General features: G+C 39.6%; 3 protein-coding genes and 1 pseudogene across 5 annotated transcripts; 3 read left to right on the forward strand and 1 right to left on the reverse strand.

Annotated features, from left to right (window-relative positions):
* Window positions 1-6800: 6800 nt before the first annotated feature.
* LOC134642677 (MAM domain-containing glycosylphosphatidylinositol anchor protein 2-like) lies at window positions 6801-197957 on the reverse strand. Of its 2 annotated transcripts, XM_063494596.1 has the most exons (19): window positions 196953-197957; window positions 196233-196849; window positions 122088-122227; window positions 113509-113683; window positions 95117-95313; window positions 90340-90472; window positions 89847-90116; window positions 74303-74394; window positions 73960-74197; window positions 61403-61723; window positions 50490-50762; window positions 38715-38863; window positions 33643-33820; window positions 25783-25803; window positions 23528-23683; window positions 19939-20100; window positions 11294-11424; window positions 10731-10827; window positions 6801-8266 (listed from the first exon to the last, which is right to left on the reverse strand). In XM_063494596.1, the coding sequence occupies exons 2-19, from the start codon at window positions 196303-196305 to the stop codon at window positions 8178-8180; spliced, it is 2895 nt and encodes a 964-aa protein (XP_063350666.1). In that variant the 5' UTR covers window positions 196306-196849; window positions 196953-197957; the 3' UTR covers window positions 6801-8177. The 2 variants fall into 2 exon arrangements, with proteins under 2 accessions (XP_063350666.1, XP_063350667.1); XM_063494597.1 differs by having other exon boundaries at window positions 61403-61696; window positions 196233-197957.
* LOC134642891 (low choriolytic enzyme-like) lies at window positions 130389-140711 on the forward strand (annotated as a pseudogene).
* LOC134642861 (low choriolytic enzyme-like) lies at window positions 143705-146041 on the forward strand. Of its 2 annotated transcripts, none has more exons than XM_063494891.1 (7): window positions 143705-143798; window positions 144072-144119; window positions 144265-144414; window positions 144506-144623; window positions 145449-145627; window positions 145717-145798; window positions 145906-146041. In XM_063494891.1, the coding sequence occupies exons 1-7, from the start codon at window positions 143705-143707 to the stop codon at window positions 146039-146041; spliced, it is 807 nt and encodes a 268-aa protein (XP_063350961.1). The 2 variants fall into 2 exon arrangements, with proteins under 2 accessions (XP_063350961.1, XP_063350960.1); XM_063494890.1 differs by having other exon boundaries at window positions 143705-143768; window positions 144033-144119.
* On the forward strand, window positions 149734-152026 carry LOC134642948 (low choriolytic enzyme-like). The gene is given in 7 exon segments (XM_063495048.1): window positions 149734-149839; window positions 150101-150148; window positions 150250-150399; window positions 150491-150608; window positions 151434-151612; window positions 151702-151783; window positions 151891-152026. Coding segments are annotated over 7 exon segments (819 nt in total).
* Window positions 197958-288358: the final 90401 nt, after the last annotated feature.

Consider the following 288358-nt stretch of genomic DNA (forward strand, 5'->3'; position numbering starts at 1 on the left):
CTTCACAATCTTTTTTTGGCCACATTGTCGTGACACACCAATGTCACCTGTTGGTGAGAGGAAGAGGAATATGAAACTAATTGCCTCTTTGCTACTAGCCCCAACTCGGCTCAACCTGACCCTATTCGGTTTTGGTCGTTTTCCATCACAAGTAGGGATTGTAGAGAACCAGTTCTCAGTAGTCTGCTTGCCTATTGATTCCGCTTATCAATTCCATTTGCACTTGCACTACCATTTGCAAGTGCAAATTCCCCCACCTGGATAACAAAAATTAAAAAATGCACAGGTACATAAATCAATCTTCTTGTGGGGTGTGTGAGTGTGAGTATGAGTGCGAGCGAGAGAAAGATAGAGAGTGTCGAGTGTGAGTGTGTCTGTATGATGTACTTATAACGTACTTAAAGAGGTCCATGCCACCCCGGACCACCAAAGAACTGGGTTAACGATCAATCAGCTGAAAATACCGGCACAGTCTCCAGTGTGAATGTGGACATTACTTACTAAGGATGAGAGAAAAAAGTCTTTTGTGTTAGATGTGTAATAGATTACTTTTTTAAGCCCAACACTCATCACAACAAAGAGTGGAAATACCTATGAAGGAGTTGCTCTCATGACCCATCCAGTGACATCACTCTCTGGCCAATCAGTGGCATCCAGTCTGACATCAGCTCAACAAACTGTGTGTCTGTCGGCTCAGCTGGAGCCCAGGCTGAGTAGGTACTAAAAAAAATACCTGGTAACAGGTATTACCACTGAGTGGAAACCCTAAAAGCCAGATGAGTTCAGCCCAGTAGATACTATTGGGGAAGAGGTTTGTTACCTGTGTTAATAGGAAACTTTTGAATTCCACACAGTGTTACAATAAAAAAAAAAGTTTTGTTGTTTTTCTCTTCAGTATTTCAAAGTCATTTCAGTCTGCGTTCAATACAGCAGCTTCTGCTCAGGCTGCCACTCTATAAGCTTTCCTCGCTCAGGAGGCCCCTGCTGACTAAACTTTGGATGACTTTCAAGTCCCCCCCACACACCATTGTTACGCCTCTGTCTTTCCTTCAGATGTCCTTTTCTCGCCACAATCAACTCGCATGCTCTCAACTCTGAGAGGAAAACAAGCATGCCACATCTACAGAAGAACCACAAACTGGGAAGTACTGTCAAAGGAACAATTTGCACAACACAAAAGCTTTTGTTGAAAGTCCTTTGAGTGGGAGACAGGTGGTCACTGTGGGAATAACTTGGCTTTCTCTTTGAAAAACTATAGGGACAGGAGTGTCGAGTACTGACTAGACACGGGAACAAGAGGATTTGTGTTAAAGCATTCAGCACATAACACGGCACATTCTGTTCTTCGTCATTATATCCTTGTCTTGTAAATTCTCACAAAGCACATAAAATATTCCTTGTCTTTATTTTTTCATTAGTTGCAGGTATGGCACAAAAAAAATGGATGATAAATCCAAAGAAATACAGTGGAGGAAAAAAAAGTAAAAGAAGCCTGATCATATATAAATATAGAGCACAAAACAGAGAAGAGTGACAGGTCATCATTACAGGGTGTTGGCACAGAACAAGATAAATAACATCACTGAAACACAGCCTTCTCAACAACCTTGATATTACAGCATCAAATTTCATTATTTCCCGGGGTCTTTCCAAGAATGAAGTTGGGGGGGAGGGCTTTCAGTGCTGGCAAACGTCTTCATTTTGTCACCTGCATGCAGTCAGCTTCACCGATGGTAAATAACCAGTGCCTGCGAATGCTTTGCTTCAGCTTGGTTTGTGATTTCTAATCAGAGCGGGTAAGGGGAGAGGAAAGCCATCGACAGGCAGCCCGATTCACTCCAATAAAGGGGAAAGTTGGTGCCAAAAGGTGGCAGCTTTCCCGCTGGTAACGTTGACACACCGAGGAGCCGTGGCATCAAATAGTGACATCCCGCTTCTTTCCTGACAGAGTAAAATGAAATCTTTGAAATGTGTCTGCCTTGTCCAGTTATTTAGCGAGGCTGCTGTTGAGAAATCACTCATGACTGCCAAATCAGACAGCATGGAAGCTATTGCAGTAAGGTAGACATTTTACTATAAAAAACCCCCCCCACACACAGAAAACTGGGTAGTACGTTTCAAGTTTAAGGTGACGGACATTTAGCTCCTCTTTGAGTCCGTTAAACTAATATTTATCTGAATGCCAAAAACCTCTGCATCTGCCAATTTTGCCAGTACTGGTTGAGCCTTACCGCAGTACCAACCCCCCTCATTGGCACCCATTCTCTTTGCTGAATCAGTACCAAGAAAGCAGGGTGGTGTGTATAGTGATAATTAGGGCTAACAGCTGCAATTATATCGTGCTAGTGCAACTGAATTTTTTTTCTTTAGGGGAGCTAATAGCACAATGAATGGCACAATGTGACAAAGCCCTTCTTAGGTTGAACAGAAAATGAGAACATTTCCACTCAGAGAGAAATGTTGGCACTGTTCCTTTTAGAAACCCTCAAAGCACCAGGTGATAAGTGGTTAACTACAAGGTAAGATTAACAATTTTCTAGGCGTTTATAGCCACAATTTAGAAGGCAAAATTAAAAATTATACGCGAGTGTCTAAAATATTTAAAAAATAAACTTTGGGATCAAATGAGAGTTGGAAACTGGTTTAACTGCATAACTGAACAGGACTCCATTCTTTAACCTAAGATCTTTTCCCACAAGTAGTATATTGCGAAGTATGCACTTTCTGGGAATTAAGGCAATTCTTTGTTATAAATCACATTTTGTCACATAGCAACGAGTCATGGTTCTATTCACATGGATAAACTTTAATCAAATTTAGCAAAGAACTGAGAAATTGTTTTAACATATTGCCAGCAATTGTGTTCAATCTGTGGTCTGCACAATCTGTGACAGACCACAACCTTAAATGCTACAGTACCTCCATTTCAGTGGTATTAATGCTTACTGGGTACATTCATGCACAACTGCATTATTCATTCATGTATTCATCAATGCATAAATGATTTTCTTTGTAAGAACTCAAGATAAAACAGCATTGAAAACTTTGCTTTCTTAATACTGCGAGACACCACCCCAGCTGACGTTAGGTCATTGACTTTCCAGTTAAATGAAAGACCGGTACGTATAATTTTTGTTACACAAGGCAAACCAAACGTGTCATCTAATCAGGGAGGAGGGTGAAACTGCAGTCTAAGAGAACAAACAGCATCTCTGTAAGATACACTGCAGCCTGCTCTCCTCTCCCAACAACCAAATGTTTATTGCCTTTTCCATGCAATAAAAACTGACTTGTGATGCTTGTTTTTACTAGTGTTACAGAAGTAAAAAAAAAAAGAAGAAAAAAAAGAGGCAATTTCTAGTGTACGCTGTGACCAGCACGACGTAATGCAATGCATTACAGCCGGCCCAAACACCTTATTTGTAACGAGCCGTATTTATCATGACTGCAGGCTTTAGTACTTCAGCTCTGAGCCTCCAACTCTGAGGCTGTTTTCTAGTGGGTTTGATTGCTGCATACTGAAAGAAAAACATAACGCAATCAAAAAAAACAAACAAAAAAACCCACATAACACCCAAGCTTCAAAAAAGGACCTTGGAGGGAAACTATGTTTCAGTGAGAGGAACGTGAAAAAGACTATTTAGAGAAAAGGTTAGTAAAGATAGAAAATTAACTGCACGTTTTTCATAAAAATGCACCAATGTAGGATTAAGGAGCTGCTGCTGCACACAGAGGGAGATGTATCGGGTTATAAGGGCTTACCTGTAATGTAGGATATGACTATTGAGCAGACAGTAAATATAGCAAGCATCACTTCCGGCATGTGGTATGCTTAAGAATTGCGTGATTTTTGACTTTTATTATATTGCAGTACCTACGGTATTCCAATTATTGCACACCATTCTACAAAAAAAAGGTTTAAGACAAAAGTCACTTAAAAACATATGGCACTAATACCGCAACTAATAAAACAGCTGGAACAAACAGCAAATGTCATGGGTCCGGGTACAGCGATAAATAACAAAACACTTGGCAAATGCAGTCACGTTAAGCTGCAGCACCTAAACTAATCTCGAAACAACTCATTTCCCCTTCTTCCTTTAAGAATACTTCACACCTTCTGCCAACGCAGATGCTTCTCATCATCAAAATAAAGTCGGTAAACACTCTACACTAAGAAAGTGTCACACAACACTGTTTACATATTCAAAACTGTTAATCCCCCCCCTCAATTGTACTTGGAGGACTTTTATCAAGAAAGAGAGCACAGCTGAGTGTGAGCTACTCACTAGACTCACGTCCCTCAAAGGGCAGACACACACACAAAGGGTGTGTGTGTCTGCACAGAAATGGAAATCAAAGGCACAGTGAGAGCTGCGAGAGCATGGAAATAAACAATGATCCTTTTGGCAGTATAATTTCCGCCACTATTAGCCAGCCTTTTCTCAACCCAAGTGAAATTTTTTAATTTGCATGAATGTACCCAATATGCATAAAAAAATGAAATATATTTATATATATAATGCACCATGAAACAAAAACAGAAATGAGGTCTGCCACTCGTAAATCTAATATACACAAAGAAGATAAACAGGAGTTTTGCATACTTTTGGTTGTTATTTTAAAGCAATAATTTGACATTTTAGGAGGAAAACAAAAAAACCAAAAACATTCTTTGACCAGAGGAGATTTTGTTTTTTCCCATTTACTATGAACAGAGCACCAGCCAGTTAGCAGAGCACAATGGCTGGACACAGGAGAAAAGAGGAAGCCTGGCTCTATCCAAAGATTACAAAACATGACTGCCAGCACTTCAGCTTGCTAATTACCTCATTAAATCTCTTTTGTTTAATGCTAAGTCTAAATACAACAGTTGGTGGTCTTACAGTGATGGGTTGGCCTATTTGGGAGCTTTGATGGCCAATGACTTCCTGTTGTTCCGACCCATTGTTTTAACATGATTTTTTAGCAATTAAGGAAACATGATATGCCATGATGAACTTCAGAGGTGCTGGTTGATTGCTTTAGTTACCCGTGCACAGATCCAGCTTACCTGATTTCCCTTATTAGGTCACACTCTGCAAGCCTGTTTCCCAAAATGCCAAATTGTTCCTTTAAACCTTTAAGTAATCTGTCAGTCTATCGTATTCTTCTCATTTGCTGAGCTTTTGTTCTCACTGTGAATCGACCAGGTACTCCAGGATGTAAAAGGAACAGTCACCAGCACATCTTGAACTCATATCCATACTTAATAACAGTGACGACTTGAACGGGGCACTTTGGCACTTGTCATTACCTACTATATCGCCGGAGGATATAGCAACTAGCTAATGGAGATTGTATCTGAGATTATATTATTTGGAAACTGTCAAAGTCTGTGTCAAAGTCAGACATACTTGATGTTCTTGATGTGTCCAAAACAACCTATAAAAGTCTGAAAGTTCTCATCATCAAAAGCACACAGAAAACATATGTTTTAGTAAGACAATACATCTAGTAAAGAACTCCCAAGAACTCCATTTACATTCAGTGTGATCCTAAACCTTGAAATGAAAATGTCTGAGATAAAAAAAACAAACAAGAAGAAAACAAAGAAAACAGGAATGGATAGCAGATAATATCTGTGATCTCTGTAGTAACATCACACAGATTGTAACAATATTGTTAAGATGCCCTGAAATGCTCATCATTCTGCTCTGTTTTGATTAGCATATTTATCTTCTTTACATGTATCAGTTTCTTATCACACCTATTGTACACAGCTTGATGCTCACACATGTACACTACCCACTCTGACTAACCCAGGCTTCCACTGAAGAGGCTACATATAGTGAACCACAACACCAAAATGAACCTTTACCCAGTTTATTTGCTTTCTCCGCCGGGTTTCCTTTTTTGTTCTTTAATGCGTGGTTGCACTTTAAATAAGAAGATACCGAGTTTTTTAAAAAAAAAAAAAACAAAGTTCAATTTTCAGTTTTGTTACAGACAGCGGAAAAGCCTGAATTTGTGGGAGTAGGTCACATATGTGCGAGAGAAATATAAAATGGATTTTAATATGCTGAACTGTATGTTGTGCTTCCTGTACTCCAACATAAAACATATATCATAAACCTTTGAATAGAGCTTCTTTAACATTTACAAGTTATACATTTACCAAATTGGTTTGCTTCTTTTGCTTCCATCAGCTTTGATATTTCAGCAAATGCAAAGGGAGACAACAAGAAGTAAAAGGAAGTTAAGTCATTTTTAACAGAAAAAAATGAAAATAAATAAAATAAGAAACAAGACACAAGTCCTCAAAAACGTTTGTCATAACCAACAATGAACGGAATTTTTCATTTTCTTATTTTCTCTTTTTTACAATACATGTTTTTTTTTTTTAAAAACCCCGCTGGTTAAGGTTATGGTCTCAGGTAGATCTTCCACAGTCAATCTTCACAGTTTGTGTAAAAGCAGAGAAACATTCTCGCTAGAGTAATAAAATATCATGACTATTATTATGGTCATTATTATCTTTTATTCTCGTATTGTTCCATAGAAATGGTGGAGGATAGGGGTGAGGCGTGTCACCCTAATGAAGCGCCTGCAGTCCCAAAGTTCCTACTCTCCTCCCTGTACAACGCAATGTTTTATTCAGCAGTTGTTCTTTTGTTTTGTTAAAAAAAATTCTTGCCCGCAGGGGAGGAGAACTGTGGGAATGGAGAGTGGGGTAGTCATTCGGTGAAGTGTCTTTATCCTCCTCTATGATCTTAAACTGTTTTCCTGCACAAGACAACCCCCCCCCCCTCCCCCCAAAACAAAAACAGAACAAACAAGGAAACAAACAAAAAAGGATCCAGAGCCTCACTTTGACCGTTGCCACACTTTTTTCTTTTTTGTAATCCAAATTGTTTCCAAACCTGTGCTCAGGGTCTGCCAGCACTGCCTGGTTGGCTCCCCTCACATGAAACTGTGCATAGGCATAGGCTTAGGTGCATGCACACACAGACACACAAAAACGCGCGCCCTTGCACACACGCGCTGATACTCGCGGGCGACTGCTCCATCGGGAGTAAAATCCGGACGCGGCACAACCCCCTCTCTCGATCTTGAACGCGCCTTGCCCTCCCATCAGCACTTGTGGGGCAAAAGAAACATGTAGAAAATAGCCCATCAGAGGAAACATGAACAGAGACTTGTTCGATGTCGATTAACACCCAGGCTCACGATTCGGTTTGTAATCTGAAGGCACTTTGTTTCATGGCAGAAAGTAAAGTGGCTTCTGTTCCACAGGCAGATCGCTGACTGAATATTCGAGTGGGGCCTCGCTAATCGGACCTTCCTCTACTCTCTGCCTGTTTTTCCTCTCCCTCCTCTGCTCTGTCTCCTTCTCATTTTTAAGCTTGAACATCTCTCTGCCTTCCAGTCCACCTGTCTACACCTCTGCTGAGCCTTCTGCTCTTATTGTTCTGCCACCATACCGTCAGTTGGCCACTTGGACTCGTGAGCACAGTGTTAAAAGATACGTAGGCAGCTACAGGGGAGTAAGCAGACAGAACTAAATGTTGTCGGAGTCCTTGTTTTTCTACAGTACAGCACCGAGCAGATAAAGAAATGCCAAAGAATGACACGAGGCTGGGCTAAAGTGAAAAACAAGTGTCGGGGATTGGCATCTGGTGCAAGAAAATGGAGATAAAGATACACAGAGAAAGGTCAGATTGAATGTATTGATAAGCAGGGAAATGTTACTTCATATTCAAAAAGTCAGCAGTGTCTGTATTTCCTTCCATCATCGAAGGAAGCTTTCCGGCGCCTCGTAAAATGGTTCTTGTGCTTTACAAACTGCCCTCCCTCGATGCTTGTGATCTCCTCCGCCGGTCCGGGCTCATTCGTCGCCGACCTGCCTTTGTGCTCGTAAAGACGTCCAGAGTTCTGCGCCGACGGGTGTTTTTCTGTAAAAGAGGTCTCTTTAAAAAAAATGTAGCGCATCTTCTTTATTTACTTTTTGTGTAACTTTTTAATCACTTATTTTTTCTCTCTCGCTCATTTAATAACTGCGGCCTTTCTGTAGTCTGCAGTCCATGGGGGGACCCCGCTGCTTTCAGGATGCATGAATCTTTGGTGATTGGATGTTGAGGGTACAGCTCACAGACGGCGGCTCTGAATATTCGCCTCTGAGATGATGGAGAAATGGGTCACCTTTGACCTTCCAGGAGGGTCAGCACCAAGGTGACACATAGCAGCCATATATGGCAGGATGTGGACAGAGCCTTGGCGCTGAGATCTAAATGGGGGGGAAAAAGAAATAAGCAAACATTTCAATACAAACATGGGAAGATAAGTGGTGAAGGGAATACTCTATGATTTTATTACTCATGCTATTTAATATGAAACTATGGCTTTATCCATCTGTAGCATGCTGATTCACTTCAGAAATATGTTGAGTGTGTTGAATACTAAAGCTTTTCCATTTAGCCAAATACAAGACTATGCATACAGAAATATTACTAACTCAGCAGTCAATTATTCATGAAAGAGCTATAACATCATGATTATCCCTGTGGCTTTCACTATCTTTTAATGAGCTTTTAACTAGTAAATAATGGGCTGTTACCAGCAAAGAGCTCCGCTGCTAAAAGCTAATGAGTTGCTCGGTAACCACAACAATTGGTCAGTTCAGCTTAAAGATCTGAAGATTCGGTGTGCAGACGTAAAAGTCAAATTAATGCTCTCATCTAACATCTGTGCACGAGGCTGCAGTGGTCAGCATTGTGTTTGCGCGATGTTTTTGTTCTGTTTCTGTTCTGGGCTTTAGGTTAAATGGTGATTTTAAATTCACTACATACAGCTGAGGTCAGAAGTTTAAATACACTCACCATGGGGATGAATGTCATGGTAATTATGGGCTTTTAATGATTTCTTTAAAATGATTAGACAGCATACATCTTTAATTGCTGAAAAACAAGAACTGGATGCACAAGTTTTAAATTATTTTGAATTTTCTCTAATCTACACAGGGTCCAAATTATATATACAGGCTCCAATACATACGTAGACCACCACTAATATTTGGACTAGCAAGTTGCACTTTGACGAGACACTTCATTAGACATCAACAAGCTTCCGGCATAATTCTGGTTGGATATTTGAGCGTTCTTCTTGGCGGGATTGGCAAGATCCTTTTAAATTGTTTGGTTTCCTGGCACAGTCCTGGCTTTTAAGCATAATCTACACTCAAAAAGTTTAATGTTAGCCTGCTTTATCCATTCCAAAACCAATTTTGATATGTGTTTGGGATCATTTGGAGGTAGTTTATTATTTTATCAACAGTTTCCACTTCATGGCGGGCTTGAGCATTGGTGGTTCCTGGGTTGTTCATTAACATCCTAACCAATTTCCTATCATCTCAGAATCACACTTTGGGTCTTGTACTTATGTATAATTGTTTAAACTGATTATGCGCAGTTGTTTGGAAAGGGCCCATTAAGCTTCTGAAATAGCCTTTCCAAAACCCCGACCTCAACACTAGTCATTTGAGGACTGTGCTTAAAAGCGAGGTCTGTGCCCACAAACCAACTAATTTAAATGAACTCTACTAATTGTGCTAAAATAGGTGGTCAAATATCCAAGCAGAATTATACCAGAAGCTTGTTGATGGCTACTAAAAGTGTTTGGTCAATGTGCAACCTGGCAAGGGACAAGAAGCCCCAAATTAAAATTACATTCAGGTGTATGTGAACTTCTAACCACAAATGAAGATGACTGTGAGGAACTCAACACTATCACAGGTGTATCCCGTGTCTTTCCTAAAGTAAGCTGGCTCCAGAACACCCTGCCCACAATAGCTGGATAAAATAGATGGATCTCCTGCTGTGCAAGAAAGCAAATATTCGTTTTCTCCCATATGTTTTCTACTGTGCTGCTAACCTCTTTGAACAAATCCTAAAACAGACACAACGAAGCATTTTTCTTTCTGAGGTGGAAAATCAGTCAGAAGTCATCTCTCATCATTCCTCACGAGATCTTGCTCAATTTTCCCCTCTCACATCACGCTGAATCATGTAAGATTCATTGCGTGAGATTGAATTGCATAATTCATAACATTACTCTGTCCTCAGCCCGGGCGAGTACTCCTTTACTTCCAAAATGAATTAATGCTGTCGCTTTGAATCATAATGCACCCAAATGAAAACTAACCTATACAATAACAAACTCACAGCAACAAAAACAACGCATCTTGCAGACCGAGATCACTGTCTCTGATTGCCGTTAGATGGGCAGTTATTTTCCACCACGGACGTGAAAAATGAAAACAGATTATCTTGATTCATTTATGGCATGTTAAAGAGATGTCTAAGTCTGAGCGGCTTTTGGAAATAATTCCTCCAGAATAAATAATGGGAATTAAATCAAGGGAACTATATTTGTCTGCCAACCAATAATGCCCTGTCAATTGCAGGCCATTTTCCGTGTCCTGTTTTCTGTTTTTTACCTTCTGTTTGTTCCAGCAGCGCAATTACAGTACTCCACTCAGCCAGCGCGGCTATCATTCATGTGATTACACACCCTGTTGCCATGGCAACCATGCTTTCCCCATGAGATGGTCGTTCTATGCTGCCAGCTGTCTAAGATTAGATCCTCTCTCATAAATCTGAACCTTGTCCGGTGAGGTAGAGAGAGAGTACCTGGGACTTAGATAAGAGGGACAGAGGAGAGGATGGAGGAGGCGGATGTGTGGTGCTACTCACTGGGCGGCGGGTCTCGACACTCCCCTTCCTCCAGCGTGATATCATCAATAGCAATGTCTCCTTCAATGCCCGGTCCCCGAATCCCTTGAAGTACGACCTACAGAGAGTAGCACAAGTCATTATATTGAATCTTGAGAGAGCAGGAAAAAAAGGGAAATTTGAACTGCAGTAAGATAAAGACTGAGTCAATGCACAGTGTAATTTAGCTAAATTACACCTTGGAAAAAAGCCTTAAAAAACACAACAGCAGGTGGCAAGTATTTGCTTATAACGTCACAAAATTTAAAACCAAGACTGTTGGAAGCTGCAACTAAAGTTACCTATTTTACAACTAAAGCTGTAAAAATGATGGAAGTTTTGCAGCTTTTCATCATCCACTCACAAAGTTCAGGCTTCCTGATGGAAAAGCGTGTCATACCAGACATTTTGTGGGAATGCCGGCTACTTCTCACAGTGTTTAGCCCCCAGGGAAACCAATACCACACAAACACAGGCAAAGAAGAAAATAGAGGGCACCGAGGGAAACGCTACTGCATATTGAATGAAAGTTTTTTTAGGCTCACCTGGAAAGACGATGTTGGGTGGATGCTTACTTTGGCCTGCTTCCAGCGGTCACCTTGATTGCCACTTAGCGACCACACGAGGCCTTCTGAAGCCGTTTGACCCTTTTGCTTTAGGAATGCATTTAGCGTTCCTGCATTGAGGAGAGAGACAGTTGGACTGTTGCCAAAACATTTTCTAATGGCTCAAAAGAAAGTATTCATATCTTGGAATTATGGCTTAATAATCATTATATGTTTTCATTTTATAGTGCTAACTCCTTTTGTCCTACATTTAAACTACTTCCTCTGTATTATGCCCGCAAATGGCAACTTACTATTATTTAATTTAAGTAGGTCATTAGAAATTAAGGTAACTGGTCGATTGTAGCCACCTCTCAGCAGTGCATGAAATCCATGTGAGGGGACAACTTGTGTGCAAATGGAGGCCGAATCCCATATGTTTATGTTGGAGTAACAAATATATGTATGCTTTTGCAGAGACTTTCAATAGGGTATACGTTCTGCAAAGTTAATACAAAGAAATTTAAGGTGCAGCAGGCAGAAAACGTGGAAGAAAAAAATAGCAGAAGATAGAGAGCTTTCTTCCGAGAGCTCCCCTTCTTTAAGCCACAGTTACAGGTAAGTACATCTGCTTTAAATACCTTTTCAACTTTATATTGACTATTGAATTCTTCATTTTCACCAGGTGACAGTATTTTGTTTGACATATTACCACACTTGGTTTTACCGTGCTATGCGGCCTTTTTTCAACCCAATGTCACGGCAAAGCGTTGAATGGACACGGTGGACCGGCATGTCTATTACACGTTTTGCCAGGATACTGGGTTGCTTTTTCTGCTCCTTACAGTGCTTTATAGTTCTAAAGTGATCTAATATGAAAAGATTCGTTACAAGGCAAAGACTGCTGTCACAGGCTTGATTTTGTAAAGTCTGACACGCTGTCAGGGGTTCAAGAGTATAGTTCCTTGTAAGATCATTTGAATTACAATATGCCGAAATAGGAACATTTGTCAGCACCAACCACTGTTGTACTTCATGTACAATTCCTTCAAAAAGTAATCAGACATCTTAACGTTTTTATTCATTTTAAAAAGAATAAAATATGCAGTCCACCTGTGATAAACTGATGTGATTGGACATAAAACAATCAATGGCTCCCAGAAGTCACACTGCATGTCAGAACTAAAACCAAGACAAGAGGTCCATGAACTCTCTGTTGACCTCCATGACAAAGCTGACCATGTGGAGTTTAGCTTGGGTAGTTTGGCTGGACAGTCAGTTGGTTGTCCAGTCAAATTGCAAAGGGTCTTAATCGGGGATGTCCCCAGGAACTGCATCTAAGTGGTCAAAAGATCTGTGAAGAGATGAGAGAACCAGCCAGTAGGACAACTGACTCAGAAGCAATGCACAGAGAAGAAGAGAAGAAGTCTTGATTAAAAAGTAAATTACAGCAGTTTTGGATCTGAGAATAAAGATGAATTCCCCCATTGCACAATGCTAGTGCAATACCATGGTTCACAGCAGCATCGTGCAATGACAAGGAGACTGGTCGGGGTCAAGGAAAGGATAAAAGCCATCAAAACTCTTAAAAAGTCTCACCAAAAAAGTCTCTTTTACGACACATTCACCTAATGTATGTATTATATATAATATTCTTCCTCTCTTTGCACAAGTCGAGGAGCGTGTCAGGTTTCATTTCACTGTGTGTTATACTTGTATAACTATGCATGTGACGAATAAAGAACCTTGACCCTTGAACAAAAAAAGCTGCAGCCCTTTTTTCTAAGTGGGTGTATATTATATACCACCTGACCATGTACATTAAAGAACTCCGTAGTAATCTGTTCCAGATTAATTTCAAATAAAATTGGGCTTCTGATCTAATATTCACCTGTGTATCCCGCATTTCAGATTTATGTATTCTTCTGAATACGAAGCAGAGCCAAGCAGTAGCAAAGGTTAAACTCAGGTTATATGAATTGATACATATATTAAGTTAGTGTCTGCATGCAAAGATAAATTATTCTCTCGCTCATGATGGTCCAAATTAATTATCACTAAAGGGCAATGTGTGATATGAATTTCTCGATAAATGGAAATACTTTCCCTCTAGAGGGCAGTTCTTCTGAATTTATCATTAGTTTCAAACTATTTCTGCCAAATTCAGTTTTCTTTTTCAGCTCAGCTGGATTTCCACTAAAACTACAGAAAATAATCCACTGAGTGTCACTGCCAGCTCTATATTACAAAACACAACATGACAGATCTATTTCAGCTGAATTCCTATATCGGTTAACAATAACACAGATATACTGGGTCTTATTGAGACAGAACAGACTATATACCAAGTCTACATTAAAGACTACCCTCAGTGAGGTCTCTTGTCTGGCCCCAGGCTTTGATATAAAACTGTCAGATGATGACACTGAGTGCAACCACTTTTCCCTCCTTTACAAACATACCAATTGTGTGTGTGTGTGTGTTTGTGGTATTTTTAATTTGCCATGCTGGAACAGGGAGTGCGTGTATGAGAGAGAACATCATCTTTTTTGCAGTGGGCTAACAGGAGCAGCATCCAAAGACTCAAATCAGGTTAGCACTGACACCACAGCGAAGCTCAGTGCGAGCAGTGCTCTGAAGTCAAGTGAATTTCACAAATATGGGAAGCAGCACCTTTGCGTTGACTCAACCAGTGAGGCAACCTTTCATTTGATGCATCTTTGCTTCAGCTAGATGCCTCATTACCAGTAAGCCCCCACCCTGGATAGGTAAAAAAAAAAAAAAAAGAGGGAAAGCTACGCTGTTCACACTCTCTCATCAGCACGGTATACACTCCCCCCCACGACAGCACAATCTCCAGTGAGAGATGAGCTCTTGTACAGAACATGACCCGCGGTTTCATCTCCTGTGGAAGTGTTTAGGATGTAGGAGGATTCTTGCTGAGCTAGCTGGCTTACATTTTCTTTGAACTCATAGCGATGTAGGTGGTTATGTCAGTGTCATCACATCCTGAGCAAAGGCATATGCTGTATATTCTTTGGAGTACCTTTTTTTTAAAAGGAAAACCTTTGGCAGACACTTGTGAAATTTAAAAAGATCTGAGAAGAGAAAGATGTGAGTCTGGTGAACAGTGAAGAACAGCTCCTGGAAATTTTTCCATTATGCAGTGAGGATGGTAGAGAGGTGGATTGAGGTGCTGTACCACCCTCCTTGCTAATGAATAGATGACTCAGTTGCTTCTCAGAAGGTCAGGCTTAACGCGCGCTTGGTTGGTGTGCTTTGCTCGAGACTTAATCCTATAAACAAATGCGACATGGGCTCCAAAGGCAAACTTTGATGTGCGCTTCAGTAATTAAGTGTGACCTTGTCTCAGGTATCCACCCGCTAGCTAACTATGGAGGAGTTTCTTTGAGCCTGTGCCACTGTTCACATCAGTGCGTAGGCATGACTCTTTATCGACTGATTCTGGCCTTCAGCGATACCGTGCCACAACCTGACTGTGACTCACGTCAACGGCACCTTGCCAAACAGTACCGAAATCTTCAAATTTCAAGATGGAGCTTTGCCTCATCGGGTGGTTTTGTAAGCCACGGCTTTAAGTGCAAAAAAGAAAAAAAGAAGAAGCTCTCAATTATTTAAAATGCCAAAATTCCCCCAGATAACAGAAAATATGAAATGCATATATTATTTGGGCAATTTGTCATAAGCATTTACTCCTCTGGGAAGAAAATATCACAAACCAACATTCCTGAGCTTGGGGCAAATGTTTCCCACGGACGGAGAGGCAGAATACCAAATGAACCGCCGCTATGGAGGATCTGAGCTGGGTTTCAAGTCCTTGACATTTAGCCCATTCATCATAACACGCCACAGTCTGGGCATGGGCCTCACCACAGACGGGGAGGGCAGGAGAAGAGAGGGTCTGGCTGGCGATCAATTTGAGCAAATTGGAAATGTCACGGCCTACTCAACCTCAGCGGGGAGCCGGAGGAGCTCTCATCTCCCTGCTGAGTCGCCCTCCAACACCTCTACCCTTATATTCTCTCCACCTCCCTCGCCTCCTCCTCTCCAGATGTTTGGTCTGGCCCACCTGCCTAGACACTTCCACTCTAGCTCTCCCCTGAGGACACCCGGAAAGGAGCCTAAATTTCAGAGCATATGCAAGCCATGTTATCAACTCCAGTGTAATACTTAATGACTAACCTCTCTCAGCATGTTTTGCTTAATTAAAGATATTGTTCTCCATGTTTTAGAATTAGCATTTTACAGGCACGGTGCTCATGTTTACGCTTTGTTAGTATCTGCGTTTCCCTTTTCTGCCTTTCATCCTGTTATGTTGGCTACCTGTTGCTAATTTATTTTCACGTAAGTCCATTACAGAAATTCCAATTGTCAGCTCCAAACACAAAATGGAAATAAGTTAATGGGATGGGTATGTTCCTTAGTCAAAGGTGGATTTGTGGATGTAGATAAAAACTTCAGACTATACAAATAAAATAAATTATTTAGTCAGTATGTATAAACTAACCATGAACTAAATCACTCATATAAAGTGTCTCACAATATAAAGTAAATAAAAACAGAATGCAATGATTTGCAAATCTAATAAACCCACATCTTTAACATATCAGATGTTTGAACTGAGAAAATGTAATATTTAAGAAAAATAATAACTAATTTTGGCAGGCTTTCATTGAAAAAGACATTGCAGCATATGTTACTCTAAAACCAGTGTATATCTTTGGGCATGGTGGCTTTCCAGATGTGCAGCGGGCATTTCCATAGTCCGTAATGCACTCACATACCATCTGAGATACAGGCTTTTGAACTGATAACAGTCCCTTTCCTCTTCAGTCCAGAGCATGCGGTGTCCATGTTCTCCAAAAAGAATTTCAATTTGTCTGACCACAGTATGGCCTTGGTCCATTTAAAAAGAGATTTAAAATTGTGTTTCTGGATCATGTCATCATTCAGCTTCTTCTTAACCTGCATTTGTAGACGGCAAGGTGAGCTGTGTTCACAGAAAATGATTTGTGGAAGTGTTCCTGAGCCCACGCAGAGAGAGCCCAGAGATCATGGGCATCCAGTGTTGACTTTCAACTGTGTCACTTACACGCAAAATTGCTGAGTGCAAGTGAATCTTTTCATGATATGATGTACTGTAGATGATATATTTAAAATCTTTGCTATTTTATGTAGAGGAACATTATTCTGAAATTTCTGCAGAAAGAAACTTTCTGCCCCTCTTTACTTCTGAGAAACGATGCCTCTCTTAGATGCACTTTTTAAAAGACTTTTACATGAAGCTGATGCGTTGCTACCTAACCTAACTAGTTGCAAAAAGTTGCTCAAGCTGTTTCTTTTCACTTTTCCAGCCTTTTGTTGACCCCGTCTCAACTTTTTTAAGATGTGTTGCTGCCATCAAATTCAAAATGGGCTATGTTTTTCATGAAACTGTAAAATGTCTCAGTTTAAACATATTATATACTCTCTGAATGGATAAAATATGGATTTATGAGATCTGCACTTTTACATTTTACACAGCATTCCAATTATTTTGAATTTGGGTTTTAAAATTACCTTTGATATCCATTCGTGAGCTTACAAAAATTGAAAGAAACTATTCACAATGACATTTGTCTCTAACAGTAGTTAAACAAGGAGAGCTCATTGTAGATGTCAGCACTTGAATTTGAGTTCATTCAAGGAGACCACAAGCTGCTGGGGGAAAATGAGTACTCCCAGTTTGGTTGCGGGTGGCTGCTGGAGATTGCTGGCAGTCGCTGTGAAATCAACTGCTAAAGCCCCAGGCATGCAGGACTAAAGAGCAGTCAGTGTTGGATTTTGCAGACAAGTCAGTGTCTTCCATGCAAACTGGTAGCTGGTAACCACAGCTGTCTGCTAATGGCCACAAAAATCACAAGTAGGTTTTCAGTGCAGTTCTGTGAGACTGATTTTAATCCAGCGTTGGGGAATACACATTTTTTCTTTGTGACCAGCGGTTACCAGGGGGATCAGTGACTGGTCTCTAGTCCTGTGTCACTGAGGCCTTGATAAAGGGTTGCGTTTTATTACTACTTGCAAACTTTACAAAGTCCTGCACTTAGGTCCCTATCTCAGAGTTTATAACAAAACAGACTTCAAAAGAAAAAAAATAGAAGTTGGAGTAAGATATGTGACACTGAAGAGGCAAGTCAGCTTATTAAAAGGTGAAAAAAGAAGCTGCAGAAGTTGGAGTGTGGAGACCATCAATGTCTTTCTAGGATCCTGAAGTAATTGAAGTCAAATGCTGACTATAAATGTCAAAAAGAGAGGGGAGGTGAGCTGCTGGCCTGTAGCAGTTTCACAGTTTGCTGAATGTCTCCTGAAATTCCTCTCTTGGCATTTTTTACTGTCACTGATTGATTTTTCTTTCTATACTTTATCTATTTTTAAATATCCTTTTTTCTGTACTAAAATATATTTCAGTGAAATGCTATTTTTAGCTGCCTATCTCTGCGGGTGATTTCCCTCTGGTTTGGTGTCACTAGAATTTCATTTAAATGGCCTGAAACCAAAACGAGAACACATAAATAATGAGTCAAAGACATCAGTTTTAGTTATCTCACATGAAGAACTTGTGTATTTGTGTGGTTAAAAAGTTTTATATTTGATATTGGATATGAATATTTTTAGAAGCGCAAAGTACGCCGACTGTTTCCTCTGAGATACTGTGCCTAAAATTCTGTCATGTTTTTGGTACATGTGCAATCATGTGAAAACATTTTTTTTCACAGGACTCCATGCAGTCTTGTGAAAAACTAAGTACACCCTTACTGTTTTCCACAGGAATCAAGGCAGTACAAAGCAGAAAGATGCTGCTAATCAAATGCATTTGATTAAATGAACATCAACATTTTGGCAGTTTTCAGGCTTTTAGGTGAGTGTTAACAAAGTGTCACAATCTTCCCAGGAGTTGATATCCAAGCAAATTCACCACAAGGTCAGACTGTGCAATGCTCAGACTCTACAGGCCTCATTTAGCATAATAAACTCTAAAGTTCATGACAATACAATTAGAAAAAGACTAAACAAATACGGCTTGTTTGGAAGGGCTGCCTGGACAAAGCATCTTCTTTCCCCAAAATAACATGGCTGCAGGCCATAGATTCACATATTAGCGTCTACAAAACAACAACAACAACAAACAAAAAAACCCTCAGAAGACTTCTGGAACCAAGTCCATTGGACCAAAGAGGAGATATTTGACCTTACCGTCAATGGACTGACCCACGAATCACAATGAATTGAAGCAATGTTATAAAAAAAAGAGTGGGCTACAATTCTTTCACAACGATGTGAGAGACTGACAACATCATACAAAAAAAGATTACTTCAAGTTATTGCTGTTAAAAGTGGTTCTACAAGCTACCGAGTCATAGAGAGCTCTTAGTTTTTCACAGACTGCTCAGATGGCTTTGAAAACTCTCATTTTCACATGCCTGCAGATCATGCTGTCATTTAGATTCATTGTTTTTTATTCCTATTCCTTTATCACTTCAGCTCATATGCTAACAGTGCCTGTTTCTCACTGACATGGCTCTGGCTCCTAAACTGGACCATTAAAAATTTTCTGGGTGCATAGACTATTTCACCGTGATCTTCTTTCCACAAAAATAAGAATTAAGTCATGCAATGAAAAGCAAAGCTTGTTGTGCATCAACACTAGTACCGGTGCTTTAAAAAAGACACAAGATAACCCTGCACCCACGTCCGCTGGTGACCTTTTTCGCCTTATAAAGGTGTGTAGTAGCTGATGATAGGGAGTTAGGTTGGGACAGAGAAACCCTAGAGGGCTTCAACAAAGCGTAAACTGCTATTTTTGTGCTAGAGCAAAACTCCTAAACGCACTGAGCGTACAAACAGCACACATTCAAAGCAGGAGTGCTTGTGGTTGGCTGATTGGGTCTCTGGTGAAGAGAGTCAGATGTAAGCCACAGAGTGCTCCTTCAGTCGCTTCACCATCTTCAAATGGGCCATGCAGGGTTGTTATCTACATTGTGAGATGAATGTGAGGGCTAACACCCAGAATCTGTGCGCACACCTTTTGAAGGAGTGTGTTGCAAAAAGGAGATATCTTTTACTTGAAACATCTGACAGCTACACTTAGAAATTTTTGGAAAGAAAGCGCAAAGCTCCACACCAAACACACCACTGGGGGAAACTCTCAGGAAATGACTGCAATTCTGTTGCTTAGAGGAAAAAGTGCTGCTTTCTTTTTTCTTGGCCGTGACTACTGCGTTTCCTCTCTCACAAACAAGAAGTCCTTCACAAAAAGAAAGAAAAAACTCCACAGTGAAATACACATCTGCTGGACACCAAAACCAAGAACCTCATCATAATTAAAGCCAGCGGTATGTCCCACAGATGCTTGATGACGTACTCTTTTAGAAATAAAATTTCATGTGGTGTTGCCTTACTGACTGTACTTAGTTCCACGAGAATAAGAAAGCAACTGCTTTATACAACAGAGAACTGCCAAAGCAACTTGAAATCCACTCAAAGTTGGTTTTGCTGTTTTATCAAGCAAAAACGGGGAGCAGTGATACTCTTTAAGAATTTTAAGAAATTAGGCAGTGGTTTTAAATGAAGGCAATCATTCTTACCTATGTGTTTTCCATACATGTGGTAGAAGAAGCCAAAGCAGTAGGCAGGTGGATTGGTGATACCGTAAGGGTTTTTAGGTGCTACGTTGAAAAATGGACTTATAAGCCGTGCTTGGTCTCCTTCCTTGCGTGGTCTTGACGTCTCGATGTACATGTAGAAACCTTGAAATGGATAAAAACACACATGTGGACACCAGAGTTACGAGAAAAAAATAAAAGGGGTTCTACATTTTCATAAACTGTGGTCTGATCTTTCAGTGCCTTCTCATCCTCTCGTGTCAAATATTCCCGTTTTATCAGAAGAGACAGCTGTTCTTTGGATTAGATCTTAAACCAATAGGTGTGGTAATACAAAATGCTAAGAGCTGATGGTCTAATTTAAAAAAGCAGAAAAGACTTATTAGAAGTGTGGCAGTGGCTTAAGTCACAGGTTTCACAGCTGTTGCAGCTTTCTCATAATTAGATTTTTTTTTTAATTACTTGCTGATTGGCTTTCCCTTTACGCCCTTTCTACCTTTGCTTGGTTAATTTTAGCCATCAAACCTACCTGGGTTCACGAGATTAATGCAGCAGGTTTGAAAAAAACAGGCAAACAAACTTTAAATATGATTGAACGCATACAAAGATCCATATGTAACGTACTGGGAGTGAGATCTGTACGAGAGGAACATAATAGAGCATCTAAATCAAAACTATTGACACAGTGTGACTAAACTAATAATACAGTTTTCATGACTTTACTAAACAAACTCATCATTTATTGGCTGAGTGAATGCTGACCCCGGCCCAACAGCCAGACCCTGAACTTTAACAGGTAACAAGCAGATGAGCAGTCAGGCTGCTTCTTCCGTTTTAAGCTGTTTATATTTAGTTATATATATAATTATATTTATATATATTTCTCTGAATACTTATGTTGGCCCCATCAGCAACTTCACTGTCCCTGACTGTGAAATGTCACAAACAGCGGTTTCTCTTTGAGTCGCTGACAAATTGTTTTATCACTGTAAATATTGCAGTAATGACACCTTCCATAAGAAAGATAAGGGCCAGGGCCCACTAGTCGCAATAACCTGGCACAGATAGAGATGATAACAGTGAGGTTAAATTTATGGTCCCTTGGTCTGACATTGGTGGACAGCAGCAGTGATGCCTATAAGTCAGACAGCCCTCTGTGTGCGAGCCAAATTATCTGAAGCCAATCTCAGCCCAGCCACAGGCACAGGCAAGGTAGCTCGTGAGCCGCTCCATGGCCCTCCAGCCAAAATCAAATGGAATATCTCCCTCAGCTGAATCTCATATTAGATAATTATGCACAAAAAAATGAATGGGGCTGCTAATGAAATGCTGGACATTTTGAAACCATTAGGTGATTAAAGCCAATGCATTATTTACTGCCTTGGCTGCTGCTGCTGCTGGTACCGTAGCACCATAATAGGCACCTACTGTATATTTCACCACAGACAACTTCCATCAGAGGATTCATTAAAAATCCTCTGAAAGACTCTTGCATATCCAGTTTTCTTATTTATTTCTTGAATATGCAATACCTGTACATGCAGCTCTCGAGAGCGAATGCTAAACTTACTATGCAGAGTCTAATTTGGGTGCCATGGAAACAGCAACGAGGCTCATTTAGAAGATTATCTTGAAAATAAATGATCAAGGATCCTCACTGTTAGTTTGTGCAGCATCAAATATTTGCTGACACAATGAGCACAGCTGAAATCATCTTCTTTGAATTGTCCCATCTTACTTCTTCGTTTTGAAAAGTGACACTTGTTTTTGTTTGTTTGCAAATAAACATCTGAAATAATCAAAATGCTATGTGTCGTGCACTGACCGATAATGTGATAATCACATTGCTTCACCGTCCCCTGGGGGCATTTGTGGATTCATTCATTGTGGATGGAGCACATATGAAACAATAGTGTCCATTCAACATGCTAATTTCTAATACAACAAGCAGGTAGACTTTTTTCAGAGGCTCGCTGACAGCTGGCAAGAATGATCACTAAGGCCTAGACCAGCTGTGGTTTTTACTTTTTCCACAGATTTTTGCAATATCATTGCTCAGGCGTACATATAAATCACAAGATGAGAAACATTATGAAATTACTTGCTCACTGGTTAGTGAATGTTAAGGTTGGTCATGATTTGTGTTATACTCTGCAATATTTTTATCAATGCAGATTTTTTTGCTACAGTGTCCACTGTAATTGTATAACATTTATTCAGAGAAGAGAAACAATGAGGGCTTGGCAAAGACACTCTTATCATACATGATAATGACCCCGATTGCATTACAGCAACGTGGCGATCAATATACATTGTAAGCTCATCTATGATACATCACCACATCTGTATAACTGAAGGTAAAAAATATGCTCCAAATGGACCCAACCCCTCCCAAAAAACAAAACAATAAACGCATGTATGTATTTACTAGGGTGTTAAACTTACCACCATTTTTTCCCTATGATTTTTTTTTCTGTTTCAAAGCAACTTAGATCACTTATGTTCACATTGCTCCCTCTTGATATGGAGGAGTAATGACATAATTACTCTGCTAATTGAATTGGTGGGGACATAGGTTCACAGCGCCTGCATTTTATGTTTTAATAAAACTATCAATATTTCTTTCCACTGCATTGATATTATATCGCAAAAGGAAGCCAATACAATACAGGCAGATTGTGCTAAACAGCAGGCCATTACAAACAGCGACGCGCTGCTTTACAGTTTATGTATTTGGGACCTTTTAAAATGCACCGATTCATCCATTTATTGTGATTATTATCTTTTACTTGTGTTTTTCAGGAGATAACAAAGACCACTTGGCTTGGGCGATGTGTTAAAAATTTCCAACCAGCCACTGTGAGTGTAACAACTGGCAATAAGGATTGTGCGCACGTGTGTAGATTTCCGGAGTTCTCCCACTTCCAATGAACCATTTCCAGCAAATGCAATCATGGAAGAGTATTTTGAGAAAAAGAATACATAATCACCTAACTGGGATCATTTCGGTTTTGAACCAGACAAAATGGGCAATCTGAAGGACTCGGTGACCTAAGGGACTATGCAATCAGATGAAGGATACCTCTGCTTACATCCTCTGAATGAACAAACAGATGGGGCATAAAACATGCCATGATATGGTCGGGAAACTTAACCACACATACATTTTTGCTCCAATCCTTAAAGATGACTAATAGTTCAACCTTGCTTTTAACTCCAATTGATGGGTCGTTTCAACTAAAGACAGCTTCACTGACATTTAATCACTGACGTATTTTGTCAAAGAAAAAAATCATGGAATGTGCGTGATGTGGGCCAACTCAACCTGCCAGTTGCAATTACCACACGCCTTGAATATTTTTTTAGAGGTTAATTATTTATCAATTTCTCTCTCAAGGGCAGGCCATCAAATTAGCAAAGTAAGACAATGAGAATCATCTCCTCCATTAATAAAAAAAGAAGTAGAGTCAGCCACTAGCTAAAATAAATATGCAATACTTTTACTAGGGATAAGCAATGATTGGCTAGTCACTGCTTGGACATGTCAAGGGTGGAAGTTTGAGCTCCTTACCTTGCTTGGAGCCACTGCGATCACCACTAGGGCCAGTGTTGGGCGTATACTTGGTGTCGCGGGTGGCTGCACTGTGTCGCGTCCAGTCAAAATCATCATTCTTGTCCTGGGTGAACATGCAGATGGGCTCCTCCTCAAAGCTGCAGTGGAACTCTCCTTGTGGATGACAGAGCACGTCGTTTCAGAAGAGTGAGAAGTTACAGTACACTGCTATGTCTTGAGTAGCGTGACACCTACTGTATATTTATGACATTTCCTGCGGCATGTGTGCATGTGTCTCGGGGGGATACATAGACCAACCCGAGTCCTAATTACATCATGCAATCTGGTGAAAAGAATTTCTATATTAAGATGTGACCTCTCACTGACTGTGAGGGAGGTGCCATTGAATGTGTTTTTCTTTTTTTCTTGACTACGACATGCAGTTCTGTTTGCTACTTAAACAGAGTCTATGAAGACAGAGTGCGCCACTGAAGAAACACCCAAAGGCGGTTTATGTGTGCGACTATCAGACAGCCCACTACCGAAGCATGATGGATGACATTCAATAAACGCAGCCACAGCACAGTAAATAATTTCAAACTTAATACAAATCTCCTGTTAAAACATAATTTTGTGAGGTTTAGCACAGATACAGTAGAAAACTTTTATCTGAATCAGGTGAGCCTCTTGTGATTTTGAACAATCCCCGACATCCCCCCTTTTTAACAGGTTTAAAAGAAAAATGGGGTGATTGTTCTCCAATGTTTCATATCCTCTAACCAGTGAGACGGTGTAATCATTTCTTTAAACCTGACACCGCCTTTTTCTATCAGCTTCCATCTTCTCTGTAGTAGGTGTGCAGGTGAAGATATTAAGTCCCCACACCCGTGACAACAAGTTCAAAACAAGTGGAAGGACTGAAAGAGGGTGGAACGACGTTGTTATTGGTCACATGAAAGGGAACGTATAAGTGAATAGACTGTGATGATGAGTGCAAATCCCCATGCACTCAGTTTAATGAAGGGGTAGTGGCTGGATCAACTGTGTCAAAAAAAGAGAGAAAAAAAATAACAAACGATGCAAAAACACCTGACCAGAGGACTTGGCGGCGCTAAGCGGTGTCCTCAAAGAGATAGCAAAAAAAGCAGCATTTAGATTCAGGACGCAGGCATGTGCTCTGATAAATATTCATTGATTTATTAAAACGTAGCTGGGAGCAGTTTGGAGTGGTGACCTTGAGAGGAGCGGGATCTGCAGCTTTTACTCAGGTAATGGAGGTAACACAGACGTAGAGGTGTGGTGTGGGTGGATGGGCCGGGGGATGGAAGAGGGCAGTGATGCTGCGAGGCAGAGAGAGAGCGAGAGAATGAGCTCGAGCGAGAGAAGAAGAGGTGGTGGAGAGGGAAAAGTGCAGCAAGGGGCCGCGTTTGAGGCACTCTTGACTCTTCTCCTCATGAGCATGCAGATTTAAATGGAGGTCTAGCTCCTGGTGCTAGACATTAACGCCCCTATCCGCAGCGAGCTAAACTAAATGTTTTCGCCTCGTGCGCCTCAGAGAGATAGGAGGATTTGGAGGATAGGCAGAGGAAGGAGGCAGGGAGGAAGGGGAGGCATGCAGGTAAGATAGTTTCCTGGAGGGATTTGGATAATGATGTTGGTGATTAGGATGTTTGCTATTATGTTGGCAATGTTTCTGTGAACACCCACCAAAATATATATCTATAAAAATAAATAAACCACGATACAAGGCAGCACACTGCCGCACAGCAAGCAATGATTAAGTCTGGATTCTCAAGGCATGAATAATGTGAATTTGTAAAGTTTCAACAATGAAACAATGCGTCATAAATGAAGCTAAACATTAAAGAATATAAACAGCTATGGCGCAAATGCATGCATAATTAATGCTCACAGAGCACACAAGGTGCAAATAAACTCATGTGCCCAGAAACACACACCCCCCCACACACACACAGATACACCAAACGACATCCAACATCTCATGCAAACGCCGTGTCCAAAATGCACAATGTCAAATAGCCTGACGCAAGCCTACCCTTTTCTAAAGGCAAGCCTTGCTCAATCATTGCTCATTTACTCCTGTTTTAGAGTCGTTTAAAAACATCTTCCAGTTCAATACTGATTATTTAAAAGTCAGCTCTCTATAGATGAGACAGTTACTTGGAGTATCCCCACTGTTTTCACAGCCGGTGTTGTGTCAGAAGGAGCACTCTGTCTGATGAGACATGCTAAGTGAGGTGCACATTACTTACTCAGGTGAGGGTTGATGGGAGCTGTGGAAGAGAAAGGCCAGGGATAATCGTTAGTACAGAAAATCTTAGCAGCCTGTCATTACATGAAACACTTATTAAGAGAAAATGTGCATGGAGGCACACGCCGACGAAAAAGAGCTCAACCTGTTGCACTTTCAGACACTGTGTGGCTGCCTTGTGAGCTCTGCTATTCAGCAAGTAGCAGAGTATTACACAGGCATATATTAACCTTTTGTGAGCAACAAGGAACATATTATGTAAAGATACAGCAGAGAAATAAGAGCTTCAGTAAAAGTGGGACTCGTCTGTCTGTCTGTGCATCCTCTGCTTTGCATTGAGACAGAAACACAGTGAAACAGACAGCAGCGGCTTACTAAACATATCTGACCCATTCGTCATACAGTGCTAGCATGGTCTAATAGCCGTGGCAAGATAGGTTTCTTTTTGGCGTGTGTGACCGCAGAAACAGAACGCTGTTTGCAAAGTATCTGTGCTTCATCGAAGAAAAGACGAAGAAACAGACGGCACCAATCAACTCCCGCACTCAGAACAATGATTATTGAGCAGACACAAAGAGAGATGTCTGGGATTTGAAGTGGAAAAGGTGACAGCATTTATTCGCAGTCTGTTATCTAATGTAAAAGAGTGAGGGATTAAGAAGACCAGCCTGACCACATTAATAAGCTTATAGCGCAACTGCTTATCATTACTGCCATTTACCGGCTTTGCTGATGTTCTTGTCCAAGGTGACTTCCATTTAGAACACTAAGCCTATTTTATCCTTCCATTTAGGAGCCAATAAATCACAAAAATGAGTAATAATTACAAGTGTGTCTGCTAATCAGTTTCCTGCAACTTATATCCTGTCTTTTCAAACCCATCATTACGAAAACTTTGAGATCAAACGCTAACGGAAATACACCGAGGACTTCTTTTGCATTCTGTCTACCTAACCACAGTTCAATGCTTCCCTCATTGATAATTTAAGAGGCTACTGCCGCAGCAAACACATAAAGGTCAAGGGTATCACACAGAGTTGCAGCGAGCCAGTTAGTCGGCACTTCACTTTTTGCAGAGTAAATACCATTTAACCTGTCAAGAAGATTCATGGGCATTTTCATGATCGATTGCTGACCGGCTGAATAGATGCGATACATCAGCTTTACTACAAAACTATGTTGCTGGGTGATTTATGAAACCTTGCTGTTCATGGAGGGAATTGATTTTAATCCAACCAATTAAAGTGAGTAATAACAAATCATTCCTACAAAGGAAAACATGCAGTGAGAGTGGCGAAGTACAGTGGCGCTGATGAAACTGCTGTTTTTAAAAGCTCAAGTTACAAAAAAAAAGGAGGGATTTCTGTTTATTGTTGTGTAACTCGTGGAAATGTATGTTTGCTCCGGGATAAAAGGGGAGATAGACAAAGACACATGCCGTGAAGCAACTAAAATTGCATTTTCAGCGCACACCTTCCCTTGAAAACGCTTTAAGAATCTTTTATGTGACTGTGAAAATACTCACCGCCCGACAGTCACCGCTTCCCACTGAATCTACAGTGGACTGCACAGAGCAGCACAGACTGCAGAGGGGGAGGAAATCATCCTGGCTGTTGCAGAGAAAATGTTTTAAATGACAACTTACAGCCTCGGGCCTGCGAAACGGATGCTGAGGTTTCCGACAAAACTCTATTCTTTCAGGCCCCCTCCTGCTCGCCGGCTCTCTCCATCTCAATGTCCCATTTCCTGTAACTCTCACTCACTCCCTCCCAAATCCCTCTTTCTTCCGATACTGTGGTTATGAAAATGTATTTCGTTGTCTGCATCTTTTTTTTACCTGCAGCTTCCCCCGACTGACTCACTACGCCTTAATCCAAAAGAGTGTGTCTGCTCAAGCAGTGTCTCCATCCACACTGAGGAAATCAAGCTGTGCACAGAGCAGGCCCAGAGGCTACTTTTACGACTGTTTTGCATGCAAACACTCTCTCCAGATCACACTTGCATAAAACAGATAATTTTACTTCCAGTATAGATGACTATATTGGATATGGGAAAACAAACAAGCATTAAAATAAACTGCGACAGAGCTCAGCTGTTGACTCGAGCGTTTTAAATGAAGCCCTTTTTTTTTAAGAAACGATACCGCCTTGTCTGTAACTGTGTCTGAACTCCTGAAAACAAGTAGCAGACCTCAATTGCCCTTCTTCAAATGCGCTATGCCGTTAAAGCAGAGATGTGCAAAACCCTCGAGCACACTGCAAAGGCTTTAAAAAATATCCCAGATTTCGTTCTTAATGCTGCAGCACCCTGCTTTTCCCCCCATAGCTAAAAAGCCTCAAATAATGATTGAGGATGAAATGTAATTTTGATAGTTGTCAAGATAAAAACTCCCAGTGATCACACAGTGGAGTGAAGAGCGGATTTTTCTTTTCTTTTTTTTTTCTTTCAAACTTCTGTATTAGAGCACATATTAGGTGCATGTCTGCCTGACTCCTGGTTTATACTTTTCCATCTGAGAGGACAAAACAAGCTGCATGCTTGATGCATGAATGCCTTCCATCCAAATTGCCTAATTTTGATTGAAACACAAAGTGAGCTCATTGACCGCCAAAGGACATTGGTCCATGGAGGCTGTTCCGGATACAATCACTGACTTCATCTTGGCAGGATTCCCTGCCCACTGGCCTGCGGCTACATTACAAAGCAGCAGACAATTCCAAGGCTGCAGCCAAGTGTCCTCATAGACAACAGTGGCATGCCTGGTTTTATTCTTTTTTTTTTTTACTGACCTCATATAATCCACACACTCCCACATTCCCATCAATCATATTTAGGGGTTATGGGTGCGTGCCATGACGTTCTGAGAAGGCCCTGTGATGGCTCCACAGCTGCCCAACCATCAGCTGGAATAATGACAGTGTGGGTAAATGTAGTTCAGCAATCTTTCCCTCGTGTCTCCGTGACCAAAATAACAAGAGCGACATCACAACACCATTGTGTCCTTTTTTACAAAAGCCTTGTACTGAGGATGCACTGCTCTGAACAAGTCCTGCAGTAACACACGGACATACCCGAGCCAAGCTGAGCCCCGTGCAAGGCTGTTCTTTCATTAGTGCACATATACGTATATGCACTGATGGACTGGCATTCCCTTTATTCTAAAGAACTGAAGTATAAATGACAGAACAAAAAAGACAAAGGGATATCATGTGTCATGTCATGTCACACCATGTTACAGCAGCAATCAGAATAGTTAAAATCATAAATATGCTGGTCATAGCTCTTCTACCAAAAACAAGAGTGGATTTCAAAGGAATGTCAAACAGAGGGGCCATCCAGCTGAGCATAGGGAATCCATGAGTCACATGAGAGCAGTTGTAGGACAGTACGCAAAAACTACTCTGGAGCAGCCTTGCACAATTGGTGAGCATAGATTAGCATGAAAAATGGAAACAGCGAGAATCAGCTAGCTCTGTCTGAATCTTTCAGGAGGTAAAGAATCCCAAACACCAGCGCCTCTAAAGCTCAATAATTAATATGTCATATATCATTTAATTCTTACCAACTAAAAAAGAAAGAAAAAAAAGAGTGAAAACATCTATAGCTCAGAGATCTTTAAGGCTTTTGTGCAGTTGCCAGGCTAAAAAGAAACTCTGGGGAGTCACTGCTACAAGGCTAGCTGTTTCAGTCTTTGTTCTAATCCAAGCTCACTGACTCCTGGCTTATATTTAATGAACAGATATGAAAGCTGTATTGATCTTGAATAAATGTATTCCTTTAAGTGAAAGTACTTTATAAAGCAGAACTACTGAGCATGTACAAAATACTGTAACAAAACAGCAGCTACTATATAGCTATAGCTGTAGCCAAGGACTGCGCTGTAACACATTCTGTATCTTATTGGTCATGTACATGATTATATGATCAACAAATATCCGCAATATTTTAAGGAAGATAGTACCAACCCTTAGAAGCTATGTGCTGAAAGCTTTGGGTAGCTTTAAAAAATATATAGATAAAATATAATCTGAATTCTCAGGTTAAAGCATGCTTCACAGCAACACAAAGAGACAGAACCTAGGACAGCTTTAACACTGAGTCACCGCTGGTCAAACAGAAACACCCCACTTACAGCGAGAAACTGAATTTAATATAAGATTTAGGGAGTTTTGCCTTAAGGAGAGGTGTTGTATATGTCACTGCAAGGTGCATAAAAATGGAATATTAAGAAACAGCAGCAGTGTTTTACTGTGACACTGTGAGGGTTGACAGGAGGCTTAAACATTAAATCCTGTGTATTGGAGGAAACCAGAGAGGAAGAGAGACATAGTGGGAGGGGAGCGTTATGAGGAACACCAAACAGATGCTGAGTTTGTCACTGCAGCAAAATTTAAAAGAGCATCTTCAGAGCTTGGTGACATAGCCATTCTTCATCTTGCAACTGGGGACACTGTAACCGCTTTTGTGTTTTCTTGCCAAGTCACAGAAAAGCTGCTACCATCGACTTTATGTGGTTCAGAATGATTGCTCGGCCTTTTGGGCAATGATGGAAAAAACTTCCTCTAATGGAGGACTTATGTTGCAATTTAACACAGGGCAGAAATGTTTAAGCTAACAGCTAACAAACAGACAAAGCCGTGTTTTTTCTGTAGGTTTTCTTCGTTTTTTGCAATTTCTTTCATTTTAGGGTCACAAGGAGGAAGAGACTATCCCACTGTGCAAGGCAAACACATGAAATACGTTTATCGGTTGCTGTTCAACTTCCCATTTATGCAAATACTCAAATAAATGAATAAATGAATGCAATTACCAAAGTGTCTGCTGAGTCTATGCACAAATTTAGACTGGAAGAGCCAGGGCTAAAGGTTTATTCAATCCCGCAGCCTCCTTATGGTGAAGCAACATTGGTTGCCACAAATTAATCCAATTAAAATTAATAAAAATGCAAAAGTAATTAAAATGATTAATTTAGGTTAGTAAACCTTTTTCGTGCTTGGACCCTTTGGGAGCTTCCCAAACAGTCAAATCTTGGACATGTCTTTGAATCAGGACAATAGCAACTGCAGGACTGCCATGAAAATGCTGCCTTAGATTTATATACCAAAGACAGGACAGGACTTAAACATAGCGATTACATAGCAATAAATAGAAGAACTTTTATAACTTTTTTTTCAATTCACTGTAAATGTCCAAACCCATAAAGCCTTTGTGCTACAGCCCATACACAGATGCCCCACAGGTCCATGTTCCCCAGTGAGAATGAAACGGGAGTGATAATGGAGATGGTCCTGGGCTGTATTTCACACATCAGTCTCAGAGCAGAGTGGATACGGTTCAGCCCTACATTAGCCTGCTACCGTGGCGCTATGCTGTGTGTGGGAGAACAGAGCAGCCCTAGAGTGATAATTAGTCCAGTCTCTCGCTGGGCAGGCGATTTGCACGTCAGCATTGGCTCTCCTCTTTCTATCTTTTTTCTCCTTCTTCTTTTTTATTACTTTGTTCCCCCGTATCTCCCTTTTCTTCCCAGTCCCAACTTGGCTGCCTCCATCACTCCTTCTGCGCTACTCCCTGCCTTAATTAGCCTCAATTCCCCTCACTTCGCTTCGACTGGATTCATTTGGATTCAACTCCACTGAATTCAATTCAAGGTTGACCGGGGGAACTGCGCAGTATCACAAACTACTACAAAAATAACAGCGGAGAAAGTTTATCTGCCTCTCTCATTTCTCTCCTCTTTCCCAATTCTCTTTGCAGAAGCCATGATGAGCTGCAGTGAAACTGAATTATTCACAACTGCAGCAGCACCACTCCGGAAGAACTTGGCAGTCAGTGATAGACAGAAAACAGTCAGTCACTTAGTTTCTGAAGATGTACATCTCAAGTACCTGTGCATCTGTTCACTGGTACTGCTGGGCCAACTGTGGATACTACTGTAGTCTTTGTATTGTTTTTGCCAGTATGCCATCCCACAAGCTGGAGAATCTATCTCTGTTTGCAACCTGCTATTTCGTTCTGTAAAGAAATACAGTGTGTTTTGATGTATTCTCAGTGGTCGCAGTACACAAAATCCTTGTGATGTCCTTCTGGCTGCTATTTTTGGCTGCTGTACTTTTATCAGAGAGACTCTTCTGATTCAACCTCAGTTTAACCTCATTTGTTATTATTGCTTTATCTCCTTAAATCCAAGGCTACTGTCTGAGATGCCCACCTGAGAACCGTTGCAAGTCTATAAGGTCAAAATGAAACAACCTTGAGCTCTATGGATGAGATATACTTAGGAGAATTTTGAAATACAAAGTCTATTTTGAGTCCTTTTCAGTCTGGAGATAGCAACGAGTGACGATTTTGTTTCATCTGAATCAGAAATGTAAATAGAAGATTTAAAAAAAACAGCAATAATCAACGGGTCGGCGATCCAGATGTTACTGTGCTCCTGTTTTAAAAATTCTCGAGTGCAACTCTCAACTACATTTTGATGCACCAGAAATAAATCCTAGATGCATTTTAGTGGCGGCAGTAAAAGGTGGCCATTTCAGTCAGCGTGACATTCTCGGAAACCTTTGAAAAAAATTCTGCCAGTCTGCCGGTTTTTATAACAAATTCAACCTGGACTCAGAACAGGGGGCCCCAGGGAGGACGAGGTCAGTATGACTAGATGTATTTATTTATTTAGTTACAATTTTTCAACCTTTTTTTCTCTCTCTCTCCTGTAGCTCTTGCTTTTTTCCCTTGCTGTCCCCTCTCTTCAGGTAACTTCATGTTTTCTCTGAAGCAACGTTAGCACTGCTGCGATCTGCACCGATCTGCTCTCTGCTTGTTGTTACAAACTGCCTCCACTTCCTTTGGAACCCGGCACGCTCTGGGCAGACGGCGTCTCTCCCTGCGACTGGTTTTGTTTTGTGTTTCCCTGTTGCGTATTAAATCATTACCAGTGCTGCCGAGCTCTTCCAAAAAAGGGTAATTATTGCGGTTTTCTCTATAATATCTGAGTATTTGTAAAGCACTTTGTGGCTTGTTTTAGAAAATTGCTACATAATTATTATTATTATTACTTTTATTACTGTAGTCTATATGAAATAAATCAAATAAAATTATTACTGTTCTATCTGGCCACTGAGTCTGGGCAAATGTACAGTAAGATTTTTATGCTTTTCATGTCAGGGTCCATGTCAGGCATGGTGAGGGCAAGAACCTTTCAAAATATTTACAATGTGAAATTGAAAAGCCATTTATTATATGAGAAACAATCCGGGGGACTAATCAGATCCTCCGACAAAGACAAAAGACAGAAAATTGCATTGTTTTGGGAGGGGGGAACTGAGCGAAGGCAGCAAAGCATGACTCATCTCTGACCAGCTCTGTTTGGTCTTGTTACCCAGGCTACATGCTTGAGTCATCTGAAGCTTCAATGTCATGATGATCTCTCAAGCACAGACACAACAAGTCAGCCTTTGCCCCGGTACAGGGGAGAGCTGACTCAAGCAATGAAGGTCACTAAGAAGGGATTAGTCAGTTGATCAGCATCCATTTGGCTCAAACGAGAAAAGAAGCAAAGCCGGCTGAATTCGAGCTGTCTACAGATGACTGAATGTGTTACATGCAATTCAAATTACTTCAATCAGTTCCCTTTTTTTTTTTACTCGCTCTTTCCTCGTACGTCTTATGCAAAATAACTCATCATCGGATCTTTGTAATGACTGCTGATGCTACGGCGAACTTTTGATATCATCGTTAGTGATGAACGTACGCCGTAAGCACAAACTTCAGCGGGAGTTAAAATCTCTTGTCTCCTTTAACTTGTTTTTATCTGTTTGCTGGCTGTGAAAACACCGAAACAATAGAAAAAGTATGGAGTGCTTACCACTGTAGGTGACGATACGGATGGCGGAGTCCCCCTCGCCGAAACGCGTGATGGGCGTGAGGCGCACCTCGTAAGACTCAGGCTTTATCAGCTCAGTCAGGTTATGCGTCATGAGCTCTCCTTTGTTGATTGTTCCATCCACTGGGATCTCCTGCTCCCACCAGCGCTGGAGCCCCATCTGTGTCGGAAGAAGAACCACACGAGGTTTGGGATATTAGACATTTGCTAGTTCTGTTTATAACTAACAGATTTTCAGATAGCAAGGTGTTCCTGCTGCTGTTGAGGATTGGTATGTTCCCCTTCACCCTTTGTTCTATTTTTCCACCTTTCTGCTCCACATCTGAGCAATCAGCATCAATATGATGCAGTATATGGTATACTTGACAGACTCCTCTTTCTTTTATTGTTACCTCCCACAGCCAAGCAGTTGGACCAGCCTTGGGTTTCTTTTTCCCGTATTTTCCTTGTTTGTTTCATTTGTTCTGACTGTTAGATCATTTTACAGACCTTACCTTTTGTTTCATGCACAATTTGCTTCATCTAACGTCCTCCCATGCATGAATACTAGTCTGTAAATAAAGATCATTTGGGTTCTTGTCTCTGTGAACTGTTCACACTTTTCAAAGAGCTGTTCTCAATACTGTACCAATAACAGATCACAGGGATGCCTATAGGCATCTGTACGATTCACCAATGCCAAGCTGCACAACAAAAACAAATTTCTTTTGTAAGCTGATGATGGTGAGATGCTCATTAACCATATTTACTTTCGAAGCAGCTCCCAGGGTCAGAACTAAAAGACTGCTATTAAGAAGCAGCAGACACGTTTCTATTAGCAGAAGAAACATTATTGTAGGTTTTATGGACATTTTGTAAGTACAGTTGTGCTCTGACTGTCTGCCTGATTCCTTTAAAGAATTTCTATCATGATGTTCTGCAATTTTTTTTTTTTGCCATCTCTTTATAAAGGGACCTTGAATTGGCACGATTTTTCTATCTTCTCTTTCAATAATGCGCAGCAAACAGGCAAACTCCTGGCTGACTTAGTTCAGGTATCACACAAACTTTAATTTCTTTTATGCTTTCTGATATAATACAACCCCTCTGAAACACAAAGCAGCAAAACGGGGTTTTGCTACTAGATTTGCTGGTGAGGGGCGAGTGAAGGAGGGTACATTTTATCCTTGATTATCAGATTAACAGGGAAAGCTGAACAAAGACAAGTGATCGCGTCTGCATCACAATTAGTGACCGTACCATACAGAAAGAAGTGCACCATTAGCAGAGGGAGACAGAGATCGAGTGAATGAAGGTGTGACAGCATTGAGTCAGTGTGCATGTGAGGGAACAATACCAATTAAGTAATTACTTAGACGCTGGATGATCCGCAATTATGGCGTGCAAGTTTTCATCACCATTAGTTTGCAGGTAAATAGAGTGCTTTGTCTCTCTGCGGTAATTGCAGATAGCGCTCTAGCCCTTACCTACGAAAATTTTTAGCTTTCCCCTTAAGCACAAAAGGCATGACAGTTAATTGCCATAAATTACACAGTGTTGGCCTGTATGTGTCTCGTCCTATGTGTGTTTCAATCCGCTAAAATAAACGATAATATGGTGAGGATATTTGCTATTGTGATATATCATAATGATGTGAGAAACTGATCAATCAGAAACTGACTACTTACGTTACTGCTGCTAAAAGGGTGCTTGCAAGTTATTGAATCCTTGTGTGAATGAGTGTGAAAATGCTCTTTTTCACGTAACTTTATGTAAACCTGTATTGTGTACTGCATGCATTATGTTGCTATAGTGATTTGCACATGTCCACCAAATAGGCTTTTATGTTTGGCCCTGAACTGCAGCCAAGTTCTGATAATGATATTCTATCTATCTATCTATCTATCTATCTATCTATCTAAAGAAACAATTATTTAAAAGTAATTTTTAATGAATTTTTGGAAATAGATCAGATGTTTATTATGTTCAAAAGCTGTGGCTAAAACATGAATATGAGACTTGATGTTCATCCAGTTTGCTCAAAAATTTATACATTTAAAGATAAATATTAAAAATAGTATTTTTAATACCCGATTTAAGCAGTAAGGACCAAAAATGAAATATTTCATGTACCTTATCTCACTGTTGTTCACAAATTCTGATTGCCCGTGGCATTATTTGCTTATGTTCAGGTGGCTGTATAATACTGAATAAAATTAAATATACACATGTCTGAGCCAAAAAAACAAAAAACAAAACCGTGTGTGTGTGTGTGTGCGCGTGGCTTTTAATATTGGTCTTGGCTAGAGCTGCTTTAAAAAGGTCACACACACACCACTCCCACCCCCAACCCCCCACCCCCTTTATTAAAACCAACAGTGCTTAAATATGCTAATCAAGTCAAACTCTAAATGCTGACTGGAAAAAAAAAACAGAAAAACATTCAACTTTTCAGACACTTTGACACATGCACATACTTACAGGCTTATGGATTCAGCCCCATTGTTTTGATTCCCATTAATGTTCACTGAATCCACACATTTGCACTCAATTAAGGCTTCTGTTTACATCCCATTAGCTTTCAATCTCCACATTTTCCCCACAGAGGTAGAGAGCCGTATTGATTTAATTTCATTTCACTGTGGCTGCGGTTCAGGAGGGGATTTATAGGAACTTAAAAAAAATAAAATAAAAATAAAGCAGAACTGATCAAAGCGATACCAATAGACCTGAAGACAAACTTCAGAATAACCAACTGCTGGCATAACGTTAGACAAGCTGATCTACTGCAGATTATTTGCATGTAGTTAGTATGACTTCTATTGATCTGCTTGCACAACCTGACTTGTCAGATCAATTGAAAAAGATGTAAAAAAAAAAAAAAAGGAGGAGTAGAGGCAGAAAAGGGAAAAAAGGGAGCCGCAAGATGGCAATATATGAGCTGAAAAAAAAGTTATCTTAGGAATGGAAACAGGCAATCAAGGTTCTGGACAGACTACAAGGGCTTGAAACAAGCTGCAAGAGTATCAAAACAAGGCAGATATAACACTTTTCCACTGATTCCTTGACAGGTGCAGCGATTTGTGTTTTGTGATTCTGACCAGTGCATGCCTTTCAGCTTGAGAGTCATTTCCATTTCCCTCCCCTTCAGTCAGACCGTCTCTCATGAGGGCACTGGGCGATAAGACGGAGCAGTCCATTACAGAGGCATAAGGTCTACCAGTTCTCAAGTATTAATTCAAAACTGAGAGAAAATGATAATGATTCTCAAGGAATGGCAGGGGAGCTGCTGCTGGTTCTATAAATAGAATGAAGCGGTGTAGTCCATGTGCCGATGCTTTCTTTACTGCACCATTTTTTCCCTTTTTTCAAAAGGTATCTTTCTTCTTTTTCCAATTTAGAAAAAGAGCCACTCCTCCTCCTCACTTCTTCTTTTTCATTTCCTCTTTGCATGCTGCCTCTGCCTCTTCTGGATTTCAACTTTTCTTCACCACAAGGCAATAAGAAAATGTTATTATCATCCTAAATCACTAGCAAAGGCAAAGACCATATATAGTACACTATATAGCAAATGCCACAGAAAAAAAGTCAGAATTTTCCCTTCAGTAAAGATTCTCTGACTCTGATTCTCATCTAAGACAATGGAAGATTGGCCGTTTTACCTCGGAGGAAGCAGATAATGGTCCCCCAGTGTGGCCTTTGGAGATATCAAGGCAAGAAGGTGGAAAGAAATTAATTCGCCCAAACACAGATCTTCTTCTAAAACAGACTTGGGTGGTGATGCTCTCTCACTTGTTCTTTTTAAATAAAGAAATGCACATTAGATTGAAATGCTAATGTGATTTTAAAATTACATTTGGTCCGTTCTAGCACAGATGCAGACATTACAATCTTTACAAATGTGCACAGGACCAGCTGAAAATAGGAAAAGCAAATGTATATTCCTGGCAAGTTTTCAGACTAATCCCTGGCAAGTACACGGGCTCGGCAAGCACGACATAATTTATTACCAAACAGACCAACTGAGATAGTTGACAGAAAAATCACTGCGCTACACAAACATAACGGGTCTGAAATGTGTTCTCAAGCGTCAATTCCTTGAGGGTGTAGAGTGAGACACACACTAAATTATATTATTCATTACAAACACAACTGTCAGGGTGTGCTCCCTAATTCGGAGCAGAAATTAGACGGATTTCACTGAAGCATGCGCCACATTTCTTCATCTTAAAAAATTATTATTTTTTGTTTGTTTTTAACATGGTTGCAGATGCGCCTCCATGCTGCAAAGGCAACGGGAAATTCTGCGGCAAGTTCAACATTTCAAAATGTTTCTAAGTGTGGTGCTGCACCTGCTGCTCTAAATTAAAAAAAGAGAAAAAAGCAAGATCAAATGTGCATCGCCGTGGGAGCTGTGGGGGTGGGGGACAAGACAGAGAAAGAAGAGCAGAGAGTGGAAGGTGCTCATTGATTGCCAAAACAGAAAATGTAACCACGCCATCCATCAATGCTGCCTGCCTGTCATGTGTGGAGTTTACTTGAGAGGCAGGAAAAAGGAACACAAAAAAAGGCAAAAAATAGGAGCTATGCTCGCTACTTCTAGCTGTGGGGACCCCTTTCGCTCTTCTGATGGAAAGCAAAAACAGAAACAATTCATGGAAACCACAGACCATGTTGAGCTGACTGCCCCTGACAGGTTCTCAGTGATTCCTGCTCGGCGCACGAAGGCTCATTCACGTCCTGAAAAACTGCACAATAAGACAGATATGAGGTTTGGCTCTGTCAATCGGGTACAACACGCAAGTGCGAGCACGCTGTGCAAAAGCTTCCATCGCGTGTTTAATTTGGCAATAAGAAAGGCTTTTACATGCCTGTCGCGTGGGATGACTCTAATTTATGTATGAAGGGTTGGAAAGAGGATGACCAATACCCGTGACAAGTTACTGTACCAGATGCCAACATTTCATGACTTTAAAACTCATGTCGTGGCTCTTCTGGCTGTGATAGTAGCTCACAGAGAATAGAAGACTGAACAACAGGAATGCAAATGAGCAGGCACCTCATAGCAGTCTTACCTGTCTGATGCCTAGTCTGTAGGCAACAATACGGTCCACAGCATTTGGGTTCATCTGTGTCCACTGTAGCTTGAAGCCATAGACCCTTGGCCTGTTCTGCCACAGAGGGTTGTAGGTATCATAGTAGAACTCCGGGGGGTAGGCTTTCCCTAGAGAGAGAAATAATTAAAAATAAAGACCATATTTATCACAAAACAGACCTAGTCATAACGAGACATCAACCTTTGGGAATCAAGGGTGCGTTTAATCACGTGTAACTATCACAATAAATAAGTTTCCCTAACTTTGTTATCTTAAGTAAGCTGTACTTTGTTTTTCTAAGGAATCAAGTCTCTAATCAAACAGACGGTTCATTTCAGTAATGACCAGCATTCTACAAAGAGCAGCTCAAATTAGCAGGTCAGAAATGAGCAGACCTGATGAGGGCATGTGAGGAACTGAGCAATGTACTAACAAAACTAGTGCAGTGTAAGTGCAGCTTTTATGCATATGTTTCTGTCTGGAAACAGCAGGGCAATTGAAATCAACAAGAGGCAGCAGAGGAAGAATTAATATGTATTTGATGCTCATTTTTGCCCTACTAATTTGAGCTGCTCTTGGTAGATTGCGTCTGTAATTACTGCAATGAGCTGGCTGCTTTGCAGTCTATAAATGAATGCATTGTTAACAGATCACCTGCACAACTTTCAACCGCCATCAGAATACCTTTGTTTATTTTTCCTGTTTAGCAAATCTGGCCCTTGGACTTCCTTTAAGCCAAAAGCCAAAAGTCAAACTATTCTGCGCGAATATAAAACAGGTCATAAAACCGTAAAGAGACCTCTGGCTAATACGTCGGGTTCCGTGTCGGGCTCGTAGCCGAAAACTAGCTTTACTTTGTTGTCTGGGTCAACTTTTGTGTATATATGTTATATATTTACATGCTTCCATCTCCTGTTTCTGGTCGGTGACATCTCTTACTTTTCGACTCTTTTTCTCCCTCCCTCGCTCACAGACACATAACGGGTACGGCAGTCCATTCTCCCTGCAGCACGGACTACACTGCCCATGAAGCTACATTCTTTAGGGCTATGCCTGTAACACTCTGCCTATTGCCTTCATATTAAATCATTTTTGTGAATAATTTTTTTAAATATTTCTTCACGTCATTATGCGGGCCGCAAGTAGAGGTGACATGGGCCGCGAGACTGAGACACAGACACGAGAGCCTCTTAATGCGTGTTTTCAAGTATTCAAGTTTCCACCGGCGTGGACACCAAAAATATAGGGTTCATAGCCTTATGAAACAGGAAAATACCGCCGTGTAATCCATTCATTTTAACAAAGTGACTGTATTCTGAATACCACCTTTTAAAACGGTAACTGTAACGGAATACAGTTACTCATATTTTGTATTTTAAATACGTAACGCTGGTACATGTATTCCATTACTCCCCAACACTGTATATGGATGTATATATATATATATATATATATATATATATATATATATATATATATATATGATTATATACATAGATTATATTATGCCATAACATGTCTGCCCCATGTTGTGGCAAATTCTACATCCTCCATATCACAACACTCCAAAAACGAAAATAATTTCATACTCCTGGATTGAGTGATTCTCACCAGCCTTTTCTTCTAATAACACAGTTAACTTTGTGAGAATTAATTTTATGCCCACATGTGGCACAAACTAAATGAATCTATCAACTTTTCAGCTTTCCGGTCACAGTCGGAAAGCTGATTTCTGACAGCTCGAGAAGGAACTGGCAGAACACGGCATTTTAATCAAGATCCAGAAACAAGCTTACAGGATGACCTTCCAGGCAAAGAATAGTAATTCACCTCAATGACACGTTGTTGTGTTTGTCCCTCTGCTTCTTGGGCTTGTTTATTGAGGGATGACAATACCCAAGGCAGATGATTTTTAATAACCATGGAAAAGACAGCAGAGCTGCCATTGTTAGCTCAAACAAAAGCGGCGCTGGGATTTGATGAACCTGTGTGAAGATTTAGCAAGCAGTTTATGAATGTCAGGCAATTGGATAAACCTGTCAAGTTAGTTTATGTCACTGACGAATTATAATAGCATTATTTGCTCCCGAGTCCTTCCCTGTGGCCTCCTTAGTGTGACAGACCCTTGAACCACTTGGTTTCCTTTGATTTTGAAAATGATGATTATACTCCTGGGAGGATACGAAGCAAGAGGAGTTGTGCTAGTGTGTATGTGGGGGGTCCCTTCATCCAGTAAGATACTGGTTCTTCAGAGAGAATCAGTAGAAACTCGACAGCTGATTGCTCTAAATGACACAACACTGAAGCATATTGTTGCACTGGGTGGTATTTTGTTATAATGTTGTGTACGCATGCCAGTTCTGTTGCTGTAAAGACATCACCAAATGCTGTTTAAGTGCAGCTTAATAGGCATGTGCTTAATAACAGGGTTTCCTGCTAAACAGCAGGTAACTTGAATTCATCAAATTAATATGTAGTCTGGTTTGAAAGAAATTTGATCTCAAAGGTTTGCAGAATATTTCTAGTACTAACTAAAGTTGCAGTGAGACCAAATAAAAGCCATTGTTCACTCACAGCTGTATAATCCTCAGCATCAGTTCTCATTAGAGCAAAATGGCAAAAAGTAGCTGCGCATACTGGCCTCAAACAAAATCTACCAAATATTTACGTAAATTTATGGAACAATTTCATAATTTCTTTGATTGCGCTGCATCAGAGCTGAGGTTTAAACACATTCACTTAGGATTTAATCACTCAAATCTAAGCCAGAAGTGGGGAAACTGCACATGTAAGGCAAAAAAACAAAAACACAAAACAAAACAAGACTTGTGGTTTCATTCATCGCCTGACCGGTTTGATCAATTCTCATAATCGTCCAGTATAAAAAGCCAAAATCAGCGTAGCGCAAGCAGTGCGTTTGGTTCTTTGGTCTAGATAATAAATCAGGTTAATAGTGCTCTAGGCAGCATACTGCAGATCACGTGGCCTTTTTCATGGATAAAGCTATTTAAAATGCAATATTCTGATCGGAAGGAAAACAATGCACATTCATCAGCCTGATAAAATAAAACCATTGTGAGTGAGAAACTAGTACAGACAAGTACGGCGAAAGAGAGATAATTACGCAGTACTTTTTTTTCTAGGTTTTATCTGTTTTATGTTGAGCTGTGGAATATGTCTCAAAAGTTCATCAGCAGTCTACTGCAAGGTAAACCTGTCTGTTATAACAGATGACACTATCTCACAAACTGCCTCCGTGTCTCGCTGAGATGCTAATGAAACCAGCAAAACACATTTCCCAACTAAAATAAATAAATAAATAAAAAAACAAGGATAATTACCGTCTGCACTTTGCTTGGCACTGTTTTGCCGTATAGAGCCAGCTGTGTTTACAGCATATTGTACAGCTAATGTTACATAAACCCGCCTGGCAGATAATGTCAGACTTAGTCATGCAGCATATACAGTACAGTAAAGCCGATAAGGAAAAAGAAAAAGGCTGCAATTTGCAGTAGAGAGCAGGCAGGGACTGTTAATTAAACTCACTCACATTGTTGTCTGGATCAGTAAATTAGCTTAAAGATTTCCACACAGACCCTGCTTCAGAAAACCCCCCAAAACAAAACAAAAAAACAAAACATGAAAAGACTCTTTTCATACTTTTCTTAGAAGTTTGACACGGAAGTCTTTATACTAATGCGCTGCATTCATTAATCTTATTTTGGGAAACATTTTTTTTTCTCAAAGTACATTTCTTACAGACAAATATCACAGACTCGCTTGGCAAATTATTGCCTTTTATTCAAATATACAGCGTAATGAAGCAACATGGCCTTTGCTCCTAATAATATGTTATGTGTGGTGAAGCACATTACCTAACCCACTTACACAGCCTGAAACAGATAACCCTGGGTGGGAGACATCAAACATAAAGTACAGAGGGCTTAATTGATTTTTTAAAATCCTGTTTATAACAGCATAACCAATGCAATGATTCATACAGCTCAGTGAAAGCCTTCAGGCAAGAAGTTGACCTTGTTTGCAGACTTCCTTTTTACTTTTTAAGGGTTTATGAACATGTTTTCATCTTTAGGAGTACAGTCATATGCTAAGCAATTGCTATACGATTCTGGGCTTTTTTTGATTTTCTTTTTATTGGCAGGAAGTAGGCTTACATATGGACGCACAGCTGGCCGAGACAGACAAATAACACCAAAGCAGGAACTGCTAACAGACAAAGGCATTATAGGACTGTGGTAATCACGTGGTGCCCTTATGGGAACGCAAAATAAATCTCTTTGTGTCTTTTTTTCCTTAAGGGAAACAGCACAGAACTCGCAATGAGTCACTTCTACATTTACAGTCTTCCTTCCTCCTCGACTAATCAGTTCAGTACAAAAAAGGATAAACTTTTTAATCGTGGCTGATATTAAAAAGCACAGTGACTTCCGATTTCATCCTTCTTGGTCCGTGTAAACTGAAGGCTGCTCTAGAGTGACTAATGTTGAGATATTGTGCTGATATAAAAGAAGCAGAACTACAAAAGTAGGCCAGAAAATACAAAATAAAAAAAGCAGAAAAAAAAAAACCACCAGAACAGACTGCATCTGTCCTTCAAGTCTGACAGACTTTCAGTCTGATCACAGATAACATTATTCAGAAGCTTTTCACTCTGACTATATACTGTTAGGCATTATGACCAACAGGATCCATCAGTGTCAGCATGTCTCCTTGAGCTGCATGAACTATTCAGACTCATCCTCCATGTACTGCAGGGTTGCAGTTCAAGCCAGGTGAACTGGACGCAGACTTTAAAAGGCAGGCAGACGAGTTACTTAAAACCACCAAAGGTAAGGCACAAATCTGTGCTGGAGACCAAAGACGATAAGGTTTATAAATCCCTGACTAAGAGAAGAGTGCAGGTTTGAAAGTAAAATCAATTTAGCTTTTGCTTTTATTTAAAAACATAAAAAATAAAGGACACAAAAATATCACACAAAAGCACCAGATAGTAACTTAGCAGAAGGCCCAAGGGGCCTATTTAAGACACATCTCAAAAAGAAAAGCTGAATAAATAAAAATGAAATAAACATTACTGAAAACAGATGATAGATCAAATAATAAAATATGAAAATAGCCTGAATGCAGAAAATGCACTCCAACACAATAAAAGGAAAAACATTTTCTTATGACAGTAAATCGCACTGCAGCTAACTTTGGCACTATCGGTACACAGCTTCTACAGCATTAGGAACAATGACTGAATGACTGAAAAAAAGGATACTGGAACCATACAAGCACAGCATTATGTGGAATCTGAATTCATTTCACAGGCACACTCACACAATGCAGACAATGTCTATCTGAACATTGTCCCTGAGAATTTAATTGTTCCTCTCTTCTAATTTACAACTGGCTGCCAGAAATGGGGCTTAAGCAGGAAGGCGGCAGAGAAATGAGAAACACTGCTTGTTTTTTCTTTGTAAATTTCTGAAATCCAACAAAATTATAGTACTGCAGTTTGCATTGTTTGTACTGGTCAATGGAGAGAAAAGACATGTGCTGGGCAATTTTATGCAGAATTTGTTGCTTGTGCAGAGATTGGACATATGTTGGAACTCTCCAGTCATTTTACACTTGAAGATTACATCAGTCATGCCTGTGAAATTAGCTGTATAAAGTTTTGCATGGCTCTGAAGGAAGCATTGGAAATTTTTAGGTAAAATGATTCATTATCATCATATATTTCATATCATATGACTATAATAAATAAATGCTACTCTTGATAGATTTTCCCCTTGACTAAATAAAACTTTCTATGTATCTTAAATCCTGAAAACAAGTAGCAGACCTCAATTGCCCTCCTTTAAAAGCACTATAGCCTTTAAAAATATCCCAGATTTCTTTCTTAATGCTGCAGCACCCTGCTCTCCCCCCATAGCTAAAAAGCCTCAAATAATGATCAATGATAATCATCAGGGTAACCTTTTTTTCTAGACTGAGTCTTAAAAATATGCCAGTACAAACTGGAGGCATGGCCTTTGAAAGACATGCACAATCTGGGGACTACTGAAGGATTGAGCTATGGGATATGTAGGAACCGTAGTTTTACATTTATTAAAACTATTATAAACAAAACATTGACCATTTCTAAATACCAAGCTTGTCAGCGTTTCACTCAGATACTGTCACAGATCACATTAAAGACGGGCAAACCTTTATGCCTGAAAAGTTAAGCTAATACAAAAGAGTCTTAAACCTACAAAACCTTTTACTGGCCAGTAGGAGGAGACTCCTGTGGTTGCAAAAAGAAGTCCAGTTGTAATTATGCAGGAAAACAGATCATGACTCCCTTTGTGACCAAACTAAACACTTTCCTGAGGACGTTATAGACTGAAATGCTAGTTTCACACCTTAATGAATGCAGAGCAATGCTTATTTTGTTTATTATGGTCAGCCTATGGTAAAAAAACAAAAAACAACCCCCCCCCAAAAAAAAAACAAAAAAACAAAAAACAGAAGGTCTATAAGCAGAGATGGGCAGTAACGCATTACAAGTAACGGAAGTTTATAAGTAACGCGTTACTGTAATCCGATTACTTTTTTCAAGTAACGAGAAAAGTAAGGGATTACTATTGCAAAAAAGGTAATTAGATTACTGTTACTTTCCCGTAAGCACGCTGCGTTACTGCGTTACTAAAACCGTGATTTTTTTGCGAGAGTGTCTCATGACAATGATGTAAGTGAGTGTGACGTTTGTGGCAACAGCTGTGTGCAGATCAAAAATGGATAATATAACGAGTGCGGCAGAGAGTATGACCGTGCAGCGTTTAAAGCGTGGAAGTACTGACCTTACTTTGAATTTGATTCTGTAAAAAGTGACAAAGACATTAGCGTCCGCTGCTCACTGCGTGGGAAGAAAACTTCTTTTTACGGCGAAAAAAACCCTAAACTTCCGAGCAAGCACCGACAGTACGCTGCCACAGCGGGAATGTGAAACTCCCAGATCCTTCCACTGACCGCTAAGACACACCTGCACCAGGGCAAACCTCCGCCTGCCCCACTCCTGCTATACAGGTGAAAATAGAGCAACAGGACCGCTGAGTCTTTGATTTTATTTATTTTCTGCTGTGTTTTACGTGCATTTATTTGAAAGAGTGAGTGTAAACACAAAAAACTGTTTTATTTTATGTGCTGGAATATGCAGAAAATAGGTTTAAATGTTAAACAAATTTCTTCCAGTCAGAGAATGTTGCATATAATTTAATGTTTACTTCATGTGTGAAGTTAAAAGATTAAAACTAATAAAACTAGTTTCAAAAAGAGACTTTTTCATCTGATTACATTTTATATGATGGATTATGCAGAAAAAATAGAATAGAATAGAATTGGGCTGAAAGATCTATTGCTTTATTATGTATTCAGGTTGTAAATCTTTTTTTTTTAAAGTAACTAAGTAACTAATTACTTTTGAAAATAAGTAATCAGTAAAGTAACGGGATTACTTTTGGGGGGAAGTAATCGGTAATTAGTTACTGATTACTTTTTTCAAGTAACTTGACCAACACTGTCTATAAGTATGCAGCATCTGATGATCTGAGTATCAGATCCGGCTTGTCGAGTCGTGTTGATGAAATGCTTATGGCGGAGAAATTCTCCGTTTGAGAATTTACAGCAGGACTTTACACACCAACAGTAATGTCACAGGAGCCATGTGCGTCTTTAATCTAAACTCTGTGATCAGTGAACATTTACTCGCTATCTATTCTGAGGAGCGTGATTTGAGCATTTGCTAACAACTCAGGGTTCCCACGACAGAGAGCCCGAGCCAAAGCTCAGTGGTACACATTACATTCCTCTGAGGGGTCTCTCCCCAGGCACAATTTAATGGCCAACTTGGCCATTAGAGCCAACTCACTGTTCCCACAGATGTCCCCATGGCTTGGCACATGGGCATCCATGCATATGCACACACACTCTCCTTTGGCACAATACACTTTTCCAGGCGACAGAATTTATGGGCTAATAATGGCCTGCTGCCTAACTATGGTGTGTTTGCATGTGTCTGTCGGCATGGTAACATGTATGCTGCTCACATGTTGACTGAATCTGAAATCCAAGGACTGTGGGCCAAAACTGCCAATTCATACTTTTTACACGCTAGCACAGCCTGAGAAGACGTCAGACATAGACCGATGGGAGAACGTCTACTGGCTTGTCTACCTGTCTTGGTAAAGTGAGTTAAAACCAAGGTGCCATCTAATTACATGAGCTACACCAATATTTTGCAAGTCTTGTCGAGAAACAGTCTCACAAGTCACAGACAGGAGCTGATATGCACTTCTTCTACTGCAGGGTATTGCCTGATTTCATGGCATTTTAGTTTTAGAATAAAATTAAAAATTTTAACTATCGAGAGCTGGAATTAGGAGACTGAGGCATGGCAGGTTTCATAGATGATGCAATGAACCAAAGTGGATTTTCTGCACCATACTCCTGTACTCAGGGGGTTACTAAAAGAGCCTCCATACCTTTGGCAACCACTGAGTCCAGATGGTGGGAATCTGGAGCACTGGGCGGGAGGAATGGAGCAATAGAGGGCGAGGGAGGGAAGGAGGGATAGAGGATGAAAGGGAGTGGAAGTAGGAAGAGGGAGGGAGCATGAGCAATAGAAGGTAAAACCCCAGCCCTGCTGAGAAAAACAAATGGCTGGAGGGAACTATCTGCTTCTGTCTCTCTGTTCTACCTGTTTCCCCAGGAAGGGGATTTATGGGGGGGGGGGGTGTCAAGCTGGAAAGGAGGATGAGAGAGTGGGGTTTGAAAATGAGAAAGATGAAGAATGTGGAAAAGAAAATGGACACAGAGAGAACTAAAGGCTATAAAAAAAATCAAGTGCAGCCAAGGTATGATTAGAACGCAGAAAGAGATAGAGAGAAATAGACACTATCAAAGAGAAGAGCGACCTAAGTGCCAGAGGATCAAAGTGACAAATACTCCTCCTGTGACCCTGCAACCCTGCAGCTCCTGTCTCTAATAGGAGGTCTGGGAGATTGAAACCTTGGCCAAAGTTCCTGCGGACCCTCAGTGTAGCCAAACTAATTTTGTCCTGTCATAACAAAAGACTGGGAGACGATCATTTGGATCTCACAATGGAGGGAAAAAATGTAACAAAAACAGATGAAAGAAGGTAAAAGAAAGACCTGACATAATGGACATGTCTAATTCAGACTGGCAATCTATGATTTATCTTTCCCTTCAATCTCCTTTATATAAATTGTCTATCATATAAAGAGGCAGACACACACCCCAAAACAATATGAGACAAGGACTGCTAAGCTTTTTGTTCAGCCAATTGCAACTGTCAAAACAACCCTTTAATTATCAATTGAATAGCGTACTAAAAAATCTTCTGTTGACATGCTAACGTATGGTAAAAGAATAAAGGCTAAATGACTGTTATTAAATGCAGCTATCTGGATCAAACACAGTGACAGCCAAGCTTATAGCACTAACACCAGTATAGAATTATGTTTCTGTGAGAGAGAAAGAGTGGAAGTATGTAACTCTAAATAAATGACCAGTAAATAAAGAAACAAAAGAAAAAACAAACAAACACAAAATCGCTCCTAGCTTAGCTACTCCTAGTTTAGCAACTATAGCGCTGGTCATTTGAGGTCTGTGTAGCTTTAAATTTCTCTACATGTTAACCCTCTCAGGCTCAAATTAAGTTTTAGTTGCTAATGCACAACCAAGTCCTGCAGTGGTACTTCTGAGTAAAAAAAACCTCATAAAATATGTATGTGGGGTAATCAGGTTGTTAGTGTTTTAACTGTTGCAAATCTGCAATGCCTGCCTTGAGAGGGTTAAAACAGTAAGCAGGAGGGCTCTTAGTAAGAAAAATATTTCTTGGATACAGAGCTGGGCAATCATTTTTGTTCCTTTTAGCTACGAGAAAGACAAAATTTAACACTGCTGCTATTAGCCAACTTTACTGGCTAACTAGCATGTGATAAAATACTGTATTTCCAAAAGTATCCATTCACCTATTCAAATAATTGAATTCAGTTGTTCCTGAATGGCTGCTGGTGTATAAAATCAAATGGCTAGCAAACTGGTTCTAAAAATATTTGTGAAAAAGTGGGTCGCTCAGGTCGCTCAGTGAATTCTAGCGTAGTTTCGATGGGATGCCACATGCACAACAAATATAGTTGTGAAATTTCCTTGCGTACCCCTTCCTGTTCCAACATAAGTACACAAAGAAAGGTTCTTAAAGACATGGATAAGTGTGGAAGAACTTGACTGGTGTGGAAGACCTTGACTGGTCTGCACAGAGCATTGAGCTCAACCTGATTAACAACCTTTGGGACAAATTAGAGTGGAGACTGTGAGCCTAACCTTCTGATCCAACATCAGTGTCTGACCTCACAAATGCACTTCTGGAATAATGGTTAGAAAATTCTCACAAACACACCCCTAAAGCTGTGCTCCTCCTTAGTCTCTAGCCTGTTAATTCCTGGAGGTTTTAGCTTTGCAGTTTGGTTCCTTCTGGATCTTTAAAAAACTTCAACCTTCACCTTCAACTTCTACACACAACTTAATAAAAGGTTAGTTTTTTGTTTACTTAGGTTTTCTGAAACTCTTGGATTTGTATCTCATATAAATGTGAGATTTGATCACATTTATATGCATCCTAAAACTAAACACCTTTTTTTCCCCCTTGTAATGTTAAAATTGAAACATACTCTTTGAAATCCCAACTTATCTTGCACGTTCAAAGCTTCAGCCGTTTAGCATATGCAGCCCATATTTGCCTGGAATATTAAAATGACATCCAGCATTTTCATACATGTCAGGAAGCTAAAGTAGCTGTGGCTATCCAGCTACAGTTGATGCAATCTGCTGGCAATAGCAGTTATTCAGCTGAAATAAAAGTCTACCTCTGTGTGAAGTGAGGGGCCTTCATTTTGAAAATGACTTGTGCTGTTTCTCACATTGCATACTCCTGCTTACTATTTAAGGTAAAAAAACACTGACAAAATTATCTGTTAAAAACCCACACTCAAAAGTTGCCACTTTGACTACAATGGAAGGAAAAGACCACCAAGAATTTTTATCCACAGCTTCTAAACTAATTACGATGCCACGTTATGGCTCGGTCACACTAAACTAAAAATAGTATGGCAATCTCCATGCAACTGGTGGACATTGCTCACAGATTGCATTGAGTTTTTAATAACAACATATTTGCACAGGTCGCCTGGTGTGAAGGAACCTGTCTCTAAATTGCTCTCCAACTGCTTACCAACTACTTGTATTCTAGTTATATAAAGAAGCAGCAACTATGGCACTTTTTTTTAAAGGAATTTCTGAATTTGTGTTTTACATCTATCAGGTTCTGGCTGGACTGCGAATGGAAGTAGTTAATATGAGTTTCTGTTTAATTCATCAGAGCCAAATGTTGCAAATTTCTATTTCAGTTTTATGCGTTCATTTTGAAACAATGCTACCCTGTAAAAGTATGTATTACACAGATAAGCATGCAGTATACATTTTGTACTGGAACTATACTAACAATATTAGACACAGTGACGAATCATTGTTCGTTCACCATGTGTCAAACAAATGTAGAAAGCTAACATAAAGAGGAAAAGTAACTAAACCAAGCAGAAACAGATTCTAGAAGAATAAAAAAGGAAATATGAAAAAGGAAATATGAAATGAAATGGAAAGCACTTTTTGTTTTGTTTTTTTTACCTGTAACTTGGAAAGTGCATTTGCCTGCTCCAGCCTCATTGATGACATTACAGGTGTACTCGCCCCAGCCATCACGATTTAGGCTGCGGATGGTGTACTCTGTCTCATCTCGCTGGGCATCAAAAGCTCCCGCGTGGAGCAGCCGGTTAGAGAGAAGCCACTCAAAGCGCAACACACGGGAGGGGTGGGCTCGCAGCACTCTGCAGGTCATCACTACGGGCCTTCCAAGACCCTGACGCATCTCCATGAAAACAGGCTCCACTGTTGGAGGGTCTGAGCAGGAGACACAAAAGCTCAGGAGAGTTCACAGATATTTGACAAGGACAGAAAAGTGTGTCAAGGATGAAAAATAAAATAGAAAAGAAAAATACTTTGGATGAATAAAGACAAGAAGAGTGAGGTTAGGGCACCAAAGTGAGAGCAAGGACAAACACCTGGAATAAAGAAAAGGTGATGCATATGCCATGAATATAACCTTGCATATTTAAAAACACAAACAAGGACATTTTTTAAAATGTAAAAACACATGCACAATGATTTCAAGCAATGTAGTTGATGTTCACTGACGATCTACAAATGACAAAGCTGAAAAGAAGATGTTTTTTTTAATTAGAAAAAACAGGTATTGTAATATGAAGTAAGCAAGTGAAGCAGCACAGAGAGAGAGAAAAAGGTGATATTTAAGCAAACTGTAGAAAACAAACTAAACTGCAAATTCAATACACTTCACCAACAGATGAAAAATGAAAACAATTGTGGAGAGACTGGTAATAGCTGCCAGAAGATCAATTTTGCAAAAACATTGGGACAACTTTTGAAACAAAAACCAGTTGAACTTCACAGAAAATTGGTTATCTGGATGATAAAATACACCTCAAGCTTTCAGAAAGTAAAATTAATAACTTATTTGAGTAACTGACAGGCTTTACCTCATCCCCCCCAACATAGAGTACACAGTGGTAAATAATTTAGCCACGTTTCAATGAGCGAAGTCAGGAGCTAAACGACCTTGCTGCAACCCCGAACTTGCATCTGCAAAAGTTTAATATGTGTGGGTGGTGTTTTGCAAATGTTTTGCCAGACTGTGTGCATGGTGACACGTGTGGAGAGGTTTTTTTGGGTGAACAAAATTGGTGTAAGCACTTGTGTGTGGAAGCACTGAAAAGGTTATGAATAATTTCCCCATTTTAAGCGTCTCTGCTCCTGACACGCTCACACAGATGCTTGACAAAAGTCACGACGGGGCTTGAAAAACAACAAGAATATGGAGGAGCAGAGACAGAATGACATGGAGCCCCTTAATTGCCTGAAATTTGCATAATTCCTGATGGAGTAAAGGAGAGGCGGTAGCTATAGCCAAGGCCGGGGATGCTGTTTTTCAAAATGTAGTCTGTTACAGATCACTGATTACCTGATTGAAACTGTAATCTGCAACATAATCTTCGACATTATTCACACTCGGTAATATAATCTAATTACTGAGCCTTCCATATTTGATAGGGGAATGCAATTAAATGAACAGTGTATTAAAATTTACAGCATATAATTTGATAACACTATTAACGTCATTATCCACAACCTTAATCAGCCATTTTTTTTTTCATAGGATGTGCAAGATTCTGAGGCTTTATTTTGACGGGTTGAACGTTGAATGTGTTTTCAGCAGAACCTTTTTTTCTCCACTTTTGCACTTAATTGAGTTTGCTTCACCCCAGATCCTTAGAGCAGGGGCACGTCTACGAGGCCAGCCAAGTGTACAGGGAAACGTGGGATGTAAACATCATAGTGAATGCAAAATAATACACTGGCATAAAATGGTCCAAAGTGGGATTTTCCATTCTTGCCCTCAGTGCTAATTATCCCTCAACACACAGCATCCTGCTGTTCACTCATGAGCCACAATGATTAATGACACACCATTAGATCAGATAATGAGTGGCTGAAATGTAAAAATAACCAAAAAAAACCTCATAACACTAGGTGATAGGAAGAGTAAACACAGATCTTTCAAGAGGTTTGGACTTAATGGAAATAGAGATACAAGTTTGTCTCCTTCACCTGATTTTGTTCACATGGCGGAGAGTAAAGTGGTTTTCATCACCTCTGAATGAAACAGCAATCAGTTCCTTCTTCAAATGAGCATTGCCTGGGCTTTTACCCAAACCCAAAAGGCTTATCTCTGACTCCAAAAAAGGTCTGGAATTCTACTTATCGCATTAAAATTGTAGGTTTGTGTGGTGCAGTGAATCACAGTTAGCTCCGCAGCCTCCCTGAGTGGCACTAGACCAAATTGCAGTAAGTGCAGTTCCACTCACACAGAGAGACAAATGAAGATGCAGCAAATGAAGAAAAAAGAAAAGGGAAAATCTCTTATATAACCAAAACATCCTTTAAACAAGGGCACATGCCTCATCACCCCCTGTGCATTTCCTGTGAAACAGCTGCCCGGCGAACTCAAGGAGAAAGGAGCAGAAAGGTCCTTTGTGATATTCCCTGAGCAGTGCTCGCCATGGTTAGCGTAGCAGTGAGGGTGACGTGTGCTCAGAGTTGCAGTAAGTCGCAGGCTCGGGGAAAACCCTGAGCGCGAGCTGAAGTGCAATCCATCATCAGTCACTAGTGGGTACCTTGACAGTAATGTGGAGAAAAACAACATTTAGGAGCGCTCAGGTCTTGTCCCCGTGGTCCATGAGCACGGACATCTACAGGGAGGAGGCCTGAATAAAGACTCACGTGTACCGAGAGGAAGGGGTGTGCATGTTTGTTTTGTGCATGGAAAGCTGAGGTGTATTGTGTCCACCTACGTTTCTGAAATACCGTCCGCTTGACTGGTTAACAATAAACTTGAGCTTCAATCAAAATGGATTCCATTTTTCTTCTGCCTGTTTCGGGTGGGGAAGTGTCAGACGTTTATTTGGTCCCTATTTTTCTTTCATCTATTTTTTTGTCTGACAGTAATCCCTCAGGGCAGCCATTTTACATAAAGTTAAAGTACCCATACAATGATACAATTACAAATCTTTCATTCAAAATTCTAATTAAATGAGGCAACGTGAGTTTTTAAAATGTACTTCAAAGAAAACAAAAAAAGGCACTTAAGGCAGCATAAGGAATGCCCCAGCCAAAATCTGTGACATTATTAGTCTAAGTTCCTCCCCCCAAAAAGTAGATATTAACAAAATTATGGATTCTCCAATAATGAATGACCAGCACAAACAAATAAAAACTGGTTTTCAGTACAGGAATGGCAAAAAGATATTGACTTGGTTGCTAAAGTGAATGTTGTATAGTGTTAATTTCCACTGCACTTATTAACCCGAGATAAAACCACAGTTATGTTGGTATTATCGGATTTGTATCTGCATACTGACATTTGATTCTCGGGTGTTCAATGTAAAACTAGTTAAGACCATCACCAAAACTCAATGTTTCATGATTTTACCCCCAATAAAAAAGGAACTGTTGCTTCTCAGTCTTGATAGCTTGAGCAAAGTCAGTGGAAAAAAGTTGTGGAAATCTACATTATGTGAAATCAAAAACACAGAAATAATTTGGGTTTGTGTTCATTTTAAATCAGGAAAAATGTTAAAATGCAGAGTGTTCTCTCTGCTACTGAGGTACATAAAGCGTGGTGTAAAAAAATGTTTGACCCTTTACTTGATTTCCTAGTGTTTTTCATATTTGCCACACAAACACACCACGTTTCAGATCATCAGAGAAATTTTAAATATTAGACAAAGATAACTGAAGTAAAAAATGCAGTTAAAATGCAGTTTTTAAATGCTGATTTCTTCGATTAAAGGTTAAATGTTATCCAGACTTACCTTAAGTAATTGCCCCTGTTGTTAAAACATGAAGTAACTGTAACCACAGTTTATGAAAAGCTGAATTCAGTTTCACTAAACATGCTCAGGCCTGATTACTGGCAGACCTGTTGAATAAAGGAATTACTCAAATAGAACCTGTCTGACAAAGTGAAGCAGGCTAAAAGAGCTCAAAAAGCAACACATCATGCTATGACCTAAAGGATCACCTGAGAAACAAAGTCACTGACAGCCATTAGTCTGGAAAAGGTTACAAAGCATTTCTAAGACTTTGGAACTCCAGTGAACCACAGTGAGAGCCATTATCCACAAATTGAGAAAAACTTCGAATAGTGGTGAAACTTCCCAGGAGTGACCAGCCTACCAAAATTACTCCAAGAGCACATCAACAACTCATCCAGGAGGTCACAAAAGAACCCAGAACAACATTAAAGCACCGCAGGCTTCACATGTCTCAGTTAAGGCCAGAGTTCATGATTCAACAATAAGAAAGAGACTGATCAAGAGAAGAATTGAAGGAGAAAACCACTGCTGACCAAAAATGTCTCACATTGGCCAAAAAAACATCTTGATGATCCCAGAAACTTTTAGGAAAATATTCTGTGGACCGATGAGACAAAAGCTGAACTTTCTGGAAGGTTTGAGTGCTGTTACACCTGGAAAAGGAACATCATACCAGCAGTAAAATATGGTGGTGGTAATGTGATGGTCTGGGTCTGTTTAGCTGTCTCGGGACCTGGAAGACTTGCCGTGGTAAATGGAGCCATGAATTTTGGTGTCTACCAAAACATCTTGAAGGAGAATGTTCGGCCATCTGTCTGTAACCTCAAGCTGAAGCACACTCGGGTTGTGTACCAGGACAAGGATCCAAAACACAACAGGAAGGACACCTCTGAATGGAGTGGGAGTGGCCTATTCAAAGTCCTGACCTGAATCTGATTGAGATGCTGTGGCATGACCCTAAAAAGGCAGTTCATGCTCTAAAACCCTCTGATGCGGCTGAATTACAACAATTCTGGATGGATAAGTGGGCCAAAATTTCTCCACAGTGCTGTAAAAGATTCATTGCCAGTTATCACAATTTTGAAACTGCATTTTGTGTTTACTTGGGTTAACACACACACACACACACACACACACACACACACACACACACACCACTGTTGTGCTCTCATTATGCTACTAATATAGACCTTAATAGCACATCTAAATTTATTGCAATTTAAGCATAGACAAACTAGACAAACCAGAAGAGGATTATGTGACATCGCAAGAGCTAACTGCTCAGATATTACTGATATGTTAGGCCCCAGTCACACAGGACTAGATACCAGCTGGCAACCTTCTAGCAATATCTGGTCACTAGGAATAAATATGTATTATTGAATTGGTGAGTCATTGTTGGAGGTTGCTGGCTAGGTGAAATCAGTCCCAAAGAGGTGTTGCCCTAAAAAATTCCTTGTGATACCTTGGTTACCATTTTTTTTGCATGCAACATGCAGATAGATATGTCTGTAAACACTTGCTAACTCCCAGCTGGTTGGCAGTAAGACTTAATAAAGTGGAATGCAAACTGGAAACGGAAAATGATTGTTAAGCACAACTTGTAATTTAAAGGAGAACATTCTCAATTTCCAGTTTGTGCTGCACATTCATTGCAAATGCAAACCATTAGCAACCATGGTAATTTGCTGGTGTCCAAAGCATTTGCAAGGAGGTTTTTCGTGCAGCAATTTTAGTATGTATGTACAAAGTTTTCCCTTACCATGACGTCACTAGGCCTGACTGCTAAAGCTCAGCCATGCAGGGGCTTCAGCAATTAATTTCACAGCAACTTCTATTAACATTCAGCAAACACTTGCCAACCAGTTGGGGAATTTTCCCCTTGCGACTTGTTGTTATCATGTGGTTGCTGATCGACTTCTGGGCCTGTGTGACTGGGACCTTAGCCACGGGGAGAAGATAATGACTAGTAAACATGCTATTCTAGTGAAAGCTAACATGTTTGAAGGTCAAGGGCATACTGAAATTATGCCATGATGATATAGTTATATGATATAGTTTTTTTTAACCAGTGCAGGGGGAAAAAATGGGAAAAAACAAATGCCTAATACACTGGATTAGTTTTAGGTCATTAGATTAAGTCTTTGCTTTCATATAACACATCATATTTGATCTCCATAGGCAGTGATTTAAATAACAGTATCTGAGACATTAGAAAGGCAATGTGTTGAAAAGATTTCAACACTGAAAATGTGAAAAAAAAGTTGCTGAATCTGTTCAGACACCATTTTTTGTAAGGAGCCAGTTTCCGGAAAGGTTAAAATGTATTGTTATCTTTCATTGATATATATGTTTGTGATGTTAAAAAGCTGAATATTTACTTACAGTAGTGGAGTAGATACCTCCCTACATTTATTGTTTGAACTTACATGTGACATACCAGCGTTCAATTCAGAAAAATGTGACATTTTATACAACTTCAGCAGCTGTACGTGGGCGTATAAAAGAAAAACAAAAGCCTTGGGCTCAGATGCAACGAAAAGCGTTCTTGTGGGAGAATAACCTTTGTAGCATAGCATGCTTCAATATGAAGTCTTGATAGAGCAAAAAAGCATTCATTAGGAAGTCAAACAGATATATATGGAATATAAAATGATAACCCTGATTTATAATGAGCCTCTGTGTTGAATAATGTAGGGGACGCTTCTCTGCATCAGTACGCCTTCCTTCCCTCATGCTACAGCCGTTGCAATCAAACAATGAACTTGCGCACCATCTGCATTAGCATATTGTTATTAAAACATAGGGATAATTTATGAACCTAAATATACAATTAATGATAATCAATGTAGATTCTTTAGCGTGACGAGTGGCCTGGTGATCCACTAATAGGTTTAGCTCACTCAGTAACCAAGTTATAAATTATTCTGTCAAAGCCGTGCACAGGCTTCTGTTTACAACCTACATATTCACTGACCTTTTCTGGTGCGGATTCGATGCGGCTGATCAATTCAATATTGTTCCACAAAAAGGGTTATTAAAATTTCATCCCCAAATGCGTGGTGTGAGCACTGCTGTAACGCAAAAGATTAATCTGCTGGTGTTAAGTTGGCGTTAGGCTAATGTGAGTCGCTCTAAAATGACTCACATTAGAGTGGGCCTCAGGGGCTGGCATTGCAGCCCTTCTTGATGCAGAAAGGAAAATTAATTAAAAACAATAATCGTGTAATTCTGCTCATTACTTTTGCCCAGGCTGTAACTTCTTTATCCCACTGTGTCTTTTTGATGTATGTCAGATAGTCAGGTGCTTGCTCAAGGGGACTACTGCACGGTTGCATCAGGCAGGTGTCATGGGCAACGCATGGAGCAACAGAAGGGAAGCCTGTATAAAAGATTCCTGTGCATCTGGGCCGAAGTAAAACTTGATAACTCACTCTGACAGACAGTGGTATCTAGGACAGAAGACCACTCTATACCTCTTCGTTTTCCATTTCTTTTTGCTTCTTCACTTCCTCTCTCTCAAGTCCCTGGACCATGCCAAGTCAGTTTGACTAAGAACATTAGGGTGTCACAGCTTGGGATTTGGCGTTTGCAATTCTATTAGAGCGTCGACTCTAAAGGCAAACGTCTTCCATTCCCTCTACCTCTCCTCCTGGCGTCGCCTCTGCCAGCCAACAGATGCAGGTTTTTACATATCAAAGCTGTTGACTTGCCAGAGTCGTTTCTTCACGCCTCTAATGCTCTTTGCTTCAGAGGACTGTACCTCGGTCCCTTGATCAAGTTACTAAACGCGGCTTTGCACATGGCTCACCACCAAAGGCGGGTGGCTCACGCTGGGACCTGGAAATGCAGGCGAGAAAAGCATCTCAGAGGGATTGGCTTGTGCTTACACACCATGAGACAGGCCAAGTGAAAGAAGGGAGGGGGCATACCGACAGGCGTATGGAGGAAACAACAAAAGCCGGGCCAGACTGTGTTAATAAAGTAAATTCTTAAGTGGAGAAAGACGATCAAAGGTCCATGTATTTGGCAAATGTAATCAGCAGCGTGCACTGAGGTGTACACAGGGTGGACGCGTTTCCCCAATATGCTCAAAGTGTGTCAAAGCAATCTAACAGTTCAAATGCAGATTGTTTGTGCTTTTTAAACTTAGGCTTTGATGCCAACTATTAATAAGTAAAAAGACTGACAAACAGAACTAGCTCTGAAGCAGGAACATGGCAGAATGATTGATTTATCAATACCGAAGCCCTAATAAGTCTCTTCATTATGTGTTCTCCTTTGAAGATGGAGAACAGATGAAAGTGTTGTATGACATCAAGAACTGTAGCATCAGAGAGGTACTTTATTAAAATAATACTAGATAATGAGAGGTAATTGCATTCTCAGAATAAATTGTGTTGAAAGGAACAGATAGAATTATCTGGAGTGAATTGATGCGCTTCACTGCGAGTCTCATACTGCGTGTGTCGATGACGCAACCCCATGCCAAGGCAAATCCATGTTTGAGAAGGACTAGATTTAAAGGCATGCGTGTCTTTAAGCTGAGGTCTTGGAGTCTCGGTTTCCCCCTCCTTGCCTCTTGAGGCATGTCTTCTCCATCTGAGTGTCACTAACAACAGTCACTCTCTGCAAGTGACCCTTCTGTCACAGTTGCACATACAGAGGGGAGAAAGCAGCAGCAGCTTGTGATAAGAGATGACCTTTCATGGTTGGATGTCAGAGGTGAGAAATACTGCCTGAAAGCATGTGTGATACTGACCTCGACTCTGAGATAGGGTCCTTCAGAGGTTATAGAACTTCCGCTTGTTATGTTAAAAATATTGGCAAAGCTTTTAATGTATTTTTTAACATCTTTAACTTTATCATATTGGACTTAACTGGGGCCTACTCTAGAACCCTGGGTCTTGCCTTGAGATCATCGGTCATCCCAGACAGCTGGCCAGTTACTGATTCAGTGCAGTGAAACGTCTCTTTTACCTGTTCTGTTCTTAATTTTAGGCCTTAGTCATACATGTGTATATTGTCAACCATGTGGTTAGTGAGCGTTCCTGGAGGTTGCTGACTGTAGCCAGGTGAAATTGGTCATAAAGCAAGTGCTGCATTCAGAAAAACCTCCGTGTGATTTCTTGGGCCACTAGCACATTGCCTGTCGCATGTATATTACTTGTTTTACTTATGAGATAGCTTTATGATTACACTGTAACAGTTTTGGCATTTTTATTATTATTACAAACAAGGATTTACATATTTGTAATTTTTTTCATTACAGTGGTAAAACACACCTTTGTCTTGATTTTGTTGATAAACTCTGGTCATGACAGTGGCATCTTATTTACTTTAATAACCCACAGTGTTAAAGAATGTGGCCCAGGTACAGCCAGCAGACTGTATGTTTTACGTTATGTGTTAGATACTGCATTTTTTACAGTGACATGTATTTTGCTTAATTTCTTGAATACTATTTAAAAGTATTATTGGCAAAAAGACTAACCCAACTTAAACAGATCAAATTTAAATGTGTCAGAGTTTTTAAGTAGTTACTGATTTGCGGATGAAGTTGTACCATTTGAATGTGAAGCAAAAGCAGAAAGAATTAATTCTGTCATGTTGACCAGAAAGCTTCAGCTTATTTGCCATAAGCTGATTTCTGGTGAGAGGGAAAAGCTGCATTATCCATTTCTGAACTATTAATAAATGAAAAACAAATAAATGAAATACCTGGCTTTGCTTGTTGAATTTTGGATTCAACTATTTATTTGGTTCCAAAACACTGCCCTTGCGTGAGACAGCAGATCCAGTGAATGCTGCTAATTAATAAAAGGCATCTCAGAGTTTAAATCCTTTGTTTACTTTTCGGTGTCAGACTTGGGTTTGTAGGAAAGCCACTAACCTTTGATACGAGCTGTCATTGCTGCATAATCTTTATCAATTCAGCCCCAAATTTAAGACAGTCTTCTTCAAAGCGCATCAGAACTTCATTAACTCTCTTAATACAGACAAGCGGGTAACAGCTAAGCTGAAATGTGAACGCCACAGAGAAAGTACAATAAAACTCTTAAAGAACTGAGGGTAAAGTGTGGTGCTAAGAAAACAGCAGCTGAACTTCCTCTTCAAGCAAAATATCAGTAGTTGCTTGGGTATACTTGTGTAGTTTAATCTTTGGCAGGTCCAGTGTTGACAATACTTGATATATGCACCAAATTCAGTGTAATATATTTCACAATGTGCTTTAAAACAGCTGTGTTGCTGCTCAGGTTCCTTTTAGGTAAAGGAGTGAATGCATTATTTTAAACAGAAGAATGTATGGATTAACTAAGTGGGCCATGGAGAAAACAATGGAAGCCATGAGAGTTTATCCATTTCCTATGATAACTTGCCAGCGACTGGTAAGCACCCAGCATGGATGGCTTTCATTTCCTTCTTATCCATCTTCCCCTCTTTCTTTGGTGGAGAAAAACCTCCCCGAATCTTCAGTGTGTGACACTTCTTTCAATTCCTGGTGCTCATCCAAAATATTCCATTTGGATGTCCATAAATGAAGACGAAATGAATACCAGTGGGAACAAATTAGCCGATCACTAATTAGCTCTTAAGCTAATGCTGAATGTCATGTGTTAAAGGAGGGTAAAGGGGTGTCAATGAATGGTGGTGGCACGCAGTCTTCAGGTCATCACACAAACACACGGCTAGGCCCTTTCAAATGGGGGCATCAGCATCTAGAGCTTTGTGTCTCAGTAAATATTAGTTCTGCTCAGCTCGCACTCAGCAGATAAAGTCCTCAGTGTGGGAGGCGGAGTCAGAGCAGTTTCCTCTTAGACCTGACGGAGGGTACCAGGGGACTAGACTAATTTTACAGCCTTCAGAAAGAAATTGGATGGGTGTAAATGAAAAGAAATGGGTGAATGTTCAATTCTGGTCACACTGGACTAGAATAATTACACGGTATACAAAAGAAAATACATCACAGTAACAAATGGTGCACCACATGTACAAACACATTATTTCACTGCTACAAGTTATACCACAAAATACATTTCCCCACAAATTTAGACACATATAGAAAATACCCACAGTCTGTCAACTCACATTGTACAATCAGCTCCACTATGGCCTCCCGGGGCTTCACGTTGAACCCATTATACTGGCTGGTCTGGCAGCGGTACGAGCCCGTCATCTCCCTGGACACATTAACAATACGCAGCACGCCGTCGTAGCTCTCCATCTGCATGCTGCCGTCTGGCATGGGCGCTTCCTTATCCGCTCGCGACCACAGGATGATGGGCTTGGGCTTCCCTGAAACAAGGCACTCCAGCTCCACTGTGTCACCCTCGCGGGCCACCAGGGGGGACTTGCCCCGTGGGACTGTCAGGTTGGGGGGAACTAAGAAAGAGAAAAACAAAGGAGGGACTGATATGGGGCTCTAGAAAGTCAGCAGGCGGGGTAAGAGGAAATGGTCGACTTGGGGAAAGTTGTGGCGAAAAAGGAATGGAGGGGGAAGCGAATGAGCATCCAAAGTTGCGATGGCAATGAAGCGGCATCTCAGCAACATACACAGCTTTTATAGAAGCACCATGCGGATATTAGCAACAGTAATGGCTAACGGCTGGGACTAGACAGTCTGAACATGTACTCTATGCAAAACCACCACGAAGGACAGCAGTGAGAAGGTTTAATGCTATCAAGCAATGGCAAACGATGAACAATGCAATGAGCGGACAAGCAAATTCTAAATAGCTAATGACAGCCTTTATTAGCTAAACAAGTCCAGGTACTAAAAAGACTAAGGAATGTAGACCATGCAGTAAACTGCAGAGTTAGAGTCCTGTTTGCACATCCACTCTGAATGCATGAAGATCAGGCAGATTAGCCCTCACAAGGGATTAGTCCAGTGAAATCTAAGACAATCACAATCAGCGCAGCAATTTAAACAACCGATGTTCAAGTGGATTGAATAAAACAGTTACAAAAGAAACATGCAGAGGAGAAATGTAAGACATGATATTTATATATATATAAAACAAAAGCAAACCAGCAGTTCAACAGTTTGTAAAACACTCCTGTTGCCTTTGACGCCAGGAGTTAGATTGATTCCAAGCTTGTGTTTATACATGATTGTAGGTCATTGTAAATCACAAAACTGAGAGAAGGGATTTCTTTGTAACTACGAAGTCTGGATCTTCATATGAGCTATCCTTACACTTCTAATACACTCTCAGAAGTAGAAGCATTGGCATTACAATCAACAGCCAAACAGCATTGTTACTTTCACTGCCACATTTTCATCATCTCATCACTTTCCCATCACAAAACTATTTTTCTGAGACGTTTTCCACAGCTAACATCACTTTAACATTCATAGTTGCATCATCGCAATCAATCGTCACAGCTTTTTACTTCCCTACCCTCCTCCTATCCTTGTCGTGCAGCCACTCAGTCTCAATCTAGCACCCCATAATTTAGAGCATTTGCAAGAGAACCCTCCCAAAGGTGATGCAGCACTGAACCTGGCCATGTAACAAAAATATGACCCAATAAATAGATACCTGCCTTTTTTATAACAGGTATTTTAGAGTCTGGCTGAGTGCAAACAATTAATAATAAAAAAGAGGAAGAAGAAGATTTGCAGATATCCTTGAGTGTGTTTATGTGTGCATCTGTCTTTTCTAAGTGTGGAAGGCAGGAAATCTAGCAGGTTGGATCAAACAGTCTGGTTCCTCACCAAGCATGCAGGCCAAGTAAATTTGTTTAATTAGTAAACCTGGCAAATTGCACCGGCTCCTAGAGTGCTGTGTATGTGTATAAGTGTGTTCGTGTGCGAGTCCAAATCATCAACAGACTCCAGCTCTGTTTTGTAGCACTGTTCCCAAAAATAGTTTACAGCCAGCAATTTGAGGAGTGAAAATCTTCTCAGCAATGATGAAACCGTGTCGTGCTTCCCTGATGATTTTCGAATCACTGTCATTCTGCCCAAACAATGCTGCAGCTGGAATGGAGTCAAGCCACATTGGAGTTTCTCAGTGATGAAATCACCAGCAACCTCACAAAAACAAAACAGAGTCCAGATATATTTCTTTTGACCCCATTTTTGTGTGGGTAAGAGGTGAGAATCCTGCAGCCATTTCAGTGCTACAGCTCCAGGTCAGATTCCTTTTGTCCTCCCCCCAGAGTCTTGGATAAATTATCACACTGTCAGAAACAAGGCAATCTCACGATCCTTCGTATAAGGTTGTGCTTATTAAAGACTCTGCGGCACTCTAAAGTTAGCTCATTGTTATTCCTAAGATAGATTATGGATTGAAAAAATGAAAGCTCGGCAATTATGACCAAAAATTGAATAAATGCTGTAAACAGGGCATGCTGTCAGACAATCTTATTCGCTGATTTTTTTTTTTTTTAAATGAGAACAAAGCTGCAACTATTAATTGATTTAAAAACTGAAACTAAAGAACGCGTGCCCACTTCCATGAGGCACCGAGAAATAAATGGGCTAAAGAATCAAAACAATGAGCTGAAAAATACTAATAAATAATACTAAAATTCTGTAGAGTTGGATGATAATTCTCTATGATGACATCACAGTACTTTCATTTTCTGTTATTACAATAACATCTATTACTACAGTATCTGGACAGCAGGTTTTGATTACTGTAATGCAAGAAATGAAAAGCTATTATCTAACTCCGCACATAAACCAGATCATGAGCCAGTGAGTACCGGAAAAAACATGCTGGTGTGATTTGCATGAAATAATGAAGTCTGGTCATTCATAGATAAAATACTGGCATTGTGCTTGGCACTACAGAAAAAAAGGCCCTCCACAGAGCCAGTGATGGCGGGCCCTCATTTAATTCTCGCACATTTGCAGATTTATTTTATTCACAAAATGTCTCAATTTTAACAGCAAAGGTTCAAATCCACTTCGCTATTCAGAGCATTTCCTTGGGTTAAAACAGTGAAGTAGTGAGTTGACAGTGAAAGGACAGGAGAGGAGCAGCAAGCATCCATTAGAGTGTGGAGGAGAGGTTTATTCACCGAGTTGCCATCATTACACCTGGCCTCTCCACTGCCCAGATTAGGCAGGCAATTACAGTTTGTCTGCCTGTTGGGTTTGGCAGCACAAATACTGGCTATCAGCTGCCATTGTCTCTCCTCACACCACGATGAAAAAAAAACAAAACAGACAGGCATACATGCACTCAGAAACTCGCACATCCTTCTCTCTTGCTTACTCTGTACATTACTCTTCCTCTTGCTCTGTTTTTTCCAAGTGAACACCCTGTCTTAGTGTTTGAGTCTGACCACTGCGATGCTCAGTGTGGCAGGGAGCCTGCTACTGGTTTTCACTGTGCTCTCATTGTGCCAGAGCTATCCAAATGCCAGTGATGCCTGCAAGGCATGCCCGCTGTGTGCGTACGTCTTTGCAGTGCGCGTGCGTCTGCGCGGTTAATGTCTCTGCACGTGCACGTGTGCGCATATCGCTCACTGCTTCTCTCCTCGCCCACGGGTGACACCATGCTGTGATCCTGCCTCAGTTCCTCAATGAGATGCTATGCTTCTTCTCTTTGCTACTGAGCAAAAACACTGTGCGCATGCATCTGTAGGTTTATGGGTTAAATCAGGATAGGACCTTCTAGTCTGGCCTCAGCACTGCGCTGGAATGATCCTTCAAATGTAGCTTTTAATTATGATCCATCAGCACCGCAGCAGACGCAGAGCAACATGGGCTAACTGCAAAAAGGTAGAAATAACTGGCACTTTGAATTTTCTTACAGCGACAGGATCCAGAGTGATGTTTTAGAGAATAAACATTCCCACTGCCCCCTTTTTTCGGGTAAGTGCTATGACATCACTCCTCGTCACCATGGCAACATAGTGCTCTCTACTAAACCAGGTCCTGCAGTGTGTGTGCGTGTGTGTGTGTATGCATGTATGCATGAGACTGTGCTCAGACAGCTTGAGGCCAATGAGTTGGTCACAATGTGACAGGACTCTGTTCCTCAGAGTCCTGATCCTCTGGGGACAGAGTGAAGAGTCCCATAGGTGCACTGTGGACATGTTTTTGAATCTGTGTGTTTCTGTGTGTCTGTTTTGGGGGAGGCTGTATCTACACCCTGAGTCGCTGAAGTGCAATAAATATACACAGATGTGTTAAATTTGGAAGAGTGCACCCACAGACTGCTGTGACACAGCAGTGACAAGACTGACATAACAATGTGTGCGTGTTTGTGTGTGTGTTTTGAGCTCTGTGTCATTCCCCTGAGATTTCATAACCTACAATCAATCTCAAAAACTCTTCACAAACTCACATGGATCAGACTGTAGCACAGCAGATTTTATACCGGTGCCAACAAAACAGAATAAAAGAAATGTCCAGTCTAAAAACAAATGCATACAACCACTTTTCTACTGCTAAGCGGGGAACAACTCCCATGGATGGCCCACAGTTTATGTAAATTGCTCAAGGGGCCTTCACAGTAGTTAATGAGGGAGGGAGAGTGTTTCTTATTCATGTTTCTCAGATTTTCCCAGCTGGACGGGGAGGTGATTTCCCAGATGGTCACCTCCATAAAGCATGACTGCAGGTGTTGCGGTGGAGGCTAGAGGCAGGTACACTGAGCACAAATGCAGCAAGTTATCTCATCTTATTCAAATATGTTGTACTCTGAAAACAATCTGAGCTATGGATACACCCCTGCCCGCTGCTATCCAACGTCTCCAAACATCCACATAAGCGTGTTTATTAACAAACAGAAGTTTTTATTTGCGCTGACACTTTGGGCACCAGTAATCTACCACAGGAACATCACAGGTGCTGTGCTGACATATTGTGCCCAGCGCCATTGTAGAAGTGGCATCTATTGTTGTCATATGGTGGATTTCTCAGGACAGCGTCCCAGCTGTGGGACAGCTGGTAAGCCCCTTCATCGCAGTTCATCGCTCACTGTTAGTCTATTGGGTCGTTCATCCAGTTCCTGTGTGCAGTTTATAATTTCATTTTCAAACCTTGGATTAATGAATTTTAGATTTTAGATGTGACTGCTCTACAAGACCAAAGACAAGCTTGTTATTCAGGCCATTTGCTCAGTTGGAAAGATTTCTATCTGTCACGTGACATTGCCTCAGCATACTGAAGGTGCTGGAGCTGGGATCTGCATTAAAATGATATATGCAATTTAGAGCTTTCATGAAAAAATACAATCAAATAACTAACTGCTCTCTAAGGATTTAGGGATGTAAATAAATGGTCAACTCAGCAGAAAATGAATGTACTGTTCCATTTTGTTCCACCTCATGTTAACACGTGATGCGAATGACAAATAAAGCTCCTTGAATCCTTGAAAGCTCTGCTGTAGTAGGTGGTCATATGAGAGAAAAAAAGAAAGCGACTGGGTGGCTTACTGTGGCCTATCAGGGCTGGGGATTCTTATTTATTTATTTTTACTCTTGTGTAAACAACCTTTCTGGTTATAAGTGATACGAAGGTTGAATTATATGTGCCACAAAGCTTTTCAAAGCAAAGTGCAAGTGCTAGCTCGTATGGCTCACTAGATTACCAGTAGTAGCTAAGCATTTCTTGCAAGGCAATCACACGCACAATTCACTTCATGCATTAAGCTTATGGAGTTAGAAAGTCCTGTTATTGACAAGAACATTCACTGTGTAGTATTTCTCAACTGCCGATGAGCTGTTACAGGATGAAGTGAGAGGTCAAACCAATGTTAGCAGCTCTCTCAGGTTCTTTGTTAAATAGGGAGCTTAATGCTCCAGCAACTACACTTAAACCTGCTACCAAAAGCCTTGCACAAGACTAAACATTTTGCCACTTTTCTACACAGATTATTGGCCAGTAACCATGAGTGTTTTCAACCACCTAAAAACCGTTTATAGTAGTTAAAGAGACAACAAATTACAGCTGATAACTCTGCTCATATGGCTGATATTGTAGAAAAAGTAGTAATATTGCCATCGTTACCGAGGTGGTACACTACGTGAAAAAATGTATTGGACGATACCTGTTAATTTTTGAATTCATGGGTTTTCAGTTCCATTGCCACAGATGTGTAAAATCAAGCCATGCAGTCTGACAAATATTTGTGAAAGAAAGTGTTGTTCTAAAGAAAACAGAATTCGAGCACGATACGGTAACAGGAAGCCACCACTATTCCAAACCAGTTTCTAAGACGTCTTCCCTTCCTTAGATCTTCCACAATAAACTGTAGGTGGTATTATTGCAAAATTAAATCATTTAGGAACCACAGCAACTCAGCCATGAAGTGGCAAACCACGAAAAGTTACAGATGGGAATGTCTCTGAGTGCTGAGGTGAAAAATTCTCCAAACTTTGCTGACTCTAAACCTCCTTTAGCATTAACATCTGCACAAAAACTGTGCATCAGGATCTTCATGCATGGATATCCATGGCTGAGCAGCTCTTGTAAGTGTAAACATGTAGGTGGCCTTTACTTTTGTCCACACATGCAGTGTAACAATACAGTGCTTTTGGAGAACTTTCACCTATACAAAAACACTACACAATGCACTTGTAGATTTTTTCTTCATATTTTTACACTGTAAAAAGCCTGTTCTGCAGTGAAAGAGCATCGACATGCAACCAGCACTATCAAGTGAGACACACATGCCATGAAAATTTCATGTCCTGACGAGATGGAGGCGGGGAAAAATAAAGGAAGCATCTCGTTTCCATTCACAGTAACCAAAAGAGCAGTTTGAACTTTTTCACCCTGTAGTTGAGTCAGGATGCAGACCAGGTTTCTCTTTATAAGGGTCAGTGAATTTGCTGCTAAAACAAGCACATCAGAGTGGTCAACAGCCAGCAGTCATGTTGTCCCTATTAGAATCACATGTGGCACAGTCCCTTAGATGATGGCAGATCATGACAAATCAGAGTCAAAAAGACGACATTGTGCATGAAAGGAGTACACACAGAGAGCGGCGGGCCTCCCCTGCGCGTCTGATGACTCAAATTTTGTTGTAGAAAAAGGCTTGTACACTGTGTTTATTAAACCAACTCATTTCTTAATCAACTGAGCACTTGAAATTGATTTGCTTAATTAATTAACTGCAGTAATTCTTAAGATTGACAGAGACACTGGGTGGTGCCAGGATTTCAGGTGTGAGCAGGTTGCTAATTGAGGGACTCATCAAAGACGGATTTATCACCCGCGCAAGAGGGGTGACTTTCAGTCATGATACTTAGTTTGTGATCAATCATGACGGTGATTTGTTGAATTTAAAAAAAAGTATCAAATGGGAGTCAAGGAAGCACAACTGTTTAAAAGATTCAAATGTAATTTAGGCTCCACTGTTGTGATAATTACAATTCTGCTTTTTAGCAATTAGCTAAGTGGCTATCTGTGATCAAAATTAGCTTTAAATGTCAGAAATAAATCTGTAATAACTCGGCACGCTATTAAAATTTTATCTCTTAAATGTCCCACAGGTATTTCCGGTCTGAGTCCAAATAACATTTCAGAATGACAGTAATCACGTCATCTAACATAATCCAGCAAGACGTAAACACACATTTTACACACAAGTTAATGAAAGGATTCATTTGCTTGTTCCTATTAGAAGTTTATGGCATGTTTTACACTAATGCTCGTAACTCTTTTCAGCTGTTCCCGTGTCCCGTGGTTCTTAATCTTGACAGTATCCAAAGGGGAAGTCTGTGTCCTCGTTTTCAGACACTCATAAATAAGCATTAGCACCGCAATCTCCGGGAGCTCCGGCGAGGAAAGAAGGTGCTTATTTAACGAGTGTGTGAAGACGGTAAACTGCTTATTACTGCCGTTTTGCAAAAAGGGAGAAAATCGGGAAATTTGTGCTCGTCGAAGGTTGAAAGAATGGAAAAATAATAGTTTTCACTTTAATCAATGCATCCTGTCGAGTGGTCTCTGGCTAAGCGCTGGTTTCGAATCTGGAACTAGAGGCAGTGTTGGAACAGCCAGCAAGTGTGACATTGTTCAGAGAAGAGATACTTTAAGGCTCAAATGCTTTCCAATCACTTCCCCTGTACGAAACCTTGGCAAACCTGTGGTAATCTCCTCTAAACACTTTTATTAAGACTTCTAATTGCAGCTCAGGCTTTCTCCCTTCAGGAAAACAGGCAGAGGCACAGAAAAAGGGCTTATTCACCCCACAACAGGCTGCAGGCGCAAGGCGAGGCAGAGGCACAAGGCGCTTTAGTACACGGCAGCTATACAATGGCGCTCAGCTGAGACATTTCTCTGATTCGTGGCATCAATCTCGCTGAAAGAAACACGGCATCCTTTAGCAAACAGCCCAGTCACATCCAGGTAAAGCAGCAGGAATTTTAACCGGCAGAAACAAAATTCAGTATATTATTTCCTGTGACAGGAACAGCTACGACAACGCAACTCTTTCATACTATTTCATACCCACACATCCGACTGGAACAATGAAAGCTTAAGAAGCAATCAAATCTAAGCCTTAAGGAAAGCTTTCATTTCATATGATCACAAAAGAGCCAGTCATTTCCGTGGTTATTTCCTCAGTCAGACGGCGGTGTTCTACTTATTTATTTATTTAGTTTTTTTGCACATTAAAGGATCTGTGTTAATGCACTGGCATCGCCCAGGCACTCCAAAAGAAGAGAATGTGCTACTTAAAAGATAATGAGGAAACAATCTTGGCAGATGCGATTGATCCCACTGTTTTATAGCACAGGGATTATCAAAGGATTATCTAACAATAATTATGCACACAAGGTCGACACATTGCTTTCATGTTCACGCTGAGAGTGGCAGCCAGGTGTGTGTGATAGAAAAATAGTACAGTGAAAATGGGTAAGGCTGCGTGAAGGTGTAAATGTGGCTATCACATTGTAGGCATATGTGTGTAAAAGGGGGACGTAAAGCTTGCTGGCAACCCGATCATCAAAACATCGCACAACCCAACAGTCACTTATCAGCACAGAACACATGCCAGGAAATTCAAAGCGAAAAAAAAGAGATATCTACAATGCCAGCAGCAACACCAACTCATGGGATTCCCCTCCACCCACCCTCTACATCCCCACCCCTCGAACGGAATCTGGAAGTTTGGGATGAGCCGAGGACAACCAGGAAACTCCCTCTTGGTGTCTTCGGGGTGTGGATATAAGGGGTGATTTCTCCCAGTGGAGTTAATTGCTGATAAACACACCTTTGCAGCTCATTCACTGACCTCACATATACAAAACAGATAGCACAGATAAAGACGAGCATTCCTGTGATATCACATCCATGAATGTATAATTGCTTTTTCTCTCTAACCACTGCGTTCGGCTATTACTGCAAAACCTCCAGGGGATAAGAAAGCACAAAAGGTATTGTTAGCTTTACTAAATGTGCTTCGTAGCAATCTTTTAATAAATCGGTCTCTGTTCTGTTGTCCGTGAAACAGTAGCTTTTTTCTTTTCTTTTTGGATTTTGATTGATGTTAAAATCTAAAACAATGGATAGAAAATAGAGTCAGTAAAGTTTCTTTTTTGACTATTGTGCTCAAGACTGAATACTGTTATCAAAGCTTACACGTAGTTTTTACTTTCTTTTGAAACAACTGACAAACAATAGAATGTCACAGAATCTAAACGACACAATGAATGACTGGTTTTCTTTGAGATGAGTCAGACTCAATACGACCCATACTAAACTGTATCAGCTCGGTAGACAAGGTGGACTGGTATGTTGTTATTAATAGGATATTAATGCCAGCCACTTGAACCTGTTCAAGTGCACATTACCACAGATGCCTAATCACCCAGTCACATGGCAGCAACTCAACGCATTCAGGCATGTAGACGTGGTCAAGACGACCTGCTGAAGTTTGAACTGAGTATCAGAATGGGGAATAAGGGTGACTTAAGCGACTTTGAACATAGTATGGCTGTTGGTGATAAACGGGCTGTTTGAGTATTAAAGAAATTGTGGATTTACTAGGATTTTCTCACAAAACCATCTCTGGGGTTTAAAGAGAATGATCCAAAAAAAAAAGAACAGGAAACTGAGGCTACAATTCGCACGTCTAACAAAATTGGACAATAGAAGATTGGAAAAATATTCCCTTGTTTGATGAGTCTCGATTTCCGCTTTGAGATTCTGATAGTGACAACAAAGCACGAAAGCATGAATCCATCCTGCCAGCATCAACAATTCAGGCTGCTGGTGGTGTAATGGTGTGGGGGATATTTTTCTGGCACACTCTGGGCTACTTAGTACTCTCTGGGCATCATCTAAAAGCCACAGCCTAGCTGAATATGGCTGTTGACAATATTTATCTCAATATTTTACCCATATTCTGATGGATCTTCTGATGGCTGATTCCAGGAGGATAAAGCATCACGTCACAAACCTCAAATGTGATGCTGCTCCATTAATATGAACCCAAATTTCTGGGGAATGCTTCCACCAACTTTTTGAATCTATGCTGTGAGGAATTACGACAGTTCTGAAGGCAAAAAGGGGGCTAATCCAGTACTAGCAAGGTGAAACTGATGAAGTGGCTGGTGAGTGCATGTTAATTGGAACAGTCCTGAAAGCAGCCAGACAGATGGAAGGGTAACGGACACTTAGTGTCTGATTAGCTGGAGCAATGGAGGCAGTTTTGATTCACAAAGTTCAATTGAACACTTATTGCGATAGAGAGCTGTTGCTACTGTAATAATGTGTGCAGGAACAGAAGTCAAAGAGACATATTTATGACTATTACACAGTCTGGGAGCAATTACTAAAATTTAGCCTGTAGATGTAGAAACAGCCTGTAGATATAAGACATTCAAACATTCTTAAACACAACACACACACACACACACACACACACACACACACACACACACACACACACACACACACACACAGAATCTGCAGATAAAAATTTTCTTTGAAAATATTCAACTTTGAGAGCATCCATCCATTATTCTTAAGCCTATCAAGTTCAGGGTCACGTGGGCACTGAAGACTCTCAAAGCTGCCAGGGTATTCCATAGTGACTCGACATTGATAGTTTGCTACATAGCCGCTCACACCCTTATGGATTTTTCCCTTCAGCTTTAGCTGAAGTAAAGCCATTGCACCAGTCTATTTTAGGGTTAACAAAGAGAAAATTCACATCTATGACCAATTAAGAGTTGAAAATCGACCTCCCATGCATGTCTTTGATTTGTGGGAAGAAGCTGAAATACCCAGAGATAACACGGGGAGAACATGCAAGCGCCACACACAAATGCCCAACTTGAAAATTGTGAACTTGATACAACAAATCCCCAAACCTCACTGCAAATACGCATTTATTGTCAACCATTCTCTGAGACAGGAAAAATATGGTGATTGCACCATGTTGTTAACACCATAAGCAATGCTCTATTCATCTCCAGCGTGACAGGGCATCACATTGTGGCGGATATGTAATAACCTCACCAGACAGCATTAAAAGTAAAAGAACACATGAATTCGGGCGAAAGCGCCCTTCAAAAGAAATCCTTTTTTTTCTTGTAACTTGGCAACTATATCACACAAGTCCAACATACCCAGAATATTTAATTTCGCTTCACTTACCCTAAAATCAGCAAGTAAGCTCTGTGTTCGCACGAAGATGGTTATCAACTCATTGAGACAACTTAAGATTTCCCAATCTAGCTACGCTGGGAGTGGTCACATGAAAGGTCAAGTTTACTGGCAGCAATCACAAACATGAACAAATCCACTTGCAACACTGTGCCATATTTTCAGAAGATGATGAAACACAAATATTAGAAAAATATTGCAGCCAAAGAAAAACTCTATATAGCAGTATTGTATTGAAGTTTATTTACTCATAACAAAAGTTGCCTCAAAAGCACTGTCTGAAAATAGCTATGCATTTGAAGCATTTTTGGCCAGTAAGACTTGTTATTAAAATAAGTTAGTAAAACTCTCTGAAAACTATAGACACTCTTATTACTGATTTCCAGGATTTGGGGACACTACTTTCTTGAGAACTGACATGATAGCAGGCAGTGATTTTGTATGAGTTCATCTCTTATCTCAAACAAACTAGCTCTGGGGAAGGTTAAGTGTCCAGGATAAGCTGGTGTTGTATGCTGGTAAGAGGTAAACCACCTATGTAACAAAAAAACCCATAGGTAAAGCTGACGTTTCCTCTCTAAGCGCCGTAACACTGCCCGCTGATCCACTTTCATTGCACTGCCACCATTTCTATCCAACTTGAGCACCAACAACACTTGCTCTGATTCTAAACATTTTCCATGCTGAATTAACATATTATTGCAGATATTAATAATCGCTAGATAAGTATCCATCAGCTGTCCATGCTCGTTAGATACTGAATACTCATTTTCATGCCAGTTTTGACCCACGAAATGTAACATGCTTGTGAGCATATATGGTTTAACAATGCAATGGAGGATTATGTAATGCTGTGACATTACAGTGCTTTATTTTTTGACCATCAGGAAATAAATATATTAAAATGATCTGCAAAACTGATGGGACTGATGAGACAGTTAAAAAATTGAAGCCAACTGGGTGTGACTAAAGTAGCTGTGAGAAATCAACGTGTTTGTGTCAAATCTGTTGGGGGGAGGTGTGTAGGTGTGTCGATGCCACAAAGGGGTGTGAGGCTCACCAGTTGTGGATGAGATGTTGACATCGATGCTGATCTCCGGGATGCCTCCTCCCTTCAGAGCAGCCACGCAGGTGTACGTGCCGAAATCAGTGAATTTCAGGTCTATGATGTCCAGGTTGGTGGTTCCAGGTGAGATGTCAGGATCTGTCTGGGTGATGACCATACGCTCTGAGCTCCGCAGGGCACGGCCATTCTTCAGCCAGCTAAATGTCAGCTCCTCTGGAGGTGTTGCCTCCACCTGTGACATTAAAAGGCTTTATTTTTATTACACTCACTAACATTAGCTCAATATTATACGCATAACCATGTGTGCTTAGTCTCCAAGTGTTTTCTGTTACCGTACCTGACAGGATATCTTTACTTCCCGTCCAATCTGGATGTGGTCATCGTTGTGGTAGGGATCTGGAGTGATCCAGAATCGTCCCTTTTTCAAAGCTGCAATTGAAAAAAGAAATCATTTGATAAGAATCACATTTATATTTATATTTGTACACTTCACGTGTTGATTCTGCAGCATGGTGCTGGAGCAAACCCTGAGATATTCACAGCGGGATTTGGCTTTGGTTGTTATATTGATGTGTTTTTCGAGATCTAATCCCAAAGACAGGATTTTATAGATTTTTAAATAGATTTTTTTTTTCCCGCATTTTTACTTTGCTCGACGTCCACACTTGAGCTGTAAATCACTGTTATGCATCTCAAGTGAATGCGCTATAAAGCTAAGTGTGTGCGTGTGCGTACCTGTTCAGTCAAACACACATTGTTCAAAAAGGCAGTGAAAGCCTGCATCAAGTCACAGCTGCCTGAAATACCTGATCTGAGCAACTAACTGAGCAAAATATGATATTTGCTCCCCAAGACGTGTCATTTCTGGAGCAGGGTTGTGAAATTATAAAAGCATTTTCAACCCAAGGTGTAAGAGTAGAGGATGACAGGACAACTGCAACTGGTTTACGTAAACTACATCTGAAATTTGATCTTTTGATGGTGCAGCAGGGTCAAACAGAGAACTTAAAAGATAAAGCAGAAACCTGTGTCTGTTTGAAAGCCCAACGCTTTGAACCGGCATTAATATTGATAGCTACACATGGAAGAATCCTACGGTACTGAAGCAGGTTCACGCACACTACAAGCAAACACACACTGTGAAATTGGAGAGATACCTAACAAAATATCCACCATTTCTAATCCAATTTGGTTTGCAAACTCCATTTTCAAAGCATAGCTTCTCTGAAGAGAAAAAAGAAGATGATTTCATTATAATGCATGCTGTATTGGTTCCAAACCCCGCGTCTACTGTTCAATTCATCTCCTCAGCAAAAAAGCTGACGGCACCATGGAAATCTTTTCATCTAGCAATTCCCAAGTGACATTATCATATTCAGTTTGGTAAAGGGAAAACGAAAACAAAACCTGCGTGTCAGATTTAAACACAGGAAATTGAATGTGCAAAACATTGTGACGCCTGCCAAGCTGCAAACTGAAGGAGAGACGAGTGACACACGCCTCCTTGACATGATCTTCCTCCTCACGTTTGAAATCAGTGTCGGCAGGCACAGAATCCTATTTCTGACGCGTGTCAGATACAAATATTACAATCATGTCAGCGCTCTCCAAACACCAATGTGCATTTGCATTCACTCTTGTATCCCATATATCCTTATTCTCCAAGGCACTGCCTATCAATCGTGAAGTATAATTCAATAGTGCTGGCATGGAAACTGTGACAATTGACATTATATGGTGTGCATCCTTATATCTGTGACCTTTATGGATACAAAGCATTATCAGGAACCTAGATTCATTTCCTGTTTAGACTCAGCTCGGCAACACATTGAACAACTCCTTCGTGCATTCCTTAAACTCAACACAAAGAATAAGGTTATTGAGAAAATATAGAGTTCACAGTTAAACCCAGTTTGTGAGTGTATGTGTAAGGGAACACATCAGACATGTCAGAGACATCCAGAGATAGAGATGCGTTTACATTCCGACAGTGTGAAAAGCCTTTTGGTGTCCCAGCAACATCCTGAACAGAGTTGGCTACCACGTCTTAAGTATTATCCTATCCACACACACACAATTTGCAAACACACATTTCCACAAAACCATGTGAGTGGCAGTGCTGTCATAGATGACAGTGGATAAAGATTTGGATTACATGCAAACATCTTTTTCACAGTCCTACAGCTCAGACGCATTCTTCTCCTAGCTTAAGACACTGCAACAAAATGAGGTATTTAACAGTCGCAGGTCGGACTCTACTTCACTGTGAGGCTGGATTTCATGAAGACGTCTGTCAGGGGGTCGATCCCCACCGTCTTCTAAACTACACTCATGTCAGTGAGTAAATATAGCATTAAATATAAATTTGCTCATTAAAGGTCACTACTCCAGATACATTAGCTCTAAAAGTACCTGCAATATTTATATAAGATCCCATTAATACTCAAAGGAAAAAAAAACAAAAAACATTATTGGTCTGCTGTGTCTCCTCTATCACTGGACCTTTTTATATCAAAATGCACTATAATTCTAGTGCAGATACACTCAACTGACCACATGAATCATGCGTTCACGGATGAGAAGGCCCTCTGTTACACTTCATCATGCAGTGTCTGATGCAATGTGGAGCTGTGGACCAAAAAAAACTAAACAAAAAAATCTTTTAGTTACTTGCATCCACTTCATATCTGTTAATTTAGCTGATGATTCACTGGCCTGTCCATGAACGCATTTACTGTCTCCAGTGATACATTAAACAAAAAGAAAAGTATGCGGTTAAAGGTGTTCTAGATGCAGCATGAAAAACATCACCTTAGAAAAGCACTCACAGCACTGAGCAGAGTGTAACTGTATGAGAATGAATACATTAATGACTGTGTTAAAAACAATGCCACAGCAGCAGTAATGCTGCAAGCTTTTAAGTCATAAAAAGGATCTTCATGCTGGTACGAGCTGCATATCAGTGGAGTTGATGTGGACAGATGAAAACATAACACTAAGTATAAGCACAAATTACGCATCTATCCATCTGTAAAATAAAAATATAGTTTCAATTTTACATCTTGAACCATGGCTTCAAACCACAGCTAATTTCTCTATATGTTTTACTGGGAAAATTGGAAATAGGTGCAGACATGTATTGAAATGCGGAAAAATAATTTGGAATATCCTACATAAGGCAAAAACAGAGTTTGTACAATTGTAACAAGGTTGAAAGTTAATATTTGCTATGACCAAGTAAAACTTTCCTGTCACTTCTTTAAGTAGTCTATAGGAACAAGTTCTCCAGGGTTCTCGGAGGACTTTCAAAGCTCTTCTTTGAATGTTTTCTACCTTTTCTTCTGTTCTCTGTTATGATGATCCCACACTGCCTCATTATTGTGGAGATCTAGTCCAGAACAGTAAGTGTTCCATTGTGTGTGTGTGTGTGTGTTTAAACTAAGGTATGCTTGTCCTACAGTGGCAGAGTGTTTGGGATCATTGTCAAGCTGAAAATGAAGTTCCAGCCAATCAGATGTTTTCCTGACAGTACTGGATGGTGAATAAAAATTTTACTTTTCTGCTTCCATAATTCCATCAAATTTGAGAAGCCCCTCAACACACCGTCTGAAATGCACCATGTGGAGAAACACCAAGTTTTTTGGGCTAATAGTTTCATGTTTTAGCCAGTGATGTTGATGACAACAGGGCGATGTTAATGGGAACATTTTGATCCCACCAAGAGTCCCTGGAACATGGAAACCAAGCTGAAAACTTGCAGGTTGTCTGGCAAGGAAAACAAAACCATTAATGTGACTACAAGTTAACACTGGTCAGTATGCGGCTGCCATCTATGACAATGCACGGTGCCCTTCAATACTTCTAGATGTTGAGAAGGAAGACATACATCTAGACTTCACAAAGCTAAATGACCATGCTTAATGGAAATGTAGGGTTGGATACCAAGATTACACATAATCACCATTATTCTAAATTTCATGATAGAGGCAGGACAATGATTTTATACAGAGTGGCCCAAGATCATCAGCTAAAACTGCTTATCTTGCTGACTCCCACAGCCCACTGTTGTTTGTGTTGGTAAAGCTTTATTAAAGACTTAATGAATGTTGGTAAGTTTCTTTAAGTAAATCTCTTGCATCAACTCCCTACTTGTTGCTTTTATAGAGCCAGTTATGACACTACTTTTACTAATGTTGACGTACCCTTCCCTTATTTTTGCATAGAGAAGCAGTGCACATCAAAACAGCCAGCAGTGCATATGTGCACTCATGCATATTTCAGAAATGGTTCCTTCCAAGTCTCCTCCACATTCAAAAATCCTTTCCTGCCTTTTTATCTGACCATTAATATTGAATAGCAAGTAGGCATTCCTTTAAATCAACTACATTTGTATACGAGAGAGATAAGTGGGCATTACTTCCCCAAGGTTGTAGTAAATTTTGCTGGACAGCTGCAGTGACTAAAATGGCTCCTGCTCCTTTATGCATGGGAGAGAATCTAAAACTGGAAGTATTTTAAAGGAACCGTGATGAGTGTGTGAGGTGAGAAGTACAGAGATGGGAGACTTTATCGGGTGACGGTGCGTTGTCACTCTTCCCTCCCCAGTCCGGATAACCAATTCATGGCAAAAGTCACATGAATGTTTTATGAGGGCTTTGCTTGGAAACAGAACTTTCCCATTTGCTCTGGTGGCAAACTGTGCCCCCGACTACTGCTACACTATTTTCACAACATCATTAATATCTTACAAGAGTGCTATTGTGTGTGTATATACAGTTGGAGTCTGTGCATAAATACATATATAAATATGTATGCACCTGTAAAAAGACAAATTGTAAAAAAAAACTTGTGCACTTCAAAGCTATAGCCCTACCTATGTAAAATTTGAGAAAACTTTTTTAAACTCAAGGCCCACTGACTAGCTTTTACTGTCAGGAGTATCATACAGTCATATCTGATCAAATTACTTTTATCTGTGAAGATTATATTTTACGATACAGCTACATGGTTCAGGCTGTTTTGCAGAAACATGGTGGATCGCGTGAAGCAGGTATTTAGCTGAGAATGAATGGACAAATTAGACACATAACACACACTGTGTCTCAAACGGTGCACTTTTATACTGACCACTGCTATTTTGAGTATAAGTGAGTTCACACTGAAAGGTACAGCTGTGTGAAAAGACCCAAATAGTGCGCTAATAGAAAAAAGGTTTGACACATATTGTGGTATTATTTGGATATTTATGTGAGATAAATTGCGATCTAATGAAAGAAAATGTAGTAGTATGCAGTAAGGGACCTGACAGGTTAAAAAAACTGCATACACATTGTAAGCGACGTGGGAACTAGAGACCATGGAAAGGGAAAGATATTGTGTAAGTTCAAGTGAATTGGGCGAAATAACTGCCAGTGAAGGGAAGTGGGTGGAACCAAAGATAAACTTTTCTCAGCGTCCAGGTGAGTGACTGAAGCGACTACCAATGAGAGTGAAGAATAGTACTGATTGAAATATATGAGGTTTACCTAGGCAACAAGAGCCTGGAACATCCGCAAGGGACCAGCATTCACAGGCAAAGCGATGTCTGTTGAGCAACAGTGTGTAAAGCATGCAGGTAACATCAGAGCCCCAGTTCTCTGGTAAGTGCACAACTTATCATGCCCTATTTGAAACAATATCCAGTCTCAGTTTCCAGTTTATGTTGCACTTTCAGTACTGTGGAGCGAGTAGCTTGTGAGTGTGAGTGACTGCTAGAAAAGAAAAACAACCACAAAGAGGTTTTTGCCAACCGGTGGAGTAATATACATTTTTCCCTATCAACTTGCCACGGATGTAGAGAGGGGGTGTCGGGGGCTTTAGCACTTGATTTCCCTGCAAATGCCATTAACTTCCAGTAACCACTTGCCAACCATTTGGGGAATTAAATTTTTCCCTCATGACCAGCGGTTGCCAGGTGGTAACGAAGTGGTCTCCAAGCTGTGTGACTGGTTCTTTATTTACTTGATCCTGCATTGTCATCCTGATTGTCACTTGTATAAATTGACAGACATCTTAGCAGTCATGCATCTGCAACTGCAGCTGCAGCTTAGAAAACCTTACTTGTTGATATGGACCACAATCTATAGCTAATAAGTGAGAGTCAGACTTGTTTACTACTTTTATCAAGCTCCCATAGTTAAATTATGATGTCAGAGAAGTGTTTTTTTCAACTCTGTAGGGAGAGGACAAGAACATATGGAAATAAACTGTAAAGAATATTATAAATATACAGTATAAGTATTTGAAAGAACAGTTCATTGTTACCTTTAAAATGTCTTAAACTGTAATGAAGCCCTAGCTTCGCGTATCTGCTTATACACTAGATTTACGCACAAATATCAAGCACCAGCATAAGAAATCCAGCTTTATTATTAAAAGCAATGCTGGCATTGCAAATTCCAAGGCACAAAGCGCAAGTCAACATATGCACAAACAAGTTCTGCATGCATTATAGATGAACTTGGAAGCCCGTTGCTTTTTATCATCATCAGAGCTTCCTGTCATTGAACCTTGACTATGGCAAAATGCTGAGGAGTAAAACATAAACAATCTTCAGCAACTTTCTTCATGGTAATATCAAGAGATAAAAGGTTCCTCTGTTTGTACTTATATTTGCATTGCATGTCTCCTGCATCTGATTTTCTTGAGAGGTTGTATGCCGTATTCTTATGAATCATTACCGATCACATTACAGTGTGCCCCGCGTTCCCTTTTTAGCTGTAAACTGAAGGCTTTTTACCTGTAGCGAGCCTTTTTGATTCTCCATAGCTTTAATGGCCTGTGGGAATAATGGGTGGCCTGTACATAAAAGCGCAGATAATCACACAAAGAGAAAAGCCGTGGTTGAGGTTTTCTTCTACACAGACCTCGTGTCACACGGCGGGATTACAACGGCACCACAGGGGACCTTCTTATTCGGCAATGCACACAGCACTGGCATTTTTGCTATAAGGAACACATATGTATGTGTATAATATAAAAGAGATAAAGTTATTAATCATGGAAATGCATACACGGAGCCACACTGCGAAAAAAAAAATGTTTGAACATGTTTTTTTTCCTTCACTGTCTCTCCAGTGCATCGCGTTGGCTTTGTCTGCTCGAGAAGAAAGACTTGTCTCACTCTCCTCTCACTCTGAATCATTATCCTCCTGTCTACCCATCAGCCCATCTCATTTTTCAGTCAGCCCTGTCTGTCCATCTCTCAGCAGGCGTCGTACTGCGCTCTCCATTCATTCTTGTGGAGAATATCAGCATGTGAAGCTGAGCTCATCTCTCTGAGCCAGATGGATGTCTCTAGAAACTGCCACTCACTTCATCAGCTCATCTCAAGGTTAAGCGGGGGGAAAAAAAGGACAATGGCCAACAGGACGGTTCAAAACACGAGGCGTTCACACGTACACACACACATATTTGCTCCGCCAACTAAACACCTTTTCATTTCCCTCTTATCACTCTGTGTTTTCACATTAGCACCAACACATTCCCCATGCATCAGCAGCTTTACAAAAATCACAGCCACACACATCCCCATCCCTAAATGCTGCACCCAACCTTCACGCTGACCTCTGGCTTTAATTTATGTTTAAACAGGTATGCGCACATATAAAGGCATACTCACACACATACAAATAAAAAGACGCATAGAACCTCTCTACGACCACAGCGCAAGAGCCGGGACCGCCTGTGCCAGTCCTGACCATCCAGCCGTTCAATCTGGCATTCATGAATGGAAATATATTCAGCTTTTGACCAGAATTTATTCCAAAGCAAATTTGATAAGGGTCATTCTCATGTTGATTCACATGCTGACAGAGAGGTTTTCACAAGGCACGTCATTTTTGTTTTCCCACCACTAAACAGTCTAAACATAAACAGCAGGGAGCCCCCAGCGAAGGACTGTATTTTTGCCTCTCTGTGTATGACAGCAGCAAGCTTCCAATCAGAGTTACAAAACTAAGGCAGTTGCTCGACTTTGCACACATTTATGCTCAAATATGTGTACCCGTGTACTGTAGATGCATGCAATTAGTTGCACCAGCGTTAGCAGTTCTGAATAATGAATATCTTTGGTATAAAAGCATGTAAGCACCTGAAAAAGGTGTCGATGCCTAGATTTGCCGGGACATCGAGGATGTCGAGGATGAATATCTGATTTTGAATCTTGTCAAAGTGAAAGCAATACTCGTTTCTCTCACACAACACAGAAGGAAAACATATTTGCTTTGGGAATAGATGGGAAACACATGCACAGAGAGATGGCTGTGCCTGTGTTGGAAGACATAAAAACACAGCGCCAGACCAACTGTCCATTTCAACACCATCTACAGACAGTTCTGTCATAATTCACCAATGCTCCATTTGAAAGCTGCCTCCTCATATTTGCCACCCCCCCTCCACCCCAAAAAGAAAGAAACGACTGAGTGCAGTGAGAGTGTCTTTGCATTGTCACAACTGATATATCACAACTGGTGTCTTTGTTGGTTATAGAATAGACTCAAGTGGCAGAGAAAAGCAGGGTATTGACCTGCATTTGAAGACGTGTTGCGGATCCCTAATCCATAAAAAGGATCCTGTCAGCAGGGTGATGTGATGCCAGTAGCTCGCTGGGCCGGCTGTGGAGATGGCCAAGCCCTGGAAGGCAGTCTGGCTGGTGGGACAGTATGGCCACCGAAACTACCATCTGCTAGGGAGAGATGTGTGTTTTCACATACACAGCCCCCTTTGGCAACAGCAGTTTGTTAGGGCTTCTCAAGGACTGGAGACAAGAGTGAACAAGCTGAGATAGGCAAAGAGGAGGCCACAGGGTGACCCTGTAAATTGAGCAAAATAAACTCAGAGGAGCAGAACCAAATAATTTAGTATTTCACGTACACGTGAAGTATAGCAATAGCTAGCTACTTATGGGTACTCTTTCCTCCAAAGTGCTTACATTTCCAAACATTTAGCCTTCAATGCCTCTTACTTACACACGACACATTCATTAGAGATTGGAAGAGCATTGACATACACACACGCACACACGCATAATGTACACACAGGCAGGCAGACAGAAGGTCTGTTCTGTCTGTGCTTTGACCTCAAGGCTACTGTTGGAGCAGCTGTACTGTATGATTTATTAAGCATAATTTTAAAACATCTAAAGCTTGACTTTGTGGCCAAAGTAGCAAATAAGACAGAACATGTGAGATTGAGTTAATTTACATTTATGTGTTTGAATTAAAGCAAATTATACTATAATGACAAATGGAATTTGACCAAATATCATAAACACTGTATAATGTACCAAAAATTAATTGCATTATACCAAAATCCAAATCTGCAAACACACCACAGATGATTGGATTGTGTTTATTTTCAAAAAGGAATTTAAGGCAGTGGAAGCAGGTCCCAGTGATGAGTCAATAGCAGAGTTGGGATAACTTATTACAAAGTAACTCATTAAAGCAAAGTGCTGTTTTACGGCAAAAAAGTAATCAATGTTTTGGTGATCCACGTAATGCTGTTAAGATTTTACTGTGTTCCTCTTTAACTTGTTGTGTTGCTAAAAACAAAAACAGGAAATCTCTGATGCAGTTACACTGTTTTTCTCCTGGTCCCTGGCAGGTGGCTGTATTGTGGAAGGTTTTTAATCCAGCAGTTGTGCCATTGTGTAGCTCAGTGAGGGAGATAGAAGCAAGGACTGCCTTTATGGCGTGGAAGTATTCAGACTGTTTTGAATTTGTGGGTGAAAAGGGAGAGCAGATCACAGTAAAATGCAAATTGCGTTTGGGTGATAGTAAGTGTCTACTTAAAATCTGAAGAAGCACCTGCTGCTAAGCAGAGCTCCAGAGTGGCCCACTGAAGAGGAGAATGACACTCCAAAACAGCACTGGCTACTTTTTTAGTTCAGCTAAAGCTACAAGTAAAAAATCCAAAAGGCTGTGACTGGTTCCATAGTGCAGGACATGCTACCAGTATCCAACCCGATATCACATCAATAGGGAATGAGATCAAGTCAGTAGATTCAAAAGTATATGTACAATAAGATAAAGGTCCTCTACACCAATGACATGTACAACAACAGGTCCTCATTTTTGGTAAAATTAGTAGCTGACAGAGTAAATACCCTTTTAAAGAGATCAAATTTTGTAACTAGTAACGCTGAATTAAAGGTACTAATCATTAACTATTGCTAACCGACCTCAACCACTATTGCATGGAACAAAAATGCAAGTAATAGAGGGAAGCATATATTTTGTAGATCATAGGAAAATTATTTATGTGTTAGAGAAGAAGAATAAAAAGCAGCATTTACTACAGCAGCATTTCTCTGTCATGTATGATGTGGGCTGTATGTGGCCCACGATGTAATATGAGTTTGACATCCCTTATGTGTATGTTTGGGTCTTTGTTAATGGTCACAACCTCATAAGATTCACCAGAAGATCAAACTCAGAAATCCTTTATCTGTACACCAGGACTGAAAGCTGGATTAAGCATAGTGGTCATTGTTCTTTACAATGTTTGGGTTATATGCTTATGTGAAATAAGGGATTTAGCATATAATGTGTAGCTGCAGGGTACTTTCAAACATCACAATTTTGGGGGAAATCTAGTGAATGTTTCTGCTAAATCTACATTCCATAAACAGAAGCAACATATGTCAGATTAATCTCGTGTAGCTCTCCGAACATTACTTTAATTATTCCTGATAACTCTCTTTTTTGTCGCTTTATAACCTTTTTTTTTTAAGATTCAGACAAAATCTACAGAAAATTCTGTGATCGGGGAAAAATAGAAAAAGTCTGATTTGCTTCTAAATTCAAAGACCTAACAGTATCCATGGTGATAGAAGTTTCCCAGTAAAAATGGAAATTTAGCACAACCCCATCCTGGCCCACCCACCAGCCCCCTTAATACGGCGTGATGCTGTGAGCTTTCTTTCATGCCGCGTGACACTCACTTACAGGAAGAATCACTTTGAGGGAAGCGCCACAAAGATGCCGCAAAAGCATGAGTACACAAAGGAGAAAAGGTTCTGAAAAAGAATGACTCACAGTTTGGTTTTAAGAAAAGCAGTCGTCAAACAGAATATAATTATCTATATCATGCTGATACGGTCGGAACGACTGATGAGACCAGCCTTTAAGTATCATGCTGTTTAAAATAAAGTACATTGTGCTGATGCTTGCACTTAAGCCTTACAGCAGAATCTATTTTTGGTACAAATGATATGTTCAATCATTGAATCTAGACATATATCTAACATTGCACAGCTATGATGACCATAATTATTTGGTGCATGCTAATCCCAAAATTGAAATTGAGTCAGTGACAGCTCATCAGACTCAAGAGAGCGATCCTGAGATATGTGATAGCCTCCTGAACCCACCTCCTGCTAATTAGTGATGTCAAGTTCGACAACATCGCCTCTCTTTTCAACTAACTGTTCCTCACAGTTTATTTTCCTGTCAGATAAAAAAAAATCAAAAGAGCACTGTTTTTGGCTTTTAGAGCATTTATTCCATTTCTAGTGCTTGGTCCAAATTAAATTTGACATCAGTGATGTTTTACTTGACTTTGGATTGTTTCGCGTCACATGATTGTGACAAACTGAGGCATGATTGTGTCACCTCAGTTTGTCTTCCTTTCTAATTGACTCTGCTTTGATGATATCGCTCGGTGTCCAAGCTCAGCTATCATTTATCTGATCAAAATACGGTCTTTGTGAAAAGTGTTATTTCCACTGTCTGTCGTGATTGATCCCAGAGCTGTACTGACAAGAGGGACTGTTCATTAGTCAGATAAGAATGTGCCCAATTTATTTTCTTTTGTCAGAGACCTTTTATTTGCTTCATCACATGTTCATTAATTGTGTCATTTTGACTGTTGCACTCCCTTTCTATCTTTCATTTATGTCTGTTTGCTGTTTGATGTGTGATGACTCATTAATTTTATGTACCTAAATTCTTGTCAATTGTTAATTTCTTTACCCACCCCTCATATCTTACTGCTTTGGTCTAAACATCTAAATGGAAGTCAAAGTTATGTAAGCGGGTTTTACGAGCCTTTAAGACTTTAAAGTCTTTCATACAAGGATGCAGTACAGTGCAAAAGTCTCAAGGCACCCAAATGTCTTTATATGTTTTTTTTTAGGAAAACAGATGCAGCAATTTACTGAAAGATGCAAAAACAAATGGGAATGCAGCTTTTAAGAGAAAAACAGAGTTCAACTGTAACAAGCAGGACATGAAAGTCAGTGTTTGTTTGGACAGCCTTTATTCTTTAACACCTGAACTCTCTAAGGCAGCTTTCCTGAAACTTCTTTAAGGAGTCTATAGGAATAGTTCTCCAGGCTTCTTGAAGGAGATTCAAAGTTCTTCTTTGGATGTTTCTGTCTTTTGTTCTGTTCTCTATCAAGATGATCGCACACAACCTCAGTAATGTTAATATTCTGGGGAGGCCAGTCCATGACTGATAGTGGTCTGCTGTGAGTGACTTTGTTTTTATAATTCAATGAATTCCATCAATATTCCCATAACAATATAAAATGTTCAAATTTGTCATTCTTCAGCTTTTTCTTCCTCTTTCCCTTCCTGAATAATAGCTTCTTGATAGCTACCCATCAACTGAAACCGTTTCTGATGAGATGCAAAAGCACTGTGCCAGGTCATTGCCGGATTCTTTCCTATTTCTTAAGGACATGATTTGCAAATAGTGTTCATCTTCTGTAGATAGTCCTTTTCAGGCCTGCCACTTCTTCTTTTTTCCATCACTCGTACAGTTTCCTCAAAATGTATCTATGGACTCACTCTATACTATGCAGAGATATGCCAAGTTTTCAGGTAATAGCTCTTTGGGAATCACCTTGTTGGAGCAAAAATACTATTTTATGCCTGTCAAACTATGTATGGCAAGTTTCATAGATTCCACTAATGAAATAGAAACAAATTACAGAAAGATAAAAAATAAACTTGGTTCTTTGCTAAGTTGTTGGTTATATGTGGACACAACAGTGGCACGTCTCTTGAATGATTCACAGGTCAGTGCTATATGGTTTTAGAAATATACATATTTATTCTTTTAAACATGGTCAGGTACAAGGACTCAACAGAAAAGGAGTGAAAAAGCAGCCAATGCCCAAGATAAACCTTGAAGAACTATTGCTCAAGACTACTTTTAAAAAAGAAAAGAAAATCTGGCTCCTTGGAAGCAAAATATTAAAGAAATGAATGGTGGTTCAAGACTTTTGCACAGTACAGTAACTCCATAATGACTATTTTTTTCTGTTGCTTAATCAATACAACTTTAAGAACAGTAACAATTATATAAAATATCCAAGTCAAAGTTATATAATGCATTAAACTTTTATATCTGGCGAGATGGCACAAATAAAATACTTATTTGTCTGCAAACCGCTGCATAACAAATCAGTGGCTGCGTATGTGTTTGCTACTAGTTATTCAAGTAGAATAATGCATATTCTTCCTGTTTAACTTTTTATGAGTGCAGACAATGCTCCATAGGCTTAGACAGATGACCGAGGTCTATATATTTAAACAACACATGTTTAATAAAGGTAGTGAATTCTCTTTTATGATATTTTACTAAGATCCCAAATGCGACGTACTGTGCATCCAGATGTGAGACACATCAGCGAGAGTGTCATATTTATTGCAGTGACTGCCTGCAGTGAGTATGCTCTGACTTATTCGCTCCCATGGGACACCTGACATCTCCTCTTTGATGTAAGCCTTTCAGTTCTTAAGTCTTCAACTGTATGGGCACTTTCACAATACGGAGACGGGGTATATCTGTCAGGGGGACCATCAGAGATGATTTGTTGATGATTTGATTTTCAGCCTAGGGAGTATATGGCTGCATAAATAAATGCTTCCAAACAGACTCAGCATAGCGCCGACCTGATGATGGAGCTGTGGCATAATCTCTGAGATGGAAAGAGAAAATTATGACAAACTGCACTTCTGAGCCACTCTGCTAAACTCCTGTTCATATGTCTTCCACTTATGTGCGTACAGAGAAACGTAAAGTATGATCATTGCACAAATGCTTGTTTTGTTTGTCAGGCTTAAGCTAATTAATGCATGTTTTTATTCACCTGCCACAGATTCCTGCATTTTCTCATTCAGGGCACTGGTATCTTCTGTTATGTCACAGATAAAAGTCTGATCAAACACCATCCTTAATCCTCAAGCTTAGTAACGGCAATCGATTTAAAAGTATGAAAGTCAATTTCCTCAGGCGCTGTGCCGCATCGCTGCCGCTCTTATAGTGAAATGGCTTTTCTTTACAAATTCGAACACTGCCTTTATTAAGAATTAGTCCTCAAATACGTTTTCAGCATATGACTTTTTTTTTACATTTCTTATGCCAAGTTCATATCGAGTACAAGTGCCCATCATCTGCTGGGTATCCACTTTGATAGCGAGCCATCAGTACGACAAGCATGCAGAAAGTGGTACTCAGAAAACAGTTATTTCTGTAATGAGCTACAGCAAGATCAGATGCTCCTCTGCCTCCTGTGCCACTCAGGTGAAGAGCAGCTTGGAAAATAATGTTTTTCTGGTAATGACCAAGCAGACAGCAGTGACCCACCTCCAGCTGCTCTTGTTAAATTTGTGATAACCACTTCTTGAATCAGTGTATTTTAATTAATGGCTTCACGCTCTCTTCCCGCTAGCATTGACCTCGACTGTTTTTAAGTTATCCACAGCTGAAGTAAAGATTCGATGGGTTTGTAACTTTAAACCGCACTTTTTTATCAGAAGCTATCGAGCCTGTGAATATACTGAATAAAAACATATGAAGAAAACAGAGAAAATTTCAACTCTATTTATGCCTACATATTTGCTATAGTATACCTTTTACCCACTTAAAACTCAAATGAATTGCTACAATCCAATAAACTATTAAACAGTCACAGGCTTTTTGATTGTCCTCTTTGGCTGGTGTGGTCAGAAACAGCTACTTCGTGAAAAGAGATTAGTTGAGCATACTAAAGGGCCCATTAATGTCATTGCAACCAGTGAGATCACCACAGCCTCGTCACCATTCATTCCAGTGTTGATTGCATGGGTACTTGCTGAAGTATTCTACTTAATGCCACTAAAAAAAACCCTGTGCATCAGCACTGGTACTGGAGCAGAGGAAGTCAAAACAGAAAGCAAAGTTACTGCAGAGTTTTCTCAAAAACTCTCATCTTTTCAAGCTGTTACAGCATCTTACTCTGCATAAGCTGGGAATCTCTGAGCTTCTGCATTGATATTTCTTTGAAATGGCAATGAAAAGCGACACAATCGGATTCTTGTGTCTTCAACCCACCCATGTCGGCAACGGGACCTGCACATTCTTAAAGTTTCCACAATATCCCGAAGCATTCTGATTTGTTTATGGGTATAAAACCAAAGTATCGAATGGTACTGTTAGCCACATTATCCGATCTACACTCTAAGGATTTTTTTTTTAATGGTTGTGGAGGTATTGCAATAAAAAAAGTAATTTACTGGGTTTTCAGATTCTTAGATTCCATCTGGACACCTGTCTTCAGTATGTGGATTCTGCATGGCTTCTAAAATGGGCAGAACAGGCTTTAGGGTTAGCATTAGCAGTGTGACATGGCTACACACACAAAAAAAAACCAAAACAGGTTGGACTGTGGGTTTCTGTTTACCAGGCTAAAGACATAGCTAGTATAAACGACCGAATGAAAATGGAAGTCTTGAAAGACACATTTTCTAAATATAAACTTTGATACTTTTGCACCTAGATAATCAAAAAAATAATATATATCTTAGGTTGGGATCTATACATTGTTTTCATATGCAGGTATGCATTCTCACCTCGCACTACAATGGTAGTGGACTTCTTAGCAGGGTTTCCCACATTGTTGCTGGCCACGCAGCTGTAGACCCCCGCCTCATCTGAGGTGATGGCCGGAAGCGTAAGTGTGCCGCCCTTCACCACACTTCTTTGTGGCAGGCTGTCATTACTGCTGACCCAGGTGAGAATGGGAGGTGGCTCACCTCCAGTAGTGATGCAAACCAAGGATACTGTCTGTCCTGGATTCACCACAATAGGATCCTCTACCAGCAGTTTGATGGACGGGGATGCTGTGGAAAAAGAGAGCATCGATGATAGACTGGAGGAAGATGGACGGCTTTGGCAGTTATGACAGTTACAGAATAACTCAGCTGAGAAAATGCATGACAGTTCATCTTTCTCTTTCTACATCTTTCTTTTTTTTGTACATTTTTCCTACATTTTTTTTTAGGATATAATTATTTGGTTGTAATAAGCTTTCTGTGCACAAAAGTCAGTAATGATGTGGAGTACCTGTCTTGTTGGTAAGTCTGAAGATAACACTGCGGTCAGGAATCCCACACACATTTCTGACAGAGGCAATGCAGCTGTAGTTAGCGTAGTCTTGGGGACGCAGATTCTTCAGCTTCAGAATCTTCGTTTCCCCCTGCAGCTCAGACGAAAAAACAACACTGGTATGCAAATGTGTGCAAAAATATGAACATAATCAAGTAAAAGAAATATAAAAAAAATAGGCACTGGGAAGGAGATTACAAAGGCCAAATTGCTCCACAGAACAGTCAACGATATTTATTAACACATATGTAATTTTAATAAAGGCAGGTGAAAAAGTGCCACAGAGTTCAGACATTTGATAGTTAAATCTAAATGAAAATGATGCTGATGTTTTTCAGCAATGAGTGGATTACTCTCTAGTGAAAAGCCCTGTAGCATTCTTTACCACAGAGCTCCAGGAATACAGATGGGCACAGTAGGGGATCTCTCCACAGAAATGGCTCGCCCATTGACAAAGTGCGTTTGATTCCAACCAGGCCTGTCAACTATGAGCCCCACCCGAAAGGTTACAATAAGGATGTAAATCTTTGATCTGGCTGACTCCAGTGTGTGGGTGCAGGGATGTGTTGGGGAGGGAATCAAAGATGAGTCAGCCACATGCTGTGGCAGCACACACAACGCTCCAATCACTCACGACTTTCACACCCTTTCATTTCTGGTGAGGCTCATGGATAAATTAATTGCATTAGATGAGCCATGGACCCAACATTTCGCTTCCTTTATTTTTCCGTTACCACTTTTGCTTTGAAGCGGATCTCAGGGGAACGATGCCTATGGTACTGAGGTATTCGAAATGCAATTGGTGCAACTGGTAGGAAAGACAATTTGGGGTTGAAGCCACTAAACCAAAGTGGTCCGAGGGATTGATGGCCATATTGATGGACAGATTGAACACTAAAGTACATAAAGAGCTTTGGGAATGAGACTTAATAGGTGTCTATAGAAATTTGGGAGGAGTGTGGTGTCTATCAGCCAAAAAATATGGCATCTCTAGCTTTGTTTTCATGCTTTAACTGCATGTTTGTGAGGAAGAAAAACAAAAATCGAAACCACTTGGGCTAACTTAAGATGTTTGGTGGTAAAAATGACTTGAGGGTATTTTTCATGCAAGCAGCAGGACACTGGCTCTGGGAAAATGTCTGAGGGAGATGAATCAAAAAAATGGTTACCACATTCTGAGATGTGGTAACCATTTGAGACACTTTTTTCTTTTTTAGCGGTTTAATTCATTAATGAATCATCCACTAGACTGTTTGATTACCTACTTAAAAGCCTTGACACTTGGATCATAATAATTTGCTAATTCCTCACAGGAAACACTAACATTTATAGCTGCAAATCTGATACAGTAATAATGCAAACTTTCACCAAACAATGTGAATAAAAAAAGGTTTTATCAGCCTCATTTCACATTCTTGTTGCTGGTCAAATTGTATCTAAGTGAAGTGAACTACATTAGGCCAGCGGTTGTAAATGTTAATAAGCAGTTAATAAATTGATTTTCTTTCTGACCTTTTCCATAAGCTAGCTGGACAAACAGTTGGTTGCAGTAGGCATCCTCATTAATTACAGCAAACAAAAAAAACCCCAAAGTTTTTTTTTTCCACATCTTGGCAACTCCAACACTGATATTAAAGCCCATCACAAATTAGAAAATTTTACATTACGGCTTATTGTCATTTTATAGAAGGTAACATCTAAAAAAAAGAGAATATCATGGCACACAAAAGCATCAAATCCATAAGTGTTAATTATTCTAATAGCCTAAAATTGAAGCAGAAATAATGGATGAAGTGGATAATTGTGCTATTTTCGACACATTGCAGGTAAAGTTGTGCGGCCAGAGGGAAAACGTTACAGACAGCAGGACGTGGTTTCTACAATAAAGCCACACCTCTGCTTGCTTAATTATGAACTGGTTTAAAATGCCACTCCTGCATTTCTATAGCATCAGTGGGAATATGAAGCATTTTGCTGGGCTAGAAAAATTGTGCCAGAGTGAAGAAAGGAAGTCATAAAGATACACTTAACTAAAAATCTCCATGGATAAAAAAGGAAAACGAGACAAAACTCGACCCTGCAGCTTTGATTTAAGTCAGTTACAAGTGATTCCCTGAATAGTCTGCCGAGAGTTCAGGCAAGTTCCAATATATTGTTGAAAAATAATGTTATTAGCCATTTATATGTGCAAATTACTTGGAGTTTAGTCAGGATTTATTTGGGGTTGGATTCACGTAATGCTAATCTCTGAGTTTTGGGTTGTGTTCAAATTTCAGACCCAATTAAAGCTTTAATAGAGGGCAGGATGAAGGAGCGAGGGAAGGAGCAAAGAGGTATGAAGAGCAGGATGGAAGGGAGAAGTGTCTTTTGGGGCCCGGTTGTGCAGCTTCTTCAGACTCATTCACCCACTCTATTAGCTCCAAGCCATCTTTCTCCATTTGGCCAAACATCAATTTCACTTCCTTTTTTTAAAAACCAAAAAAAAACAAAACTTTTTTCTTTTCCTCTTGCCACTTCTTAAGCCTCTTTTCCCTTTTCAGATGTCTTTTTCTCTTTGTCATAGATTTGTATTCTCTCAGACGCTCCATTCCACATACAACTCACATCCAATTCGATCAATTCCAAAAAAAGAAAAAGAAAACTACAATTCCCTCACAAGTGACTGAACAATCTCAATCAGTTCTTTGTTGACTGCACAAAATCCATTTTGGAACAAAGCTTCTCAATTTTCAGACGGTAAAGAAAATCCACTTGCTCGTCTGAAAGAACTGATTTGTGAAGAAAAGTCTTTCCGCAGCCTTTCAGCATCTGCAAATCCTTAATATGCATGTAACTCATGAAACTGGGTTAGTGAGGCTGGTACTGCACTCTAAGGTATGCAGCAGGGTTTTATAACAAATAGCCACAACAATAATGTTATTGCCAATACATAATCAAATCACCCAAATCAAATAGAAACACTATAATTACGTGACAACGTGCTGCGTTGATTCGGTAATTAGCCACTGCCTCTTACTCATCTCGCTAGAGAAAAATGCAGAAAGGGTGTGCGGCTGTTGTGACAGTGTGATGTTGGGTTTGTTAATGCATTGTTAAATGAGATCAAGATATATCATGATTTAATTTTGTATGTGTAGCATCAGTTTTAAAGCTTTGCAGTACCTTTAAAAATATACCACAATATGCAATAATACAGTGCATTACCAATATTAATAATGGCACTGCTAAGAAAGATGGTTTACTTTAGGTGCAGGGTTTAGTTTTTTTTTTCTTTTTCGAAAGGCCATTTATATTCGTAATAAAGGCCATCGCGTAATTCCTGGAGTGCAATGAAGCTTCACATCTGATGGCAAAAATAATACTTTGCTCTTTTTGTTTATTGTAACTGACGGAAACCAAAACACCCTCCCATGGTGAGAGAGCAATATACTGCGGGAATTTCTGGAGAATTCCAAGCCTTTTTTTTTGGTGTTTTGCAAAACTGCTTGATTTATAATGAAAATGTTTGTTGGAATTTCTTTCGCCTTCCCATGGTTAAACAAACAGCACACACACACACATGAAGGTGCCACAGCTGCGACTTAATTCTGGTCATGAGTGGATCTCTAAATAAATATGAGAGCACGCTGTGAGACAGAGTTTCAGCTAATTTAGCACCTGATAAACAGAGCTTGTGCTTTGCCTTCCGAAGGTTATTAAATGGTTTCAGATCCTCTGTACGGTATCAGCCTATTTGTTCTTTCTTTGTAGTCTCTGGGAGGAGGGCACAAGGTGCATGTCTTAATGACAGGTTGGGCAAAACAGAATTCAAAGACTTTTACCAAAGGTTCACATTCAAATGCTAATAACATTAGACAACAGTCAGTAAAAAAAGACGGCTGCAGAGTCATGGTTGGAAACTTGAACCCATCTCCTCGAGCAGTTTTAAGTATTGCTGGAGGTTGCCGTCAGTTGCTGGGAAAACGATTTCAAAATCCTCAATCATAAAGGCTGACAGACCCGTGACAACCACCTGTCACTATGGAAAAAACATATGTTCTCCAGCTGGTTAAGAAAAAAGCCTCCTTGTGTTCTTTTTGGTCACTAGGATATTGCTGTGATCATGGTTTTAATGGAAGTGGTGGACTTGTCGAGCGTTGGTCAAGCAATAAAGTCGTTCTTCGTACAACAAGTTCTGCTGGAGCTTCGCCTCTTTAAAAATGCGACACCAGAAATGTTGTCTTCAAGGTAAAAGTAGCATCTTTTGTAACAAGGAATCAGCACTAAATCTTTGACTGAGAATGTAAACCCTGTCCATTTCAAGTTCATGTCGCACTTTATCAAGTTGTACTATCACTCAGCTAGTAATTAGGAAATATTTGCAGAAAAGCATGAAAAACAACAGACAACCTGCAACCAAAGCAGTCACTAGTGACAGCCAGCCCCCTAGGAGCCACGGCTAACTAATCAGAAAACACGTTTCCCTAGCAACCAATGGTTGTATCACGTCCAATATGGGCGTATAACCATCGAGCCATGTCCACATGGTGTCACATAGGAAGGCGCAGTGGAAGTCTTTCTTGACATTTGCAAACACTTTGTTGATGAATTTGTTGTCTTAGCTATTACATTTGTTTCATAATTCTTGGTCATACCATGTCCTTCTTTTAGACCTTTAAAATAGATCAACTTTCTCTACATGTACCATTCATTTTAATTTGAGATATTCATTCAAATCACGTTCCTGTCGACTTACCTGTGTGAAAAATGGCTCATAGATCTCCACACCCTTGTCTGAGCCTTGCGTCAGGACCTCTCTCCCACGATGCCAGCTGTAGCGGACAGGCGGGTTGGAGTTAGCCACACAGCGCAGGAATACAGTCCTCTCATAGTAGAACTGTTCCTTAGCTTCTCCTATACTCTGGTGCACTGTCACCACAGGGTCATCAAGGTCTGTGAAAGGATCCCACACACACACAGAGGAGGAAGGCATTAATAAACACTTTCCCATTTTTCACTAAACAACAAATCTATAGATCAATATGTTACCATATTTCCAAAAAATAAATATATATATAAATAAATATATAATAATAATAATAATAATAATGGATTGCATTTATTGCATTGCATTCCACTATTCATTCACTCTCACATTCACACACTATATTTTCCAGAATGCTGTAGCAATAACAAATCTGTACCGTAACAGCAATCACAACTATAATCTCTCATAATACGCACTTCTTGATTGTGGTTAGAGGTCTGAGTGAAGGGGTCAGAATTCTCACTGCATTAGGGGGAGCCAGCAATCTGCATGCACTCGGGGGTCAACGTGAGAAAGGAGGTGAGAAGCCCACTACCTGAACTGTTTAAGTCAATAGGATGCCGCCCAAGGGCACATTGACTTCCCAGTCAAATCGAGCTGCTGTGTGCTCCAAGTCGCACTCCATTGTGAGCTTCAAAGACGAAAGAGGATGACAAATACTGTGCACAAAATGATGTTTGATGTCCATCACTTCAAAGAACACTGTTTGGCTGGCCTCTGATCTCATTCAGGCACTCTGTGATTTGACACATCTGTTACTCTACCCATTCCCTGACAGATCTGAGGGAAGTTTTACCCCAATACCAGACAGTTGGTTATTTGAGAAAGTGCCTGTCGTTGATTAAATGGATTCAAAGTTAATCATCTTACCCAGCTATCGCATTAAGCCTTGGCAAATGGTGTTCATCATAGCTGTGGTGTCTTTTAGCATGCTAATACTCGCCTTTTAGATTATGTCCATTTGCACGCTTAAAGAACGTGGGGAGCTAGCTGTTTCCCTTTCATCTCCATCCGAGATGCAATCAGTTTTTTGCATGAGCAAAAAAAAAAAAGAAAATAAAAAAATGAGGCAATTTAAAGAAAGGATGAGAGACACCCACGCAAGTTATCCTTCACCCTTAAAATTCTAACTGATAACGAGTGACGTATGAGGGGGCATATGATTGAGGGTGTTGATGGGGGAGTAGTGTATCAGCCAATATGCAACAATGTGGATGACTGAACTGGTGTTTTAATGTGTGAGCAAAAAAGCAAGCAAACAGCTCACGGTAAACGAATACCCAAATATTTAATGATTATACGCCTCTAGAGAAAAACTACACATGCTTTAGGTATCGTTAATGGATAAATTCATTCCTTTTAATTCAGTAGCTTTGGCCCACCCCTGGATTTGCAAAGGATCAGGTCCTAATCAAAGGGGCTGTGGGCCACAGCATCCCTCCTGGACACACCAACCAGAGAATGCTGATTCCTCAGTTTCATTAAAGACATGTTCTGCCCTACAGCCCCTTAATCAAAATCTAGCAGCGGTCAATACTTCATCCAGGATCCATTACAGTGTCTCAGGTAAGAGCAATTACCTTTGGAGGGTTGGGGAGGGAAAAAAAAGCAGGGGAGGGGGGTGACAACGCTCTAGAGAAGACAGAGCAATTGCAGGGCCATTTTAGAGGAGCAGATTGCTCTAAGTAAATACACTGATTCATTATAGAGAGGAGAAGAAGAGTATGAATCCTACATCTTATCTCTGACTCTACCCAGCGTCTGCCTCATCCGTTTCCTGCTACAAACAGTCAGTTTACCAACTGCGGCAGGAATGGAGTGATTCATTGACAGCCCTATCTACCTTGGGATACATGTGTCATTGAACATTGGACCTGATAGGAGGATGCCTTTTTTTTTTTTTTTTTTACTTGGTGACAACGAAAGTGCCTGTATATGTGTATATTAGGTAAGGAGCAGTTTGAGCTATAAATAGGGCTGAAATGATATGCAGAGAAGGAGTGGATGCTAGGAGCGCAAAGAGATAAATATGGAAATATGGAAATGTACGCAGTGGATTAAAATTTGATGAATTTCAAACAAAATTCCACCTCCACCATCATTTTTTTTCTCCCCCCGTAAGGATTGTGCGTGTGTGTGTGTGTGCATGTCACTCTTGTGCAATTAGCTTCTGAAGTCACGCTTGACTGATTGTGAAGCTTAAATCCCGGAGCCCACAGGAAAACTGCGGTGTACAAGCAGTCTGCGCCAGAGTTGTTAGGGTTTGTAATTGCAGGTTTATGGGTTCACAGGCCGGTAAATCTGCCCATGTACAGCTAAACGCTCTAGCGCACTAACCGTAGCATCACTCCGGCTCACCTCTATCAGCCATGACAAGTCTCCAAACTCTGGGTTTCTCTGTAATGGGAGGCGGGGGAGGCAGCATGATGCACAAAAGTGCAAACGTTAGATGCAAAGTGCGTGCGAGGCAGTGGAAGTCTCACAAGATGAGCATAAAAGGGTACAACGCTCGGTTTATTTATTTTTTTTCATCTTCTACACCGAAAAAAAAAACTCAAATAAAACCCGACATGATGATGATATTCCCATTTGAATAGCAGAAATCAGATTTGTACTTTACAGGCCTACCAAAACATTTGTTGGACAAATAGGCACAAGTGAGTGGTTTGGATAAAAGAGAAACTGAAGACTAAAGAAGGCACTTCATTATCACATCAAACCATGGCTGCTTCCCTTTCATGTCCCCCCCACCCACCCACCGCCCAAAAAAAAGGCAGACACCTACATGAAAACACACGTATTGCCCCACTCAACCTACACCAACATGCCACACACACACACACAGACACACACACAGACACACACACTTTTTCAGTGCTGTCTCCTGGGTGCTAATCTAACGTGAGTTTGTCTATTTCTTCTTGGCTTTGATGTCTTTCACCCTCTCCACCTGACTTGCCAAAGTCACCTGAGAAGAGAGAGCCTATCAGGCTTCCGGGCTGTCAGCCATGAGCAACAGAGGGTGGCGATTAATTTCACCTAATCACTGTCCCAGCATGATTACCAGCGGGAGCTGCTGACCTGAATGACATTTGTGAAATGTCTTTCATGAGTGAAAACAGCTCTCTTATGTCACTGACAAGCTCTTTGCTTTTATTTTGTGCCAAGGGACCGTGAGCGAGTGCAAAAGATGGGTGGGAGTGGGGTTGAGGTCAGAAACTAACAGAAACAAAAGAAAGAGGAAAAAAAAGGCTTGACTAGAAAGATATAGGATTAATGGACTATTCCAAGGAGGACTGTTTCCAGGTCTGAATTAATGGCAATCCCCCTTTTTTAAAAACAAATTTGGACAAGTAATCCTAAAAAAATCCCCCAAAAAACAAAAAGTTATCCTGACATTTATTTAAGTCATAAACTTGGTCTTTAGACAGTAAGAGTGGTTACTGAGAAAGAGTCTGCCACCTGATTTAATGTCCATCAAGTATTCATATGTCTTTGTTCATGTGCATAGCAAGATTTTTTAATAACCGCGAGGGCCCTTTTTTTTCTTAATGCTTTAGATTAATAACAATAAACTGAAACTATGGGCACGGAGGATTCTACATGAAATTTCTGTAATATTCTCAGGCTAATGTGTTACGCTTGGGATAAATATAGCGCACAAAGACCTAAAATTGTTGACAATATGCACTGTTATGTGTAAACACACATCAAATAAGTGAGCCCAAATACACCACGATATAGATGGTGTGTAATTACTGTTTGCTGAATGATGCACTTTATTGCATTTCATTTACGTGGGTCACAAGGTTAATAACCCACTTTAGTGATATATAACATTCATCTCATGCAGAAGCCTCTGATGGAATATGTGAATCCAGCATGTAATTTACTGTCAGAACATTTCCTTTCCCTCCATCTCTCAAACCCTCGGCAATAGTGACCTCTATCTCATGGCTACACTCCACAATAACTACCTCCTGCTAACTGTATCTATTTGGTGTCATCTGTTGCTTCACACTAAAGTGTGATTGTCGAGGCGGATGGATGAGTTTGGGGGGCGGCTGAGGGCATGATGCATCTATTTCTGCAATAAGTCCACTCTCACGACGGCGCCTGTGTAGCAGAGATATCTCAGTAAACTGAATATCATTCTCTGAGACATGAGATATGAGCGTGAGCAGCTTCATGTGTTGCTCTGCTCTCAGTGCTGTCGGGGGGATAAAAGGAGGGAGAGGAGAGAATCCACTGAGAAACTCGTTCAGACGCGACGGTGTGGCAAACACATTTCTGTGCCGAGAAACAAAGAAACAGTGAGTGGACACACTGCAAAATGAGAGTCAGTCAGAAGCGTAATACCCACATGGCTAGATTTCCAGTGATGTTAAATATCTAAAGACTGTTGTGACAGTTTATGGCTTGTTATATGTATACTTTATTAGCTGCAGTGCACAGTGATAAGATGAGGCTGCGTAGATTCTTTTTTATTTGGCTAAACATGAGGATGGAGTGATGTCTGCTTGGCCAATGATCATTTCATAAACCAATTCGTCGCCGATGTTCCCTCAACATATTTAGCAGACCATTGTGCAAGTTGCATTTAAAGAGGGCAGAGGTATTTCTGGTTCCAGTTTATTCGATTTCTTTTTTTCATATGGCAGATATAATTTGTACTTTCTTAGTTCTGCAGCAATATGCATTCAATGACAGTCCTTGAGCCCACATAATGATTTCCACCACAGAATGTGCCAGTTATTAATCTTTTAATGAAGGTCTGCCCGAGGGCAGGTCACGGTCATTCAGTACTGGTTGTTGGCCTTGTTTGTTGTGTACAAAGACATCTCATCATATTATGTACTGTAGATTATGAAATCCATAAATGCATTAGAAGCAGAGTAGAACTTTCTGGCACAACTTTACCTACTTTTCAGGTAAGTAAAGAGAATAAAATCATAACGAGTTAAAGCTCCTGCAACACTTGTAGCAAACAGAACAACTTTACCGACTGACTGATGGGTTTTGGCTTCATCATTTGCCCAAATAGTTATTCTGAACTAGTTGCCCACACAGTCTTTCTCAAACAGGTGAACCGCTACCATATTTCTTTCATAAGTCTTTTTGACTTGCTGTGTTACTTATTAATGCTTAGTAGTTGTGAGTTATTTCAACAGGTGTTTTGGTTATTTTTACACAACCCTTGCTCCTTTAGCAACTATCTGAAATGTGATGCTAGCATTAAAATTTAAAAAAGGAATACATGTTTAAAAAATGAATTCCTCAATTTCAGAATTGTCTATTGTGTATTTGTAGAAATGAATCTACATCAAATCTGTAAAACTTCTGCTAATCTAAACTGCTGCTGACAGCTAAATTCCTGCTAATAGCTAAACTTTAGCCCTGTGAATGTATTGTTAAAACTCACACTTATTACACACCATAGTGGCAAAGATGTAATATTATTTCAACTTGTAAAGCTGTAGAGCAAACTAAAAGAGGTAAAAGTAAATATATACATTAAAGATTTACTATTTTGGTGAGTTCTTTGTGGGGGGATTTTCATCAACTAATGACATGCAAACTCTGCCTTTTGTGCTCTCTGCAATAAACCAGTGATTCTCCTAAAATGTGAGGGAAAAAATGATGCTCTGACTTTGTCCATTGTGCAGAAAAACGATAGGATAATCTACAAAATACTTTATCTCATTAAGGCATGAAGGCTTCTTCCTGTTTAGCTTGAGATTTGTTTGGGCAGCATAAAATTGTGAGACAAGTGGTTGTTGTCATCGACTGTGTTATAGAAATAGACTAGCTTTTTCCTGTTTTTAGTCTTACTGATAAACAGGCTGTAACGTTAACTTCATGTTCACTTTATAGGGCAAGAACGATAACAATCTTATCACCGAGTATCTTCAGCATGAAAGCATACAGGTGCATTTCCCCAAAAAGCCACAAAGTATTGATGCAGAGGATTAATAACAGTGCAAATATGTCACACACAACTATGGGTACTAATTTAAATTTCAGGATTTTTTCATTTAAAAAGCATTGACACAGTCAAACCTTTGACTACTATTGTGACATCCATTTAAAGAACTTTTAATAAATTTATTAAAAATCAAGTGTTCAAAGTTAAAGCCAGTAAAGCCAGATAATTTAAAAACACACTTTTGAAAACACATCTAATAAGCTATTTCTGAAATGAATGTCAGTGACATTTACCATTTTGATTTATATTTTAAAAAAATATACTTTCAGCTTAAATAAAATTTAAAAATAAGACCATTTTTGTTTGCTAACAACGTACATAAGGTCATGTGTTCTTTTATTTTTTTGCCTTGACAGCATCAGTCACAGCTCACTTTATTGACTTCAGTTCATTTAAAACATTTTTGCCTGGATTTTAACTGGCACCTAGAAATATGAGAATATTGCTCCAGTATTAGCAAATTTACACTGACTGCCCATTAAATTTCGCACTGATTTTAAAACCTTACTAATGACTTTTAAAGTATTAAATAGGCTTAAATAGGCTTGCTGCCAAATATATGAAGAACTTGTTAGTCTCCTATGTGTCTGGACACTTACTTACATCTGGGCTGCTGGTTATTCAAAAGTTTCGGCTAGTAAACAAAGATCAGCAGGCCTTTATCATTAGAGCTCTCAAACTGTGAACAGTCTGGCCAGTCAAGTCACAATGTCGACTTCTTTATTGTCTTTTTAGTTTCTTTTAAAAACGTTTTTATAGCTTTCACAACCGTCTGATAGATGGCAATGTTGGTTTTAATTTTCTTGTACATTCTTACTTTATCTTATTTTCTTTTATCCATGTCTCAGACATTTTAAAACATTTTTCTTTCTGTGAACCACTTTGTAACTTTAAGAAAGGTGCTTTATAAAAAATAATTATTATTAATACTTACAAATAAATAGCAGATTTTGTTGTGATTCCATCCGAAGAACAGTAATAAATATCTAAATCTCATTTGTAATAAAAACACTTCATTAGGTTCATTAGGTCAGACAGCTTTATGTGTGCTATTTTACGGCACTATGGGACTATAGGAATATTTGAAATGAAATATAATCAGTAGGTCAGTTATTGGCGGTCACAACAGCTGTTTTATTAAACTGTGAAGGGGCACATCTTTGACATTGGAGGTTTATAGCTGCTTCACTGCTGTCTCTGCCATGAACATTAACCCAGCTAGACATGCAGGGTTAAGGCTTATAAAGGGCAACACACCACCCTTGCCATGGAACTTCTTTGGCATGCCTCTGTGGCACTGAGTAACAAGCATTGAATTATTCAGTAAGTATTTCAACATCTCTACGTTTATTTGAAATTAAATTTGTACTAGGGGACGGGGAGGAAGTGGCTTTCCTCTCACTTTCTCTATGAAATATCCCTTACTGGCTACCATTCTGCCTTAGGCTACATATGCGCTCAGTCTTTTTCTCTCTATCTTGAGTCATCATAGGATATACATTAGGTATTAAAGTAATGGTCTTTCAGGCCACAGTCATCGGGTCTGGTTAAGTATAATTACTGCCAATTAAAATGGAGTCAATGGAGTGATTGTAAACAATGAGGCTTGCTACATTGCTGGTAGCAGGGTAGCCTAAGTGAATATAGATATATAGATTTTGATAATGTAGCATGATGGTGAAAAAAAATCTATTTTTATTTTCTATAAGAGCTTATTTATAAACTCTGCATAGCCCGAAGTCAAAGCTCTGAAAACAGATTATGGTTAAGTTTACAGAGAAGATGCAGTTTTCCTCCAGCAAGAAAAAAGCCATCATTCATTTTAACTGTGCTATTTAAACTGTTGCTTGAAGAGAGAATCTAAAGAACGCTACAACTCGATGTCCCTTAGAGACAATGCTTTTCCAATTATGCTGTGCTGTGCTGTCATGTCTGTAGGTGTAAGACCAGCGCCTGTTTGTTCTATGTACTCGTGGACATTGCGTGTGATAAATGGAGGGGCATACGTCAGCAGCCTGACTGAAAGGGCTGCAACCCCTCACTTCCTCCCGGTGATGGAAATGGGGAAATAATGAGGCCTATTTCTGCTCTGTGTGAGCAGTGTTTGTGTTTGTATGTGTGTTGGGGGGGTAAGGAGTAATGAATCTCCTCTTCATCCTCTCCCTTAGACACTGGCATCTGCCTCAGCCCATCTCCTCTCTAATTCATCTCCCAAGGAAAACAAGCAGGCCACAGACCACTGATCTAAACAACAACACCTAGAAAGCCACCATTAGAGTTGGAGGCAAAGCATCAGTGACATGATGGAGTTCTTTTCTGGTTTGAGCCTAATGACCTTCTCCTTTGTTCGGTTTGGACACCCAAGGAAGGTACATCTTTTGTGAACGATGATTTGAAAGCATGTTCTCTAAATAAAAAAAAAGTAGAGCATGGTAACAGTAGTTGGACAGCAACAAAGAAGTTGAAAAAATAAAAAGCTTATTGAAGTAAAGCAGTAAATGCCGCTTTTAAGACATGTTGTAGGCGACGTGTATATTTGTTGGGGAAGGAAAATGACCATTTCAGACAAATGAAAGAGCACTGAATAAAGCAAAATAAATCAATGTAACCTCTATTTGCGAGCCCAAGCAGAACATTATTACTATTAGGATTTGTTGACCTCATCTGGCAAATATTGGATATATATTGATCCAACACTAGGGAAACATGATATTCCAGCTTCTCACAACTTGAGTTTAGACATCACATGCTAAAAAACAGAGATATTCCTATTTATGTATTTAATTTTGGATTTTTACATCAAATATCATGATACATGGATATATCTGAATTGGTATTATTCTTAGAAACTATTGGTTGGGCTAACTGAGGAGATATGGATTTCAACTGACCTTTAGTTTGTTTGTTGGAATAAATCACTCAGTTATTAACTATCTAAGTCACAGCACTTAATCACACGCATACTTGTGCTAAAGTATCACGCCATGAAGTTTCATGTTTTTATTAGAAAACAAACACCGAATCTCCGATAATGACCACTTACCAGATGGTAGGAGTATCAAATCTAAAAGCATTCAGAAATGAATATCTTGTGAAGTCAAATCCTTTCGGAAGCACATAGTCGTTTTTTTTTTTACATTTCAGATTGATCTTTTACTGCCTTAATGACAAATAACAATGCCCGTCCCTGCAGACAACATTATGTTATTCACAGGATGAATAAAAAAAGAGTTCTATTGACTCAAAAAAATTAATCCAAGATAGCATAACTATCATGTTGGTTTTTTAACTTTATATTTAGGTCTTTTAACAGTTTTGTTTTTTAATGTTTCCATAAATGATGGCTGTAAGATAAACAGCTAGCTGTCATCTGTTGCCTTCTCCTCACCCAGAGAGATGTTAAAAAACAAAAAGCAGATCAGAATGAAATTCTACAAGGGATAATCACATTAGCATACACAACACAAACACACTGCAGTATGTTTTAAGCTCCTGATGGCGAGAAAAACAAAGCCAAGAGATGAGGTTGACTTCACTACTCTGATTAAGGGCCCCTCCCCAGAGCGAGTCCTTGAAAGAGTAATGGGCAGTCATGAACTGGCTTTACCTCCATTAACCAAACCAGCAAACATTTACATAATGTACACATAATGTGTTGATTCATTCTGTCCTGATTCAAACAAGGCTCAGATAACTCACTGCGGCTGTATCGTGCTATTCATCACACCAGGTCATTTACATCCAGAAGCACTTTAAAGGCACTGCACATATATCTTGATGTACATACATTATCGGATCTTTTCAGAAAACTATACAGGTACATATGTATCCACATCACCTCATATCATAGGCTCATAGATCATCCCACATAGAAAGACTAAGATGGAGCTCATCAGCCATTTCTCGTACATAACTTTGCTTTTAGTTTCAAAGGGATGATGGAAATTCAGTTTAGGGGTTTATTACCACTGTCATGTCAGACACTGGACATGGACTCACTATGTTCTAAATTGAATATAACTGACTATATTTTGTGTATAGTTTGTATAATTTGTGTATTTTTGTCTGCTTTGTGTATGTCTGTATCTCCAAGAACAAAAAAAAAATAATAATTCAGGGTCATGCCATATAATAAGCACAATCCACAGAGAGGATGATTGGGTGGTTGATGCCATAGACTTTTTTTTATGGATTAATGAATAATATTGAAGCTGGCTCCTGTAAATCTGCACCGTGAAGTAAGTACTGATTTTAGATGATGTGCCTCTAATAATTAGTATTCATCACCACAAATATGCTGATTGTTTTTTACTGACTGTATCTTTTCTTATAAATTTTTAATTTTGGAAACAATTATCTAATGATGACTTATCTTAACTACAATATCTTAAATTTCTACTGCATTTTCCTATGTTTCCATATATTTTAAACATTACAGCGTTTGCGTACTGTTTAGCAACATATCCAATAATTCACAACTTAAATTCTTTGAGACTTTACGACTGGAGAATCTTAGGAATTATTATCTGGTCAGGCCTGAAAAAATATTTTCCTGAATCTCACTTTCCTGTAGTAGCCTACTGTTAACTAAAAAAGTCACGACAGCTTACATGGAAGCAGGAACAGGTACTATGTAAACCACATGTAACAGGTACATATGGTATACAAAGGATATGCTATAGGTTCTATGACTCTATGACTAGCTCTGTGACAGATGAGCTATCCATAATAGCCATTTGCTATCCTTTACTCATCCTGTCTCAATAATGGAGACAATTAATAATCATGAACAACCACAAAACTTATTGGTGCCATGTGTGTCAAGCAACCCTCCCACTTTTGGCTGATATTGATATTAATTAATACAACAACAACAAAAACAACAAAACTCAGAGGAAAGATACATGCAAATGGCTGTAAGCGACCACGCAACCACTGCTCTGTGTTTTAGCACTTGGATTACTATCAGAGGCAGGAGAAGCTTCATTAATCTAACCAGTTATATACTTAATTGCATTTTATGCTGTCTTTATGGACACTTTGTTTTTTAATAGATTTGGAACTTGGGGAACAAAGCTGTTTGAGGACATCCTGAAAAGCTATTTGCTCCTTATCTATCTATCTATCTATCTATCTATCTATCTATCTATCTATCTATCTATCTATCTATCTATCTATCTATTTATCTATCTATCTATCTATCTATCTATCTATTTATCTATCTATCTATCTATCTATCTATCTATCTATCTATCTATCTATCTATCTATCTATCTATCTATCTATCTATCTATCTATGTGCACATTGGTTAAACACTGCAATATATGAGGACAGTGTTTCATTCCCATGTCTTTATAGATTATTTTCTTGTAAAAATCCCGACTTTCTGTTTGATACTTGCACGCATGGTTAGAAATATTCAAAAGTCAGCCAGAGATGCTTTCACCCATTTCCTGGATGTTCTCCAGAGATAATAAAAAGGATATGTAGATCATTTGTTTTTATCAGTAAACAGTCAATGTAATGTTTTAATGTAATGAGAAGAGGGTCCAACACTTAACAATTGTCAGTTCTTTCAATCTGGGTTATAACTCAACCTATTGAACCTGCCTCCAGCACCTACTGCATCCAGCTGAACCCATTAATCCATAGGCTCCCCTGAGATCACCATCCCACACACTTCCCTCTGCCCATACCCAAATAAATTACCTAGTCACTTTAGAGGAGCCTCTCCTGAGTATATAAATGCAAGCAGAGAGGGCAAACATGGGTAATGAAAGGATATAGGAGTTAATAGGAAGTGCATAAGCATCACTCAAAACTCAGGTTTTATCACCATAGTCTGTTTTTCTGAGTTAACTTTTTCTCCAGAATGCCTTTTCACGCTCTTGCTCTACATACACATTTACACCTTTCAGCAGGGCAGCCTGAATAAGAATGAATGAATGAAATAGCACATGCCAGTTTTACTGACCAAACTGGATAAAGAAAAGCCAGCACGTCCACAAAACAAACACCATCAGCTGCTGTTTGGTCTCTGAGCTCCTTCATGAACTCCATCGAGGAAAAGCAAACATCAAGCAGACACATTTCACCAAGTGAGCCCACCCTGCATGCTGCTGCAAAGTGTTGCACAGCTGAGGAGGCCTATGCCAAGACAAGTTAAGCCTTTGACATGTTTGTGAGTCAGGACCTCACTGGTGAAGAGTGTGTTCATGCATAAGTGTGTGCTTGAACCCAATAGGAAGCATCAATTTTTGTTTCCTCTCACACATGAGACCATGTCACACAAAGACATGGGTGCATACATTAGCGCTTCTCACGTGTCGAAAATTATTCAAGCTCAGTATTAACTCCAAGTCCATGGCGACAAACACACACACACACACACACAAAAACACACAGTGTCCTTATTAAAATTCGTTGGCTTCTGCACCAGCGCTGTGGAGTGAGGGCTGCATAAGTCCTTCCAAAGATAACACAGAGAAAGCAGGCTATTGTCTCTTTCTAATCCTTTTGAATGAATACCGGGAAAAGTGAAGCTGCAAGTGGAAGTTTCAGTGCAATGACATCTACAGCCCAGTGTTTGCACAGAAAACAGGTGTTGTCTGACAACATCAAAATCATTTGCACAACATACTTAGGCAGCGCAAAATACTTCTTTCTTGTAAACTCTGGAATTCTTTTCCTTCTCTGTATTGCATTTTTATATGCTCAATTTATTCAACGCTTGTTTAAAATTGTTTAGAGCAATACATTTTGCCAGGGCAAGCAAGGCGAGCAGTGCTTGCTCAGTGAAATTTAAAAACATGTGTTAATTAAAACATAAAAATTTCAGCAATCTCTCTCCGTAAAGCTCTCCGTGCATTTTGTTGCATGTTTGCATCCTTTCTGTAAATTACTGCCATCTCGTGGCCACATTTGGCTATTGTCTCTAGAAGCTGCCTTGGCCAAATTTAGCATGTTAGTAACAGAAACAGAGTGCAGCAAGACATAGAAGGCTGTCAGTTTATATAAAAGAATAAAAGATCAGCATCACAAAATCAGGAAATGGTATATTTCAGGAAAAGCTGACCTAGATGGAGGAGATCTAAAGACTAGTCATTTGTTTTACATTTGATTATTTGTTGGATTCATTTTAAATGACTGTGAGGTAAATCTGACAATGATTATTTTCTGATTTGCATATTAATAATTTTTAGAATTATATTACTTTTTATTCCAGATATAACCAATGTATCAACTGCTCCACAGTGACCAAAGTGAGACCAAAGTGATGCCTTCAGATAACCTGATTCAGCCAAGACTAGACTTAAATTATGTAAAAGGCACAAGCAAGCTGCAAATCTTCACATTGGAAGACATAGCATCTAGGCAAGGGAAAATATATTTTCTATTGTAAGCTTTCTGGCTTCTGTGCCCTGATTTCTATTGACCAATCACATTTGAATAGACTTTGGTAGCATGTAAATAAACACTGCAAAAGGATTGCAATTGCCTAAACCATACTGTCTGATGGTGAGAAACATTTTTCTTTTCTTTTTGTAATACGCATTTGTAAACAATTATTGCTGGGAAAACAGTGAAATTTTGGCCTTGATATCGGTTATTAAACCAGAAAACCTAAACAAATGGGTCTCTAAAGACTTTTAGATTTCCAATTGGCACTTTGGAAAAAGGAGCATACATTTATTGACCAACTACCATGAAAAGGAATAGACCAGACTCTAAAAGTTCTTCCTCACAGTTTGTTTTTTGATCAGTCTCTTCAATGAACATTTTCCTCAGCTCGCCTCCTGGCCAAATCTCGTTTAGATATATTGTGCTGGTGATGGTCAATGAACTCCCTGAGCCTGCAATAAGCTGCCCCTGAAGAACTCTTAAGCCCTCCTCGATCAGTCACTCAATGAAACATTAGATGCTGCAGCAAAATTAATGCAGCTGAAATTAAATGAGAACACTGAAAAGACTCCCCTTCAGGAAAAAGAAGTGAGCATCTTAAGCTTAAAATCGATCAGTGTAGGAGTTGGGCAAGGTTCTTTATTAACTTTGCAGAGGACCTTCCCCATAGACCTAACTGTGGACAAACACAACTGAGGTGTCAGCAGGTATAAAATGTGCTTAGATGGACTTCTGAGCCTTGTAAATACATTAGCTTTGAGCTGGGTATATAGCTAATATCAGCTCCTCCCAGCTGGAGAGGGCAGTTATTACCATTAATTATCCCTTCCTCATATTGTCCGCTGTTCACAGAAAACTCTAAAGCTTCTCTGTCATTTTATTTTCATGTATCTGTTTCATGAATCTACATTTAATGTTTTTGTTTAAATCAAAATTTATTGAAAGAAAGCACAACAGGGTGAGGCTGCGTGTATAGAGAAGGAGGGAAGCATGCTCACTGATCTAATAAAGATACACATATAATATAAGATTTCGAGTGCTTCTTTTGAAAATTGAAAACAGGACCCTTGATTCCAACCGGCAGAAGCTAAATAAATAGTCTCAGAAGAAAAGAGTAAAAAGGAATCAGCTGCAGAAAGATCATTCAGGTTTTAAGCCTCTCATTGTAAACCATGCTGGGGCCCTGTGTCTTGTCATGAATACTATCTTTCCTTTACAACAGAAGCGATATAGTCCATTATTGCTGGAGTTATTTGTCAGATGTAGACAAACGAGTATGAAGACAGACATGTAAGATGCAGCTGAAACAGAAAGCAAATATAATTCATGGCTTTATTGTTGTGAGGTCCGGAGCCACAATATCTATTTTAATACTAATCAGAAATTGTAGCTGCAAACCACTAAAAGCAGCGTGTACTGCAGAGGGCAACAAATTAAATTCACCCCCAGGGGACAGCTATAACGTGGCTCTGTAGAAATGATGTGCTTTTACTGGATGCGCAACATAACACATTTCTTGTGAAATACAAACATGCCGTGTTACAAGGCCAGATGCAAGGAGATTACAAGGACAGCAAACAAATGCTATGATCTAAAATATGCATGGAATATTCCATGTGAGAGTGTGTGTGTTATATAAATTACCAAATTACTGTAACAAATGGATGTTGTCTATATATTAAACTATGCATACTTATTCACAGTAGCCAGCTTATTTCATTTACATCGCTACCATTCACCAATGACAATTATCAGTTTGCTTTCAACAGCAAGAGAACTAAGGCTGCAAAATACCGTATGATGAAGCTGGCTGAGAAGCCATGCCTTTCTATTATGCTAAGGTTGTGTCTCCAGTCTGTCTCGGGCTTCATTTCCACCTCTTTAGTGCAGCCAAGGTGAAATAGTGCACAGAAGGAACACGGTTCTAACTGTCAGGAGCTGAGATGCATTCAGCCCCATCCTCCTGCACCACTAAGCCCTTCCACAAGCTTTCTAAACAAGTTTCAATTCCACAACTTTTGCCAGTGTCAGTCCAAATAAACAAGTACAAGAATGTAGCTCACATGCTGAAAGAGAATAAGACAGAGACATGAAAGAAGAGTGAAAAGGAGAGCCAGTTAGCAATGTAGTCTGTATTTATGTGGGGGACATGAGAAGAAAGCACAGAGAGGGAGAGAGAAAGAGAAGGTATATAAAGGGGAACTGGATCACAAGATGGTGCCTCATTTATTCATTGTTCAGTCATGCATACTTCGAAGAAATTATGCGTCTTTCATAAGTTGAAAAATGAGCAACACTTTTTGTGGATTTGGGCCCTCAGAGCATGCACGCTAGTATCCTTACCGATTAAATGTTGAGCATCAGTGAAACTGTTTTAGACACGCGGTATTACCATAAAAATGTATATTCATCATTAACATTGTTTTCTGAGGGTAACTGTTAATCAACAGAAAATTATGAGACACTATTTAATACCAATAGCACCGAGCAACATTTGGCTCCATTTGGGACATGAAAGACTGTCCTAGAGTGTATTTCTCAACTGGTTGTGAGTGTTTGATGCTTGTTTCTGGCAGTCGCTGTGAAACTGATTCCAACAGCCCCGTTCATGCAGACCTACAGATCAGTCAGTGACCACCCTGGGAAACACTGGTTACTAGGGAAAAGTGTGTATTCTGCAATTGGTTGGCAAGTTGGTTGCTGTAGGTTGACAGGAGTTGCTAGCATGGAATTGGCTGCAAATAGGTATACAGTGCTGCACCACAAACCTCCTTGTGATTGCTTTGGTAGCTAGTAGGTTGCTGCTGTTGCCAGTAGTTTGCATGGAAGACATCGACTTGAGATGTCTGCGATCATCTGCAAACTGCTTGCCAAGTGGTAGCAAAACTGTTAAAAGTGTCCAGAAATGGAGAGGATTTGCTTTCAAAGTAAAAGCTGCATCGTTTGACTTGGCTGCGTTGGTTGTAGCGATAATGCACAACTCTTACTTTGAAGGCTATCATGCTCTCATTCTGGCATGTATTACACTTTTTCAGCAATCACAACAGAATCGGGAGTAAATGGTGAGCATTTGTAGACAAGCTGGGATTTTCCTTCTTGGGTGACTCTTGTTGCTACTGTGCTAGGGTTTTGTTTTGTTTTGTTTTTTAGGGGATAAGAGGTTTTCTGCACCGTATGGAACAACAAACTGCAATGAAGGGCATTACGCGTCCTTGAGACTGAGTGCTCAGAAATGCCAATTACTTTGTACTTCCTCTACTTCACAATAAAAGTCAGTTCCAACTTTAAAAACAAACTTGGACAGGATTATTTATCACAATTGATTTTCAAACTGTTTTACTAACCGAACTATGGCTGAACACTAAGAATGTTATTTGGCAAATGTATGCATTGTTAACATCCCAACGTTTTACCAGTGCATGCCAGCCTGAACATGAGGCAGACTACAAGAAGGCTACTCTGTAAAGCACAGCACAAAAAAGACATAATCAAGTAGCTATGAAGTCATTTTCAATGAAATGTTCCCTGCTAACGCAAGTTAAATCAAGCATTCGTATAATGTTGACACATAAAAAAAAAGAATTTTTACTGTAAATATACTGCTTCAAATCACTGGCATCAATGCAGGGAACTGCAGGAGTATAAATCCTAACTCATGAAAAAGTGCCTGGAATTATTGTAGGTGTTGCTGGAAACTAATCAAGAGCATCACTACCTTTTTCTTTCCTCTGTGATTGAAAATGATATTTGGAAACAAATTAAGGACACTGGGGTCATTTATTTTCAAAGATATAACATTTTTTTCCTTGCAGTCTGGCATAAAAAAAGGAGAGCAAGGGACTGAGAGCTGCTGAAATCAGTGAGGCAGCTTGGAGATCTTTCAAAGGCACTAAGCAAGTCATTTTAAATGTATCTCAGTAGAATTTCATGAAGCTGAAACAGTAAGACAAGCTCTTAATTATGGCATGACTACGGATTTCTTATTGAATATAAAGTCCAGATTTGGCTGTCTTTGCACAAATAAATAGGCTGGAGGTTGTCTGACGGAGGGCAGTGACTGCTATTCCTCATCATGAAGTGAAATAAGATAATCACTGACAAATCAATAAAAGCAATAAAGTTAAGTTTGTTACGTTTGCTTAATGAATGCTAATGAACCTTTCGCATTTGTCATGCAGTTGCTTTTAAAATAAAGAATCTGCATGTACAATGACTGACTTTACATCTAAGTAACATTCTCGGGAGAGGAATGCGTTCTGTTCTTATGCGCTACATCATAATAACTACTTTTTATTTACAACAGAAATATGGAACATTGCTATTTTTGGGCTATGCATCTTTGTATCGTTTCATCTGTTCACCAGCTGTCTGTGTTAACATTTTGGCTTATAAATTAATACTGCAACACCTGTTTCATTTTACATTCTAATTTCTTTGCAGGATAATAAACTGATTCAGTTCTAAAGCATACATATATGCTGTTCCAGGCAAGCAAAAGGTTCTTTAGTTGTATGTTTTACAACACCACTACGAGGCTGGCATTGCTGCAAAATCAGGACTGTGAACAGAAACATTTTCAGGGTCATGGCTGTCTGGAATCTTGCCAAAATAGAATTAGACGGAAGAATAAGGGTCTATTGGTCAATCCTTAGCAAGGTAACACAGATACAGTCGCTGATAGTCACACCTCTGGGCAATTTACCATTTGCAGTCTGCCACACTTGGACTTCTTTGAAACCAGGAAGAAAAACATAATAACAACCACACACAAAAACACACACACAGAAAGAGGCTAAACTCACAAGAAAAAATACCAAGTCCGTGAACAAAACAACCACAACCTTATTACTGTAAAGCAACAATGGCCAATTGTTTTGGGGCAATGTTGGAAAATGAAAATGGTCTGTGATGACTCAAATTCATCACACTTACAGTAGACGTCCACCCTAATGGACTTGATGGCAGGAGAGCCAAGGCCGTTCTCAGCTTTGCAGTAGTAGCGGCCTCCCTGGGTCCTCTGGATCTTTGCGATGTGCAACGTTTCGTTGAAGACGCTGGAGTCCTGGAAACGATCTGACACACTACCAGCTGTCTTTGTCCACCGTATCTACAAAGAAGAAAAAGTGAAAATTACTACGCTTTTCAACGACTTGACAGAAGAGACACAGAACAGACTCAGTTAAGAAGCTAATATACAGTGTAAGTATAGAATAAATACCACAGCCAACATAAACAAAAAAGGGCAGGTAAAAGAGACTTGGTAAAAACTCTGAAGCTGTTGCAATCTCAAGAAAACGTTCATTTAAAAAAAAATTTTATTCAGATTGGAACAAAATTACTGTTTTTATTCCATTTTCTTTTGATCACAATAAAGCTTTTGATCACAATAGGGGAACTCAACACTTCCTCCATTTTTTTCCCTGTGAAGCGGCTACTGGAAAATAGAGCTACAATAAGACTTTTGATGTGAAACATTCACAGTGGCATTTCATTGCCAAAAGATTAACAGCAAAAGGAAAAAAAAACATAAACTGGATGGGAAAGAAAAATCGGTTGAAATGATCACTAAATCTGTTAAAGAATGCAGTGAATCATTTTAGGAAGATGGCAAACATCAACAACTACGATCAGGTTAAAGACTTCATAGCCTTGTTGTTGTGAGATTGCAAGAAAAAAAACAGTAAACTGCAACAAGTGACTGTAGTCTGCATCATTTACAATGTGACATACTTTGACTTGTGCACAAATGAAACAAATAATATTGTGTTAAGCAGTAATATTTAGAGGTATCCATAAACAATTTTTGTCACTAATCCACAGAGCCAACCTATACATGTAGCTTTTTCCCCAGTGTATGTGTTTAGTGCTAAACTAAGCGTAATCCCTCCACTGTCCAAATCCATGTTTTATGAATAGATATCTGAGCAATATTGATCTTCAAATCTAATCAATGTAGTCTGTGCAGTAGATATAATATATAATATTTAAAAACAAATTACCACACAACATCTATAAAAATAAGTAAAATAGAAAATAGAAATGAAGGTCTGTCCGTATCATATGCTGGCCTTGCTCTCCCTGCAGATGATGTAAATCAAATTCTCCGGCAGCTATGATGACCTGCATGTTTGCCACTCTGTTTTTCACATGATCCTGCATTCATTTTATGCGGGAACATTCCTTCTCAAAGCAGCTGAAAGGTTCTTTTGTGAAGTGTAAAGTGATGATTTGGTATCTAAAATCTTCATCTAACTCACTTTCCTCTGTTCCACACAAGACTGACCTCAGCATGGCCTTCTCAGCATGAGTACCTTTCACGAACTGATGAGACCCAGTTAGCCCATGGCATTGAGGTGTAATGAAAGGTGAAATAGTGTTACTCTCCAACATGAGGTTGTAATTGACTCTCCATCATCTCCCTCTCCTGTCCTCATTAAAGCATACAGCATGAACAGGTACTGTGACAACTCTGGCCCGGGGGCCACACAACCAGAACCGTGAAGCATAAAGCGCCATTCAATCCCTCATCCTAAGTAAGCTACAGATGGACTGGCTTTGCCTGCAGAGCCTTACATATCTCTGTCTAGGCAGGGGAGGCTATGAATTAGAATCCAATATCTCCACACTGTATGGTGATAGCATCATCTTGGATACTGATAACATCCCATTTTGCAGAGATAGCATCAGATGGAACAGGGATATCATTGCATGCAGGGATAGGGATTGGGTGCTATCACAGAGATTGCTGCAGCGCTGCTCTAGCTGTAGGGTTTTAACCATGACGACTCCATCCCAAGGTTACGACAGTTTGAAGTTTGGTCATTTTCCAAACAGATACGAGAAAGGAAAGGGAAGGGTGGGTGGCCCAAAACCTGATAATTGTAACCTATTCCAAAGGCGTTTTTGGACCTTGGGGGGAGAGGATGACATGAAGCAAAAAATTGAAGCTTATCAGTTTCAGATTCTCTGTCTTGCTTGAGGTGTTGCTTTTCAGAGAGGTAGAAATAAATTAGATACCTTTAAAATTCATATACAGAGAGTGTGTGTAAGTTACTAATTCGTTTCAACAACCTCTTCCCCCAAAAAGAAAAAAAGATTCTGCTGTCAGACTGTGCTTATACACCATCCCTTTACACAGAGGCCATACTACCATTAAAAATAAAAGCCTCTAAATTAGCACCCGGCATACAAAAGGCTCCACTTGGCCAGTTTAAAATGCATCGAGAGACACTGAGAGAAAGCACTTGATGAAAAAGCCCAAACTCAGCAGCTGATAGACGCAAAAGCCACACCGTCGGAAAATCTGGGGCCCTGTTCTAACAGTTAGGGACATCATGAGTTCAGCACAACAAGCGCTAAAGTTAAATAACTTATGAGCATAAATTAGATGGGAGCAGAGTTTCTGAATACTGTGTCACTACAGTGCTCTGGATTCCCTCATGCAAATACAAAGCGAGCTGGCTTACGGCGACCTCAGCAGAATTCAATATTCACCCAGCTTATACCCCCAGTCATTTTCTTTGGCTTTTGTGTAAAGAGCTTTGAGTTTTCAGAAAATGCAGTATCAATAAATGCATTGTTAGAGTGACACTAAGAAGTGGGTATTCAAATAACTCTTTATATTTTCAAAAAAGGGAAATTGCAGCAGACCACATTATTGGTGAGCTCTCAACTCCTTCTGTACCCTCAGGCTATTTTCATTCCGGCACTCTTCTGACTTTTTTACCTCTGCCCACAAGGGGCGTCCTGAAGTATACCCGGTGAGAACAGTTTGACCCTCTTCACTCTCCTCAGTGCAATGCAAATACTCTTGATCTGAGAGGCGCTGGCAGATTTGAGCAATATGATAATTGTTCCTCCCAGCCCACTGAAAGCCTAGCTGGGTTTTTTCTGTTCTCTTCAAGGACTATGTCAAACAAAACTCGTAAAGTACCTACAAGTATACAGTAGGGAATGTGTCAAACTACCCATGGTGTACCAGCTAGTAACAGTTTTCTAGCAGAATATTATTCCTGCCTGTGCCTTCTGATTAAAAAAACTGCTTTATTTCACATTTTGTGAAAGCACCATGACAAAGCAAAGTCAAACACAATAATAACGCTTTTTTTGTTTTCCTTAAATCAGACAACCCTAGCAGGAATTACAGTATTTGCTTACATGGAAAGCAGAAGCTTGTATAGATTAATATCCAACTGAATATCCCAGCAGTGTCTGAGACCACACATGCTGAGATGTCACAGCACGAGCTAATTAAAATGCACCCAGTGTCTGTTGTTATGCAGTGATCATATGCTGGAGCACGCATCTTCGGTGAATCTGCCATATTGCCTGTTGTGACGTTTCCCTCTACCGAACTCGAGACTAGTTTCTAATTGCCAGCCATCTTTTCTTTTAGGCAGTGACATTGGTCCGTACTGCACAGTGGTGCAGACAAGTGTGGCTGAGCATGACAATCAAGTGATCAGAAAAAGCAGCAGGGGTCCACAAATTGAGAGTGCACTTACACCGCAGGTCTATATTAGAAAATACTGGCCTTCATAAAAATTGGATGATCATACTGTATGAAACGCATCGCAGTGACAGTTTTGATGTCAGAACCTGAATCAAAGAGGACAAGCACAAGACAGTGACATACATGAAAGTGAAACTACATCTGCTTTTTATTTGTTGAACTGCATAGTGTATGCTTGACTGTTGCTATTAAATTCACTTTTAAGGCTATAGGTGGGTTGGATAGGGTGCAGATTAAGGGAAAGCTCTCAGACAGATCCCCTTTTGATACTGCAGTTTGTATGGCAAACAGTGGAAAAAATAGAAGGTTACATCATGCTCAAAAAAAGCACCATCTGCTAAAGACACTGGCACTGTAGGCTAACTGTCATGGGAGCATCCAATACAGATCACATACTCCAAGTGGTCCGTATAAAGCGAAATATCCTAGGGCCTGAGGTCAGCTTATTTGTACTTGCTGACCCATGGTGCTGTGAGTTGAATCTGGCTGGCCAATAATTGAAACACACACAAAAAAAAGGTGTTTGCAATGTGGTTTTGCTGGCTATTGGAGCTTGGTACTCAAACAAAGTACTGTGGACATAATGGATGGAGGCCAGGGCAGAGGAGATGGGGGCAGATGGCTTCATCATCAGGGACTCTTTTGATGTCTGTTCATAGCATCAAAGACAATGAATAGATCTGGAGAACAGTGACCATGAAAGTATGAACAGGAAAAGCTGTTTATATTTATGTGGTGGTCTGACACAGAGTCAACAACACCCAAACAGTCAAAGAAAGACAAATAATATGATTAAGGAAGCAAATAAGACTTATTAAACACTGGTTTTTTTTTTTAAGGAATGAACAAATCTATTTTTCTTTCCAGCTTTGAGTCATCTATCAATGTACCATTCTCTAAAAAAATAATTTGTAAAATGTAAGAAAATATTAAAAATATGTACAGTTTTGTAGAAACCCCAGAGGACATTTTTTACATTAGATTTACATATAAATATGTTTTATATTTTTCAAAACACTGAACAACTGCAAATCTTTGCAATTAAAAAGCATTAGCCAGTTGTTTGTTAATGTCGCTTAATAAATTACTTCTTACCAAACGAAAACCAATTGAGTTCTTTTCCTTGAGCAATTGATTAATGGACTGCTGCAATACACAGAGATGTTAGTCCTGTAGCAGGGGAGGCACTGCATCAATGAGGATTTTTTCAAGCCATTTGATATTTGTCATCCTTTTTTATAAATTTGGTAAAGATGTATACATATAAATTTCAGGACTTCTGGACTCACGAGATTTCATGATTCTTATCTTTTTGAATTTTCTATAAATCTTAAACTGTGTGCACTCTTTGAATTACAGTTTAGTAAAACATTTAGTTAAACAGCCAATTCAATTTAAATGTATTTATTTAGAGTCAAATAACAACAACAACAACAGATCCTAAAATACTACAGAGAACCCCCCCAACAATCAACAACCTCTTATGTCCCCCTTGGCGACAGTGGGAAGGAAAAACTCCCTTTTAACAAGCAGAAACCTCTGGCAGAACCAGGCTCAGGGAGGGGCAGCCATCTGCTGTGATCGGCTGTGGGTGAGGGGAAGGAAACGGGACAAAAGACACGCTTTGGAGGACAGCCAAGCCACTTGTAGCTAAAGACAGAAAAGTCAGCAACATCACTAAGGGGGCGAATTTTGCTGGCTGACCTTCATGATCACACCCTGAGATGTCTGTGACTGTACTGAGCGAGGGTTTTCCCCTCATAGTCAAGAGGTTTATTAGATGGGGCATTGTTTGGTGCAAAACAGGGCATTGCTTATTTGCTATTTCTGAATCATAAGCTGTTGAATATACCCGAACATAAGACGTTATTATGACCAAAGCATCAGATGTTGCTTATAACCAGTATATTAGCCTGTTTCAAATAGTATTTGAAACAGTATGAGACAACAGAGCGTATTTTAGTGTTGAGAAATGTCTTATTCTTTTCCTCACAGAGCCAAGATCTGAAAATCCTTCTAGTGACATCTGTACTATACATCCCACAGAATTAGATTTAATTGGTCCCTGATCCCTCCAGATACAAATAGTTCCAGTCTTTCTGCATAGCCCAGGGTAACACCTTGAAATGCCTAACCCACAAGTCAGCAGTGAAAAAACACATATGGTGTGGAGTTGACTGACAGGAACATATATTTATTTGACAATTAAACGGAAAGGCAGAGAAGTCTTGCTGCTGCTACAAGTGTGTTTGTATGTGTGCCTGTATTGGCTGGATGCATGTATGACTTTATTATTAGAAAGCCCTTGTTTTTCTTTCTGAGGTGGGTGGGCGGATAGGCACAGGGCTGACAAGGAGAACGGCTACAAAGAATATGCTGCCTGGTTGGACACAATCCAGAGACTCCCACCAGTGAGAAGGCCTATAGGGGCGTCTCTGTAATTTAAGAAGTGTGCATATTGATAGACATGTGAAGAATTAATGGTGGCAAAATCGCCAACCACGGACCTATTTACTCTGCAGTTGGTCCTTTGTGGCGCTATACTTGGCACAGCACCCCTCAGTGTATGCATTAACCCAGCACCAGTCAAAGTCAAAGAAAGAGACTGCAATCTGAACATTAACATTGAAAAAGGCAATTTTGTGATTTGCTATTGCAGAACTAATTGAGGATTTTACTATGCTAGAGATGTGCCATGAGTCTATGTGATATCATCATCCTTGATTCAAGCTGCTATATGGAAGGATTGCTTTGGTCACCCAAAGATAGCATGGGAGACACCAACTGGTCTGCAAAAATACAAACTGGAAATGCCGAACATTTGCCTTGAAAGGAAAAGCTGCACCTCTTGAAATGTGTTGGCTGCAGCGGTGAGCCATCAGTTTTACTTTGAAGGAAACTGTTCTCCGTTTCCTGTTTTTGTGTCAGCGTTTTAAGTTTTGCTACCACTTGGTAGCTAGCAAGTTTCTGGTAGCAGCCAAAGCTGCAGTTTGGTGCAACATCCTCTCAGCAATCAATTTTACCTTTGACTTCTAGCAGCCTCTGACAACTGCTGGAAATATGCATTTGTCAGTGGCCTAAAGACATTGACCCGTTCCTGGGCCTGTGCAACTGAGATCTTGGTATAGATATAGAGGGCATATCTGACTTGTCAGTGTTAACTTCCAAGTGAACTGTGCCTACCAGTATTTTTTAAATAATGTTATATGAATTCTGAAGTCTGAGAAAAACACAAAATGTGATTTTTGTCTTTTTTCAGGCGTACCCTATATAATTTAGTAAAGTAAAACAAGTTATAGAAAAATGTCTTGCTATACTCTATGGTTATGATGTTTTGGTTAATATAAAGTACTGTAGGCAGTTGACAAGATTACATGTGAGAGTTAAACGTGGAAATATGTATAGAAGATATCTGCTAGTATCACAGAGAAGTACATACAAAAGACACAGAAAGCAAACTCACAAACACATAAAGAACTGTTCGCACTGGTTGTCTGTCCAAACTTGCACACTTGTAAAGTATCAAGACAGGACACAAAAAAAGAAGTACAACCTTTGCAAGTACTGATTATTTTCCCCCTGCATTGGTCTTGAAAGATAGAGAAACTCAGCTCAATTAAAATGTGGAACTTTGGGGCAAAGAAAGGCTCAGAACACGTTCTAAGGATTAATATTTAATTCTAATGAAAAGATGGGCTGTTACTGCTGTATTAACTTGCAAGTCTGTTTCCGATGAGGTCACACACCTTTTGGTTTTTCTTGCAACATCACAAAACCAGCCTTAGGTCTACTGCCATTCCAGATAACCACCTCAGCCTCCTAAACCACTCAGAATGAGTGTGCTCTGCCCCCAGTCCCATGCCACTACCAGAGGGGGGACAAAGCTGACACATCCCAAAGTCCGGAGAGACACAGCCGAGACCCACTGTGCCAGGGGATCTGCATGAGTCTCATAATGACTCTGTTTCAAAGGAGATCCTGCCTTTCCTGCCACAGCCCTGCATAGCTTTTGATCTCGCGCTACACTCCCACCCACTCCCTCGCTCTGCTCTGTTTTTCAAAAATTCTAATTAAGAGGAAAGACAGAGATGATGAGTGCAAAGTTGTGACCCCCTCCCGGGGACGGAAAGAGACGAACAGTGTGCCTGAAACAGTCTTATTCAAGGAGCTTCACCTTTTCAGTTGAAACATAAAAAAACCATATGCGTTTTGGTTTTGCCGTCCAGAGTTTCTGGAGATTCTGTAAAATTTTTGTTATTGAGCAAATCAGAAGCAACATGTAATAAAAAGACAATAAAGGTTAGGGTGACCTACTGGGTTAATAAGAACAAAATGTGATGGTCAAGTAATTCATAGCAAACCTGTTTTATGTATCTATGCGGCTCATAATAGCTCACATTTAGTCTAAAAGAGCAGATGAGACCTTATTTTTGCCATCTGCTTACGTTTTTAAACTTTTAATTGTATATTTCTAGATTTGAATACTACAAACAATGCATAGTGAGCACAAAAAAACAAACTAATTATAAGCTTATTTTCATCAGAGAAAAAAGGTGTAAAGTTTTTTAATTAGTTCACATCACAACAGTAAATAAGAATGTGAGGAAGGCTTGCTCTCAGATGTTGAGAACCCATGTGCATTCACATGACCCAGAGTCTTTTAACTGTGGCCTGTTTCTCACTCGTTTGGCAGATGTTTTTGCTGTTTTCTGCAATCTCATTTTAGTTGGAAGCTGTAATTATCAGCATACAGGTGCACAAAGCAAACGAAACCATTAATAATTAAAGGATTAAACTTTTAAGCTGGTTTAGTGCAGACTTATGTGGTGTGCAGCTTTGATGCTAATACAGAATTAAAAGAGAGCTTTCTGCAGAGAGGAGAGATGGATACAGAGATATGGTACAAATTAACAAACTGCCCCATGATTTGCATGTGCAACTATATTTTCTTTCCCATGGTGTCGGTTAAGGGCAGATGAAAAGGCGCTGACTTTCCTACCTGCGGTCGAGGATGACCTGTCACCAGACAGGTGAGCTCCAGGGTCTCCCCTTCTCGTATGGTGTAGACTCTCTCGGTGTGCCTCTCCTCTTCAACATTACAGGCGTGCCCCGAGTGTATAATGCGGACCGTAGGAGGTGCTGTTTGGGGGGGAAAAAGCACAAAGTGTGTTAGCATTCTGGTCGTTTCTGAAGGAATGAGTAGTTTAGTGAAGTAGATGGTGTATTGATTAAAAGGTTGTCTCACTTATAACAAGGCTATTCCAAAGCTTTGTGCACACATTTACACTGCACCAAGCACACAAATAACTAGAGGCAGGTAAAAGAATTGCAAAAAGAAGTGACACTACTTTTATAGCATTCCCCTTGGCTTAGCATTTTAAAAGCTGCCTATTAATTATTGGGGACTGGCGGTAGTAGCACTTTGTTTCTCTCTAAGTCACAGGGGTGAGCAACCAAACTTGGCACACAGGTAGGCCCATAAAGGTTCTTATCTATATCAGAGGTTGTGACAACATCGTGTCGCTAAATAACCACTCAGCAACAGGCTTAAATCATGTATTTTGAGTATTTATGCAACTGTAACACTTTATAAAAGCATCATATCATTTTTGTTTCACCAAAATAACCTTTCATTTAAGTCCACAAATGTTGAATTATGCATGATGTATTATGATGCCATCCTGCTACCTAGCAACAACCTAGCAACAGTGTAAAATGACCCACTTTAAGCATATAAACAACATCTATTGCCCGTGTTCTCTCTTTTTTTTTTTTTGTTATTGCTTTTTTGTTACTTTGCTCAGTGTGATTAGGCTTATCAGTTTGCCAAAAACACATACAGGCCTAACAGTACTATTGCACAAAATTTGTATGATTTTGTTTGGGCCAGTGATTGATTGAGTTACTTGCAGAATTTTCTTAAAAGACCTTCGCTCAGGGAAGAACTATCTTCGTTTTTGATTTTAGGGTCTTTACCTTACAATATAAAGTGCCTTGAGGCAACTGTTGTTGTGATTGGGTGCTATATAAATACACCTGAATTGAACTGAAGCTTCTTAGAAAGGTTGGGGAGGTACTGTACGTTAGCTGTGGCAGAAGCAGTAACCGAATAAAATACGTCAAATTTCAATCAGACAGGCAGCAGTAATGACCATCTGCAAAATACTGATGGTATGCCACAGAACTAGTAATCTTGGAAAATATCTTTCACTATCTCCCCTATCCTCTGTGCCATCAGATATCAGAATTAATTCAGAACTCAGTGTAATTACATGGCAGAAGGGTTTTATTACAAAAATGATTACTTAAAAAAAGAAATAAAAGATATATCAGTGCACTTCTGGAAAACACTTTGACTCAGAAAAGCATAATATTTCACGAAATGTTACTACCAGCTAAAAAACTGCCATTAGACCATATGGAGAGTGGGTGTCCATATTTAAATTACTGCGTACCTCATTTTGGAACAGAACTCATCATGTAGCACATTCATTTTTCCGCATAACTTCCTAATGCAATCTAATCAGGGATATAAAAATGCCGGAAACTGCAATATGAGCAAATTAAACTACCCACAGCTGTCTGTTCACAGCTGTAATTACCACACTGGTGTTTCTCTCCATCATTTATTTGACCCTTGTGAGACGGTGAGAGGATTTTTGGTCTCTGCACACACCAACAGACAGTGGTGCATACGCGATGGGGGTTAAACTGAGCAGAGGAAGGAGTCATCTTAGGTAAACCACTTCAAAATATTCACTTCCACTGAGCTGTAAAAAATGCAGTTGCATGTAACCAACCCCTGACAATACTAGCATCTGTTAAGCATTTATTCCTCTCCAACTTACATGATTAGTGAAGAGGTTTGGGATGAGATGATTTAGAGAGCGGATACGGGGTATCATTAGGAGGAGGAGTACAAAATGGTGAAAAAGAAGGGGGAGAAAAAAAATTCATGCTGAAAAATCACGAGGAGTTTCAGACTGTTGCTTGCCTTTCATGTTAGAGGAGCAGCTTCCTGTGTGGGCCTCTCTAGGCAGAGCGTGCCCCAGCAGCAGAGTCAGTTCTACCTCTACCCAGGCTTCAATGCTAATGAGCACATCACCACTCCTCTCTAACGCTGCTTTGGGAGTCTCAGCCACAGTGTATCCCTGATACTAGCCATGCTGTTTGTTTCATCCGGGTTGTTGGCTTAATGCTCCTTCTCACTTGTCCTGCCTGCCTAAATGCCACGTGGTGATGTGCACTGATACAGGTGCTAACTGCGCGCGCATGAAGCCTTCCTTCTTGTCCTTGCCCTTCATTGTCTTCCCTTCTCAATTTGGACACACTGGTGCTGAATTCCATGGGGGGGAATAAGGGTCTGAGAAATAGGCTCAGTGTAAGGGAGCTTCACACAAGGCTGCCACTTGAAACAAAAAAGGCTTAGAAACAAGACCCCAGGGTACTAGCTAAACAAAGTGCTAATGCCATTTACTCCATTGAACCAGTATCTCTCTAGCATAGGCTACTATCAGTCCTGGAGGAAAATAGGGAAACACCCATAATTAATGATCTTCAGCTCCTATCACAGTTACTGCAACAGCTGCATACACAATCGCATAAACACACACTCGTTCTTTATGCAGACAACACCAGGCTTACAGCCACAAAAGCAAATAACCGTCTCTTGAGCTTACATAATGAGCATCCTAATGTTCTAACAGTGACACATATCCTTGTACAGCTAAGACCTGCTTTTTCAAATCGTTTGGCCCAAAGCGTGAGCTAAAATCACTGTCATTACGACGTAATTTTCAGTTTGCATTCATGAAAGCCACTTGATACTTTACAAACAGTAACTACTCATATACTTAGAAAAGATATTTAGGAATGGGCAATGTGACATTAATGCTGTGGGATTTAGGGCCGGGGCTTCACAAAGTGAGACATCAGTGGACTGACAGGTCTGAGATAAAAGATGTGCTGGTTGAAGGGAAACAGGAGACAGACAAAGCTTTGAACACACCACAGCAGGTCAGAAGTGTCAGGTTATATCCCTTTAATTCTTAACTACATCCCATACAAGTTCATTACATGGAAAAAGATGATGTCTTATATACTGCAAATGGTATGTTATAAAGGGCCTGTCTAATCTTTTCTATCTACCTCCTTGCATTGAATGGAGAATAACAGTTTTGCCTTACAGGATAGATGTAGCTTTTACACATTTTTTTTTAAATCTTGTTATTTAACCAAGACTGGTGTGCTGGTAAGGTTGAATTACAGATCGTATCTTATATGTACAATTATTATGACTGCCTGACATGTTATGTACAGCTGTATAAAGTGTCATATGTGCAACAGTATATCTAATCTGTAAGTAAACATCTTAAATAAAGCAAAGTCAATTTCAGTAAAAGCTTCAAATTTAGATGCATCACATTATGTTGTATTTAGCAGTAAGTGCATGGAACATGCCAGCAGTAAGAAACTGCAGATCATACATTATTCGGACTAGCAATGGTCCAATTTGCTAATGTTTGCTAACGCTTAACAAAGATAACTTAATTTAATCCTTAATTTTCAGCTAATTTAGTTTTGCGTAGTTAGTTTCCAAACCAACAAGGCCTAATTATCTTTAGTGGGAGAAGAAACACTAAGTTCATAATTCTAAGAAATGGAAAACACAAAATGCTCTGCAGCAACTTGAAGTCCTACAGATGTGATAATAATTAATGGTACCCGCTGGAGTTTTGCAAACAACAAAAGTTATCATTAAGACGCATCTTGACACACAATACCATCTGGAAAGCATCTAGCTTCATTTTTTGGCATGACAGCTGCTCAGACACACTGCCAGTGCAGTAAAAGCATACATGGACAGAAAAACACATAATGGAAGACTATCAGTCATGGACTGGCTTCCCCAGAGTCCGGACCTCAGCATCATCTTGACAGAGAATGTAACAAACAGCTTTGTATTTCCTTCAAAGAGAGTTCAGGCTGTGTGAAGTTAGTGCTTTTTTGTGCCTTTTATACTGTATTTCCATGTATGTTTGCACATTTAAATGAATCTTTGCACCTGTTTCTCAATATAAAGCAATGAGGACTTGTTAAAGACTTTTTCACCATATTCTACTCTGTTTGGTTGATGTGAGGCTGCTTCTTGGGTCGAGCATGCAGGAAGCAGGACATGTGGCACCTGCTCGCTCACTGTGAATTTTCCAGACTGTTGCACTTTTTACTAGCGAGCTGGCAGGTTAAAGACTGTTTAATCTTCAATCTGAATTGGACATTTACATTCCTGCTTGCAGCTCCACTGGGTAACGTTGAGAAGAGTTCACAGCTAAAGGGCATGTGTGAAAACAGCTTTAGTGATTAAGCTTATCAGACACAATTTAAAAACAACCAAAAAGATGCTACAGAGTATTTTTAAACCTGAAACTGGACACTTAATCTAAGCAGATTAAAATCAGTCATCCAGACCTGCACAAAAATAAATAAATAAATAAATGAATAAATGTGAAGATGAAGCAGTGCTATGTTCCAGCTTTATTGTATGATGTCATCAAACTGTTCATAATCTGGAGTGCTGCTGTTATTGGTTGGGAATTGCGGCCGTCTCTGAGAAATACCTTACAATTACTTGAGCTGAGCAGTGCTCAGAAGATTAGCAGCTGCCATCATCCATTTAGCCATCATCGTTATTTTGGACTTGTCATATTAAATGGTATTGAGAATCATGGAAGTTCAGTGGTACTGACTACTAAACTTCTGATATTGTGACATCCTTCCATATACATTTTCAAATTCTTCTTCAAACATGCACATCATAAAAAAAACAACAGGATCCACTTGTTGAAGCACTGTTACATAACCCCCACTAGGGGTGATAAAAAACACTTCCTTCTACCGTTTTCCAGAAGTATAGCTGTATGGTGCAATAAATGAACAAGAAGTATATGAAATAGTAATTACACAAAATGATACCATTAAGAGTAAATAACATTTATTTCTGTATAATATTGGAATATTATTTCCTCACTGTGTTTGTTTTGTACGCTGCTCCACAGCAAAGCATGTGTACAAGAAATATCAGTATAATAAACACAAACGAAAAGTATAATATTAAGATGGCTTGTTTATGTTCACCACATGCACTTGTGATTAAACAGCACTGATGCGCATGTTGAGCAAATGTTGTCTTGAACCTTTGTGTCACGATGTGAAATTTGCATAAATGTAAATCTCCGCCTCTATTATTACTCCCCCTCACTATCCCCATCCACCTAACCATCTGCAGGCACAAACATCCAAACTCTCTCACACACACACACACACACACACACACACACACACACACACACACACACACACTAGCTTCCTGGTAATTATTAGTTTAAAGAAAAAAAGAAAAGCAGCGGACCTGCAGGGTAGAAGCAGGAGTCTCAGATGTGAATCTCTTTTTCATTTTGGTTTCTCATTTCCATAAAAGTGACATCATTTTCCCTGCTGCAGAAATACACAATACTGAGAGAAAATGCAGAAAAGTAGGAGGAGAGAACGAGACGACGCCTCGCCACATATGACTGTGTGTGTTAAACTGTTAGTTTAGTACTCTCACTTCACATTCGCCTGTACCTGAGAGTGCTTGTGTGTACGTTCAAGTTTGTGTTGTGTCTTTATGTGGTTAATGAGCATCATACAGTAGAATAACTAGCCTGCCTTGGCCTCAGTTAGGGGAAATGGAGACGGCTTTATCCAGTACCGCCAGTGGAGATTAAATTGGATTTGGCTAAAAGCAGCCTTGTCACCACAGTTCTGGAGTGCCTGGGTGGCAGAGGGAGTTCTTGGCAATAGTCGAGACTCTAAATTTGACAAACAAATGAATGTGAAAAAAACTCCCAACAGCTGGGGCTCGTTGTCACTGTGGGCTTAATGTCCTCAGACCAACCCCTGAGGAACACTAACCATATCCTGCTAGTTTTCTGGCTCCGTAATCACCTTCTCAGAACGAGAGATCCAAAAAGAGAAAAACAGCACAGAGTGAGAAACAGGAGGAGAAAAACATATGCAATATGCATGGAGTAACAATTTCATGAAATAACTGTTTTTGTTATCACAAAATACTCATTATATATTCTGTGCTGGCACCACCGGAAATACACTTTCTGTTGCTTTTAAAAGGACTGTTGGGGAAGAAAAGGCAATTTCAGCTGTGTGATAACACTGCACAATGCCAACATCAAAAGCTTAGTGATAACGCACAAATAAGTTCACATTTGCCATATCTGCCAAAAACAATGGCTTTTCAAAAGAAGATTTGTAAAACTGCTTAAATACTCTACAGCCAACACTTACTGTTAAATAATACAGTCTAACATGCTTTCAGCAGACTCTATTAAAACCGCATGTTAATGGAATCAGTTTTACCGGAGCCATCACTTTTCACACAAGATGCAAGACCTCTATACATGTGCTAAACCGAAGAACATCAAGTATAGATGTCTGCTGAAAACAACTACAGTATCAAGTTCAACATTTGTACTGCTCAAGAGTCACCATGGTGAATAGTGTATATTGTGTACCGGGGTGTAAATCGATAAAATGTATTTTCTGTCTAAGACAGTGAATATACAAGTGTATAAAGGTCATACAGTTAGCAAACTGACTCAGTTACATAACATACACAGCATGAAAAAGGGTTACTACTTTAACTGCTAGTCATAGCAGTATATTTAGTAGAAAAACCCTCATGTGGATTAAACCAAATATATTTGTATTTGAATATATGAGAATGTACATATATGAATTTAACTCTAAAGCTATAAGAGGAATGCTTGTGTTTCCCACTTCAAAATGTGCATTGTCTCACCAAACATTTTGCTTTAGTTTCAAAAGACTATAAAGCAACACTTTCTGGCTATTTGCAGTCTATAGACAGTGGGATACTGACACGTGGAAATGCAGTATTAGCATTCATTGGGTTCTGTGCTCCTAGCCACCTGGCAAATGTTTAGTCAAATATTCACTCTAACATCTTTTAGCAGCCAAATGCTCCACTTTGTACCCCAACTAGTTGCTTAATTCAGCTTTTTGATGTTTTATGTGAATAAGCAGTGTACAATGAGCTTTATCAGTGTTTTTCTTCTTCTTTTGTTTTGTGAACAGCTGTGCGCTGCCTTTGGAAACCAGCAGGCTAATAAGAACGGTGAAGTTGTGGGGTAAAATTATCTGACAGTGTCAAATACAGACTGGTTTCTGACTGGAAGGGACTACTCTTACTTTACATACAAAAATGTGAATTATTGGTTTTAAATATTGATTAGTGCAGTTTTAAGATTGTCAGGTTAATAATTTATAACTAAGAAAGTATTCGAATAAGAATTCTACATTGAATAGTTATGCAAATACAGCTTTCCAAATACAAGAAGGTGATACTGAATTATACAGCACATCCATTATTAAATTTGGACTTGGTTCAAATTCTCTCAGGTGATGCACAACAGTGCCACTGGTTATATCTGAATAAATTCTGTGGGTTTTACTTTTGAGAGTAAGTAAACATGGGCCATTGCCAAAGGCAACACATATTTAATTCTATTATTTTCTGTGCATCTCCCTGTGCCTTTTGAAACTGCAAGTTTACATTGCACCCAGGCCTGGCTACTGGATAATTGAAAAGCAACTCATCCATGGGGTCATCCATGTGTGTAAGGTCTTGAAATGGTTTGCCAGCAGCACATGCATACTATTACATCAGAGGTTGTCAGAGCGTATTGATTACACACTGTAATGCACTCGCATGGAGTCTTCATCCTCCACTCTTATTGTAAATGAGACTCTGTATAGATCTGGCTTCACACTATTGGCGCAGATCATCTATCCCACTGTGTACTGCGGGGCAAAAAACAAACACAATCTTTCGGTGCAAAGTTTGCACCACAGAAAACACGTTTGTCCAGTTCAGCAGAAAAAGAAGACAGTCGTTATTAAACTGAATAGAGATGTTAAGTGGTCTTTTTTTGGCACAAGAGAACAAACTGAGCTAGATACGCGAGTTGAGACAACTCATTAAAACCGCTGAGAGGTCCGTTTGTCCGTGGACATGGATCATTACAGGAACACAGAACACACAGCTTTAGCCCTCAGAGATTTCGTTTGGAGTTAGGCAACACATACCAAAAAAACACACACACACACTAAAACACATATGCAACCACACACTGAGTCACGTATACACACATCTTGTTACTCTAAAATTAGGCCAGTGTGAAGCTGCCAAAGCCCTGCTGAGATGGGAAGAGAGAGAAAAGAGATGACGATGAAGGGTGAAGGTAGGGAGATTTAGAGGACAGATTCGTCTTTGCTCCCATATTACAGCACTTCACAGCAGGGGTTATGGAGCTTGACTGCATACAGCTGCAGCCATTATGTTCGTGCAAGCTTTATGCCATGCGAGCCATCTTGAGGAAGTGACATAAATGAGGCTGGTAACATCTGATGTTTGACTTTGAAGGGATTAGTATTAGAATTTTAGTTTTTACTCTAAGCCAAACATTTGAGGCTAACACTGTTAGACGTTGCGTGGTGTCTGGCTGGAAGCAGTGCTGCGATGGTACTTTCTTGGTCTGTGGTGCTGAAACTTATCAGTTAGTGCAGGGAGAAAAAAGACAGCTATGCCTGTTCTCTGTATACAGTGATGAGAAGTTACCTAATGTGTTGTAATTTTTAATTTAACTCTGTTTAGCACAGGCATACATCCAGCAGAAACCCAGTATCTTAAATTTACAGCCCTTAAATTTGATTAAAAACTCTGAGCATGAAAGACTTAGACGCCAAGATTTGCTATATGAGTTCTTCAATGAGAAACTGTTCTGCAATTTGAGCTTCTGAGTGATACTGAAATCATTAAGCAACAGAAAATAAATCTGAAAATATTGTAATTAGTAAATTGGTAATTTTTTAATGATAAATGTCACGCACAAACTGGGCTATCTATGACAGGAAATTGAACTGCTAAATAGTCAATCCAGCAATTAGGAGCCATCAACTTGGAATCAGTTAAAGTGCAGTGGTTCTTTTTTTGTGCTAATTTACAGATGGATACATTAAATGAATTATAAAGGAAATTTTTAACAGATTATCTGAAAATTCAAAAGAAGAGTGTTTGGCTCAACCACACCAACTGTGAACAGAGAAAGGAAAGAGGAGATAACAGATACATATTTTTTTTTCACTTTGGAAAACTACAAGTCTTACTTAAGGACGATGGCGTGTGCATGTATATCTGAATGAAACAAATAGCAACACATACAGCAATTACTAACACCTATATTAAAGAAAATGTTTTTTAAATAATTCCCAATCCTTTTGATTGTTATAAATATATTTTTTTCAGTTCCTCATCCCTCAAATATGCAAATATGATGTTACAATAGCCTTTTCTGTTTGTTTTACGTGTCATGTTCAATGTACATCACCAAAATTTGTATCCATGGCAGAATTTTTGCTCAACTCTGAATTAAAGCTAACGTTTTTGATGCTGGAGTGCGTGAACCCTAAGCCAAGTACAGAAAAATTTAAGGTAATACTTACCAAACAAGCATCTGATGAATTTTCTTAGAATGTTCTTGAAAAACTGGGGAGGAAATGTAATGTCTTCCTAAGTGAAAAAATGCTTGTTTTCCTGCATGAGCAGTGATTAAAGGTGCTGTTAGCACTGTTTTGCCACTGTGCTGAAGAAGGGGTTGAATGGACTGAAACAAACTTGGAATGGATTAACATGAATGTGCATAATCATGTAGGGCCAAATTCAAACGAGACAAGCTCATACATTACCTGCAACATTTTGCAGTGAAAGCAGAAAAGATAGGGCAGGTCTAAAAACCCCTGTTCTATCATCTGATCTAATGGCTCTGTCACCTTAAGATGCTGGCATGTGTTATAGGGCCATTAAAATGGACACGACTTGAGTTCAGTGAACACGTCCTTGGCTCGTGAATGCCGGAACAGGTTTACGAGGAATAAACTTATAGGCCTTGACAAGTACATGCTGGTAAATTTAAAATCTCATTAATGAAAGGCGTCCACAGTTAAGCAGCACCTGCTAGCTCACATTATTATTAGAGAAAGTGAGATATGAAACTATATTTTGTGACCAACAGTACTGCAAATACAAATAAAAAAACTCACCCACACAGCATTAAAACATAACAGCCAGAGCATTACGGTTAAGTAAGCCTTTGTGGGCTTTTCCTATCCCATTTTACTATTCTCTCCATTCACGGTGCCACATTGGCAAAGTGGGCCTGTTGTGGCAGTTTGATTTCCCTAAACTACACTAATCGGACATCTGTAGGGAAGGATAAAGCCCAGATTGGCTGTAACAGTGCAGCAGTTATCTGTTGATAGGACTAACTCTGGCCAACACTCACACGATTGGCTGACGCAAGGCAGCAGCTCTTTTTTATGGTTGGCTAGTAGTAAGCCAGCAACAGCTCACTGAGAAAAGGAGATCTGGCAACCCTCTGAAGATTGGGTGCAGCCCGCCAAGAAACTGTCTGATGATTGGCTGTGATGGCTCCAGAGCGAACTGATTGTCCTATCAATGCCCACAGTGCAGACTGGCTGAAAGTGCTTCCTGCTGGCTGGCATTGCAATATGCAGCTATCCATAACACCTCCAGGGGGCATATGTCCATGTCTTTGAGTGTGAAGTGGGTTTGTGTGTGTGTGTGTGTGTGTGTGTGTGTGTGTGTGTGTGTGTGTGTGTGTGTGTGTGTATTTGCAACTGTATATCATCCATAACTTTTTCATTGGGGAGGTGTGCAGCTAAGCTCTGCCAGCAGGCTCTAACACCTCATTATTCTAAGCCAGGCAGGAAATGGGTTTTAGAGATCTCTCACTGAGCAATGCTCTTGGAAATATGGGCTACACGTCTTCCAATATCAGCGGCATAGACTGGGGAAATGCCTCTTTAGTTCAAGTTAGCTATACTACAGAAATCCACCAACTGACTAGGCACGCAGTACGATATCACAAAACACAAACTGTTACGGTCTTGTGCTAATTAATTTGGTTCTGAGAGTTTTTGAGTTTTAATGAATATGAATTTTTCCACTGAGTCTTGTTAACTGAAGGGTGCTTATTTCATGTGATGTTAAATACAGCTTGGTGAAATGATGGAGATGAAAAATAGCAGTGCCTAAAGCCTCATTAGGGGATTTTCTACATTTGGTGGAAAAACTTAAGCTAGCGTGCATGCACTGACTGGGGCATTTACGGAGTTGAAGGAGGAGACAGAAGAACTGGATGTTAACCAATTTTTTTTTTAAAACAACAACAACAACAAAAACTAGTACTCCTATTTCAGTATACATTAGCATGTATACTGAACTGAAAAAAGCCAGCCTAATTTCACACTATATGCAGGTGTAACACTAGAATAATTTAGTTTGAAGCAGTAAAAACTCACGACTGGCCAACCCACTTCATTCAGTCCCACATGTGTACTGTAGCAGAAGATCTTTCAAATGCAGCTTTTCATCTTGTACCTCATTCATACCTATAATACCTTGCCTACCATCACAACCTCATGAGCTTACATGGCAAGCTTTACCAAAGTAACCCACCAAGAAGTTTAACAAATCTCCTAATATCTTGACTTGAGATGTAATACACCTGCACTGTGTAATTTGATGCAATAAGGTGTTCACTAACAGTCCATGGGTTGAACTGGGTGTCTTTACAAAGTTAAACCAGTGTAATCTTTAAGCCTAACACTAAAACATATACATATATACAGCATCTTGCAAAAGTCTAGAGCCACTCTCATTTCTTTACAGTGTACTTCCAAAGAGCAAGACTTTGTTGTAATTTTTTAGAGCAATAGTTCTCCAAGCTTTCAAAGTTCTGCTTTTTCCACTCATTTTTACTCCAGTACTTGTACCTGTCCATTTTCATAAAAGGTTTTTTGTTTATTAAGCCACTTAACACTAAACAATGCATCATTCGAGCACAAAAAAGGTACCTAGCTCAAGGGATGAATCTGCGTTGTGTCTGGACATAACAATGTTGCAAATAACCAATTTCAGATTGTATCTTGCATTTTGTTACTGGCAGCCTGGTGGAGAAACATATATTTCCTTTAGCCGAATCTATAAAAAATGCAAATGATAACACAATTCAAAAGATCTAAAAAACTATTTTTACACCAATGAAGTGATTCCTAAAGAGTCATTAGCTGGAACCCTAGCATATCTTGGCATGCTGTGCAGTGTGTCGGTCCTTCACAAATGTGAGGGGACTCGGCCCATGGAGGACAAAAAAAAAAGTTGTAGACCTAAAAACTATCAACATCAAATGAACAGTATCTGAAAGTCATGTTCTTAAGAATTAGGGGGAAAAAAACCTAATAAAAGAACTGACACTGGACCTGATCCATCGGCATCTGAAAAACATTTGATTCTGAAAGCTCCATTTTACAGCAGGACAAAAATTCTAAATACACTGTCAATTCAATAAAACCATAATTGGATAGAAAAACTCACAGTGGATTGACCTGGTGAGATAGACTGGCCTCAACAGAACCTGCACATCAACATTATTGAAGCAGTGTGGAATCATCTTGATGGAGAACAGAACAACTTGCAGCCAACATTCCTAGAACGGCTTTGAATATCCTTCGAGAAACATTCCTGAAGACTACTTAAAGAAATGACATGAAAGCTTGGCCATAAGATTTCAGGCGATGCTCAGGCTGGTCATGCTCCATAGTGTTAGAATTGTTTGTTAAAATTGTACTTAAAACTGTGTTTGCCCCATGGACTGTATTTACATGTGTGATTTCAATAAATCCCACATTTCCCATTCGCTTTTTCAAAATAGAAAGAAATGCTGGGTGGCTGAAGATATTTTCACAACACTGTATATTGTATCAAGATTTTTAGAGCTTTAAATCATTTACTTTAGAAAGTTTACCAAAGCATGATCCTTCAAAAACAACAGAGCAGATTGGAGCACTAGTTTTATGTTTACTCAGCTCTGTGATACTCATGCAAAACAGTGTACAATTATGTATATGACAGTGAAAGCCAAATCACACTAGCATTCATCTCAAAGCACTGTATATTGTAAGATTAGAAACCCAAAACATAATCGGAAAAAACAAAACAAACTACAGGGTAACATCATCACTTCACTGCAGAAACCTGTAATGCAAACTCAACTGTTAAATCTAGGAAGCATATGTTTCTCCACACTGGGATTGAGATGTTTTAAATTATTTCATTAATGTTCTAAAAGTTCAAAATGATTGCATTACAGTATCTACACAGAAGTGCTAACAGAAAGGGTTTATCTCAGCAACTTTTGCCTGAAGGAAGGGAAATGGGATTGCAACTACTTCTCTAACATCATCAGTTCTAGGCGAGCTGGGAAAACGTGGGTGGGCAGACTGAATGAGTCACACTTTTCTCTCGCTCATAATCAGTTTTGATGTGCCCCTGAGCAAGGCATGTACCGCACTATAACTGGTACCAATAAAGACAGTGATGTGTTAAGAGTATGTTTCCTCCAAAAAAGTCCACAATCCCATTAAGTTTCACCAGCTGAACACATCTTGTGAATTTCATTTTAAGTTTGCTACAGTATTGGCTCCTGTGAACTCTTTCCATTAGACACGCACCAGACACGGTTATGTTAAAACCGCCTGACCAAAAACAAAAAAGTTCTGTCTTTTTATTTTGCTGCTACTTCTCTTAGACCTTTAAGATTATCAGTTTCAAATGTGCCTCATAAAGCACTTGACATGTCATCCATCAGACGCAGTTATTCTCTGAATGGACTGTGCAACTAGATTGTGGCTTAATCAATCTACAATGACATCTGATTTAATTTACTTTTCACATGGCTCTTACAGGACTGGAAATGCACACCAATTAAGACAGTGTTCATATTCGATGTAATTGTTCCTGTTTGTCTGAATGTCAATTATTATGAACACGATGTTTACCATCACAGATTGACTCTAGTATAAAGAACAAGGAGAGGGCAAGAAAGGAGACAGAGGAAAGCAAGCGGAGAGCTACTTCTATAAAGTCTTTGGGTTGTAACCCCCCCCCCCCAAAAAAAAAAAAACAACAACAAAACATCAGCTGCATGTCAGACATGAAATTAACAACTGAAGAAATGGCTTAGATATTTCAACACTTGCATGCAACAAGACATAATGAGAGGGTTCACAGGTGATGCTCGACATGAATGCAGTATATAAAACAGTTAATTATTATTTTGACATCCAGTGGTATTCAGAGCAAAAGGTGAAAGGAAGAAGAGTAAGCAGGGCACCTGTGTTGGGGTCAGGGAACCGACTGTAGGAGGAGAAGCAAGAGTGAGTAAGAGCCAGCAGAGCGGGCTAACATGTTTCATTTCAGAGGGCTATTATCACGGCAGAGGACTTCCTGGCACACACTCCCACTGAACACCAGTGTAGCAAGTCTAAATGTTAAGCGCACTGTTTAATAGTCTATTACATAAATTGATATTGCTCATTGACTGTTGTCCTTGGCTGCCCACATAGTGTCAGAGGAAGAGACTCAGATGTACTATAGAGCAGAGAAGGGCTAGGCTATGTCATCACTGCTGTGTGGTGTTCAGGAACAAGGTCCCAGAAGTTCTCTTTTGCTCCACTTCTTCCATTTACTACTCCACCTCCCAGAAATGATGAAGTCACAGTGAAATAAAAAACGGATTCGAGCTATTATGTAGGGCTGCATCCATGGACTGTTGCCTTTGTCAATAAAATTGTAGAAAAAAAAAACTCATTTTAATTTCCTCCGGTCTAAATTGGAGTTCAGAATCTGTTTTGGAATAATATAAAACATAAATCAAGAGAAAGCTTTTCTTACACTGGAGAAGCGAAATCAAGAGAATTGATTCATTTTTTCTTGACTGGGAATTGATTGCTCAGTCAAATAAGAGTTTCACTTCTATTCTGATGCTGTATATTGTACCAAAACCCATGTAAAGTTTATACAACTGCAACCCTCTCCAGGTAATATCTTCTTTATTTGCATCAGACATTTGTTTTCTGTATTTCATTCTTTTTATTTTCTCCCAAATTTAGAAAACACTAACTTGTCTCTAGTTAAGATGAAGGCTGTCCTGTGCTGTATATAAATCAGATTTATCCAACCACCTAGCTCACCATCAGAGCTGGGCAGTTACTGTAATCCGATTACTTTTTTCAAGTAACGAGTAAAGTAAGGGATTACTATTGCAAAAAAGGTAATTAGATTACTGTTACTTTCCGGTAAGCACGCTGCGTTACTGCGTTACTAAAACCGTGATTTTTTTGCGAGAGTGTCTCATGACAATGATGTAAGTGAGTGTGACGTTCGTGGCAACAGCTGTGTGCAGATCAAAAATGGATAATATAACGAGTGCGGCAGAGAGTATGACCGTGCAGCGTTTAAAGCGTGGAAGGACTGACCTTACTTTGAGTTTGATTCCGTAAAAAGTGACAAAGTCATTAGCTTCCGCTGTTCACTGCGTGGGAAGAAAACTTCTTTTTACAGCGAAAAAAACCCCTAAACTTCCGAGCAAGCACCGACAGTACGCTGCCACAGTGGGAATGTGAAACTCCCAGATCCTTCCACTGACCGCTACGACACACCTGCACCAGGGCAAACCTCCGCCTGCCCCACTCCTGCTATACAGGTGAAAATAGAGCAACAGGACCGCTGAGTCTTTGATTTTATTTATTTTCTGCTGTTTTACGTGCATTTATTTGAAAGAGTGAGTGTAAACACCAAAAACTATTTTATTTTATATGCTGGAATATGCAGAAAATAGGTTTAAATGTTAAACCAATTTCTTCCAGTCAGACAATGTTGCATATAATTTAATGTTTACTTCATGCGTGAAGTTAAAAGATTAAAACTAATAAAACTAGTTTCAAAAAGAGACTTTTGCATTTGATTACATTTTATATGATGGATTATGCAGAAAAAATAGAATTGGGCTGAAAGATCTATTGCTTTATTACCTATTCAGGTTGTAAATCATTTTTTTTAAAAGTAACTAAGTAACTAATTACTTTTGAAAATAAGTAATCAGTAAAGTAACGGGATTACTTTTTTGGGAAGTAATCAGTAATTAGTTACTGATTACTTTTTTCAAGTAACTTGACCAACACTGCTCACCATTACTACAGTTTTACACCATCAATTAAAAATATGCTCATTCTAAAAAATGTATGGTGAGAACCATTGTTTTGGTTTGTGATCTAAAATTTTCAGTTTCAGTTTGAACATTTTGCACACAAGTTTGTTCTTAGATTTTTTAATCATATACAAAAACAAAAAAAATTAGCGGCAAGTAAAATAAAAAAATGAAATGTTAGAATTTTAATAAAACCTGCTGCCTGTGACACACTTCTTGGATGGGCTGTACAATGAATCACACTCCAATATGTACCTTACCTTGTGATACAAAAATTCTGAAAACACAAAGGTACTTATTACCAGAGGTAATAGAACAGTACGTATAACAGAGCAGCATAAACCTACAAGTGTTTTTCTCTATCCGCACCAACTGAAGAAGGAGAAAATCAACTGATTCACAACAACACTACAATTTTAAACACACATACATCAGCCTTTAGTTCTCAGGTGCGTAAATGGTTTAAAAACTACTACTTGAAAGCAGTGCCAGAAAACTCTTTACACTGAATGTTTATAGCATAAGTTTAGAATGAGATTATCAGTGTGGAAACAGTGGGCAAAGCTACACAGGGCACACTAATCAGTTGTGTGTCTAAGGCATTAATCTCTGTACACAGACACACCTGGACACTGGGCATATAAGCTTACCCCTGACTGGGTTTTAGCATCACTTTGTTGGAAGACAAGTGAAGTCTCTCAGTTGACACCTTCACCACTGGCACATCAAGACCAACATGGACCTTACAACAAGAGTTTCTCTTCTGCTGCTGCTTCTGGGCCTCATCGTGACCATGTAAGGAAATACTAACTAAAAACTAAACCTGCTTGTAAATGCTGTTTTTAATGGATGTCACATCTCCCATAACATTGGCGCCTATCGTTATCTGTAACACAACATTATAAACAACTATATAAAAATCTATATTTTTTTCTGTATTATTTTCACAGGCTCATGCTTATAACTAACAGTTTCACATTCTCACTTTTCTCATTGTAAAAACAAGGTTGTATGACTTCTTCTTTTCTTGCATTTATTAGAGTTCTCTGGGGAGGACATTAGCACAACCATCCTCAGGATGAACAATGGTGAGTATCCAATCATTATATTGGAGAAAAACAGCGCTCTTATTTTGTCAATTGCCCAAAAAGTAATTCTTTCATGTATTTCAATAGGATCTACAGAGTTTCTGGTGGAAGGAGATATACTCCTCCCGAAAAACAGAAATACCATGAAATGCCCAAATAAAAACTATTCCTGTTTCCTGCTGATGGAATAGCCTGTTGATTCCCACATCTGGGAATGTTGACATCCCTTACGTTCTAAGTGATAAATATGGTGGGTTTAACTGTGGTGCACGTCACAGCACATTAACATCATTTATCCAGTGAAACAGTTATGTCACTGATTAAGTTATTCACAACTGTAGATGATGGTGAGAAGAAGACCATTTTAGAGGCCATGAAGGGCTTTGAAACAGCAACCTGTGTTCGCTTCATTCCACGCACAGCGGAGGCATACCTAACCATTGAACCAAGATATGGGTAAGTTATTTACTGCACTACTATTTGATTGAAGGTCAAAGTTATACTATCTGGTTGAAGATAGGAATATTGTGGTTTCAGTCACATGTAAATAAATATATTTTGTCTAAAAGTACTGCAAATTATAAGCTATAACGCTTAAATTTTTCCAAGTACTACAGCAACCATGTTGTCTGTTAGAATATTCCTTATCATTAACTAACAGTAAAGAAGCATTCACAGACTGGATGATAAGACAAATTTCACTGCCTTCCATACATTATTTTCTCTGCTTTCGTTTACTGTTTACATTTTTAGCTGTTTCTCTTTGCTGGGTCGTATCGGAGAAATGCAGGTGGTGTCACTGCAGAGGTTTGGCTGCGTCCAGCATGGCATCACCCAGCATGAGTTGCTGCATGCACTTGGTTTCTACCATGAACACACTCGAAGTGACCGCGACCAGTACATAAGAGTCAACTGGCAAAACATGATAAAAGGTAAAAATGATGATTAATTGAAATCGGATTCATTGCTTAATCTTTTCAACTTATTGGTGTTTCTTCTACAGATTATTACATTGACTTCTATAAGAAGGACTCTTACAATCGCAATACTAAATATGATTACTCCTCTGCCATGCACTATGGAAGGTAAGGCTCAACAAAAACACAATCTTAAGTCAAATGTATTAAATGTAATTCTCTTTCACAGAAATATATTCTAATTAATCGGCTCTTGCAAATTCTTCCTAATTATAGGACTGCCTTCGGAACTACTCCAGAGTCAGAAACATTAACTCCCATCCCCGATCCCAACGTTCCGATCGGCCAGACTGTTGGCATGTCTGACATCGACATTCTCAGGGTCAACATACTTTACCAGTGCCAGAACTAAACAGGACGAAAATATTTAAAGCATTATAATAAAGCATTGTGACTTCTAGAATAATTTCTGAGTTGTGTGCTGTGATTAACATTCACATAATAAAAATAACTAAAAATTTATCTTATAAAACCTTATTTAAAAAATGCTAATGCTAATTAGTGCAAAGTAACATAAAAATAATATGTCACAATTTAACAAAAACTATGCCACCGAGAAATAAAATAAAGCTAAATATGATGCTGGAAAGAATTTACAGCTTTGGGTTTTCTGAAGGTTATTCTCCACCTAACAAAACTGCAGATGTGTAAAAAGAAAGAAAGAAAAGCAGATTTTTTGTGGGCTCCACTAGGCTGACATCCAGCTGAATGAGATCTACCTCTTCTTGCAGTTGCAAAGCATTAGAAATAAAGCTCAACCGAATGGATGGGTCATACATCATTGAACATTACTCGTGCTGTGCTCTGGCTCCAAAACTCAAATTGGATTACCTGTGCACCCACGCAGATCCTCCAAAGTGGACAAGCACAGGCATGCAGCCAGCACATACACACCGAGACGCACATGTTCAAAATGCTTCATGCAAACATTGTAAAATATACAAATACATTGAATTTGAAGTACATGGAGTTCGCACATAAAACAGAAGCCCAAGTTTGTAGCACTGTTTCTCTCTAACACACACAGACACACACACACAGACACACACACACACACACACACCCACACGCACACACACAGTTTAATTTTACCCCACTGATAATAAATGCCACATTATTGTGATGTACAGCAGAGGACCACGTCATTTAAAGGTTGCCGTGATGGAATCTCTTCAAAAGCGCCAGTCCTGTCATGCAAAATCAGACCCTGAAACTGTTTATGGCGCTAGAAAGCTAGACAGTACCTCTTCTTTCCTGTAAACAACAGTCTGGAGGATGATGATCTATTAGTGCGGATTTAATAAATGTGAATACTCTCACGCTAAACAATTCATTTCTGCATTCTGAGGTTTTAGAAAATAGTTTTTTGCTCATTGTAGTCTGATAAACAAGGCCCAGACTTCATGAGATAATCACTGTTGTGCCAGAAGAGCTTGATTAATGAATACAGGAAATTATAGTGAGTAATTGAAGTAATAATATTATTTGAAACAACACATTTTAACACAACAACCAGTTACAGCCAGAATAAAATAAAAAAGCAAATGTGCATTTTATTATGAAATGGACTGATGGAATATGTAGCACTTAAGTTATTAGTGATCAACCTCATAGGGGGTTAAAACAAAAAGGAACTTTGTTCTGATACCAGCAGTAAAATGAGCTGCTCTTTTGGCATAAATAGGGTGTTCTGTGTGGAAGGAAAAAAACTGCACCGTAGGTGGTTACACCAATACAGCTCCAAACTAAAGCAATAATCATCTGATTTCTGTTTCCTCAGCAAACAGAAATCAAGTAATAATCATGGTTTTTATTTCAAAATTACACTTGATTGCCTTTACTCAAAATTCATACAATTAATCTAAGAAATAGTGATATTAGAAGATGGTATAACCAAGATTTTTCTTGAAGTGTAAATAGAAGAACCTGAACCAGCAAATAAATACTCATCCATGCATTGTCTTAACTGCTTTCTCAATTGGGGCATGATGGCTGTCACAGGCCAAAAGGTGGGGTATACTCTGGACGGATCACTTCTCACAGGGCTAACACAGAATGACAGACAACCATTCCCACTGATATTCTCAGCCATAGCCTTTTTAAAATCAATTCAATTCAATTCAACTATATTTATATTGCGCTAAAGCACAAAAACATTGGCCGCTTTATATTGTAAGGTAAAGACTCAACAAAAATAAAGCGAAAAAAGAGAAAACCCCAACAATCACATGACCCCCTATGAGCTGAGCGTTGGTGAGAGTGGAAACAAAAAAATCCCTTTTACCAGGAATAACATGGATATCTGCCATGACCGTTTGGGACAGGAATCACCAGGTGACATAACATGCATGCCTTTCAACTGTGGGAGGAACTCTTAATACCTGGCATTTAGGCACATGTAAGTGAGAACATGTAACCTTCACACAGGAAGGCCCCAGCAAAGCCAACAGATTTAAACATGGGATCTTTTTGCTGGGAGGCTGCAATGCTTAACATTGCACCACTGTGCTGCCTACAAGACAAATATATATGTTTTCATAGAGATCAACCTCCCACAGCTGATGTTACTAAGCATTCATGTCCAGTATATCTCTCCCTCTGCAGAATAAACAATGCACTTTTCACAGTTCTACATTCCCATTAACATTAACAAATCTGTCAAAAAGCGCACATTTTAGTCAAATTGATGTATAATTACTGTTCTTAAAACTTACGAAAACATTTATCAAAACGGGTGTACCTGTCATGAATTTATTATTATAAATTATTCTCTGGAATATATTCTTGGTGCAAAAGAAGATAGAGATCAAAATGCAATTCAGCTTCTGTTGAAGGTGGTGAACAAGTACAAAGTCCTGACATTACCTGACTCACAGAGGCTCTACTAGTAGCTCTACTTCTAAACACACATACCCCAGCCTGTTTGCAATCAGGTTATTAATGGTTTAAAAAACATAAAGGCAGCGCCTTCAAACTCTTTACATTGCATGATTCCACTGTTATATTTGTTATTTTTAAGATAATGCTTTGGGGCAGGGTCACATCTCCCAAGACAATCTCCTGCTGGTTAAAAAAGCCTTATGCTAAGCAAGTCGACACCAGCCTGTGGTCACTATAATCCCCCCAGAATAAAATTATCAGTGTGGAAACAGTGGGAAATGCTGGACAGGGCAGCTGTGTGTCTAAGGCAAAGCCTTCTGAACCCCTACCATTAATCTCTGTACACGGACACACCTGGACACCTTGCATATAAGTTCATCCCTGACTGGGTTTTAGCATCACTTCGTTGGAAGACAAGTGAAGTTTCTGAAGTGACACCTTGACAGTCGACATCTTCGGACCAAAATGGACCTGACAACAACAGTTTCTCTTCTTCTGCTGCTGCTTCTGGGCCTCTGTAATGCTCATCATGACCATGTAAGTAAATATTCATTAAAAAGTAGAATTGCTTGTTAATACTGCATGTACCTCATGATACATCTCCCATAACATTGGTGCCTATCTTTATTTGTAACGTAGCATTCAACATATTAAATACAACTAAGTGAAATTTGTTTCTATCTTCTGTTCACAGGATCGTGCTGGTCAGAATGGTAAGTGAACAAATCTTGGTTCATCTCTTTGCAGCTCTGTATAACTAACTGTGTCACATTGTAACTTTTCTCATTGTAACAACAAAGCTGTATGACTTCTGATTTTCTTGCATTCATAGAGATCTCTGTGGAGGACATTAGCACAACCATCCTCAGAATGAACAATGGTGAGTCTTTAGCCATTATATTACAAGAGGGGGGGCAATACTTTGTCTCATTATCAGTGTCAAATTTCTATGTTGAGTAAAGTAACGTACTTTTTAGAGAAAAACAGCACTTAGTTGAAAAGCCATTCTATCATTCTATCAATAGGATCTACAGATTTTCTGGTGGAAGGAGACATACTCATTCCAAGAACCAGAAATGCTTTGAAGTGCACAAATAAGCAATACTCCTGTCGATGGCCAAAGTCTCCCACATCTGGGACTGTTGACGTCCCTTACATTCTAAGTGATAAATATGGTGGGTTTAACTGTGGTGCATGTTACAGCACATTAACATCATTTATCCAGTGAAACACTTATGTCACTGATTAAGTTATTCACAACTGTAGATAATGGTGAGAAGAAGACCATTTTAGATGCCATGAAGGGCTTTGAAACAGCAACCTGTGTTCGCTTCATTCCACGCACAACAGAGACCGCGTACCTAAGTATTGAACCAAAATATGGGTAAGTTATTTACTACAGCACTATTTGAAACAAAATACACTGCATGCAAAGCACTGAAAATAACTGCATATGCAGTGAAAAATGAAAAAAAAAAACAACAACCAGTAAATAATTTATTTTCTTAAGTATGTTTGTTTAAATAATTTGTGTAAAGGAGATATTGTAAAGTGGAGAACAGTTTCATTACCAGATGAGATTTCTCATACAGTCCCACACTTTGGCTTGTTAAGCAATAAAACTATCTGGTTGAGGTTAGCGATCACTGTGGTTTCAGCTAAATCTAAATAGATACACTGTGTCTATATTCAGGACAAATTACTGTTCTTACATCAGACTTGAAACTTTACATAAATAATGCCTTCATTTTTACAACTACTGCATAATGCATATTGGTAGAAGAAACAAATATTGTTTGTGAACATTTATGGCAATTCTAAACATAACTTTGTAGCATTAGCTATTTGCCAATATGTTGTATCAGCATTTGTAACAAAAGTAAGGAAGAGGCAGGAAAAACACAAAGAAAACAATGTTAACCACGTTAGTATTGATGTTGCGTTTGGAACGCCACAAACCAGCCGATCCGTGCAGAGTCAGGCAGAGCGTAAAAGAGTAATACACAACTTGGTGTAACACTAAAAACTTTAAAAACAGTTTTAAACTGTATTGCCATATTTGTCAAAAAGTGGAAAGTTACTTTTTCAATTCAACTTTTTTTTCCCTAGTTGTTCAAACGTTCACTCGATACATGTTAAACATCAGACTAACGTCAACTGTCCTCCTCTGACGATCATCTCTGGCTTCTTATACTCTTTACATTTTTAGCTGTTCCTCTTTGCTGGGTCGTATTGGAGACATGCAGGTGGTGTCACTGCAGAGGTTTGGCTGCGTCCAGCATGGTATCATCCAGCACGAGTTGCTGCATGCACTTGGTTTCTACCATGAACACACTCGAAGCGACCGCGACCAGTACATCATAGTCAACTGGCAAAACATCATAAAAGGTAAAAATCTCAAAGCCTCAATGATGACTAATTGAAATAAGACTGTTCTGTTGCTTGGTCTTTTTAATTTATTTGCCTTTTTTCCACAGATTATTTCAGCAATTTTGACAAGATGGACACCGATAATCTCAACACTAAATATGATTACTCCTCTGTGATGCACTATGGAAGGTAAGCCTGAACAAAAACACAATCTTAAGTCAAATGTACTAAGTGTAATTGTGTTGCACAGAAACAAATTCTGTTTAATCGCCTCTTGCAATTCTTCCTAATTATAGGACTGCCTTCGGAATTACTCCAGAGTCAGAAACATTAACTCCCATCCCCGATCCCAACGTTCCCATCGGCCAGACTGTTGGCATGTCTGACATCGACATTCTCAGGGTCAACATACTTTACCAGTGCCAGAACTAAACAGGATGAAAATATTAAAAGCATTATAATAAAGCATTGTGACATCTACAATTGTTTCTGAGTTTTGTGTTGTGATTGACATTCACATAATAAGACAGGCTATTCCATATCACATATTGTTAAACTTGGTTGAATTTATTTTATTTTGCTAGTTTGACTTCTTATGGAAAATGAATAAAGCTAAATGTGATGCTGGAAAAGTCTTAAAGCTTAAGTTTTCTAAAGGTTATTCTCCGCCAAGTGCAGATGTGTGAAGTAAAAGATCAAATTGGATTACCTGTGTACCCACGTAGATCCCCCGAAGTGGACAGGCATTGATATCCAGGTGGCACATATACACAGAAAAGTACTTATATATGTTCAAAATGCTTCATGCAAACATTGGAAAATATACAAATACATTGAATTTGAAGTACACATAAAACAGATGCCAGAGTTTGCAGCACCATTTCTCTCTAACACACACACAGTGTAATCTTTCCCCACTGATAATAAATGTCACATTATTGTGATGTACAGCACAAAACATATACAAATGCAACCCTCTCCAGTTAATATGTAATGTGGCTTCTTTAATTACATCAGAAGTTTGTTTTCTGTACAGCTGTTTTTCATTCTTTTTATTTTCCTCAAAATTTAGAAAACACTGACTTGTCACTAGTTAAGATGAAGCTGTCCTGTGCTGTTTATAAATCAAACCTATTCAACCTGTTAACTATCTATTACTATAGAATTAACAGATTAATGAAAAATATGCTTGGTTTATTAAAATGCATGATGATAACCAATGTGTTGGTTTGGAAACTAACTTGAATTTTCACTTTTGCCATTTTGGTCATCGGCTTCTTTTTTTCTGTTTTGTTTTGTTTTGTCTAATCATCTAAGAAACCGCCAATTACCGGAAAGTAACCAAAAAATAAAATGCAAGAAATTCCCAGATTATATGTCTCAGACTTCTTGGATGGGCTGTACAATAAACCACACACCAATACCTTTGTTACCTTTTGATATCAAAATTATGAAATTATATTTCTTTTTATTTTTACTGTAGCTCCTATAATAGTGTCTGGAAATGTTGTTGATGAACAAAAAGAAGAAAAAGAAAACATTCATTTACCCAAGTTGAGTAAGTTGAATAAGCCATGTTCAAATATTTTCTCATGTTTTTTACAACCCGTTCTCACTCCCAAATCGTAACATTTTACGCTAGGTGACAAATCGTCAACATATTACGTTTTCGGGCACCCAAGGCGTTCCTACGTCACGACATCGGAAAACTGCGGACACATGAGAACCGTTTGGACTCAATCTACACATCTTCGCTTTTTCCCTTAAAATCGCTTTAGAAAACACTATTTCACCTCATTAAAGTGCTGGTTAAGGTTAGGAATAAGGTTATGGTTAGGTTTAGCGATAAGGTTAGGTTTAGGCTTAGGTATACGGTTATGGTTAGGTTTAGGCATAAGGTTATGGTTAGGTTTAGGGATAAGGTTAGGTTTAGGCGTAGGGATACGGTTATGGTTAAGGTTAGGAATAAGGTTATGGTTAGGCATAAGGTTATGGTTAAGGTTAGGCATAAGGTTATGGTTAGGCTTAGTGATAAGGTTAAGTTTAGGGCTGCAGTACAGGGCTGGAAACCGCCGCGTACCATAACAACGTGGAAGGTCACCTTTCGCGTTCCTCAGGAACGCCGCAGGACGTGACAAAACGTCGGGATGTTACGCCTCGGGAGTGAGAACGGGCTCGTTTTTTAATAAGTTTGTTTGCCTGATAACTGCAAGGTTTAAGCTAGTGATTCAGATTCAGCTGATGTGATGCCTAGCACTTACTAGCATACAGCTACAACTGCCTGTGTTAGCTTCTCCCTATCAAATTTCAAACTTTAATAGAGCTTAAATGGGTGAGTTATAAAATGTTTGTTGCAGCCGAAGGCATTAGACATAAGGACCTGTGGTTCTGCTTTTGCTGGCATAACACTGGACATTTTGATGTATGATTCTATGGGAACTGATTTCTATTAGAGGCCTAACATACAGTGACAGACAACCGTTCACACTGATATTCACACCCACATCCTGTTTAAAATTACCAGGTGGCCTAACATGCACACCTTTGGACTGTGGGAGGAAGTCTTCATACCTGGCATTTAGGCACAGAGATAATGTTTAAAGTTCACACAGAGAGGCCCCAGCCAGCCAACAGATTCAAACACAGGATCTCCTTGCTGTGAGGCTACAGTGCTTACCACTGCACCACTGTGCTGCCCACAAAACAAATAAATATGTTTTCAGAGAGCTCAACTAACCACAGCGGATGTTACTCAGTATTCATCTACAGTAGAGGTGTCAAATATAAGCCACTGGACCAATAGTTAGCCCTCTGCCTTTGGGAAATATGAAGGACATAAACTTTGGGCTGTATTTTCCTAAATTTTACAGCTTGTCCTAATGATAAAGACCTCCCTTCTTATGGAGCAAAGTAATGAAGTAAAGTTCCGAAAAGGTCCTGTTTTTTTCACAGACGACAAAACAAATGTCTGGGTTTTTTTTTTATTTTTTGCTTGTTTTGATATGTTTTTTGACAAAATAAATGCATAAATTAAATAGGACCTTTTCTGGGAATGAACAAAAACATTCTGCTTTATGATTAAAGGACAATCTGGCCAATGAGCTACCAGGACTTTTTCTGTAATTTCACACTTTTGTTTCTTACGATTTTAGCCCAAAGACTCTGAAAACAGATTTCTTTCATTAACAACAGCAGCATTTGCTTATCATTAAGAAAAACTGAAACTTCTTTTTGTTATATTAAAGTATCTTGAGGTTTAAATACGTTCTTTACACCGACAGAAAGATGAATTTCACTTGTCCAAATGTGAAATGAGTTTAACATCCCTAAGCTGCACTATATCTCCCCCTCTACAAACAAAAACAGTACACCTTTTACAGCACCATATTTCTATTAACATTACAATAGTGGTTCTATTTTCATGTTAATCTGTCAAAAGCTGCACATTTTAGTTAAACTGATCTCTAAATACTGTTCTTAAAACTTACTAAAATATTTATTTAAAACACGGGTGCAACTATCATAAGAATTATTCTCTGGAATATATTCTTGGTGCAAAAGAAGATAGAGATCAAAACCCATTTCAGCTTCTGTTGAAGGTGGTGAACAAGTACAAAATCCTGACATCTCCTGACTCACAGACGCTCTTTAATTGTCTATGTAGTTCGACTTCTAAACACACATACCCCAGCCTGTTTGCAATCAGGTTATTAATGGTTTAAAAAAATACTACTTAAAGGCAACGCCTTCAAACTCTTTACATTGCTTGATTCCACTGTTATATTTGTTATTTTTAAGATAATGCTTTGGGGCAGGGTCACATCTCCCAAGACAATCTCCTGCTGGTTAAAAAAGCCTTATGCTAAGCAAGTCGACACCAGCCTGTGGTCACTATAATCCCCCCAGAATAAAATTATCAGTGTGGAAACAGTGGGAAATGCTGGACAGGGCAGCTGTGTGTCTAAGGCAAAGCCTTCTGAACCCCTACCATTAATCTCTGTACACGGACACACCTGGACACCTTGCATATAAGTTCATCCCTGACTGGGATTTAGCATCACTTCGTTGGAAGACAAGTGAAGTTTCTGAAGTGACACATTGACAGTCGACATCTTCGGACCAAAATGGACCTGACAACAACAGATTCTCTTCTTCTGCTGCTGCTTCTGGGCCTCTGTAATGCTCATCATGACCATGTAAGTAAATATTCATTAAAAAGTAGAATTGATTGTTAATACTGCATGTACCTCATGATACATCTCCCATAACATTGGTGCCTATCTTTATTTGTAACGTAGCATTCAACATATTAAATACAACTAAGTGAAATTTGTTTCTATCTTCTGTTCACAGGATCGTGCTGGTCAGAATGGTAAGTGAACAAATCTTGGTTCATCTCTTTGCAGCTCTGTATAACTAACTGTGTCACATTGTAACTTTTCTCATTGTAACAACAAAGCTGTATGACTTCTGATTTTCTTGCATTCATAGAGATCTCTGTGGAGGACATTAGCACAACCATCCTCAGAATGAACAATGGTGAGTCTTTAGCCATTATATTACAAAAGGGGGGCAATACTTTGTCTCATTATCAGTGTCAAATGAAAGAATGAAAAGCCATTCTATCATTCTATCAATAGGATCTACAGATTTTCTGGTGGAAGGAGACATACTCATTCCAAGAACCAGAAATGCTTTGAAGTGCACAAATAAGCAATACTCCTGTCGATGGCCAAAGTCTCCCACATCTGGGACTGTTGACGTCCCTTACGTTCTAAGTGATAAATATGGTGGGTTTAACTGTGGTGCATGTTACAGCACATTAACATCATTTATCCAGTGAAACACTTATGTCACTGATTAAGTTATTCACAACTGTAGATAATGGTGAGAAGAAGACCATTTTAGATGCCATGAAGGGCTTTGAAACAGCAACCTGTGTTCGCTTCATTCCACGCACAACAGAGACCGCGTACCTAAGTATTGAACCAAAATATGGGTAAGTTATTTACTACAGCACTATTTGAAACAAAATACGCTGCATGCAAAGCACTGAAAATAACTGCATGTGCAGTGAAAAATGAAAAAAAAAAACAACAACCAGTAAATAATTTATTTTCTTAAGTATGTTTGTTTAAATAATTTGTGTAAAGGAGATATTGTAAAGTTGAGAACAGTTTCATTACCAGATGAGATTTCTCATACAGTCCCACACTTTGGCTTGTTAAGCAATAAAACTATCTGGTTGAGGTTAGCGATCACTGTGGTTTCAGCTAAATCTAAATAGATACACTGTGTCTATATTCAGGACAAATTACTGTTCTTACATCAGACTTGAAACTTTACATAAATAATGCCTTCATTTTTACAACTACTGCATAATGCATATTGGTAGAAGAAACAAATATTGTTTGTGAACATTTATGGCAATTCTAAACATAACTTTGTAGCATTAGCTATTTGCCAATATGTTGTATCAGCATTTGTAACAAAAGTAAGGAAGAGGCAGGAAAAACACAAAGAAAACAATGTTAACCACGTTAGTATTGATGTTGCGTTTGGAACGCCACAAACCAGCCGATCCGTGCAGAGTCAGGCAGAGCGTAAAAGAGTAATACACAACTTGGTGTAACACTAAAAACTTTAAAAACAGTTTTAAACTGTATTGCCATATTTGTCAAAAAGTGGAAAGTTACTTTTTCAATTCAACTTTTTTTTCCCTAGTTGTTCAAACGTTCACTCGATACATGTTAAACATCAGACTAACGTCAACTGTCCTCCTCTGACGATCATCTCTGGCTTCTTATACTCTTTACATTTTTAGCTGTTCCTCTTTGCTGGGTCGTATTGGAGACATGCAGGTGGTGTCACTGCAGAGGTTTGGCTGCGTCCAGCATGGTATCATCCAGCACGAGTTGCTGCATGCACTTGGTTTCTACCATGAACACACTCGAAGCGACCGCGACCAGTACATCATAGTCAACTGGCAAAACATCATAAAAGGTAAAAATCTCAAAGCCTCAATGATGACTAATTGAAATAAGACTGTTCTGTTGCTTGGTCTTTTTAATTTATTTGCCTTTTTTCCACAGATTATTTCAGCAATTTTGACAAGATGGACACCGATAATCTCAACACTAAATATGATTACTCCTCTGTGATGCACTATGGAAGGTAAGCCTGAACAAAAACACAATCTTAAGTCAAATGTACTAAGTGTAATTGTGTTGCACAGAAACAAATTCTGTTTAATCGCCTCTTGCAATTCTTCCTAATTATAGGACTGCCTTCGGAATTACTCCAGAGTCAGAAACATTAACTCCCATCCCCGATCCCACTGTTCCCATTGGCCAGACTGTTGGCATGTCTGACATCGACATTCTCAGGGTCAACATACTTTACCAGTGCCAGAACTAAACAGGATGAAAATATTAAAAGCATTATAATAAAGCATTGTGACATCTACAATTGGATCTGAGTTGTGTGTTGTGATTAACATTCACATAATAAGACAGGCTATTCCATATCAATTCAACCATATTTTTAAACTTTCCTGTGTTCATTCATTTTCATTTATTTCTTATTGGTAGTTTTACCTTTTATGGAAGATAAATCAATAAATCCTCAGACAAATTTTTTCATCATATATGAATTATACCTGGAACGAAAGTTCCTTACCATGCATAATTCTCCATTACAAGTGGTATCATAACCTAAATTAGCAACATTCAGCCACTATTCAGACATACTGTATAAACAATATAAATGCAAACTGGTAGAGAATCTCAGGAGACACTTTGAATGAACTATTAAATCTGAAAGCTAGTAGATAATCAGAACTTATCTTTCTAAAGAAGAAGTCATACTGACTTGTTCTACCAGTGCCATCTACGGCATCTGCTATAAGATATTAACAGTGTACTCCCACTAACACAGGTGTAACTCATAAATATACATTTTTTGATTCTGTTCTGTTTAATGTGTCATGGTTAACCCAGTGTGAGCATGCATAATACCACAGCCCAGGCCACAAATGAAAAAAGAAAAAATAGTGAACCTGGCTCACTTAGCAATGACAGCCAAAACGAACATATACTTCACAATAGGGCTGTACAATAATCACATTTTAATCTCAATCATAAGTTTCACTTATGAAACGCAATGCAAAAGCAGTCCCACACCACCTGATGATGATGTTCCTTACCATCGCTAACAGCAATATGATGAATGCACAAAGGCCAAGAAACACAGTGAAGTGTTTGATAACGTCAGTCCTCCAGCATCAACTCAGACGTCCATAAAAGTGAGCCTGCACAGCACCTCAGCATATCAGACCAGCTCACAGAAATAGACCAAAATCACCATTTGGCCAAAGATAAATTTCCACTAAAAATGTTGAGTAATGAAGGCTTCAGGAAAAAACACAGGAAAAAAGCCTATGCTATCCCCTTGTGATATTTTTTCAAAGTAAAATTACCTGCGTTATATGCAAAATATAGCACAGAAGCGAACCAGAGAGGGATCTCCCAGCTGTTGAGTACCTTGCTATGAACTTTTATTATTCATTATAACCATTTTGGCCATAATCGTGCATAATCCTTCTTCACACAAAAGAAGCAAGGCTGCAGGTTGAATCAACTTTAGGCATGTATTTCAAACTGAGGGCACAGATTGACACGCCATTATTTTCCACAGACTCTGTTTCAGTTTTTGGAGGTAGCAGTGTCCAAACTGAACAGTACTGTTCACAAGCTTCTCATTTGCAGATAAGTTAATTGCTTAGTGTGTGACAAATAAATGATGGAGTGATAAAAACAGCTGACTGTCCAATCCCACTAAACATTGGACATCAGATAAACATGCAGATCATCTCTATATTGGGTCCGTGGGTCCACAACTAATTCTATACAACATCCAGACTAGGTCCCCAACTTGGACGTCAATATGATGTTCAACATTTTCACTTTTGACTGGGTAATTTTTTTGGACGTCATGTGGACGTCTATGACAGGTGCAGGGAATTTACATGATTAATAAGTGTAATTTTTTTATTTACAAATATCAAGATTGTTTTTTTTAACATGATACATATGAATATGGATTATTTATAAACAAACACAATTTAATATGTGTTATTCAGATTATCCACCAAATCTCCAGAGTAAAAAGAAGCAAGAGGAAAGCAAGGGTGACTAGAATTTCAAAATAAGAGCATGTGGAGTCCAGTAGAATATTCTCAGGAGAGAATCTCAGCTCAATATGTTGTCATTTTTCTGAAAAGTTAAAAAAATAAAAAATAAAAAAAATAAAATAATGACTGCTAAAACTAGTCAACAACATAATAATATTTGGGGAGCCCTCCAAAGTATATTTATCACTAATCATCATGAGTAGTACACCAGTAATAAAAGACTGCAGGTCAAATTATCTTGAATGTATCAACAAAGATAACTCTGTAAATGAAAATAAATATTTACATTCATTTACAAACAACTTTGTATGTGCAATAAAATTCTGTTAACAAAATAACTTTAAACTTTATTTTTTTTTCCCTGTGTGTATCTTCTCATATTTTTAGTGCTGTTTACTAAGGAAATAAAGTAGGGAAACAGTGGGAAAAAACAAAGAAATGAATTTAATTAGATACAAAAAAGACTGAGGGGTAAATATGTGGCAATATCTTCATAATTGAGTTCATTTCCATTTTGGTTCATAGTAATTAAGTTTGGGATTTGCACATTTGCGAAGACCTTGTTTTATCTGAGTGAATCAGTACTGCAGTACACGCAGCAAGCCAAAATTCACAAGCTGACTCTCTGTGGAAAGGCACAGATGTGGTAGTACACAAGATAAACCCCTCTCCTTCTACTCCCTAACCCTGCAGAGAATTTTTTTTTCCACTTGGCCACATCCCACGCTTTTGGATGTGTTTTGTTCACCCTTTGAAATTTTATGCAGTGTTATTCTTCTGTGTTCACCCCAGTGAAAGAGAGCAGCGTTGGGCGAGAAACGCATATCAGGGGAGTTTTGGAGTGAGATAAAGAAGGAGAATGCCTGGGAGAGAGAACAGATTCCTGTTAAGCAAATTCTTCTCCTCCCATGATGTATGAATGCGCTAACAATCACAAGAGCGCTGCATGTATTTCTCCAGTGTCCTGGCTTAAATGCAGCTAAAGAAGGCCATGGCACTGGCAGTGCTCTGAGAAATCCATGCAAATCTGAATACTTGAGATGGACACAGGTCCTTTAATGTTTCATAAAGCAGTTTCAGTTCATATCAATCGTTCTGCCCATAAAATATTCAAAATCTACTTGTTTATTGAAATATTTAACGCGCTGGCTCTGTTCAGACTCCAAGAAACTCAGAGAGATTTTTTTTTCCAGCCAGCTATAAATTACAATTTTCCTGCAACGCCTGATTAAAATAAGATTACAGATGAGCCCACGATCCCATGACTAAAGCATAAACAGGCCAAAATACACTGTGGTTAAAAATCACTGAACATTCAATGAAAATGAGAGGGAGCTTTCTCAACTGCGAAGCATAAATCGAAACATATCGAAGGGAATATTTCTATCTTTCCTTAGACTGTTCGCACATTTCCCTCTTGGTTTTTATGCTACCGGAGACAGCCATTTGAAGCAAGCCTAATCTACATACCAAACATTTAGTTATACTGACTGTTATCTGATAACAGCTACAAAGAATTGTCTGTAAGGCTTTCACTGATGCTCTTTGACCATACTTTAAAGGGCAGTGTGTATGTGACCAGCAGGGTCTCCTGCAGGATGTCTATTCTAATAAGAGCAGGCCAAGCGGAGCCAAATGCAGTCTGATCTGTGATGTCACTGGTAATACACTGGCAGGCCATAACCGCTGGCTGGATGAATGGCTCTTACCACCACATTATTAACACAGATCAGTGTACCTGCCTCTCTTCAAACACGATAAGCCTCAGCACACAGCTCTCCTCAGTTCGCTGCATGAGCTGCCTAATGTCCACCAACAGGAAATTAAAATGTTTGCTCTGACTCGTGCTACCATCCTGGCCAGTCTGACCTTTAAGGCTATTTTAAAATGTTCAACAATTTTCAACAAGTCAGGCTTTCGACCTATCTGGAGGAGAGAAAGGTATTTTGCCCTTACTCTGGGTTTCAATTTGTGCAAGTCTATCCAAAAACTATATTCAGATGTCCTTAGATATGTTGAAAGTCTGTGGTGTCTCTACAGTAAACCCTCTTTCCATAATGACCATGAGGAGATCTCTTTCTCCAGCAGATCCAATCTAAGAGATAACATACAAATTGACATCTAATGGCAAGAATAATAAAATATAGATAAACTCTTCATCTTTGAGACAAACTGGATCAAAAGACACAACTGCATATAAAATCTCTGTCTCTTTGTCTGCAAACTCTTCCAATCTAAGCAAATCAAACTTGGCACACAGATACATCCTGGGTCCCTGAAGGTTCTTATCTGTATCACATTTTAAAAATCATTGTATCATTTTATTTCATAACAATAACATTGAATTCATATCCATAAAACATGAATTAGGCATGATATATTATATCATCATTTGGTTGCCTCATAGCCACCTACCAAAATTGTCCATTTGTAGAGTTTATGCCCCTAAAGCACCTTATAAAAAGCATTCTATCACTTTAATATAACATCATGTTATAATATATTATGATGTCATGATATAATATGACACAATGTGGCCAAGCAACCACCTAAAAATCACAGACCAAACAATCCTGTAGTATTGGCATGTACTTAAATTCAGGCTCTTTTAAAGAATGTTGTTACTTCTGATGTGTGTTACATATACACAAGTCATAGATTGATAGGTGTCATAGAAAAAGGTGCTCCTCGTTATAAAAAAATGACACAAACCAAAGATTTTTGAACGTTTTCTTACTTGAATACAAATTCACATTAGAGAGGGGTTTCTTTATAGCCACTCTGGTGAAAGGAATTTCAGCTAAATTTAAATTGTAGCTAGTATTGCTGCATTGTGTATTGGTAGTATGACATATCTGAAAACAAATGCGAACTTTAATGCAGGCTATGCATTGATCTTACAAAATAACCTTGAGTAGCTTTTCTTTTTTTCAAACATAATTAAATAGCTGAAACAAACAAACAGAAAAAACAGAGACTGTTGTTTGTGCAGTGGATTTGATTTTGGAACATAAGAGAGAGATGAAAGCAACACTCACAAAAACAAGTAAATTTAGTTAGAGATGCGGTCAAAGAAAATAGAAAAAGATTGGCATACAAAGTCTGAGAGTCTTTCTTGTTGCCCTGCAGGGCCCAGTGGAGACGATTAGTGGGCTGAGAGATGGAGGCAAACTCTAACGTGTGCTATTGTTTAGGCTTTCATGAAGTTTCATTTAGCTTCTATTTAACAGATGCGAAGAGCCTGAGGCGCCACATTGAAACATCTAAGGCTCATACATATAGAGCACACTGACGACTAACTGTCTGATGCCACTACACTCTCAGGTCTAATAAATATTTCATGCATTGTTTTCTCTGGCACAGAGATCATGGCTGACATTACTTTAATTAAAAAAGTACAGGCAATATAAATGCATATGATCTTTACAGGTCATGTGGAAAAAGAGGAATGTTGTTTTTAAAAAAATACCCTTTGTAAATGTGTAAATCAGACTGAGGCATTAGTCTACAATCCCTTTGAGCCGTGTTCGCATAGCTGCACCGCATCTCTGTTTGTCAACACTGACGAATTGCAGCTGTCGAAAATGATGCGGTCCCATTAGTGACGGAATCCAAGCTGAGACGGAGCCAGACAGAAAGCCGCTGTGGGGACAAGATGATAACAAGGTACTCATTGGAGATGTGAGGGATGGTGCTTGCGCATCACTCTCTGTGTTTGCCTGATGAGACCGGGGCAAAGGAGGAGGAGGAGATGGAGGGGTTAAGATAAAGTGAGAGCAAGGGAAGCGTGGAGAATGAGAAAGAGAGCGAAAAGTTAAGGAAGAAAAAGGATGGGTGGGAGATAACATGTGACGAATTGGGGGGGGGGGCAAAAAAGGCAATAGAGTGGTGGGGACAGTAATCAAAGACATGAATGGGGCGAGTGAGATGACCACAGACAGACAGCAAAAAAGCGATACAACAACTAGCTTGTGCCATGAGAGATTGACAGGTTTATTCACAAGGAGTTACTGATCTCTCATCATAGGGACAATATTACCTCTATGTTAAGACGCATAATAACTGCAGCAAAGGGAGTTGCTTCATTCAGTAAAACACTCAAATGCAGCAGGCATGATGTCATGCCACTGTATTAAGCCACCTTTCAATTTAACTATCTCTAAAATCATAACGTATTAAATGTAGAGCACGACATCCAGCAACAGCTGATTATTAATTTTTTAGGCTTTCGCCACAGGAAACACTGTGTAACAGCTTACTGTTCAGCTGCTAACACCGAAACATGAGTTAAAAAGCACTGTCGCAATGCAATATCCACACCATCTGCTACAGATTAGCTAAATACTGCTAAACAATGCAACCTCGTTATCAGTTTTAAAAGCTATTTGGACAAAACACAAGGCTGAGCTTGCACTCCAACACGTTGATAAAGAATGAATTAAAATTTTATATCACTGCTTTCCAAGTTTGAACTCTGCTACTATTCAAATTCTGGAGCTCAATGCATAAAGGAACTAGGCAGCCAAATTGCATATAGAGTAGGATCAGGTAAAAGGTAACCGCAATATGACCGTATACAATACAGGATAAATGAACGGTCACACAGACATAAAGGAGGAAATCCAACCATGCCGCACTTCTTGGAATGAACATTGTGCCTCTTAAAGGTGGCCAGTTTAATTTTCCTGCAAACAAACAAAAGCTATGTTTACACATTCAGGAGTATTCACTATAATCCACTGAATGCATTCTCGAGTGCTCACAAATGTGTTAACGGCATTTCTTTCCACAGTAAAGCCAATTTGTTTACAGCCATATTTAGTTGCTACTAGTCTTCTTCATCCCTCTCTTTGCTGCTGCACTGCTGCATATTTTGGCTTGTTGATTGGCTGAGTAATCTGAAACCACTGGAAAAAAAAGTGTGCGCACATGGGTGATACACTTTTTCATGTGTCTTTAAGACTTCTCTGAGGTACTGAAGACAGTTTGCATCAGTAATGCCAATTTTTTGAACTCTATACAAATTGCAAACCATATTTTGAAAACTCTGAAACTTAACAACTTCCAAATGTATTACAGTAGTATAGAGAGGAACTACTTCAGTACCAAGGACAGCGCAACTGTCTGTTTTCCATTTGTGATTTGTGAACAATTTAGATTCTGCCTAGGTGTCCTGGCCAATATTGTTTGGTAGTTTGTTAGTTTTGAATGAAATCAGTACTGAAGCTCAGCTGTACTTGGAAGGACAGTACATACACCAAAGTTTCTATGTCACTCACAAAACCCAACCAGCCTTGTTACTGCAAGGATGGAAGTTTGTATTGTGTAATTATTACAATAGCTGTACAATAACAATGTTGAATTGTGCCCCATATATGTGGCAGTTATTACTATTACTATGAATTTGAAATTGTGAGCAGTGGAGCAGGTGACAGCTTCCGATCCCCATGAAGTCTTCCAAGGCCATTTGCTCCATGTTATTTTAACAGAACTTCCCTTCCTTTCACAGGTAAGACTACAGGACTTGCTGTTTCAGCTAATTAGACTCCAGTCTTTTTGTCCTTGGTGGACTTGCCAATAATTCCAGCTGAATTGCGATTGTCCAACAGCTGTTCCGGATTTCGGTTGATTACATTTCGCCACTTTTTTGTGGAATTTTCCTAATAAAGTTTTTGGTTACATATCCCAAATCCCTTTTAGCCAGTAAATTGGATCATAATTTGTAATCAAACTATATTTTAATCATAGCACATTTTTACAGTGCAGACTAAAAATCAAATGAGACTGGCAAATAGACAATAATGAGATGACAAAATTACGACGCAATCCCCAGAAGCCTAGAATCCAATTCCCAAAGGTACGACATTTATGTCTTGTAAGTGTTGAATACTTCAAGAATGTTAGCGCTCCCAGATATAGACAATAAGGGGAAATTATGTTCCTTTTTTTATCTAAATGTTTCTTTTTTCTTTGTTTACAGCATAATGTTCCTAGGAGGACATATTGTCCCTGCAGAGATTTGCTGCGCATTTAAGATATTTATAACTTAGTATACTTGTATATTTCCCAATTAAAGCTGTAATTAATGCAGCCATGTTGTGCTCCCAGGAAAAAATGTGAAACTTCGATGATGACAAACAAAGCAAGGATCAAACTCCTAGCGCACACACCCAGACTTCCTAAACCTCCAAAACCTGGTACAAAAGGTCAAAAGTTTCTGATTGTGCTTTGAAAATGTTATTTCTATGAAATTCACTTTGATGGTATGTTTGTGGGCTCTGCGCTGTGCTGATTGTGTTTCTCCACACATCCTTTTGCCCCCAATGTACTTCCATCATATCGCCGCAGACAATTGGAAAATGTAATTTCTTCTCGTTGAATGAATGGGTTGGAGAGCACATGAACGTCCACTCGGGCGATGTATGTCTCTTTCTTGGAGCAAAGCACGCTGTCCACAAGGACATGCTAAATCAGCAGAAAGGTCAAACAGTGTGGAGTAGAGAGGGAGGCCTTTAAGAACATCTTGTCTGTTTCTTTGTCCAGTCAGGGCTTTTGGGAACTATAGGCAATTGAAGCAATAACATTGTCACAGACAGGGGAAATAAGGTTTTTGTCCTGCTGTGTGAACAGTGCCTGGTACTTGGCTCCAGCATTTGAAAGCAAACTTGATTCACATCCTGCTTTACCTTAAAAGTGTACATCTCTATTTGGTGAAATGTGAAAGTACGGTGGCCCTCCACTAATAGTGTAATGTATTACAAAAGTAAAGTTATCACTATTCTAGGAAATACTCTGATTTTCACCTGCAGGTTATATTACACTGATCTACTGCAGGTATCAACTACCAGCCAAAACCTAAATAAAGGATGATGGCCAAGGGCAATGTTCCCTCTAAGCTGCGCGCGTGCGCAATTGCGCACTGCTGGCACGGTCTCTGCGCACAGAAAATCTGCGTTGCGCACAAAAAAAAATCTAACCTGAATTGAAATTAAAATTAATACTTTAACAATTCTGTTTTGCAGTGTTAGTCAGTAAGTGACTGGCTGCTCCCGTATGGGATTAGAACGATGCCGCCTTATCCCATAGTCCAGCCAATAATGCGATTCATATTCGTATATACGCAGCTAATCAACGTCGTTGACAGGCTATGACAGCGTCCTTATGTGCCGGTGTTTTAGCTAGCAAAGTGGCGTGGCTGATGTGGAGTGAAGCCACGTTAATCACAACGTGTACAACCATTGGAGATGTGAGCAGGACAGACGGAACAATTGACGGAAAAAGTGTGGACTTTATACCAGTTTTTAAATTGTGTCGATAGGCCACGTAAAACCAGAGTTATGATAAAAAATATATGCAATGTTTGGTTTTCTTCCTGAATACTATCATTGTTTATATTTACTGCGGGAAGAAACTGTAAAAACGGCGTTTTATAAGGAAAGCGCTCAAAAGCACTCTCCGCCTGTGAGCAAAAACAAAACCAAAAAACCCCCACCCTTTCCTATTGGTCGAAAAATGTCCCATGTCGACCAATCAAAAATTATATGGCAACATCGCACTTAGTTGTTTGGGAATGGGGGGAATTTTTAGGAGTGACGGCGGTGTTTTGAGATGTGAAAGATTTGCGACGTTTAGCGCAAATCTTGTGTAGTTAGTGTGTAGTGTAGTCAATAGTTTTGTTGTGTGTGTCAGAACAATGAGGCGACTGCTGAATGTTACAGGTGTTACAGGAGTGATACATCTCCTGTTGTCAGGCCTGCAGGTATCAGGCTGTTGTTCTCCTTTATCTCATAGTGGACAGAAATTATTTTTTGGAGTGGCACAAATAATTTGTGTGTCATCAAATTTGATGCAGAACACCTGATTGTTCTGTAAATAGTTTGAAATGTTTATTTAAACACGCCTTGGCTGCATTTTTAGGTAAACAGCTGCAAAAAAGTTTGTTGTTTGCATAACTCAGTTACTTTTTTGAAGAAGTAACTATATAATTAATTGCCCAACATTGGTCATTATATACTGTATTTTGCAGACAGAGAGTTACAGGACTCTCTCCCAGACCACAGACTCATACTCATAATACAAGTCGGAGCTTTATTTTTTTTTTTTTTAAAAAAAAGAAAGAAAGTTGTGTTTTCAAAATTGGAGTTCAAGTTATTTTTACTTCCAATAGTGTTAACATACTACACAGGTCATGAACAAATTTTTTTTTTTAAATTTTCATTGTAAGTGGGCTAAAGCAGTTAATTAAAAGTAGTCTGACATAAATGTAAATGCTGTAATTTGATTATTTGAATAAACCATGTAACTTGGATGGATTCGATGCTGCCGTGACCACAGTGCACACGTCTGCTGTTGCTCACAGTGGTCCAAGGGACCGCTCAGGGAGTTTGTGTGTTCGCTCAGACACATGAAAAATTAGAGGGAACATTGGCCAAGGGTATTCTTTCAATGCTGGAAGCATTGTCATTACATTTTAAATATTATTCACTTTAAACTGATTTAAGTACTTTATTATTTTCTATTTTTTATTTATACCTTGGGGTTGCCAAGATACTTTTTCAAGAATCTTCAATTTAATAGTGATCCCCACAATCCCCACATGGAAAATGACAAAAAATAAGAGATATCTTTTTAAAAAAATAAAGATTAAAACAATACGTGCAACATTATAAATAACAACAACACTATTTTTAAGTTCACCGATGTATTGCAAAAAAACAAAAAAGAGAGCAATATTTTAGGGTTACAATTCTGGTGGCTTTTCACTGTTATAGTATAGTTGGTATTGTAGTCTTTTGTTGTTTCTGTCTAGTTGTCCGTAGGCTTTTCTCAATTCAGTATTAGACTTAAGAGAAATCTAATGTTTTTAGACGCAAAAGATAGTGTTAATTGTTAAGTAACACAATCTATTAAAACTACAGATGGGAAAAACTACCAGTTGCTAGCTCGGACAGCTGTTTTATTATTAGCTATAGCTGCTAGCCGCTATCTTTTTGATAATAGGTAAGGCAGGTTAAAGTGGCTACTGGGTAAACACTAATAGCTAATGTTAATGCTAATGTTATGGAAACTGTTTAATGCTGTCTTATCAAAATTCCTCTTAAAAACGTTGTCCAGTGTTGTGAACTTTACCTAATTCAGATGCTAGTCCTTTGAGAAGCCGTGTGCCTGCATGTCTGCAAGTATTGCACAAAGTTATTGGATCTGATACTGTTAGAAGCAAGTATCTAATGGGATACTGATTTGTAATACTGATTAGTATCTGAATATTGAGCATTTTTTGTAAGCCTATCTTTTACTATATTTTTTGATCTGTTGATTTCACTCTGCTAAGCACTCTGACTCCCCCAATTTAGTCAATATGCCATACAAATCAAGCAGCCTTACCTTATTTTGAGTTTGTCTCAGTCAGTGATGTAAAGAACAGTGTCGCCTGTTATGAGCTTTTTGCCAACAGGAAAAATACAAAATCTAATTTGATCTAATTTGAAACATCTGCCAATGCAGTACAGGTGCAGTGGTGGGAAAAAGGTTTCTAAGCAGAACACTGCATTTTAAACAAGATGATGAATAATATTTACTGCACCTGTCAGTGTTTGCAAATGAAAGTAATACAGCAATATAATGAGTAATGTAAGCACTTACCTTGTATACCAATAATCAAGTCTAGTACTATCATTGTTTGTGAGGTAACATTGTCAGTCAAAAGTAGATTTTTATAAAGACTCAGTATACTGCTGGTCACTGCTGTATGTTTAAAAAAATCTAGATCCAATGCTAAAATGTCCAAGCAAAAGAAATAACATATCGTTTTACATATTACTGTGTGCTTGCCCTTCTAATCTCCATTTATTAAAGCTGACAAACAATGGAGGAAAAGGGGAACTGAGGAAGGCGTACTTCTTCCAGCAACCATCAGGGTTTAAGAAACTGCACAAGTATTCATCTCAGGAGACAGGCAATCATGTTAGCTTCATTTAGACATAACGCGGGTTTGCAGTTGATTATTTTTCTAGGTAGCGTGTGCTGAAAAATAGTGAAGATGGTGCTGGTGCACTATACCAATGCATATGCTCATCAGCTTTTTCTTCAGTTCACCAGTTCTGATTATGAATCCTTTCATCATTCGCTTGAGTGTTTGCTTTTGCTTTGCTGGCAGTGAGAGTTAGCATATGTGCGCACAGTGACGTGTGAGAATGGCACTGTAAAAAGAGCATACACTGAGATTTTCAAAGCGAGGATGTTAGCTGAAACAATGTAGATATTCCACATTTTCTCAAATGTAAAGCTTTCAACATAGCTCATGGTTCAGCTTCCATGTCTGCACAAAAAGCATAATTTTCTGAGTAGCTTTAAAGTTTATTTTTCTCGGTAGTTGTTTAGCGTGGGCAGTCTTCCACACCAGCTGGCACAAGAAACTAGCTAAAATATATATATATTTTTTCCCTTTCCCATAACTAAGCTGACATGCTGTTGTGTGCCAGTATGATACCTCATGTGACGAGAAGCTCATTAGACCATGAAATTGAGCAATGTTACCTTGTCTAGTGTGAAACTTTTTAGGAAGAGAAATTAAGAAATGGGGAAATTGAAGAGAAGGGGGGAAAGCAGTGCAGCCAATCTACACTGTTTTCATACATTTGCCTATATAGATGCGCACTGCATAACTTATAACCTATATGATGTTTAGATAAAATAAACCATGCTTTTGAATTTCAGAACCCCTCCTGCTTAGCCACAGATATTTTGTGCCATTTTTACCCTAAGCAGTCGGTATTCAAAGGCACACTCAGTAAGTTACATAAGACATGAGTGCACTCTTGTCAGTCAGAAAGTATAAGCACAGCATCAAACAACATTGGAAGAAATCCTGTATGTCAAAAAAGTACTAATATTACAGAGTGCAGTATTAGGGATAAGTCTTGAGCCACCCCTCTTTTTTTCATATCTTGATTCTAAAGAGCCAGTTCATTTTTAGAAGATTTTCTTTTGTTGGTTAAGCCACTTAACTCTGTCCTCTCGATCACTTGGGCATTAAAAGGCAGCTAACTCAAGAGATTAACTAGTGTTGTGTCTGCACATAGCAGACAACTTAGAAAAGAACCCATTTAGATTTTTGTTAAATTGGCACCTTGCTACTTGCAGCCTGTCAAAAAAACACATCATTTGTTCCCATTTCTTTAGTTGAATCAATGAAAAATGCCAAACATAATAAAAATTGAATTTTTGCATCAACAAGGTGATTTTCAAAGCCATCTTAGCTAAAACCTTGGCATATCTCAGCACAGTGTGCAGCATGTCCTTAACAACTTTGAGGAAACTGGACAAGTGCTGGAAAAAAGAAGAATTGATATGACTAAAAAAAACCAGCAGATGAACAGTATCTGAAAGTCATGTCTTTAGGAAATGAAAAAAATCCAGTAAAGACCTGACACAGGACCTGAGAGATGCACCTATAGAGGTACAGTGAATAACAGTGAGTGTCCACAGTCATCTGAAAAACACAACAGAGGCTTTGTCATGGTTTGGCCATGCATTAAACTGATGGCATTATGAACCAAAAAGTCTGTAAGTTTGTATCCACTATGCAATACCATCTGGAAGGCAACTCATTGGCAACAGCTTTATTTATCAGTATAACACTGTCAATGCAGTAAAAGCATACCTGGATAGAAAACACATAGTGGAACAATATCAGTCATGGACCGGACTCCCCAGAGGCCAGACCTGGACATTATTAAAGCAGTGTGGGATCATCTTGACAGAAAACAGAACAAAAGGCAGTCAACATCCAAAGAAGCTTTGAGTGTCCTTCAAGAAACCTGGAGAAGTGTTCCCGAAAACTACTTAAAGAAGTAACAAGAAAGGTGGTCACACCAAAGTTTGACTTCCAAGCTCGTTACAATTGTACAAACTCTGTTTTTGCCTTTTGTCCTATATTTCTATATATCTTTGGCAGATGTCAATAAATTGCTTCAACTATTCCACATGTTCCTAGCAAACTACAAAGAACTGAGAGGTGTCTCAGACTTTTGCACAGTGCTGTAAAAACAATCAGAATATCCCTCATAGGTACAGGATGTTGTTGTAAAGTAAACCTCTAAAAAGAAAAGGTAAAAATAGATCCAGAAAGCAAGATAATTTCACGTTCAGCAATTTAAAAATGGTAAACTTAGATCAGAAACTTCGCTGAACATACAAATGAACAGAATTTTCAGAGCAGTTGCCTTACTATCTGACATTATGCAAGAAAAAGATGAGACATGAGAACACAAAAAGAAGTCTTATCAGTTGTAGGTCATCTGTAGATTTTCTACAAACATGTTCTCATCCCAGGGCGTCCAATTACTGCTGTTTTGTCAGATACCCCTGGAGCTAAAGAAATACACACAAGTTTTCCTGGCACCCTTGTTGGCTACCCAGTGTTTACCCATATCTGATGGAGCTGGGAGTAAGACTCCTCTCACTATTACATAACCCATTATGTCAAGGCGCTGATGTTAAAGGATGACCTTGTGACTGCCTTTTTGATTTGAATGCTAACTATGCTGGTGTGGGGTTTTTAATTTACTCGGGCACAGAAATAAACTTCCACTCCAACATGCACTACACTTCTAGTTCTAACATACTCCAAAGTAAAAACTGCAACATTTTTGAAGTGGTTGTGCCAGAGGTGTAGTAAGGTAATAAAAAACAGTGGTGCTCCATGGAGTGTAAAATGGGAGGGTTTGGCAGCGTGCTGAAAGGGAGGACAGCGGGAGAGAGGAGAAGGAGCGCAGGTCGCTGGGGTAATTTAGCTCTGATCGCAGTGCACTGTCCTGAAGTCTGGCAGGGGAAGCCCATGCATCACACTGTAGCTTTGTCCAAAGTGCACTCTTATGATTGATTACCTCACACCCCGTTTTAATTTAAAGTCAATGGCATCTATAGATACCTGTCAAAGCGGAGCGACCTGTAATGTCTCCTCAGCAGCCAGGACCCTCAGTTCTCCAGCTGAGGAGCCACAAAATGGCAAGCAGAGCTTTAGTGGCCCGATCAGTCCGGGAAGAAAAAGAAGAGAAAGACCAGTGATCATGGCAATCATTCATCCTGCTGTTTCACTTCTAGGAAAAGGTCTCACAAGGCGTTCGCCGGTAACTTTAGTCAAAGACGGATTACAGCAGACGAAACTGTTAATGTTGACTGACTGTACAAGTCAAACGAAACTGATGGAATTCAAATTTGGCTCTCCTGTACTTATTGTAACATTACATCATTTGTAATTTTGTATAAACCTTTAGAGGATTGGGAGTTTTCTTTGGAACTGTCAGACTTAAATGTTGATATGATAGATTTCCCTCTCTCTTTTGTGCACTTTAGTTACTCTAAGACAGCTCTGATCCAAATTGCTCTTTGTGTTCTTCACTTTTCACATTAATCTAAATACCAGGGGGAGGCGCAAAAAGACATATAAGGGTTATTACAGATGAAAAATTCAATAAATGTAAAAATGGTACCCTTATTGCATTTGGCAAGTCTGGAACTTTTTGTATTACAAATGACAGCGGGCCTCGTAGGGACATCAGATCACACCCCGAAAATGATTCATATCGTTAGCAATTACATTTTGTTTTTGGCAAAGACCTTATGGAGGATCTAAATCACTGAAATGAAACAATAAGGTACCTCTGAATTACATTAGTGCCATATTACATCCGCTGGTTTATTAAAGGCATGTGTTCATGGATTTTTGAAAAAATGTCACCTTTATTACCAAAAACCCCCCCAAAAGCGATGTCATCTGGGTCATGTTGCAAAAGAACTAGTTTGTAATCATTAATAATACAAAAGATATACTTTTTTGATCTCTACACCATCCACAAACTCTACTTATAAACAGGAGCTGATTTAGTCTTGTGGCCTCCGAATATAACAGAGTTTTCATTAAAGCAAAGCCTCAGGGTCCCTGCTGGCAAAACGGCATTCTGATTCGCTGTCAGTGACCTCTAATCTTGCATTTATAATACAGGACCTTGCCCCCCGAGGGCATGGCAGGAGCCTACAGGGCTGCAGGAAGAGAGTAGCCTGAAGCTGGAAAGGGATGAATATTTCACATCTCCTCAGGTTAAAGGTCAGGCACAACAGGCACTACATATCAACACACCCACATACACATGGGACACTTCATTTATATTGCCCTGAAATGTGGATTAATGTGAGTGTTCACGCGTTCTGGTATAAGAAGTGGTACACGGCCAGCTACGCTAGACACGGTACATGTCTAATTCAGCAGGTACTAATTTAGTAGGACCTCCATGAAAAGTTGTGGTTTATGTTTTAGAGAAAGCCTTCTCAATTTTTTAAAGATGACAACAAAATGACCCCTCAGCCTTTCTCTGGAGTTTGAAAATACAGAATTGTAACTTGCTAGAGAGGTTAAAGTGGACTGGAAAAGAATTCCAGCACCCTTAACTGATGAGTAACTAAATGTGATAGCCAGCTTACAGTGTCTGTGAGCTAAATGTACCCCTGTATTTCCCAGATAGAGCAAAAAAAGAAAAAAGAAGGAAATGAAGATGAGAGGCTATTTTCATAAGACTGCTCTGAAAGTGAGATTTGATAAACGGGAAATTTAAACCTTATATGTAATGTCTGATTTTCTCTGTCTTTGTTAAATGTCTTGCAAAAAAAACTACTGCAGGGTAAACTGATTAGTTTGCAGTATTACCGTGAAGTTTGCAGTGATGCACTTTATTTTTGTTTCGTTATTGTTAAGATGGATGGTAGAGAATCTATATCTAAGGTGATGATGCTGATTAGATTTATTCACTGAATTCTACCTTTTAGACTGGGTTTTTATGTCTATCAGCTGAAATCAGCCAGTGAATGGCAATGAAACATCTGCTTATATCTTGCTGAATTCAGCTGGATAAATCCTCAAAGAAGAGTAAAAGCATAGGTCAGGCAATCACAGCTGTGGCTCAGGAGGTAGAGTAGGTCATCTACCAATCGGTGGTTTGCTTCCCGGCTCATTTAGTCTGCAGCTCGAAGCATCCTTGGACAAAATACTGAACTCAGAGTTGCCCCTGATGCATCCATTGAAGTGTCAGTGTGTGTGTGAGAATGTTAGACAAGGTGCTTAGGTATAGAGGAAAGTGCTTGCACTAATGTGTACGAGTTAATGAATGAGACTTGTAGTTTAAAAGAGTGCTTTGTGTGTTCTGTTAGTGTGGAAAAATGCTTGGTAAGTACCGGTCCATTTACAGTCTGTACACAAGGAAAAGTCCACTGGAGCTAACAAAAAATATTAGAACTTTTTTCTGAGTAATTATTTTCAACATGCTCACGCTTGATCTTAGGGTTCCCACGCCTCCCAAATCCCACTTGGACCTCTGATTTGAAACCTCAGCAGTGAAAAGTTTTGGTCAGTTCAACCCAAGCGTGACCCTTTACAAATATTCCATTTAAATATTTTATGTGTCATGATGATGGAAAATAATTAAACAAGAAAAAGGTAAGGACATTTTATGAAAATAAACATTATTCTCTGTAGCAAATGTATCTTTATATGTAAAGACTTGTGATCTGCAAGTTGGGGGGCATATCTACCAATGTGGTTACGTCTGTTGTATTTTTTTTATATGTTTCTAAAATATCAACAAACCATCTATTTCACATTTCATGATAATAATAGATTCTTTTTCAAATTTATCAGAAACCCATATTTTGAATCTTTTATCTTGTAAAATACCTGAACACAGATTTAGGGGGAAAAAAGACTGTGTTCTTACAAGGAGGAACAAACGCTGTAGTTTGGAGGATACACAGAGCCATTACATGTTAGCCGTGAGCAAACTGGAAAAAAAAAACACTACACCCACTGCAAGGGAGGAGCATGTGTCAGTTTTGTTCATTTCACGCACAGTAAACTGTGCCTGATTGTGCCATGTCGCCCTGTTGCTCTAAATCTTTGTCTACACACACACGCCCTGGTATGTGCGGGCACATTTTGTGAGTCTATATGCCATACAGAATCACATTTTTGGTTACACTCCATTTCACACAGTAAGTGAGATAAGTGCCTTTGCCCTGATCATTCATCCAGAAAACACAGAGGGAGTAAATCAATGTCCAGTCGTAAAGACTAAAGGTTCAAAAGGAAGGTCTGGTGTTTCGTGGTGTACGTCAAAGGCAAGGCTGAACATCTAGCCGATACCAGGCATGCCAGATGGCAAGACAGATTTTTAATTATTTAGCTTTATCAATATGCCTTCAAAATGGCTTCCTGCTTTTAGATGAATGGGGCGTATGTTAGAGTAACAATATATAATATTAACAACGTGGCTTTCACTGCAGATTCATTGCAAGAACTGAATTATCAGATGCCCAGTCAAGTACTTGGATATCACCCAATCCCATTTGAATAATCTGAATGAGATGGCTGCATTATCTGCCACAATCCATCAAACAAAGTATTTGAATGGGTCCACTGAGACAGGATACCCAAGAACCGAGTCATTTATCAATAAATAAATACAAAATGAAAAGCAGAAGCTCTGAAAAGGTGACAAATAATGTCGTATCAATTCCCAAGCCATAGATGCTTCATCCAGAAACTAGCTTCATAAGACAGACAATAATTATTTTGTGTCAGTGATAGCGGGCTTGCCATTCAAAAGAGTCCAACCAAGAGAAAAGGAAAACTCCCACCACCCCTGCAAGACAAAATTCTGCCTCATCAATTACTGCAGGCATGTGCTGCTGATATCTTAAATCTAGGGGTCTGAAAGCCCAGCCGACTAACCAACGTAATGACTCATAATGGCTCCCGAATGTAGTAAAAAAATTGGAGTAACTGAGGTGAAGTTAAATCACATTAATGAGCCAAATTACAACTTTGCTTCCTATTAACAAAAAAACCCTCACATTGTTGCTTACTCTACAGTGAGCAATCACGAAGCAAAACACTGCGACAAAAAACAGACTTCAAGTGCAACTGTATCAGCTTAACTCAGACGTACCCTCTACCCCGTGAATCACCCAAAGCTGCCACCTTAAATCGAAAACTTTCAACAGGATAATTTGAAAGTCAGCTCGGATTGCGGATCATAATGGCTTTTATTGCCTCGTGCATTATAGTTCATCGCCATGCGCAGAACTAAATGTGTCCCTGTTTGCACGTACATTACACATTAAGCTTGAGAGCGCTTAAGCCAAACTGTTTCCTACTCTGTACTTAACGGCCCACTCCATGCCATAGGGACGGCAGAGCTTCTCTAATAGTTAGTGCTTAGTGAAGGTAGGCATCCCTGAAATATGAAAATCAATCATGGGTGATGGCTCATTTGGGCTGTCTACCAGGCAACGGCAGAGCTAGGAAATAAAATGGCTGAAATTCCAATTACACAGTCGATGCCCATTTGTTCCATGGATATGTGTAACCCTCTGGTTGAAGTTGTTGATGCTTCCATCACGCTGCACAATGAGCATGCTGTGGGCGTAACATATTAAATGGAATTAAGTAACTAATGAATAAATTGAGAATTGAAAAAGTGGTAAAGGAGATCCAGATGCCTCTACGGGGAAATCATGAAGCTAAGAGATGACATTGTGGTGGTTGAACAAGCGGCTACCTTTAATTGATGAGAGTAACTAAAGATTCCACACTTTCAAACAGCCATCTAAAGCAATATACAGTATACAGTTCGTTTTAGAAAACAGTGGCTGAGATAAAAGTTCAACTTTAGACAGCAGCAACAAATCACAAAATGAGATCACCACGGCCCAGACTGACAGCGGCTTACGTGACCCATTTAACCTTCTTGCAAGCCATGCAAACCCCAACAATCTGTTCACTGGCCTTCCTGTCACCCACGGATGGAGAGGAATAACGGTCTGCCACGGAGTCAAACTGCTCAAAACTAATATAATTTTGCCTGGGCAATCTAATAAAACACAAGAGCCATTTTCCCTCTTTTTCTGCCCTCCTTCCATATATCCTGGCAGAATCGCTATGATTCATAAAAGCTGTGGTGGCGGCTCTCAGTATGCGATGAGCGAAAGGCACCTTGGGGAATTTTATGATCCACGACGAAGCGTCCAGGATCATTTTCGATGTATGCATGTGTCACTGCATATTAATAATGGCCTCTGTCTCTGAAAGTGCCAGCACACCTTCAAAGAAGATAATTTAATCTTCCTCCTGCTGAGCATTCTCTCCTCTCCACGCTTGCTAATACTTTCCCTTAGAATCCCAGTCAAAGGAGCCACCGCTTACACCGTGCACCTTGGTTTTTGGATAATAAACAGGAGGAACAGATAGAAACGATAGAGGAGGAATTAAGCCCGTATTCTTAATACCACCAAGGAAGATAAACACAGAGACTTTTTTCTTATCTTTACATATGGAAATTCAGTGGCCGTATAATGTTACCGGGACAATTTGCCAAGGGAATCTTTTACTTGTGCTTATCCATCTACTGCTGAGAATCATGTGTAGCCACTAAAAATCCCCTTATTAAAAAATCCCCACTCTGCTGTCTTTTCATCTGTCCCCATTTGTGTACTATAAGACGGCAAACAAGCAAAAGAACAAAGCGGGGTGCTCTTAAGTGAGCCCCATGTGCCCTTTTACCCCTCAGAAAATGATTTTCTTTAAAGAATCTGCACCCCTGCAGTGAAGCCAACAAATAAGGAGAGCAGTGCTGGATTCAGTTCTGTGTGTAGGGCTGTGTGTTCAGAGATTGAAAGCATACCAATACCAGCCGAATAACCTTAAATGTCCCTATGTTTTATTTTCATGTTGGAGGCTGGCAACCAGTTATTCTCTGTCTAAGAGGAGCTGGCTCCAAAGAAACCCACCATAAAAGATGGTCCATTATTAAATAGACTGACAAACATAATGTCAGTCAATTTTTTTTACGTCACACAGTGGCCATGCAGTAGCATGCCATGACATACTGCTCTACTGTTATTAATCTCTGTCTCTCTTCCACAGCATGTCTTTCATCCTGTCGTCCTTCTCTCACCCCAACTGGTCGCAGCAGATGGCCCCGCCCCTCCCTGAGCCTGGTTCTACCGGAGGTTTCTTCCTGTTACAAGGGAGTTTTTCCTTCCCACTGTCGCCAAAGTGCTCATAGGGGGTCATATGATTGTTGGGTTTTTCTCTGTATCTATTATTGTACGATCTACTGTGCAATATAAAGCGTCCTGAGGCGACTGCTGTTGTGATTTGGCGCTATATATATATATATATATAATTGAATTGAATTGAATTGAATTGAATTGAATTAACAGTACAGTAATGTCAGTTGATAATGTAAGCGCATCAACGTATTACATTAAGAGTCAACATAAATCTAAAAAAAGAACTATTAACAGTCTATGTAAGGATGATTCATCCTCAAAAAATAAAAATACAATAAAAAATATCAATGTCAAATGAATGCACATCTGGGCTAAATCTATTCAAATGCTGCAAAGAACATTTAGCATATTATCACAGAAGCTTGATCTTTTTGAATTTGATGGGTGTTACTCTGACTTCAATAAGCATCGGGGTGCAACATTTATAACCATGGCTTTTTGTCTACTGAATATCAGCAATTACTGTTTCAAAACGAGAATATGGACCCTATCCTTATTTCCTCTTTATCTTTGTACACCATTTGGAGTTTAGCTATTATCAAGGGTGCCAATATATCTGGGGGGCACTGCATAACTGAGGAGAACAGCAATAGAATAAAAATGCAAGGGACAAAATAGAGAGTATAATAGTATGTTAAAGATTTCTGGCAAAGGCATTGGCTTTGCACTGTGGCAGCCTGGTTTACAAGGCCAAAATCTATTTGCAAACATTAGACTCAGACGCAACCTTCCGCAAAACTGTGCTATTACCATGGACAGAGGCAGTATTCTACATGTATTCAATGAAGCCAGAAAAAGAATATACTGCAGTAAACCTGATTTACTTTACCCCCTTTGAGCAGAAACTGCTTAATGGAGTGTGTGGTGGATCTCATCTCAAACACTTCACCAGTCAGAGGTATCACAGATCAGTAATGGATCAAGCAAAGCAGAGGTTCAGTGATGGGGTAACTGTGCCAGTGGCTGTGAGTCAAGGCCACAATCCTAACTTACACAGGGAACAGGTTTGTTGCAGCCCTCTACAGTAGGAAGATGCACTGATGAACACTGGCTCTGGCTAATATCAGCTTTGTTGACTTGCCTTGCAACCTACACTAGGGATGGGTATCCAAAACCGGTTCTTGTTGAGAACTGGTTCCCACTGTTTCAATTCCTTGGAATTGTTTGCCATTTTTACAAACGATTCCCTTATCGATTCCAGTCGCCCCGAATGACGTCACCATGTTGCGGAGCGTCATTTACCTGGCAGGAAACATGGCGGCTCAAACGCTAAAAAGTTTGGTTATACTTTACGAGAACGGATGACAACAGGGCAACTTGCAATACTTGCAAAGTAGATATTTCATTTAAGGGAGGAAACACTACGCATATGCAAAAGCATTTGTCACAAAACACGCGATGACCTTAAATGAATGTCGTGTTTTTAATTCTGCTCCGGACTCGTGAATCTCAACCCAGCAGCAGCGGTAACATTTGCACGTCCTCTCCCGTTAATGCGGCAGGTAAATAATCAACTAACAGTGCATATTATGTTAGCGCGATCTGCCTTATTACAAAACCTGCCATTACTGTGCGTTTTATTTAGGTGACCATGATGAGAGAGACAGACAGTCTGGCTGGCGCTCGCTGGCAGTTCTCGCTACAGTCTACCGGTAGCGTCTCCTTTCAGGCCAGAATGTCACCGAGCAGTGACTAAGTTTGTGGTAAAAGACTTGCACCCATTTGCCACAGCAGATGCCCCCGATTTTCGGTAAGTGAATGTGTTTAATTGTAGGCAGGGACATTACTGGATATTCTTGTGTAATTGCTACAGAATAATTTATGTTCTACTTTGTTATTGCTACAGAAGAATATTTATTTTATTATTTTACATTTACAATTTTTTTTCCCCAGGGACCCTGTGACACCCCATTGAAGTGCCATAGGCTGGATCTCTTAAGGATCTCTTAAGATCTCACTGTTAGGTTTGTAAGGCCATGCTACTCCTAAATTTCTATCTTGTTCAAAGAGAAGATATAAAACAAAGTTCTAAGCTAATCGACCTTAGTGTTCTCCTTTTTTTTAAAAAAAAAAAAGAATCGATAAGAGAATCGATAAAGAATCGAATCGTTAAACAGAATCGAAAATGGAATCGGAATCGTGGAACTCTTATCAATACCCATCCCTAACCTACACTGTAAGAAAAAGTCCTAATATAAAAGTATTTTACTGTGCATTTTACAGTTTTGTTCTGTTCTTCTAGAATATCATTAAATTTACATAAATAGACTGTGATTTCACATTTCAAATGTAAATTAATGTAAAATCACTGTAATGTAATAAAACATAATTTTCTTGTTTTGTAAATGTATCTGTCTGTACATATGCATATTTAGATTGTTAAAATACATTCACAAATGCATCATAATTTCACAAATATTTGTCCGTTATTTGAAAGATTGAACTGTTAAATTCAAATGTAATGCTATGGAAAAATATATGAAATAGTTCCTATAAACTTTTTTAACATCAAATAATTATTACAATTATTGCTATTTAGGGCGATTGTGGCTCAAGAGTTGGCAGTTCGCCTTGTAATCAGAAGGTTGCCGGTTTGAGCCCCGGCTTGGACACTCTTGGTCGTTGTGTCCTTGGTCAAGACACTTCACCTACTAGTGATGGCCAGAGGGGCCGATGGTGCGATATGGCAGCCTCGCCTCTGTCAGTCTGTCCCAGGGCATGCAATCCGTTATTATTTAAATCAACTGTTAACTGTATACTTCTGTACATTTAAGTATTATTATTCATATTGCCACATTCATTGACCTTGTTTATAGGTAATTTCATTGTTTAATCACATTAAAATGTTCCTAATTTAATGTTTTAAAGAACTTGAAAAAGGCAAAATCCCATGTAAAATTAGGGCAACAAACTGTATTGTCATTACTGAAAATAACCGTATTTTTATGAGAAAGTTATTTTCTGTTATTTTCTGGTATTATTTTGGCGCCCCAGCTGCCGGAATATTACTGTTTTTTTAGGATGTTTTTTTTTTAACAGTGTAACAGAGCAAATCAGACCATCAAATCAGTTTAATGTTCTACAAAAAATAGTATTCTCATTACTTTTTTTATTAAAATGTCAAATTATAATTATCTACTTGCATTCATGAACAGAAAAATTTGTTTTAATGGTTGAATGTTACGCTTGATTATTTTCAGACTATCAGTGTGGAGTTTAAAACTGGAGTTTAAAAATATAACTTTTAGTTTCAAACAAGTTTTTGACAAATTTCTAAAATCTTTGTTTTGTTTTGCTTTGAAGACGAGTTGTCCACTAAATTTGTTAAGCACTGTATATGGTCTCAGTGATAATCTGCCAAAATCTGTATCAGCACATCACACAAAACTGTAGTCCCTGTGTCTTTAATGAAGGTCTAAATAAAGATACAGTGTTTCCAAATGAGAGGGTTTTTTTTCTCTATACATAATAGCAGCACAATAAAAACCTAATCAAATTAAAGCTGGTACTTTAATCCAGAACTCATAATTTTATTTTAAATTAAATGTGCTAAAGCACAGGACCTCAAGTGAAAGGCGATATGTGTAAAAGTCTAAATAATTAGAGTCTGGACCTTATGAACAGAATGTGCTCTGAGTAGATGGTGAACAGCATGAACACTGTTAAAATACAGCAATGCAATACTACGCAATAACACGATGCATTAATTTGACAGCAACTGACAAGCAACATTAAAAGAATCAAACAGCACCATATACTATAGGGGTATTCAACGGCACTGCAGTAGATGATGTTATTTTGTCTTCTCTCTGAACGTGTCAGTGACAAACGCTGCACTTAGTCTGCAATATGAAAAGACATATATTGGAAATAAAACTGTTATATATCAATATATATATTTCGCATGGCTAGCTCTTATTATTTATGTGTGTTAGACCATTGTAAGCATTTTGTCCAATCAGTGAGGATCATTTTGCTTTGCAGCAGTATTGGATTTTTATATAATTTGTTCATCACTTTTGTGACTTTTCAGATATTTACTTCACTAGAATCAACACAAGCAAACTTGCTTTAAGTCTTCCATTAATCACATGTACACAGTGATGGAAGTTTTTCTCTATATCGCCCGCTCCTAATTGAATCGGTTCATTTAAAAATCGAACCCTATTTCAGCTTCCTCGAGAAGATCTTTGCAGTACTCACAGCTGCAACTGGACTGTGTGTGACCATGCAATTTTATGCCATAAGTTATTGAGTTTTAGCATATTATGTCATCAGACAAGGCAGTGAGCAATTCCCACAGCTGTTCCCCTCTTGGCGTTTTAATGACGTTATCATCGTGGCTTACTCCCACTTCGGCTGCGGCAAATAACCTTGTAACATGTACAACAAGCCACTTAATGGTGAAATAAATGAGTCAGAGGCCTTCTCCCTCTTGTTTTCCCTGAATGAGCGTGCATGTGTGTGTGTGTGAGAGAGAGAGAGAGAGAGAGAGCATGGGAGTGAAACATAAAGGAGCAGAAAGCCAGCCGTGCAAGTGTGATTCTTTCCATTTAAGTGTGAGTGAAGCGCACGGTTCAGAGTGCTCTTTTATTCACTAACATCTTCCTTAGTAAACTGTGTTTGGGGCAATGACAAAAATCCCCTGATGTCTTTAAGGTTTCTTTCTGTCGCCACACTCTCACCTCCCCTCAAGAGTATGGAGGAGGTGAGAGAGAAAAAGCCTAAGCTGTCATCACAGTTTAGATCAGTGTCCAGCCTCAAGCCGCCGCTGCCTCCACACCCCTTGCCCTCTGCCCAAACCTCCAGCAGCCTATTACGCAATTTCCAAAACAAGGTCACGGAAATATCCCGAGATGAATCAAAATAGATAAACAGCAGGGGAAGGAAAGAAAAGAAGGATCCTCTCCCTTCTCTCTCTCTTTCTGCCCATTACAGTGTGTGAATCAGCAGGAGGCCCGACCGCTGGAATAAGAGAGCCTGCAGAGGCTAACGCATACAAATGCCCATGGACGACATTTACACAGGCACACACACAAATGTACATATTCACAGACAAGTGTCTGACACTGCCAGCTGGAGAGATTTTAACAGTTTTAACAGGACGTGCACCATCACGCCATCATGTTTGTGCATGTGTGACCAGTCGAGAACAATACAGCCTCTTTAAGTTCTTTTAGGTTTTAGTTATCAGGACATAATGTCATCTGGTCATGAGACAGTTTTAAGATTAATCTAAATATAACCTAAATTTAACTTTAAACAACAATATGTGACATTTAACACAGTGCTGCGATTTATTTAATGAGCACCTTTAGCAGCAATAAGAAGAAATCATTTTCAGTATGACGTTATCAGTCTCTCACATCATTGTGGTGTTATTAAGCTGGAAACCCTTTCAAACAAACCATACTTGTTCAGTTCTTTCTAATTGTGCTGTCATGAACTTTGACATTTTACATGCTGTAGCGTCAGAGATGTAGCTCTCAGGGTTTTTTGCCGTTTCTCTGAGCATTACACGGTCTGACTTTGGGGTAAATTTGTTTGGATGCCGACGCCCGGTAAGCTTGGCAACTCTCTTGAATATTTTCCATGTCTGCATAATCTTCTTACTGTAGACTTCATGTTAGACTTCATATTGTTTGCAAATAGCATTGCAACAGTTGCTTCTCTAAGATCATTGAGCCCGTTCTCACTCCCGAGGCGTAACATCCCGACGTTTTGTCACGTCCTGCGGCGTTCCTGAGGAACGCGAAAGGTGACCTTCCACGTTGTTATGGTACGCAGCGGTTTCCAGCCCTGTACTGCAGCCCTAAACTTAACCTTATCACTAAGCCTAACCATAACCTTATGCCTAACCTTAACCATAACCTTATGCCTAACCATAACCTTATTCCTAACCTTAACCATAACCGTATCCCTACGCCTAAACCTAACCTTATCCCTAAACCTAACCATAACCTTATGCCTAAACCTAACCATAACCGTATACCTAAGCCTAAACCTAACCTTATCGCTAAACCTAACCATAACCTTATTCCTAACCTTAACCAGCACTTTAATGAGGTGAAATAGTGTTTTCTAAAGCGATTTTAAGGGAAAAAGCGAAGATGTGTAGATTGAGTCCAAACGGTTCTCATGTGTCCGCAGTTTTCCGATTTCGTCACGTAGGAACGCCTTGGGTGCCCAAAAACGTAATATGTTGACGATTTGTCACCTAGCGTAAAATGTTACGATTTGGGAGTGAGAACGGGTTGGATCATTGCTGATGTCTTTCCTCGTTTTCACCGAGTTAAAGCACATCAGACCAGGACAGGGACTCCAACGTAATGACGATCAGTTAATCAAGCACATTTGGTTAGCAGGACCTCACTGATTCTGTATTTTGGTTTAGTTTTTATTAAATAAATAATGACATGCTGTTATATGACACGTGTTGTTGTTCATCTGAGGTAGTATTTACTTTTTTTATGCGCTGATTTGTAAAACTGTAGACTTTAAAGAGTTTGTGCTTTCTTTTTACCATGCTCATATGTGTGCTTGATCTAATGAGGAGAATTACTGTAAGGATTAATATTCACCTGCAGTTAAAATCTAATTTCCTAAACAAGGAATCCTCCTGAGTAAGCAACCCTATTATGACCCCCTCTTTGTCATGCATTATTAATCAACCTTCAGGTTAAAAAACTAGCTCTGGTACACTAAAGAAACGTCACACATTGTGTATTACACAGGGGATTAACATTAATAACCACAAAGGGAAAGAAAGCCTTGTAAATTTGAATGTTGAGAAGTCCAGACTACTTTGTAATGAAATCAATGACAACTGGAGCAGAAGATGAACATCACCTAAATCTCAATTAGTCGAAGAAGTTTATCAAAAACTGTTTTGTAATTAATTCGGGGCTAAGCGGCAAAGCTGTGTAGGCATCAGTAGCCTTTGTCTTTCCTTATTGATCGTTCTTCAGCTTCTTAATCTTTCTGCTTTTGCAAATGCAGTTTATGGCATCCTCTAGAATGCATTCATTCATTCTCAACTATGAATAATATGCTGGATTTAAAAAGAAGAACAATGCATCTTTGCCATTTTTGGATTCAAACTGAAAAAAGTAAAAATTTGCACCCCAAAGATGACTCTTTTAGAGTTATGTTACTTGTTGAAGGGTCAAATTACAAATTTTTTTACACCGAATTTGGCCTTCTTGTGAATTTCTGAGGTATGACCTCACTTCCTGTTTACATTCTAAACAATATAAAATTCACTTGATTAATTTTGTGACATTTTTAAAACTCTAAAGACCTATTTGGCGGTCATGGATGACACCTCCCACAGTATTATCAGACAGAAGAATCAGTCAGTGAAAAAATACTAACAGCTATCATGCAAAACGCTGTACTTTTTAATTCCTTTTTGTGCTTGCTCCAAATGAGGCTCCAACTCCATATACTTTGGCTTTGACAGATCAAAGCGTTGCTAAGATGTGACCTCATTTCCTTTTTGGCAGCTCTGCCGCAGAATTCAAGTGGCTGCGACAACAGATGCATTCAAAAATCCATATGACAACTTTTGTGAGGCTTTGCCTGAAGATCATCTTTGCCAGTTTTGATGAAGAAAATGTGGTATCAGGAGAGAAGAAGAGAAAGAAGATAATGAAGGGGTGCATAAAGAAGCATTAAAAATACTAATGATGCCTATGCAGTTTCACTTCCTGACCCTGGATGAAAATAACTGTAGCTGCAATCCTTAAATATACCAGCTGTAAGAACTGAACATGCCATGTCTGTGCCGCAAACACAGCAGCTCATCTCCACAGGAGTATCCAGTATTACAACACAATACTGCAAATAACTTAAATCCTCATTCTGCTGCTTGTTTAGAAGCTATTATTGATGTCTTAATCATTCTTTACATAATCAAAGTTCAAACTACAGCAGCTAAACTGCCTTAATTAAATTCTGATGGTCTTCCATGGCTTAGGTACATCTCCACCCATCAGGGACAGTTTAACTTCCCCTCATACTTTTGAGCTTCTGCCCTAAAGCTGTATCTGCTCCACAAGTGAACAATAATTTCCCCAATCTTCCTAACAGCTGTCACTAAAAAAAAAAATCAACGGTTATTAACGAGGAAAATTGTGGTGAGCACGTTGTGCATCCTCAGCCCTGTGTTCTTCTACGACTGCCACGCATGTGTACGGTCTTGTCATTACATGTTAATGGGCTTTCCCCTAATGCTACAGCAGAGCAGAGAGACAGAGCCTGTGATGGAGAGAACAGGGAACCATTTGATGTTTGCCAGTTGAAAGAATAAGCCTTCCTTTGGGTTGTGCTTTCCACAGAGGCATGCTGGGATTGAAAGAGCGCTTGCCCAGGGCTAAAGGGGATTTTTGGTGGGCGTCACACATCCAATTACCTCGGTAGCATCATAGAAATCCACGGGGAACGCACACAACAACAGACACACACATTCACAAAAGTGCACGCGTGCACCCACGCATACATCAACATGTAAGACACCCACTACAGGAGGCACTCACCGCAGAGGGGGGGCAGCCACATTTTGCTATTCTGCTTCAGCTGGATCACTAGCTACAGAATTCATGAATTTTATCAGCATGTGTTGATATGTGGCTTATGATATAAATATGGATAGCAATATGGAAACGCCACCCAGGTCCCACCTCTTTGGAGAGCATTACTAATGCATTCAGAGACTCTATTACCAGATTTGCATGGACTCCTCTGATGAGCCAAGAGGAGCTGCACATCCACTAATATGTTGAGGTTTATTGGCGTATTTATAAGCTGTTTTGAAATCTTCTGTTCTTGTGGCAGAAGCAGGGATTTCTAGCTGTTTAATATTCACATCAACAAACTTAACTACAAACTTAATAACAAACTTAATAACTACATGGTCCCACATCAGCACACCAAGCACAGAAACCAGCAAAACTCAACTCATTTAAATCACAACATCCTGGAATTAAAGAATTCTGTATATTTTTTATTACATCTACCTACACCAGTTAATGATTTTAATATTTCCTTTTACTTTAAAACAGGGCCCCGAAGGCAAGAGGGAAATCACATTTCACCAGACCATCCAATAAAATCGATTTTGTAGTATATTTTTAATTATACAAGATTCGTCATTTTGTTTAATAACATGATGAAAAGGCCTAGAGCACCACTTCTCCTTTAGTGAAGCTGATAAATCTCTGATATCTGTGTAGTGTTAAGTCACCTGTGTCACCACAGGGAAATACACTAGATGCATTTGATTAATACACCTACAACATAACTAAAAGAGGCACGCATAAACATTTATTTCAATCCTGCAGGTAATATGGATATCGAAAGTCTGTGGTCAGACTCAGCTGGGAATCTATGTTTACCATTTTTTAGAATAAATCACTAAAATGCAAAGTAAAAGCAACATATGCATGCAGAGAGCAAATACTGATGTTCTTCTTGAAGAACTTGGGACTGACACAGCAGTCCCTAAACAATCAAATCGACTATTGATCTGCAATTTCACACAATCAAGCTAACCCCCAATTGAGCTTGGAGGATAAAATCCATGCTGAGTCTGGCTGTTAGCATCAGAAAGAAAAGAAAAACGCTGTTGAGGGAAGCTTTTCTGCTTAGCGGAGAGACCTTTGATTACAACCAAAAGACAGACAGATATAAACTCTGCTCCAACATATATTTTAGCAACCATTGTATGGTAATCACATGGCTGAAGAGGCACTAGAAAGCTCGAACAAGGCCGTTTCTTATTCTTAGGAAGTACGCTGAATAAAAAAGGAGTAATATTATTGTAAACAAGGGAAAAAGCAATGGAGGGAATCTGGGAGAAGCAGAAATGATGAAAATAAGGCCAGGAGGTCAGCTCAAGCTGTGAACATGGCATTTGAGGAGGCTTCCTTTAGGCTTCAGTCAGCTTAAGATTAAACACATCTAACTGACATGAAAGACAAGTAAAAAGGACTACCAACTGTCTCTCTCTATTCAGATATTTGGGCAAGTGAGGTTGGTATTTCTTAAGACTGGGAAAACTCTGTTTGGCTCTGAATTCAACTGATTCTCACTGTTTCATATATGCACGGCATTCTGTATGTTGATCTCTGTGAAACAGGAATTCGCCATAACTGTTAACATTTTAAGAGATCAGCGTCAAATATGCATGTACATCAGAGTCTGTTACCCTGTGCCCAGTATGATTACCTCATCAGAAATATACAGTCATGTGAAAAAAGGTTTCTATGCAGTCCAGAGCAAAATTAAGCAGTCAGGTGTTGTTAAGCAAATGCACTTGATTACCTGATCATCAGTGAGTGTGAGGTCCTCTATAAAAGCTGACGTCTTGCCAGTTTGCTAGTCTGGAGCATTCAGGTATGCGCTAACACAAACCCACAATCTTTCCAGCAGTGGCAAATATACTGTCACCCCAAGACATAATCTGCAATGCTCCAAAAAGTCAAAGAGCTATATCTTAGACTCTACAGGCCTCAGTTAGCATGTTAAATGTTAAAGTTCATGACAGCACAATTAGAAAAAGACTGAACAAGTATGGGTTGTTTGGAAGGCCTGCCAAGAGAAAGCCTATTCTCTCTAAAAGAACATGGCAGCACGGCTTAGGTTTACAAAGCTGAATCTGAACAAATCACAGATCTTATGGAACCAAGTCCTTTGGACAAAATGGACAGCACTATGTTTGGCTCACACCAAACAGCATTTTAGCACAAACTCTTAACACCCACAGTGATGCAGGAGCTGTCATTTAGGCCTGCTTTGCAGCCACAGAACCTGGGCACATTATAGTCATTGAGTTGACCAACAACTCCTCTGTATACCAAAGTATTTTAGAGTCAAATTTTAGGCCATCTGTCCAACAGCTAAAGTATAGCCCAGAATGGGCAATACAACAGGGCAACAAACCCAAGGAGAGCAGCAAAACTCCAACAGAATCCCCGAAAAGAACAGAGTCCTGTGAAAACCTTATTTATCATGTGACTGTAACTACAGGCTGCAGCAGTGCAGACAACAACTTTGATAATTGGTAGCAATATGCTATACAGAAATGCAGTAAATGCAAACCTGTGATATTTATTTCTTGAAACAACATTTGACATCATTTCTCTAAATGTAAGTGCAATAGCCACTAAATTGCATGTGCATCATCTGATGCACTCTTCCTTATTTTTTAAGGCTTTACCAACCTTCATATAGCCACTCTTGGTTACTCCTTTACCTTTTCTGCAACACAATAATTTCATCTAAAGTAAATGCTATTCAACATTTATTTGCCTCAGCTCTAACACAGCCTGTTCAGCTCATTCAGTATTGTTTCAAGTACCCATAAAAGCTGAACATAATGGCACAGAAGAGCAGACTAATGCTTTGGTGGTCTAGGCTAATTACAGAGAGATGCAGACATGTTGTTCATGTTAGATGAAGTGGAATATACTGCAGTTATTAGTTTTATTTATATAGAAAAGCGACAATTGGGAGCACTTTATTTTGATATTTGTTTGAGTGTGAGTTACAGCAGGCTTTCTATCAAGTGCAGATATGAACAAATTGGAAGTTAGTTAGTAAAAAAGTTTAATCATGAACATTTATTGATAATTACACAGAAGAATTCTTAGTAGTAGGTAGGGTTTCTTGGGGTACAGAACAAGACAAATTTGAAATCTGTAGGTTTTGACCTGATGTCAAAAATCTGAACTGGCCAAGGAAACTGCAAGCTCTCCAAAAAGAAGCACATGCGATGCTGAGCAGACACATATAGACTCGTTCAAGAGCCACCGCTAATTACTGCAGCACAAATCTTGGATTTCTAAGTGGGCGCTGCTGACAGCACGAGTCAACTAGTTTTTCTCAGATTCTGGGCATTTCTTGTTCTGAACAGCTGATGCGTGGCTACTACACTTAAATTGAGCAAAGCCTTTGCAGAAGTGTTCAGGATAAACACGAGGGAAGACAGCAGACGTGCAGGACTGGGCAAGAACTCTGCGAGATCTGCATTACACCTTCCTTCCTCCACCTTATTCCACTGAACAAAATCTCAATGAAGAAGTGCTTTGCGTACTAGAGATGACTTTGCTTGCTTTGGCATAGGAAGCCATTAACTGACAGTGCACGGCTTGAGGTTATCCCCATGGGTATAACAGCCTCTGGGATATACTGTGTCTGGTGGAGAGATGAAGAGAGCATGGCGCTAAAGAGATTAGTTATTACATCGTGAATTTCTGTTAGAAGAATAAGGTTTTTAGATACTACTGAGGGATACACAGAAAGCTAAATAACAAAAAAGGGCTTAGCACTCAGTTGGATATCCTTTTAAAAATGGTGGGAGGTGCAGTAAGTATAAAAGCAAGTACAAAAGCATACATAATAACTAAATCACACGTTCACAGGCACTTTGAGGCACGTTCGCCATCCATGATGAGTCCTGCTTCGACAGAATGATGTGTGAACATGGTCCTAAATCACACTGCTAAATTAATATCTCAGCAAAGTGTTGCCCTAGATAGATGAAAAAGCACGCACGCACACAGAAAATGAGTACACATCCTCCCACACTCACACAAACTGCACGGTCATCTGTGTTAAAATTTCACAGTGCCTCTGCAGAGCCACAGTACAACTCCACAGGCTCGGTCTCCTTTTGCCAGTAGGTTACTGCCTACATTTAAGAGAAGAGGGGAAAAATGCATTTGCACTATTAGGTGGGGAGAAGAGTTGTTAGGAGTTTTATGCAAAGTTGTCTCTATAGGAAGTTTGTTTGGCATTTATTCTGAAGCGAAACTACTGAAGTCATCATTGTCAACAAAGGTACTTTGCTACTGTTCCTTCTTGTCAGAGAAGCTTAAGCAGTATTTTCTAAAAAGATAACTAAGCTCCATCCTAGAGTTGCCTCAGCAATGAAACAGTGCTGAATTTTGAAGACATTCAGTCTCAACACCCCCGCCAACCCAACCCAACCACCACCACCCTCGCCTCATCATCCCCTCCCAACACCACCACCACCCCCACTCCCCCGACCCACTCCACGCCACACAGCAATTTTATCTGCTCTCTTGCGCAATTGTAAGGACGCTGCGAGAAGCTTGCGCTTCTGCAATCACTTCACGTTTGTTTCAGCGATTGATTTGCTGGCATGTGAGGGGAAGGAGAGAATGTGGGTAGGCTGCGAGGGAGAGAGGGAAGGAAGAAGCGAGCGAGGAAGGCAGCGGTGAAGTCAGAGGACGTGCAATGCCAGGCTCACATACTGTCACCATGACAACAGACATCACTTCACAGGAGCAGCACTTAGGAAGGATGCCTGTGTGGGCTGAAGTGACATAGTTGAAGGTTGGCATTAGCCTCTTGTGGGTGCCACAACGTACCAATCCTTCCCTGGCTTTCTTTTTTTTTTTTTTTCTTTTTTTAAATTTCCTCCACAGTGCTGCTAAAAGGATCTCTGTTGCTCTTGTAAGCCACCTATTGGGATTGCTGAGTGATTTGTACTTCATGTGTGTAAATGTAGGTCCTGCCAGTTTGTCTTAACAAAGACAATTCAATCGAGCAAGATGCATAACGTAAGACAGGAGTCATTCATATTCAATGAGGTGCTTTCATCATTCGCGTCACTTTGAAGCTGGGTAACATGTATAATTCTCTGTAATTTGAAGTGATGCCAATCGTGGAAATGATAACTCAAGATATAAAAACACATTCAGAGTGAAAAGAGCTTGAAAGCCAAGTCGCTGAATACATCTTAAAAATATACTGTATTTGCAGGCTTAACAAATATAATAGCAGTATAATGTTAGCAGTTGTTATAGCTCATGTGATATTGAAAACCCATGAATTATCGATGTACAAAATGAATTTTGACACAGTCTTTTGCAATAATAGTCACTTTGTCTCATTCTCTGGAAGCATAAATACATCTGTTTCTTCCATTTATGCACAAATTCTAAACCTGGGTAAAGGGGTATTTTCATCTGTTCTTATCAACATGCACCATATACAGTTACAGCTCCTCACTATGCATCTGGTCTTGTTTATCTATCCCTATACAGCATACAGGACTCATGAGCTGAACAAGCTGCAAAGCATATAACAGACAGACTGTGTCATGAGTATATGTTAGAAAAAATGAAATTCAGTGCGGAATGTGATTAACTAAACTCAGCTAATGAGTTTAATTTCAGATACAACAAAGCAAATACAGTGTGAGATGTTAATGAATGATTCACTTAGCTGTGAGTCAGAGCTTTTGATCCATTTTGCAGAAAACCGAAACAATTCTGACCGTGATATCGGTGACGTGGAGTCAATCTATGGGCCGATCCATTCAGTTTAGTTCTGAGATGTTCTGTGTTTACTTCACTATCTCACAGCAGCAGCTAATGGCAGGGGCTATATGATATATCCTCAACAATATTTAAAGAAAATCTGCCATGATATCTATAACGATATACTGTAGGGAAAAATACTAAACAGCTTTATCAACACTTTCAGCTTGAAGAGAGTAGTATTTATATATCTAAGTAAATGAAGAGCATTTCCCATTCTTTGCTGATATCGTCATTAATGACAGACAGAATTCAAAGTGTGGACCTACTGAAACAAGGTGCTAGCAGCAGCGTTACTGTGATATAGCAGCAACACAGCATTATGTCCAGTGATGCAATATGGGCCAAATGTAAGAATAAAAGTAGCCTAAGTAGTGTTTTTGTTTTTCAGTAAAAGTATTTCAGAACTGCTTAAGCTTAATGATAACTTAAATATCTTAACCTTGTAAATCATGAAGAGTTGCACAGTATAGTCACATTATACACCTAAAAAATATTTTTTGCATCTGAGATTTTGTATCTTTTTAACCAGCTGCTTAAAGTCCCTCGTTTCCACCATGCATCACTAATTTCAAATCAAACTAGCGAGTGCTCCAGCAGTGCTCAATTGAGTCATTTGTTTCCTTTTGGGTTGCGCATCAAAAGCTGCTAGCATCTCCTCCGCCTGAGTCTTCTTAGCCTGTTTGTACTCAACTATGTGTTTTTGCCCCAAGTGTTGAAACAAGTTTGTTTCCACCTTTACGGGGACCACTTGTCTTGCATATTTTGGCTTTATTTATTTATTTATTAAATTTACTCTTTACGTTCATTCTGAGAGAACTTATAAGGACACTAGTTGGAACTAGAGCTGTGCACTAAAAAGGGAAAACTAGCCCAACTGCAAGTAACAGCAGTGTGCAGCAGCCTAATGAGTGTCTTTATGAACCAAAATAATAAATAAATAAATAAAGTTTTTACATAATTTTATTTCATTCGTGTTAATTTATATTCTATAAATATGCTTAAGTTGAACCATATGTTACCTAACTCACCAAAGTATGATTCAAACTCTACTTTACAAGTATAGTCGTTACGATAACACTGGTATCGGACCAATACTTGGTATCAGTAAGCATCCAGAGTTAAGATATTATTCTCATAATAGAAATGGAAACAGCTGGCTGATTGCATCCATAGTAAATTTGTTGTTGTAACCTCACATATTTCATCAGTGTCAGTGGAAGTGGTAATATTTATTCTGTTGTATGTTTATTCCTTCTTACTGTAAATGTTTGGGGGAAGTGTTGCATTTTTTTTACTCCAGTAAAGACCCTCCACTATGACTGCTTACTCTGGAAATGTAATGCTCTATAAACTGACAACGGTGTTCATTCACTCTGTCTTACTAGAATTGTTTTTTTATGGGTGTAGTTCATTGAAGTCCATGCACTAATAATAAGAATAGCAACAAAACAAAATGAATGGGTGATGGAGATGTCAGTCCGACTCAGTTTTTCTATCCTCAGGTAACACATTACGGAACATCCTTTGTGGGTGGACTAAGAGTATGCAGGGGATTTGAGATAATGCAAAACAGCAGCACTCCCTCATCTTCTCTAAAGAAAACTCCTCTTTTTTTTTATCCAATTCCAGAGTGCGAGCAGAAAATAGGAATCATTTTTCAAAGCAGATTTTCATGAGGCCAGTGTCAGAATACGCTAGCAGTGCATGTAAATCTCCATCTTTTATGCTTAAACTGGAGCCATAAATGACATTTACAGATCAGTGTCATATCAGTGTCATATGTAGCAGTTGGCATTGTTTACTTTATAGGTATTGAGTATAGCACAGAAAGGAAATGACATCGTCAAAGATGATGGATCACATGAAAAGTCCTTGTCTGACTGGAAAATGGGATGTCACATTGCATTACATGGTCAGCATGCCCTGATACTTAAAATTGTACAAAATAAAATTATATTATTGTCAGGAAACATATTAGGCTACTGTAATATCCACTAGCGTCACTAGACGTGTTTAGACCTTAGAAATGTGGAGAACCATAAGAACAATAAATATTGCACTAACTACTCTAACTATAAGGCTTTTTTGCGAAGCAATCACATCAAGGATGGCAGATTACTTTTCTAGGCTCACTACTGCTTTTGGTCAATACTGCAGTAGTTAATAGTATTTAAATATTAATTACCTGCATCTGTCTAAATGACAGTCCCTTCACAGATGTTCCACTTATCTCATGTAAACGGCATAAGAGACTGGGGGTGAAAAGAAAAGGAGCATTCTGCACTGCCAAAGAGAGTCTTGTTCTGGAATTAACATCTGTCATACGTCATGTTGCAAATGCACCACAGTTATTGACCAGTCTGGCTTCTAAAGCCAAGATATTGTAGGTTTAATTTATCTGAGTTTAACCATGTGCCTGTCGACATGCGGATATTAACACTATTACATGAAATGAAATCACTACAGATAAAAGCTTTGCTATTGAACAATGTAATATTAGCAGGACCAAAGTTTGACATTTAAGATTTCAATCTTGTTTTTAATGATTCAAAGTGAAAAATGACCACTTCATGAAAATGTCAGGAGACAAAAGGAAAATATCTGTTTTGGTTCAGCGCGCGGGGGGGGGGTCTCTGCAGATTAGAGGGCATGCAAGACTTCATTAAAAGCACAGAATAACTAAATAAACCACGGCGCATGGTTGGTCCAGACATGCACCAAAAATTATTATTAATAAATGAATGAGGACAACATCATTAGCAGCAGGTTTCTGTCCTCGGTACTGTGTAGGGGAGGAAAAGTAGCTCAGGGTTTGGGGATGTGGGCTTAACAGTTCAAGCAGCCAGCCAGGTTACAATAAGCTTCTTTTGGTCTGTGGTAGGGATTTGGCCTTGAATGATCCAGAGGTAAATTGTGTTCCTGAACTTATCCAAATCCTCAAAGCAGGAGGAGGAGAGTATTACAGCTGCTCATGATGTGTGCAAAATAGCCAAAGCTACATTATATATTTTTTTATAGTTTGGATCACAAATCTTGACGAGAAATATTACACTCCATGAACATCCATACTGAAAGCGTATTCAATTCCTACTGGCTGTGCACAACTCTATCTTGGCTTTCAACTATGCAGAAGAATTAAATTGCTTATTTCCTGTGCAGAAGACATTGTTGTAGTTGACAATACTGTTAAAACCCCCACTACTGTACAACCCTGAAGCTTACAACTCTGTGTCCCATTCTGCCTTCTGCCAAGCTACGCAAAGTATCTTTCAAAATTTCCAAAAGAGGCACAGAGAGCGCACGCAGACACACATCCCAAAGGATCACAACCACAGGCAACAAATATGACCTCTTGGCTTCACAGCTAAGCACCATGTCACTGAGAAACAATTTAAGGGCCTTTCCAGAGATTTACATGAGTGGTATGTCTGCAACAAAAAACAGTTCAATACAAAAGAATATCTCCTGAAGCTCTGAAGCTTCTGAAAGTCTGAGAAAATTGATCATCACGTTGATGTCATAGAGCTTACTTCAGCTTTGAATTGAAAGCAAAATAAGTCAACGCTAAAGGAAGAAGGAAGTTTGAAAGACAGGTCACTAGGCAGGAAAGACTAAATACATTTGGTTACAGTAAAGTACTCTGCATTAAACTGCTATTATAGTGTCCCTATTGTAATCTAAAACACAGTATAGTTTTACAGTGTTAATTGTTTAGTTTCTTTTAATTTCTTATCTTTCATAAACTTAAAGAATATAAGTTTGTCATTATTCCTCTACTCCTTGCATTGCACAGCTACAAGAGTACTAATGCTTTCAGTATTTTAAAACACCCTGAAGATAAACACTTGCTGGGGCTCATTAATTGCATGAGAAGTCTCAGTCATAATCACATGTTGCTAGCTAAACATTAGCACTGCTCTGAGCCACAAAAAAAAAACTTTAATCATATCCACACATAGAACAGGAAGTGGAATGGGTTGATTTTCTGTGTTTTTCCTCCCAGATTTGTGACCTGGGAGGCCTGATGTCTGTCTGCTCAGCCTCCCATATGTTCAATTACAAGCTGGTTGTTTCATGCATACGCGACAAGGGCATAGCATCTAACATGTCATTAGAATGGAAGCTCCTTGCTGTAAATAAAGATACAAAGTTCGACAAAGCAAACTGTTGGTGAAAGAAAATTGTGACAACACAGCTAATCACTTAAATCACCCTTACCAGGGTGTACTTAAATAAGTTAACAAATGCAAAGTGGCTAAAGCTAAAGTTATCCAGAAGCCTCAGAATGAGCAATCAATAGATCAAAGCAGTTTTGAGGAAAATTATGGAGGTGAGTGAAAAAGAGAAAAGAGTATGTTCTATTATCTGGTGAATTTATAAACATGCTGGAAAATGATGGAGTTACTTCTTATTTGTTTTTTGTGTGAATCTGTTGCACCTGCTTTTGTTTGGTAAGGTTAGATTTGTAAGGTAAAGGTGGGTTTGGAGCACTTCACACACCACTTTATTTTAAGCTGTTTAAGTGAAAGATGATCAAGTATCTTAGAGCAGTTTGGAGAAGATTGCAAAGTTTAATAATTTCTTTAGGCAGTGAAGAAAAGTTGATTGTTGTTGCATTTGCTGTCATTTATAGTTCTTAAAAAGAAAATCAAAATTGGCAAAAATCAATATGAGCAGGTCATACTAAGATAAAAAAAATCAGACATCAGAGGCACTCAAGTAATTGCTTTTTTACGAGTCTTATACTCCTTGCACCACACATCTATAACAGTACTGCTGTTTTCAACATTTTAAAACATCCTCAAGATGAATGCTTGCTGGGACTGATTAATTGCTTTAGGAGTCTCAGTCCTGATGCTCTGCTAGCTAAGTAACAAAAACTTTAACCAGCAACATCCAGACCAACCAAAGTCTAGGACACTGAAAAACTATTGCGTTACTCCATAAAAATGGACAGTGTGTTGCATTTTTACATTTTTTTCTTCAAAGGCATCAGCATTCAGGTGTATTTACAAAAGGCAGTGCATTGTTACAATGTACGGTTTGGTGATGGACTTTTACCCATACTAAAAATCAGATCTGCTCACCCTCTCTTGCTCCAGTAGGCATACTAATTGATAATAAGAATACCTGTGAAACAAGAATAGTATTTGATGGAGCACCGCTTTAACTTGAATTTGGAGAGATTATGAAATCTGGTTTCCAAAATTCACCACAATGGAAAACATGTTTCACCTTAATCGCACTGTATTAGGGTATTAAAGTAAAACTGTCAAGGATTATCCAGTGAGAACTGAGTACGGCAGGACTGCTTCAGACTTCAAGATCAAACATTGTCTCTGCACTGTATATTCAGTGCCAGTCTCAGAGGACTGGGTCCAAAGAGAACTGACATTCGGTTTGATTAAGTTGGTGCTATCTGAAGCCCCACCCAGGGGTACATAGTAATCCCCAATGTGCACAGCAAAGAGTTCCACTGCACCAGATTGCTTGTTCTGGGCTATACTGAGCCGCATATCCTATTTTACCACTGATTGAAGCACATATACTGTAGACGTCCATCCGTACAGTTTCCCTCCAGAGAGTGGGGGGAGAGACAGGAAAGAGATAGACAGGCAAGGAAACAGAGACAGAAAGTGAGAGGGAGGAGAAGCGATAGAGTTATCCGTGGTCTCATTACGGTGGGAAATGTGAGGGTCCCGATCCAAGGGAATGATGAAGGACTCTGTGGAGGAGGCCTCTGAGAACCAACAAAGACGGCTTTAGTTTCACTGGCAGAATGCATTTGCATAGCTTAGAAGCCAAAGCGTCTGAACCGGGGCTCATGAAAAGAAACCCCACCAATTGGTTGGACTTCAATGCAAACGAGAGAGAGGGAGAGCAAGTGAGAAATGGGGAGAGAAAGGCGAAGCGAGTGAGGGAGAAGTGGAATGGGAGGGGAAGCAGCAGGAACTTTTTTCTCTTAAGTAGCAAAACACAAACGAGATCGGGAACATCTGCACATCCCATGGAAGCTGTCGCCGACTGACTTTGATGCAAAGAGAACATACTGAGGAAGAACATCTCCAGTAAAAGTAACACGCATAACAACACTTCCGAGATATCACAGGAGCCATGTTCCCTTGTAGTCTTTTGATATTGTTATTTAGTACAGCTTGGTTGCCATTACACATTAATGTCATTTGAGAATATTTCCAGGTTTGTACGCATTGGGATAGCTCCATTTTGCTATGATGGTGGAGCAGTTATTGGTCTATTGAATCTCTGGAATGCAACAAATATTAGACATGGGTATAATGGAGCAATCTTCTGGAGAAGTGTGAAAAAAAGAGGCAAGAATTAGGGAGGGAGTGGAGTGAGAGAGAAAGGAGCAGATGTTGTACTTTAGCGGTGTCTCCTTTTCCCACTGTGGCCTGAAGTCATGGAGGGATGACTAGCCTTCATCAATCCTCTTTAATGACTCTGGCAGCACCACTTAACACACTAGTATGTGATTTCTTCATTACTACACCATGATTCCACCATTTACTCGGCCGATGATGACGTACAGCGATGCTCAGGGATAAAACTAATCGCTGAAAGTCTCATTTTTGCAAATTGTCCCATTTGTAAGCACTTGGGTCAATTTAGAAATCGGGGGAAGGAAAGATAGGAGATGCTTTGAGTGTAACAAAAAGAAGATAATGAAATCTAGTGGGGTGAATATTGAAATGCAGTTCACCATGTGAAACTAAGAATATCTATTGCTAATTTGTTTTTTTTACTCCAATTTCAAAGATGTGACAAATGCAGTGCAGTGCAGTGAAGCTTTGCTCTGCCTGAAAGCTTTCGTGAAATCCTGGTAACTGCTACTTTCATGTGTCAACCCTTCTCGCATTATCCAGTCACCCACCCACTGCCTTTCACCTGTGGTGCACAATTCCCACACCCTCCATGCGTCAGACCCTTCGGTGCATACATTGACGGGGACATGCAAATGTTTTGCCACTATCAATAATAAACGTTGACTTTTGAGCCTCACCAATAGATTTTTTTTTTTACTGACAGCGCTTCCCAAGAGATGCACGCAGCTTGCTTTAAGCATAGTTTAGAGGTTTTTGTCGACACCTCCTCATTATTCAAAAGAATGGAACAATAGTTTGAGGTGGAGAACCTATACCTGTCTATCTCTACCTGTGCAGCTCATCTCCCATTACTGTGTTAGTGGGATTAGAAAGCAAGACTTGTGCAAATCCTTACTGAGGCACACAAATTTTGGAAAGTGGGAGGGGGGGGGGGCTGACAGAGCTCAGGGGAACATTTTAGCCTGCACAACATACATGCAAACATAGAATGTCCAAACAGTTCCATCTGCTACACCTTCCCCCCACCCACCCGGTCCCTTCTGCTGCTGCTACAAGCCCAACACCTACCACTCTCTCAACATCATATCAAACACTATGGGCTACGACTCCTTCTAATGAGCTTGCACATGCTGCACCATGGACTGTTTGCTCACACCAAGAATCCACAGCTTTGATCAGACATCAGTTTTGATAGTCAGTGTCACGCCTGCCTGACCTGAATATATCTCGGCGAGGCCGCTTTAGTGGTTATTGAATCGAGCAAAAGCAATGATTTCTTTAGGCATTAATGTTTGATGAGAACTTCTGCCCTCGGGCTTAATGCGTTACTCGAGTAATTCGCTAACTCCAAACAACAACACCTAAAGTACAAATCTGAGACTGCTTAATGAGTGCCGCTTTGAGGTTTGAAGATGATATAAAATCGATGTGCGTGTGTGTGTGTGTCTGTGTGTGCGCACCCTTCGCATTTTCAGATGTGATTCAATGTGAAATAACGCTCCAACAGGTGTCAGGTGTGGGAGAAATAAGGTAATTGGAATAACTGTACAAGCAAATGAACAGTCATGCCACGGCTGCTCGGGCATATGCTGTGATTTATTATCTCATTTACCTCCTTTCTCCAGAGGAAGAGAACAGATAAAATCCTGGCGCATCATTGGTCAGATGCAACACCATGACTGTTCCTGTCATGCTCACAGTAACCTTTTCTTGCTACATCATCTCTGCGCTCACACTCACACACCATGGCAACAAAGATCTTTTGAAGCGCTTGGCAACGGCCTCTGAAACGTACAATCCCACATCTTAACTTGACCTGACAATGTCCCCTAACAGCCACTGTTACTACAGAGAGGTCAGGGCTGTCCACCTCAAGTCCATGTCCCATGTTAGGGCACATGAATCACTCAGAGTGCTGCTGTTGCTGCTGCTGCTGGTGCTCTGTGGATAACGATTCACTTGAGATATGATCTGTGCCACTGGTTGCACAACCACAGACAGAAATGTGTGCTCCTTGCTAAGCGTGTTTATTGGGAGAGGGAGACAAATTCAGACAGACAGACATACGAAAGAGGTGGGCAGACTGATCCACCACACATGAAAACCATTCATGACTGTGCGTGCCAAGTGTCGCTGCTCAACAGATTATAGCCTTAATGGATGACATTCAAAAAAATGTATCTGGCCTAATGTAAGGTGCTTGCCACGTCCACCATTTGAATTATAACTAACAAATCATCTGCAGTCGAAAGGCTTCGAGACAAAATCTAGCATGCTTCATTGTAACAATCCACTGGATGCCCCCCTCCCTCCTAAATTTAGCCTGCTCACCGACCACCGTGAGTGATGGATTGGATGAGAAAAGGGGCTGTGCATGATTGGCTACACACGCGATTTGCTGTATAACCTCGGGGCATTCGGAGCCCCCCTTATTCAAACGTGACATTCAGACCTGCTTTGTCAACCTGGCGCAAGCTGATGTTGCATTTCTTTCGTTCATTCGTTTCTCCTTGTGAATTTAAAGGGGATTACAATAGGCGATTTATGAGAAACCACTTTTCCCTTCCATTTTACAAGGTCATTATCGCATTTGGAGTAAATTGCAAAAAACTCACCATACACTCCTTGACAACGGATGCCGTCCACGATGAGCGCCAACAGCCCCAAAACACAGATAGTTAGATCCATCCTTTTCACGTTAATCTCTGCATATCCAGCTCTCAAAAGCGAGAAGTCCTTTCCGGGGCGGTGTGGCTGAGGTGCATAGACACGGGCACCGCTCCGATCCACACGTAAGATTGATTTAGACCCCGACTCCCCCACCCCTCCCTCCGCCAACTGTTCGCTGTAAAGGTATGTATGGGCGCAGCAGGAGAACAGAGTCAGGTAACGGTCGGTTTAATGGGAAGTATCACGCAGTCCCAAAAAATGCGGAGCGCTCGCGGAGATACCACCACCACGGAGGACGTGGAGAAGCAGGCAGACGCGGGGAGTGGGGCTGCAGAAAGCCTGGCCTTGGAACAAAAAAAAAACAAAACCCTCTCCTCCACTGCAGGTAGGTGAGCTCCACCGATTCCGTAGACTTTAGCAAAGACCCGCGGGGACACGCAGGTTCTTTCGACTACAAGCGGATTGGGGCTCGGTACCCACGAACATAGCTCCTTCAATTCCAGCTGTGGTCACGGCTCTCTCCACGGCTGCTGCTGCTGCTTACTGCTGCGGTGACTGCGAGCTGTCAAACGAAAGCACCTCCTCTGCTTAATAATAATAATGATGATAATAGTAATTACAATGATAATAATAATAAAAACACTGACAGATTTGTCACTTTTCACCTTCTGCGCTTTAAAGTAGTCCAGCTGCTGCTGTATACAGTGGAGGCTCTCGCGCTCACATAGTCACATCCCGACTGCACCCCGATGCCGCGCGCTCGACTCATCTCTCCCGGTGGCAAAAAAAGAAAAAAAAAGATAAAGAAAAAAAAAGAAAGGCAAGGGGAGGGGAGGGTCCAGACCGGTCAGGAGCAGCCGGATGGTTTATCCACAGCTCCCCGGCGATGCTTTCGGTTGTCTCGGCGTCACCACACCACTTTTTTGGCGATTTCAGGCGACGGTGGGAGCCGGATGTGCCCGCCGTGGTGCCAGTTGAGCAGCGGTCACGTTGCGCAATACGTGCTACGGAGACAGAGTGGCACCGCAACCGGTCTGTAGCTACGTCAAGAGGTGCGTGGCTTCCAGGCGCTCATCTGTATGGGAGGCTTCGCTCGGCGTCAGGAAAGGCATGAGAGGCGCAGCTGCTGGATGCTGAGAGAAGGAGAGAGAGGGGGAGAGAGAGAGAGATGGAAGCATTGGAATTCAAGAGATCTAGCTTTGACAGACCTTTGCAATCACCACCCAAACACACAGGCTACACCGCCGCCTGCTCATGTTTCACCATGCCTCCTTTATCAGACAGGGTGGATGAGATGCTGTCTGTCATGTAGCATTCATCTGCTACATCAGACTCCTTTTGGCCCGAAATAGCGGGATGTCTGTGTTAGTCTGGTGTATGCAGCTCTTCCTACTGGTGCTGGTGATGCTTCTGCCACAGGCCGACATTTTTTCGGGAACTTTTTTTTTTTTGGCAACGCACAACTTTTTAAGTTTTAAGGAAGTTTAAGTGGTTCCCAAATGGGGTCCCGGTATAGGCCCTTCGGGCGTCCTGCAGGCAGTTCCGGGGGGGAATTGAGAAAATCTTAATTTGATGATATTCTATTAGAGTGACTACAAGTGTTCTAAAGAGAGAGAGAGAAAAGACATATCATGACCACGTTTACACGTGTTTCACTTTCACCATTGTCATAAAGACTATTTCAAAGGTAGGGAAATATTATACTGTGAATGAGCCCACTTTATTGTTTTGTGTTTTTTTTCCTGTTAAGTGTTAGTGGTAATATCAAGAGCATGCAGAGACTAAAAGCTGTTTCCTAGCAACACAATTTCAATTAAATGGTTTTAATTAGTGTAATATTTTCCCCAGTGGAGAAGTAAAGGTATACTTTTCGGATAAATGGTTAAAGACAGAGGCTCAGCAGTATGATCCCTGATCAAACAGGCATAGGGATATGAAGCAAAATCCAGTGAGGTGTCTCCGCAATTTATGATAATAATTAATCAAGTTAATTTGGAGGCTTTTTGAAACAAGTTAATGTGTTTTACATAAATATATAAAAGTAAACCTGATTTCTAGGCTGATTGCTTTCAGATATTTTGTGACCCAAGTTAAAATAGTCAGAATCTAGTTTGTTGTGACAAGTGATTCGTATGAATAAAAGAGTAAAATCTTTGTTTATAGCTAATTTAAAAAGAAATAATAATATGCCTCACTTGTTGAGACAGAGAAACTCAATTTGAAGCAGCAAGTCTCTCCTCAGCTGGAGCAGCAGCAGTGGGTAGTTTGGCGCCCTCTTCAGGTTTTTAAGACATCTAGACCCAACCAGTCGTTAAGAGTTATACTCCCTTAATGACTAAGCCCAAATTCTGATTGAGCGTGATCAACGCTTATAATGATAACGCGGTGTTTTCCCCTTGCTTTACAGATGTTTAACCGAACTGTCAATATCTTGCTATCAGATAAGGAACTGAAAATAAACAATGTGCTCTTTGGAGCTAATATTGGATACATGCCATTCTGAAATTTTAAATTTTGGAATCTAAGTGATTAATCTCATCTAACTTCATCTATCAGTTTTACTCACTAGTGCGATGCCAAAAGTAAGCTTTTAGATCTCATTTTCTTCCAGTGGCTGATTTCGATTTGTTTCATTTTGAGGGAAATTGAGGGATCAGGGGGTTTATTATATCTTCAGGACATCAAACCATCTCTTGATTGATATATTTCCGTCTTTGTAAAATTATGTGCACATCTCATGTGTAATAAAAGTTGTCCTTTCATTCTCAGATACTTAAATTAAAATTCAACAAGTCATTTAAAAGTGAGAGTCCAGTTAATTTTTCTATTTCTTAAGCACCTTGAGGCAAGTGGAGTAGTCTGATTTATTTTAGCTGTCACATTTTGTAAAAAAAAAAAAAAAAAAAAAGAAAAGAAAGAAAAAGGAAAAAAAAAAGGAATTCTGGAAATGATTTGACATTGGATTTACAGTAACTCAAGTAACTGACAGAGCTGTTGAAAATGTTTAAAGAGAAAAAATATCAGGGTTGTCAGGACTGCTCGGAAACAGTTATGCAGTCTGGACTTGGATATGAGTCAGCTGAATGTCCTGTCAAGTATAAAAAAATGAGGTATTTTGTCATATGGTAGTGTGTGTGCTTTGTCGCTTAGCCTCCATCTGCTGGCTGCTAATCATTCTGTTTATTACTGTACCTTTGCATCACCCATCCAATATGGACGAGAGTGGGCAACCACTAGGGAAGCTTAGACTTTAACTTCCCATCTGTCTATTGTGGATAAGTCTGCACTCTATGCCCACCACCACCCCCTCGCTGTCTTCTTCTTCCCTTGTGGAATATAATGCAACCTTTATATTCATGATGTCTTATGCTACTACAGTGCACTGACATGGGAGTGAATGCAATTATGGAGCCCGTTGTGTGCAGAGTGTCTGCATGTGTAGCATCATAGAGGGGCTCATGAATATAGCATGCACTCACTACTGTTGTATTTTTGGGTGTATGGCATTTCACTAAATTTAGTCAGTCATTTTAGTGCATGAGGTGTTGGGTATGGTATGAAAGAAGACAATCTGACATTTTGGGAAAGTCTCTCTGGGCTTGGCGTTCATTTTCAAACACGGCAAATGTCCAGATGACGTCACAGCAAAACACATGGCCGGGGTCGGCCAGGGAGAAATGCGTATCTGTGAATCTGTGAGAATAAACGCTAGAGAGGGTTATGGCTTTGGTATTCCAGCAATATTCTGCTCTGGTTGGCATCACACATGAGTAAATCTCAAATGGAACAACATGTATTTTTCCATCTCGCTGCCCCTTAAAAGTCATATTAGCCAGCTACCTGTGGAAACAGTTCCACTAACTACTGTAAGTCAGTTCTCACCTTTTTTTTTCTATCCGGTTCTATCCGGATGCTGTTACTTCATTTAAATTGATACATTACTGCTGGAATTCGCCTTCTGAAGTGAATCATTGTTAGCCTATATCTGGTGGGCAAGAAGGATGGCATTTGACACAAACTGCAGGAAATAAAATAGGCCTGAGCATATAGATTCAAAATAGATTTAATGGCTGAATTAGCTGTAATTACTTTTTCCGTGAACTACCTGAGGAGTCATCCAAGTCAGAAGCACCAAGGGAGTATGGGATATACTTTACATTTTTGGCCGGTAGTCAGAAATTACCAATGCCTGACTCACGGCCAAGCCTGCATGCATAGTAACTCACAGGCTCACGGGACACAACCGAGCATGCACACTGTGTGCCCGCTGATGAAGTTTTTACTTTGAAAATAGGTCTCCACACAGCTGTCATACGTGCACTTACAGTATGGCAGTGCCCTGCATGTGGTTTATCCAAATGCAGCTGGAGGGGAAAAAATGATAGAAATCATTCAGCATGAACACTACTGACTTCTATACTGATTTTCTCAAAGTATGCCAAAGCCACGTGCAGTTTTCATTAATGAAAAAAAGTATTTGGTTAGTTGATGTGGAGTTGTGTTGATAAAAATCAGTTCTTGCCAAAGTGGGTGACATGACTCCCTGGGGTTCAGGCAAAATCCCATCAGACTGATCAGCTATTGTGCTTTAACCATATTAAAGAAACATACGAAGACAAAAGGGGGGATAAAAACAAATAAAAAATGACCACATTAAAAACACAGTCATGCTGCAGCGAATTAAGTGTCAACTCATGGTTGCCGGTTGTCATAGAAACTCAACAGGCTTTCTGGCTTGGAAGTTTTTAAGGAGCTTAGCTGGCGGAAAAATAGTGATGGTCAGAGCAAGTGATGGAAAGATTTAAAACACCACAAAGACAGAGCCAGCCTGTGACCGTGACACAGCCTGAATTAGAGTTTACTAAAATGGCTAAGCGGCACTTGGCTAATAGCTTAATGGACGTATTTTGGCTGCTTGTGGAAGAAAGCTATCCACCATCATCTGTGGCACTGTCTATTCTTAACATATTGGATGAGAGATGAGAGAGCCAAAGTGAGTATTGTGCACATGAAAAGGAAAAATCCCAGAGACCACCTGTCACTGAGATGGAGTGTGAAAAAAACATAACATTCATAATATTTGTGTACACCTCGTACACCTTAAGTATAACCTACTAGCGCTGAAGAGAATAAGATTATTCCAAAAGCATATAATCTTTTATAAGCCATATAGCTCTATTGTAGTTTTGTTGGCTTCCATTGTGTTGGGCTCTCTTAAAAATTTTTGGGAACTGCTGCTCTAGAAATGCAGCAAAGAAGTTTTGTTACATTAATGGGATCCGTGCCACATCTGTTCTTAGTGCTTTTCTGTTGCAATTAAAGGCGCTGCCCCCATTTATATTCGCTGTAACGAAAACTCCCTTTCTGAGTGCAGTCTTTTAACATGAGCTAGCGTAGGCTCTTGTGCTGAGAGGCAGGCCTTTGCCTGACTGTAAAAATAAAAGGCAGTTCTGACAGGCATAACGCGTGTTTCTATTCTACAAATGTTCCCTCAGACACCCACGTTTTCCCTGGGTAGTGGCACTCGGTATTCACAGCAGCGGGAAGCCTGTCGGTGGTATTTACACACATAACTGGGGTGAAAAGAAATAGATTTCACAATCAGGTGCAGCAGTTCATAGCAGCTAGTATCAAGATGCCATCAGAATCCGGAAACCGCAGCCCTTTGTGATGGTCTCTGGTGAGATATCAGGTAGGTCCCAATAGAGGATGAATAGTCAGTTAATTCATTGAAGTGGTGCAAATTTACCTGCGTATTTGAAGCCGTATGAAACTTGCCAACACTGCATGAAATGTGTAGCGCTCATAGCTGTAGCCCAAACATGTTTATATGTCAGAAATATTTTCAGTTGCTTTTCTTAATAAAAGGGGTGGGGGTGGGGGAGGTTTAATGAGTGCCTTCAATTTTACAATATGACTAGAATCTCCACAGATCGATTCATTCATCTCTCTGTCTTATGATCAAGGAAAGCTTTTATGTCGCCTCTAATTCAGCTATACTGCAGCTATCCATTTTAACACCAGAGAACTTCCTATTGGGCTATTGATCAGCTGCACTCCCATGGGATTCGTTCCAACTCATCAGATTGATTATGTCATGGCTGTTTTGGTGAGACAGCACAGAGTTAACATGGCGTGCTAATTAAGCTGTATGAACCTACTTTATTACTCGAATGGGCTGATACCTGATATCAGACAAAGACAACTGAGGTCTGTTGACTTTAAAAGGTTGTATATGAATATATTCAATAAAAAAGTCAACAATATTGTAAATAAGGTATGAAAAATACATAGTCTTCAGTGTTTTTATGAATATTTAACAGTAATTAACCCCTCAAACACTGCTACAGTTAAGCATTTATAAGAAGAGACTATAAATGCTGAATAGTTTCTAAAACATTATGATGTTGTTGTACGTCAGCATGATGTATTTGTTAACATTTATAACTCCAAGAAGCCTGTGTAACTGCTGAATAATCAGTCATCCTAACAGAGTTTCAGATGACTAATTTAGTATATGACTTTTACTGTTCATTTATATACACCAGCAATATTTGCCATTAAGATAAAACGTGACAATATATCAGGGGTGCACAATTAATTCTCCCAGTCCCAGTTTCTCATGTGGACCCTCGGGAAAAGTTAATTGCCCACTCCTGTTATAACACATTCTAATGTTACTATTTTGGTGTTGTTTCTACAACATCATAAATAGTATTGCTTCAGGTATGTCACTGCAACTGACCAATCGTGTTGAGGGGGGGGAGGTATAGGTTTTTTGACTGAAAAAGAAATTAATACAAAAGACAGAGCAATAAAATACTTGGCATTGTAGAACAGATTTATGCTTCAGTGGGAAATCTACACCATAACCTACAGTAACTAAGCAACACTGTGAAAAGGTCAGTTGGAACCACTTTCTTAAACCCAATCATAGTTTTGTTTTGTGTCTGAACATAACTGACCTGTGACTGAAAACATGAAAACATTATTAATAACACTAACAAATAAATCAATAAAGGTCTCACGTGGGATGTGAACCCTTTTAGGTAAATCTCCTGTGTCTGACCCATTCGTTCAGCGAGGCCAACTCTGTTTGAGGACTGTGTCACAGATTTGACAGATAGGGATGAATGCCATAAGTAATTTGTGAAATAATGGTAGCCACAGGATGGAGATTTGTTGCTGACAAAAAAGTATAAAGTAGGCAAAGTTAGAGGCACCCGAATTAAAGATGAAAAGATGAGCAAAACCTTAGAGTAACATTGACATAAAGGATTAAAACTGAGCATGTCAGAGAGATAGCTTACTTTGGAAAGTTCAGGGACAAAGAAAACAAGTCTAAATTAATTATGTGGAAATGGAGGGGTTCGTGGATGTGGTGAGAGAGGACATGCAGGTTATTGGCTGTGACAGAAACACCAACAGGACAGCTTAATTGCAATGTTTGTCTGGGAGTAGCATTCATTATGATGTTATAGGAGTAGCACCAACTTCGATATTAGATACACCATCCATTCTGTACTTTACATCAAATGACACGCCAATCACTGATAACTAAAGTGCATGATGACAGAATTATTTCTGTGGTTAGGCAAAACAACCATGTTAAAAACAGTCATGAAGCGGTAGGCATGTTGCTGTCAATGTGCGGTCCACGATCAAGAGAGGCTTTTGATGAATGGAAATATAGAGGGTTTTAAAAAAAGGTGCAAACCACTGGTTGCACTAAAGAACAGGACGGCTGGGTTAGACTTAACCAGAAAAGTGTCTTTGGACATTTGAAACCAAAATGAACTTGTAAAAGAATGATGGGAAAAGAAAAGTATGGAAAAGAAGAGAAACAATTTATAGATCTAAAGCACAATATTGTCTGTCAAATATGCTGGAGGCTGTGTTATGGCAGTGGGATGTCTGGCTGCCAGTAGAACCTGTCACTAGACTCTACTGATCATGTGACTGCTGATAGAAATACCAGGATGAACTGTGAAGTGAATGTTATACTCTCTGGTCAGATTCGTGCATATAATGATCCAAAATTGATCAGTCAGAACTTCACAGTGAAAATAGATAATGACCCAAAGCATCCGGCAAAAGCAAAGAGAGATGTCCCATTTCTCAGGGCAAAGAAATGGGATATTCTTCAATGGCCAAATGAGTCACCCAATTTTAACCTAACAGAGTTACTGAAGACAAAATTAATGCAGAGGGACCCACAAACAGGCAGCAAATGATGGTGGCCGCTGTAAAGACATAACAGTGCATCTGAGGAAACATAGCATTTGGTGATATGGGTTCTAGACTTCAGGTATTGGAAAAGTGGGTTCAAATTAAAATTATTTGTAAATGATTTAAATAGTTATTGTTACGACTGCTGTCGCAATGTTGCCTCATATGCAAATCCCAGTGTGCAGGTCCCTCTCGGTGATTGGTGGATCTAGAGGACGGACCATACGGATTGGCTAGCCAGCTGGAGATGACTTATATGATGACAACGCCATGGACAGCCAGTCATTCATCCTCAGCTTATTCCAACCAGCAGACCTTTAGCAACATGCCCAATGTATCCACCTTATACAGGAGTATGTAGGGGTGGACTGCCTTTTTGTTTGATTATAGTTTTCTCCTGTTTTTTGTAGTTAAGGAGGGAAGTTGCTATCATTTGGTTTAACTCTTTTGAGTAGGTAAGTTTGTTAAATCCTCGAGATAGGCTCCTTTTGTTTGTTGTTTTGGCGTTAGGTCCACCCCGAAGTTATAATCAGCTCCTTGTTTTGTGTCAAATAACCTAATGAATCAACTCCTTGTAAATAAATCATTATCAAACTTTACCAGTTGAGTGATGTGACTGCTTGGGTTCTGACGTGGATGGATCACCTTTATGTTGTTATCTGGCCACCCCTAGACGGGCCATAACAGTTACATATTTATAATTTTATTGTTATACACATAAATGGTGATAATCTAAAAAGATTTGCTTATCTGCTGCATTTTCTACTAAAAGAGTAGACTTTATTTTGGAAATCAAAAACAATCCATATATTGGAAATGACGTGAGTTTTTTCAAATATTGTTGAGCCCCTGAAAAGGGGGGCTATGTATAAAAAAGGGTATAATTCCTGAATAGGTAATATCCAGGAGTATTATAAAATTCTTTGAAACAAAGTTGAAAGCATGAACTTCAATCGCATCTTCATTTTTTGATTTAAAACGTACTGTGTTGGCATACATAATTTTTAGTTACACTACTAAAACTCATGCCTCTGACCAATAATCTATGGACCTAACTGTACACATATTGCATTTACAGAGGCAACACAACCTGGCATCCAGGCCTGCGCCTACACTTTAGGGCATTACAGTAGAGTTCTGTGTGGAAAGTCTCATCGTGGAGTACACATTTTGGTCCACAACCTGGTGAATGTTGAAGAAATGATATGTATGCTGGTGTTGCTTTTCAACCGACGTGATGCCTCACGTTAAAATGTAATCAGGTAAGGTTGATTCCTATGAATCTGTCCTAAACGCCTTTTGATCACACATCATTACCAAATATCTTTACTAATAATAATGTACCATATGCATTCGAAATAAGCAGAAGACCTTGACACAGAGAGCAACTTTCACTTTACACTGAGAAACTTTTTTGATGTTCTCATGGCGGTGGTAACCCACTTTCATTTCCAGGGCTGTGCTAATCACAAATACCATGACCTAAGCAAGTACAACCAAGTCACAAATATAAACCTCCTCAACTGCATCGCAAATGTGATCCCCAGTTTAGTATGCAGTGCTACTTGTCGCAGTGTCTGAGAATGTAATTATCTCTCTGTAAAGAAGGTAAAGTGAAGCCCATGTTAGCCTGGGTGTCCTTGGCTACACTGAGCCAGAAACATAAATCTTCAGAACAGATCTCATTCTGGGTACATTCATTACACTACACATTGCACTCGACCGACAGTAAATTACATTATTATCTCCACTTAAAATTGCAGGTAGCAACAGAGAGGAAGTACTCATTCAAAAGTAAACTTCTGCATTTGGTTGGAATTTCAGCAGACCTCAGATCAGCACTAAATTGCAAAGCAGTCGAGTCTTACCACTCGAAAAGAGCCGTTGTAATCACTGTTTGTACCTGTGCGAGTGTACAAACAGACACAGATAATTGGGTGTTTCATGAGAAAGACACCATTACAGTGTAATTATTTTCTTTATCTACGGCAGATCCTGCGCCTGATTCTGTGTGAGAGAGAGATTCTCATTGTGAATCTGAGCTCTTTCTGAAACCATAGTAGAGCCACGGGCGATATAGAAAGCAATGAAATATGGGTAAAGCAGTGTGTGTGAATGAAATACAAATGACACTCCATTCAGCAGGACAGAGTTTGCCATAGATATACACCCAAATGAAAAAGAGCCACAATCACTTTAGGCTGAGTTTTGAGCAAACAAATTAATTATTTATGAACAATGAATATTGCATATTGCTCTCAAAATTGTTGTTGCCTCTCCTTCATAAGGCAGCAGATTTGATTTACACGGCTGGATTTTCACTTCCATGGAAGCTGAATTCTAATTACTTTTCTACATTGAGACATGGAGCACAAAAGCCAACGAGCACGCAGTTGATATTTGTTCACAGCATGATAATAGTGTAAAACTGATTTAAAAAAACAAAAAACAACATATCTACGTCAAATATTTGCAATTCCTTTTCTTGGCCAGTAGCATATTCATGGAGCCTTCATAGGACACCAAATAACATTTTTTTTATGTTCCTATCATCCGTGGACAATAAACAGTATTTCTCTGGCTGCGTCACATCATGTTGTGTCCCTTATTTTCACCCAACATTGCCTTCTGATGTGCCCACTTTAAAAAGTAATCGAGTGGTCAAACAAAGCTTGAAACAGCCGCTGTGTAACCGTTGGCTTTTTCTATTTTGCAGTATGGTTCAGATGTAGGGTAATAATGACTCTGCCATCTGCTCACTCGGTTGTCCTTTAAAATGTCTTCTTTTGCTATTGGTTTACAATGAAATCATGAATTTTGTTTTAAACCTGGTGTTTCCACCTGCCCTGAATTTGCTCTGACTCCAGTGGTCGCACCTCATAACATCACATCAAAATATTGAACGCAGAAGCTTTTTTCACAGAATTAGTTAGATGTGTTCAGCATCTGGCTTTTTGAAAATTCAGATTGCAGTATTTTATATAGCATCAAAACTCATATAAATTGCCCTTTTGTTGTTTTATGTAGAAAATTAATCTTCTCTTACTTATTTCTCTTCCTTCTCGCTACCTATTCAGGGTCAGGAAGGCAAGCCGACTAGTGTGTTTTTATCAAAATGTAGCATCCACCTTGAGCAGATGATAAAACATATAGGTATTCAGATGACATATTTACAACAAAAGGCAATTTAGTCTTCACAATTTCACCTAAACTCAGTATTTCTGGACTGTGGGAGGAAAATTGTGCGACTCAGTCTGCACACACAAATACTTGGAGAATAGGTGTACTCAAACACTAGGGCTTCATAGCCAACCGGTTCAATATGATGACTGTATAGTGTAAACATATTGTAAGACTTAAAAAGAATGGATGCAGACATTTGCAACTGGAAAAAAGGGGGAAGCTAGATCTCTTTAATACAGCACAGATATAAACGATCACTGAGCTCCATGTGTAGTCCGATAGATAATATCCTCTGATCAACTTCCTTTTGTTGTTTTTTGTATTTTAATTTGTTTAACTTTTTACGTATAAATGTAATCTGTTAAATACAAACCTATGTCATCTTTATGGGAAAAGAACTGGAAAACCAAATAAAGAGATTTGAAAAAAAAAAAAAGAGTGGATGCCAAATAGTCAGTTAAAGTGATGTGTTCAGATAGATCTTACATTTCCAGTATAACCAATAAAAGCAAAATCCAAGCTAAATTTAAAGTTACTTTAATTTACACATATTCAAATATGTAGTATCCAAACATTTATTAGAACATGCAAGGATACATGGGAATACAGTATATAATGCAAAAACTGTCACGGTTCTGGGTCTTTGTGACCCAGCATTATGAGTTCTTGTGTTTTGGTATTATTTTATATTATGGTTTTTGTTCTGAGTCCTTGGTTGTGTTCTTTTGATTATTGTGACTTCTAGCTTTTAGGTTTAGTTCTGCCCTGGTGTTTATTCTCTTTTTCCCAGTCAGTCATGTCTCATGTCACTCTGGTCCCTGTACTCTGTGTTCCCTCCATTCTCTGTCGGTGTTGTGTCTCTGAGTTCTGTCATTGTATGTTTCCTGTTTTACTTCGAAGGTCTTATCTCCTGTTAGTGTGTTCTGTTTTATTTCCTTGTATTGTCTTGACTAATAGGTTCCAGCTGTGTGTCCACCTGTTCCTCATTTTCTCATGTTCCTGCCAGTGTATTTTAGTCCCTGTCAGTCCGTACTTGTTGTTGCATCGTTAACGTCGGTTTGTCCCCATCCTGTGTTTCCTGTGTTTCCCTGTGAGAGTACAGTTAGCATTTCCCAGTTTAGTTTGTACTGCTTTGTATCACCTGTTTGCCTGCAATAAAGCAGTGGATTTAAGTTCACGTTTTGCCTCTGAGTCCTGCATTTGGGTCCTCTTCTCCCGCCTGCACACAGCAATCCATGACAAAAACAGAGTTTTTAACTATTCTAACAAGCTTGAAAGTCAATATTTGGTATGATCACCTTAATTCTTTAAGAAGAGTTTTAGTTATTTCTTTAAGTAGTCTTCAGGAATAGTTCTCCAGGCTTCTTGAAGGACATTCAAAGTTCTTCTCTGGATGTTGGCTGCCTTTTCTTCTGTTCTGATCCTTCACAACTTCAAATATGTTGATGGTGGTGATGGTACTTTTTTGTGTTCATAATTTCATCAATTTTACAAGAACCCCACTGGCTGAAATGCAGCACCAAACCATGACAGAGCCCCCACCATGCTTAAGAGATATCTGCAGTGTTGTACCTCAGTCCTGATCTCCTCTGTACAAAAATGTCTCATTACTCCATAAGACAATTGCCACTGATTTGTAGTCAAGTTCTTGACTAATTAGGCATACCTCTCTTCCTGTTTATCTTCATTAAGAATGACTTCTTGACAGCCACCCTTCCACTGAGACCATTTCTGATGAGGCTTCAGCAAACAGCAGATGTCTTGACGGAAGGGTGAGATGGATTTCTCCTGTGTCAGGTTTTGCTGGATTTTTCTTTACTGCTTGTTAAAGAAATGAGTTTCAGATACTGTTCATCTGCTCCAGATCCAGATCAATTTTTAGGCCAACCACCTCTTCTTTTGTCATCCACTTATCCAGTCTTCTCACATCTGTAAAGACACAATGCATTGATATGCATTATAATGATATGAAACGTTTTGGGCCAATAGCTCGCTTAAGGAATCACCTTGTTGGTGCAAAAATACTATTTTAGGCCTCTCAATCTGTGTTATCTTTTATCTTAGATTTAACAGAGACAAAAGAAATGAAAAAAAATTATATTTTCACAGCAGTCTGCTAGCAACAAAGTGCCTGAAGTTTCAATTTAAAAGGAGTTCTTTGGAAAGTTGTTTGCCGTTTTTATGCTTGATTGATTCATAAGTCAGTGTTAAGTGGCTTAAAAGACACACACACACACACACACACACACACACACACACACACACACACACACACACACGCACATTCCTCTGAAAATGGTCAGTTACAAAGACTGGACCAAAAAATGAATGAAAAAGCAGCCAATCGCCGAAGAAAAACTCAAGATCTCTTTAAGAAATTACAAATTACAATGAAATGAGGGCTGACTTAAGACTATAGCACAGTGCTGGGTATATCACTTTAACCAGAATACAGCTCTGCTAATATTCAGTCTTACTTTGTTTCTGCTCCATGTGAATCAAGGTCAGCCTTTCTTCTGTTCAGAGGGTGGAGATAGTCCTTAGATTGTTTATAATAATCGGTGTCAAAAGAATGACATAACATTCATTCATGTACAACAAGTAATACAATTCACATTGGTCCCCCAGCCATCCACCCGCTTGCATTATGTGTATAGCCAGAGGCATTTCTTTTTTTGTGGTAAAAGAGATTGAGAGCAGCCATTGATTTCAGTGTAATTGTGCAACCTTAAATGTTCATTTTTAGAACAGAGGGCACAGACCACTGATGTGTTCAGAAAATAAGACAGAGGGTGAATATTTCCACTTCTTACTTCCATAATTGCACAATTGCAGTAAAGAGCAAGCTTTTCAGCATCCAGCTATGAGTCATCAGCCACTTCCAGTAGTGGACAAATAGATCAGAATCTGAAGAATAAGCTTCTTGGATGCATTTGCATTTATCTTTTTGAAATCAGATAGTTACTCAAGTGAAAATAGGATCTTTGGCTTGCATTGTTTGTGTAAATGTGACTCCTTAACTGTTTCTGTTCACCCCAAACAGCCAGTGTGTAAATATGTTAGCCGCAAGCTAGCTAGAAAAAGAAGCACCCACCCAAGAGTCATCTCGACTCTCATGTTTATAAAGAAGATTCATTAAAAGAAAAAAAGGGGAAAAAAGCCCCAGGATGAACACATCTTTGCTCAACCAGAAATATTTTTCAAGGTGCACGGAGGCATCTTCACCTCAGTATGCACCGACTTGGAGTGTCTGCATCTAATCATGCCCACTTGTGTTTTTCTGTTGACTTTGATTCAACAGAAAAATACAAATAAAAATTGTATGTTCCACCTTAAAATTAGCCCTGCATTCTTTCTGAATACTTTGCAAGCATACATTAATCGATTTTCCCAGCCATGTGGGATCAGTGCCTGAAATTGAAAGCCAAAACTGTTGAACTGTTGAACAAAGCAAAAAAACTGTCAGTGATATATGCATCTTGAGAACAGTGTGCTTTCAAAATTATATTTCATTTGAAGTTGGTCTTGTGTGAAATGTAAGTCCAATGGGCTACACACTCTATTCTTAAACTTTTACCTGAGACTTCCTTCACTGTTAACATACAATTAATGAGAGCTGCTTTCTTTTTCAAAAATTAGTAAGAAAGTGAATGAATATAAAAGCTTCCCTTTTCCACCCTTCTCATTCTTTTTCTCATTCACAACTTGTTCTGGGATCAGCGGGAAGTGCTAGACGCTAACATACTAAGCCTGTCTTCACTGTCAAACATTTCTAGAGAAAAGGTGTAACAGTAGCAGCCAAAATTCATCCAGGAACACACAGCCTGGGGGAATGATTGGACTTGCTACGTGTCATGAAATGTTAGCAGTGTGATAGCACTTTTTTATGATGGGTAAAAGGATATGCATTTGGCCCGGTTCTTTTGTTACACGCGTTGCGGTTTTAACCACTGAACTGCAGTGTCAGTGCTTCGACAATACCTTTGTTCTTTGCACACACTGTCGTCATGAATACTGCAACGCTCACGCAGTTCAGTGATGCTCTCAGCCAAATCCTTGGTGCATGAATTTCAATCAGAGAAAGTTGCAACACATTGGTAATAATAATTTCTGAATGCTAATTATAACTACAAATCCATGTTTTAATAATAAATAACACAGGCGTGAGTATAATGTTACTTTCATGCTACTTTTTTTTTATATTTATTTATTTATTTATTTTTTTAAATACGCTATTCTTTTTTGTCTTTCCAGAACTATTCAACCCAACCTTCAGCTAAATGTGCTTTTGGGGAACTGATATGAGCTGACTGCGATGTGCTCTGCCAACATTTCAAATATTCATAATGTGATATGATGTTGTAAACTCCTCAGTAACACACTACTGGCTTTCCAAGGTAGTTAAAAACCTCATAACAGAGGATCATCTGTTAGACCTCATCTGGAAATTTAAATCTTCAGCTAAACCATCCTTGGGATCCTTGGAGCATAAGTGGATATTAGTAGCTGATGATGAAAGGAAGTAATATTTAATTAAATGTCAAGCTCTGTCCATTCTACTTGTTTTTCTCCCGAAGCACTATTTAGAGTCGCTGATGTACTATGCATTGCTGTAGCTGAATTTTTATTTGCCAGTAGATGTTGTGGGTCCATATACATTGAATCATCACAGGAAAGCCATGATGAAATTAGATTTAATCTCTCTGAGGTGCTAATGCAAATTGCATTTAAGATCAAGCTCGTGTTGCTCTTCACATTGCTTTGCTTGAATTAGTCTGGATTTATGCAAATGTACTGCACAACATGGATGTTTTAAGTAGGCTACATTAACTAAAATTGTAGGTGGGAAGGTAGAAGATTTCAGTCATCTCTGTCTTTCCTCCGTGAGCATGTACTTACTTCATATCATCCTTTATCACATTTTCCGGCTGTCATTTAATTGCGTGGCAGGCATCCAACACTGTCGACTCACACATTGCTAATAGAGGTAAAATGAGAGCAGGCTCCAGGGGCTGTGAAAAGGGGATATAAATGCAAAAGTTTTTTACAGTGTTAGATTTGGCGGTTTGACAGCCTGCACTATAATCATGAGTAACTTCAAATAGTAATAGCTTTGATTTCTTTTAAAGCAGGAATTGCAAACAGGGGAATGTGTGCCTTCACTCCACTTTAATCAGTATGGGAATAGCTGAGCACAAGTCATGAAAATAAATGAATAGCAGCACATGATGGCCTTACAATGCACCCCCCCATGTAAATACTGTACATTGTACTGCGTGTGCAGATGCTTGTGCAGACGCTTGCTTAGGAGTGTAGTTTTCTCTAGTTTGTCAATGTCAGAGAGGTCGGGAGGCTTGGTGTCTGGGGTATGTGCACCGACATGATGGGTATGTCTCCTGAGAGCAGAGCCAAGCAGAACTGTGATATGTGGAGGGGGGCCTAATTATTGCGTGATACGGGTTCAGTGTGCCTTTCTCAGCGCTGCTGACCGAACACTTCTAATGGGACAAGCAGGTGTGAAAGAACATGAGGAAAGTCAAGGAGGGCTGGTTAATAAATAGATAATTACATCAGTTCACTCCTCATCTTCTCTGATTAAAGCCCACTGAGGCAGGTCTTCATTAATGAGTAGAAGCAGCTTTGTTCTCGCTGCTGGAAGATGACTGCCTTGACACTTCAATGTGTTTTACTTGTACAAGAATTCGGATTGTTTCGTCGTTATCGGAAGTAGTTCTCAAAACGGTGTCTTGTTGGAAGTGCTCTGACATGTTAGAGCGACCCCAGATGAGAGAATGCAATGAGTTACCCTCACTGTCTGCATACAAATCGGGCAGGGTGACGATGAGACCGACAACAGATTTAACATCTCAGTGAGCTGGTGAGGATGCTGCAAGCTGGCAGCTCCCATCTTCTCTCGCTCTGCTTTTACGTCCTGTATTCACTCAACCAGCCTCCCTGGTGATGATGGTAGCTGTGGTTGAGCGGAGGTGGCAGCAGCAGGCCAGCTGGCATCCCGTTGGAAAGGCAGGTTGGGAGGGTAGCCAGCACGAATTGTCAGAGGCCTGCCAGGGATGCCAAGGAGCCGGGTGCTTTTCCTTCTTCTCAGCAAGATGCTGTAACAGGGAACACACATGGATACCCACAGAAAAAAATGTCAGAATGTAAAGTTTTTTTTTGAATTTTTATAGATTAAACTCCATTTCTTATTCTGTAATGGTTCACCAGTCTTTACTGGTCTATACTGGTCTTTAAGGGCTGGTTAGGTGATATCAAACCATTTCCTCCATGGAAATTTGCTATCATCATTTGTTTAAGTGTATTATATGAGGACTCTCAAACCTAGAAGCATCCATATAATGGGGACAGTAGAGAAATCTGTTTGTTTCAGTAGCATTTCTCTGATCAGTAGTTATACTTCTGTATGCAAATTTAATTTTCTTCTCAGTGATTTTCACACCTCTAAACTTGACTTTAGGGAACTGTGAAAGTTTGCTGGTGACCCATTACAAGTCTGGAGAATGGTGTGGAGTACAAAACAAAATCATTTTAATTGTGTTGCACAAACTAAACTGATGCAACCTTGACCTGTCAACTAAACAGCAATACTAGTGGAACTGCATAAAAATTAAAATTAAAAGTGAACTGGCTCTACAACAAAAACTTTGTTTGTTTTGCTGTTTGTGGTTATTTAGTACTCTAAACCTTAATTCAATTTCAAATGTGTGAATGTGAGAGTGAATGAATAGTGGAATTGTAAAGCGCTTTGGGTGCCTTGAAAAGCGCTATATAAATGCAATCTATTATTATTATTATTAAATAAACCCCTGTTAGCCTTCTTGCCTCATACCAAGGAGGTCCTGGGTTCAAGTCCAGTCTGGGGCCTTTTTACCTAGTGTTTGCATGTTGTCCCTGTGTCTGCGTGGGTTCTCTTTGGCTACTCCAGCTTCCTCCCACAGTCTAAAAACAAGCATGGGTTTAAGCTAATTGGTAATTTCAAATTGGGTGTGTGAATGGTCATCTGTCTGTATGTGTTGGCCCTGCAACAGGTTGGTGATCTGCCCAGGGTGTACCCTAACTCTCACCCTATGACAGATGGGATAGGCTCCAGTCTCCACCCCCACAATCTTGAATTGGACAAGTGGAAGAAAATGGATGGCTGGATCCTAGTCCACACATTAAAAGCTCGGTGAGTTACAGTATTTCTGTACAAAACCTAATTCTTTTAGAAGTTGATGGTACATTTAACTCATGACAGATTGTATCTGTATCATTGAGTTGACTGATTTGCCTTACAGTGTGACATGAAATTGTGTTTTTTTGTTGTTGTTGTTGTTGAAAAAAACAAAACAAAAAAACCTCTCTAATGAACCTAGACGAAGGATTATCCAGTCAACATCACATGCTGTGCAGCGAAAACGTATGGGTATTAATTGACAAATGGTGAAAGTTGCTGAACTGTTTTCACTTTGCTACATTCTGCCCAAAAAATCTTCATAAAACCAATATGTTGGCAAGGGCACATTAACTTAGTGATAGACGTATACTGGTCTTTAAGGGCTGGTTAGGTGATATCAAACCGTTTCCTCCATGGAAATTTGCTATCACGGAGAAAATGTCAGAAGCCGGAAAGTGACCGAAACAAGCTGACAGTCCTGCCTGCCTGATATCAGGTAATGTAAGCCAGGGCTTTTATTTCATCTTTAAAAATATATTACTTTCAAGGCCTTGTGAGAAACTTGTGAGAAAAGACAGGACTTCATGTTTGAATTTAAGTTAAACTTAGTGAGTGCAGATGCCACACAAGCGCACTAATTTTTCCATTTGATTAAACTTGTTGTTTCTGATTAAAGGTTGTCATTCGTCAGTTTCAACTAATTAGGCCAAAATCCAGGAAGGCTTTTCAACTCTCACCCTTTGTTTTTGTTTTCCATCCCTTTGCTCGCACAGATGCTCTCCTCCTGTCTCGCCAATCTGTCTGTCTGTACGCTGTTTGTCAGTCTGTTCCTGTCTGTCTACACCCGTCTCTCAGTCTTTCTCTGCACCCATTAACAGAGTTCTGTGTAGTGAGGCTCAGCGGACATTACATGCGCCATCTATTTGCCAGATGTTATTGCTTACACGGTGGCGATTTCATAAGGTGCTGTGACAATTTCATTAACTTGGGAAAAATCAGACTCTCTTTCTCAGAGAAGGGGAAAATGCAGAGGCGAAGGGGGTTCGGGATCTGAAACGCTGCTGGATTAGCAAGATGGAGGAGAAATACATCACCAAGGAATTACCGAGCACAATAGACACGGCAGAACCATTCTCCTCAGTTTTAATGAGATATGCTCAGCTCATGGTACCTGCTCACCTGGGCTGTAGGTAAATGAAAACGCTCCGGTGTGGCATGCTGAATTGTTACTGACAAGAGCCTTGATCTGTTAGCGATGTGGCTGATTCTCCTATCTTCGCCGGTAAGAATTTAAATTTTCAAATTGAGAGACATGGAACGATATCAGACATATCCCATTTCAGGAACATATTGTGCTCTGAGCGTAAGCTCACTGTAGGGCTTGCAGAGGAGCAAAAATATGCTGGCTTGTGCTGAAGCTCCACAGTTGCATGGTTAATGGGGCTTCATTGAAAGCAGAAGATGAGGGGTGATAGCCCTCCCTGATCACATTAGTCACATATCGATTTTGCCCCTCTATCTCCTCAGTAAAGGTGAACACACAAGACATAATCCTGTTAGCAGCTCAATTCCAGACTACTCCCCCAGATGAAGGGGTATCTATGATAAGTTTTTGTATCTGTTTACATCTGAGGTGTCGCCAGAAGAGGTGCTTACAAGTTAAATTGACAATCTACTGCTCTCTTTGTGTGAAGCTCAGAAATGCAAAAAATAAGCTGTTGTCTCTGTGTCTTTTTCACTTTGGAAGGCTATATCTTATCTATACGCACACATACTCACACAAAAGTATACACACCAAAGTTATTACACATGCACATACTCAACTGTTCCTGACTATAGCGTGCGATTTCTGTAACAGATGAAGAGATAAACAGAATTCGTCCAAAGGCACAACTCTTAAACTCTGTGTCCAGTGATGCATAATTCATTGCTGATCAAATTTGACAGGTTCTTATCTTCCTGTTTGGGATTTGCTGTGGAACAATGCGGCGTCTTTCAAGGCTGCATCGTCTTTGGCTGCGCTGTGAGTGCAAGCAGTCTAATTTCCATTTTTGCAGTCGTTCCACATTAGCATAGAGTCCTCCACGCAGTATTGGGTGAGTGGGTGGAGGGGGACAACTGGGGTCCTAATCAGATAGGATTAAAGACGAGAGTCTGCTGGAGCAGAACAGATTTAGGGAGAGACAGGGAGCGATAGCAAGGAGCAGAGAGGACCAGAAGAAGAGGTGTAAAAAAAAATGAAAAGAAGAAGTAGTTTGACCAACATGAAACATGAGTCTTCCACATAACGCATAGTTTCTCTGCAGTACATCGGAACCAATTATTAGATGGCATTTGAGTCACGTCTTTTACGTTTGGATTTTTCTTTATTGCTAACATCAGTACTTCATGATCACCCACCATGTTGGTTCATGTAAGCTCTGGAAACTCAAAGTGTCCAGGAGGGTTATTCTACTCACGTAATTTAACATAGTTGTTCTTAGTACAATGTCATTTTGCCCTTGCAAGGTACATCAGCAAAATTGATGGTATTTCTCCTGCAACTGAAAAAAAAATGGATAGGCCATTTAGGTTGCAGTCATACAATGAAAATGTATTGTCAGACACAGATATTTTATAGCGTTCAAAGTCAATGTACTGTACAGGGGCAGACAGATGAGTTTTCACACTCAGGTTGACTGACTCAGACACTTGCAATCATACAGGCCTGAAACGGGGCCTTTGAGATGAATAGCTCCCAATCTAACAGATAATTTAGTTTGTTTTTTCTTTTTTTTTATTAGTCTTGTTTTCCTGCTAATTCAGTTTGAATGTTGTGTCACAAATTTACATTTATGAATTTACATTTGAAAATAAAACTTTCTATAAATCGGCAAATGTGTGAGCACTCGTAACAAAAATTCAGGTCTGTCGACCAAACAAAAGCAGCATGTGAACATATTTTAGCAATTGCATCATGATATATATATATCAGAGTATATCATAGTATATTTAATTAACATGCAAAAGACTCATGGTTGGAGACCAGCAGGAGACAGAAATCCCTGTAAGGGCTGCGTCAAGGAAGGGCATCCAGTGTAAAAATAAGCCCAATTAAACACAAAATCCATGCATTGTGGTGACCTGTTGTGAATAAGGGAGTGGTGACAAAAATACTAACAATGATAAGGATGGTTAAAACAAGAACAACAACTACGCCCCTTCCTTCTCCCATCCCAAATTAGGAAGCATTTAATTTTCATTAATCTGGAGAAAAGTTTAACAAATGCCAATATCTAAATCAGCATGAGTTTCTTCTGAAAATTTTAGCTTTTAAATATATCTTGTTGGCTTTCATCAACAGATGTACAGTAGTTGTTCACTTAATGGTAAGAAATCCAGCTTCTATCACATGGTTTGTGTATTGAGTCGTATGGAGGGGTGATGACCCCTGTCTCTGTTAAAGGATGACACACTGACACCTACTGAGTCAATGCTGTGCTCATTCAGGTGAAGATTTGTGTGCAATGCTTCTCAATGAATTTGTGTTTCAATCCGATTGTATTAAGTGTATGCTCTACAAGGACACCACACCATTTTGTAGTCGGCTCCTGGTCTGAGTCCGACATGCACACACAATCTGCAAGTGAAGGGGAGCCCACTGGTAGAAATTATAGAAGTTCTTATAAAAGTATTAAAGTGATTGTTCTCATTTTGGGTATTATATTAACATGCACATGAAAGAATGGAGGGTGCAGAGGAAGGGTGTTTGCGTGTATGTCTCTGTGGTTGATGGTGGAGAGTTGATATCCACATATTAAGCCTGACATCATTAGTCATCTCTGGCTCCAAACACTTCCTTCCATTTTTAAAAACACAGAGGCTCCACTAAGAGTTAGAAATGGTCCAAATTCGTAGAGCTAAATAGACATCCATAAAAGAAGAAGTTAACAGAAAGCTAGCAAGCTAGTTTTAAATGTGATATACCATATTTTTAATTATTTCTAAATAACTTAAATTGTACAGACTGGTATAACTCTGGATGTAAAAACAGGCAGAAAAAACAAAGAGCGGCAACATTTGGAGGGTTTGAAATGTAATGACATATCACCCAACGGCTAGCTACAGAGCAATGGCTTGGCTAATGGTAACACCTTAGCAAATGGAAAATGTAGGTTGAAGCATGCATTTTTCCTTAGTGAAGGTAGAAGCGAAACACCATCATATGGCTGGAAGAAGTTGCCAAAAAAGGCCAAACATCACAAAATGAGGTAAGTCATTAATATGTTACTCTGTGCTTTAAATTATAGGCTAAGCGAAAGTCAAGTCCTAAGCTGAATATCGAAACAGAAATCTTAGTTAGCCCAAGAGTGAGTGTTTTCTGAAGCCCACAGGCTGTAATTATACTGTAAGGTTTAAAAGCGAGCTTAAAGATGTGGAATATGTGAATAAAACAGGATAAAGCCCAAGAATTACTATTTTTTGGTGTGTTTTTTTTCTACTAAATTAAAACACAAAGCATTACAACAACACCCTCAATCAACCTGCAAACAAAGCGCTAACATGTCATCACTTAATAAGCAAACTGAGAAATATTCTCTGTAAATAATATATATGAAAAGAAAGATAAGAGAAGATACAAACTCTAAGAATGTCGTGTCACTGAAAGACTTTAAGTGAATAAAAGTTCAATTAATTGCACGCCCACCTGCATTTTTTCAGAAAGTGCTTTTTTTTAAAGAGAGAAATCTCGAAGAAGAAGAAGAAGAAGAAGAACCATTAATGTAAAGGGCATGTGGAGATGTACCACTGTGAAGGATATCTGCTGCAGCTTAAATGCCGTTTCGTGCTGCAGTAGCATTAACAAAGACTGCCTTTTTTGAGTTTGGTGTAAACATTCAGAACAAACAACTAAAGCTGAAAGGCAGGTGGGGAATTCAGCACAATACTTCGACTCCTTTCACATGGAGCCAATATGAAATGTGTACAAATGGTCCAATTTTGAAGTGACCCAGAGTTTACATTTTTTTTTCGCTAAAAATAAGGCTTAGTTCAAAACACTTCTCTCAGTATTCCTATACAATGGAAAGAGCATCGCTGTGTTCGTTTTTTGTGTGTGCGCTGATCAAATGGACAACAGACCATAATGCTGCAGGGACTGAATGGAACACACTTGTTTGAGTGATGAATGTTAATATTCTTGATAATAAATTGATGTCTAGTACTTTTCCAGTGGTGATTCATTGCTTTTTTTATGAGGTCAGGTTACAGCACATGGACTGAAGTGCGTCATGTTGCTGATGATGTGCTCAGCTTGCTCTCTGCTGCTGCTTCATGTCTCTAGTCATGCCTAACCCAATGTGATCTCTCTCTCACGCTTCCTCTCGTACACACATACACATACAGGAAGACATTGCTGCTAGACAAATTCACCATCCAATTATTTTTGTGTGTGTTTTTTTTTTTTTTTTTTTTTTTAGAGGGGTGGGTGGTAACATCACAATAGCACATTTCCTGTCAACTCCCACTTTTTTATTCAACAACTGATGCGTAAGACAGTTATTGTCCTGTTTATTTAGGCGATTGTCTTCAATTCTACTAACATCACTTCACCGCTATCTTCTTGGCTCTGACCTTTATGTGTGGGAAACATAATTTTTTACATGCAAACACATACACATACTGAACCTGAAATTTGTTAGTTAGGACAGGTTACAGCAGGGATGGGCAATTAATTTTCCCAAGGGTCCTTATGAGAAACTGGGACTGTTGTGCAGCCCTGCACCAATAAGCTGAACTCAGTTTTGCATTTCATTTTAGCTCTTTATAAATGTATTTGTGTGGTCTTGCACAACAGCCCAAATTCTCATGTTGCCCATGGGGAAAAATTAATTGCTCACCCCTGTTAACTGACATGCATGAAAGACTTGAAGGAGGTGTTATATAGTATATAGTATTATATAGGAGGACTCATATAGTCAGCTACCTTAGCTGGCTGTTTTCAAAGTGGAAGAGCAGCAGCTTTACTCTGAACCCCTTCTAAATGACTATGCCACCAGCCCACTCATTAATAGTGACCCAGACACTCTTTTTTTGAATATGGGGTATCAGACTGCGCAGCTGTAGTGAGAACTTAGCTTGCATTACATTAGACTCATTCTCACTGGACATTGGATTTCACCAGGGCTGCCCTTTGCCACCAATTGTGTTCATATTTCTTTTTCATTAATACAGACTGATCTTGCTCATAACTTTTATGGGCGCAGTATCTCGCAGAACAATTTCCGGTTTGGTGGCCTCTAGATCTTGTCTCTGGTATTTGCAGATGATGTGGTCCTGTTGGCTTCATAAAGCAATGACCTCCAGCATGCACTTGGACTGTTTACAGTCAAGTGTAACGTGGCAGGGATGGGGAATTACTACCTTGAAGCTCGAGGACACGTTTACTGGTGTTTAAGTATCTCTAAGTCTTGTTCAAGTGGGGGAAGAGTGAAGAGGGAAATTGACAGGTACAAATTAGCGCAGTGATGCGGATGCATCTGGTCTACTGAGTGAAGAGCGAGCTGAGCATGAAGGCAGAGCCGTTGATTTAGTCAGTATACACTCATAATTTCATCCATGGCCAAGTGCCTTGGGGAGTGACTGGAAAAACAAGAATATGATTAAATGATAAAAAAAAAAAAACATGACTAAAATAGCTATGATGCTTTTCTTATTGTATTGTTTATTATTAATTCACTTGATGACAGTGGCACCACAGTGCCTGACATACAAGGTCCCCAGGTCAAGACTGGGAATAGACACAAACCCATCGTTTATCCAGGTCACAAGTCTGTATAAACGGATTGTCTTGTGTCAAAGAGGGCATGAAAGCTGTGGTAACCACTTGGGAAAGCAGTTGAAAGTACCTCAAATTTCTGTTCGTGATACGTTTCTTTAATCGAGATCAAAAAAAGGCATCATTTTCAAATGTGTGTGCGTATGTATGTGTTTGTGTGTGAGAGAGAAAGCGGTGTGAATATTTGTTTAAAAATTGTCAATGTATTCAAATTATCTTCTCTTCACAATAGCTTCTGTTTTTCTCTACAAGGAATAAAAATATTGTATGTATTTTATGCACACAAACAAAGGATTAAAAAGGATATCAGTCACATGTGTACATAACTCACTGTGTCTCTGTGTTGACGAATGCTGCATCTTTGCACTTTGTAATATTTATAGCTCTATCAAAAAATAAGAATTGACAGGCAAACACTGGAAATTAGATCTGTCTTTAAAAAAACAAAAACAAAAACATACACATATATAGAAATAGGAAACTATAAGTAAGCAAACTAGCAATACTTCAGTAGAAGGAACTGACTGTAATTTATTACTAAAGGGAACATTTGTTAGTGTGGTAGTCGTCTTATACATCAAGATGTGGTTCTGTATTTCAGTGCTGTTCCCTTTGCAATGGTTCAAACTTTTTGTAACACAGAAGAGACTGAACACAAAGAGCTAAAGTATTCTCAAAGTTGATCAAAAAGGTTATTTGCCAGTAAATCAAAATGTTGAGACTAATCTACCAGCAGACTCCATGGCCGCTTTTATCTTTAAAGGCTGAATCTAAGGGTTTGATCAGGTTCTTACAGACTTGTACTTCAATGTGCACAATAAATTTGAACATTAATAATGCAAGTGTTTTCAAATATTACCTTTTTTCAATTAACTTTCAAATTCTGCCAACTAATAAATCTATTTTCCCAGAATCTAAAATTGTGACACTTCTGTTGAAAATATCTGAAAAAAAAAAAAAAAAAGCTAATTCGGTGATTGAATTAGTGTTAGTCGATATACAAAAATCTGTCAAAAACAACCCCTGGGTTTTAAAAGATATAATTGGTTTTGCAAAATTCAACCAAGCTTTGTCATGAAATGTTCTTGCACTTGGACTAGCACGACATGTTAAGCTGTCACAAATGTAAGTATCAAGACCCATTCAAAAGAAATTACATGTCCTTTCAAAAGTAACAATTTAACAGCTCATACGTCCTTATTTATACATCTGGACACCACCACTGGACAAGTATAGTACATACTGTACTGTACTGTTTTTCCATTCCCACCTTGAATATTCTGATTATTTTACAGACCAACTGTACAATATGTTCAGGTCAGTTTAAGGAGACGGCAGTGTGTAGATTCTATCAACTTCAAGGTCACAGTATTCTCTGAGAAACAGCAGAAAAAAAATGTAAGGACAATTGAAGTTGGTATAATACACACAGCTATAATCGTGTCGCACCACAAGCAAAGACTTGCCCTGTAGGCAAAGACTCCATCTTTGCCAGGTGAGATAATCCCATGGAGGGTATTGGTATTCATCAGATTGAAAAAGACAAGACTTCACTCTGCTTTCCATCACGGTATCTCCAACCGGGAGCTTCAGTTCGACGTACCCGCCGCTGGAGGCAAAAAAAAGTCTTTTCAACTTTTAAGTCAACTTTGCTCTTGCAAAGGGATCTAAATTAACATTGCTTTGTGAGGCATAAGGCATGTGGATTTGAACAGAGATTTATGATGAGCGCAGCACACAGTGAAGTTATCAGTACAGAAGCCTTTTTTACAGGAGACTTTGCAAGTCTGAGACATTACAGGCAGGTGAAAACCTATTTCTTGTGACATTAACTCTGAGAAATACTGTAGAAATTCCAGCTCCACAATAAGTGAGGCTTCATCTTAGCAGGGAGTTCAAGTTTAGTGACCGGTACTTTTAATGCAGTGACAGCAGCAATATAATGAGTCCTGAAGTTTGCTGATTCTTCTTTATGCACCCCTCACAGGAAATCACCAAAACTCTAGCTGCTCATTATCCACGTGGCTGGATATAAAATTGTCGGTGTTGATATGAGTTTTAGGTGTGCTGGAATATACACTAAAATGCATGCATAAGTGAGCACACACACACATGCGCGTGCACACTAATACACCTCACTTCTCTACCCACTCTTTCCATCTTATACATTTCCAGCATGACTGAGCTTACCACATTCCCCCACAGAGCCCTTCTCCAAACTTGCAGAGTGCTCGAGCAAACACTGTGTACTGGGCCAATTAAAACTCCTGTGGTGTGGGCGAGAGGGAATGGCAGCATGGGATGGATAGATGGGGCATAACGACCCATTTAGGTAATGACCATCTTTCCCCTCTCCCTCCCTTTTCTCCACCTATAAGCCCTTCAACTCCTTCACTCTATTGTATCTCCGCACTTCCCCTTCTCTTCGTTCTCTCCTTCTCTCTTCATGTTGATTGTCTGTCACTCCCTCTGTGCTCCTGGGAGCAGCTAATTGCACCTCTTGCACTCCCCCGCTTACCCCTTGTGTGATAGGATGCCGATTGTGGCAGATACTTACCTTAAGAGATCAATGGCGCGAGTTGCTAAACAGCTCTGCGCAGGGCTGGCTGCCACGAAGTTGGCTGTGGTCGATGCGCGTTTTGCGGCCCATTGTTGTTTTGAATTTCAAGGGAGTTTTTGCACACGCATCACACGACCCTCATCTTTGTTAGCTGAAATGTGCTGTAAGGTAGAAAGCGTGCATGGCAGCAAGATTTCAAATTAATACCATCGCTGCTGGTAATGAAGCCATCAAAAATCAAACGAGCTACGTCAGCCCAAAGGGATGAAGAAAAAAATGTTTATTTTTTTTCTTGTGTGCACAATACTTTAGTTGAAAGTTTAAGGCTTTCGCTTGCTGTCTTCTCTCATGTGTCGCTGTCAGGTATCATTACGGTTCCAGTTGACAGTGTTACTGTGCGCTCCAGAATAAACTGTGAGTTGGCATAAAGGAATAATGACAGAATGTGACAAATTATCACTCACAACTTGTCAATCATACACACCCGGGGGTTGTTTGTTGTGACACAAATAGCAGCAGTAAACTTAGTCACAGGGAAGATGACATTTGCAAAGGTTTGGGTTACATCCTCTGTATGCAAGGATCTGTTTTTGTTCAACAGCCTGCTACACCAGCAGTCCTTTGTGTATTAAACATGGTGGAAGTACTCTCTCACAAGAATGAGGCCTGGATTCACACAAAAGAAAGCAGATTGGTTATAATGGTGGCTTGCTATCACTTATTCACTCCTGTATGGTGAGACATATTTGTCTTCATGCAAACAAACACTGCCAATGACTAAATGCACAATTACTAAAGGGTATTCTATTTGTATCCTCCAAGTCTTGATTTTGGCAAAATGACTGCTTTGAGTCTCCTCCTGGCGCATTGCTGAAAGACAAAATACCTTTTTGGAGTTAAACACATTGCATGTTGTGAACGAGCTGTCGCAAGTTATCTGATTAGACAGTAATACCCCACAGCGCTGAACAAAGAAATGAACAGGAAGATTTTTGGGATGATGTTTGGCAAAAAGCTTTGACATGACACACACACACACAGACACACACACACACACACACACACACAGGATGAAAACAAATGTCCTTTAAAACAAAATGGTTTTCTAACATCATCGCTGGCTTTAAAACTACAGCAAATTGAAAATGATCATAGGAAAGACATGCTCCTCTACCTCTCTCTGTTCTCTTTTGCACTGTGATCTTGGCTGGCATTATCAATGCCTAATTACGCTTTAAGTTTCTCATCAATTTCAAATCTAATCAAGTAGAAAATTAATATTTCAAAATCATATTTTCTGAGCAATATTCAACTCTATTCATGTCTGCTAATGAGAGAGGCTTAGACACACTCGACAGGCTGATGCACTCTTTAATTATCCCCCTTTTGCCTTCCCTCCACATTACAAAGGACAGCTTCACTGGCCAGTTCCTTTTGACCACAACACTGAGCTCAGTACATTTGTAACTATATTACAAATTTAATATTGCTTTACACACACACACACACACACACACACACACACACACACACACACACACACACACACACACAAAATTATTTAAAAACTGCATTTTGTGTTTACTTGGCTTATCTTTAGCTAATATTAGAATTTCTTTGATGATATGATAGATGTAGTAGTTAAAAATATGCCTCAAAAATTAATCAACCAGGAAGGGAGTAAATACTTTTTTACACCACTGCATTTCTTTTGTAGATGACTGGCTGTGGTTTCTAAACCTTTCCACTTTGCAGTAATATCACTTCAGTAGAATATCGTGGAGGGAAGAAATTTCAAGAAGTGAATTGTTAATTGTGGAATTCTATTACATTACTGCACTCAAATTCATTAGAAAAACCCTTTCTTTCACAATTGTTTGTAAAGCTTTATTGCATGGTTAGGTGTCTGATTTTATACACGTGTGGCAATGCGACTAAAAACAGCTGAAATGAAAGTTTCAGAGGGGTGGCCCGATACTTTTGTCCATATAGTGCAGGGGTAGGCAACTCCAGGCCTCGAGTGCCGGTGTCCTGCAGGTTTTAGATCGCACCCTGGGTTAACACACCTGAATCAAATGATTAGTTCATTACCAGGCCTCTGGAGAACTTCAAGAAATGTTGAGGAGTCATTTAGCCCTTTAAATCAGCTGTGATGGATCATGGACACATCTAAAACCTCCAGGACACCGGCACTCGAGGCCTGGAGTTGCCTACCCCTGATATAGTGTATGTATATTTATTTTTTCAACAAAAATAAGAACAAATACAACTGCATTTTTGTGTGTGTTTCTAGAACGTAAATAAGCTTCACATTAGAAGTTTTTTGAATAATTACCCACCAGTCTTGGAACTCAAATCTGATTCTGACTAGGACCATTACCCGATTGAAAGGTCTGTCCATCCATCTATGTGTCCATCCATCCATTTAACTAACCATTTGTCTAACTAGGGTTGGGGGTGGGCTGGAGCTTATTACATCTGATGTGGTCTACACTCTGGTCAGGTCACCAGTCCATCACACAACTAACACAGAGAAACAGTCAGGGTGACTGATTTAGAACCAATTAGACTAACATGCACTTTGGTCTTTGTTGGTTGACCACTCTGGGGGAAACAAATAATGGTCTTACACTTTCTCTCTTTGTGCATAGTTTCTCTGGCTGTTTGTGGAGTAACTTTTTATAGCCCAATCTCACACTGGATATGCAATGATACCCACATTCAGTATTGATATCTTGATGTCCAGAACTATATGTTGTGAGGAAAGGAGTTTCATGGTTCTCTGTATTTAAAATAAGTGTTGGCATTCTGGTAGCCAGAATATTTTTAACGAGCATTGGCACTGAGTTCTAGGGGGACTTAACTATTTCAGGCTGTTGTCATTAGCTTATCCATACAAATATATTATAGTTTTGTATATTTTTTGTTTTAAAAATAAAACCAAGATGACCAACCACACCTTGTAAACCCATTAACTGAAAACACAAATGAAGTCAAATTAACTGATCAGCTCAAGACTTTGCCACTCACAGAAATGTGACCTGTGATCTTTTTCTTTCAGTTTTCCAGATACTGATGTAACTTGGGAGGACTACTGAGATACATTGATGGCCACCCAAGAAAATCTGGCAGTTTTGATATTATCATCTGTCTGAGATGACAATGGTATGGATTTAATACTGGAAAATCCCCTCACTCTTCTGAAAGTACAGTCACTACTTACCAGCTGGATTTGGTCCTTCATGTCTAGTGTTTCCCTACAGGCAGGCTGCTCAGATTGCTTATGTGGTGGTCCTTGTCTCAAATGTCTTCTACCATGACTAGGTGGACTCCAACTCCACTGTCTTGGACTGTAACTGGCAAATGTATAACTCGTTCAGCTCTGAGGATCAGAATGGGAATCGGTCAGGGAGTCTGTCAGACTTTTAGAAATGTTTACCAGACGTCTGCATTCTATCTGGTATCAGTGCAATAATCACTGGTATTATGCTTCTTTAATTTCCCCAATTATAAAAGGTCTGTGGTCTGATTACTGGCACTGCTACCTTTGAAGTGATTTTAATTTGCCGTTTAAAAAAATATATAATTAACCTTATTCTAAATAGCAGTACAAGAGAGTTGATTTCACTTCCTTCAACCTTTACGACCAACTAATTTTGTTGTTCAGCTGCTCAAAAGGTCGTCTTCTATTAATGAGTAGAACAACAATGTGCATCTAATAGTGCTCTGTGCCCTTTCAATGATACAAGTGAGCTAAATGGCCAAATACATGGTGGTCACCTTGTGAGGGTTTGCTGACAATGAAGTTTGCACCTTATTTAATAGGTACAAGTCTTGAATACGCATGGGGTTCTTACAGACACACTCAAAAACTTTTTTTTTTTGCATCGCTAGCACTACACTGTTGACAAATTGTGTTTGAAGAAGATATTTCTAGCTGTTTGGAAGTATAAAGTCCTTCAGTAGAAACATTTATCTTGTACAGCATCAACTAGGTGACAATGAGCAGAATTTTAATTAGTGGCAAAATTTCAGAACCTGGGAATCAGGACCTCCTTTTAACAGGTAATCAGTGTAGATTACACTTCAAAATCATATATACCCAGCACTGTCAAGATGTCACCACAGTTTTAGCACGAAGCCAGGTGATTCAGGCCAGATGTAATTCCTAGCCACTCAGTCCTCTCCTGTTAATTAGATAATGCTTCACTTCTGCTGGCATCACACACTTGATGAACGCAGTCCTGGGAGATTACTTCTCCAGAGCAGCTGACAGGCTGGATTACCTAGACAAATTAATGGCTCTATAATTTGATTTTCCTGGGATTGCAATGTCTAAGCGACTCCAGCAGAGAGGAACAGTCTGAATCAGTCCTGCTACACAGTGACATTAGCTAATCACATCTACATGCTAAAGAGACTTCTAAGGCAACGAAGAAACAAAAGGGGAAGGAAAGTATTTTCACCAGGAACTGGTCTGTGGGGAGAAACAGTGGGATTCTTGCCTCAGACATAAGACTCCAGGTTAAATCAAACAAAGGTTGTGCTGAAGGATGTGAGAGGACAAGGTAAGAGGTAGATCTGTTTCGAATGAAAAGAGCACAGAGCTCTCTGGGTGGTCGCTTGTCCCTATCAGAGTGGCTGTTGTGGCTGAGATGAGCTTCCAAACACTTGCCAGGTGTTTGTTTGATTGCCATCGACTCTACTCGATGGCCACGTATGTGCACAAAATGCAAGCAAATAAAAGCAAGCAAACCAACACTCTATCTCAGTCCGGTACCAATGAAGTAAAGCAGCTGACGGCATGGCGATGTATTAATTTTTAAAAAAAAGTTTTACCTTTACAAAACAAAAGCCTATTGTGCACATGTACAAACACCTCTGCACACACTATTGCAAATGGAAACAATGACATTATAAAGAACTTATGTTGCATTTTGCTGGTTCACAGCACTAATAAAGGTTGTAATGGCAGCTCTACCACTTGGACCCAGTGGCATGTAATTAAACTGTCTCATCAGGGAAGCCCAGGCCTAATGAGCCTCTCACATTTCAACAAGTAAACTGCTGCTACAGAACAGTTTTGAGCCCAGGCATCCATTCACAATCTATTCTTAAGGGTAATTTCATCGGAATGAAAGTTCTGCAATATACTAGCAAAAAGCAAAAAAAAAAAGTCACCACTCCAAAACTTGATTCATTCCTTTGCGTCAGAGCATGTGTGTTCTGTATGACTGACAGTCAGGTCGGAGTGACGGGCAGTGAGTGACAGCCAATTGGGGAGGCTGCTCTGCCTGCCCAGGAAGTCCCATCTGTGCTGACTGTGCAGATTTGATCAGCTTGTGCTGCCCAGGATTGGTTTGCACACCGCCTACACACCGATGCATTCAAATCAACACCTAAAATGGGCTAGCCTTGCAAAGTGTTGATGCTTCTTATATAACAACAATAGCATCTTCTGTAAGTATTTAGTACAATCATTCTTACTCAAGTGTAGAGAAAGTTTGAATTCCCACGGCAGCACAAATAATTTCGAAGTGAGAGGTTATATTCATCTCTGTGTGAACATGATGCTGTAAGTGTTATTATGCAAGCATAAAATTTTCACGGCTTCATACAGGCACCTCGCCATCAGGGGCTGGATTCAAAAATTCATGTAGCTCGTCTTTGTTCTTCTTTGGCTCATGTGTATTCATGACTAATGAAATGCAAATAACTTCTTTTAGTAACGTCCTCCATGCATGCACACTAGGCATTAAAAGATGACTCACTGTGCATTATCTTTCTCTCTAAATGAATAGTGTTGTGCAGCTATGATAGCTGTTTACAAATGTATATAGAATTTGAAATTTATGAGAGAATAACACTAAACTAATGCACTTTTAACTTTTATTCCCAAAGTAGCCCGTCAGGTTTTCAAAGAGTACCAGTGAGGTAATTTAAGGCCTTGCATTCCAAACCAATTTCCTATTCAAAAACCTCTTAAATAGAAAGAATAAATCACAACAGCCTGTTTCCACCCATGTCTGTCCTATCTGTCTGTGGGATGGGTAATATTAAAGGTAAAAAAGCATCTTCAAGACTACTATCAGACAGCGATCAGTGAGCCTCTTCATCTTGGCACACGGTGTGCTCTGAGTGGACCTCTGGTGACTTGTTCCCTCATGTGTGGTTCACAACATTGAATTGTGGCCATTTGATCTCTGCATGCTCCCAAAGGTACAAAAAGACTCTGGCATTTGCAGACAATGCAAAAAGGAGTGCTTTGCTACAATGTTCAAAAGGAGGGTCAAGATGTCAGGACGGAGCGGAGATGCCACTGCAAACCTCCCAAAATATCCCAGGTGGAACAGAGAGACAGAATAATTTGAAGAGGCACTGCAGATGAAGCTGTCGTGAAAGCTTCAAAAGCTGTGCACCATTCAGGGACCTTCTCTGAAAAACTTTCATATAAAACAAAGATGCATAATGCTTTTATACCACGACACGCTGTAAACACAAGACTAATATACGGTTAGACACTATTTCCTCTTTACATCTCCCTGAATCAATTTTAAATGATGTTTGTTTCAACTGATGAAGAATATTCGCGATTTGTCCTGTTGTTTGGTCTTCTGCTCTAAAAAAAAAATTCTAAATGATTTTATCAGTTTGCCATTAGCATCTATTTGCTATGCAGAACGACTTTTAGGGCATTCTTAAAGGTTTACCTTACTTTCCTTCAAGTATTTCATGACCGGTCATTGTCAGTCTCGGTTTATAGTTTTTTGTTTTTTTTTATTGAATCCATGACATGTTTTTATCTATGCCCAATGTTTCCTGTGCCACTTACTGCCACAACATTCTTTTTTTTCCCAAAATAACCTTTCTTGCATTTATCCACATTTTGTTTTGGAAACTTAAGATATTGTCAATTGTGATTAGGTGTAATCACGGTATTTATCTTTCAGTTTTAAGGTTTGATGTATCAGAGTATAATAAAAAGAATCTGGTCCCTGTACCATGTTCCAAAATGATTGCAATACAACCTCATAACAATACATGGCATATTACATGTTGATATTATTTATGTAACAAAACCTAATTCAAAATACAGAAGCAGTGCCTGAAAAACCAGAGTTGTAGTGCTATTTGTTTAAGTAGCGGAGTGCATCGTTTACACATTTGGTTGCAGCATTCTCCTCGCTGGATGTGTCTTCTCTCCCTTTTTCATTCTTTCCTGTGGGATAGTTGCCTGCTTTATCTCTAACTTTGATGCCATCTCTCTCCCTCACTTATCCTCTGGTGAATTTTGAATTCAGGTGCTTTTCACAGAGTTAACGTTGGAGTTATAGATATACCTGACAGCTTAGATGGAGGCAGCATTCATCCAGAGGAATCCTGCTTTTTACAAACTACTCCACTGTATGAACCTGAAATCTGAGTTTCAGCTGACATGTTTGGTGTGAAGAAGCACACAAAAAGTTATTTACCATTAGATCCTTTTCCCACTCATGGGTCGCAACTGTAATGCTAACTCTTTTTTTAAAGTCAGTATTATATACTGTAAGATTCAGACATTTCTCACCTTTCTCAGTCGTATTAATTGTACCAATTTTACATTTCACTGCTGTATAGTAGATATCTGAAAGAAGAAAGAAAGACAAACTACATTAAAGTGATTTGTGGTGTTACACAGCTATATAGCTGCACTTGTGTTCATTATGGAGTAAATTCTTGTGTGAAAGAATGGGTCGCTCTCAGGAGCTCAGTGAATTCCTATGTGATAGGATTTCATCTGTGAAACAAGTCCAGCAATACAAAATATTCCACAGTCTACTATTAGTGGTTTTATAACAAAGTGGAAGCGATCAGGAATGACAGCAATCAGCCACGGAGTGGTAGGCCACATGAATCACAGAGAGGGATCAGTGTATGCTGAGGGGCATAGTGCACAGAGATCACCAATTTCTTGCAGAGCCAATTGCTAAAGACTTCCAAACCTCATGCGGTCTTCAGATTAGCTCAAGAAGAGTGCGTAGAAAGCTTCATGGAATGGGTGTTCATGGCCGAGCTTCATCTAAGCCTTATATCACCAAGCCCAATGCAAAGCATTGGATGCAATGGTGTAAAGCACCCCACCACTGGACTCTAAACCAGTAGCAAAGTGTTCTTCGCTGTCTGGCAATCCGATGGATGAGTCTGGGTTTGGAGGAAAACAGTTTTTGTTTCACTTAATTGTCCCAAGTATAAAGTTTGGTGGGGAAGGGACCTTGGACTGGGGTTGTTGTTCTTACATGTGAATTATACTTCTGCGTCGATCTGCGTCGTAATTTACCCCATAAGCAGAACCCCATTAACCCTATGTACCTTCGATGTAGCTGAGCATGCACAAATGTAACTACATGCTGGGTGGGTGCAAATCACAGTGACTTGAATCATGTCATTGCAGTGTAGGGATAAAAGGAGTTTGTGGTTACTACATAAGTTAGGACATAGATTTCCTGCAGAATTCCAATTCAAGCTTTAGTCCCAGTGAAAGAAACTCTTAACGTTTCATCATACCAAGACATTTTGTACATTTTTCATGCTACCAACTTCATGGGAACAGTTTGGGGGTTGCCCCTCATATTAAACCCTATGGATTAAGAATGGGATGTCAGTGAAGTTCATATGCATATGAAGGCAGACAAGCAAATACTTTTAACAATGTAGTGTATCAGCTCACTTTAAAAAATATCTGGATTGCCTGTATGGCTGTTGTACTGTGGCTTCCCTGCAGGCTCTGAAAGGGAATCTCCTACAAATACATATTTAATGAGGTCAAGTGCAAAAATAACTGTGTCCACGGGCCAGATTTACTAACACTCCTCATCACAACAAAACCCTCTTTTGGCATTAAAAAATTTCTGTTGGATCTAATGACGACGTGCAGCATCAGTTTTACCGTGTCATCAGAAAAGTGCATTATTGTGAAAGAGGATGGCTCAAAGAAGTAAGCTCTGTGCTAAAACGTGTCTGTCGTGTAACTCTTTACTAAGTCTTTACACTGAGTCTTTAGAGCTGAGTCTCTTTGTGCTCTTAAGAAATAATAATTAGATTATTATTATTATTATCAAATTATTGAAACTGGACATAATTGATTAACCTGAACTGTGTTTCAGGTCTTAAGTCATATGCACAGAGATCAGTATATAATTAAAATACTTGCTGGTCTTTTCTCAGCAGTGTGCACACAAAGCAGTGTCCATGTAGTTTCTTTAAATTTAAATTGCTTTCTATCAGAGCCATTCATACTGTATTGAAATATCTGTCAAAATGGAGCTGTTAATGTGACTCTGTCAGTGTGTCAAATTAAAGTCTGGATCTTAGGTCTGGAATTTGATTAGGCATGCTGCTGTGTTTGGCATCAATGTCACGTTGCATGACCCAGTTCTAGCCAAGCTTATGCTGCCGGCCAGATGGCCTCACATCCAACTCTAGAATACTATATTTTACACTATACTGGGAAATTTGTGGTTGGTTCAGTGACTCCAAGGTGCCCAAGTCCTGTGCTTGCCCAAGTTCTCACACTTCCACCACCATGCTTGACAGTTGGTATGATGTTTTTGTGCTGTGTTTGGTTTTCACCAAATGAGACACTGTGCATGTGGACAGATAGTCCCACTTTGGTGTCAAGATTCAACTATGCAAACATAAGCTGTGCTGCTTTGTCCCTACAGCTGTATTATTGAAAGGTCCCTACCTTGCACTATAAAGCACCTTGAGGCAACTGTTGTTGTGATTTGGCACTGAACTGAACTGAATCGAATTAAATTAATTGAATATTCTTTTAGAGATGTTTTTCCTGGCAATCTTTCCAAAGAAGTGATGCTTAATCAGTCTTTTTCTAAATGTACTGTCTTGAATGTTTTCCAATTATTAATAATGTTTTTCACTGCAGAATGACAGAATTCAAATTGTAAACGGCCTTAGAACATTTCCCAGTGAAAACAGAAATCATACATTTCCATTCATAATAGATATTTTCTAAGATCACCTTTTCAGAGATTTTCCATTGTACTAGGCAAAAGCAAAAGCTTCTTCTATTAAGAAAATGGACATCAAGTAAACTAAAAATACTACTCTTGTCTCTTGCCCATGTTGGAAACAATTACCAGCAAAATTGGACTTTATAAACCCAGTTAGCTCCACCTGTTGAGCTTGAGCTTACTGAAGTCAACAGCCTTTCTTATTAACACCAGCACTAAGACTCCTTCTACTGAGAGTGCTGGCTCATGGCCTTATTCCCATCATATAAAACAAAAATTGATTTAAAATCACAGACTGTTCCATGAGTCAGTGCTTTATACACTAGTCTGTCCTGATTTCACTTGGATTTGACCTTCAGAATAACATTGTAAAGCTGGCACCAACAAACAGAACACTGTAGTCATTGAAGATGTCTCATAAGCTCTCAAAATAAAATAAAAAAACAAAACAAAACACATTACAGGTACAAAACACTGCTTGGTTGATCTCAGGAGCAATAAATTGCTTCTTAAGATTTATCGTTATGAAAGTATACACTTACAATTTCAAATAAAAAGCCAGAAAATTGAATCAGTCTACCAGTATGTCTGACACTATGGAAGACACATCATCTTGAAGTGACACTGCCTCTGAGAACAAGATTTAAGCTCAGTTCTCAATACTGGACTGTTATTTGCACAATTAGCAATAAAGTACTAGTCTTCTTAACATGTACAGCATTAATGTTCTTATCACAATTTGACCTCAGAAAAAAATAGTCAGTAGAGACAGTAAAAACACCTTACATTAAATTTTAAACAAAATAAAACAAAAAAATAAAAGAACATTTTATACTTGCTAAGCTTCCAGGGAAATTGGCCTGTCCAAAATGCATTACTGTGTCATCTCACTGAAAGCACTGTGATGAATATCATTCCGGTATGTGAGGGGGGGAAAAAAACAATTTCTATTAGCAAGCAGCTTCGACGGCATAGAAAAAAAGTCATCCAGCTGGCTGAGCAGAGCTCTTCTCTGTCTTTGCTTTCCTCTGAGGTGCACTGTTCAATAACCCTTCATTAGTAAATTAGATGTTATCTTCTCTGACTGGATCGATATATTATCACATAACAAGATGCTGGACCTTGATTTGCATTGCTCGTTTTGACAGCACGTAACAAACTAATTATTTCTGATGGACCCTTTGTTACGTGTGACAATTTGGGGCAATGGACTGGGGGCATTTTTCTGACTTGTAAATGCTCACAGGGCTAATACACAAAAACCAAAAGCAATGACACGGTCACATTAAAAGCTACAAGTAGACATAAAGCCCAGAAAAGCCAGTGGCGCCAAGGCTGATGTAAAGACATCTTCATTAGGACACATCAGCCAAGATTTAATCTCTGTCTAGTTCCTAGAGTGGTTTTATTGGCTTTAAAAAAAATGGGGCATAAAAGAAGATTTTGTGCATTTTGTTCATTTTATGTTATTATTACACTGACCTATTCAATTCATAGACTTAGATTTTATTTTGAATATGCTTTAATAAGCATTTTCCATCCTGTCCTATATTTAATTTGCAGTTACGCTGACCAGGGCTGTTTGAGTTGCTTTTTAGGTCACTGGAAGCACGTTTGTGTGTGTCCATGTTGATGTAAAGTTGAATATAGAAAATGACAGTTGTTGAAATGCCATTTAGAGTAAGGTAATGGCCTGAATCAGTAGCAAATGTGTGGAGCTGTGAAATTGAAAAGAAGGGGGTGGGGCGGTGGGCAGAGAGACAGAAAGAGTGAGGGAGAGAGAGAAAGACACCATGACAATGGTTACATGTTGTTCCCTAAGAATAATAGGAAGTCTGTCTGGGCCAATCAGCAACAAATGTGTTACATTTACATAGGTTTGCCCATTTAATAAAAATTGTGCAGTTTTGTGCCACAAGTAACAGGACACTGCAACTTTATGAGGGACCTAGGTAATTCAGCACAGTGACACATTTTTTGACTCAATTTTGTTGTCAAAATCGTAATACAGCTGTGAAGTTGCAAGCACAGTTTTTAAGGATGTTCTGACAGCAAGGATAAGACAGTCACCTACTGAAAAGGATTGCACTAATGATTCCTGTGCTCCGTATAGGAGGAAGAAAAACAAATGTTCACAGGACAAATGAAGAATCATGCAAATCTGACATAATGTGCATTTTAAAGGTAAAGTGCACCTTTCAAATATAATATGAAATAGTTAAGATTTAACTGACCCTGACCCTCACAATGAATGAAAATGGGTCTAGTAGTAGTAGTAGTAGTAGTAGTACATAGTTATTATTAAGAATACGCTCAGAAAATGCCTTATTGTTTTGTTTGTTTTTTTGTGGTTATTAGTTTGATCATTTGTTGTGATTTTTAGTAAAATTACAATACAGCTTTGCTGCCTTTATTTTGAAGGTAACTGCTATTGGTAAATCTGTGTTTTTCTCCTTGGCCCTGGACATGAGCCGTCCACCGTGCAACCAAATTACTCATCTTTGTATATGAGATAACGATAGAGTTTGCATTTTCAGAGGAATTGAAAGCAATTCGCTGAATGAAAGAGACTACAGATGCAGATAACAGATGCAGCTGCATGCTTAGATAGGTTGGGTCTGAAATGGGGCAAACAGCCAGATGTTACAACAAATCTGACAGGGAAAATGAGTCTTTGAAATTTTGCAAAAACATGCATGTTTTGTTTCACAGTTGTTGCTGAAAATGTTGATTGAACAGTGAAAATATTTTGGGTGTTTTCACTATACCCAGAATTAACTTCGACTTATTGGTAAGGCCCTCCACAACGGTGGAACCAATTTCTGAAGTGGTCCTTTGGAAATATAAATAGTCCATTGTTGAGTTAGCCATATCAGCCAAGTAAATTCAGATTTTTGTCTTTGTTTTTCTTTTTTCTGTCATCACATAGTATTAAACAAAACCTAAAACTAGCAATTAAAAAATTTAACTCGCTGAAATGGCTGAGGGGATGAATTAAGGGAGACGTGGTGTTTTCAATTTCATTTCATTCTGTGTTGTTATTCTACTTGGTTAGTTGTAGTTAGGAACTGGATTAACGTTTGAGTCTTGTAATGTAGTCAAACCACACTGACTATAGAGCATTCTTCATTTTCATCAGAAAATGAAAAATAAAGAAATAAAAAAGCTTACAATGTGAGCTTACCAGACCTCTGTAGCTCCTTCCTCATCTCTTCTTGTGAAACAAAATTGATGTCATGCTCCTGTTCCTCCATGCACAAAGGAGCAGATACCTATTCCTGCTGCTTGGCTGACGCCCTACTACAACACTGTCTCACTCTCCTCGTGTAGTGGGCCATCTCCTGGGTTCTTGTCCACACTCTTGAGACTTAGCTGGGAGACAAATGCTCTTTTAAAGGCGCATACAGGTGCATCATCCTGGAGGAGCTAGACTGCCGATGCAGCTTGAATGGTCTGCAGGTACCCTCTCATGCTACCAGTGGTTATTAAGACATTACCAAAAAAAGCAAACTACAGAAAGGAGGGACAATCTATTATTCTTTGTTATCTCTGTTTTGCATTCAAGGGAAGACAGGAGAGTGACACAGAGACAGGGTAACAACAAGGAGTGTTTGGGACTAAAGAAGGCTTCAGAGGTATGTGATAGTGAGTTCTTATTTAACTATGATAGGATGGGGAAATTCCAAAAGTAGAGGAAAAAACAAAACATGTACACTTGTAAGCTAAATGTATAAAGCATCCATTTTAAGAAATCTCAGAGAGTAGAAGAGGGCTACAGAAGAAAGTTTTAAAAACCCCCAACAAAAAACAAGAATGACAGAGGAAATGACTGAAAATGGTTCAGATAGATGGGGGTTGAAGCAGTAGAGATCTTGTGTTGGAGAGTAAAGAAAATGGGATTGGCTGGTTGGTAAAGGGTGCTTTGGTCCCTATAAAGTCACGTTACTGCAGCCTCATAACGCAGGGAAGCTGCTGCCTCCACAGATATGAGGACTGGCTTCAACAGATGAATAATTCAACTGGCAAGAAGGACATAGGCTTCCACAGATACAGCATATGGCATATGGATGGGTCCTTGCAAAGGACCTTAGAGACATAGTGCAGCAGGAAAGACCACAAGGTAATTCACATTGCCTTAAGATCTGACCTCACACACCCATAAAAACAGGACTGGTAGACGCTGCTGCGTCGCTGGAAAAGACCATCTACCTTGTACGTCTTTTTAGCATTCTGTATTGTAACTAGGTCTCATTAGGCAGTTTGAAAAGTGCATCATGTTGTACAGAAGGTTTGTTAGCATGGAAATGCATGCAAAGCCCCACTGTGGGACACAAGCTTTCATTAATCCAGTCAGGAGAGAGTTAATGTGAGAGTTCCTAGGCATGCATTAGATAGCAGTTCTACTAATGGGAGGCAGGCTGCTAGGACCCTAGCCAACAGGGATTAGATAGAGAAGTGATCACAGGGAAGACTTCATCAGAAATGCTGAGGCACCAGGCACCTCATTACTACTGTAGCAATACAGCTTCAGCCCAGTGGTTCTGCTCTGCTCTCTACAGCACCACACACAGGATTCACACAGGCAGGCTGAGGATAATGTATAAATGGTAACAGAATACACAGGAAGACTCACATACAGTTAAACTCGCAGATGATAAACAAACACATACGTAACCACCTGTTAGAAGCAATGCTTGTACATTCTGTATAATAGTCATTTGTAAAGAAGGTAAACTTGTAATTCCTAAAGCGCAAATCCTAGAATTCAGATGCTCAGACACAAGCAGGCAGTTAAAAGTGTGTCTGAAGCTGAGCAAATTATCATCATCGTACTTCAGACTTCAAACGCACACAATTTATATTTCATGCTGAGAGCCATGACTGTTATACAATGAATCTGAACAAAAGAAACAGGTTTTTTTTTCTTTTAACATCAAAACACAGTTTCAAAGAAGTAGAATGCTGGTTGTCCTGTGAGGACAGCCAACATAAAAAGACAATTGTATGTGCCATCTTCAGACTCTTCTCAGGAACCATGGTTTCTTGTCAGGACACATTAATACGTTTTCTGCCCCACCCTGGTGGCTAGAGCTCATTTCTCATTTACTTCACAGCTCTGGTTCCATCATTAGCCTCGGTGGAAACACTGAATTGAACTAAAGTTGCATCGTACATAAGCCTCCCATAGAGCACCTACCACATTATTTTAGTTTTAGTCTGCTTTCAGTCGACTAAATGTGGTAAGTTTGTGATAGACTAATTTTGAAATTGATTCAGTTAACTAAAATATTATGTGTAAAAGCTTGATGTATTTCTACTGGTGAGAGTTGCTGCATTTTCCTTGACACCAAATTTGAAAATTGTCCATATTTCTGTTCTTTTCTTCCTCCCAAGGACTGAAATTTTGTCACATTTTCATGAGAAAAAGGAAGAATCAGAGTTTAAAATTCCCTTGTAAATACTGACAGTTTACCATGTCACACAGTGCTCCAGACATTTATTTCTTCTAATATATTTTAATTTTTTTTTTTTTTTTAATTCTGAGCTTATTAAAAGATTTTCTTAGAGATATGTGATCTAACATTGCCACACTACAAACATGATTTAAAGAATATACCAAAACTGGAGCTTAAGCAAAAAATAATATATTTAAAAATCAGCTCAGTCTTAAACATCTGCAGTAATACTGATCCATATAACATTAATGGGGAACATTTTACTGCATAGTTAGTACTTTTTCTTTTTATTATGTAAATGCAATTCCCCAAATATAAACTTTTATGTGCACTGTGGTGTTTTCATACTTTTTTTTTCTTTTCTTAATTTTCCTCAGAGGCAGGCTCACTCATTCTCAGCTTATGGTAAAAGTATAGAAGGAATAGTAATATTTAATTTTTTTTGCTAAAAAGCCAAGAAAGATTTGTGCCTTTCTGTAAGAGTTACTGCATGCCTCTATTTGCACCACTTGTTGCCATTTTTTCCCCCCATTTATCTACCTTTTGTGTAATAAAGACAGGACCAGGGAGAGTAAGCTATGACTGCATCTGTTTTACACTTGTAAAATTATAATTTGTTTGCTTTCTTCCACCCAAGACACTATGAAGACAACAGGATGTTTATCTTGAAAGCCCCATAGCTAGCAAACACTTTTGTGTGCTCCAGATGACAACCGGTCCATCATGCCGTTTGCCACGTTCAAAAGAGGAAATGATTGCCAAACAGAAGCGACTGCAGGGTTATGGGCTATGTGAGTGGGTTCACAGGAGACAGGTTAGCACTGATGTGGCAGAGGAGAATTGGCAAAGACACTATGTATCACAGAAGAGGGATCTGTTTCTGCTCTTGTCTTGGCAGATTTTTATATCCGGCAACACTTCTCCATTAGGGAGGCCAGTAAGAACAAATGTGTTAGCATTTATCTTATACACAAATACACATAAAACCACACCAAACACATAGCAGTTAGTAGACATAATGCTTGTCACAACAGATTGCGGACATAAAATGATCAGTCTGCGACATCCAGATTGAGAAGCCAGGCACAATTTGTGTGAAAAATAAAGACAGATGGCTCATACAAGAAAAAATGTTAACTTACAAACAGCAGGAAAAAAAACACTGTCTTTTATCCTCTGTGGAACAAAAAAGTATGGACCAAACCAAGATTTAGGGACAAAAGTGGAAATACACAGCATCTTATACGATATTGGTCAACCACAAAGAAAGACACAACATTAAAAAAACAACAACAACAACAAAAAAAAAAACAGTAAAGTGCCTCAGACACTTTTTTTAATGACTACAGAGAAAGAAGACACTGGGTGAGATGCTGGAGAGATTATGTCTCAACTGGCTTGGGAACACCTCAATGTCCAAAGGAAGAGGATGTTGCTTCGTGTGACCCAGACCCAGATGAGCAGTAGAAAATGAAAGATTAGAGTTAATAGGCATTCTTTGTTCACTTAGCAAAGTTTATAACAATTTTTGAAGATTCACCACTCATTATTTTTGGTTTTGGTGAAACTGGTTAATCCGTTATATCAGATATTTTATCATTTAAGGACATACATTTTCTTTTTCTTTCTGCACCTTTTTCTCAAAGCATTTTATACTTTGTTAGACAATGGCCATAATTGCGTTATGTTGTAAAATAAACCCACTGTTCCACTAACCCATGACTTATGAAAAAAAATTATATTATTTAGTTATTATTATTATTTTTTATATGTATGAGTTTTAACTAATCGGAGATATCTAGGAGGAATTAAAAATCCATGCCAAACAGCTAGGATCTTAAGAGTTTAATATACTCTTTCCTTCTTTTTTTAAAATTTTCATTTAATCCCTGTAAAATGTTAAGTTTGGTGAATGGCTGAGTTTATTTAATTAAGTTGTAACTATTTATTCTGAAAATAATGAAAACAATCCCAACCATAATGGAGGTTAACATTGAATGTAGCCCTCCAGCCCCCTTATTTATACTGTAATTTATCCGGCTGTCACTGCGAATAGGCTGACAGATTGTCTTTGTAATGACTTCTGAATCATATCTGTTATTAACCTCTGTTTCTCTTCCACAGCATGTCTTTCATCCTGTTTTCCTTCTCTCACCCCAACCGGTCGCAGCAGATGGCCGCCCCTCCCTGAGCCTGGTTCTGCCGGAGGTTTCTTCCTGTTAAAAGGGAGTTTTTCCTTCCCACTGTCGCCAAAGTGCTTGCTCATAGGGGGTCATATGGTTGTTGGGTTTTTCTCTGTACCTATGAAGCGCCTTGAGGCGACTTTTGTTGTGATTTGGCGCTATATAAATAAAATTGAATTGAATTGAATTGAACTTCAAGAGTTATTGTGAATTTTAATTGAAAAAACAGACTCTTTAAACTAAGAAACTATAAAAGGAAAGTCAGGTTGTCAATGTATCAGCTGATTTAAGATCTTGAGTTTAATAAACTTTTATCAAACACATTTGGCCTAACTCAAAGTGCAAACTGGGGGGGGAGGCTATTTCTTATATGTATTTTTTTTCCCAGAAATGTAATTTAGGAATCATGTCGCCCTATATACCCCGTTGGAGCATGTATTACTACTGTTAGTATGTTTATAGAATAATTATAAATAACATCTCAACAAGTTCAAAACTTAAACTTATAACCACAACTTTTACAACAATATTCTGCTGTATTGCACAATAAGTATATTTTGTATTGAAAGAAATTCAGGTGTGCAGTTTTTTGTGAGTCTCCTGATGCTCTAAATCATTTCTCTTTTATTAAGGTAATGGCAGTTTTCACTCTTGAACAGCTGTGTTTAGTGGAAACGTTGGAATAATAGTCCCCTCCCATGCATGTCATTTCAAATTGCACTCTGATTAGACACATTATATTTCACCTGTGAGTGTTTTTAATAAATAATGTGGCAGGCTCTTTAAGATAGAAAGAACCAGTTTGAAGTACACAAGAAGACAAAACTGCCATCATTGTTCTATGGCAGTTGTGTATAATCAGTGTAACCATAGTGGATGTGGCATGCATAACTACACTTTGACCATGTCTGTCATTCAAATTAGACACTGTAGATAGAAAAACACCTGTCAGCTTTAGATGGCTGCAGTGAGTTTATCAGCTGAAGAAGCAACTACTTGTCGATGAGATATGCTAATAAGAATAGACATAAATATTTACTTTGCCTTTCTGGCATTATTGCCATAATTTCTCTAAAATTGTATTTGTGGAGTTCATTTATTCAGATGAATGTACATTGAAAATGAAGCTGACAAGCTAAATATCCACAGCAAGGATTTGTTTTATTCAGGAAGATTGTTCTCTCCAATTAAAGTCATGGAAATGGCAACAGTACATGCAGCAAATGCACTGACCCACTGACCCGGCAGACATGCTGGAGACACACACACACACACACACACACACACACACACACACACACACACACACACACACACACACACAGATACCTACAAATGCTGTGAATAGTTGCTCAAAAATTGTAGTGAATTGCCAACTATGCCCCCCATTGCGATGATTCTCAACTTCAACCCATGGTGAGTCACCAAAATGCCAGTACAGCAGCAGGCGGGCAGAAACTTCACTGATCAAGAAATCCAAGATTTCAGCACTACAGAACCGCATTGAACAATATATCACACTAAAATAGAACGCTTAGCAACAGAGACTGTCAATAGAAAATTAACTGAAACTAGTAGAAAATTTTAATGAGGCAATGATGAGTACTACTCCTCGAGATGCACGAACTGCAGCTCCTCATGAGTTGTGTCATTCGTTAAAACATAATTTGGCTAAGATGCTTTTTGAATCATTCCTTAAATCTGACATACAGCTTGAGATTTGTTAAATGCAGCCCAGAGTTATTAAAGCTGCCTTAGCATTTAAATTCCTGCAAGCTAAAACTCACAAGGGAACTATTTTTTTCTTTGATTAATTAATTCTTGGTAAATTGTTTTGTGTTTGGTGTAGGGTTCTGCTTTAAACTATATTTAGAAATAAACAAAGACATATTAAGGGTCATTACGGAGAGCCTGCACCAGATATGAGGCAGGAATGAAAGGATATTACTATGATTTGCCAAATCATAAATACAAATAAATGAGGTAATGGGTGGCATTACATCTCTCGTTCTCCTCTAAACCCAAGTCATGTTTTTATTTTCTTGTTTATTTTGATGGTTTGCAGCCACGCTGTAAAATCCAGAGGGATGTCCTTGTAGCGTGACTGTGTTAAATTAAAACCTGAGAGATACACCGGGAGAGGTGAGCTGCTGTCAGGGTCTTCTGCTTGACATGCAGAAGGAAAAGGATAGGCAGAAACTGGGGAAATTTCGCCGAAGCAATTCTCAGCCACATATTCAGTGAATCATTAATATATCATATTGCAGTCAAGATTGCTTTCCACATCAATTCATTTTTGTTTAGATATCTTGTTTCATGCGAAAGTAATCCAAAAAATACCCCAAAAGAGAAATGTAGTCATATTTTAAAAATCAATGATTTTTTTTCACATTGCATTGCTTTGCATTTCATCACCTCTTTATTCTAGAACAATGTTCTACATGTAAACACCGTTGTCACAACCAATTTCATGCCATTTTATATTGTCGTATTAGATGTAATAAATAAGTCTTGAAAACAGATTCGGGTCATTTTTGAGTTATTGGTATTGTATACTGCCATTTAAATGTTAGCATTTGAGACTGGAGCTAATATAACAAACATTTGTTGTGAGAGGCATTGGTGATTCAAAATCTGTTGGGACCCAGAGCAAAAATTCACAGGGGGCCCCTTTAACCAACGATGTCGCCACCACAAACACCAATAGTCCAATAAAATGACTAAATATTACTCTAGAAATGACAGAAACAATATTAATTTTGGCAACTATGCCCATGACCGGGCTGGCTGGTAACAAACTGCTAATTAACTTGGCTTCTCTGTTAGCCAAGTTATAAAATGTAAGTAAATAAAAGGAATAATGTGTTGCTAGTGGAAGTTATGTTAAGTATCTCCCTCCTTAGTTAAAGCTAGATTAGTTAGTTGCACTTATTTATTCTGCATTACATTTAATCAATACTATCTGCTCAACCCACTAATGTCTTTCTTTGTTTTCTGTTCTTCTTCTTTGTTTCACTCCCAGAAGGATAACTCTTCTTCATTTTTGAGTGGTTTTCGCTGTTTGTTCAAAGAGAATCATGCACACCCCCCACCCCCATGTAGTCCAGGGCCCCAAGCAGTTACAACCTTTTTTGGTGGAAAGCGGTGCCTCTCTGGTGTGAGGTATCCACTTGATGACTCTATACTGGTATCATACACGACACCTGCATGTTAAATATTAGCCACAACATAAATAAATGCAGACTCATGTACACACTGAGGGAAGGATTTACAGTAAAGTGACAGAAGGGACAATGTCACTGCTTGCAGCTGCTCAAACATGTCACCTACTCTCTTGTTTGGGACTACCCATGTAATTACACAGCTGTCACACTGTAATCACTCTAATCTCTAGTGAATCACAAGGAAATAGCATGGGCCACTCACTCATTAAGAGGCATGCCTCCTCTTCATCTGCCATGTGTTTGTTTTATAAACCTGGAGCGGTAATCTCCTTCTCTGCAAAGGGAAAAAAAAATAGTTTGGAAAAGAAGTAAATGTGAAAGCATCCACTGCCAGTGACAGCTTGTAGGAGATCACACGCATGGAAAAACTAATCCTAGTGTAGGGATCAGCAGTTCTATACAAGGTGTCTGTGGGGAATTGTTAATCTTATGAATTAACCTGTAGTCAGGTTGAATTAGTGCAGTGTCCACTTTTTGATGGTTGAGGGACTTTGTACAGTTTGAGCTTTGGAGGAGAGAGCTGTCAAGTTGCATTGATTAAATGCCAGCTGATGTGACAAGTTCAAAGGGAGGGCATTAAAATGAAAGTTTGCTGTCATGCTTCAGTATAAAATGACAACTCACAAACAGGCTAATAGCTGCATGTCAGTCAACCCGAAAATAAACAAAATCTAATATCTTTAAAACCTATACACCCATGCAGCCCCACACAGGTGTTTTCACTTAATTTGCTTGATTAATAATGTTTGTACCATTTATGAGTCTAAAATTAAAAATTAAGAGGAATCCCTTTTGGCAATGCAGAAGAATCCTTTTGTCTTCTTTTTGTATCTTTTGTGCATTTTGTGTGGAGATATTTTATGGAAATTTGGAAGTTTGGTGACAGTTCATTTGCCATTGTCTGTGGTTTGATTTCAATTCACATTTATCAAAAATGACAGCAGCTACAGAGTTTAGCAATGTTCTTTTTGGGAGTGCACAGTAGACAGGTAAGTTTCTAAATCCACAAAATGTAAGTGCAACTATTTATTTTGAAATGAAATTTTCTGAGACACATTAAAATTGTATTTTCATATTAGGAATAGAAATATAGCTAAAGATAAAATAAGAACTGTCTGAATGAAAGCAGTACTTATTCCCTACAGGAAGATTAAATGTTTTTCCTCTTGCCCATAGATGAAGATTGATGCATGTGGCTGTATATGAAAGGTGGACATAGTCAATATGACCTCATCAACTGGTATGACATACTGACCATCACTGTACCTGTTAATCCCAAAGCAGGCATACTTTAAACTATAACACGTGTTGAAATTAATTGTACTCTACTAGTACATATCCATGCTACAGATTGTTTGTTGTTTTAAATACATAAATTCTAAAATGGGGCACTTTAAGTCATTGCTAGGCAACACAATGACGTTCTAACATATCAAATATTATTCAGTTTTTGTGGATATAAATTTGATGTTACTGTTGTGAAATTAAAACAACAGGATGCTTTTATAAGGCACTGCAGGTGCACACATGCAAAAAACATGTAATTTCAGCCTGTTGCTAGGTGGTTGCCAGGGAACCTGATGGCATCACAACATACCACGCACAACTGAAGTTCTGTTGCATGATAAGTTATTGTCATGAAATAAAAATGATACAATGCTTTTATGAGATGTTAGAAGTGTGTAACTGCTAAATGCAGGCTGTTTTAGACCATTAATAGGTGGTTGCTTGGCAACATGATGACATTATATAGTCTGATAGATAAGAAGAATTTCTGACATAGTGGTTTGGTCATTGTGTAGGAGTTGGCAGACATAAAACACACACAGACAGACTGTTGTTTTGTGTTTTAACATATGTTACGATATGTGACCAAATGAAATGAAATGGAAATAGAGTTTAAGAGCCTTAACTCTTAGGAAAGTATTTACTGGCATACATCAGTTGAGATGTCATTTTCTCAAAATTTCTTCTTACAGTTTGACTTAAAATTATGAGAAATCCCACTCTACTGGCTATTTAAAATATTGAAGGCTTGGGCCACTAGCTACACATTTGAGATCCAGAGTTATACCAAATCTAAATAGACTATAATGTGAAACAGATTAAACAGCAAGTAAAATCTTGAGAAACCAAGAAGCTGATACAAGTGAGTTTCAATGTATGTCTACCAAGCCTCTTACAGAGTTCAGCTTTTATCTATGCATATGATTTCTTTCCGTTGTTTAAAAACAAACATGCAAATTCAGGCTAGTATACTAGAAAATGCATAAATAACCTAAATGGTATTCATTATGTATTGAGTTTGCAGACATACTCTGCCAGTGGCAATACAGAGACTGAAGATATTTTGATGGTCTTACTCAAGGAATTTTCTGCAGAAGAGAGGATTAAACGATGGTGAGGTTTTAAGGCCACAGATCTCCAGGGCCTCTAAGAAGTTAATCAAATGGGTTAGGGAAGTTTATTTATACGCCCTGGTGTGATGTATGCATTTCGAATGGCAATGCGGTCAACCTAAACAACCCAATGCCTGTATGAGTGCATCTTACTTTTTACAGCTGGTATTCCCCATACATTTGTATAATTTCACTTCTCACCATAGAAAAAAAGCATACTCTTCAAAGGGGGTTGTATAAATTGATTGGGTAAGTGCTCTTTCTATTCCCTCACCAAAGCAATGTGAACACCAGTGCTTTGCATCAGAAATAGACCTTCTTTTCAGAAGTATGGAGGGAGGAAGTGGGGGGTGGAGAAGAGAAAAAAAAAACGCCTGTATTCAAACTGGAGGCCTCACTGAATTGATGGGCACCAGGCGCAGAGCTTTTCTGCAGGGAAATCATTTGCATAATGGGAAAGTGGTTGAAGTTGGAGCTGAGAACTCTCCTCTTGTGGGGACAGTCAGTCAGTGAAGTGGAAGAAGAGAACTCCTATCTGATAGAAGACCAATACCAAGGTGCTCTGAGAGGGAGATGTATAACGGTGATATGCTCTCTTGCTTCCTGTCACCTGCCCATTTCATCTGCAAAACAATTTACCAACAATCTCTCAGACGTCCGCTGCCGATCTGTACTCATGAATTTGCTACTGAAAAGACTGCACCGGAATTGTTCTGTCTTTATTCGGCTAATGAATCTTACACAATGCAATATTTTCCAGCCAACTTACTATAATAAAAAGAAGGATGATTGATTGGAAAATTGAAATTCAGCCAAATATAATTTTTGAACACACTGCATCTTTAGAAACTCAGGCAAGCTTTAGCTTCAGTCAAATGCAGAGGCTCATTCTATTATACTGTAAAACTCACACTTCATGCTCATTCAACCATGAGACCAACTAGTGATTCATAGCCATTCCCAGGTTAATAAATACATGAGACCTCAAATTTAGAAACAGTAGGCTGTACGGTTGTATTATATTTCTAATATTAGTGCACATAAAGAAGTGTAGCGCTCATGAAAAATGCCTTGATAGGGTGGATGCCAGTTTCAGAAGCATATAGACTGCAGAACTGAGAATGTGTCTTACTGCATGATTTATAGCTCTTTGGCTATTATGTGCAGTTTTATGATGTATGTGTTCACTTACCCGAAAGGAGGTATGTATAGTGTAGGCTAGTAACTGAGGATCGAAGTGAATGATGTTCGAGTCATGCATTTTTCATTACATCGTAGGTTTTGGAGGTGCTTGGTGGTTTGCTGTTTCCTAGAAAGAATTTCTTTCTACTTTATTTTAGAAAGCCAAAAAAAAAAAAAAAAGGCAGTGTGAAGGAAGATTTTAGGGGATTTTAAACCAAAAGCTAGATTTCACTATTTGACAAACATTTTACTTTATCTTTGTGGATGACAGCTGGCATTCAGGTGCTGACAATTGAATATTAATAACGCAAAACCTGCAAGCTAGTTCAGGCAGAAAATTTGAGAATCACTGCAGCTGATGCTTTAAACTGAGCTTATATAATGTACAGCCTTAACTGGACAGTCTATTTAAATTGTCAAACTATTCACTGTTCACAGCTGCTATTCCTGCTGCTACAGCAGTTATTCTTAGTGTCTCTCATCTCACTGTTGCTTTTAGTTATTTTTAGTTGCTTTTAGTTATATTTACATGGGAACCAGTAACATTTTGACTGTAAATCGCTGGATTAGAAAATTACAGCTATATTTTGAAATATAGATGATACATTGTATGCTATCACGTTGTACTATAGATAAAGATGTACGGCATAAGATTTAAATGTCTTTTTTTTTTCTTTTTTTTTTATGTAAAACGTATGGAAAACTAAACAGACAATCTACACATAATCTTAGCTCCACTGCGGTATGTGGGTTCTGGTATTTAAGCTCTATTCACATTTAACAAACATGTTGTGTGAATCACAGCAGAGAAAGCAAGACTAATACATTCACATTATTCAAAAGGTCACTGCTTTCAACAAGATTTTCTGTGTATATTAAAAACTTGACAATGGTGTGCTAACTACTGATTAATGGTAGCAAGAATGGTCAATATCAAACTTAGTTTGAAATCATTCTACTGTACATTAAAAAACTCAATGTACTATTTAGTAGGCCGTTCTTGTATGGGGTTTAACCTGCTTTTGCCTTCAATACTGCTTTAGTCCTTTGTGGTGTGTTATCCTGCTGGAACCAGCCATCAGAAGATGGGTACATTGTGGTCATAATGGCACAGACATGGTAAATGACAATACTCAAGTAGGCTGTGTTTAAATGATGCTCAGTTGGTACTAAGGGTCCCAAAGTGTGCCAGGAACATTGTGCTCCACACCATTACACTATGACCTCTAACATGAACCACTGAGCAGAGATGGGCGTAATGCAATTACTTTTTTCAAGTAACGAGTAAAGTAAGGGATTACTATTGCAAAAAAGGTAATTAGATTACTGTTACTTTCCTGTAAGCACGCTGCGTTACTGCGTCACTAAAACCGTGATTTTTTTGCGAGAGTGTCTCATGACAATGACGTAAGCGAGTGCGACGTTCGTGGCAACAGCTGTGTGCAGATCAGCAATGGATAATATAACGAGTGCGGTAGAGAGTATGACCGTGCAGCGTTTAAAGCGTGGAAGTACTGACCTTACTTTGAGTTTGATTCCGTAAAAAGTGACAAAGTCATTAGCTTCCGCTGTTCACTGCGTGGGAAGAAAACTTCTTTTTACAGCGAAAAAAACCCCTAAACTTCCGAGCAAGCACCGACAGTACGCTGCCACGGGAATGTGAAACTCCCAGATCCTTCCACTGACCGCTACGACACACCTGCACCAGGGCAAACATCCGCCTGCCCCACTCCTGCTATACAGGTGAAAACAGAGCAACGGGACCGCTGATCTTATTTATTTTCTGCTGTGTTTTACGTGCATTTATTTGAAAGAGTGAGTGTAAACACAAAAAAATATTTTATTTTATTTTATATGCTGGAATATGCAGAAAATAGGTTTAAATGTTAAACAAATTTCTTCCAGTCAGAGAATGTTGCATATAATTTAATGTTTGCTTGATGCGTAAAGTTAAAAGGTTAAAACTAATAAAACTAGTTTCAAAAAGAGACTTTTCCTTTTGGTTACATTTTATATGATGAATTATGCAGAAAAAATTGAATTGGGCTGAAAGATCTATTGCTTTATTACCTATTCAGGTTGTAAATCATTTTTTTAAAAAGTAACTAAGTAACTAAGTACTTTTGAAAATAAGTAATCAGTAAAGTAACGGAATTACTTTTTGGGGAAGTAATCAGTAATTAGTTACTGATTACTTTTTTTTAAGTAACTTGACCAACACTGGATATAAGGTAGGATGGATCCATGCTTTCATGCTGTTTGTGCCAACTTTTGATCCTACCACTCAAATGTTGCAATGAAATTGAGACTCACCAGACCAAGAAATCATTTGCTAATTCTGCTGTACAACTTTGGTGATCCTGTGTGATTTGAAGCTTCCAGTTCTTCACTGACAGAAGTGGCATGTGATGTACTCTCCTGCACCTGAAGCTCATGTGCCTTATGGTTCGATGTGTTATGCATTCAGCGATGCTCTTCTGCATACCTTGCCTGTAACAAGTGGTTATTAGAGTTCATATTACCTTCCTTCTAGCTTGAAGCAGTCCAGCCATTCTCCTATGACGTCTGGCATCAACAATGCATTTTTCCCAGAGATCTACTGCTCAGTGGATATTTTCTCTTTTTCTGATCATTTTTTGTAAACTCTGGAGATGGTTGCACGGGAAAATCCCAGTAGATCAGCAGATTCTAAAATTCGCAAATAAGCCTGTCTGGCATCAACTGTCATGTTCAGAGCTACTTCAGTCACCTTTCTCCCTCCTTCTGATGCTCACTTTGAACTTCAGCAGGTCATCTTGATCACGACTACATGTCTAAATGCATTTAATTGCAGTCATGTGTTTGGTTGATTGGATATATATGTTAAAAGAAAAAGAATCAAATGAATAAATCTACCTGCAGAGCTTGACAGCTGCTGTAGTAATTATGCATCAAAAGAAGACAGCATGCCATTAAGAGAGGTGTCAGCACACCAGGGGGAAAAAAACAATAGTGGAATACTGTACAGAGCAATATAGAATACTATTCTAATGGATCAGTGGATTTTATCACTTATGCTACATAATATCATTAAATCTATAAAATGTGTGCTCAAGAGACTCATAGATTTGCAGAAAAGATTCAGCCAATGCAGTGGCTTCTTGAACAAGATGTGGTTTATGTATTGAATAATTTATGTAGCATAAATTTCCATCCCTGATGTAAAGACACATGTCTGAAATAACAGAAGCTAACACTAAATCTTTCAGATTTAAAGTCTGATACAACTGTTGTGGTTAGAAACCGGGTGTATTTTACTTAGTTATGCATTGGATCTGACTTAAAATGTTTTTACTCTCATGCTACTACAAACAGACAGAGATGCACACACAGAAAAACACATGTGTATGGTTTAAAATCCCATGGAGATGCCCTGTATTTTCTGAGCAAGACCTCACTTGCACAGAGGCAAGTATGATTTTAGCATTTATTTTACACTCCCATCTGAAATGTGGATTCTAATGATATCTGCTGCTGCAGAATTATAGGAACTTTCAACTTTCTTCATGGTACCCTTTGAAGTCAAAGAGGCAGATCATCAGGGTAAAGACAGTCACTTATGATGTGCCTTAGGTACAAAGGGGAGGCATTAATTTGCCGGACCATCACATGAATATCAATTGCTTGCTTCGATAGGTTGGCCATAGCTAGACCAGTGATGTTATTTCCCCTTGTGGTGATGAATTTTCTTTTAGAATATGCCAGGCTCTTGTTTTAGTCTATTAAACTCACCATTCATAAAAATTAAAGGCAACACCTGTCCTGTGACTTTCAGTATTTACACATAGAAAGATAGAAAATGAATATCAGAGCTTTGCATCAAAAACAGGCCTCCAGTTAGAAAATTAAAAGCACGTTTTTCTCTCTCTCTCAATCTCAAAGTGTGAGCTGATGAAGACAAAGTCAACAACAGGATAGCACTGACATTTCCCTGGTGCTGCAACATACCCAGCAGCAGTCGAGCAACATGCTGTTTGAATTTCCATGTGTCAAGGATGTCAACGCCTTGCTAAATATCTGCTAATGACAGTATAATGATGATGAAATAGTTGTTTTAGATAGTGAATGGGTTTTGTTATTAAACTTAACTGGTTTATTGGCTGTAAAATAATGTTCCCTGATATGTATTATACAGTAGGGTGTTTGGTACGGGATGTAAGAACTATTTAAACACCAAGCATACTGGGCGTCTTGACAGCTAAACTGATGTCAAACTGAGCAAAGGCAACTGATGTAGAAGAGACAGCCTTAACTGATGAAATGTTTTTCATCTGAAGTCAAATGGAAGCACTGTGGGATATGGTCTCCTTTGCTGTTGCACAATTGAAGTCAGGGGCATCAAGCCAGTCTACTGTAAATAATTTGGTCTTTTATACGGAGGAAGTCTTTTTCTTTATTTTCTTTTTTTTTTTATTAATTATCATGGGAAAGATGCAGCTTCATGGTATTTTTATTTTCCAACTACAGTTCAAGGGAAAACAAAATTGAATAATCCTTTCAAAATATGGAAGACCCATTCACATCCTTAGCTTCGGAAGCTAAACCAAACAAATACATCACAGACACAGAGAAGGTTCTTTATGCTGGAAAGGTACTTGGCACAAGATCTGACAGTAAAAAGAAAAAAAAAAAAAAAACTACTGCACACTCTTTTTCATGCATAGAACATCAGGCGTTATGGTTTTAATTTGATATTTCAGCCGCTTTTCAATGGTATTAAAGTACTTGAGACAAAGGCACTTTCAAATACTTGATTCATGGCACCGTAGTCTGTGCCACTGGGGATGATCTTGGCTTGCAAAGCCTTTTTGGATTTGTGGAGTCAATTGGGCTGCAAGGCTGCTGCCACTTTTGTCTCCTTGAGAAAGATTTTTTAAAAGCTGCTCCGAGAAGACGATCTCAGTGTTTTGCTTTCAGTAGAGCTCTGGAGACGCTTACACAGTCAAGAGTTCGTTAGAAATCTAATTTATCATCTTTTAGGGTGAGTCAAGCATGCAAGTTGTCTGGTGGAGCACACACTCTTCTGGCCACATGAATTTTATTTTATTTTTTTTATTTTAAGCAGAAAAATTCACAGCAGGTTAAATTGTTTGATGAAGGCAAATGATTAAGGGTCAGTCTTGCTTCTTATTGTGTATTTGCTGCATTTATCACAGTGGGATAATACTGACATCACACTGGCTCCTCAAGCAATTATTTTGTATACTTGATCTCCTCACAAAGGATCACTTCATGATATATTATTCTCCAGGTATCAGGAGCATTTGGCTGACTCCTCCTGGTGCTCGTTGGTTATAAAGACTAGTGCTGTGAAGGATGTTGTGCTAAAGAAAACCAGTTGACACAATGTTTAAATACAATGCATTTAGGATTAATCACCATCTAGAAGAGGTGTATTTATTTATTTCAGTAAGAAGAGATCATTTGAAAGAGCAGAACAAGATTTATTAAGACAGAGAAATGAATCAATGTATCCAGTGATTAGACAGCTGTGATACATTGGTTGATGAGAACTCTGGTGGTGAAGATGAAGGCTGAGATTTGGATAGAGCTCTGAGTGTCTCTGAAAGCGCAGATTTAAACCACGCAGAGTGATTGTGCTTTATATCCAAATCAGCCAGACTAGCAGCAGAACTCCCAGGAAAGCAGGCAGGTGAATGATTACAGATCCTACTTATTGAATATGCGCATAAGCTTCTCATATATCTAATTTATATAATTATAAATAAATAAACAACATTTTCTGCGTTGGCGACATGTGTATTAACCCATAAGAGTCCTGACTCATTTTTACTGTCAGAAAAACAATGGGAGTCAGTGTTAAAACTTTAACAGGAACTTTCCTCAGCGTGTAAAGGAGTGGATTCTAATGGGTTAATGATGAATCCATGTGTACATATAGCATTAAAAAATTTTTTTAACAACTTAACTTATAATCTGCCAGAGAGTACAATGAATTCAAAGACAAGTCCCTGATTCATATGCTGCTGACTAGCTAACAATTAACCTGTAAGCTGGTGGACCAGAGTGATTAGATGCCTCTAGTGTGAATCATTTGTTTTGAGGGCAGTTGTATTCAAACCCCACCATCTTCTATTCTGAAACACCACTCTAAACAGAATATCCAGCTTGTGGAAAACTGGTTTGTGTGCCCTCAAGCCAAGCGCACTAAGACCACAGGACAGCACGTGGAGAGAGACCATTGTTACCCGAGTTAAGAGTCCATCCAAGGGTTTGGAAATTCACTAAAGAGGCAGGTGAACATTTTTAGTACTGCAAATATCATAACATACTTGAACCTTAACATTTACAGTGGGTTTTTTTTTTTAAATACTGGGGTAGGCAATGAATTTTCCCAAGGAGCCATATGACAAACTGGGCTTTTTGTCAAGACCTGCAACAATAAGCGATGAAATTAACATTGAGCAGAATATAGTTCAGTTTATTGGTGTGTTCCTTTACAAAAGGCTTGTTTGTTCTGGGGTAAATATTAGAAAAGGGTATATGCTTTATCTATGATGTGAGAGCTTCACTTATTCCAAGATGCCACCTTGAGCTCCACTTCACTATAACTCCAAGGCAGCATTTTATGGAAATTTCCTCAAGGCACATTCAAAGTAGAGCAACTGTGAACAACTTAAAAACAATGCTAAAATTAAAAAAAAAAAAAAAAACCAAAAAAAAAAAAAACCCCACACACCACACACAAAAAAAAAAAAAAAAAAAAAAAAAAAAAAAAACCCAAAACAAGATATCATTTTGGAAGGTGGATTTTTTTGCCTTTGAGATAAGTTTACCATTTGGGAAGACCTAATGTAAACTGCCTCAGGGCAGATTTGACCCCAGGCCCACCCAGGTCACTTGCTCAACCCCTTGAGCTACAGTACACCAGGACCCAAAAACATATTTTTTGACTGTCATTTTTCTGACTTTGGTCTAACACATAGCAACACTGGGGTCATAATGTGATTGCTTACATTGCACATTACTTAATCACTCCCAGCACGAATGGGTATAGGTAGACATGAAGGCTTAACCACTATCTGTCAAGTGTAGGTTGTGTGCAGGCTAGTGATGCTCAATTCGTGAACGAATCATTCAATACTCGAGAATCACTTTACTGACTCATGAATCACGATTCACAAGCGCAACTGACTCACTGACTCATCCCTGTTGCTGTTAGCAAACTAATTCCATTAGTAGAAATATATCTAGCGTATAATTAAAATTGTGGGGGAAAAAAACAACAGCCAGTTTATTAACAAAAACATTCCTGCTCTGAACTGGAAGAAAAAACCCTGAGTAGAAGCTCACATCAAGACAATAGCTCCTCGGTTCACAGTAGCATCGCTCAGCTAGCACGCTAACAGCACATTTGAGGTACTCGCCCCCTCCCTTGCTGTGCTGAATCATAGCATAAGCGACTCACGCAGGACTCACTAACCCCCTTCCTCCTGGCTCACAGCTCAAACGAGTTGAACGAATCACTCACTCACTTACCCCCTCCCTCCTGGCTCACAGCTCAAACGAGTTGAACGAATCACTGACTCACTCACTCACTCACTCACCCCCTCCCTTCCTGTTACGAATCACTCACTCACTAATCCCCTCCCTCCTGGCTCACAGCTTCTTCTTCTTGGTTGGCAACCAATGTTAAGGCACTTTACCGCCCCCTGGCTCACAGCTCAGTGGACATTTAGATGAGAAAATATATATTTGACACATTTAAGGAAAATACCAATAAAATAAAATAAAAAATAAATAAATGTTCCCTTTAGAATTTTTTTGCTCTAAAGAAAATAGTTGTTTTCTTTTACAATCATTCATCTTAGCAGTAGGATTTACATTAAAAGAGAAACAAATTAAGTTTGAGTGAAAATATACATTTTTACACTCTCTGGTCAACTGACTCAGTGACTCAAATGACTCAAGAAACCCGATTCACTTTGGTGAGTGACTCATTAAAACTCGATTCAGTAAAAAGAATCGAATTTACCATCACTAGTGCAGACAGGATAGGACCCAAAGTGCAGATACTCTGACGGTGCGTTCACACCGAACGCGATAGAGGCGGCCAGAGCGTCAGGTTTACATGTAAAGTCAATGGAAAGAGCGCGATGACACGCGATTGCGCGTCCCGCGAAAATTCAGAAGCAGATTTGCGTCGCGAAAACGCCTGAAACGCGCGTCAGTGTAGCGCGTCTGGCGCGTTTGACTCGCGAAGAAAACCACGCGTGTCAGATCTTGTGTTGCATTTTGTGCACACGCGCGTATTGCGCCAACCGCTCGAGTTGGAAAATCTGAACTCCGGCGTCAAATCGCGCCGCGACAACCAATCAGGAGCCTGGTGACGTGGCTGTAACTAGGTCAAAGGGGCAGATCCAGCCAAAGCCCTTCATTCGTCATTCACTGTGGAGGAAAAGCTCATCAGTGCCGTGGCTAATCATCCAGAGCTATATGATGCTAGCTGCTACTTCTACCGAGACAGGAATAAAAAGGACCTAGCTTGGAGGCACATAAGTGAGGAGATTGGGCAACCTGGTAAGTTCATTCATTCTTCTTTTTAATTTTCAGACTGACCCGATGAAGCCGCGCAAAAGCTAGCAAGCCCGCCTACTGTCCCGTTATTTTCCCACTGATGTACAAATACCTTTCCGCTAACAAGATAATGTGTTTATTCAGAGGACATCTGCAGCACAACACATCTAGCACAACTTCCTCCCACATTCCTCCCACATTTCCGGTTCGAGCGCGTGAAAAGATGCAATTTTGCGGCGCGATGGATTTTTCTTGGACACGCGTTGAGGTGCGAATGTGCACGCGTCAAATTAGGGGCGTTTTCGCTCGCGCCTATCGCGTTCGGTGTGAACGCACCGTGAGGCAAAAGTGCACTTAAAAACAGCTTTAACACTGACTCAAAAAATAACAAAACTGAAAATGCAAAAATAAACTTACACAGGAAGGGAGACAGAACACACAGCATGGGATGGTGGAGATCACAACACAGACAAAAGAAAACACAGGGCTTAAGTACACAGAGGGAGCAATCAGGGAATGGGAGACCGGAGGGAAACACAGTAGTGATGGGATTTCCGGCTCTTTTTAGTGAGCCGAGCCGAAAGAGCCGGTTCTCTAAAAAGAGCCGGTTCTTTCGGCTCCCAACCGGCTCTTCAGGTTGTTTTGTTGCTTTAATTAATTTATTATTAACAATAATATAAAATTATGCACAAAAGGAATTACTAATGTAAAAAAAAGTGGTTTTATTTATACATGTTTATATATAAATATATGTGGTGGCCCCTAGAGACAAAGCACGTACAAACTCCAAAAAGCACGTACAAATTCCAAAGCACGTACAAACTCCAAAACCCATTTCTAGCTTTAACTGAACTTCCAAAACAAAGCTACCTAGATCACTTAAATTACACAATTGAAAGCATATGTGTATGGTTTGTGTATTTATACACAAGCACTCATATATATTCAAATAATTAAAAAAAAATGTTCATTTACCTGTTACTACCACACACCAAATCAGGTCGTTGGTACTTGCTGGCTTGTGTAGCCACTAGGTAACAAAAGCTCAACACTAGCATTCTGGAGCACTTCTGTTGTGTTTTGTACGTGCTTCAGAGTTTTTACGTGTTTTGGAGTTTTTACGTGTTTTGAAGTTTGTACGTGTTTTGAAGTTTGTACGTGCTTTGTCTCTAGGGGCCACCGTAAATATACTTTTATTTATTCACTCCACATAAAATGTAATAAATAAATCATATAATACAAAAAACAACTAGTCACAGTTCAACTTTTAACTATTTAAATTTTCTGCTATTTCCTTTTAAACCAATTTAAAGTGAAACAACACAAAACACTGCAAACCACAACACAATTAAATATAAATTAAAATATGAAAACAAAAAGAAGATGCATATTCTCTGTCATATGGGCCTGCATGAATAAACTTTCTGAATCCTTTATCATCCGCAACTGAAAATAGTTGTGGATGATTACTATACCTTTCTAATGTGACGTTGTTGTCCCTGGCTCTCTTTCTCTCTCTTTCCCTCCTGCTCTGTTCCTGTGCTACTGCGAGTGTAACTACCGCCCCCCCCCCCTTCCCAGCGCAAAGCACAAGGCTCACATGCGGAGTGAAGCGGAAAAAAAGTGCGAGAGAGAGGGTGAGAGAAAGAAAGAAAAAACCCACGGCTCGCGATAAGGAGCCGGCTCGCGTCGTTCACGTCAAAGATCCGGCTCTAAGAGCCATTTCGTTCGCGACCGACACATCACTAAAACACAGCTGGGACAAATCAGGGCTAACGAGACAAGGGAAGCAAAACCAGACACATTAACATAGGACATGGACTTTCAAAGTAAAACAGGAAACACAGACTAGACTACAGACAGACTCCCAAGCAGACACTCGACAGAGGGAAGAGAGAAGTGGGACCAGGGCAGACACAGAACAGAGGGAGTATGGAAACCCAAACTTAAGAAGAAGAAGAACCGGGGAAAATAGAAATGCAAAACAGAAACCAAAAACCTTCACAGTAATAAACCAAGGTGAGAACACAAATAAAGGTACAAAAATGAAAACACTGGGTCAGCGACACAGGCACCCTAACACTATCAAGCCTAAGTGTTCATCACTACTATAACATCATGCTTCCCTTTTCCCTCAGAGGTTTGTGTGTTTGTGTGTCTTTACATCTTCACAATGTCATATCAGCTGTTGTGTTTAGTCTTGGGTACAGAATGTGACATTACCATCACGTGCAATAAAAATATGTTACACCCAAAATTGTCATCTCACTAGTGATTGGAGGACCACAGGAAAAAAATCAGAAATGAGAAAATAGCTGATATGAATTAAGGCTCTTTTTGGTACAATCTTGGTATACCACATTCAAGCCACCAACAGAACCAGACTGAGAAATGAAGCCACAAAGGATTCCCAAAACTGCAGTTCCTCTAGTGGCCATTTGAGGTTGGCTCCAAAAACTCAGGCACTCCCCAATGACTCTCATGTTAAAATGCCCAACTGAAAGCTGTGTTTACTGACTGGTACTAAGAAACTGTTACTTCTGTAGTAGTTAGTACTTACTTTTCTTTTTTGTTTAACTTAGTTATAAGACTCCATACACGAGTGTATAGTAGGTTATTTTATTTGATTTTTATAAGACATTCCATTTGGTTTCTGGTAAGGCTTAAACTTGGAAAGGTGGATGCTTGTTTAATAGGTGTGCTGACATAATGAGCTAATCACCGCCTGCTAGGCATCACCTTCACTAATGTGAGTCAGTGAACTGGTCCTCTCCAATATATAGATGCTGTTGGTGCCCACTGGAGCATTTGTAATAGATTTACTTGAAAAATAATAGGGCGTGTTGTGTAGAGCCTGCACAGTTTGCCTGAACTGTGGCTAGATTCACATTTTAATGACAACATAATACACAGTTCTGTTTTCTGTGAGTCTAAAGTAGCTTCAAGTTTTTAGTTGTTGATTTAGTATGACACACAAGTCTCTCATTAAGGCTGTAGTTAAGATTCCTATTATGAAGAAATACCCTTTAAAATACTATTCTTCCTCCTCCTTCTCTGTTCCTTGTTTTCCACTCATTGTAAATATTTTTACAACAGTACCTTATCCCTACTAAAATAAAAGATAAATAATAATGAGAGGCGGCTTAAGGTTATATTATTTCTGATCCAGTATTGCTTTAATGGACTGAAATATACAGGTCTATTTTGATCTTTGAGGATATGAGCATGATTGTTGGAAGATCATGCAAGTTGTTAATTTATGAAATGAAGTGAGTTGTTAACATTCTTGCCAAACTTCCAGTTAAAATTGTCATGGTCCTGGGTCGAGCGACCCAGTGTTTGAGTTTTATGTATCCGCACTCGTGGCCGCCCCCAAGAGGAGGCGGCGTTCGCGGCGACGTCGCTCGACACAGCACTCAGAGGTTAGTGACAATGTTCTGTTGCCACTGAATCGCCCTGGATGTAACGAGGGGCTTGGAAAGACAATTAATGTCCCGGAGATGGAGACCCAATTTGCCTGTACTGTTAACTCTGTCACCCCCCCATGCACCTCGTCACAGTCTGTTTTCTCGGGGGCCAGTGAAGAAGCTGCCTTTTCCATGCCTCTGACTGCTAATGTTGAAGGTGTTAATCTTGTGCCCCCGTTTTGTATTGACAATCAAGCCAAAAATTCTGATGTTGGGCGTGCTATTTCTGGGGAAGACACACTGCCATCACAGAACTGTGAAACTGACGCTGCCAAACCAGCCATAGACTCTTCGGTCCTGAGAATTAAGCCCAGTGATGTACTGTTAAATGCTGTTGTTATGAATGAGCAGGCTGGGGGACATTAGTGAAACAGAATGTGGTGATGATTCGGCACACCCAGGACATGCGTCTTTCACTAAGAAGGGTTCTTTTGAGGCTGTTACAGCATCTTGGGCCTTATTAAAGACTGTCTCAGCCCCTGCTGTCCATTAACTACAAATCAAGTGAGAGAGCCTCTGATCTGACCAGTAGTAGGACTGTATTATCTGTGGCTAGCACCCCCCTTTCTGAGTCTGTTTTCCTTGTTCCCAAGTCTAATAATGAATGTTCTGTTTGTATAACTAGGCCAGCGAAAGAAGTGTCTGGTGTTGATCATGAAGATGTATGTTATGTTCCTGCGCTGATCGGTCCCCATGTTTCTCACTCTGCTGATGGTTTGACCAGAGTGAGTGCTTTGGAGGCCGACATCAGCGACTGCTTTTCTACACCAGTCCATCGGGGCTGGACAACTATTGGTCTGCCAGGTTTTCCTATGTCTGAGAATGACATTGCAATTTCTGTTAATACAAGACTGAAGGACTGTTTTAGTTATGCTTCCGCGTTATCCAATGACAAGGTTGAATTTTTTGTTTCCAAGACTTTCAGGGGCGAGAGCCATGCTAGTTGTTACAAACCAGCTAGCCCTTTAACTGCACCCCTGGGCCAGGACCTTTTGACTGCAGTTAATGAACTGGCCACTCTAAAGACAATCCAGCCGGAGTGCTCAGAGCCAGTCCACTATGTTTTCTGTGTTAAGCCAAGTTGAGCGACCCAATGTTTGAGTTTTATGTATCTTTTGTATTCATTTGTGCCCTAGTTTAGTTCATCTAGTTTATTTTGAGATTGCTGTTTAGTCCTTTGTTTCTTAGTGGTTTATGTCATCTCAGAGCCAGTCCACTATGTTTTCTGTGTTAAGCCAAGTCCATGTGCATTCCACTCACTAGCTTTCTACAGCCGATCAGTGTGTGTGGCTGAACTCCTCCATAACTCAGTCTCTTCAACAGGTGGCTTAGACTCCAATAAGTGTACTTATTTCCCATGTGACTGACAAATTATTGTGTTAAAATCATCTGCACACAGTCCTGGTTGTTTTATGTGGGTTCACGAATCAAGTCTTGGCCTTAAGAATCATGCTTCCAGGGACAATATAACTGTCACTTGTGTCACTGAGCCAACTTATTTCAGGTCTGAAATGTTGTTTAAATTGTGCTCCAAGATGGAGGGTGCGTTTAGCTCCCCAAGAAGGGCAACTGAGGACAATTTGAACTGTGTTAAAGACTTAGTCTGTCGTTGCTCCTCTGCTTACACCTGACAAGGTTAATGTTCGGAACTCTGTGCTCACTCCAAGGGTGGCTGTGGCGCTGCCTGACCTCTCACCCGCGTCTGATCTCCAGGGGGAGGCAGTGGTCACCCAGCCAGCACCTGCGCTAGTTCCCGCCACTAGGGTCAGGACGGCCGTGGGTCAGCCATCTCATGCACCTGCATCTACACCTCAGGTGGGAGTGGCTGCCCTCCGGTTTGTTCCTGCACCCAGGTTGGTCCCCAAGGTTATGCCAGTCAGTACGCAGCTGAGCTCCGCACCTGTCCTAGGCACTCGGGTGGGAGCGGTTGTCGCTCTGCGGGCGCCTGCACTAGCTCATGTTTCCATTGGAGGTTCAAGTGAATCATCGCCGCCCCGACAGCCTCCTATTCAGCCATCCGAGCAGTTAGCGGCTCAGCTCCCTGTCCAGTTAGCGGCTCAGCTCCCTGTCCAGGTAGAGGCTCAGCTCCCTGTCCAGTTTGCGGCTCATCCTACATCTGCTGCTGGATGCCCGGGTGTGCCAACCCGGCACCCCGCAGCATCCCCGCTGCTTCATGCCATGTCAGCTGGAGGGCCCGAGGAGCCCGTCCAGCCCCACGCCTCGTCAGCTGGAGGGCCCGAGGAGCCCGTCCAGCCCCACGCCACGTCAGCTGGACGGCCCGAGGAGCCCGTCCAGCCCCACGCCACGTCAGCTGGAGGGCCCGAGGAGCCCGTCCAGCCCCACGCCACATCAGCTGGAGGGCCCGAGGAGCCTGTCCAGCCACCACCTGCTTCGCCAGCTCCGGCTTCAGCTGCAGCGTCGCCTTCGCCAGGTCCTGCCTCGCCCTCGTCTGGACCGGCCTCGTCTGGTCCTGCCAAGCCACGTCCACGACCGGCCTCGTCTGGTCCTGCCAAGCCGTCAGCTGGACGTCATTGCCGTCATGGACGGCCTCCTGAACTGCGCCGCCGCCGCCTTCCGCGCGGCTGGCCTCCTGATAGAAGATGGTATGGACTGTTGTGCCCTCGACCTCCGGGTCGCCCCCCTGAACTCATAAACTGTGGGCTGTTGTGTTGCCGTCCTCCAGGCCGGCCCCCTGAGCCATCTTTGAACTGTTGTCATGAGCTCCAGTGTTTTCTGTTGACTGCTTTTGTTTCCTGTTCCGAGCCCTCAGTCCTGGACCCCCGCCGCCCGCCCGGGGTCGTTGGTCTGTTTTGTTTGGGGCTGTCTGGAGCCAGCCCTTAGAGGGGGGGTGGTGTCATGGTCCTGGGTCGAGCGACCCAGTGTTTGAGTTTTATGTATCTTTTGTATTCATTTGTGCCCTAGTTTAGTTCATCTAGTTTATTTTGAGATTGCTGTTTAGTCCTTTGTTTCTTAGTGGTTTATGTCATCTCCCCCTGTACTCAGTCTCCCTGGTTCATGCGTCATGTCTGCGCGGTTAGGTTTAGTTCATGTCATGTCTAATCTCCATGTTTCCTGTTTTACTTTGAAAGTCTGTATTCAATGTCAGGGTATTTAGTTTCATTTCTCCTGTCCTGTCTTTAGGTTCATGTGTGCCAGCTGTGCTCCCGTGTGTGGCCACTTCCCCTGATCATCCCTTATGTGTATTTAGTCTCTGTGTCTTCAGCCGAAAATAAAGGCTCGCTTTTCGTTCAAAACTCAGTTTCATGTCTTCGCCAGTGTCTGCGCCTGAGTCTGCGCCTGAGTCCTCCACACACTCTCCTTACGGTCAGCCACTGCGACCGTGACAAAAATGTTGTGAATGAGCTGTTATTGTGCAATGAGTCATTCCATTAATGACTGCTTTTACAACAAATGCTTGCTAATTACAGAGTGGCAGGGCTGGACTGGTAATCTTGCATGCCAGGCTTTCCGGGTGGGGTGACGCACTTTTGGGCCGATGGGTCAGCCTGAAGGGTCGCTGTGCAACGGCTTTACAAGCACTGACAGCAGCCCATTCATTCATTTTCATTACCGACACTAGATTACCCAATCAAATCTCTTAATGCAACAGGCCCCTCCTCTACCTTTGCTGTGCACTCATGCAGCTTGTAGAAAATGTTTAGAGTGGAAGAAGTGGTGAAGAAAAAGTATCTCATGAGAAAACAAAAAGAAACTAAACAAAAAGCAAAATGTGTCAAATTAGCTGTCATTTTAGCTGTCAGGGCTGCTAATATACCATGAACCATGAACCATAAAATGAACCAGCAACAACAAGTAACCTCACATTCACACGAGGCTGCTGCTGCCAGCACCAGCTGTGGAGAAGTGAGGAAGAGACGAAGAAGGTGAAACTAACGCAGTAATAGAATAGATGGAGGGAGAGAGAGATTCAACGATTCTGGTCAAATGAATGGCTACTTTGTCTGTGAGACACTGCTAATAGCTAAATAACTTTTTAACACAATCCCTTAATTTTAGGGGCTCAAAAGTAATTGGACAAATTAATAACTTAAAATAAAATGCTTAAAATAAAATGATTCTCTTAAACAAAATACACTCAACAGTCACTTTTTAAAGTATACCTGCTCTTTAACACAAATATATTATCTGCCAAATTTACTGGTCTGAGTACTTCAGACCTGCTGATCTGCTGGGATATGCCACACAAAAATTTTCCACACAAACATCTTTAGACTTTACAGAAAATGGTCTACAAAAGAGAAAATACCCCATGAGCAGCAGTTATCAGGATGAAAACGCCTTGTTGATGCCAGAGGTTAGAGTAGAATAACCAGACTGCTTCGAGCTGATAGGAAGGCAACAGCAACTCAAATAACTTCAGTCACCTGATCTCAGTCCACTGGAGCATTTTTTGGATGTGGTGGAATGGAAGATTCACGTCATGGATCAGCAGCTGACAAATCTACAGCTACTGTCTCATGCCAATATGGACCAAAATATCTGAGAAATGTTTCCAGCACTTTGTTGAATCTATGTCGGGAAGAATGAATTCATTAATTCACCAAGGACGGGGATGACTCTGCATACAGACATGCAGACAGCTGGTCCTGTGGTGCAGTCAGAATAACCGAGAGCTGAATATACTTAAAACTGTATTGATGACAGAGGACTTCCTCTCATCTACATCAACAGCACTGTGTCTTCTGTTGAAACCTTGTGGTTTCTGGGACCCACAATCTCCCAGGATCTGAAGTTGTCCTGTAGTAGTAGTCAGTACTGTACCAGTTGTGAAGGCCATAGGCCTAATGTCAGAATTGGTTATTGACTTATTTGACTTAGCTTTGGTTAAATTTGCCTCATTTAAATCACATGTAGTTTTAGGTTAACGGCTTTTCTTCTGCATTTAACATTATTCACTTGGTCCAGTTATATTTGAGAGTTTTAAAGAAAATATATTTCCTTACTAACAGTGTGGAAACATTACAAATGCAAGTGGCACAAAGACTTAGACAATCACTAAAAGAAAAGGGACAACTTTCAACATTTTGCCACCTGTCAGATAAATTATAACTCACATAATTATCAATAACAGGGGCTTTTAATTGTAACCATTGATATGACTGAAAAGGTAAGGCAATATTTTACCTTTAAAGAAAGAAACAGCCACAACCATCATCCACAGTGACTAATTTTATGCCTTTTGTGTAAATCGTGGTTCTTGGGACGTGGCATGTAAATATCCAGAAAGAGCACCCCCTCTTTGCCATCCTTATGACCAACCTTCGCCTCCCAGTTAATGGCGTTTGTATGGTAAAGATGCACCAAATAGGAAAAAAAAACCTTGCCAATTTTAAAAGTGTCTGGTGACCATTAAAACATAATATAATGTGTATATGAATGTGCAATACGTTGCATTTACATGCATCAAAATGGCATATGTTTATGGGCTGGCCTAAGTCACACAATTTCTATATACACTACGAATACACAGAAAGAGATTATTTTTTTAGTCAGAGTAAAAATATTAGTCATTTACTATGTACATGTTACCAGTTTCATGAAGATTGAACCACTCATCTAGGAGGAGTGCAGGAACAAACATACAGATATAGACTATTGGTCAAAAGTTTCAGAACAGCCCAAGTTTTCCAGTTATTTCCAGTTCAAGTAATTCAAGTCCAATGAATAGTCTGAAATGGTACAAAGGTGAGTGGTGAATTTCCAAAGGTTAAAAAATGTAAGGTTACCCAAAACTGAAAAATAATGTAGCTACATTTCAGAATTATACAAAAAGGCCTTTTCCGGGGGACACAAAATGGGTTAACAATTTAAAGCTGTTCTGCAGCAATGAAGGTTGATCAAGCCTTGAAAGCTGTGCTACTAATTCCTATAGGTGTTCCAACTTTTCTGAATTACTTACAACCCCTTCTGTCTGCATAAAAGCAGTGTTGGACACACTGTGGTACCATACCCTCATGAGCATCAGTTGAACAGTACTATACGATCATACCACAGCAGTTTCCTTCACCATCAAAAGGCACTCAGGAACTGGGGCAAACTCAGGAAGAGGTCTGGTAGACACAAAGCCACAACTGAATCAGAGGACAAATTTCGGAGGGTTAACAGCTTGCATGATAGGCGGCTCACAGGTCAACAGTTTCAAATACAGCTTAATAGTGGTCATAGTAAGCAAGTCTCAGTTTCAACTGTGAAGAATAGACTTCGAGCTGTAGGTTTGACAGGACAAGTTGCAGCAAGAAAGCCATTGCTAAGATGTCAAAATAAGACAAAGAGGCTTGCCTGGGCCATGAAACACCGCCATTGGATGACTCAAGACTGGAAAAAGTTATTATGGACTGACAAAACCTTGGAGAAAATTTCTGCTGTATGGATCTTACAATAAAGTTACAATACAGTGTTATTGTATCTTGGAGGAGCTGTTCAAATGTGAATGAGTTTGACAGATTCACTAAACTGTTTTACAAATACAAAACTATGCAAGCAAGCTCATTCCACCATAGTAATTTTGTAATGAGACACAACTTACAATATTAAGAGTGCCTTATCCTCCCTCTGACACAGACATGCTCAACTCACTGTATAGTGAGAGGTGGGAAACTACACTGGAGGAAACACAATACAGTTAAGGAGTGTTGAGTTTTTATTTTGTGAAAGTTTTTTCACAGAGTGACAGGATTGCTCACAATTTGATTTTCTTGTATGTTTACATTTAGACTTTCTTCTTGATGGGAAAGAAGCAGATTATCTGTCAACTCGCTTGGACCCACAACTCATGTTTGTTGACTTAGAAACAATCCTTATATAGAGTCAATGAAAGCAAGTGTTGCTGTCTTGATGCCAAGAACATGTTCTCTCTGAGGATATGGGAACTGTTGCGGTATGAGTGTCATAACAGATAAATGGCTGCCAAGCTTAAAGAATTTTTACTTGATGATGTGAGACTGTATACAAATTGCATGTTTCTCTGTACATCAGTCTCAGATTGGGCTGGCTTAGTGGTTCGACTTCTCTGGAATAAAGGTCTTTTTTCTTGGAAGAACTTGTCTGTTGCAAAAGAACATCTCAGGAGTGGAAGTCAGCGACACCATGAAATGCTCCTTTCAATCAAGATGAAAGAGCTGCTGCCATCCTAGCAGATTGGCTGGCATGAAAACCAGGATGCCTACTATCCCACTAAGAGACCTTTAACCAACAGATACACGTTGCTTGAATATTTAATTTCTTTCCCCTTATGTGGCGGGACAAGAACTGCTTCCACAGTAAACATTAAGGCGCTTGGAAAGAAAAGCGTCCGGAATTCTTTAAGTTGCTTGAAGACGTTTCACCTCTCATCCGAGAAGCTTCTTCAGTTCTAAGGGTCAGAAGAGCCACATAGAAGAGCCACCTCCATGGGACAAGACTCAGCAGTCCATCTGCATCTAAAGGACAAAGGTGACTCTTTCGAGGATGCCAATGTTCACATTTTGGACAGAGAGGACAGATGGTTTGAAAGAGGAGTGAAAGAAGCTATTTATGTCCACTGTGAGCGACCATCTTTGAACAGAGGCGGTGGTTTATGACACCAACTGTCTGCCATCTATAATCCAGTTTTGAGATCCCTTCACAGACGCCTTAACGCCCACTCACATCCTGGGCCATCTGACCTCAGGAAATCACATGATAGGGTGGGGCCAGGTTTCACAAAGAGCTCACCCGAAACCCTGGCTGATTGTGACCCACACCCGTTTTCACACCTTGGCTCATGTGATTAGGTAGAGGATCATCAGGGGGTCCTTTGTCCCTCTTTGGGGGGAAACTCCCACTGGGTTTAAATCTGGGACTCTCCACCATTTGACCCTTAGAACTGAAGAAGCTTCTCGGATGAGAGGTGAAACGTCTTCAAGCAACTTAAAGAAGTCCAGACGCTTTTCTTTCCAAGCTCCTTAGACTACGATGACCTGGATGACTGAGAACCTTCACAGACATAAACATTAAGGCCTCAGTCACACAGGCAGAGAGACCAGTAAGTGAGCCCCACAATCTCCGATAAGGAAAAACGAGTATTCCCTATTGGCGTTGGTGATGGGTTATTAGCGGTTCTTGGCTGTCCACAAGTGAAATCACTGACAAAGAGCTCCTTATGATTGCTTTGGTCACTGGCAGATTGCTCCAGTGTCTTTTAATTTGAATCAAAAAATACCAGCTTTTCTGTAAACACTGGCTAACTCCCTGGTGAGCAATGGGTGTTTGATTTGCAGTGGGGTTGGTCATCATCTGTGCTTGCCTTTCTGTAAAAGCCACTGCACACCACCACTACTTTTCTATTTTCTCATTGTCATTGTTACTGTTACTACATGGTAAGTATTACTACACAGAGAGATAGAAGGCAAGAGACAAATGATGCAACCAATTCCGAACACTGGATAATGGTGAGATTTGGGTGCATGTGGAACACTTACAGTACAAACGTGACCGACCGAAAGGACTAAGCCGATGGCCACACTGGAATATTTATTCATAGTTAGATATATTCATTGAAAGCAGGCATGTTTGAGAAATGGAAAGGCAAATTTGTATTCCTGAGTCTAATCTGGCTTTACACATGTCGAGTAACAGACACTCTCTCATGCATAAAAACAATTGCAAGAGAGTGGCAACTTTCTCTCATGATATAATTTCACATTCATAATATTTCTTATGGTATGGTAATACAGACCGAATAGAAATGTGAGACAAGCCTCCTTCCACTTCCTCCATCCCTCCTTCAACATTTCAGTTGACTAGCATTAATTTAATGCTTCGTCTATCTAATATTGTAATCCTATAAAATTTTCTGCTATTGTAATTTTGCCCATCATCACATTTGACCCACGAGTCTATATTCCCACAGACTTCATTCTCTCTTTTTCATTTATACATCTGCAAACTTTGATTCAGTACACGCTTGTGTATTGTGTGTGTGTGTGTGTGTGTGTGTGTGTGTGTGTGTGTGAATGCGTATCCCTCTGCATTTGTAGGGTGGCACAAGAAAGTTGAGGTTTAGTTAGTGTGCTGTGAATGATGCCTGACTCAATCCCAAGAGACTTAAAGGGTGCAGTCTTCGGTGCACAGCTAAACAGAAAGAAAGGTGCACACATAAACATACAACTCTTTCTCTGGCAGCACTTCCTGTCCCCTAGGGAGGGGCTACATGAAAATAAGTGAGCATGAGTGTTTGTGTTTCCAAATGTGGATGGGAGGTTAAAGCTGAAATGAAGATATACTGACAGAAACCAAGCCAGAACACAAAATGAAAAGTAGTTCAAGGTACAGTAGCAAATTACTGTATCAGAGGTAGACACTCCTGGTTTTCCAGGTGGATGAATTAACTGGAATCTGTCTCTTTTATATGGAAAATAGGTGGCAAATTACCACCTGAGATGAGCTTTGAGCCAGCGAGCCAGGATGCAGCCTTGCCAACTTTTAATATGCATTAGATAACCTGATTTTGACATTTTATTAATCGAGAAACTGTCAGCACAGGGATACAGAATTCTTTATTTAATTACTGTTACATTACTATGAAAATTGTGTATTAAATTTTAAAAGATGACACAATAATTACATTTTGTTGATAGCAGCATATTAATGTATGTCAAAGAGAAAGACGACGTTATTGTGGCCTGTGTATATTATGCCAGTGGGTTTAAATGTAGATGTGCTATCCTTGGGAGGGGGGGGGGAATTGATTGCAAGACATTGATATTCCTTTTGCAAATGTAGGGTCACACAACTAAGGAACACATAAAAATAATAATAATACATTTCCTAATGAAGCTCATTATACCATAACTCAAAAATCAAAGACAAAAAACAATGAAGCAGTAGAGAGAGTGCTTTTGAAGAATTAGCATTGCTCAGGTAACACCAAGCAAGGACAAATGGAAACTGACATTTAAAAAGCTGTTTTGCTCAGACATTTATTGCAAAGGAGAAAGTAAATGTAAAGACTTAAAAGTAACAGTGACAGGAAAGACAAAAATCTGTGCAGGATGATTCAGAACAGAAGTTTCCAGCTGTGAGTCTAAAAAACTATAATGTGTGCAGCATAGGGCCAGAAAAAATACATTTCCCATATCCTTATTACCTCGTTTTATCGAATACAACCCAACAAATGACAATTAGACTGACATCAGAGCATGCTCAGTTTCTCATCATTCTGATGTTGGAAGACTTAGAAGCTTGATGTTACACAGTAAAGCGGGACTCTATTGATCAGCGTGTGCTGTGACTAGCTAGCTAGCAACATGCAGTAGGGTTGTGGCGCTGGACCATGATGTCGGAGATCAATGATAAAAGTCAAAGTGAGCAGTTATAGCTCGCCAGTGAAGGTAAATTTTATCTAATTTCCTGACCGTTGCATTAAATTAATATTATTCTTAAGAGATTAGTATTAAAATAATTCTGTCTCATTATACTTGTCTCATGTCCACGTACCTGACACCTGTAACACGTGTCTAAGTGCGCGGATGTGCAAGTTGATGCCAAGACTTCCGCGAGCTTTGAAATTAAATTGTGTATGGAGCTTTTCTGATCGATCATCAGATGAGGGAACACAGAGGGCGATATTTCTTACAACTTAATGTGACTGTGCATTTGCAGATACGTTCGTTTAAATCATCCCCTTAACTTCTTTTTCCATGTGATGTTTTTTGTCAAGGAAAAACTTTGTAGTGTGTGGTGGAGGGCAAACTGCCCTATTAAAATTCTGAAAAGTATGAAAGCACCTGTGATACAGATACAGCTCCTGCACTCCTACAGCTTTTTACTAAAAAAGTTGGTGGTAGCATGGAGATTTTATTTAAAATGTTAACAAAATCTTAAAATGTTGATAGGGCAAAGAAATGTTAGGGTGGTTGCCCAGTAGCCTGTTAAGTTTAGTTACATTATGTTAGCTAAACATTTACATAATGGAAAAAAAGCTGATTTTACAGTGGCAACGCCAACTGTGTTAAACAGGCCGGTCAAATGTTTTAGGAAAACATAAAAATAATAATACTGTGGATGTTGTTGGATGTAGAATTTGTTGAGCAGACCCAGAGGCCATGACACTCGCGCCTAACATTAGCATAATGTTAGCTTATAATCAGCTGCAGTTGTTTTTAAGAGCTCCAGACAGCTGACAACAATGACAGCAGTAATCCACGATGAACGTGTCCAAAACGGATCTGAGCCGGTACGAGAATGAATACGTGATGCCAAGTATTGGCTTGAGCATCCCTAATAGTTTGTGTATAAAATTACATTGGTGTTGTGATTTTATTAAGAAGCATACATTACATTACATATACATTACAGATTAAGTACCTGTCTTTTAAAACAAGAGCCTAACAACAGAACAGGTTTTGTTTGCTGGAATCATTACTTCTCTTTAGAGCCTGCTGAGCAGTTGAGTATTTTTCCAAATGAAATTTAACTATAACTGACAGAGAACAAAATCCACAGCCCTCATTTTGTACAAAAACTGTATTTTATAGCTCAGTTAAAGCTAATATAATTTATGACTAAAATAAACAAGTGAATATCTTCTAGTGCCTTTTAAGTAGAAAATTTTGCCTCAAGATCAACTTTGTAATACATGCTTATGCAATTTGAGGGCAGTGAAGATTTTTCCCTTTTAAAACATTATGTAACACTGAGTGGATATGTATTCTGTGGTATGAATTTACTTTGCAGGCTGTTTTGTGTGGACGTATAAGTAAACTAGAAAGGGCACAGAATCACATTTATTCATCCGCAGGCTATTAAGTTGTAGTCCAAATTTAATTTGTTCGGCCGTAGTTTACCACCTCCACTTTTCCATCAGCCACCCTGTGACATTTTAACTAAGAGCTGATTTGCTTATCCTTCATGACATTTGGTAGTGACCAAAGGTAATTCTTTAAAATTAATTTTGTGTGAGGCCAGGGTCTCAGATCTTCTCTATATTTATGAGCAGAAACGGCACTTGAGATTGAAGGATGGTTTTATAGCGTGTCACCTGTGGTAAGATGTACTGCTTTGAGCCTAGATGACAGGCTGGAGATTCTGAATATTTTTCTTTTTGGTATAACTTCAACATCCCCACAACACTGATGAGATTTGTTGGAAACCCCTTTTCGTGACAGAGAAGCAACTGATTGAGTTTGTGGATAAAGTGATTGCTTACCACTCTGCTTATGGAATTAAGATTTTTCTTTTTTCTTTTACACGTAATAACTGTCTGCTCCTGCACTACTGGTCCACCTATTTTTTAATGGAATATAACCTAATGCTGTTCACAGGGAAATAAGATGCATCTGAAATTAACTTGTGTATGTCTCTTTTGTGCACCTGACATGTGAATTTTCTCCACCACTTGTTTAAAATGACAGGTTGTACAGAATAACATTACAGCAGGAAGCAAAGCGCAGGATCATAGCCCTTGAAAATTTCAAGACTATCGACGGCACCCAACATGGTCAGAATTGTGCTGTGATGCTTCTGTAACCCCAGAAACAGTGAGCACTGAAGTACACTTCTTTATCACGGCAGCAGGGTGAGCAGTCAAACCACAGGTGGCACGAAAGCCAAGATTTTCAAGCGTTTTGAAGTTGCACGCCAAGAGAAAGAAGGACTGACGGCGGAACTGCAAAACCTGATTTGATTAAATAAAATCTCTGGCCTTGGATTGGATTGCAATTTCCTAACTTCATTCTAAGTGAAAAGTTAGAGCGACATATACTCCATTGCTTTACTTCTGCTGCTGCTTCCATGATTAAAAATCCTTAATTTGATCTGTTCAGCCTGACACACGCTAACATGACCCAGAGACACAGCGCGTGCGCGCGCGCACACACACACACACACACACACACACACACACACACACACACACACACACAGGCTTTCATCACATGATTAGTTTCACAGCTGGCAAAAGCAAATTGGCAGCCCAAATTCAAGTAAGATTATAATGTTGAGGCTGAGGAGAGATCATCCTTCAGATGTTATTTGCTCACTTGTCCTGAGATCACAGAAGAGAAAAGATAAGAGAATGTGTTACAAAGTTGTTTTGCCCCATCTGCAGAAAAGTTATTCCTTAGAGCCAGTAGTTGTCGTTAAATATTCTTGTGTGCATTCAGTTGTAACAACAAATGTGATTAGGATTCAGGTGCTTCTCTCTCAGCTCCTTACACGCACACACACACAAACACAATCCCACTCTACCATGCAGTCAGCCCTCGCTCTCCTCTTGTTTTCAATTCAAATGGGAAGAGAGTCGGTGGCAGTAGAAGAGGCTTCATTAATGCTTTGGGTTGATGACACTCCCTGATATCAATAATCAATCACGAAACCTCATGCTACAATCTAGTCTGTTAAGCCCTCGTACAAATCAATACAATGATGAAGCAGCTCTCCTGTGGGCACACCTTGCTGCTTAGTCTGCTCTGTGGAGACTTTCTTCAGCTGGACATAAATCCCACTGTACTGGACACTCCTCAGCGGGGCATTTTATTTTAGCTGCTGCTGCAGCATGCAGCTGAAGAATGCAGCATCCCTACAACATCTTTGGTATGACGAACAATGTCTCGTTAGGAATGAAACCTCAGATAAAGAATAAACAGGCGATACTGTGTTGCTGCCCCACAGTTCACACAGCTAAATCACAGCACATTTCCACATTTGCACTTATTCAAATTCTGTTCAGGTTCTATGGTTCAAACAGCAAGTGCTTGTGCACCTTGTCAGGTGCACAAGTTTATGGTGGGGGATCAATCCAAATATCGATAGTATCGATACCAACGCTGATATTGGTATCAGATTAATGCTAGTGCAATAAGATCGATACTTTGTTTCTGTCCTCCAAGTTCAGTATGTAGTCCGCTGAATTGTTTCAAATTATTTTTGTGGAAATGAAAAAAATATATACCTCAAACACACACTATGAAAAATGTTTTTTGTTGTTGTTGTTGTTGTTGTTGTTGACTGCCATGTCAATTTGGATTCCAACTCTCCAGAAATACATGAAAATCTGAAAGGTGTTTTATTGTGTTAACCAATTATCTTCCATAGCATGTCTTTATCCTGTCTTCCTTCTCTCTCCCCAACCAGTCACAGCAGATGGCCGCCCCTCCCTGAGCCTGGTTCTGCCGGAGGTTTCTTCCTGTTAAAAGGGAGTTTTTCCTTCCCACTGTCGCCAAAGTGCTTGCTCATAGGGGGTCATATGATTGTTGGGTTTTTCTCTGTATGTATTATTGAAGGGTCTACCTTACAATATAAAGCACCTTGAGGCGACTGTTATTGTGATTTATTGCTGTATAAATAAAATTGAATTGAATTAAAATGTGTTCAGAATTTTCAAATTGACTATGATTCGTGACATAATGCTCTCCCATACATAAGTATCAGGAGTGGTATTAGTATTGGCAATTACTTGGTATCAGGTTATTACCAAAATTTACAGTATTGCACACCACTAGCTCCTATGACCACCTTGCAAATATTAGAAAGCAAGCTAGAAGTGTATTGGTCCTACAAATGTTTTGGAAGCATTGAGATTAGGATACTAATAGCAGCACCAGTGTTTGACATTGACATGACATTTGTATCTTATTGCTAAATAAGGGCCTAAAGTTGATGTAACTAGAATGGCATAGACTGCATGTAAAACATATCTGTACCCCATGCATCACCATATAGTTTGTCGACTGTTGTTTTTAAAGCTTTAGTTGGCCAACCTTGGCACTGCATGCACACTGCATGCACATATGACTTCAACTTTGCTACAGCAATCTAGCCATGCATACCCTGCTTCATCATCTATTTTACTTTCACTGTCAGTCATAGTTTATATATAGCTCAAATGAGCAATTTTCTTACACACCTCTATATTATCAGATTTCTGAAACATGGAGAAGAATTCAGGTTTAAACCACTTACACATTAGCTTCTCTTTTTATGACCTGGAGGTTCTCTCCAGCTGTACAGTCCATGTGCTTAATAATGCATGATATGTGTGTTTGCATGTTTGTACAGTTGCTCACAGCACAGACACTTACATACTGTATGCATGCAAGTGTGTGTACCTTAGGGGAAGAGGGAGTTACACAAGGTCATACACAGTGGTCCAACTGTGTGATTTGACTGAAGTATACACATATCAGGTTTGACATTGATGTTTAGCAGGCAGCAATACTGCGTGTGTGTGTGTGTGTGTGTGTGTGTGTGTGTGTGTGTGTGTGTGTGTGTGTGTGTGTGTGTGTGTGTAGCGAGAGAGAGAGAGAAACTGTAAAATTCTGCATTCAAATCAAATGACCATTCACAAGGATAAAACAAGTGCACACAGTCTAAATTATAAAGGGTCGGAGGATTCTGATTCTGTATCTAATGTATGAATCTCCATTTATTCCATCCAGTTCTATGTTAAAAGCTGAGAGCTCATCACTGAATCTAAAGCCCACCCGAGCTTTGCACTGTTGCCATAGCAGCAATTCTGAGCTCTTCAGCTCTTTAGCTCAGTGACAGAAGTTGTGAGCTGATTTAAACAGTGGGAAATGAAAGTCATTCTTGTTGTTGAGATTATATTTTAATGTTATCACATTCTAGAGCATAAAATGCTTAACAAGGGACCTTTTTCACAGCACACACACATATAACCTTAAATTTTTGACAGTGTTATACACAATACAATGAAGTCATGAAATACACACAGATATATTTGCACATCTGTGTTTTTCTCTTTCTGATCTGTTAAATGAAAATGGCTGTGGTAAAAAACTTTTCTTGACAACCTCAGAACTTTCAGTACTCAATATACCTTTAACCTTTTGCAAGCATCTGTCCACATGCAATATTATGCTGTACTGCATGCGTTGTTTGCTACACTCCACCAGGTACAGTGTCATTTTTTAATTAGTTGTGATACACGAAAATACAAATGAAAACTGGTCAGTATGATTTGGAGCCAAAAACACTCTGCCCATAAAAACAGAAAAACAAATTGTACCCAATTTATATTTTCCTATCTCCCCTTCAAGGTTGTCCACTCGTGCACCCCTTGGCCACCTTCAGCACTCCCACTCCCTGCAAAATCTAATTTTGACAACTCACAAGTGGATATCTCTCATTTTGTTATAAATTTCATGCTGAACAGAGTTGGATCGTCTTTCAGAGACTAGCAGTATACAAGCTCCAAGGTGGTGCATCAGGTAAAGAGTGCAACCATTTGCATACTTGACTGTTATAGTGACCAATACATAGAGCAGGGGTGGCCAACTCCAGGCCTCGAGAGCTGGTGTCCTGCAGGTTTTAGATATCACCCAGGGTCAACACACCTTAATCAAATGATTAGTTCATTACCAGGCCTCTGGAGAACTTCAAGAAATGTTTAGGAGGTAATTTAGCCATTTAAATCAGCTGTGATGGATCAAGTACACATCTAAAACCTGCAGGACACCGGCTCTCGAAGCCTGGAGTTGGCCACCCCTGACATAGAGCATTCAGAAAAAGGGCATTTTTGGCTACATGAACATTATCTTGGCTTACCACCCACGCAACATCCCTAGATTTGGTGTTCTGCTAATTTCTCTTCGTTCACCAAATGAAATTTAAGTTGAAGGGTCACAGTTTTGACACAGTGGAGGTGATTAAGCGTGCTCTGCAAATGGGAAATCCACAGGTCATAGAAAGGTGTATTAGGGGACACTCTTGAAGGGGTTAGTGATTAAATTTATATTTCATCCATCCGTACATTTTCTTCCGCTTGTCCAATTCAGGGCAGTGGCAGGGGCTGGAGCCTATCCCAGTTGTCATGAGGCAAGAGGCGGGGTACATCATACCTACACACAGAGGCGGGTAAGTATTCACAATCATAATCATACCTACTTCCAGTTTAGAGTCCTGAGTCATGCTAACATCCATGTCTTTGGACTGGATAGGCCTCACACAGGCACAGGTAGAACATGCAACCTCCCTGCTGTAACACAACAGTGCTAATCATCACACCACCGTGCACCCTCAAACTTAAGTAAGTTTTTGCTTTTTGCAGTTGAGCTCACACAGCTTTTTGATTGCACCTTGTGAAAGATGTCACTATGTAACATACCCAGTACTAAATACGCTGAAATCTAAACCATGGTATCATAAGTTCTCAAAAGAAAAAAAAAGGTTAAAGGTTTTCCTTTCAAGAATTCTGCCTTATAAACCTCTATCTCTCAGCAGGGAGATTAACTGTATTCTTGTGAGCTTTTATAACCTTACAGGGTGCAGCTGTTATGGTCGTCACATTGGACGTGTCGCTCAGAGACAGACATCGCAGTCCCGCCACCTTTTATACCAGCGCTGAGGGTGCAGATATCTGCTTCAGTATTCTGCTAAATGATTGGTGTCTAGGGATGGGTATTGATAAGATTTTCACGATTCTGATTCCATTTTCGATTCTGTTTAACGATTCGATTCTTTATCGATTCTCTTATCGATTCTTATTTTTCAAAAAGGAGAATACTAAGGTCGATTAGCTTAGAACTTTGTTTTATATCTTCTCTTTGAACAAGATAGAAATGTAGGAGTAACATGGCCTTACAAACCCAACAGTGAGATCTTAAGAGATCCACAGCCTATGGCACTTCAATGGGGTGTCACAGGGTCCCTAGGAAAAGAAATTGTAAATGTAAAATAATAAAATAAATATTCTTCTGTAGCAATAACAAAGTATAACATAAATTATTCTGTAGCAATTACACAAGAATATGCAGTAATGTCCCTGCCTACAATTAAACACATTCACTTACCGAAAATCGGGGGCATCTGCTGTGGCAAATGGGTGCAAGTCTTTTATCACAAACTTAGTCACTGCTCGGTGACATTCGTCTATCCTGGCCTGAAAGGAGACGCTACCGGTAGACTGCAGCGAGAACTGCCAGCATCTGAGCCAGCCAGACTCTGTCTGTCTCTCTCATCATGGTCACCTAAATGCAGCGCACAGTAATGGCAGGTTTTGTAATAAGGCAGATCGCGCTAACATAATATGCACTGTTAGTTGATTATTTACCTGCCGCATTAACGGGAGAGGACGTGCAAACGTTACCGCTGCTGCTGGGTTGAGACTCACGAGTCCGGAGTGGAATTAAAAACACTACATTCATTTAAGGTCATCGCGTGTTTTGTGAGCAAATGCTTTTGCATATTCGTAGTGTTTCAAGTTGTATTGCAAGTTGCCCTGTTGTCATCCGTTCTCGTAAAGTATAACCAAACTTTTGAGCGTTTGAGCCACTTAGGCGCCGTGTTTCCTGCCAGGTAAATGATGCTCCGCAACGTGGTGACGTCATTCGGGGCGACTGGAATCAATAAGGGAATCGTTTGCAAAAATGGCAAACAATTCCAAGGAATTGAAACAGTGGGAACCGGTTCTCAACAAGAACCGGGTTTCGATACCCATCCCTATTGGTGTCACTAATTAAACAAAACCAAATAAGAACCAAGTTTTTTTTTTGTTTGTAGGTTTTGTTTTTTTTGGGTTTTTTTCTCAGTTTTCTCCAGAAGAGCTCATCTTTTCAAGTTGTTGCAGCATCTCCCCCTGTATAATTTGGAAATCTCACAACTTCGGCACTGATACGTCGCTGAAATGGTGGTAAAAACCAACATGAGGTGGACAACCACCCAAACTGACACCAAAGCATTGCTGGCACCAACGGATGTGACATCACTATTGCTGTTCGCGAGGGTGAGAATAGCGAGTATAATGGCCCATAAAGCGGCATCAGTGCCATTTTCAGTGTCCTCCACACAAACTAAATCTACCATAGCACCTTCAGCTTGACTAAATTAGTAGCTATCACAGTATCCACCATCTGTTTCATTTTTGTTCATCTCTATTTTAAACACAAATGTGGGCTGTGACTTTCAGGCAAGGTGCACTGTAGCTACGTCCTGAGACCGGAGCAGTAGTTAAAGACAAACAGTGCTCCTGCTTAATCATCTGCTCAGTGCTAATTGAGACTCCACTGACTTACAGTGTGGTCCAGTGTTCCCTTCTTTCCACTCCATCACACAAACTCAACACAATACAGTAGAGAAGTTGTAAAGACAGCTATCCCATTCCTCCATTAGATGAAAAGGAGCCATTCATTTATTTATTTATCTGGGCACTCGCAGGAGGAAGGCCATGAGATACAGCAGAGGGAGCTTTTTAATCAGGCCCCAGCTCCCAACCAGCTGACTGATGTGCAGCGACGCGTGTTTGTTTATCCAGGGCGCAGCTGCCAGAGGGCAAGGTGATGGGGGAATTTCTCTCCCTCTCAGTAACTCGCTGCCTAAACATTGAGAACAGTTCTGTTAAAAAAAAAGGCAAGGAGGATCTTGAACTTTTTCTAACGAGATCTAAAAGCACTGGGTGTAATTAGAAGCTGTCTGGAATGAGGACAATTAAGTGCGGTTTTGGTGTCCCCCAGGGTTCTCTCAATGGGCCGAATTAGAAAACGAGTGCAAAAAGATTGATGAGTTCAATGTTTTCCAAATGAGCAGCCTTATACACATAATTACACCACGGAAATGAATGGATCATCACGATACAAACTCAGGCGAGAGTATGCTAATTGCTCATCAAATAGGAAGGCTGCGGTGTCAGCTTCACAACTGCAGCATTCACTGTAAAAAGAAGAGCTGGGAGGGGGGTTCTGCTGCTCAGATTAATGTGATCCATCTTCCTTTTCCCGTGTTCATTATTCTATATTCACACCCTAACCCCAGTTATCTAGTCGTACAGAAGACACCAGTCAGATGCGCAAGGACGATGCAGTACTTCTTACAGCTCATGTGCCATTAAGCATAAGCACCACACCATACCATGTATGAATCTCCAGCCAACCATTCTTTATAAATACTTTATGGGGAAGAAAGTAGAACTTAAAAACAGAACGCGATTATCTGTTCCATTTGCTTTGTTTGATACTGAAAGATGTCTGCCGACATTCTGATGCATCTCACTCCTGTTTGCATAGTTTGCATTCAGCTTAACTTTTTGCTGTGGTGACATGGCCAGAAGGTGCAGAGCAGGACATTTTGTCACTGAATAGACACCAGTAAGTAATATTTAGTGGAGTAATCTTGCAGATAATGACATGAGTAATTTGAATAAATCCCCTCTCTATGATATGGGGGTTATAATTATAATCAGAGGTTAGGACTGGAGAAGCAGCTACTGTCATGCATGTTGATAGCAGTCCAACATGCACTTGCTTTAAAGCATGAGAACATTTTACCGCTTCTCATGCTGCTCAGATTTTTATATTCAAAGCCCACGTGTATATTTATGTCCTTTTTATTTGACTTTGTAGCTTGCACCCTGAAAGCCACTTAGCGTCATCTCATCCACAGTTGTCACTTGACCCTGTGAAATTTGCACAAGAAATAGCATTTCATTTTCATGAACTGCCTTCTCTTTCCTCCGCCTTAACCTTTCTGCATTTGAATTTGGAACAAATCTTCTAAATAACCCATCGGTGCACTTATCGGGCTGCTGTACAGTCAGCCTTCAAATCAGGAACCTGGACATTATCACCCACTGCAGTCAACTAATTTTCACTGCCCATCAGACCTTTGATATCCTTAAACTAAACCTGAGGTTTCAGTGTTACAGGACACATTTCAGTAATGGTGTACTTATTAAATCCCATGGATGGATGGCAAAATCCCCTTTTTTTTTATCTTATATCTGTCTTGTGAGCCTTTCACCACCTTCATCCCGCACTGCATTAAATAACCTAACCTAAGGCTTACTGCACTGCCCCGCATCCTTCCCTCCTTCCTTCCACATCCCTCACATGAATAAGTGAATGTCCAGAAAGGATTGACTAGATCTCTTTAGATTCCTCTGGGAAGCCCACGCTTGCCTTTCAGGACACAGTCCATCTAAGGAGGCTTGGATTCACATGGCAGCGGGGTTGTAGGAAAAGTTCAAGCAGACCTGACTGCATATTAATTAGGGCATTTTTTAATGGTTCAAGCGAGGTGCCAAAACAAAGATACATATCAGCTAGAGATATAAAAGAGTTGTGTTTAAATTTCTGGGGTGAAGCGGTGGAAGATGACTCTCGATGTTACAGCAAAACACTTTCTAATGTATTTACTATGCTGGTTGCAGCCAAGGGAGGATAACTGCAATGTAGATGGAGGTTCAATGTGCCAATAAAGAGAAAATAATAAAAAAAACAATATTCAAAAGGCTCAATAGTCCTCAGAGGGAATGCCTTGACATGTTTTGAAGCAGCTCACACCACAAAGGCAGCCGTTTCAAAGAGATCCATGAAAGGCAGGAGTAGAAAGACACATCTGTGAGCGCAGACATTAGGATGCCTCAAAACATTCACATTCCTCTAAATTAAGGTCACACTCTGAATCAGTTATGTTATGGATCACTTGATGTGAATATGTAGATATTACTTTGAATGGGTATATATAAGTATATTGACATAATGCAGCTGCAATCATGTCAAAAGCAAGGATGTATTCTAAGCTGGCATTACCGAGCAGTTGTTCACACGCTGCCAGAGGGCACTGAAAGCAACATGAGTGCAGAGCAAACATACACACAAGAGCCACAACATTAAAACCACCTGCACAGTATTGTGTAAGTCTCCCTCATGTCCGTGAAACAGCTCTGAGTCATCAAGGCATGAACTTTACAAGACCCCCGAATGTGTTTCATGGTTACGGGCTCCAAGATTTTAGTACCTTTAAGCCCTTTAAATTAAAAGATGGGTCCTCCACGGATTGGACTTAATTGTCCAGCACATCCCACAGATCCTCAATCAGTTTTTGAAGTGCGACAGGGCCTCTTTCTAGCTGAAAGAGAGCCCTGCCATCAGGGATTACCTCTGACATGAAAGAATGTACGTGGTCTGCAGTAATGTTTAGATAGATTTTTCTCTCTCTGCTAACCACTGCATTATGGTAGCACCTCTCAAGACCTGTCACTTTTGGAGATGCACTGACCCAGTCATCTAGCCATCAAAATTTGGCCATTTTCAAAGTCACTCTAATCTTTCTTGCCCATTTTTCCTGCTTCTGCCTCAATAACTTTGAGAACTGACTGTTCATTCACTGTCGAATACATCCTAAGCCATGACAGGTGCCTTTCTAATAAGATTATATTATTCACATCAGCTGTCAGTGGTTTTAGTATAGTGCCTGGCCAGTGTGTGTCCCATGGAAGTTGTACAAATTTCTCACAAGAAGAGCAATGGTGATTTGGTGTTTTACCCTAAGCACAAAACAGCCGAGAAGCTCACTGGGATTGAGCCAGATGTAAGTTCAAAATCAAACCTATTGCAGATCAGTCAGAAATCCAACTCTGAATTCAGACTGTATTTGAAACATGCAGCCTTTGACACATTCTTAGTAAGTTCCAAACCAGCACACAAACAAGGCAAAAAGGCTATTTGGACTGTTACTCAAAGAGATTTTGACCTGTAGGCCACCAGTGAGTCTGAAGGCTGAAAAATATACTCGCTGCAGTTTGATCCTCTGTTTGGCTGTCTGTCTCACACAGGTATGTGTGGGTGCCTTTCCAATACCAAGCTGATAATGACAGGCTGATTATGGTGTACAGCAGTTTTGACAGATTCTAACAAATTAAAATGACATCGCCTTCTGGTGCCTGTTAAAAGGAGTAAAAATTTTAAAAAGAGTGTTTTTAGCCAGCACAAACATAGAGAAGCCATACAGGAACCCGGGCCACGTGACATGGTCTACGTGTGTAAATTTTGTGGGTGGTGGATCTCTGGGTCAGTTGTGACATTATGATCAAATGTCAACGGTTGACATTTTATTTTTATGTGTTTATGAATTTCTTGTGTAAAGTTATATAAATTGCAGAGTGAGGCAGAGGAGTCCAGCAGGAGGTAGAGAAGCGACGCAGGAAAAAACACGAACGCTCAGGCCCTAGGGTTCCTCTCTGGCTTTTCCCTGAGCTGCCACATTCACACAGTGGCTCTCAGATTATATTTAGATAAAACAAGAATGTCATTAATTAGCTGAAATGTGTTCTCTCTTGCTCCCTGTGTGTGTGTGTGTGTGCGTGAGAGAGAGAGAGACTGGTGAGGTTGGTGGGGTGTAGCGCTTGTGCAGAAATGACAAAAGCAGTGGTGTGTAAGGTGTTAATAGGTTTTTAATAAGTATTAGCCAGTCAGGACCATGGAGAGCGCCAGATAGAAATTCAGCCCAACTTAAAGCAACAGATTAATCCAGACCCTTATGAAGGAAACTGCAACCAAATTAAACACCCAAGTGTGTTTAATTTGGTATCACATCTATGTGTATTTATCCTTGTAAGACACGCAGCTTGTGCAGAAATCATTGTGCTCACAGTTCCAACAAACAACAAAACGGGCTTGGACTAGTAGTTTGCACAAATGTACTCCAGTCTGTGATGACTAAGCTCCAGTATTAATCATATATGTGTTTGATGATCAAGTGAATAAGCATGAGCTTTGTTTAGTGATGGCTTTTCTTCCTGACATTACGAGTGTATGAGCTGTAGACTAATGCTCTCTTTAACAAATATGTCCAGCGTAGATCTATTTACTTTCCCATAAATATGATGCACCTGCACTCTTTACTTGAGCAGAATGAAAAATCTAGTTGAAAATACAGCGTACAAAGACAAAGAGGAGCATAAACAATACACACAGAAACAAACAGGCAGAGGACGAAGCGTGTGTCACTTCCTAACCTCCATGCTCGGAAGGTTGCGCATTTGTCGGGGTTAACCTACCAGCAGTCTCAAGGCAGCTCTTCAACTCAACGCCCGAATACTGGTGTCTGCCTCTGAGCTTATCAGGCTTTCCCAGATGGTGATTTGAGCGCATGGAGGGAGTGAGAGACACACGGAAAAGGGAAAGGGGAGTGGAGAAGAGTGGAGGTGAGTTTAGGAAGATGAAACAGACTACATTCGGGGTCAAAAATATGAGACTTTCATTATTTTTCCTTTTTTTCTGTTTATGGACTCTGTTATGTGGATACAAGGGGTGGAAATCTAATATCCATTAAAGAAAACAACAAGAACAAAAAATAACTTTTTAGTTAACACCTCTGCAGAAGTGAAGGGCAAGATACTGTGCATTCACTGAGGCATTATAATCAAATATTGTACCCTAGTCCGTCAGTGGACTTATTATTTTCAGTCTGGTGCTCATTAGATTTGTGAATATATTTTAAAAAACATGCCCTATATCATGAACACTCAAAGGTGCCAGCAATTCTTCATCTTTCACCATCACTTTAGAACAAGTTTTTGCCCCCAAACATACACTTAGCAGAATCATTTGTTTACCACATGTAAAACATGTTTGACCGTGTTTATGACAGCAAAACACAAAGTGCCATCGTGATGAGCTGGGTTCAAGTGTTGTGTTACCCAATGTGGTGCTAAAGGATGCATCCATGCAAGCTTGAGAGCTAATTGAGTGTAATGTCATTTTATCTGCTTCAGCAGGTTATTGACAGCAACATCCCAGAAGCCTGTTCATCCCTCTGTCAACTCGTCAGCATGGGAGACGCCATTATCATCTCATTACAGCTCACGCTTTCAAATAATCCTGACATTTCCTCCCTCTCTCTGAGCTGTGGGAGCTGCTGTGCTCGGCTGTATTGTAGCGGTAATAGTCAGATGTGGGGCGCATGTGGGTGTGTGAGGGTGCGTGTGGGTGTGGGGGGTGGGCGTCTTGTAGTGGATCAGAATAAGAGGTAATAAAGACAGTTTTAATTTCCTGGAGCCACTCAACAGACAGCTCTTATCCATCTGCTCCTTCCCCCTCCAACAACCCTGCAGTCTTTAAATCTCGACATTCTTGCTCATCGACGAAAAGATGGTTTTAAAAAAAAAGAAATACAGCGGATTATTGAATCCACACCAACAATTTGGAAACAGCCCTGGCAGTGTTGTTTGTGGAGTGCGTAGCTTTGAATGATGCCTAGTTATTACTGAAATAACCACTGCACCATCAGGACGGAAAAGGTCACAGGCAGACATGAGAAATGGGAGATATGCTGGAACAATGGAAAGAACTCAGACTGGGCTGTCCGGGATTAATCTTGTCTTCCTCGGAGTTACCTGGGGAATGAGTGAACAAGTTTAATCCAGGAAGCAGAAAAACGAAAAAAAAAAAAATGTCAGGGAACAAAAACAATTGTGCTCTTATGTGTCTTTGAAAGGGGAAGAAAAATCTATTAATATATCTGCCGGCGCTGGGTTTGCCATTTTCCTCATATGATTCGTCCGTCACATGCTCTTTTAAAGGTGTGCAGGGTCTGCAGATGACCTTCCTTGTGAACTGTGGTTTTTTTTATCTGCTGTTTTCATGCGACCCGTGACTGTGCCCCTTATTAATCTTTTGCGCAGGGGAAAAAAACCCCCACCCCTTTTCAACTGAGCTTCGGGGTGCAGAGGGATATCACTGCAATCGATGCAGGGAGCTTCTGTACAGGAAGCAGCAGCTGGCCCGGGTGATGTGGGCGAAGGTGAGAATCTCTGTATGAATCCTGCAATTTATCCTATACAGACTACAGAGAGAAAGATCCAGATTTCCACTTCAGCAGTCATCAGTAGCTCCCAGGATGTCTCCCACTGCTCTGCTTCATGATTGCAGCTGTCATAGGATGGTTAGGTGTTTGTCAGGTGAAACTGAAGCATCGCCAGATCATCAGTAGTATGAAATTTGTGTGCTATGTGAAGAGATTTGTTTTGCTCAACAATGGCTGTTGGAACAAAAAGGATATTCATTCCTAATATTTATACCTCATTTCTGGTTTTCAGTGTTTCTGATTATAGGGTGCTATCCTGTCTATTGTAAATCCCATAAACAGACACAGGGTGTGCTTGATTTTAAAACATGCTGAGCATGTTGTTAGCTTAGGTGGGCCACATTTGCAGTACATTAGCTGATAAATGCATTAGCTTAACTCACCTCTTTGCACTCTCTGTGTGTTTTTATGCCACTTTGCATTTTTTTTTTCACTTTAATTTACAGCCCGACATTTCTTCCTGTTAAAAGGGAGTTTTTCCTTCCCACTGTTGCCAAGTGCTTGCTAATAGGGGTTTGCACGGTGGCCCTGAGAGGCCAAACGGCCAGCAATAAGAAAAACGCTGCAAAAGCAGACAAAACATAATGGAAATAGGAAAAATGGAAAAAGAAAACAGAAATAGGAAAAATGAAATGAAAAATGAAACAGAAATAGGAAAAAAAAACGCTTTTCAAAAGCACACGGGAAGTGTTTCTGGGGAGACAATAACCCAACGGACCAGTTGCAGGAACCAAAATATGCTAAGAATTACGCTGGGAGACACTTAAAAGAAGTGGAGGATCTATCGGTCTTGTGAGGAAAGAAAAGATGAGAGGTAAGTGTGTTAGCCTAACTATTAGTCAAAAATCCATCATCAGTATTATATGGATCATGAGATTAAAACACACTTACCTAGCATGTTTTGGTTCCTGCAAATGGTCCGTCGGGTTACTGTCTCCCCAGAAACAATTCTCTTCTGCTGTTTTTTCCTATTTCTGTTTTCGTTTTTTCTATTTGTTTTCTTTTTTCCTATTTCCTATTTACGTTTTCGTTTTTTCTATTTCCGTTGTGTTTTGTGTGCTTTTGCAGCGTTTTTCTTATTACTGGTGTTTTCTTAAGTTGCAGTCCGTTTGGCCTCTCAGGGCCACCGTGGGGTTGTCTGATATTTAGGATTTTCTTTGTATGATTGTAGGGTCTTCACCTTACCATATAGAGCACCTTGGGGTAACTGCTGTTGTGATTTTGGTTTGGTATAAATAAAACTGAATTGATTTGATTTGATACTAACTGAGTCTAATGCCAGCCACACAAGCTCTTAACACCATTCTTTGCATTTTGTCTAACTGGCAGAAATTTATAATCACTGGTTCAGACAAGCTGTATCCAAGAATCAAGTCCTTCCTTACTTATTTGTTAAAGCAGTTGTGAAAAGGCTGGATGTGTTATTTGATAATAGTGTGACCTTCAAGAAGGATATAAGCAAGGTCACCCAGTCCTGCTACCACCATCTAAGCAATACCACAAGGAAAGAATCAGTACTGAGTTTTAGTTACACCCAGGCTATCATTCATGCTTTTATTTCCTCTCAGTTAAATTATTGTGATGGCCTTTTAACATGTATCAGTCAGAAAGCATTAAATAGACTTCAGATTGTGCAAGAACGCAGCTGCCAGAATTCTTACAAAAACCAAGAAACCTAGACATATTACACCAGCTTTTATGACTGTACACTGGCTGCCCCTCACTTTTAGAAGTGATTTTTAGATTTTACTTATTACTTTTAAAGCCCTTCATGGCTTGGCTCCAGAATATATACTGAAACTGCTGTTCCCGGAAAACCAGTGTGCAGGTTCAGATCCTCGGGCAGAAACATGTTAATTGTTCCCACCTCACACTTAAAGACAAAAAGCTATCTAGTGTTTGCCATTAGGGCTCCTCGGTTGTGGAATGAGTTGCCTGGGGAAGCCCGGTTCACCTTAAATCACCGCTAAAGACTCACTCATAACGTGAGGGTTTTTAAAAAACCTTGCTATATAGATTTAATATTTTTTGA

Source organism: Pelmatolapia mariae, linkage group LG15, assembly GCF_036321145.2.
Source record: "Pelmatolapia mariae isolate MD_Pm_ZW linkage group LG15, Pm_UMD_F_2, whole genome shotgun sequence".
Taxonomy (NCBI): domain Eukaryota; kingdom Metazoa; phylum Chordata; class Actinopteri; order Cichliformes; family Cichlidae; genus Pelmatolapia; species Pelmatolapia mariae.

What these genes read in the sequence shown, in the direction of transcription:
- LOC134642861 (XM_063494890.1), top strand. Translation starts at nt 143,705, where the DNA reads ATGGACCTGACAACAACAGTTTCTCTTCTTCTGCTGCTGCTTCTGGGC. An exon ending in CATCCTCAGAATGAACAATG is followed by an intron (nt 144,120 to 144,264) that starts GTGAGTCTTTAG and finishes TTCTATCAATAG; the next exon opens with GATCTACAGATTTTCTGGTG. An exon ending in AGTATTGAACCAAAATATGG is followed by an intron (nt 144,624 to 145,448) that starts GTAAGTTATTTA and finishes TTACATTTTTAG; the next exon opens with CTGTTCCTCTTTGCTGGGTC.
- LOC134642677 (XM_063494596.1), bottom strand. Translation starts at nt 196,305, where the DNA reads ATGGATCTAACTATCTGTGTTTTGGGGCTGTTGGCGCTCATCGTGGAC. An exon ending in CCGTTGTCAAGGAGTGTATG is followed by an intron (nt 122,228 to 196,232) that starts GTGAGTTTTTTG and finishes CCCCCCAAACAG; the next exon opens with CACCTCCTACGGTCCGCATT. An exon ending in CATTAGGGTGGACGTCTACT is followed by an intron (nt 95,314 to 113,508) that starts GTAAGTGTGATG and finishes ATCCTTTCACAG; the next exon opens with ACCTTGATGACCCTGTGGTG.